The 234,190-nt window shown below is 35.4% G+C and overlaps 8 protein-coding genes, 1 long non-coding RNA gene and 1 pseudogene across 15 annotated transcripts; 4 read left to right on the top strand and 6 right to left on the bottom strand.

The window, feature by feature from the left end:
• Positions 1–28,400: 28,400 nt before the first annotated feature.
• LOC105210136 (heterogeneous nuclear ribonucleoprotein H3) lies at positions 28,401–32,751 on the bottom strand. The gene is made up of 7 exons (XM_011180913.3): positions 32,593–32,751; positions 31,703–32,164; positions 31,476–31,607; positions 30,743–30,887; positions 29,582–29,727; positions 28,823–29,511; positions 28,401–28,752 (listed from the first exon to the last, which is right to left on the bottom strand). Exons 2-7 carry the CDS (start codon positions 32,142–32,144, stop codon positions 28,504–28,506), a joined length of 1,803 nt encoding a protein of 600 aa, XP_011179215.1. The 5' UTR covers positions 32,145–32,164; positions 32,593–32,751; the 3' UTR covers positions 28,401–28,503.
• A 292-nt stretch (positions 32,752–33,043) lies between these two features.
• Positions 33,044–33,770, top strand: LOC105210135 (huntingtin-interacting protein K). Its single transcript, XM_011180912.3, has 3 exons — positions 33,044–33,300; positions 33,373–33,480; positions 33,548–33,770. Exons 1-3 carry the CDS (start codon positions 33,151–33,153, stop codon positions 33,644–33,646), a joined length of 357 nt encoding a protein of 118 aa, XP_011179214.1. The 5' UTR covers positions 33,044–33,150; the 3' UTR covers positions 33,647–33,770.
• A 120-nt stretch (positions 33,771–33,890) lies between these two features.
• LOC105210134 (dnaJ homolog subfamily B member 12) lies at positions 33,891–36,074 on the bottom strand. Its single transcript, XM_011180909.3, has 6 exons — positions 35,550–36,074; positions 35,280–35,475; positions 34,830–35,220; positions 34,651–34,766; positions 34,417–34,580; positions 33,891–34,351 (listed from the first exon to the last, which is right to left on the bottom strand). The coding sequence occupies exons 1-6, from the start codon at positions 35,680–35,682 to the stop codon at positions 34,239–34,241; spliced, it is 1,113 nt and encodes a 370-aa protein (XP_011179211.1). The 5' UTR covers positions 35,683–36,074; the 3' UTR covers positions 33,891–34,238.
• Positions 36,075–36,452: 378 nt separating this feature from the next.
• LOC105210133 (protein roadkill) lies at positions 36,453–194,907 on the top strand. Of its 5 annotated transcripts, none has more exons than XM_029038976.2 (9): positions 36,453–37,210; positions 48,321–48,390; positions 190,902–191,052; positions 192,718–192,839; positions 193,005–193,166; positions 193,250–193,545; positions 193,675–193,853; positions 194,315–194,457; positions 194,658–194,907. In XM_029038976.2, the coding sequence occupies exons 3-9, from the start codon at positions 190,975–190,977 to the stop codon at positions 194,800–194,802; spliced, it is 1,125 nt and encodes a 374-aa protein (XP_028894809.1). In that variant the 5' UTR covers positions 36,453–37,210; positions 48,321–48,390; positions 190,902–190,974; the 3' UTR covers positions 194,803–194,907. The 5 variants fall into 5 exon arrangements, with proteins under 5 accessions (XP_028894809.1, XP_028894808.1, XP_054092000.1 ...); XM_029038975.2 differs by lacking the exons at positions 36,453–37,210; positions 48,321–48,390 and adding exons at positions 49,225–49,541; positions 57,787–58,009; XM_054236025.1 differs by lacking the exons at positions 36,453–37,210; positions 48,321–48,390 and adding an exon at positions 158,864–158,890.
• LOC105210131 (probable cytochrome P450 6d5) lies at positions 38,196–40,769 on the bottom strand. The gene is made up of 6 exons (XM_011180906.3): positions 40,171–40,769; positions 39,903–40,055; positions 39,121–39,320; positions 38,820–39,053; positions 38,520–38,762; positions 38,196–38,441 (listed from the first exon to the last, which is right to left on the bottom strand). The coding sequence occupies exons 1-6, from the start codon at positions 40,698–40,700 to the stop codon at positions 38,278–38,280; spliced, it is 1,524 nt and encodes a 507-aa protein (XP_011179208.1). The 5' UTR covers positions 40,701–40,769; the 3' UTR covers positions 38,196–38,277.
• Cyp6d5_1 (probable cytochrome P450 6d5) lies at positions 41,396–43,813 on the bottom strand. Its single transcript, XM_011180907.3, has 6 exons — positions 43,199–43,813; positions 42,933–43,085; positions 42,444–42,643; positions 42,143–42,376; positions 41,838–42,080; positions 41,396–41,773 (listed from the first exon to the last, which is right to left on the bottom strand). The coding sequence occupies exons 1-6, from the start codon at positions 43,726–43,728 to the stop codon at positions 41,595–41,597; spliced, it is 1,539 nt and encodes a 512-aa protein (XP_011179209.1). The 5' UTR covers positions 43,729–43,813; the 3' UTR covers positions 41,396–41,594.
• Positions 194,908–200,595: 5,688 nt separating the features above from the next.
• On the bottom strand, positions 200,596–203,815 carry LOC105210130 (origin recognition complex subunit 2). Of its 2 annotated transcripts, XM_054236026.1 has the most exons (5): positions 203,679–203,813; positions 203,092–203,615; positions 202,185–203,021; positions 201,775–202,008; positions 200,596–201,702 (listed from the first exon to the last, which is right to left on the bottom strand). In XM_054236026.1, exons 2-5 carry the CDS (start codon positions 203,564–203,566, stop codon positions 201,497–201,499), a joined length of 1,752 nt encoding a protein of 583 aa, XP_054092001.1. In that variant the 5' UTR covers positions 203,567–203,615; positions 203,679–203,813; the 3' UTR covers positions 200,596–201,496. The 2 variants fall into 2 exon arrangements, with proteins under 2 accessions (XP_054092001.1, XP_011179207.1); XM_011180905.3 differs by having other exon boundaries at positions 203,092–203,815.
• Positions 203,816–210,590: 6,775 nt separating this feature from the next.
• LOC105210236 (aminopeptidase Ey-like) lies at positions 210,591–213,645 on the top strand (annotated as a pseudogene).
• A 3,067-nt stretch (positions 213,646–216,712) lies between these two features.
• LOC105210129 (aminopeptidase Ey) lies at positions 216,713–232,780 on the top strand. Of its 2 annotated transcripts, none has more exons than XM_011180904.3 (6): positions 216,713–216,962; positions 229,095–229,650; positions 229,738–229,893; positions 229,956–231,369; positions 231,687–232,207; positions 232,282–232,780. In XM_011180904.3, exons 2-6 carry the CDS (start codon positions 229,112–229,114, stop codon positions 232,523–232,525), a joined length of 2,874 nt encoding a protein of 957 aa, XP_011179206.2. In that variant the 5' UTR covers positions 216,713–216,962; positions 229,095–229,111; the 3' UTR covers positions 232,526–232,780. The 2 variants fall into 2 exon arrangements, with proteins under 2 accessions (XP_011179206.2, XP_054084287.1); XM_054228312.1 differs by lacking the exon at positions 216,713–216,962 and adding an exon at positions 222,277–222,313.
• On the bottom strand, positions 222,281–225,608 carry LOC128920579 (uncharacterized). Its single transcript, XR_008470662.1, has 3 exons — positions 225,332–225,608; positions 224,741–225,267; positions 222,281–224,687 (listed from the first exon to the last, which is right to left on the bottom strand). It is a non-coding gene; the product is annotated as an uncharacterized LOC128920579 (long non-coding RNA).
• Positions 232,781–234,190: the final 1,410 nt, after the last annotated feature.

The following is a 234,190-nucleotide window of genomic DNA, read 5'->3' as shown; positions in this document are numbered from 1 at the left end:
CACACTATTATAAGGAAAACATCTTCTCCGAATTTCTTTAGAATCTGAGAAATTTGCCAATAATTTTCGGTATAGGATTAGCCACAAGCAATAAGGTCCGCATGTACGGTATCTGGGACTTAAAAAGTCTCTGCAGCATGTTGCGAGTTTACAAAAACTAAATTAATTACTTTTTTTTTATAAATTTCAAAACGTAATTTGTTTATCATATCGTACACTAATTTTACCAACAAATGTCTCAAATAGAAAGTCGATTAATACAATAAAAAACTTGGGCGCATTTTATAAATTCAATAACTAATAAATAATAAATCCAGGTATTCCCACAGCAAGTGAATTTCAATTTATAGCTAAATATACTAATTGAATTTGTCAACAAAATTGCAGTCACATTTAACATTTTTATATGTATGTATGTGTATGTATATATGTATATGTATATCAATTTCACACTATGCCTATCACATCTAATTATAATTAGCGTTTAATGATGACGTCGCCAGCAACCATTTACGAACGATCAATCCTACAGAAATCAGTTCAACGATTATGGAAGTGAAATTGTTGGTGATAACAACCAAAGCAAACCTGCATATTGCGCAACAACAATACATGTTTCGAAAAATTGTATAGAGTGAGCAGTTTTGAATTCCATAAAATTATGAAAATTATGTCTCGTATGTTGAAATGTATGTATAGGTTAATATCGCTCTCAATTATTTAATAGAAAACGGCGACAAAAAACGGTCAAAGTAGGTGTAAAGTGTATGGTAATAAAATATGGCATTTAATTTCAGTGGAGTTCCTTGAAAACATTTTTCAAGAAATGTTTTCGCAAAAAGAGCGCACTATTATCTACAATGTCTTTCTAATGTTGGCTACTCGTTCGTACAGACATTTGAAATTATAAATTACTTCGTATTTTTATGTAAAAAAATTGCAAAAATAAAAGGCATAAAATATAAAATTGTGTTACTAACAAGTAAGGAAGGGCTAAGTTCGGCTGTAACCGAACATTTTATACTCTCGCAATTTATTGATGTAATTTTATAAAGATAACACAATGCGACCCATATATTAGGTATAAAGTTCAATAGAATAACGAAAATCATCATAAATAGTATATAGGGACTGAGGTAATTGCTAAACCGATTTCATTCGTTTTCACCACAAAGATACAATGTATCGAAGACTATACGCTCCCTTAATTTAATATTACTAATAATTAGGTATATGGGATCTGGAGGAAGTTATGACCCGATTTTTACCATTTCAGGTACAGAGAGAAACTGTTATAAGAAAAAAATTCAGAAGGAATGAATTACATAAAAATATCTGAGGGATTTACCTATATTTTCGGTGAAAAATTACCCTTAGGCACTGAGTTCTTCATGTTCGATATCAGCGGCCTTGAAAAGTCATGGTTCGATTTTGACAATTTTTCCACAAGTGATGTCACTGCTCAAATACAGTATTTGTGTAATACTTTATTCCGCTATCTTCATTTGTTCCTAATGTAAAATAAAGTGAACGAATCAAAAGAATTCAAAATTGAGTTATATAGAAAGTAGACGTAGTTGTGAACCGATTTCGCCCATATTCCACCCGTGTCATCAGGGTGTCAAGAAAGTGTTATATACCGAATTTCATTGAAATCGACCGAATAGTTCTTGAGATATGGTTTTTGACCCATAAGTGGGCGACGCCACGCCCATTTTCCATTTTGTAAAAAACTTTCAGTGCAGGTTCCTTCTGCAATTTCTTATGTAAAATTTGGTGTTTCTGACGTCTTTCGTTAGTGAGTTAGCGCACTTTTAGTAATTTTCAACCTAACTTTTGTATGGGAGGTGGGCGTGGTTATTATCCGATTTATTTCATTTTTGGACTGTAAAAGGAAATTGCTAAAATAAATGACTGCAGAAAGTTTGGTTTATATAGCTTTATTGGTTTGCGAGTTATATACAAAAACCTATTTGGGGGCGGGGTCACGCCCACTTTTACAAAAAAAAAATAAATCCAAATGTGCCACTCCTTAATGGGATCCTATGTTTCAAATTTCATTTTCTTAACATTATATATGGATTAGTTATAACACTGTATAGGTTTCGGTTTCCGCTATTTTGTGGGCGGGGCAGTGGACCGATTTTGCCCATTTTCGAAAGCAACCTCCTCATTGTGCCAAGGAACATGTGTTCCAAGTTTCATTAAGATATCTTAATTTTTACTCAAGTTAACGCTTGCACGAACAGACGGACAGACGGACGGACAGACATCCGGATTTCAAATCCACTCGTCATCCTGATCATTTATGTATATATAACCCGATATCTAACTCTTATATTTCTTGGTGACACAAACAACCGTTATGTGGACAAAACTATAATACTCTGTGCGACATGTTGCGAGAGTATAAAAATTTCAAAAATAAAAGGCATAAAATATAAAATTGTGTTACTAAAAAGAAATCACAAAATATTTACCAGACAATGCTACAAATGACTAAGAGGTGACGCAAAAGAAACGGCACATATTCATATTCATATGTATATGGATTTTATTTTACACCTAAATTTTTGAATCAAAACAATACTAAAAACAAATTTTTACAATATTTTATATACACAAGAAGATTGTAAGAACGCTATTGTGAAATAATTTTTTTTTTTAAGAAATTTATCTTCTAATGATTTTTTCTATAGTTTTACTTATTATTATTCTTTTTTTAATTTGTATATATATTTTTTAATTTTATAAAAAAAATAGGAAATATTATAACAAATGATTTTCATTGGTACCTATTTTTTTGACCGCTGGTGTATGTGTACATACATATCGCTCATTTACTTGAATAGTGTCACAACTCAAAAAAGTCGATTTTTCAGGAGAGCGATTTAAAGTTTTCAATTGTCTCTTATTTAGCAAATATAGAATAATGCCATCAATTTATTGATAAATCAAGCGGCCTGTAATATATTAAATACATACAATGTTGAGCATAAATGAACCAAATATAGTGTACTAATGCTTTTTCTTGGGCATAAATGTGACTTTGAATTATGTCGTTATTTGTGAAAAATATAAATCAATTTCGCCGTCATAAGTCAAATGTGTCGTTTTTGCTGAAAAAAGCAATATGAAAAATTTAATTAAATTTTCACCAATATCGTTGTAATACAAAATGGGTCGTTCTTTCTGAAAAGAAAATCAAATTCACCTTTTCACAATATGTGTTGGAACACAAAATATGTCGTTATTTCGTAAAAAAAATGATAACTAATTCTGGCACAACTGAGAAGTGTCGTTATTGTGGTTAAAAACTAATGCAACATAACAAGTTTAAGAACTGCACATTCTTTTATCACGATTTATTTTCTTACGCATCGGAATGAAATTTTTATACAATATGGACGATGAGTTTGCGCACATTTCTGCATACTCAACTCAAAAATCGTGTTTTTTGAGTTATGACACTATTCAAGTAAATGAGCGATATGTTTGTATGTATCTTAGAATTGTTTCATGTTCCAGGAAATTTTGATTTTAAATATGCTCTTTCGTTTAGATAAATTATTATCGGCTACCGAAATATATTTGCGGAAATACACATACATACATATACATATATGTACATGTGAAATGGTATATATAAACACTTATACATATGTATGTACATATATTAGGTTAGGTTGGTCTGGTAGGCCTGCAGGCCACGCATAGACCAGTTATGGTCCTTTGCGATACCAGAATGGAGTGCCTTTACGTGTTCCCTGAGTAGTAGTCATCGTTCAGGATGCCTGCGCCTGTATATATTACACATATTAGATTATGAATTAATATGTGGCACACAGAAATTGCTACAATTATTTTTTTAGCTCTTAAAAATGTTTATTTTACTAAAAAAAACTATAATATAAATCTCTCAACATTTTATGTGAATAAATTTTTAAATCTAAACACTTAATTGCTTTACACTTTTCACGCATTTGTATATATGTATTTACGTATGTTTATATGAGTAAATAAAATTATTTTGATTATGGTTTTATTTTTGGCACTCTACAAACTTTGACCGATTCACTTAAATTCAAGCATTCAGATTCTTCTTATTCACTGACAGATCCTTCTATACTTAATACACTCGTAAGTCATTTTGACACTGTCGTTTTTGCCAGCTTTCTTACCTGCCTGTCTGCTGCGCAGTCGAATCGGATACACTTCACCACATGCTTCACCATTCACTTTTTATGTTAAAAATACAACAACAACAAAACACAAACACTCAGCCGAAAAAAATATTCAACTAAAAACTGGCCGAAAATTGTAGACGAAAAAAAAATCGCGAAATATATGTATGTATGTACATATTGTTGTGTGTTAGAACGTTGAAGAAAAAACACACAACCGACCGACGTCCGACGATTTCCACAACACACTGAATGAATTTGTTGTGATTTGAGGTTGTTTTGGTGGCAGTGGACAGCAGTAGAAGTTGCTGTTGTTGCTATAGCCATTGCTGTTGAACAGCATGCTGACAACACCATAAACGTGTTAGCACTACAAAAACGCAAACCAACAACAACAACAACCAGCAATAAATGCATAAGAAAGTCAGTAGTTCTCAAATTACAGCAGAAATGCAAAAAAAAAAAAAATACAACAAAACAGTTTGCACTAACCAACCACTTGTTGCTTTTGTTTTTGCATATCTTTTCCGCTGCAACTTGTTTGCAACAGCTGATAGACTAACCGACTTACGGCCGGCCGGCCGACCCCCAACTGTAGGCTCACTCACTAACAAGTATCTACATGTGAGCGGAGCTACATATGTATGTATAGGTGTGTGAGCAACACTCATCACAACTGATTGGCATTCTGTTAAGTAAGTACCTGCTACCGGTTAACCAGCTGTGCACCGGTCTGTCGGCATTGTTATTATTGCTGTTTGTTATTGCTTTTGGTTATTGCCATTGCTATTACTGTCGCGCTTTTACTACTCATTCACATATGTAGCTCTCACTGTTGTTTGTTGTTATTGCTCTCATAAATATCCATTTTTCATTAATTTATTCGTTTGACGATTACTTTCCTACAATTGATTGCGGTGAGCGTTAATTACAACGTCTAAGCACATGTCATTTCGTTCAACAACATTCCCACACTCTTCAGCCGTACACGGACGTACTCAAATCACTTCCACTATCCGCAATGCGCTCTCTTTTTACACTCTAATTTAATATTTCTGCCACTTTTGCTCTATTGTTGGAATTTTGCGCCAAACTATTTTATATATTTTTTATTATTGTTTTTGTGTTTATTTATATAACACTGACTTTGTTGTTGTTTTCATTTTCCTAAATATTGCTGGATGCTGTTTTTGTGTGTTGCTTTTTTAGACTTTGTTAGCATCGTTGTTGTTAATCATGTTGTTATTAAATATTGAGCAAGTGTTTTGACGCGTTGCTAACGAGTAATCGGGTAACTGTAAATGTAATGAGTAACCGGGTTTTCTAAACGGTTGCTTTGTATCTCAAAAAAAGTATTGTAGCTAAAAGTTGCTTTGTTTTGTAGATATTTAGCAATTCCATAATTTTTTTCCTGAAATGGTTACCGATTACTTAAGATTTTCCGTCGGGTAATTCGCATGATTTTACTCCTCAGTACAAAAATTAAACCGCAATTACATGAATTCGCTCGAGTACAATTCAATCGATATATTCTTTCTCTTCACAGGACCATTTAACTTTCTTTATATATACCCAATAGAATACTTTAAGCTGACATGACAATCGTTCTAACTTTGCCAGGAGTGGCTAGTTGAATCCACTATTCAGAAATACTTCCAGACATCAAGCTCGGCAATATAAAAAACCTTATTCGTTACATGAAATTAAATAAGTTTTGCTGTATGAAGAAAATCTAATTTTTTTATATTTAATTAAATTGTCTTTCGGTGGCTGTCTTTCTCTGTTCTGTGTTCGCTAATATGTGAAACCTATAGTTTGGATGGGTACTAATCCGTTGAGCTTTATTAGATCCCGAAAATATAAATCTTTGAGTTGATCCACTGAAACATCCTCATGATACGAATCCGTAAATTATAAATTATTTCTCGAACCAATGTTTTTGCTTTTCGAATCTATTCTCTTATCGCACCTAACAGATTAATATAATATATTTAAAAAGTAGCCGGTATTCATCTTAAGTTCTACAAATAAATCTGAACATTAAGTAAACGTGACGTTTTGTATTTGAACTTGGTTGGAATGAAATGATAGGAGACAGCTCTTAAGAGAATGCGGAAAATGTTTAAAAAGTTTACATATAAAACATGCCGTGAGATATATATACAAACACACATGCATACATACATATATAAATATGGAAGTGCAAAAGTAGATGTCGTTAAAAATTATGGGATTCTTATTAAAAGTCACTCATAAAAATCAAATGTAAGAAAATAAAAAATATATAAACGTGTACACATATGTGGTTGTCTACATATAAATGTGCAATGGCGGATCCAGAGACGATTCTTGGGGGGGGTGGGGGGCAATTGAATTTATCCTTCGATTTGGGTTTCAAACTTATTATTGCGAGAGAAATACAGTACAAATTATGAAACCCAAATTATCAATTCCAATTTTTAGGTAAACAAAGTGGTTATAATCGAAAAGTCAACCATATGCATGCATTACATAGTGGCTCATTTTATTAAAAATTCAAACAGAAAAATCCTTTTGCATTGCGTGTTTCATAACGCAAAACGATGACTGCCAAGTTTTGCGAATCTTTCGAAGACTTCTTCGGCGGTGATTTCGATGTGATGATGCGTATGAAGCAACGCTAATCCAGCTAGTCTTTCTTGAAGCATGGTCGTCCTAAGTCATGTTTTGATGCGGCGAAGATAAGAGAAAGAACGTTCAGAGCTTTGTTACGGGAAGTGTACAGAATATTCGGAGATAGGTGTGGATTGTTGGGAATATGTCGACGTCACATTTTCTTAATGTTTCCAGTGCAGAAGTTGGAATTTCGCTGCCCTTAATTTTTTGTTGCTGCTGCCAGTTGCTTAATTCACCTTTGAATTTCAATTTTAGTACGCTTTTTTCATCATCCAGAAGATTCCCGATTCTATCAAGCATCCAATTAGATCATCGATTTCGTTTTCTTTTAAAAGACTTGCTTTTTCCTGGAGCAACACACTCAATTGGTAACCATCCAAAACTTCTTGTAAAAAACGAGTTTCCAAATCTTCTTTGATGGTATCCAGCAGAGACCCTGTAGTAATTTTCGCAAGTTTTCACACCGTAATTTTCGCGTTTCGTTTGTCGACCACATGTTCTCGGTTTCGCTTCTTCAACATCGAGTTTTTGTCTTGACTTCTAAATAAATCAATCGAAATATTTCATCAACTTTTTCCTTCTTTTTTTTCAACGTGGCAAGCAACGTCCCAATCATTTTTGATGCCATTAATTCGATATCTCTGCGGACATATATGTCTCATACTGTACTCAAGACTTCGATTCTTTCTCAATTCAGAATTTAGTACTTCCGCTGTGAGTCGCCCAGAAAAGGGTTAAATAAGTTTAGACAGGTCATATAATGCAATTTATGATAGTATCTTGTTGTGATTTCCATAGTAAATTTGATTTCATTTTTTATTGCAGAGAACATTTTTCTAGCAAACAAGTGAAATTTTCAGGTTCTGGGGTTCCAAGGCGGGGGGAAATTTCTCTAATTTACCGCACCCCCCTTGGTTCCGCCACTGAATATGTATGCATGTACGTAAAAATGTATGTATTTATACTTAACTGAAGTGCAAGCACATTTGTTGTGTTCCACATTGTGTTCACATAACGCTTGCAAACTTTGTATGCACATGGTAATGATAATTAGAACAAACACTAGTGTAAATAGTAGTGTGAAGATATTGATTATATAAATATTACAACAACAATATCAACAACAACCGCTTTTAGTGTAAAAATAATAGAAAAATTAAGCTGTAATAATGAGTGAAACATACTAAACAAAAGCTTCAAAAGTATAACAACAATAGCAACAAATACAATACAAATGCTCTAGTAACAACAATTGCATTAAATAAATTATTAAAACACATATAATATGAATTAATATATAATTTTTAATTAATTTATTTTAATTGAAATATTCTCATATTGAAAATACAAAGCAATAAATATATAAATATAAGAGCAGTCAGCAACAACAAACACTAAGCATAGTATGAATAAATAAATATAAATAAAGTATATATAAAATAAAAAAGGCACAACTCTAGCGAGTGATCACCTGTTACTCATTCACTTTGCGGTATTACGCGAACAGCTGATTGTCGCTCGTTGTAGCGAAATCTCTCATGCATTGTTTGAGAGCACTGCATATTTGGAAAGGTTAAATATATATTTATTTATAATATAAGCGTATGTATGTATGTATTTTTGCGTTTTTGTGTGTTTTTGAAGCATTGTTTAAGTTATAAATATAATAAATGTTTTTAATATGGAGTGTGCATGTGTGTGTGTTTGCATTTTTTTTTTTTTGATAATTACGCCAAGCAGACAGACAGAGATGAAATTTGCTTTAATGATTTTAACGAGTTTTGCCTTTTCATGTTTTTAGAACGGTAGCAACAAAGTTTAAACTTTCAAATTATTAAAGGTGGTAAGGTGGTGGCCAACAAGTATTATTTCGGTTATGTAGTGATTGATAAGTAAATAAAACCCCTTGAAAAAGCTTGATAAAGTATATTAAAGACCTTGTGCCAAAAATATTATTGGTTCGAAAATAATTTACTGGTTTGCACCGGAATTAGGTTAGATGGCGTTGTACTTATACATATGTACTTTCAGTCAAATATATTTTGAGGTTCATGAGAATATGTAAAACAATGTGAGCACAAACTCTTCGCATAAATTTCGATTGCCGATCGATTAAAGCCGTAAGAATTTTTAAACTCTGTATATATAGCATTCTTTAAATTAAACTATCAGCAATAATTTACATATTTTTAGAATATAATTTAATTTAATTTTTGTTTTTATTTAATTGTATAATTAGTACATAATTTTTAGAATATACAATAAGCAGATAAATTAGCAGAAATTGTGTGTTCTTTTGGCACTCGTTTAGAAAATCTCATTGAGTGGACTTTTCTATCGAAATGAGATTGACTACTATAATACGTTGGATCAATGGGTGCCGAAATAAGAGAGCTTTAAGTACTTTTTCCTTAATTAATGCATTCTTAATTACTTGATAATAACAACAAGTAAGGAAAGGCTAAGTTCGGGTGCAACCGAACATTTTATACTCTCGCAATTTATTGAAAAAATTTTATTAAGATAACACCCAAATTTAGCTATAAATTCGGCAAAAAGTTTAATATAATAACGAAAATCGTCCTATGTAGTGTATGAGGGCTGAGGAAATTCCTGAAGCGATTTCATTCATTTTCACCAGCAAGGTACACTACATCACACTCTATATACTCCCTTAATTTCGCTAAGATATCTCACATATTAATCAATACATATATGCAGATTAAAGCCCACCATATTTTTAAAAAGCCTATAATTAGGTATATGGGAGCTAAGACATGTTATTATCCGATTTTAATAATTTTTAGAACAGAGACACACTATTAGAAGTAAACAATTTCCTCTGAATTACATTAAATTATCTAAGAGATTGGCCCATATTTTCGGTTAAAATTTACCCTTAGACCCTGAGTTCAACATGTTCGATATCTGGGGCCTTGAAAGGTTATGGTCCGTTTTCGACAATTTTTTCTCAAGAGAAGCCAGTGATGATATGTACTATTTGTGTAAAGTTTTATTCCGCTATCTTCATTGGTTCCTTATGTATACATTATAAAGTGAAGGAATCAGATGGAATTCAAAATTGAGTTATATGGGAAGTTGTCGTGGTTATGAACCGATTCCATCACATGTGTCATCAGGGTGTCAAGAAAGTATTATATACCGAGTTTTTGACCCATAAGTGGGAGATGCCACGCCCATTTTTAATTTTGTAAAAAAAATCTGAGAGCAGCTTCCTTCTGCTATTTCTTCTGTAAAATTTGATGTTTCTGACGTTTCTCGTTAGTGAGTTAACCCACCTTTAGTCATTTTCAACCTAACTTTCGTATGGAAGGTGGGAGTGGCTAATATTATTATTATAAGGAAACGGCTAAAAGAAACGACTGCAGAAAGTTTTGTTTATATAGCTTTATTGGTTTGCGAGTTATATACAAAAAACATATTTGAGGGCGGGGTCACGCCCACTTTTCCAAAAAAATTACATCCAAATGTGCCCCTCCCTAATACGATCTTATGTTCCAAATTTTATTTTCATAACTTTATTTATGGCTTAGTTATAACACTTTATAAGTTTTTGGTTTTCGCCATTTTGTGGGCGTGGCAATTTGCCCGATTTTGCCCATTTTCGAAAGCAACCTCTCAGGGTGCCAAGGAATACGTGTTCCAAGTTTCGTTAAGATATCTCAATTTTTACTCAAGTTATCCGTTGCACGGACAGACGGACGGACGGACGGACAGACAGACATTTTGACTCGTCTCGTCACCCTGATTATTTTGATATATATAACCCTATATCTCACTCGTTTAGTTTTATGACTTACAAACAACCGTTAGGTGAACAAAACTATAATACTCTCTTAGCAACTTTTGTTGCGAGAGTATAAAAACGAAAATATTTTTTACGCCATTAATAACACTGTTTTTGTACATTCACCTTTGCTAGCTGTCAAACTTTTTAGCTTATACGAAAAACATTAATCCTGTTAATCGTCTCGAAAATAAATTATAATGCATGATTGACACTTTAAGTCTGTCATCACAGACAGACACATTAAATTGTGTGCTTTCATAGAAATTTTGTTTGCATTAAAATAAGATTTTCACTTCAACTCACCAGTCACCAAAATGAAGCAACTCATTTATATATTTATATATTAATCGTTAATAACTAACGGTAAAAGCAACACTTTTCTTTAATTAATTACTAAAACAGTTAACTCAATATTTTTCTTGGACTTTTGCAAGTCATACTTTACAATTTTATAGAAATTTTACGTTTTGGAAAATTCATAACCATCATTTACACTACTGTAAACATTCCCGCTTGGCAACCGACGGCGCGCACAAAACCGAACAAAATAACTACTTGTCCAGCGCATTTCGTAGTACAAACATACATATAAATATATATGTACGTATATAAATACAAACAAATCGCTGAAATTTCGCCGGCTGCATAGGCGCGAGTATAACGCTTATCGCTTTTAGACGCTTTACGCTTGTTATGGGTGTAACAAATCAATCGTAGGTCCGTCAAAATACATAACTACATACAGACAAACGTAGTTAGTTACTTAAGTATAGTCTAGCAATTTTTTTTATGAATGTACATACTTATATATATAATTTATTGTTTGTTAGATTTATTTCTTAATTTTTTAGTAAACTCGCATGGCGCAAAAATGCGAATTCTTAGAAATTAAAATTTCTCCAACACATCGTACAATTTTTATTTTACTCACACTCTCTACTTATCAATATGTTTGAATTACTGTGTATGTAGTGATATCGCACTTGACATCGCAAATCAATTTTTATGCCAAGTAAATCCCAATTTAAGCTTATCGCCAAACACAAATCAAATTCCATAGCATTTTTTTATTATTATGATTTTTTTTATTTATTTACAACTACTTCACTTTGGGTATTTGGCTACTGTTTTAGCAATTGTATTTTTGTATGTTTGTAGGTGTTTTGACCACTGGCAATTCTCATTGAAAGTGTGGAGTATGTATGAGATTGGCGTTCAACCGTTTAGCCGGTTATAGCCGGATCGATGAATGCGCGCCACTCCTCTCTTTCCTTCGCAGTTGGAGATTCCAACTTGTAGATCTTCAGTTGGAGATTCCAAGTGTAACCAGGTCGCTCTCCACCTGGTCCCTCCAACGGAGTGGAGGCCTTCCCCTTCCTTCCGGCGGGTACTGCATCGAACACTTTTAGAGCTGGAGTGTTTTCGTCCATTCGGACAACATGACCAAGCCAGCGTAGCCGCTGTATTTTTATTCGCTGAACTATGTCAATGTCGTCGTATAACTCGTACAGCTCATCGTTCCATCGTCTGCGGTATTCGCCGTTGCCAATGTTCTGAGGACCATAAATCTTGCGCAAAATTTTCCACTCGAAAACTCCTAGTGTCGTCTCATCTGATGTTGACATCGTCCAAGCTTCTGCACCATAAAGCAGGACGGGAATGATAAGCGACTTGTAGAGTTTGATTTTGGTTCGTCGATAGAGGACTTTACTGTTCAATTGCTTACTCAATCCAAAGTAGCACCTGTTGGCAAGAGTGATTCTGCGTTGGATTTCGAGGCTGACATTGTTGGTGTTGTTGATACTGGTTCCCAGGTATACGAAATTATCTACAACTTCAAAGTTATGACTGTCAACAGTGACGTGGGAGCCAAGACGCGAGTGCGCCGACTGTTTGCTTGATGACAGGAGATATTTCGTCTTGTCCTCATTCACCTCCAGACCCATTCGCTTCGCCTCCTTATGCAGGCGGGAAAAAGCAGAACAAACGGCGCGGTTGTTGTTTCCGATGATATCAATATGATCGGCGTACGCCAGCAGCTGTACACTCTTGTAGAAGATTGTACCTTCTCGGTTTAGCTCTGCAGCTCTTATAATTTTTTCCAGCATCAGGATAAAGAAGTCGCACGATAGTGAGTCACCTTGTCTGAAACCTCGTTTGGTATCGAACGGCTCGGAGAGGTCCTTCCCAATCATGACGGAGCTTTTGGTGTTGCTCAACGTCAACTTACACAGCCGTATTAGTTTTGCGGGGATACCTAATTTTAGACATCGCGGCATAAAGGCAGCTCCTTTTCGTGCTGTCGAAATCAGCTTTGAAATCGACAAAAAGATCCTCTTTTCACGGGTTTTCTCCAAGATTTGGCACATGGTGAATATCTGGTCCATGGTGGACTTTCCAGGTCTAAGACCACACTGATAAGGTCCAATCAGTTTGTTGACGGTGGACTTAAGTCTTTCACACAGTACGCTCGATAGAACCTTATAGACGATATTTAGGAGGCTTCTCCCACGGTAATTGGCACAGTTTGTGGGATCTCCCTTTTTATGGATTGGGCAGAGCACACTGAGATTCCAATCGTCAGGCATGCTTTCTTCCGACCATATTTTGCAAAGAAGCTGATGCATGTACCTTATCAGTTCTTCGCCGCCGCATTTGAATAGCTCAGCCGGTAATCTATCGGCCCCTGCCGCTTTGTTGTTCTACAGGCGGGTAATTGCTATTCGAATTTCTTCATGGTCGGGTAATGGAACATCTATTCCATCGTCATCGATTGGGGAATCGGGTTCGCCAACTCCTGGTGTTGTACTTTCACTGCCACTCAGCAGGTCGGAGAAGTGTTCCCTCCATAATCCCAGAATGAATGTCTGCCAGCTTCTCAAGCTCTTCGTACTCACGCATTTCGGCCTCTTTCTTTTTCTGTCTGCAGATGCGTCTCGCTTCCCTCTTCAGCTCTCGGTATCTATCCCATCCCGCACGTGTTGTGGTCGTTTGCAACGTTGCGAGGTAGGCAGTCTGTTTTCTCTCCACTGCGAGACGACAATCCTCATCGTACCAGCTGTTTTTTTGACTTTTCCGAAAGCCAATGGTTTCGGTTGCAGCGGTACGCCGTGAGTTTGAGACGCCGTCTCACAGTTCCCTTATACCGAGATGCTGATGAGTGCTCTCAGAGAGCAGGAGTGCAAGTCGAGTAGAGTACTTCGTGGCTGTCTGTTGTGTTTGCAGCTTTTCAACGTCGAACCTTCCTTGTGTTTGTTGACGGGCGTTCTTTGCTGCACAGAGGCGGGTGCGTATCTTCGCTGCAACCAGATAATAGTCCGAGTCTATATTTGGTCCTCGGAGCGTACGCACGTCTAAAACACTGGAGACATGTCTTATGTCTATCACAACGTGATCGATTTAGTTACGCGTGTTTCGATCAGGAGACAGCCAAGTAGCTTGATGTATTTTTTTGTGGAGTACGATAATATTTAACGTTGGCATCTACATACATATATATATATATATATGAATGACAAGTAAGGAATGGCTAAGTTCGGCTGCAACAGAACATTTTATACTCTCGCAATTTACTGATATACATAGTTTTATTAAGATAACGCACAATTTGACCCATATATTCGGCACAAAGACCGATAGAATAACGAAAGTCATCATATATAGTATATGAGGGCTGAGGTAATTCCTGAACCGATTTCACTCATTTCCACCACCAAAGTACACTATATCCAAGACTATATGCTCACTTAATTTTGCTAAGATATCTGAAATATTAACCGATATATGCGGAATAAAGCCCACCGTGTTTTTGAAAAACCTATAAGTAGGTATATGGGAGCTAGTGGAAGATATGACCCGATTTTAGTAATTTTCATGGTGTGGTGTGCAGGGAACATACATCTTATAGAAGGTAAAAAGAAAAATTCTATAACAATGGTTCAAAAATTTACTTAAGAACAAAATTTATATCATGAAAAATATGAAAAAATAAAAAATTCAAGTCTAAGCGAACATTTTATTAAAAAAGAAACAGCTGTTAGTTTTTAAGAAATTTACTTTAAATTTAATACGCTAATGTTATAGTTATGAAAATTAACTTTCATATGACACCAAGATTATCTAAATCGGAGTTATGAAGAAAGTGTTCTGGTGGTCCACACTGAAGCTCTGTTCTGCTCTACCGGGTTACCGGAACCGAAAATGATGTTACAGGAACCGGATATGGAGTAACCGGAATAAGGGCTGACCAAATCAACTGGAACAGAATATGATGTTGCCGGAACCGGAAATAATTTTCCGTAACTGGTTAGGGTGTCACCGGAACCGGAAATGGGAGAACCGAAACCGGGTACGATGTTGCCGGAACCGGAAAAGGGGACAACCGGAATAGTGTATGGAATGGCCGGTTATGGGGTAACCGGAACAGGAAATGATGTTAACCGGAATCGGATATGGGGTAACCTGATATGAGGTGGCCACATCCATCCTTGTATTATGTACCGAATTTCATTGAAATCGGTCGAGTAGCTTTTGAGATATGGTTTTTGGCCCATAAGTGCCCGACGCCACCCCCATTTTCCTTTTTTTTTAATATGAGTCATAACGTTTTCCATTAGTGGTTTAACACACTTTTAGTAATTTTTAACCTAACCTTTGTATGGAAGTTGCGCGTGGTTATTATCCGATAATATCAATTTTAATCGTGTATTATGGGGTCAGTTAGGAAACGGCTGCAGAAAGTTTGGTTGATATAACTTTATTTATTTCCACTTTTCACTTTCCAGATATGCATCTTCCTAGTGCGATCCTTTATACCAAATTTTCATAGCTTTATTTATGGCTTAGTTATGATACTTTAAAGGGTTTCGGCTTTCGCCAATTTGTGGCGTGGCAATGGTCCGATTTCGCGATTATCGATTTGCAACGCTCTACGTACATACGCCATATTGGTTTTTTAGGGTTATGTCAAAACCCTGATCTGATGGGTTAAATGGAGCTCGGATTCGAATTCAGCAACCCCAAAAATATGAGGCACACATAGTATGACCCCCAGGTCATGATAATTTTTTTTGTGTGGCTGTGTTATTATCCGTAAGAAAAAAGTAGCAGCAAATATCTGTAGTTTCATAATTTTCAGTAATTTATTATCTTTCAGAAGCTTCTTCTCCACCAGACTTTAATTCACACAACTGCCTGCGTCCTCATAATCGCAGTTATATATTTACACATTTCCTTCTGTAAATATTTATGAATTAACTTAATATTATTTACAATACGTGTTTATCGGTTTAAAACCGACCAAATACCATTTACTCTTAATTGTAGCCATAATTTTATGGTTAGCACGTTTTTCTACGTACATACATAACTGTAGAGCCATAAATAAGCATGAGTTAATGTTTAAAATTAAATAATCGTAAATTAAATAAACATAAAATGAATTTATTTGTTCGATTATGAATCATAAATTTATTTGAAACAAGATTTATGCAGTACATTTAGTAATAATTAAAATTAAATTTGTAATTTATAGAATACAAAAACACAAACACAGAATTATTTCAAACTGATAATTCATGAGTTAGTGCATACTATATTTATGCGATTTTAGTAATAAGCACACTCTTGTGGGTTTTTATTTCAAGAAAGTAAGATTCCTACCAGTTTTCTACCGTATAGTAATCATTGCGAAACCAACTGTCAAACTTCAAAACTTCATTCATGACGTCACGTATGTATTTAGCGGTCAAAAGCACTAGAAATAAAAACAGAACAAACTCCTCATAAACTACATTTCAATAATGTCTGGTGCTAAAACGCTAAGTTAAATTAGTAAATTGACAACTGCTAGACTAACTGTGAATGAGGTGTCATTAAAATTATAGTAATTAAATGACAGTGACAGCGATAGTTACAATTCAAGCTCATGTGTGAATTATTGTAATTACTATTGTCAATAAGAATATAAAAAAAATAAATAAAAATTGTATGATATTTACGACTTATAACCTTAACAAACATTACTTACTCTTTTATTATATTTTTCTAGTAATTATTGATATACATATATTATACATACATAGTTACAAAGTCAATATCAGTTTGAAATATACGGCTAGTAACTTTGAATTCAACACTGTTTCTTACAATTTAAATCTGCCGATAGACAACTGCAATATATTTGACAGCTGTAAGAATGAGTTGTTGAACATAACCACAAATTAAATATTGAAATTGTCCGGAGACATCGATCGATAAGATTTTATCGGTGTCCTGATCAAAATGTTACGTTGAACCCCAAGCAGTGATGAACTGCACTTTTACTTTTTTTCACTTTAAAAACTGTAAAACAATTAGCGTCAAAAATTTAAGCCCTTCGCCGAAACAATACTCAAACCAGAAGCTCATCTCGTAATGTTTGGTCGCTAAGAAGAAACCATAAATAATTGAAGTCGAGTAAAATGGATAATTTTAAATTTTATTTTCAAATCATATATATATTTCTTAAATAAACAAGTAAATACTTTAATTACTGTTATTATTAGTATATTTTGCTGGACATCAATTCGGCATGCGATTTGAATGACATCTGTCAGGTCGTCTGTCATCGTAGGTATTCATCCGATAATGAATCAGTATTTAAAGACTCGTTAGAGAAGTATGATATTCTACATTACAGGTATCAGGTATAATCTATAATACTATCAATATTTTATATTCTATTGACAACCCTGCCTAAACCTCATTCATAAAATCGCATGCGATATAATAATTTATTCACTCAATTGCACTGCCCAGTCAATTTAATCACTTGATTGCTCAATTTCCATAATTCATTTATTAAATATAACTGCCAAACAGTGATTTTAACCGAATAAATATCAAAAAATAATTTGCATTGTATGACAATGTCTGGTATATATATAAATATATTTAGCGGCACATGGCTATAATTTTTTATATAAAGCGATTATAAAACGCTTGGATGCTGTCGTATGATGAATGCTAATAGCCGATATAAAATTGTTATTGTTGTTGTTATATGTTTTTTATTGGACTGCGAAGCAGTTAAGACTTTCAATGTGTCTCACGATTGTTGCAATATTCGCCGGTTATTATACATGTATGTAGGCATACATATGCAGTTATGTCTTTATTATAAAATCAAACGAAAATTTCGTGTATTTCAATCAATAGAATTTGACGTACGCATATGATTATCCGGAATGTGACATTATGCATATATTTGCAAAGTGTGACCACAATTTCGACGCAAGAGTGCTACGTACGCTGCGGTATATGAGCCCTTTATGATTTAAACAAATATATTTATCATTGCTTTTCATATTTATTTGGTGATTAACATTTGTGAATTGGTCAAGCACGCTTCTTAAATAGCTTGGAAAAAGAGCTGTGTATATTTAGTATCGGGTAATGATAAAAAAAAACATAATTGTAATATGTTAATATGGAATATTTTTTTTATGAATTATTTACTTATAATTTCTTTTATATTTTTTATCAATTTATTTGCACAAAAATATTAAACAGATGGCAACTCTTTATGAAAAATATTTTCTTGTTTTTAACATTCTTCACCCTCGATAAGCCAAGATATTTGCCAAGCCGATAAGACCCCGATAAGATTAGTCAATTAAGGAATCTCTACAAAAACCTAAAAGAATATTGTGATCCGAATATCAAATCCTGATCTGACCTATCATATTCTATATAACACTAATTTCAAAAACCTGCCGTAACTTTGTTAAGTCCTTCATCATAGGGATCGACTCTCGGGTCTTGAACTAGTGTTTTTCGTGAATGTTAGTTATCGAAACTCTAACCACCTCCGGCCTGAAGGAACTTTTTCTTTCAAAAAATATGAGAGTGATGTTGAGTTTAACTTCCCTTGCGGGCTTTTATATTCGTTTCGACTGTCGGTCGAGAGTTGTGTAAAGCGAATAGTATAAAAACCCTTTCAACACCATTTAAGTTGATTAGAATCTTTTATAAATATTTGCTTTGCAAGCGTTAACATTATTTGCTGTGACCGGTAATTGTAATTAATTATTATTGATACAAGTTGTTTGCATTGTAGCTTACGAGCTTTTCGAAAATCGCTTTTTAATTGGTGGAAAATTCAATATTTACATACATACTATATGTACATATGTATTTCATATCAGACAATAGGACGTAATGATCGCTTGGATCGTTGGCGCTTTATTCTCGGCCAGTTGTGTTTTACGTTTATTTTTATCTTTTAGCGGCAACAATTTAATTACATTACAATAATTTTGTGCTATTTTTATTGTTTTTTTTTTACATTTTTTTTGTTATCATATACTATATTTATCATAACTTGTGAAAATAAATAATAAATAATCCTGGATATTTAGATATCAAGTGGTTTTTAAGTTAAATGCTTATAAATATATTTGTAATACTTTTTTAATTCAATTTTAAATTAGATATTTGTAACAGATTACTTTCCGATTACTTTGGATCATGACACAACTTCTATTAGGGCTATACGAGTGCCTATCCATCATACTTATAATATACCTCAGTCAAATAATTATATGTGCATGAACTTTTTGCAAAAAAAAATTAATGATTACAAAATTGCAAAATATTTCTGAGTACGCAGGCTTGTTATTATTAATGTTTACGATATAAAAAACAAAAAATTAACAAATTTCAAAATATTTTTTAAACTTTAAAACAGAATTGAAGTTTAGGCTAATGGTAAATATTTATATGTGCATTTTACTAATTTTACCAGTAAAGCCTATACATTTGAGTTTAACTGAAAGAAATGTTTATTTTAATAGTCAGTAGAATTGTCCTTATATTTTAAAACTAAGTTAAGCCGCTTAATCAGAGAATTGACTACTGACTGTAGAATAGTTATGTAAATATTGGCAAATTCTTGCTTTATGGCTAATTTAAGATGACGTACTGTCTCAAACTGCTTTCCGTTGTGGAAAACAGGAGCAGAGATGTTCTCCCAGAGATCCTCAATAGGATTTAGGTTCGAACTCAATGCTGCACATTGTAATACCGGTCGTTAAAGATGTTCTTCGTGTGGATTGAAGTGTTATCCTTTCGATATGTCCAGTTATATGCCATAAATATTGCCAGCAAATTTTATTAACTCGCTGTCCAAAAGATCTACATTGATATTAGCATTCATTTGAGTGAATATAAAACATGTAGATAGCTTTCCACAGCAGCAAAATGCAGCCCATGAACCAAAACCGCTTCCAAAACATAGCTTGTAGTAGGACCGCCGTTCCTGGTGCGAATCTCTCCAATATTTCTTGCAATGACCTGGGCCGACCAAATTTAATTTTTTTTCGTCACTAAAGACTGTATTCTATCACTCATCGGCACAGAATTGGTATTTATTTGCTAACCTCAAATATGCTTTATTGTGTCTTTTTTATACTCTCGCAACAAAAGTTGCTAAGAGAGTATTATAGTTTTGTTCACATAACGGTTGTTTGTAAGTCATAAAACTAAACGAGTTAGATATAGGGTTATATATATCAAAATGATCAGGGTGACGAGACGAGTCAAAATCCGAATGTCTGTCTGTCCGTCCGTCCGTCCGTGCAACGGATAACTTGAGTAAAAATTGAGATATCTTGATGAAACTTGGAACACACGTTCCTTGGGACCGTGAGAGGGTTGCTTTAGAAAATGGTCAAAATTGGTCTACTGCCACGCCCACAAAATGGCGAAAACCGAAAACACATAAAGTGTCATAACTAAGCCATAAATAAAGTTATAAAAGTAAAATTTGGAATAGAGGATCGCACTAGGAAGCGGCATATTTGGATGTAATTTTTTTGGGAAAGCGGGCTTGGCCCCGCCCCCCAAATCGGTTATTTGTATATAACTCGCAAACCAATAAAGCTATATAAACCAAACTTTCTGCAGTCAGTTCTCTTACGTACCCCACCACACACCATGAAAATAGTTGAAATCGGATAAAAACCACGCCCACCTCCCATACAAAGGTTAGGTTGAAACTTACTAAAAGTGAGTTAATTCAGTAACGAAAAACGCCAGAAACACTAAATTTCACATAAGAAATGGCAGATGGAAGCTGCACTCAGATTTTTTTACAAAATGGAAAATGGGCGTGGCGTCTCCCACTTATGGGTAAAACCATATCTCAGGAACTACTCGACCGATTTCAATGAAACTTGGTTTGTAATAGTTTCCTTACATCCCAATGTGAAAATATGTTGTGAAAATAGGCCAAATCGCTTCACAACCACGCCAACTTCCTATATACCAGAACTTTGAAGACAATCTGAATTGTTTACTTTACAATATATAAAGGAAGCACTAGTGAAGATATCGATGCAGAACTTTGCACAAATACTACTTTTATAGTTTGGCAGGTCCATTCTAAAAATCACCGAAATCGGACCATAGGTTGTCAAGGCCCCATATATCGAACATGAGGATCTCGGTGCTTCTAACCTAATATTAGGGTTTCCAACTTTCAATGGACTTTATACAATATATATGATGAATATGTGGGTCAAATTGTGTATTATATAATATAAATAAAGTTAAATAAATAAATTGCGAGAGTATAAAATGTTCGGTTACGATAAATATAATTTTTCCAATTATACAAAAAAATCAGTTTCTGTAACACACCTCCATGTCACCTAAACCAACGCTAAACAAGTAAGGAAAGGCTAAGTTCGGGTACAACCGAACATTTTATACTCTCGTAATTTATAGATATAGTTTTGTTAAGCTAACGCACAATTTGACCTACAAATTCTTCTAATAGAATAACGAAAACCATCATATATAGCATATGAGGGTTGAGGTAATTCCTGAACCGATTTCACTAATTTTCAGCACCAATGTACACTACATCCAAGACTATATGCTCACTTAAGATATCTCACATATTAACTGATTTATAATGTATTAAGCCAATCGTATTTTTGAAAATCCTATAGGTATATGGGAGCTTAGGTATATAGGAGCTACGGGAAGTTATGACCCGATTTGAACCAATTTTGATACATAGACACACTATTAGATGAAAAATATTTGAATTACATTAAAATATCTGAGAGACTTAACGATACTTTCGGTCAAAAATTACTCTCAGACACTGAGTTCTTCATGTTCGATATACGTGGCCTTGAAAAGTTATAGTCCTATTTCGGCAATTTTGCCACAAGTGGTTATTATCCGACTGCAGAAAGTTTTGGTTTATATAGCTTTATTTAGGGACGGGGCCACGCCTACTTTTCGAAAAAAATTACATCCAGATATGCCCCTTCCTAGTGCTATCCTGTATACCAAATGTTATATCTTATTTATGACTTAGTTATGATATCGGTTTTCGCCATTTTCTGGGCGTGGAAATGGTTTCAACTTGTCTTGTCAGCCTGATCATTTTGATATATTTTACCCTATATCTCACTCGTTTAGTTTTATGACTTACAAGCAACCGTTAGGTGAACAAAACTATAATACTCTCTTAGCAACTTAGTTGTGAGAGTCTAATTAATGAAAGCTTTACCAGTGAAAGCATCTCATTAATTCCGAAAAAGCTCATTTGAGATTTAGATTATTTGTTAAAATTGGTGTTTAGTTTTATTGAACGAGGAAAGAAATTTTATGATGATCTTCAAACTTAGACTATCTTTCTAAGATATGATCCAAACAAAAATGATTTTTAAAATTAAAATTGCATAATTACAATATTAAACTCAGAAATGTAATTCACATTAATTGCGTGTGTTACTTGTAAGTGATTAGTGCTTTAGTACGAATTTTAACTATTACAAATTGTTGCAATTTCCATGAAAATTCGAATCGAATCAGCTGTAAACCGCTTTAAACATGTTTGGAAATCCCAAAAGCGTCATAAAACTTACGTTGTCTTATGCGGTTGAAATTCGCAATGCATCTTAGCTCTATGCCCTTCACGACACGAAACGCACGTACACAGCGGTAGCCTCTAAATGGTATTGAACACTAGTGGAAAAATTTTTGTGGTTATAATTTGTGTTAAATAACTTTTTTGTGAATTTTTTGCAAAAATTTCGCATTAAAAATAACGTGTTAAATAAAAAAAATTACAAAATGAATGCATGCGAAGAACTTGACGGTAGGCTTTTTGCATGAAATTCGCATATTTACATGAATATTATACATATGTACATATGTTTGTATGTATGTATGTTTGTATTTACGTAGTTAAAATGTTAACAAGGTGTATATGTATAACTGCAAGTGCAAATATTTAATTGAAATTCAAAGAGACACGCGTCGCTCACGGCTGCAATCATGACGCTCACATGACCGACCCTACCCACTGAACGATTAACCGAACGCTACAGCTCACCTGATTGACTGCACTAACGTGTTTAACGTGCCGCATGGCATAAGAAATATGCCTACGGTGGTCGGGGCGAAACGAAAACTCAATTTTTCGATTGGCATACCGTTACTGAGGTATAATATGCGATGAGGGTGCGATTTATAGTAAACAAAGTTCTTCGGTTATAACATATATATATTCAGAAATTTCGGTTAAAATTCTTCCCGAAATATCCATGTACACAACCTAAAAAGAGAATGGATCATGGAGTTCAATTTGTATACTCTCGCAACAAAAGTTTCTAAGAGAGTATTATAGTTTTGTTCACATAACGGTTGTTTGTAAGTCATAAAACTAAACGAGTTTGATATAGAGTTATATATATCAAAATGAACAGGATGACGAGACGAGTTGAAATCCGGATGTCTGTCTGTATGTCCTTGCGTCCGTCAGTCCGTGCAACGGACAACTTGAGTAAAAATGTAGATATCTTAACAAAACTTCGAACACGTATTCCTTGACACCCTGAGGAGGGGCAAAATCGGACCATTGAAACGCCCACAAAGTGACGAAAACCAAAAACCTATAAAGTGTCATAACTAAGCCATAAATAAAGTTTTAAAAGAAAAATTTGGAATAAAGGATCGAACTAGGAAGGAGCATATTTGGATGTAATTTTTTTGGGAAAGTGGTCATGGCCCCGCCCCCAAATCGGTTATTTGTATATATCTCGCAAACCAATGAAGCTGTATAAACCAAACTTTCTGCAGTCGCTTCTCTTTCGTACCCCACTACACACCATGAAAATAGTTGAAATCGGATAATAACCACGCCCACCTCCCATATAAAGGTTAGGTCGAAAATTACTAAAAGTGGGTTAACTCACTAGCAAAAAACGGCAGAAACACTAAATTTCACTGGTATAATAGCATAAAGAAGCTGCACTCACATTTTTTTACAAAATGAAAAATGGGTGTGGCATCACCCATTTATGGGTCAAAAACCATATCTGAGGAACTACTCGACAGATTTCAATGAAATTCGGTATATAATATTTTCTTGACACCCTGATAACACGGATAAAAAATGGACGAAATCGGTTCACAACCACGACTACTTTCCTTATAACTCAATTTTGAATTCCATCTGATTCCTTCACTTTATAATGTATACATAAGGAACCAATGAAGATAGCGAAATAAAACTTTACACAAATAGTGCATATCATCTCTGGCTTCACTTGTGAGATAATTGTCGAAAACGGACTATAACTTTTCAAGGTCCCAGATATCGAACATGTTGAACTCAGCGCCTAAGGGTAAATTTTAACCGAAAATATGGGTCAGATAATTTTATGTAATTCAGAGGAAATTGTTTTCTTCTAATAGTGTGTATTTGTTCAAAAATTCAAAAATTATAATATTATTATAAATTTTTCAAAAATATCATCTCCCATATACCTAAGTATAGGTTTTCAAAAATACGGTGGGCTTTATTCCGCATATATATATATATTGGTTAATATGTGAGATATCTTAGCAAAATTAAGTGAGCGTATAGTCTTGCTGGTGAAATCGGTTCAGGAATTACCTCAGCCCGAACTTAGCCTTTCCTTACTATCATTAGGCGAACCTATACGATTATCGTTAGGCGAACATAATAATAAAATACTAACATAGTTCCTATAGTTGTCATATATTCACAATTTGACTGGATACTCCGAGGTTTTAAAAACAAAAACACGGACTCCTCACACAAATGATATTTTGAACGTTTTAGGAACTCATTCTTGACCGAATTTAAGCTCGAGGCTCCGGTAACGCAACCGTTTCACGGAATTGAATCGCAAGGACGAATGTGTTAGATTTGTGACTTTGAGGAGGCATAAAGAAAGGTAGATCATATCAAATGTATGTATTCGTCAGCTCTAATGATCAAATCTAGTATTCTCTCCATCGTTCAATAAGAGAAAGATCGTAACTTTTGATAATTTACACTTAGAGTTTGAGCATATTGATCTCTGAGGTCTTTGGAACCCAGTTTTAGTATCTCAGTAGGACAAGTAAGTTGCTGAAGTGCGTAGACCTTAAACATTATTATTGGTAGCACGCTGATTGTGGTTTTTTAGCTTCTCAAATAAAGTTTAAAGAAATTATTCTTGTTTAACGTCAGTCATATACATAAGTGCCAAAATAACGGTCATAAATCTTAAATGCCAGGCAAAAATTCCTATATTTACATAGCGCTGATTTGATTATGTCGACTGATATCGCTCGTATTTGCCTAAACTCATACATACGAGTATGTGTGCAAAAACAGGTGCCGAACGCACTTAGTACCACCATTTGAATTGCCCCACTAAATTTGTCATCGTCTTTTCGTAAATAATTAACTTTCTATAATTTTTCCATTAATGTTTCTTTTTTGCTTTTTTTGTTTTTTACTACTCTTTAAAATGACGTAGTTGAGTAGATTATACAAATATTTGTACATGAATACGTGTACTGTAATAGGGTGGGTACAATTTATTCGATAGATCAACTCAAGAACTCGCGCATATAATAACTGTACAGGAGAACAGTCTTTGACGTTTTTAGGCGGTTAAGTAGGTCTTTTAGACTTAATTAAGTAGCTCTATAGCATTAATCCTTACAATTTCAGTAGCTGTATGTCGAAACCTCTTCCAAAGCTAACCTAACCTCATAATCTCATCTTAATAACCTCAAAGTATTCATCTTCATATGAAAATATGACTTTTAAAGAGCAAATACCGTGTCAATCTAAAACTCTTTTGACATCTGGAAAATGGAACTTTCTACATCATCCACTCACTCTACGAACAATATACTTTACTGTTTTCATATTTGAATACCTGGGCCTAAATTAAACCTGACTAAAGTGGGGAACACAATGTGTGGAATTGGGTTTCTAGGACTCTCTTTAATTACTTTCAGCGATTTTGTGGACCGATCGGAAATTTCTCGAGCGCACTTTTGTTGGCTGATATTTAATTTACTAAAGTCTAAAAGTTGGTTAAATCAATTACAATGGAAGCTACGTCTTCTCTTAAATTAACGCTAGGGACGACAATGCCAGTTGTTGTTGTTTTAACGATTATCCAGCCCTATGATCCAAACCATCGTCGTAGTAACCAACCTCTTCCGGATAAAATCCTGCTCGATTCCGGTAACGTAGAACCGGCTGTTGTGGCAATTGCAGCGCAAGTCCTTTAACATTGAAACACCTGAAAGAAAAATTCACCTCGAAGACAGAAATTCCTAAGACAAAAAATCCTCATAGCACCTCAATATAATATAAATATCATATTAAAAGAACCAAATATTATATCTAGGCGATCCGATCCTCCATCACTCTCTCGCTTGTAGCATTAACTGTGTTTGAAGTCAGACTAAAACTATGGTACTCGTTTTCTAAATTTCCACACACCCTTTACTCAAGTGTATATATGTATGTACATATTTGAATGTTTGCAAGTTCAACAGTCTGAGCTCTCCGCTAATGTTATCAGTTTGGCAACTTTGATAAATACTTGATAAATTATAACTACCGTACACGCTTAGCTAAAAGTGTAGATATAAATTGCTTAAGTATCTATTATCTAAACCAATTACTAAGCAGTTGAAATGTCTGATAAGCGCATATACTTGGCCATATTAAGTTAACTAAATTTGTTTACTAACAAATATTTTTTGTTGTTAACGACAGCCCTTGACTTGGCACTGAACAGATGTGAGCGAAGCTTTCTCGTAGAAAGAAAGACTAACGCTATGGTAACCACCACAACAGCAACAACATCTAACATCGAACTTCTTTGCAATCCGACTTGAGTGGGTACCCGGTCACCGCGTAATCGCTAGAAAATGCAAAGCGGACCAGCTTACAAGATAGTGTACCCTAGCAACATTGACGCCAGAGAAACGTGTGGCCAGTCCGTGGTCCACTTGCGCTAGAGCGCTGGTCACACTGTCTTCGAGTGAGCTCGCGCAAACGCTGAAGAACAATCAGCACTTGCGCAGTAGCGAGGTCTTGCTGGCCCACAGTGAATCGAAAACTGTCTTTACAGCTGCTGTCGCTTAGTAAGTGTCATCTCTCCACGATCATTGGTGTGCTTACTGGTCATTGCCCTATAGGCACACACGCGGTGAGGCTAGGAATCAAGTCAGACGCTAGTTGGCAAAGCTGTTTGGAGGAAGGCGAAGAGGAATCATCCAAAACTTTCTTCATCAATGTCCAGCATTCGCCAGACTTAGGTTAAAGCACTTCGGTAGGCATATCTTCGACGAACCCAGTGAAGTGACTGATATCGACATTAGCCGACTCAAGAACTTTATTACAGAGTCCAAGCGATTTGTCGCATCATAACGGTCTTAGTAATACGTTAGGAGTTTTTCGGGTTTCGCAATGGACAGTTGAATTTCTCTAAGTGAGATTCTCTGCAGCTGCAGAGATGTACCCCTTATCCTAACCTACCTCTTCAACACTTCATCTCATCAGTTGCGCCTAAAAATATGCACTAAAAGTAGTTTGCTTCGACCCACTTTCATTACACTCATTCTAAGGCAATTCATACAAACATGCAGTTACGCTTTGCCTCCTAAAGAGGCAAAAATCGTTTTATTTAGGAAATAATTTACGCGCATGCGCACATTTTTTTCAGTTTTACATGGTTTTCTTTCAGTTGTTTAATTAAATTAAATGAGTTAAGAAGCAATTTTAAACTAGTTTTCATGTGGAACCTGTGTGTTATTCTTCTACTTCAGCAATACTTAAGAAGGCTGCCACGTATAAAAAAAAAACGCAAACGGTATTTTGCTAGCACAGCGCTTAAGTAAATGGAATTTATATGCATATTAACAATTTTAGGACGCCAGTTTTAGCAAATTAAGTATAGAATTAAAAATAAACGGTGAATGCTGCGTTTTCCACCGACCGATCAACAGCAACAAAACATAAAATTATAAATAATAAGATGTAAAGAAAGCAAAACGTTCACAACATCCCTCGCGCTGTGTGATGTACATCTTCATTTTACAGTTATGTACTTTCAGTTTATATATTATATATATGTATAAACATTAAATTTGCTTCTTTTACAATGTATAAAATAAATCTTAAATGTATTTTTTTATTATTGTAATGTAATGTATGGTTAGGTAATTTCAATATTTTTGAATTCACTTACAGCATAAACAAATTACAAATTAAAGGTTAATGTAGTAGTAACTGTATTAATGGTTACACACGACCACTTGTAATTCCAGTAGAAGATAAGCGATGCAAAATTACGGATTTATGTGAAAATTGTTTTTACGATTTAGCAAATTTGCTTTCCCCTCCATTTGCAACTGGGTTATGTTGATTTTATTTAAAAAAAAAAAAAAAAAACGGCATGTTTACATTGCGTTAAATGTATCGACACCACAACTCCAACCAACGCTTTATCCGTATACAAATTGCTTTCTTTAGATGCGTCGTGGAAAATTGCCACCGCCACCGCCATTGCCGCCGCCGCCACCAGACTTTGCATTGCCTGCTTTGGTTTTGCCATCGAAGAAGAGTTCAATATAACGTGAACCCATTTGATCGCGATGTCGCTTCATCGCCAGCTGAGCATCCTCGTACGTCTCGAAGAAGACATCGGCAGTGCCACTGTGTAAGCCGCTCTTATTGAAATTGACACGCACATTGGCCGGACGTATTGGATCGAAGAACTACAATACAATTTTTTTTTCGATTATGAATTATATTCAAAAAATATTAAGTGGCTAATAGCACACTTACCTTGAAGATATCATTTTCAAACGACTGATACGGCAGTCCGCGCATATGTATGGTGAAGTACTCGCTGTCATTGCGACCACCGCCGATCGGGCCGAAATTACCACCACCACCACCGAGCATAGCATTGCCACCGTTAAAACCGCTGCCCATATTGCCATTACCGGAGCCGCCGCCAACGCCGCCACCACCACCGCCATTGCCACCGAAGTTACCAAAGTTGCCGAAATTACCAAAGTTCCCACCGCCATTGCCCCCACCATTGTTCGGCCCAGCGCCCATGCCACCGCCATTACGGCCATTGTTGCCGACCGGAAAGTCATTACCGAAATTGCCGCCATTGCTGAAATTTCGGTTATTGCCAAAGTTGCCAAAGTCACCGAAATCGTTGCCGAAATTGCCGCCACTATTGTTGAAGCGATTATTGCCACCAAAACCACCGTTGCCGTTGCCGTTGCCGAAGTTGCCATTATTGCCGTTGCCTGCGCCAAAATTACCATTATTGCCGAAGCCACCGAAACCGCCGCCGCCATTATTGCCATTACCAAAACCACCGCCATTGCCACCTCCGCCATTACCATTCGGTCCGAAGTTATTGCCAAAGTTACCCGAGTTGGTGAAATTTGGTAAATTATTAAAGCCGAGTGTATTGTTGGCGCCAACACCGAACGGCCCACCATTGTTGCCCCAATCTATGGGGTGTGCATAAAAAAGTGAAAGTTTGAATTATGCATATTTGCAATTGAGAAATCCATTACTTACCATTGCCGCCACGCATATTGCGTCCACCGCCATAATCATTGCCGCGATTACCGCCACGATCCTTCAAGTCATATGGACCAACGCGTCCATTACCCTTGACAGCGCGTTTCAGCTCAGCCAATGAACTGCGGAAGATTTCAATATACCTGCGGGGAAGGAAAAAAGTAGGGGAAATATTGAAAAGGCGAATAGAAGTATAACCATATGGAGTGACGCCCCGCCACACTGTTATTTTGTAGTTTTCGCTTGTCTGTGTTGCACTTGTTGTAAAATTATTCTTGAAGCATTTAAAAAAATGTCAAAATGTGCAAGTAAAAACTGATATTAGAATTCTCTACGATGAATTATCGCCAGCTGCATTAATTTTATGTGAAAACTATGTTAAATTACTTAGGCTCCTTTGTGTTTCTTTTTTTATTTTGTACGTGTTTATGTGGAGATGGACCCAACCAAGACCCCACCCACAACCGTAGCCCAAGCGATTTGACTTTGAAATAAAAAAAAGTTTAGTATTGCTTCGGTATTAAATTTAAAAAAAAAAAATATATATATATATATAGTGTAAAAAATATTTTAATAGTTTTTGCTGTGATTTCGATTACTTATTTGTTTAATTAAACGATAAGTAAGACGATAACGTTTATTGGAAAAGCGTCGTTAGATTTGAATTGAGAAAAGAACAGCGAATTGTAGTGAAAATAATTTCATTAAAAACAAAAAAGTCAAGAGAAATTAAATAAAACTATGTATATATTTTTGGGAAATAATTAGTAACGGTATTGGAAAGGTTAGAAATGCAGAGAGAGTGGATGGCTAACAAACGTTCAACTGAAAAATAAGTAACTGATCAGTAGAATGCGTCAAAGAAGTCGAAAGCAATAAATAAATGTAAAATAAAAGAAATTAATTCGAAAATATGCACTTCCAAACGTCGGAACTTTCGCAACCACGAAGTACAGAAACACAATTTCTGTGTGTTTTAATTGAAAAAAAAAAAAAACAATTTTTCTCACTTTTATCTTTTCAAACAAATTTCACAGAAGATTTTCAGATTTTCCTATAAAAAAGTCAAATGGTAATTGTACATATTTATTGTATTATTTAATAGAGCAGTATGTAGTTTATTATTTGAGACAATGAAAATTAAGTGTGACAACCCACCTGTGCCCAATCTTTTCCAGATTACGTCCCAAGGCTTGTTCAGTGTCATCCTGGTTTTCGAACTGAACAAAAGCTTCCCCAGTAGCACGACCCCTTTTGTCCATAACAAAAAGTATGCCCTCCCGATCCGGTTTGATTTCCAACCCTGCCCATGACGATAACAACCAAATATTAAGAATTCTTTCAATGCAATGCATAAAATTTGTTGTATTTGTTTTTTTTATTTTTGTTCTATGAGAAACTTTATAAAAGATCATCATCATTATTGCTGCATATGTTGTAACGAACGCTGTGTCGTTGTTACTATTTTGAAATGGTAGTAAAGGTTCCAAGTTTGATTGTTTTTATTATTCAAATGGAGATAAACGGGTATTGAAATTCGTTTTTGCCTAAACTCAAATAATAGGTGGTAATCTAACTAGTTTATGTTCAAATTGTTAATATAATTAGACGAATTTACTTAGCTAATATTAAATCAAAACTATGTGGTGATAGGTGTAAACTATATACATACATATACCTAAAGATGTCAAGTTGAAAAACAGCTTTCCACTACTTTTTATAAGGACACATCTTGTTTTTGAAGATGATGTTTTAAACATCCCACATTATTTCATGCTTTTCAAATTGTGAATATACCATAAATATAACAAAAAAAATGTCCAGCAATGGTCATTTTGAAATTTCAATATTAAACGCGTTACCAAAAATATGCAAAGAAATTTGTACTCACCACTAAAGAATTCTTCGACTTGCTGCTCAGTGACCGCATATGGCAGACCGCGTAGTTTAACAACGTATGACATGCCATGACTGCCGGTTTTGCGCATGGCTTCTTTGGCTTCCTTTGGGTTAGCGGTAAATACTGTGAATAGTATATAAGGTTTCAGTGAAAAGAAATAAATTTATTTTTATTAATTAGTACTTTTTATGTAATTTATTCTTATTCAATTCACTTACCTTCAATGTAACGATGTCCCATTGTGCTTTTATTAAGTTTTCGTGCCTCTTCAACATCAGCTTGACTTTGCACCTCCACATATACTTCGCCTGTATTTTTGCCATCCCAGCGGCCGGTAATGAGATGTATACCTTTCGAGCCATTAACAACATTAACATCCTTTAAAAAATTTAAGATCTCTTTATGCGTTGCCGACCATGGTAGTCCTCTCAAGCGTATATATTTTGGGCCTGACGAATTGCTGTTGTTGCCGCCACCGCTGCCACCACCACCACCACCAACACTGCCATGATCCTGGCTCTGATCATTATAGTCATCATTTTCATCTTGATCATCATATTCATCACCTTCTTGTTGCTCATTATCATATTCTTGACTGTTGTCATCATCACCGTATTCTTGAGAGTAATCTTCATTATTGGTTTGTGCGTCGGTTGCCATTTTTATTCAAGTGAATTTAACTGAAAAAGTGATAGAAAACAAACATTTTGTAAGTCACAAGTTTGGTTTATTTTTCAAGAAAATAATCAAATTATCAGTCTACGTGCGTTTTTGGGAAAATAATCGATATAGTAGCCGGTGGTTTACCATACCACGCACCACGACGTCAAAACTCCAAAATCGATGATGTACATAATTATCAAAGCATTAATAAATTCAAAGCAATTTATTAGTAATTTTATTAAACAAAGAACACTAATTTTCTAAACATTAAATTTTTGCAATTGTACATATTTATCAATGTGCAGTTTAGTCTACAAATCCGCCATCTTGAAATGATAGCTTGTGGAAAAAACTCGGCGGCAGAATTTGCAAAGTTTTCACATAACTTTATTCTGTATTATACGAAGAATACAACATTAAATATCGTCTGGCGAACATTACAAACCTTTTATAAGTTAGATTATGCACAAATATATTATATTTGAAGTATATTTCAAAAATGTTTATGCGATAAAAAATCCAGCAATTTTCCACTTGCACACACAAAAACTTTTCCGAATTAAATGAAGCGGTGAGGCAGAGAATGGCGCTTAAAGTATAATTGAGAAGTCTCCAACTACCTAAATGCCATTTTTAATGCTGCCACTTATTTGAAAAAAAAGTTACCACTAACAAATGCACTGTAGTCGAACGGACTGTATGAACTTGAATGAAGTGTTTGAGTGTATTGTGAAACCGAAGACTTAAACACTTTAAAAAGATTTAGGGTTTATTTAATATAACTGAAAGATTTTAGATTTTATAAGAAATTTATTTTATAACCTCAAAAAGCACTTTTAAAATAATCGATAAATTATACGTTAACTCTACAATTGTTTTATGCTTACTAAACACAGATTTGACATTTCGACATTTCTTTTCTACCGTGATTCTCTTAACAATTTCGCACATTTTATAGTAAAGAAATATATAAAAATTTAGTTAAATAAAATTTACACCGATAATGTCTGAAACTGAAATAAATGGCACCGAGGAGGAGGTGCAGGACAAAAAGCAAAAGAAACAAACTCGTCATGACGGCGGTGCAGCCGATTTAGAACGTGTTACAGATTATGCGGAAGAAAAGGAAATTTCGGCAGCGCACATATCCAGTGTGAGTGGACATTGATATTGCTTTATTAACAAATTTTGTACATTTTTATTAAATTCAAATTTTATATAATAGGCGGTAGAACAAATTGGCAACAAACGCAGTAAAGAAGATGAACGTAAGGTCGCCAAAGAGATGGAGCTGCTAAAGGTGCATGTGAAAAAAGAGGACATTGAATTGATTGTGAGTAGATTTGCTAAGTGAATATGACCGAACATAAGATTTTTGATTTTATTTATATTCACTTTAGATGAATGAAATGCTGATATCACGTACCCATGCGGAAAAAGTGCTGCGTGAACAAAGTGGTGATGTAGTGGCTGCGTTAGAGGCAATAATCGCTAACTAGATACCCTTCCCGGCTGATGCATCACATGTGAACAATTTCTGTACTATTAGTATTTTGTAAAAACCGAATGAAAAAAATAAAAATACATGATATTGTCATGGTAAAAATATAGTTCTAAAGAAAAGAGTTCTCTTCAGCATGAAAAATCAGAAACTTAACTCAACTGTTGTTCTTCCACGACAGCCAAGAATATGCAAGCTTAAATCTCACACTTTAATATCTATATAATGTAAATAATAACAAGTTTTCTGTACTACCGCATTTATTTTTAAATCAATTTCATTTGCCACTTTATATACAGTAGCGCTTTTATACTTTTATTATACTATATATATGTATGCATGTAGATTTAATACCTATATATGGATATGAAAACCAAAATACCGCAATATTAGCTTAAAAGTTGTTCAAATTGTGTTACATATTTCTTTGTAAGTATTATTTCATCGTTATTTTCGTGGATTATTTTTTGTTAATTATTCTGTTTTATGAGCGTACGTGCTTTGTATTGTTGGTCAAATTTTTTAAATGTTTAAATAACGAAATAAAAATAATAACAAAGTCGAAACACCGTTTAAGCATTTAAAAGAAACTACGTATTTAAATAGTTCTGTAGGTTGTCACATGAGGGCATATTAATATTTTGAGCTTTGCGGAAAAGATCACGATCGCCAAATGAGCGTGCCTTGGCCAACATAGAATCACCTAAAAAAAAACAAAAACACAACTCAATTTTGACATAATTAAGGGTTTGAAATGCAATAACTTACGGTAATTTCGTTCACGACTACAAGAATACTTTAGGTGATCTATAAAGTCCTCCTCGACGGACTCTTCCAAGCGCCCAACAGATCCTTGATATTCAGCATGGAAATTGTTTTTCACATAGTACGGCACTTTCAGACGATTTGTCTCACGTTTCACAGCGTATTTGCTATGAAAAACAAATATTTCAAAAATTTTCATTCAATAATATGTATTTTGTTTTGTATTTATATACTCACTGTGATGGCGACAAACTATAAATTGGGTCCGATATGAAAAATGAGGATACCATCGATAAGCCGATCAATAACAGTATAGGCAAAAAGTTGATAAGCGCCGAAGAGTTCGATTGATTCTGATAGAAGTGCGAGAAAAACATAAATAAAGTTTAATGTTCGAAATCAGAATTCACACTTACTTCGCCATCATCGCGATGCTGTTGTCTACGTCGCTGTTGTCGCATATAAACATTTTGTTGAGCGAAACCACCACCAAAGAACATATTGAATAGATCTTCCGGGCTAACCTCTGCTTGGAAACCGCGCGCATATGCATATTCGTAGTTGTCCCTGCGTACACCGTGTCCACTAGTGTGTGTTTCATTAATGCCATACAAGTCGTATTGTTTACGTTTCTCGGCGTCTGTGAGAATAGCTGCAGCATTTCCAACTGCTTTGAAGGCATCTGAAGCACCAGGTGCCTTATTTTTATCGGGATGCAGTTGTAAAGCTAACTTTTTATATGACTTTTTGATTTGGGAATCCGTTGCTTCTTTGGTAACACTAAGGATTTCATAATAATCGCGGCAACTGGAAGGAAATTATCTTTATAGATTTAAATTCATCTGCTTCATAAAATCAATACTAACCCTTTAACTTTGCGCACGGCCTCTAATTGCTCTTTCGTATATTCAGGCTCCACATTACGTGAGTCAGAGTTCTTACGTTTACGTGGACCATCGCCATAAGATGCACTTTCACGATGCGCTGAGCCATTTACGTTTCCACCATTGCTAGTTTTGGTTCCTCCATTGGTGGTACCAGCCTTCACTTTAGCTAAGAGCTCTAAGACAGTATAAAAATGTTAATTTATTTATTAGTACATGAAGATTATATGAGTTTTTATTGTCATTTGTCACCTTTTGCACGTTCAGTAGGGAATAGTTTTTCCGCTTTCATCAAAAACTTTTCTGCCTTTTCCATTTTACCCTCGACAAAGGATTGCACCGCTATATCAATGCAGCGATGCGCTTCATCTTTATTGCCATCCATTTTTGCACCTGACTTTAGTACACCTGTCTTTATTTGGTGTTAATCACTTAACTTTCAATTATTGTTTAATATTAGTAATTTTTATACGCAGCACCCCGTAAATGACGAGTGCTTTAATTGATAACCGAGATGCAACGAAGTTCTGCGAGCGATCAAAGGGCTCGGATTGAAGTCTTCAAACAATCCTAAAAACCCACTCGCACGTTTATTTTATCTATTTTCAGTAAAATTGTGTTAGCTAATTCGTCTTTACTTTTCTTTCTTATCTTTATACCTGTAAAAATTTTCCTTTTTCTAGATCCCCTTGACAGTGTCTACAAAAATTTTCTTTTACCTCCACATCAGTTTTAACATTTTCTTTTGTCCATCTTCTCTTTCAATATATTACAGGGTTGATTTATATAAATGAAAAATAAATGTACAAACTAGATTTTGAATTCATTTTTTAATAAAAATAATAAAATCAAATTAATTGACAAACATTGAATTGCTACCTAATTAGCTAATAGTTATGGAATTCATGTACCAAATTGATTTTTATTCTTGTTTACTATTGTAACAGTTCACCAAATCGAATTACAATTTCACCATAGTGCAAATATGCACAATGCAAAATATATCGAAGTTCTTACAATGTGTTTTTTGTCAAAATAACTTTTAGTCTTATTAAGTCAGCAATTAAGATTGGTTTTTTTATATTAAAAATTCTAAATGAAATGATATTTCGGTTATATACAAACGCACTTGTTTACATCCTTCTAATCAGATCGATACATTCTTGTTATCGATTACTTTGAAATTCGCGGTCAAAATTGGTTGGCGTGTTAGTTTTACATGTGTAAAGAAATTTGGCAGCTCTGGCCGAACTTTCCTATCGACGTCGTCTCGTTTCGTTGCGTCCGCGAAAATAGCGACTTTCTGGTGAAATTTTGCCTATTTGTGCGCGTAAAATACTCGCAAACCAAACAAAATCAATAGAAACTTAACAATAAGAACCAGTGCAAATGCAGTTTATAAGATTTGACACCATAAACGTGTTGTGAAAAAGTACACTCATTTGGTGCTCCGTCTTCATCGTCATAGTCGCAAAGGCCGTCTGTGTATCCGTCGTCGCGTCGCTGTCGGTGTCGACGTCGCTCTTTGCTGCCAATTGCAATTGGATTTCTCACGATTTTAACCATATCGTCCGCATTTGACTTTGTTTAGCGCGAATATTTTTCGTTTCAGTGATAAATATAATCAGAAAATAGTCCAAAAACATGTATACCATTAGATGAATTGGAAAAATCATTATTAAATGCATATATTTTGCTTCAGAACTATTTTGACGGTTCTATTGTAAGCTTATGAAAATAAAAACAAACAAATGCAAATACAACCAGTCATCTCGCTTTAGCACACGTAAGAGCGCCGGTAAAGTCAACGAAGTCGTCGTCGTCGCAGCGGAAAAAGTGTTTGTGTTAGTATTGAGTGCGTTTGCAAAAGCGTGGAAAATCGTTGCAATAAATTGAACAATCTTTGTGATAAGGTAAGTGCAACTTAAATATAACGTTTCTTATGTTATTTATTTATATCGATCCAGTTGTTTTCTAAAGATATGGAATATTAAAAGATACTTTTCTTAGACATTTGACAAACTCGCTGGCGTTATGCCGGTTCAATTTTAGTTTTAAGTATGCGTTCCAATTACTTAAATCGGGTAAAGATAGGCGAAATTCAAGAAGTAAAATATGAGTTAAGAATTTCCAATTAGCATATATGTACATAAATATATACGATTAGACAAAATATTCATATTAGTGTTGCAGATTTGTTTTCGAATATTTAACAGCTGTTTTTTTGTCGATTAACCAACTTATATTTATCGACTTTTAAAGTTCCAGCAATAGCAGTTTCATTCTGGTACAATACAATTTAAATTATTTTTATACAAAAATATATATTTATAAAGACAATGATTATGTGTTTAAAATGTTAGGAACATATGTGTGCACGTTACAAAATACCAACAATAGGCGTGTATTGGAGATTACGAACGCTTTTGATAAGTGAATAAATACCAGAGACGCATTGCATATAAATAATGATTTGTAATATACCTACGTTCAAATATATGTAGTATTTTTTTATTTTAATGTTTTCTTATCAATAAGCAATGTTAGTTCATTTTTAACATGTTTAAACTTATATATTTACAAAATTAGCGTATTTGCTGCATTTGTGAAGTTATTTGTCCAGAGGTGATGGGTCTGATAGAATTTCAAAATTGAAAACATTGTGAAATCAATGAATTTATGCGTTCATTATTAAGTTAATATTACAAATATGTGAGTTTTCAATAAAAATATTGCAGATTATGATAAAAGCTAATGGATTTTGTAAATTTTAGCAAAAACTTTTTCTTTACGAAATCCATAACAGCCTGCATTCACATTGACATCGCTAAATTAGCCGCAAATATATTTCATCTCAATCACACACTTGTGGGGGTGTCACAAAACAACAACAGCACATAATTTTATCATATTATCATATGTATTAATTTTATTTATATATTCAAATACAAAATTAATTATGTTAAACCATAAACAAATCTCAAGTTCGCTTCGATAACCGTACATTTATGCCACCTTTGGCCATAATCGGAACACCAAAGTTAGCGATTTCAATTTCCTTTCGCACTGGATTTAATTCGATATTAAAGTTGAGCAACAGCTTTGCTAGAGCCACTTTGGCATTAACTCTGCCCATACGTTGTGCTGTTTGAAATAAGAAAATATGAAAATATTAAATTATTAAAAACATATCAAATAAATGTCTAAAAGCTTTTGAATTACCAATGCAATGTCTAGGTCCTTCACCGAATGGCATAAAAGCGGCAGGTTCGTAATTTCTCTGCGAAATTCTTTCTGGATCCCAACGCATGGGGTCCGGGAAATATTTCTCATCACGATGCAAACCCAATAACGAAATAATAATGGGTGTGCCACTTTTGATAACCAAATCGCTATCTGGTAATTGAAAGTCCTGCGTGCATTCGCGATTGAGAATCGGCAATCCCGGGTATTTGCGTGTAGTTTCTACAATCAATACATTTAAAATACTTATGTCATTAAACGAATTTAATTAAATCTAACCCATTATGCAGAGATCCAGATATTTCATATCTTGTACGGCTTCATATGAAAACTTATTGTCATGCCTTTCAATCGCTTCTCTGACATCGCGCTGCGCCTTTTCCAATGCTTCTGGATATTGCGCTAGTTCATAGGCGGTAAACGAAATGGTGGACGCCGTTGTTTCATAGCCGGCCACATAGAAAAGTATCAAATTCGAGGCAATGGTTTCAATCGTCATATGCTTCATTGTATCTACATAAATGATGCAGAGTTGTCAAATACAATATAGCTATGCGCAGTAAATATACTATGTACGTACTTTTGTCAACAGCTTTAGCAGACCAATCATTATCATTGTCGTTGACTTGACCTTTGTTACGCAGTTGCATGAGCAGTTGTAACATATCTTTGCGTGAAATATTCTGTTCCTCGCGCATTTCTATGGTACGTTTAACGATTTTTCTCATCATTTCGGGAGCTTCTTCACGCCAACCCAAACGTAAGAAGAGCTTTTCCAAGCTTTAGTAGGGGTATTAAGGCAAATTTAGTGAAAATTGTAAGTAGAATGAAAAAATTTTTAATTTTTTTTTAAATTATTAAATTTTTAATAATATATTTAAAATTTTTTCATTAGTTGATTTACATTTTTTTTTTTTAATTTTTTATTGTTGTAGCGACATAAAACATGCTGCCGATTTGACAGTACCTGGGCGGATAAAATCCGTGTGCGTTACCGTTACATAGCACCGACTGTCGATGGAACGTCTTTTTTTAGAAATGTTCTTTATAGTCGATCACAACAATTCGTAAAAAAAGAAGAAACGATTTGTGTGATAGAGAAAGTGAAGTCTGTTCGAAAGAGTGAAGTCTATCAGAGCCAGAAAACAAAAAACTATAATAAACCAAATCTTATCTGTGCTACTTGAAGTTAATAATACAAAATTAAAATAACGTTATTTGTATATTTAACTGGAGCGTATTCCTCTTCACTGATAATAAGATACTTTGTAAGATTGCATTAAAAATAAGTATTTTGATTGTATATTTGAACAAATTATAATTAAAAAAAAAGTATTATAATAAAATTGTTTAAATACTTACCTGGGAAATAGCATTTGACAAGTACCGCGCACCACACTGCCGAACGTTGGCTCATTCACTTTGCGACTTATATTCAATATATCGTTATTTGGTTCCACAAAGCTATTCACTTCTAAACCCAGAAACGCTGAAGCAATAATGTCTATAGCAAAGCTGGCAATTAGGAAAATAAAATTCAAAATGCAACACTGAATAGTTTTGTACTGCGCTAGTACTAATATTATGTACATTTTAGAAATGCAAAAATTTAGATCTTTTATTCACTCACGTGCTCATTACATGGCGCATTTCCATTTCTTTGGCACCAACATCGGGTATTTGTGCATTCAAATAGTTGATCATACGATCGCCCACATCCTCGACCGTATCAAACATGGCTTTCAATTTGCCCGATGTAAATAACGGTGTCATTTTCACACGCAAACTCTTCCAATCCTGTCCTTTGAGAAAGAATAGGCCGCCACTCAATTGCGGATCATCCTCATCATCGACATGTACGCCACGATCGTGAAAACTTTCGAAATGCTTCGTCAATATATCTCGCGCCAATTGTGCATCACGCACTAACAGAACGGGTCTTGTAATTAGATAGATGCCCAACACTTTCTCCTTAGTGCTGCGATAAACATCGAGAATGGCAGTGCCGAATGAGGCTTCACGCTTCAGAACTGGATCTAAAACCGCAAATGGTATTTTCGGCTGGACAAAGGGGAAGCCCTTGCGTTGCCAATATGTGTAAGTCCATTTAATGTAAAAAAACGAGAGTGTAAAAACGGCTATTAAGAGTAATAAAAACATATTCCGTTACAAAGGAAACTTTGTTGCAACCGCTAATTCAAAACGCGCCGTAGAAACTGAAATTGTTGAATGCTTTGTTGAACACTTTTATAGCTATTGATAAGGAAATATTTAGTTATATATTATGCAAGTCTGTACATTGAGTAGCGGTATTCACATATTTGCGGTATTGATTGCAGTTTGGAGCATTTGAAGAATACAGCTTTAGTGGGGTGAAAGTTCATGAAGACGTATGAGATCTTGAGATCTAGAGTGAGCGAATGTGCGACAATATTCCAAACCTGAGCTGAAGAATGTATAGAAAAGTGCAGAAGCTGAAAGAATAAGCATTAAACCCAATATTTTACTCAAACCTACCTTAAACGGGTATTATCAGATATTAAATGGGCACCCTGAAGGGGCGCGAAATCATATCTGGTTAAAACATGGTCATCTCGCTAACATGTCCACTATTATTTGAGAAAATTTTTACACCGTTCCCAAAAAAAAAACTGATTTCTCTTTAGAAGAAAGCTAATAAATTTTGATTCTCTTCAAATTTGCGAAAATTTTCTATGCTACTACATTTATCGCCTATGTGAATACACTCAATGTCGTTATCAATAACTTTTCTAATTTTATCATTTTGTTTATATATTTTACAATCTGTTTTAATGTTGTTGCTATTGCCAGTTGCAAAATTGTTTAGCATTATATTTGTTATACAATTGAATTATATTTTATTATATATGGTTTGTAGATTACGACGAATACAAAGATTAATCCGACATTCTCGCTCTTTTATTATTTATTCAGATTTTTTGAATCGTTTGTAGTTATATATGTATTTCTGTACATTTGTGCAATCATTTGTAATAAGTAAATAATACTGATGATCCCCCGACCAGCTCCGATTTATGCGCATTGCATCGTTTTGCGCTTCGATAATCGTACATTTATGCCACCTTTGGCCATAATCGGTACACCAAAGTTAGCGATTTCGATTTCTTTACGTTCGGCATTTAGCTCGATATTAAAATTGAGCAATAATTTCGCTAAAGCGACTTTTACGATTATGCGGCCCAAACGTTGAGCTGTCGTGGAGTGAAATATAATTTTAAAATATAAATTTTATCAAGTTTAAGAACCTTGACTTACCGATGCAGTGTCTAGGACCAGCGCCGAATGGTATATAAGCGGCGGGCTCATATTTACTGTACAAAAAACGTTCGGGTTCCCAAAGCATTGGATCTGGGAAATATTTTTCATCACGATGTAGACCTAGTAGCGAAATAATAATGGGTGTACCACACTTAATCACCAAATCACTATTTGGCAGCGGATAATCGCGTGTGCATTGACGATTGAGTATCGGTAGACCGGGGTATTTACGTGTGGTCTCTGTAAAAAATTAAGTTTCACAGTTTAAAATCATTTCCCAAAGCAATTTAGTTAAATCTAACCCATTATGCAGAGATCCAGATATTTCATATCTTGCACCGCCGCATATGTGAATTTGTTATCGTGTTTACCGAGCGCCGCTCTTACATCGTGCTGCGCTTTCGTCAATGCAATCGGTGATTGCGCCAATTCAAAGGCCGTAAAGGAAGCGATGGAGGCAGTCGTCTCATAACCGGCCACATAGAAGAGAAATAAATTGGTGGCAATTATTTCAATGGACATGGGTTTCGACACCACTGTAAAAAAATGAAAAGAGAGTGAAATATTATTACCATAACTTCGGAAGTCAATTAAAACCCTTACCCTTGTCAGTCGCCTTTGCCGACCAATCATTGTCATCGGCGCTAATTTGTCCTTTGTTACGCAGTTGCATGAGCAGTTGTAGCATATCCTTGCGTGAAATATTCTGTTTCTCGCGCATTTCTATGGTACGTTTGACGATTTCCCTCATCAAATTAGGCGCCTCTTCGCGCCAACCCAAACGTATGAAGAGCTTTTCCAAGCTGTGGAACGTAGATATGTTAAGAATTTTACATTTCGAAGCATTTGTTATCGATAACAATTTAGTTTTGATTCACATCACTATCACAAAATATTTTCTTGTATGTTAATCTCACTTAATATTATTTGAAGTGATATCAAAAACGAGGTTTTGCAGAAAATTTATAATTATTATAATAATGTTAATGATAAATGCGTTAAATTTTTTCGACATTCTCAAGTTTTAAGATAACGATTTTGGCCTATATTTTTTTTACTAAAAGTAAGCACCCAATTCTGTTCCCTACTTACCTGGGATATAGAAACTGACAAGTACCACGTACCACGCTGCCGAACGTGGGTTCGTTAACTTTTCGACTCACTTTTAGCACTTCATTATCTGGCTCAATAAAGCTATTCACATCCAGTCCGAAAATGACCGATGCAATGATGTCTATAGCATAGCTGAAAATTTAAAATTTATTTTTACAAATTACAACATAAATATAACGGTAGTTCTAGTAATGAATTTATAATTCTTAAAATACCGTTAAAATTGTTTAACTCAAAATACTCACGTGCCCAACACATGCTTCATTTCAAATTCTTTAACTCCTTCGTCGGACAGTTGCGTACTCACATAGTCCACCATTTTGTCACCCACTTCCTCGATCGTGTCAAACATGCCTTTCAATTTTCCCGACGTAAATGATGGTGCAAGTTTAATGCGCAAACTCCGCCAATCCAGCCCTTTGAGAAAGAAAATGCCTCCCCTCGATTGTGGATCCTTTTCATCATCGACATGTATGCCACGATCGTGAAAGCTTTCAAAGTCCTTTGACAATATGTCTCGCGCCAATTGCGCATCGCGCACCAACAACGCGGGTCTTGTAATCAGGTAGATGCCCACCACTTTATCCTTGGTACTGCGATAAACATCGTGGATGGCAGTGCCCAACGAAGCTTCACGACTACGTACAGCATCGAGCACACCAAAGGGTATCTTCGGCTCGTGGTAAGGAAAGCCCTTGCGCTGCCAATAAGTGTAAGTCCATTTTATATAATATACTGCTAGCGCGCAGGCGGTAGTTAAGAGCCACAAAAGCATATTTTTAACTTTCTTCTGGGAACCACTGTTTTCTTATCTGTGTGCTTAATCACTAAAATCTCTGGTTGTCAGTAGTTGCATTTTATAGCTACTCTTTAAGTGTTCATCTTAAATATGTAATAGGGGTATTCACAGCGTGTGACGAGGGTCCCATTTTTTTATCAGTCATAAGTGTTGTATATATTACGAGGTTTTCAAATATATAATATAATATGTTCCTATCGATTATCATTTACGATCTATAAACAAGTTATTAGCTATTAGGGCATCAATAGTCTATAGAAAGTCTACACGTTATCAGGAAAATTTGCGAAATAAATAAATAAAATTTTTTTTTTTAATTTTTGTATTGTATGTTGGTGTGTGAAGACCCCTATTAATGTTATCTAGCATTCTTCTTCTTTATTTGATATTGGCTTTAATTAATTTAAATTTTCAGCTGTAAATCGTGTCGTTGCTTAAGGTGAATGACTTGTCGGTTTAATTTAGCAAGACACGTTTAAGTTGATAGCCCAAATATTTAGCATATAATTCGGTCAACTCACTTAAGTGTACGAGTACATACTATATTTACTGTTATCAATATTTGCATTGTCTGTCTCAAGAGACTCTCTACGAGGGGGCAAAGATAGCCGCACCGCATCTCGGCCATCATTCGGTAGAGACTCTCTACTACGTTTCATTTCATCATTAGTGCTGATTATATACCCAAAGTCCCTAGTTGGAACACAGAGCTCCGAAAACTGATTGGATGGTACTTTTCAAGCTTAGAAGGATGTTTTCACAAAATTTTAAAACGGAAATTTAGACTTTTTTTAGTTTGAAACAGATAGATCTTGATAAAACATCTATTGTAACCTAATGAAAGCATATTGAAAATAACTATTTATTTTAGGGCCACCTTTTAACGGTATTTTATTTTATATTCTGCATTTATTTGTAAATGTGTCAAAAACTGACATTGATACTACTAATTAACGGTAGTTATCATTATTAGTGAATAATTAACAGCAAGTGTAATGAAATTAACAATTTTATTATTTTATTTTATTTTATTTTATTAGTTATTGATAAGACACCGCATGCATACTCACATTGTAGATTTGTAGGTAAAATATGTATGTGGAGTGTTGAGCATGCCAATCAGTTGGTCGTTGCAAAATGATGAGTTCGTTTGTCTATATCAATTGTGTAGTCTTCAAATTAGTCCCCACTCGCGCTTCTTCCAATCGATGATTTGCATTTGTCACTTTGAATACGAGGTCTGTTCAAAAAATAACGGGAATTTTCTTTTTTTTGTTAATACATTGAAAGAAAATACCAAGGATTTTGGGATGAAGGCATGATGAGCGACTACTGTTGGACTCTAATACGTGAAACAGATAATAAACAATACAAAAGGCAAAGTTCCACCAATCTTCATTTCTGATATGTTACTTTTAAGTTAATAAAATGAATATTATTTGACTAAAATCATTAAAAATTAAATTCTTGATTATTTCAAAAACTAGAATCAATCTTAAAAAACGAAATGAAGATTCGGATTCAGTGTCATCAATTGTCATAGAAACCACTTTTGGTTGCCCAGATCCAAAACCGTGTATACTTGTGTAATTAGTCGTTCGTCTATATTAATAGTGTAGTCTTCAACATAGTCCCCTCTCTATGTTGACAATTTATATTTTGTAATAATATATTTTACAATTCCCGTTATTTTTTGAATACACCACGTTTGCGCGCGGTTTCACACTTGTCGTTCGTAAATATGCAAAAAAGTGAAAAACAATAACAATCCGTGCATATCGGCTGCTTATTGCTGCCACATGCAAACAATTAATATTTATATGTATATACAGACATACTTAAATAAATAAATATATATGAATTAAAAAAATAAAAAGAAATTGAATATAATACTACAAATGCATGTGTACACTATTAAACAAAATTTACGAACTACAAACTAAACAATCCATCAGACTGGCACTATGTTCATGAGCAAAATGATGAGTTGAATTTTTAATGATTTTTTCTCTTTCCAATAAATATAATGAGTAAACAATTTGTTGAAAACCGCAAAATTAGCCTTATTGCAACAAGAGATCAATGACTAAAAGGTGATTTAGTTAAGGCCTCAGAATTAACATAAATTTTTATTTCCAAACATATACACAGTTGTAGTACCCTCATCATGACTGGCAGCTTGCGTGAGGTGAAGCGCACTGACAGCTGTTCGTGTGTTGTTTTTTTTTTACCCTCGAAAAATTACTTCATTATGATTAGTGGAACAGCATGAATTTATTTATCATCATCATTATTGAGTGGAAGAACCAGTTTTTATGTTGTTGTTGCGACGTGAACGCGAAATGGCAACAAATTGTGTGCGAAATGTGAATGGCCCAACGAGGCAGCGCCAAGCACCAAGCACCCAAGTAGCTACAAGCAGATAGCTAGTAGTTATAGGCGGCGTGCTAGTCAAGCAACAACGGTATGCGTAGTGAATGCCATGATTTATACAAACACAAACACACACAAAAACAAGCAGAGCTAAATACATATTGTAAGCAACTACTAACTAAAAGGTGAATGGCTTCTACACTCCGTTGAGCTAGTTGTGCGCCATAAAAAAGTGGCACTTTGCGGCAATGAGGATGCTGGTTGCTCGTTTGGAGGTTGTTCTCGTTAAATTCTACACGCCAAATAGTCGAAAATTTATATTGTGAAAATAACAGCCAAGCTGCAGGCATACTAGCAGCATGTACACACATACATATCTAGCTGTAGCAACATAAATGCTTACATACATACTTATAAATTAATAAAGAACAATTCCTTGACCGAAGTTGCTCACCTTAAACATAAACGCTCAAATAAACAATAAACAATCAATTCATACATATTCTCGCATGCCTTATTATAAACCGCTTACACACATACTTCTACATACATACATACATACATACATAGGTGCAAAATAAATAAATTTTGCTTTATATGAATCGAACGGTTTAATAAGTTTTTGGCTAAAGTTATTTAAAATTACTGAAAACTTGTGTAAAAATATGCACCATACTCAACAGTTGTGTTCATAATAATAGCAGCGATTTTCTTTTATGACCTATTTTTGTTTGAGGGTTTCTGAAATTTGGCAAAATTTGAGAAGTGGGTTCGACTTAATGGCAGAGAAATACTACAGCCGAAACAGGGTTGATATTTAATGTGACAGTTTAAAAAATATGTTGTTCACTTTTCAGGTTGATTATTAATTCATTATTATTATTAAGGGTTTTTCAATAGAGACGCTACAAAAGTAGAGCGATAGGGACAGCAAACAACGCCATACTTTTCTCCGCTCTTTTGACATTTCTCTTCAGTAAGGTTTAACATTTCATTATGGAAAGATATACGATCCAACAACGAGTCGAAATTATTAAAATTTACTACCGAAATCAGTAGTCATTGGCTTCAACTTTAAAAGCGCTCCGTTCAATCTTTGGTCGTCATAATCGTTCTGTCAAATCAACATTTGAGTGTCTAGTACAAAATGTTCCCAAGCCACTGAGACAAAGAAGTGACCGTTGTGTCGAATATTAGTAGCAGCATCAATTGAGGAAGACCAAAATAAGTCCCTCACTCGTCGTTCTCAAGCGTTGGGCATTTCTGTAACGTCGTTGTGGCGAATTTTGGGAAAATATCTTGACCTACATCCTTACAAGATTAAATTGACGTAAGACACCAGAATCGTCGTATGTTCGTGAATTGGGCTGAGCAACAACTTGAAAATGATACGGATTTTCATCGAAATGTATCTTCAGCGATGAGGTTCATTTCTGTCTGAATGGCTTGGTCAATAAGCAAATGTGCGTTATTGGTTAGGCAGCAATTCATACGTACTCCGTGAATTACCATTGCATCCCAAAAAAAATTACGGTTGGGGGCGGTTTACGGACCGGCGCCGTCATTGGGCCGTACTTCTGCCGTGATAATCAAGACCGGCACGTTACTGTGAATAGGAATCGCTACCGCTCAATGATAATCGAATATTTTTGGTTCGAATTGGATGATATGAACTTGGACAATATGTGGTTCTAATAGGACGGCGCCACAAACAACACAGCGAATGTCACAAGCGATTTATTGAAAACCAAGTTTGGTGAACGTGTTATCTCACGAAATGGGCCAGTCAATTGGACGCATCGGTCCTGCGATTTGATGCCGTTATACTATTTCCTGTTCCTATTTCCTAAAGTCTATGGTCTATGTCAACAAGCCAGCGACGATTGATGAACTTCGTAAGAATATCGAACGTGAAATTGCAGCAGTAGCGGCCGATTTATGCTTGGAACCCGACGAAAATTGAATCCAGTGAGTGGACTTCTGCAATCGTGCCCGTGGTGGCCATGCAATAGAAATCGAGTTCCATATATTTTGCACCGAATGTGCATTCACAGAAACTTTTGTAGCGCTGTTATTGATAAACATTTAAAAAACCCCGAAAATATTATCAAATTATTATTTTTATTTAATTTTTTCTATTTCTAAATGCTTTTTTATAAGTTAAGTAATAGTATTTTTCTCTAACTTTATTCTAGCATCTGATGATATTTGTGGCTTAACTTCCTTTCTTCACTACTTTTAAGATCCAACTATTTAATTTAACAGGTAAGAAAATCGATTATAAAATTATTTTTACTTGTATTTTGAAGTTTCTTCTTCAACATTTGATCTATAAAATTTCAATTGAAACAAATCAGAGATAATACGATTCTACCTACAATCTCCCATCGTTTTCTTTATAAATACTGATATATTTTGAATTTGAACCTATTTTTTAAGCGCTTTCAGCGATAGTGTATAAAAGATCAGCTGATCCAATAATACGGAATACAATTTTAACGCTGCGAGATGATTTACCATACTAGTAGTGCCTTTCACACACTCACCTTCCCAATTTGTATGTAAGCTCTTTAAATCAACTGTCAAAGTGAAGTGCCATAACTTTAAAATATTATCTTCAGAAATTTACTATACAATGCGGAGAGAATGCCGCTAATATTTATTAGTTTATCATTTTTATATTTGCTTTGTGGGGGAGACAATTTCTATTGTCGTGCGGTAGAAAAGTAATTTTCCAAATGTCACCACAGCCAACAAAAGTACTCAATTTACGTTTGAACAAACAATAAACAAATGTCGAGTTCTTATAAGAGCGCAACTACAGTGTGTGTACGCTCAGCATTGGCTGATGAGAATTGTTTAAGAATTTCAAGAGCACACGTAAAACTTGCGAGCAAGTTTCGCAGTGGCGACGTTGACGTTGTGAGAATTCTCACGTGGGCAAATACTGCATAGAATCCCTCTAAAGGGGTGCCGGTGGTGGGGTAAAACAGTATGAGCGTGCTGTTGACAGGGTGTTGGAATAAATACGAGTATTTGTAGTGCATGCTGTTTAACTCAAGTGTACGTATGTATGTAGAAGAGATGAGACTTTTGTAAGTTTTGTTTGCCGCGTTTTTTTTTTGCAAATTGCAATTCTCAGAACAAACACATTGGCGCTTTTGCGTACGCCGTAACGCAACAACCAAAACAATATCACACTCTTGCATCAACAACAACCTATCGTCTCACTGCCTCCGCTATCACTAGGTGAGCATCAGCCATCGCCAGCTATTCGCTCAGTCATCAGCTGCTGCGCTTAGAGAGTAGTAACGCGAGTGTACTCAAACGTTAAAGCCCCAATCTTTACATATGTACGAGTACGTACGTGCATAAACGTGTACAACAACAAAAAAAAAATATCGCAAAAAAACAACGTAAGGCAAACACAAGTTTGATGCAATTTTGTTTAACATAAGCCGCAATTTGTCCTAACGTTTTAATATGAACTCTTTCTATTTAATATAATTTATATGAAGTGTTAAACAGTTCTTGCAGCGTACACAAACGGTTTCGTTTTATCTCGTTTAATAAATTGCATGCAACAACAAAAAGGTGGAGCGAAACTCGACGGTATTTGACATTACCGCTTTATCTCGTTGTTGCTCTCTCATTCGTCTATCGTTTAACCGGCTCCTGAAAAGTTCGTGAGGTTTTTGTTGTTGTTAATGTTTCGGTTCAGCGGTTTTCACTGTCCGCCTTCATCGTGCAATTTGTCGCCCACAAACAAGCTTTTCCGCCTACTACCGCAGCTTCGCGTGTAAATATTTAAGCTCAGTGTCATCTCTATTGCGATTTGTTCGCCGACGTTATCATCTTTGCTTTGCCTATCACTTAAGTATTAGTATTTGCGTACCGATTTCGTAAGCCGTCAGAGTCATGCAAATTTAACCTTCCCTTCCTATTGACAAATATTGACTTTTTCGCAACACAAACTAAATCTAAAATGTTTAAAGCAAAATAAATTTAAATACAATTTCGCCGCTTTATTTAAAGTTCACACTTGCTTTCGTATACGTAGTTATGTGTACACATAAGTAACTTACGTAGATATTTACCGCTTTGCATTGCTAAGCCGCGTTTGTGAAACTTGTTTCTTCATAGTTAAATTTTTATTTTCTTGTGTAAATTTTAAAGTGCCAAACGACCTGAATTCAATGCAAACATCAAAATGATTTATGAAAATAGATACAGCTGTGAATTACGTACGCATATGCTTCGTTGAAGTCTACACTCTTTCTTCTTTAAGTGCATGTGTACTTACGTCTGTATAAAAACCACAAATGTTGCATCTCCTTGTGCAACTTTTCTACTAGACTTGTAGGTGGGAGATGTACAGCTTTGAATTTGACCACTTAAAAGCACTTAAACAAGAAAGAAAAATCTAATAAAATAAAAGTGAAAAAAGTTAATGAATAAAAAAATGTGAAATTAAAATGAATTTATAAAAAATCAAAAATATTGAAATTAAAAAAAAAAAATAAATAAATACAAACAAATAAAAAAATTAAATACGAAGTATAATAAATAATTTAATAAAAAAAAAATTATAAAAAATTTTAATAAAAATAAAAAATAAACGTGCCACCCAAATATTATAAAATCTTTGAAAAGTATCTATGAAAATAATAAATAAAAAATTTAAAAAGTATATAAAATTTAATAAAAAATATATATTAAAAAATATAATAAAAATAAAAAATAAGTGTAGCAACCTAAATATTATAAAAATCTTCTATTATCGTCGTATCAAAAAAAAAATAATAATAAAAAAAAATAATACATCACAAAATAAATAAAAATTAATAAAAGATATAATAAAAAATGTAACAAAAAAATCTAAAACAAAAAATAAACTTGTCAACCCAAATATTATAAAATGCATAGAAAAATCTTATCTTATTTTCAAAAAAAAAAAAAATATTTGTATATGATACAGACAATATTTTATAAAAATAATTTCTAGAAACAAAATAGCAATGAGTTTATTTGCTTTGAAATTAACCTTTAAATCTCAATTCGCACTGTTTTAGCTAGCAAACATGCAACATTCATTTCAATACTAAACATTACGAATTGATTTTATTTCGCTAGACATATTTTCACATGTCAGTAAGGTCGCAATGGCACTAAAATTAATTTCATACGCTTGTGTTTTTGCTTTGAACGCCTTTGAAATTTGACATTCTATTTATTTCACCTCTAACGGGTAAAATTGACATTTAGTTTCATAAATAAATCACATGTAGAGTGTACAGTTGAGGAACTATGAGCGTTTTTTGTTATTTTTTTATATCGCAGCAGCTGAAAACTCGAAACATTTAAAGTAAAAATTTAATTTTATTAAATTAAAACTTTAAAATTAAATTTTTATTACATTTTTTTAGTTTTTTAAATATTGTTTTTTAAACAAACTCCTTACAAAAAATATTTTTTTGATCAATTACCATTAATTTAAACTTAACTATATTTTTAATATTTATTTTGAAAATATTTTACAACACATCTTTAATACAAAATAAATAAAAATGAAGAAAAACGCTTATCACTCGATTTTCTCACACCTACGCACCTTACAGCGACATCCCACTGCCAGCGAAGAGTTAACGCTGTTCACTTACAGTGCTCTGTTAAAATTCCATTACTTATGTCGCGCCGTAAGCTATCACTCTGTTACTAACATTTTTACCGCTCGAAATGTTATTGAACAGAGTGAGTCTGTTAAAGTCACTGTTAACGCCGCTGCGCTGCTCTGCTCTGCTCTGTCATACGTGTGTATGTGGCGTCGATTTGCGTGAGCGCTAGCCAACCGGCCGAATAATCAAGCAACTTGAGTGTGAGGTCATTGATTATACGATGTGAGAATATTTTGTTTATATATACATATACCGGCCTCCCTTTTACTATGCTTATACATGCATAACCATGTACATATGTACATTGGTATATGTATAAATCTTTGTGTTTCTATGTGCTTGTATGCTGGTCAGAATTGCTATATATCAATTTTTTTATTGTTGCTATGTACTTGATAGAATTAAATATTGAAATAGCGCGCGGCAACGGCAAAGGCAATAGCTACGAAATAGTAGTGTTAAACAAACAAATTGAGAGCATACTCAAGTATACAAATAAAGTAAAAATAAACTTAGTCAAACAATCAACAAAAGTAGTGTGAAATATTGTGAATACCACTTAATATTGTTCGACCCTATTGGGAAACACAGTCCATGCTTCGTGGTTGACAAGTTAATTAAATGAAGAACTAGTTTAAATTAATTTGGAGAGATATTACATAACGTAATATGAAATTGAACTAAAAAACATGCGGTTTTCGTAATATAATGTAATGAATTTGACGAATATCAAAATTTAGCTTTTAGAAATAAGGTTAAGTGTATAAAAAATATTATTTTGTAAATAAATTATTTTTCTTAATTTTATATAGTCTTTTTTTCGTTTTTTATTTATTTATTTTATTTTTTAATTGAATTGTTCTTTAAGATTTAAATTATTTTTCTTTTATTCGTTTTATTTCACCTTTTATATTACAGTGGAACTTCCATAATTCGAACTTCCCTAACTCGAAGTTCTCCATAACTCGAACTTTTGAATTGGCAATAGCGTTTAGAAATATAAAAAATTATTTTGTAAATAAATTATTTTTCTTAATTTTATATAGTGTTTTTTTCGTTTTTTATTTATTTATTTTATTTTTTAATTGAATTGTTCTTTAAGATTTAAATTATTTTTCTTTTATTCTTTTTATTTCACCTTTTATATTACAGTGGAACTTCCATAATTCGAACTTCTATAACTCGAAGTTCTCCATAACTCGAACTTTTTAATTGTCAATAGCGTTTAGAAATCAAATTTCATTCAAATTTGCTTCCATAACTCAAACTTCCCTAACTCGAAGTTCTCCATAACTCGAACTTTTGAATTGGCAATAGAAGTCAAATTTCATACAAATTTTCTTCCATAAATCGAACTTTTCGACCAAGGCATAATATAAAATTTAAAATTTTACTAGCAAGTCAGAATTTGAAAAGAGTCCCTCTATATCGTATGGAGGCCAACAAAAAATATGATATTACACTTATAGATTTCATAAATCGTGTAACAAAGGCAGACGTCAAGAGCCAAACAATAGCAAACTGTAACAAACGAAATTACAGAATGCATGTTTTAATGTATTTAAATAAAACGTTATGCGAAGTAAATAATTAAAACAGTGTATAAATCTATATTTAACACTTTTTGACAAATTTTATGTTTTAATGAAAATTCTATAACTCGAAGTCTCTCTAACTCGAAGTTTTTTTGTGGATTATAGTGATTCGAGTTAGTTCCACTGTATTTAATTTTTTATTTAATTTTTATATTACATATTTTTTTTTTAATTTTTATTTTAATTTATTTAATTTTTTATCTTATTCCAATTTTATTTTATTTTTATAATTTTTTATGAATTTATTGTTTTTTAATATTTACTTTTTCAATTTTTAAATTTTTTACATATTTTTTTATTTTTGAATTTATTTTTTTAGTTTTATAATTTTTTTATTAGTTTTTGTAAAAAACATAATTAATCTATTAACAATTTTTTTTATTTTTTTTTTTTCTTACTGGGTATTTTGTTCTGCTCTTTAACTATTATACTTCTGGTTTTGCTGTTCTTACGCTCATACACCGATACTTATTTCTGTGTTTTGATTTTCTCATTAGTTTGTTATTTTTTGCTACACTTCTACATATGTTTTTTCTACATATAATACATACATACATACATATTTATATATATGTATATAAGCACATAAATATTTCTGCTCAGCTTTGCAATTTCCATAACATTGCTTTTGTTGTTATTAATATGATATTTGTTGGCTTTTTGTTTAGGTCTCTTCGTTATATATTCAACTACAAATGTATGCATATAAAAGTCGACTTTTTATTAACACATAGCAAGCACGTACATACATACATACATATGTATGCATATAAATATATTTGTGTGTATGTTTGTATGTATATGCATGCCAAACGAGATATAGGAAGAACCTTGTGTGCTCATGACTATGAAATGAAATTAAATTTAGTTTTGCCCTCCTCTGCGACTGCTATTGTTGCTTGCTAACATACATACACGCTCCCTTGATACTTTTATGTATGTTTGTATGCATTATTGCGTTGTTTTTATTGTAACGCCGTTGAGGTTGTTGTCTATGAGCATTGAGAGTATTTCCTCTGTTGCGGTTGATGTTGTCGTCGGCGGCGCTGCCATTGACCGCTGTACGTAGCTACTGTCCAACGCTACTGTCACTGCTGTTTTAGGTTTATTGTAGTTGTTTTAGCAACTGCGGCGCTGCCGTGATTGTCATTGGTTCTACGTCTTCCTCTTGTTAATTGTTTAATATGTAATTACTTTTGTTGTACTCAATAATTTGTTGCTTTATGAAAATTTGTGGTTTGCTCTGCATTAATTCCAACTTTTCCGGCTTTTTTTAGCTTTTAAAAAACTCATATTTGTATATTCCTTGTTAACATCTTCCCGACGCCCTCCGTAGTTTTATTAATTCGTTACGTTTTTTTTCTCTTTACGTAGTTCAATTATTAACGCCAAGCACTTGGAATGCGGTTGTGTTTTCTTTCTGACGTTTGTTGCTCATTAATTACACCTTGTTGTTGCTATTTCCGATTTATATTCTCAATATCAAAATATTGGAGGTTGACTGGCGCTCAATAGGGCATGGCGTTTGTCATTGTAAAATTTGTATATAGAAATATGTTATCTTTATGTGTGTTCTACATTACATTTGTGTAGTGTAAAATTATAACATGAATTGCTTGCGGCTAGTGCAGTCAAACTGTAACATTGTTTACATTGCTGTATAGTGAACTGTCAGCGCTGATTTTTTGTTCTTTTTAATATTTTGTGCGGGTTTATCAACTATTGCATACAATTTTTTGAAGTTAGTTTATTCTACAAAATATTTAAAATTTATAATTTAACACTTAAAATTCTGTACTCATACTTTGCAAGTAGCATAATTTGCCTAATATTACTTTATTCTGCATACTCGTGTACATGAACGTTCATGTATGTTGCTCTTTTACTCTTTCACCGCTCATTAGCAACATTCCCCAGCAACATGTTGCGCAACATCTATTTATGAAATGCTTTGTCACGCACTCGCTGGATTTAAAACGGCTGTTGTTTAGTGACCTTGAAATAACTTGTATTCTCTTTTCAAATAACAAATTAGAATTAATCGCTTCTATGTGTGTGTGTGTGTACTCGTATATCGAAGTGGTTTTTTGTAGAAAATATATTATAAATTTAGCAAATTAGTTATTTTTGGCATGCTTGTGTATGTGTGTAATTTAATATTTTTGCTGAAAGCAATGAGGCTTGCACTTTTTTTTTTGAAAGGTTTTCACCATATTCCAGACTCTATTTGTAATTACAACAGCTGTGGTTATGTTTGTGCTCTTCAATTGTTCGCCAATGCCAGAGACAATTTTCCCAATAAAAAGTTTCAACTGTTCACATTTAATCCGTTTTAACAAACGTAAACTACACGCAGTCCTTCCATTTGCTCTCCGGTTGCAGATGTACGAAAATTGTAAATCCTTGCCAATCCGGCTGGAGGTCAGCGTGAGCCCTGAACGCATCAAATGTCCTCCGTATGTAATTCGGAGGTGATTCCCTTGAAAAGGTATAGATATGCTATACATATGAGTGAGTGATTTACTCTGCTCTACACCCGCTCGCATTTGCGTCACGCCTTGTTATATTTCATAAGCGTTTCATCGACCACAAGGCCTCCATTTGTCTAGCACTTTGAACCTCGAGTAGAGCCGGGAGGCCTTCAGCTATATATACATACATCTAGGCGCAAGCATCAGGGACATTGATAAAAAAATGTAAATGATAACAACAGCAACAACAACAGCACAGCAATTTGTATAGTTAGTTAATAAAAATAATGTGAGAGCAACGTTTATATGTATTGTGATTTAATATTGCCAAATTAATATCAAAATGCCTCATACAAACATACATCTAAACATTTAAATAAATTGCGTGCGCCTGTGTGTGTGTTCACGAGTGTGAATTTCTCCTCGAACATTTTGCGTTTCTGGTATTAGTTCGTCGAGGGGTTCTTTGAACCTAGGCAAGGCCACACAAGTGCCAAAAGCGTTGAAATACAAAAGCAACAATACAACTACTATAGAACAGCAGCGCAAAAAAGCATGGCGAAAAACGAATTTTGATAGTTTATCGACACAACTGAACAACAACAACAACAGCAGCGAACACACAATTTAATCAACTATCATGACAACAACAACAACAATCGACCGCTAAAACCGCGTGCGAGTGCGAATGACGAAACGGGGAAGTTAATGCCGGCAGCGCTGATGGAGCGCGACGCGACCGCCGCTGCGGTTACGGTGGGCGAGGCAGCGGCAAAGGCGGTAGCGGCGGCTGCGGCTGCGGCAACACGGCAAATTGCGCTTCAATGTCAGCGGAAAAAATGTTTTTTTGGCAAATATTTTATGCGAATTGTGTGCGTGTGTGTATCTATTACTTAATGTTGGCGGCATTAGACATCAATATATTTCGGCAAAAAAAACGCTACTTAACCAAGAAGATAGAAAATACCTGTATTTCCTAAATCTTTTGATAAGTTGTAATTACACCAAATACACACACACCGTTAGTTAACTCTTATATGCTGCTGTAAGAATATCACAACCGAAATTTCGGTTACGTAGATAATGCGGGTGAAATTTCGACACTGAGTTTAAGAAGCACATTGTTGTTTTTGTTGTTGTTGCTTATGTTGCGCAGCTTACATCTATCTATTTACCTTAAAAAGGAATGGGGGATGTCTTAGCTGGATATATAGAAAGACAGCACTCTGCAGTCGAGCTTGGCATGTGGGCGCACGTATGCGGAAAATCGCTCTGCGCCGCAAGCCAACAACAAAAATGGCTAAAAATAATGGCGACAACTGGAATAGACAGCAAAAAGTTGAATACATACATACATATGGAAAACGATAACAGTTGCTGCAACTGTCAGGGCTAAAGCGGTGGGAGAAAATCAATAGCAATACAAAAACAAACAACACTAAAATGAATTTTATCAGACAGGAAGGAAAAGCTAGAGATAGGGAGCAAATTGCTATTTACATTTACGATGACTCAGTTGAAATTTTTTATTGCAATGAATGTGATAAGAAAATTTATTAACTATTTTTAAATAAAGATAATGAAAATAAAAGCTGAAGTATAAAACAAAATAAAAAATAATGAAACAGAAGAACAAAAAATTAAAAAAAAATTATAAAAAAATAAAAATAAAAAAATTAATTTAAAAAAAAATATAATATATAAAAAATTACAAAATTAATAATAATTTTATTTTTCGTACTTTTTACTATAAATTAAATTATTAAATAGAATGAAAGCAACGATAAACTAATAATAATAAACTAATTAATTTGGAATTGATAACGTCTGTGATAACATATACTAGATTGTATTGAGTGAATCGCATAAAGAAAGAATATACAAAAATATCTCAATAAACATTTTAAATTTTCTCAACAGCTGGTGTGCGTTTTTCCAAACAAAAAGCTAAAAAATACTAATAAATACGATTATCAGAAAAATAATTTGCAAAAGCTGTCTGTGACGGCCTTGAGAAAACAAAAAAAAAATTTTTAATTTTTTACTTGGCGTTGATTCGCTAAGAAAGCAATTTTTATTTCAAATTGGATAACATAACGCAGCCACTCGGAGAACTTTTGCACGTACGGATGGCTTTAGCAAGGTAAGCGGAAATGAAAAAAAGAGAATTATGAGAATTTTTACAATTACTTAATGTTTTATAGATTTCGAAATTGTTCGTGCCTGTAAAGCTTTTGGTTATACCAAAATACAGTTAATTTCAATACATTTCCGTTATGTGTCAAATTCGAGCTTTTGAAGAGCTTTCATATCTGCACAGTCTTTCGTTGTACCAAAACACAGTTAATTTGAATCCATTTCCATTCTGTGACACATTGTGCTTTTAAAGAGCTTTCATGTCTGCAAGGCTTTTGGTTGTACAAAAATACACTTCATTTGAATACATTTCCGTTCAGTGTCACTTTGTGCTTTTGAAGAGCTTGCATGTCTGCAAAGCTTTGGTTGTACCAAAATACAGTTTATTTGAATACATTTCCGCTCAGTGTCACAGTTAGGTTTTGAAAAGCTTTTATTTCCAGTTTCTACTTAAATAATTTTCGAGTATTTCCAACAGAGATTTCATTATGCTTGCACTTATGTTGCAATTCTAATGCTTTCACTCAGAGATTTCGAATTCAATTTCTTATTAGATATAAGATATGAGGTTTGTTTCGTCGCGAAAAGACTTTTTTTCATGAATTTTTTTAGAAAAATTATTGCTGTGGGTTTATTTTACTTATTATTATATGAAAGTACAACATTTGAAGGATACTTAAAAAAAGTTTTATCGAAAAATAGCGCGGAATAACGGATTTATCGTCGATCTCTGCAGGCACCTCGAAAATAAGTTTTTGTGCGGTGACCAGCCTGCAGCAACACTGGATCATCCGAAACCAAAAAATCGACCTATTTGTTATTGTAAAATCGTTAGTAATTAAATTCGACGTCATTCAAGAGCTATATATATGTAGAATATTTGTTCAAAATTTCAAATCGATCGATGTAGTAGTTTTTTCTGTATACTGGTCACCGACTTTAAAAAAGACATATTTGGGAAAATTGATTTAAAGTTTTGTACACTCAGCGCAGGTAGCTGGAGGTACCGTTATTCAACCTGCTGTAACTTCGTTAGTTTTTCTCCGAATGACCTAAACCTTGAGATGTTGATGGTTCAGAAAAAAAATATAAAAAAATGAAAAAAAAATTTCAAACCTTAACCACCCCCCCCTTAATTTGCATTTGAAATTCTTAGTAATTTTATAAACTTGAAAGAGCTTTCACTTTTAAAGTACTTTAATTAGCTTTTAAAGAGCTTTCATTTCAATTGTGTGTGAATGTTAGTTGTGCGAAAAGTTTTACTTTGGTGAGCTTTGGTGAGGGCTTACATTTCAAGCTTAAACCTTCTCAATGTTTGATATGCGAAAATTTTCAAGTTTGAAGCTTTTAAACAGCTTTCAGTCACTCGCATACATTTTCTTTGTCTTTTACGAAATGAATTTATTCCAAGACGTGTTTTATAAAAATATTGAAATTTTTTTAACACTACAAAGATATTAAATATAATAGAATAATAATATACAAGAACGTGCCCGTACGCCCACTAAGAATATCGCATATTGACTTTGCTCACAACAACAAGTTTCTACTCGCTCCAACAACAAGTCAAACTGAAACGACCTTGAAAATGATGCTCTCAACTGCTAGAACTTTAAACAGATTTTATTATCGAAAATCTTTAGTCTTATTAAAAAAACACGTTCAAGTGCACACACATACACATACAAACACAAGCAAATGTGTGTTTAGATAAACATGTGTTTAGATTGTAGCTCTGACAATAGGAATGAAATTTGAAATTTTCACAAGCAACGCGCGCACACACACACAATCACACTCGCATGCGAAACAATTATTTATGAATACTTATGATTTACGTTTGCATTTTTCCTCTAAGTTTCATTGAAGCATCTCGCTACACTTCCGCCTTTATTTAAAATATTCATGGCGTATGCCATCGCAAAAACACGCACACACACGCTCACAACTAGATTGCTAAGTTGATATCTAGATGTGTGCATGTTTGTGTGAGCGCTTATGCGTCTAGTAATAATTAAATTGACAATGACGTCAAAGTCAAAACATTGAATTTTCAGCATCATTTTAGCATTCAAATTGTATAATTCACAAGTTGTTCATTTGTACTTCACTTCCATTTTTTATAGTAATTTAAGCTTTTTGTGTACGTAAAAAAACAACAACAACAACAACTGAAATGTTGAGCAAATAAATATGATTAATATGTTTAAGTAGTCGATTTAGCCTTATTATTTCACTACCTCATTGCTTTACCAATACTCGCACATACAAACATACATATATACATGTGTACTTCCTTATGTAGGAGTAATTGCGTGCTCGCTACATAAAATCATGTAAATTACATACAAATGTATGTATGTATGCACTAGAAGCCGAGGCCCTGTGCGCTATGTCTAGTTTTTATACTCTCGCAACAAATGTTGCTAAAGAGAGTATTATAGTTTTGTTCACATAACGGTTGTTTGTAACACCCAAAACTAAACGAGTTAGATATAGGGTTATATATACCAAAGTGATCAGGGTGAAGAGTGGAGTTCAAATCCGAATGTCTGTCTGTCCGTCCGTCCGTCCGTCCGTCCGTCTGTGCAAGCTGTAATTTGAGTAAAAATTAAGATATCTTCATGAAACTTGGCACACTTATTTCTGGCACCATAGGAAGGTTGCTTTTGAAAATGAGCAAAATCGGACCACTGCCACGCCCACAAAATGGCGAAAACCGAAAACACATAAAGTGCCATAACTAAGCCATAAATAAAGCTATGGAAATAAAATTTGGTATGAAGCAGCGTGGCCCCGCCCCCTACTAAGTTTTTTGTACATATCTCGCAAACCAATAGAGCTATATAAACCAAACTTTCTGCAGTCGTTTTTTTTAGCCACTTCCTAATACAGTCCAAAAATGAAAGAAATCGGATTATAACCACGCCCACCTCCCATACAAAAGTTAGGTTGAAAATTACTAAAAGTGGGTTAACTCACTAACCAAAAACGTCAGAAACACCAAATTTTACATAAGAAATGGCAGATGAAAGCTGCACTCATATTTTTTTACAAAATGGAAAATGGGAGGAGCTACTCGACCGATTTCATTGAAACTTGGTTTGTATTAGTTTCCTTACATCCCAATGATATGTTGTAAAAATAGGTTAAATCGCTTAAGCTGACTTTGAGCAACACCAAAAGCTCCGTCAGGATCGGGAAGGACCTCTCCGAGCCGTTCGATACCAAACGAGGCTTCCGACAGGGTGACTCACCATCGTGCGTCTTCTTCAATCTATTGCTGGAAAAAATAATACGAGCTGCAGAACTAAATAGAGAGAGTACAATCTTCTACAAGAGTGTACAGCTCCTGGCGTATGCCGATGATATTGATATCATCGGAAGCAACAACCGCGCCGTTTGTTCTGCGTTTTCCAGACTAGATAAAGAAGCGAAGCGTATGGGTCTGGTGGTGAATGAGGACAAGACGAAATATCTCCTGTCATCAAACAAACAGTCAGCGCACTCGCGTCTTGGCTCCCACGTCACTGTTGACAGTCATAACTTTGAAGTTGTAGATAATTTCGTTTATCTGGGAACCAGCATCAACAACACGAACAATGTCAGCCTTGAAATCCAACGCAGAATCACTCTTGCCAACAGGTGCTACTTTGGACTGAGTAGGCAATTGAAAAGTAAAGTCCTCTCTCGATGAACCGAAATCAAACTCTATAAGTCGCTCATTATTCCCGTCCTGATGTATGGCGCTGAAGCGTGGACGATGACAACATCCGATGAGACGACTCTTGGGGTTTTCGAGAGAAAGGTTTTGCGCAAGATTTATGGTCCTCTAAACATTGGCAGACGATGGAACGATGAGCTGTACGAGTTATACGACGACATTGACATAGTTCAGCGAATAAAAAGACAGCGGCTACGCTGGCTAGGTCATGTTGTACGGATGGAAGAAAACACTCCAGCTCTGAAAGTATTCGATGCAGTACCCGCTGGAGGAAGCCGCGGAAGAGGACGACCTCCACTCCGGTGGAAAGACCAAGTGCAAAGTGACCTGGCTTCACTTGGTGTTTCCAGTTGGCGCCAAAAAGCAAAAAGGAGGAATGAGTGGCGCGCTCTGGTGGATCCGGCTATAATCGCTTAAAGCGGTTTCTACGCCAAATATATATATATATAAATCGCTTCACAACCACGCCTACTTCCTATATACCAGAACTTTGAAGAAAATCTGAATCGTTTACTTTACAATATATAAAGTAAGCACTAGTGAAGATATCAGTGCAGAACTTTGCACAAATACTATGTTAATAGTGTGGCAGCCCCATTCTAAAAATCGCCGAAATCGGACCATTGGTTTTCAAGGCCCCATATACCGAACACGAGGTCCTCAGTACTTCTAACCTAATATTATGGTTTCCAACTTTCAATGGACTTTATACAATATATATGACGAATATGTGGGTCAAATTGTGTATTATATAATATAAATAAAGTTAAATGTATAAATTGCGAGAGTATAAAATGTTCGGTTACACCCGAACTTAGCCCTTCCTTACTTGTTTTTATTTCCAAGTTGTTGGCGGCTGTCTAGAAAAGCTCTGTGCATTACTTTTATGTAATTGAAAATTTTGACCTCGTTTTCAGCACGTTTGGGTGTTCACGTTTTCTGTTTGGTTTTTTTATCACCAAAAATGCTGCAGGCCTCGTTCATATAACATACATACATATTTACATATTTACAAATACACAAGAGTTGATTACTTTTTAGTTACACTGTTTGCATGTTTAATTTATTTAGTACTTGAAATACATGCATACACAGTTTACTGTTTCAAATTTGTGGTTTATAAATTAAGAAAAGTTCTAAAATAAGCTTAAAATTACGAGCTTTTAATACTATTAAGCTTTCACTGTACTGAAAGCTTCGTGGCATTATGGATATTTTCGTGCAATTGTACATATCGTTACGTGTTTGTTGTCAAGGAAATAATATTTGCTGCCTAAATCATGCCATAATCGTATATAAAATATATTTCACATATGAAAGTTTTGTAGAACGTATCATAATATATAATTTTTATATTTGTTATCATTAAGATACTATTTTTTATGAAAATAATTTCGAAGTTTCCATGCAATCTAACATAAAGCTCATAAGCTTTTTAAAAAGCTTCAAAACTCCGTTTTTCTTACATTTAAAATTTCATTCGAACATGAGAATATATATAAATGCATATATGTATGTATATTTAAAAGTATTCAAAGCTTTTGTATATTAAACTTTCATAAATTTGAAAGCTCTAAGTACAAGTTTGACCCTTCTTTGATATTCTTCTGCATTTCATGTATTAATTTTTCTAGAAAGCACTTAAAAACACTTAAAAAGTTATGTAATATTTATAGAAGCTTTCAAATTAAATATGCAATCAAAGCTTTTTAAAATATTCTCATTAAAATATAATTAATCTGTAATGCAGTTTATTCAGTAATTAATATATGATTATACTGATAAAGCTTTTAGGAATGAAAGCTTTGCTAACACAGTTCTAAAAAGCTTTCGATTTGAAAAGACAATAAATGCTTTCCTTTTTTATGAGTAAACTAAAAGAAAAGGTTGTTTGCATTTATATGTTTATATTAGGGCTCTTAAAATTATTCGATTAACCTGAAAACCGATTATTCGAATATCCGGTTTATAACCGTTCGTACGAATATTAACCGGTCAGTACTATTCGATTAGTCGCAATGTTACGACTATTCGAATAGTCGTTCTACTGCGGTTATTCGAATAGTTATACTGTCACTATTCGAATAAATGAAAATTGTTTGAAATCCAAGCAGCCTTTGATTTTTGTTTGTTTTTACTTGTGAAAATGTCAATTGTGCACATTTTTCCTGTGTTTCACTTTTTTCAATAAAAAGAGAAATTTAATGAACGTACACTATTCGAATAGTCGACAACGAACGGTTAACCGGATAGTCGGAAATGAGGGGTTAATCGAATAGTCGACGACCGACGACTATCCGAATAGGGCATTATTCGAATAATAATATTCGGTTAGTCGATTAGTCGAATACCAAGAGCTCTAGTTTATATATATTGACAGTAAATTTAAAATTTGCTCAAAGCTCTCTGCGCATCAAAAGCTGTGTTCAACTTTTTTTTCATTACTCACAACAACAACATGTAACAAGTACAAAAATAATTCATAGTGAAAGTCCGAGCGCATCATTGATTAACCGTTAGACAATGGTATTGCCACCTTGGTGCAAAATGTTGTAACAATAACAACAAATAGTGAGGTGATGAGCCGCCTTTAGCGCCAACAAAATCAAACCGTATGCAGCTTAGTAGAACATTCAATTCAAAGGTGCTTGCGATTTGTTGTTGTTGTTATGTTATTGAAATTGCTAACAGTAATTGCATGTTGCTGACAATGACAACAACAGCGATAGCGCGCCCGACAACATTTGAGCGATGCACGCAATTATACAAATGCTGCAAATAATATATTGCCTTATAGTTGTTGTTGTTATTGTTAATTGTTGCAAATGTTATTGACATTGGTTTGCAGTTGCTGCTGCTATTATTGCCGGCGCTATAACGGTATTGCGCGTGCAAAATTCGCCAGTGAGCCTGTTCGTGTTCATAAATGGCGCATTTCGTAAATAAATACTTTGTTGTTGTTGTTGTTGTTGTTGTTGTTGGTTTTGTTGTTGCAACACCTTGTCATTATTTATGATTTATAAGGAAATGCAAAAATTTTGCGTTCTTTCAGACATATTTTGTTGTTGGGATTTTGCTTTGCCTTTTTTTCGAAGGTAGTACTTGCATGTCCGTATGTATGTATGTGTGTGTTTGAGTGCAATGTGCACTATAATTGTAGGTTAGTCGTACAGGCGAGCGCGCGCAAAAGGTCATCATCACATTAAATATTTATTTGCATACATACATACGTAAATATATAGTTTTATGGGAATCTCATGTCGCACGTCGGAAATGTACTTGCTATTTATCTATCTGTGTGTGTGTGTGTGTTTGTTTCAAATATGCATTTTTATTGTAATACACACGGAAACCGATAATGTTATGCTCGCTGCAATTGGCGTGAAAATTCAATCTCATTTTACGCTTAAAAGTCCAGCACACAGGCATTACTAATTTGTTATTGTTGTTGACGTTTAAAAATTCAATTATTTTTAATACCGTTACAAACATTGAAAACTAATTTTCCCATGTACATTTCGAGTGCACCGCATTGATTTGCCTGCATACATGTAACGGCTTTAGGTTTTTAATATATGTAATATACAACTTCTCACACACTCCCCAATAACATATCGATTACTGTGGGTGTGTTAATAATAATCGACAATCGATATTATATATTGACGCATCGAAGGATTTTCTCCGACTTGCCTTGACATTCTCAAATTATTGCAATGAGTTTGTGAATATGATTTTGAGTCAACAAAGTTGCTAAGAGAGTATTATAGTTTTGTTCACATAACGGTTGTTTGTAACACCCAAAAGTAAACGAGTTAGATTTCTATATACCAAGGTGATCAGGGTGAAGAGTGGAGTTCAAATGCGAATGTCTATCTGTCCGACCGTCCGTCCGTCTGTGCAAGCTGTAACTTGAGTAAAAATTAAGATATCTTGATGAAACTAGGCACACTTATTTCTTGGCACCATAGGAAGGTTGCAAAGCAAGGTAAAATTGGGCCACTTCCACGCCCACAAAATGGCGAAAACCGAAAACATATAAAGTGTCATAACTAAGCCATTAATAAAGTTATAAAAGTAAAATTTGGAACAAAGGATCGCACCGGCAAGGAGCAAATTTGGATGTAATATTTTTGGAGAAGTAGGCGTGGCCACGCCCCCAAATCAGTTATTTGTATATATCTCGTAAACCAATGAAGTTATATAAACCACACTTTCTGCAGTCGGTTCTCTTACGTAACCCACCACACACCATGAAAATAGTTGAAATCGGATAATAACGACGCCCACCTCCAATACAAAAGTTAAGTTGAAAATAACTAAAAGTGGGTTAACTCAACTCACTAACGAAAACCGCCAGAAACACTAAATTTCACATAAGAAATGGCATATGGAAGCTACACTCAGATTTTTTTACAAAATTGAAAATGGGTGTGGCATCGCCCACTTATGGGTCAAAAACAATATCTCAGGAACTACTCGACCGATTTCAATGAAACTTGGTTTTTGATAGTTTCCTTACATCCCAATGGTATGCTGTGAAAATAGGCCAAATCGCTTCACAACCACGCCTACTTCCTATGTACCAGAACTTTGAAGTCGACCTGAATCGTTTACTTTACAATATATAAAGTAATCACTAGTGAAGACATCGGTGCAGAACTTTGCACAAATACTATGTTTATAGTGTGGCAGCCTCATTCTAAAAATCGCCGAAATCGGACCATAGGTTTTTAAGGCCCCATATATCGAACACGAGGACCTCGGTGCTTCTAACCTAATATTATTGTTTCCAACTTTCAATGGACTTTATACTATATATATGACGAATATGTGGTATTATATAATATAAATAAAGTTAAATAAATTAATTGCGAGAGTATAAAATATTCGGTTACACCCGATCTTAGCCCTTCCTTACTTCTTTCGTTTAAATTTCACATCTCACTTGAAACCGTTGGTTTGCTATAGACATGTAAAATATTTTTTTCATTTATTATTTGCTTTCATGTCAATCTACGTAGAAAATATAAAGCCGAAATAAATCTCCTCTTTTGCGGCCATTGACTTCAATTCATCAAAATTGTGCATTCTTGCGCATAATTTTTCGGGAAATCTGTTTTTATATACGTTCTACACAATATAGGGGTACCAGCATGTGATTTTCTTACTTACATTCATCAATTCAGCGCTGAGGGTCGCAATAATGAAAGCAACTCGGAAATGCTTTTATCTACGAGTAGCAAAAATCAAAATGTTTGAAGGGCGGTTTATGGCGTACACAATACGTACAAATAAGTATGTGTTTATATGTATTTACCGTTAGTTATCACCTTACTTTGAAAGCAAATGTCAATGCTGTCACTTACTTGATTGGTACTCCAAAATAAATAAAATAAATATTTTTGTTATCGAAAATGAGAGCGAGTAAATTTGAGAATTCATTCGGTATTACTCCTATTGGGGTTTTGATACATACTCATTTTCAATAAAATTAAAATAAAGGCAGTAATCTCTATTTCATTCCCTCTTTAGCCTTTTACCTGTAATTCTTACCCTGTGTGTTACTCAGTATTACTTTCTCAGGCTCTCTGTTTCATAACAATCAGCATTGTTTGTAATTATGCAGTGCTGCGTTGGCGCTTATTCGTTTTATAATGTATTTTCAAGGTTTCTTAACCCCGTAGAGTAAAACTTCGACGAGAACCATAATCCTTCCTTTGAGTTCTATTCTTTATTGTTTAAAATCTAGGCTTTATTGTTTAAAATCTATTTTCGGAGGAACGGGGAGTCCCATGGAATCCATGTCTCCTTTGAAACTCTGCTCAAATGTTTTATCCTAGATCGGTTGAATATTTTATTTTGGACTCTCGGTACTGCTTATTTCCGGATAGTCAACCCTACTCAGTATTATCAGAACTTGAGGTATTTTAAAACACATTAAAATATTGCATAGCAATTTTGAGGTTATGGTTTCTTCTAACGACTTTGGCAATATTTTTTTTATTTAAGTTGGATTTCGAAGTTTGAAAGTCTATGTTACTAAGCCATTCTATAGACAAAGTCTTAAAGTCAACATAATCCCTACCAATTCTCGAAATCGTTCGAATTTTTAAAACGTACTTATTGAAAATAGAATTAATGCTCAGAGGAGTTCCGAAGAGTGACATATCCGGGCGTTATCCGGTTATTAATTAATAGTATACTACGAAGCTTATCCTTATCCTTAGGTTCCTCTTCGTGTATATTAAAAAGTATGAAAGCGAGTGTTTTATTACTGAACCTACACTAAATCATCCGAATATGGAATCTCACGAAGTGCTTACCATTCTAATTCACCGGCTTTACCTGAAAGGTACAGTTAACAACTACCGTAAACAATATAAACCCAAATTAAATCTTCATTAATTTAACGCTTGCCAACATAATGGGATGTGTTTTGCCCACAAACCCTTATAATTGCAGGGATGTATTCCACATTCATACATACATATGTACATATACATCGAGGTGTTTGTATTTATTTATTTATGCAAATTTGTAAATCCACTTCCAGAAATTTGTTGATTTTACACTCAACAAAGCGTTGAATTGTACGCCTGACAGCTTTGCATTGAGTCACGCCCACTAAACATACATACACACACTCTCTCTCTCTTTCTCTCTCATGCACCTCCACACTCACCTCCAAACCGTGTACAATTTCATATCATTGAACATTTGGAACACTTAAGTCCTTCGGCCGCGACGTTGGCCCTCTTTAATATTTTATGAACACAGTCGAGGTGGGTGGGGTGGTTCGGTGGGCGTTAGGTTGGTTGACAAACTCTGGCGCGGGTTAAAAATTCATACTAAACAACCGTAGCGACGAGGCGGTCGCAGGCCAACCAAATAGGGTGGTGTGATATGCTCTAGCAAAATGTTGTGTCCTAGAAATGCAGGCAACTGTAATGTGTGAATACTGCTTGCCAACACAAATGTATATATTCACACACATACAGATACTTACATTTACCTACACACTCACAAAATACCTAAACAAGTTAGGCAAACGTTGCATTTGTTGTTGGCATTCAGTTGAGGGACACTTTGAATTGGGGGAGTGTTGCCCTCGATCTAACTGACTGTGCTGAGGGTACATACAAACGTACATATGTATATATGTAAATATGTATAGTTTTTATAGTTGAATAAACACACATTCGTTTGTATTTATGGTATGGTGTGAGTTCATGCTCTCGAACTGACGGCTAAAGTGGAGTATTGTGTATACTTAGGATCTCATTGCCAATGCGGTATATATATCCACAGTGTTTTGAGGCCGTGGAAATATGGAAAAAGTATATATTTTGTTTGGATATCTAGTAGTTCCATAAGTCTCTAACCTATCCTAAGGCCTGTCATAACGAGCAGCTGAACCTTACTAAAAGCAAATAGCTCAGTGGATCTCCTGCCATCCACCCTATGCCAGAATGACAGACTGTGAGATTTTCTTTCTTTTCCTTTGAATTAGATCCATTCGTAAAAAAGGTAACGGCGCATTAAGAGGGAACTCAGAAAAGAAATTTCAATGGATATGATGTGCTTAAAATATTTGAGAAGCCCAGATTTTCGTGTCGCTTCTGTGGATATTAATTAGTCTGCGTAATTTTATCTTTCCTCTAAAATCACCTACTTCACTAAAATAGTTTTTTCAGTAAATGATTTTTTGGAACCGACTTAATTTGAGTCGGAAAATAGAGAGAAACAGATGAGCTTTACATCCTAGATATCGATAAAGGATACTGGTCTAATCATAACTCCAGCTAATCCGAGAAACGCAGTGGCGGCTCTCCAGAGACCCATCAACTGTATTTTGTTCTGATTGAGCGGCAATTTTTCAGGTGAACGCCGTAGTTACCACTGTCACTCTCTGGCCACTGTCGTATGGGCTTTAAAAATATCTCAGCACTCCGAAAGGTTTCCACATCGATCTAATGCCTTGAACATACTCGTCAGAAAGAGCTTTCGGGGCGACCTTTTAAAGTTTGCAGACTAACTTGTCTCGAGTCGACTGAAGGTGTATTCAGTAAGATTACCGCTACAGATTTTATTTAATAACATTATTTAAATTATTTTTTATGCATCATGAACCACTGTGCGTTGTTGTAACGCGCTTTACCTACCTTTTGACATCGGACAAATACAACTTCGTATCTATAATACCAGAGCTACCGCTGTGCTACTATTTTGTCATTTTCGTTACACTTTATCTATGACACCACCGTCTTCTACCACAAAACTCAGTTGGCATTGGAGCTTTCTGTGTATTTCTATGTGTTCCATATGCTCATAGATGGCCAGATATGTAGTTATATAGATAGCGACAACCTTTGCTCAAAAATTAATCAGTTCCAATGATAATGAGACTTCCCTAAAATAGCTCTAACTGACAACAGTCATCGCGAGAAGACCCAGTTAAACGTTAACACAAACAACAACAAAAAAATATAAATCATCGAAAGAGTGTCGATGATGACATGATTTTATATCAATTTCGATTTCATGCGTTTTATTAGTGCCCACCTATCTGACGCGCCGCTGCCGTTGCGGGGGGGATGGCGGCCAAGAGTTTGCCGATAACAATGACACCATTTGTCCCAGTATGGCACTAATCACACCTACAATAGTGAACGCGGCGTTGACATCGAAATCGAGCACGCCATCGCAGTCGCCGTTGCAGTCAGCATCGCCTTAGTGGCCGCTATATTTTTTTCATTAAATTTTATATATTTTTATTTCAGTTTATTGCTGTCATTAGAGCTTTTGTCACTTGACAACTGTCAGTAGCTTGCTGCTTTGGCTTTTTGTTTCTCGCATCTAAAATTATAATCAATATGTTACAATTTTAATTATAATTACAATTTTGATTACTTATTTACTTGTAATGATGTTGATTATTGGTTGTAATTCATGTAGTGGCGTGCCCACTCAGCGTTTCAGTCGAAGCGGCAACAGAGCCGTCGCGGTCGCCGCCGTTGACTCTGACTTAATTAGAATAAAACATTGAACTCCATTTATGAGCGTGAATATATGAGCTTGGATTGATTTTTAGTACTGTGTTGGCCTTAAATGAGCGCGCCACACGCAGCCTAGCATTTTTTCGCCTCTCCATCAGCACCACTTAAAGTACTTATGCATATTAGTATCTGTGTGTGTGTGTGTGAATGTATTGTTTAAGCTTGGTTGATCTGTTGCTTATTCAGTTAGACAGTTAGTCATTCGCTCAATCGGCGTCAGCACTAATTAAAATGGATGCCTGAGGTGAAGGACGCCAATTGACAAGGAAGGACAGACTACTAAGCGGTTCTGCTCAGCTCTGTTCTGCTCTATTATTAGGTTCGATATATATTCAATTAGCGAGGTTGACAGCGGATTTATGCTTTTACAAACATATGTGCTTAATGTGCTTATTAGAATCGTATTAACATGATTCCATACATGAGAATTCCGCTTGAATATTTCTGTTTTTATATAATAAAGAGGTACTTATTTTCGAAAAGAAGTTAAATTATAAATATTCACCAAAATATATTTCCTTTCCGGTATTTTAAAAAAAAAAAATTGTCTTTTATTAAAAATATTTTTTTAATAACTAAGTAAATTTTAAATAAATGTATAAAAGTTATATTAAATATGATGTTCATAAATAAAAAAAATTTAAATAAAATTAGTAATTTTATACTCATAATTATATTTTTCTAATTTTTAAAATATTGTTTTAAATACATATTTTTAAGCGAAAGAGAATTTTGTTTATTTTTCACTTTTTAAAATTTTTTGGTATATTTTTTAATTTAATTTATATATTTTTTTATTATTTAATAATATGCTTTATTTTTGTTTTAATTAATTTTTGAATTTTTTATTATAATTTTTTTTAATTAGTAATTTTTATTTTTTTAAATTAATAATTTCTATATTATTTATTTAATTTTTTTGATTTTTTTTATTATTATATATTTAATTAGTTTTGTATTTTTAAATTCCAATTAAATTTTAATAAAACTAATAAATTTTCATGATACAAAATTAAATTATATTAATTACATTAAAACTACTGAAAGCTGCATGAACTGTAACCATTATCGATATTAAGCGGTTGTAATGTTATTTTGTTGTTGTTATTTATTGTCTTTTAAAGGCATATAATTATGTTTTATTGTCATTCACCTAACCGCACATGGCTTCTCAACCAGCTGTGCACAAACAATTAATAAGGTAACATGAAAAATAAAAAAATACTACTTTATGTTGTTGTTGTTGTTAGCGAAGGCACGCGTGCGCGCACATGTCACAGCTGTAAGCTTGTGACGCATGTGACGTACAAGTGAGTGAAGTGAGAGGGACAAAAAACGGCCGACAACAACAAAAATCGAACGCTTGCTTCCACATTTACTAACAGACTGGTGACAAAAATAATGAAAACGATAAAAAAATGCGAAACTAAAAATAACAGAACTATGCATTTCAAAGCAAATTAGCGACTAATTGTTGTTGCTGACTAAAAATATAGTTAGCAGCTAAGTCAAGCTTCGTTCACTGCCATTGTCAATGAAAACAAAAATACTCACACGCACACACGCACACACAACGTCAAACATACATTTGAACTTAGAAATCGGCTCAGCAACGTTTTCAACCAAGGGTTAAAAGATTAACCCTGAAATGGCTTACAAGGTAAATTCATTTAAAATTTTCTAATTCATATGAGCGCATTGTTGTAGTGTCTTAAAACAGCCTCCGTTGTTTGATTAACATTCAAAAATTAACACTTCAGTCTCGAGTTCAATGTAATTCTCAAGCGTACGGAAAAGTTTAAAACATAAGTCAAAAAAGCAAAACGCGCTACAAAAGAGGCGACGGCCTACAAGTAATAGGCAACAAATGCGTCGAACCTTCATCGGAGTTGAAGTCTCGTGCAATGTCACATTGGCGCATACGAAAAGAACCACAAAATGGAGATGTGGTAAATTCGCACGTTTTAAATGGTTATAGAGAAAACTAAGATAATCCATACATATACTTAAGTGGTATATACAGGGCTAAAATAATAACTCAACGAACCTATAGGATCTGAAAAGTGCAGGTGAATTGGCTTGAAAGGCAAATTATATTAAAAAGTACAGTGGAAGCTCACATTTTAGAACCATTTAGTAGTTGAAGGGGATTATGATATATACTAGTTGCTGATATTTGTTAGCTTTTTTGATAATGAGAGCATTCCTCTACTAAAGGGGTTTTCAATTAAAACGTTAAAAAGTTCTTTATTCCTGTGAAAGTACATCCGATGCTATACATAATGAAACCCGATTTCTTTAGCATGGCCACCATGGGCACGAATGACGCTGAACCCAATTTTCAGCGGTTTTCCAGCATAAATCAGTCGATACTGCTGCAATTTCACGTTCGATATTCGTACAAAGTTCATCAGCTTGTTGGCATAGACCATAGACTTGACGTAGCCCCGTAGGAACTAGTCTAACGGCGCCAACTCGCACGACCGAGGCGGCCAATTGACTCGGCCATTACGTGAGATAACACGTTCAACTAACTTAGTTGTCAATAAATCGATTGTGACATTCGCTGCTTGTGTCGCCGTCCTGTTGGATCCACATATTGTCCAAGTCCATATCATACAATTTGGGCCAAAAATACAAAAATACTCGGTTACCATTGAGAGGTAGCAATTCCCATTCACAGTAACGTGGCGGTCTTGATCATCACGGTAGAAGTACGGTCCAATATCGCCGTCGGCCCATAAATCGCACCAAACCGTAGTTTTTTCGTGATGCAAGGGTGACTCATAGAGTACGTGTGGATTGCTGCTTGACCAATAACGCGTATTGAGGAAGCCATTCAGAAATGAGCTGCCTCGTTACGTTGGTCGTAGCGCTCTTAAAGTTGAGGCCACTGACTCGTAATTTCGGTAGTAAATTTTAATAATTTCGACTCGTTGTTGGATCGTATATCTTTCTATGATAAAATAGCAACCCTTACTGGAGAGAAATGTCAAAAGAACGGGAAAAGTATGTCTTCCTTTGCTGTCTCTATCGGTCTACTTTTGAAGCGTCCCTTTTGAAAAACCTTTTATTTAAGAGCGTCTGGGCATATTCTTGAGGGTTTTTGAGATCTAAGGTAATTTTCTTAAATTTATTAGAACACAAAAAACATAATTTTCAAATTTCTTTGTTCTATTTTTTATATAAACCACCTCAATTAGACGCCCTGCTACTGCAACATTGATCCGCATTTGTACGAATTAGCCGCCATTGAATACAAAGTGCTCTTCAAAGCGTCGCACAGATTACTTCTTATTACAAATTGTGTGCCATTTACATTATTTATTTATTATTAAAAGTTTTTTATTTTGGTTTTTTGGTTATTGCCTTGCTTTTTAAGTCGTACAGGGCCATACGAAAAATATTCTACAGGGCCGCCACCTCCAAAAATTGTAATGACTACAAACAAAAGCAACTGCTGCAACAACAACACCACATAGTCGCTACACGAATGCTGGCAGTGCCAACAACACGAACGAACAAGCGACGCCGGCGACGTTAGTAGCAGCAGCAGCAGCTGCGGCGAAACGCCAGTGGCAACAGGAAAAGTCAAAGCGCCGTTCTACACACATCTAATTTGTATACACTAACTCACACACACTTCTGTATATTGGTTTGTGTGTGTGTAACCATGTGCTTTCGTAGCTGTCGGTAGCATTGGCCTCAGTTGTTTGTTGTTACTGCTTTGAAAGCTTTTGTTGTTGGTTTTGCGTTGGTGTTATACGATTTGACATGAATGATTGTTGTTGTTATTGTTTTTTTTTTGTTTCATTTGGCCACATTCCATCAGCGCTAGTACAATCAAGTTGACCTGAACTCGCTGAGGCAAACGCTAACGCCCAAAGTGTGCTACAGTGGGTGAGTTCTGTATAAATTGTGGGGAATTTTATTTATTTTTTTTTTCAATTACGTTAGTGGTCTCTCGGACTCTTGTTCTCAAACGAAAAGGTACAAATGTGAGTTAAAAGTAAACTACTGACCCTTAAGCCACTATTTCTCCAAAGCTCAATTCTAAATCGTTTCTCACAAGGTAATTTCGTAGAAGAAAATATACGATTTGTTTAAGCTCAGAAAGAACCGAAAGCTTAAGTTTTAAGATGAATTAAGTGGAATTTGTAACAAATTCGCATTATCTTAATTGATTGCCTAATTGTGAAATAAATTTCTAAACCTATGCCTTCAAGATCAAAATTAATATAATTGGTAGAAATTGTCATTGGCCACTACCTGGTGGCGGCGCATACGCACAGAAAATGTCAAGAGAAAAGTATAAGAGAAACAATATATTCCGCTTATCCTGCATTGTCAAGGCAACGACTCCAGCATTTTGGGGCCTCCCAATACGAGAATCTGGAAGAGGTATTGTTAGTAAAACCACAGAATCATCTAAAATTCGAGTCAAGCGCGGGATTCCTTAAGAAAGACAGCACTCCATCTGGTAGCGCAAAGGACCAAAACTGGTCTGTGTGGCTTATTGGCCTACTAGACTAATCTAACATAACCTAATATAATTTAAGGCTGAGCTGAAACTAATAGTTCAAGTAAATTGGTCTGGGTTTTGCTGTAACCTCAAATAATTTTCAACATTCCGACCTTTTATACAACTAAAACTATTTATGACCCTAAGTTTCTCGGCCCACTGTGCACAAAGCGCGCGTCATCATCCAACGCCGCGCGGCCATCAAAGGCGTGCGCATAGTTCATCATTTTAAGTGTTTGACAGTTTCTGACCGTCAATCAGCCAACAACAACAGCAACATAAAATAACAACAACAAAAAGTTTATATTACATACTCACATGCGGCCAGCTGGCAAACAATACCATCGAATACATATGTAAGTCAATCTCAAAATTTATGTTTTTAATTGCCACCCGCGCACTTACATACATACATACAAACATAAGGCGCTCACCCGTTTTAGCGTGCACATTAACTCATTGGCTTTGGCGTCTTTTATGCGTAGTCATTCGCACTCAACGCAAATGTTAACGATGCGGCCACAACAGCGTTGCGCCAACGCAGAAATTCTTTGAGCGCGCGCATGTTTGAATGTTTGACCGCGCGGCATACGCTTGCCGGCATGTAATTTTGCCAGCGGCGCCGTCATTGCGGGCAGAGCGCGTGCTCGCGCTCAATCACTCACTCAATTCAGCGCGCCGCAACGTACAAATGAGTTTAGTCTGAGCGCGACCAACTCGGCGCGCGTCTCCGCGTACTCGTTTGTTCGTTTGCAGCTCGCAACAATCTTGTTGGTTCGTTTGTTCACTCGTACGTTCAATTGTTTTGGGTCGTTTTGACCTTCTTCAAAAGTAGGTAACCTCATTTCTCATTTATCGTGTAAATTTTACACATTTACATGCTTGCGCGCTGCTCGCTCGTTAGCTGTCTGCGCCGCCTAGGCGTTAATGCACGGCGTTGTGTGTGCGCGCCGCTGTATGCATAAGCGCGTACTTGCTGTTTTGTTTGTGTGTTTGCTTTATTGTGTTGCCTTGCATTGCGTTGTGCTGTGCGTGGCAACAACAAAGTAAAGCGCACAAGGAAAAATATGAATTTGTGCGTATTTATTTTTCACACATTTCTGGGTTAAAGGCGACGCCGCAGCCGCCGCCGCGCACCGCCAAGGTGCAAAGCGCCCTTCTTTAATGCGCTAGGCGCTCAACTCGACCACTACTACGTTACGACGACTACTTGCGTTGTGACTCTGTTTGTTTGTTGTTGTAGGCCTACGGCCTGTTGGTTGCCTCATCACTCGACGTTGCCCCAAATTCAATATGCGCGCACACCGCTCAACCTACACACCTACAAGTATGAGTGCGTGTCCTCCATGCTTCAATACGCCACAACGACTGCCACTCGGCGCGCTGCCATCACCTCAATCTCCTTTTCCGCCTTCCGTAACTGCGATCTCATTAGCTTTTGTACGCTGCGAGCGGGTAAAGGCACTGGGGGAACGACCTTGCGCGAGCTCTACCAAGCGCTATTTGCTACTCGTCGGCTGGTAGGTTGGTAACCAGCTTGAATACTTACTGCTTACTTGCTTGGTGTGGTTGGTTGGTTGGTAGGCTGGATGCTCTTGGCCCATTTCAATGTTGAATGCTTGGAAAAGTCATTCAATTCATTGCTTTCAGCTTGCGCTTTGGTTGTTGTTGTTGTGGTAGTTGTTAGAGTTTTTGCTGCTTTGCTTATCCATGCACCTGCGCCTAGTTTGCGCGCCAACGTGCCTTTGATATTGCCTAGTTGTTGTTAATTTGTCGGCCTCTGTAGTTTTTTCTTTTTATATATTTTTTTTCATTTGTTCGGTAGTTGCTCTGCATTTTATGTTCTTTTCATGTAATTATCAACATTTATTAATGTCAACAACGTCATCATCATCATCGCTCATCTTCATCGTTCTAATTTGCATTCACTGTGTGTCGACGGCGTTACGATACCATCCTGTACCCTCGTGTTAAACTTCGTTATCATCATTGCCGTTATAGTCAAAGTCAGTTGTATCGGCTTCGTTGACTTCATTTACCGTAATCGCAATATGATTTACTCACTTGAGTGCTTCATTACACACATGTAGTCTTTGACGTGATGCAGAGTTGCATTTGCTTTAATGTTTTAAATAACATTTTTATTTATCCTCTCGACAAGTTCATATATTTTATCATGAAAATTGTCGAAAGAATTGAATTACATAAATTATATTTCAAAACGCTCGGAATTCTTTTCAGAGCAAGACAGAGAAAGAGCGTCGTTTTTTAATTGTCCCTCCTTTATTTACAAGTTATTTTTATCATGGCGCACAAATGTAGGCAACGTGTTTTATATCATTCGTATATCTTGTTAAAAGACAAAAAATAATAAAATTGAAATAAGTACTTAATAAAAAACTTAAAAGAGTGTATTTTTATAATAGTTATTACTTTTAATACAATAACAATACTTTATAAAAAATCTAAAAATTATTAAAAAAAATTTATTTATGTATAATTTTAATTTTCTTTACAGGTATGTACTAAAAACACAGTTTCTGTAGCACAGAAAATATAGTTTGCATTTTGCCATTCTTCAGCATGATTTCAAGAGCGTCTTTGTAAGTAAGTACTCGCAAAATAAGCTACTCTTTTTAAAGCCAATCGAAATACATTACTACCAAATTACTTTGAATATCAGAAAATTTGTGCGCTGAAATAGAAAACGAGTTCCTGAATTCTTGGGATTGTATGGCAAAATATTTGGAAACGGTTTTTAAAATAATTTTAATATTGTTCAACTACTAAAGGTATTCTTCTTCTATATTTAATCTTATGTTCAATCAAAAAATTTACCAATAACCTAATTGTATGCTACATTTTCTACAATTTTTCTTTCTCAAAATTTTTACCCAGAAAATGCAAAACATAACCTAAAAAAATGTATAAACTATTTCTCAGTAATCACTTCGAAAATCGTGAGAAATTATTTTTTGATATTCTACCTTACTCACAAATTAAATTTTATTAAAACACGGTTGCCTTGTTATTATATTTGTTCTATCAATTCACATAATATGATTTTTAATTCTCAAAAATACCAAAAATTCATAAAATTTTAACTAAAAATATTCAAATTTGAAAACTAAAAAATACATTAATTCAACTATCTTCATCAAATTTTACATAAGTGGCAACGCTGGTCTACGTCGTAAATCAATTTTATGTTACTGTGAGTTCTTGGTTTTATTGCGCGACTGCTACCACTACAAGTGTTGCCGATGGTCAGCAGCTCCAACAGCAGCAACAACAACAACAAAACTATAATAAAAAAAAAACAAAAACAACTGCTGCTGCTGATTGCAGCGACAACTTTCAAACCAACAAATATCAATGCATTTTTGACTCGAAGAAACAAAAAAAAAATGTTTTCCTTGCTTGCTTTTGCTGTTTTGCTTTGTTTCAATTTGTTTCGAGATGATGCAGCGGTGGCAGCAGCTGTATTGCCTACAATCTCAATGTAAAGCTTCTAGGTATCGCTCGCTGCCACTGTCGCTGCTGCTATTGACACCATTTTAATGCTGACGCTGCTTTGATGACGATGTGTCTACTTGTTTGTGTTTTTGTTTTTATTTCATTATTTTTTGTTGTTCGATGCTATGAAAAAATCGCTGCTGCTTCTGTTGTTGTTGTTGGTGTTGCTGATATTTACCTTCAATGCGAGCGCGTCGTGACATCCAATTTTTATATTGCCGTTGCCGCTGCTGCCAGTGACTTTACGCTTGTTGCAATTGCATGTTGTTGTTGTTGTTGTTGTTGTTGTTGTTGTTGCCAACAACTGACTTATACTGGTGCGCTGCTGCTGCTGCGGTGCTCGCTCATCGCCATGGATGTGGGTCAATTGCGCTAATTGCTCGCGGTACTCCATGCGTTCAACCGAGTTTGTGCACTTGTTTGCATGGTTGTATGGGTGCGTATAAAATTGTATGTTTGTTTCTATAAAAAATAATAAAAAAATAAAAATTCGGTTGCTTTTATTTGCATTCAATTTTTTATAAACAAATATATTTGTATACCCACAAATACTTACCTACAAATATTTTTATTAGAATATAATATTTAATTCTAATTATTATTATTATTTTTTTTTTTTGATTTTCAAAATCTTATTTTTTATTTAAAAAAAAAACGTTATATACTTTATCTTATTTAATTTAATTTAATTTTATATTATTTAAGTTAATTTTTTTATTTTGTTTTCAATTTGAGTTGTTTTGAGTTTACATAATTTTAATTCCTTCTTAACAAACTCTTTCCATCAATAATTTTTTTAATATTTCATAAGAAGATTTTTTTTTAAATTTTTTTGTTTAATTATTTTTTTTTTATTTTTTTTTATTTAATAAGTTAATTTTAAATAACTTTTTTAATTGAATATTATTATTATTTTGAATTAATTATTAATTTTATATTAATTATAATTTTTATACTCTCGCAACAAAGTTGCTAAAGAGAGTATTATAGTTTTGTTCACATAACGGTTGTTTGTAACACCCAAAACTAAACGAGTTAGATATAGGGTTATATATACCAAAGTGATCAGGGTGAAGGGTGGAGTTCAAGTCCGAATGTCTGTCTGTCCGTCCGTCCGTCCGTCCGTCCGTCTGTGCAAGCTGTAACTTGAGTAAAAATTAAGATATCTTGATGAAACTTGGAACACGTGTTCCTTGGCACCATAGGAAGGTTGCTTTCGAAAATAAGCAAAATCGGATCACTGCCACGCCCACAAAATGGCGAAAACCGAAAACACATAAAGTGCCAAACACTAAATTTCACATAAGAAATGGCAGATGAAAGCTGCACTCATATTTTTTTACAAAATGGAAAATGGGGGTGGCGTCGCCCACTTATGGGTCAAAAACCATATCTCAGGAACTACTCGACCGATTTCAATGAAACTTGGTTTGTAATAGTTCCCTTACATCCCAATGATATGTTGTGAAAATAGGCCAAATAGCTTCACAACCACGCCTACTTCCTATATACCAGAACTTAGAAGACGATCTGAATCGTTTACTTTACAATATATAAAGTAAGCACTAGTGAAGATATCGGTGCAGAACTTTGCACAAATACTATGTTTATAGTGTGGCAGCCCTATTCTAAAAACCACCGAAATCGGACCATAGGTTTTTAAGGCCCCATATATCGAACACGAGGACCTCGGTGCTTCTAACCTAATATTATGGTTTCCAACTTTCAATGGACTTTATACAATATGTATGACGAATATGTGGGCCAAATTGTGTATTTTATAATATAAATAAAGTTAAATAAACAAATTGCGAGAGTATAAAATGTTCGGCTACACCCGAACTTAGCCCTTCCTTACTTGTTTATTTTAGTTTTTTAATTCATTCATTTATTCAAATATTTTTAATTATTTATTTATATATTTTTTTTTTAATATCGCACTTGCTTGACCTTTGTGGTAACATCTATTTATGTATAAGCTCATTGTGCGCACTACAATTGTTTTTATTGTTGCACCTACTTATACACACACATGCATATATTTGTATAAATTCATAACGCTGCCATTCAATACTACCACGCAACGTTGAAATTTTGCGTTTGTTGCCTCGAGAAATTTGCATTCCAGTTAGCTGTTGTTTGTTTTTGTTATTGTAATTGTTATGACATAGCATGGATGCCGTAGTGTTTTCCGCCCGCAGACTCTTGTGCTATTCTTCGCACTATTTTCGACATTTCTCACGCTTGAGATTTTTTGTTGTTTTTGTAATTCTAGCGCTTGTTGCCATTACTCGGCATTATTGTTGTTGCTGTTTTTACACTATTTCATGCATTTCGGTGCGCAATGCTGCACTTGTTGCCAACACTTGCTGCAGTTGTTGTTATTTGTAGTTGCAGTCAATGTTCTCGTTGCTGATTTATTTTCCGCCATTTTTTCTCTCCGTTTGCTTTGTTGTCTTCTTCTTCCACCAGTTGTACGATATGTATTTATGTATATTTTCTGTTGTGCTCGTTCGTTGTTTTATGCATTAAGCGATTTGAACTTCAAATTTCTGTTGTTTTACGATGCGTTCTTGCACTTTGGCTTTTATGGTATATGCTATTTGTTTTTGTTATTATTCTTGCATTGTTTTCATGTTCTGTTTTTGTTGCTCATTCGTGTCGTTGAAAATGTTTGTTATAGAGTTATTGTTGCTTGAGAGTTTCGCCCAATGTGCCTCTTAAAGCCAGTTAGCGCGGAATAAGATCAAAATAAGAGTCAAAGCTTTGAATTTAATTGGAAAGCTTTCGCAATAACATTTCCATCCGAAAATATTTATTTTTTTTTTTTTGGAAATTTTTTAGTCATTGAAGATTAGTCAAGCGGCTCTTCGTTAGTGGGTCAGTAAAGTTTAAGCTCTCAAGTAGTGTGCCATTAATTGATCGAACTTTCCAACACCACCCCGTGAGGTGCCTCATCTCTTAGTGTCTTTAGAGCTTTTCACCTTCCGATGGAGATTTAAAACTTTCTTGTTCACTTCTCGATACTGGATCGAAATCCATCTTAGGTCTTGTTATTGAATAAATATGATATCTTCTGGGTTCGACAAATACTCGCGATATCAGATACAAGATCCATAGAGATAATAATCATATATAAATGTCGTACTGATCGGTTAGTTGAAGCAATTGTGCATTGGCCAAATTGGAACTAGGAATACTGGAATAGGTGTTCTTGCGAGATCCGAACCTCGTTTACCGAATTTTTCAGACGTTGAAGTGTTGTATGTCGACCGACTGTTGTCAATCCAATCACACTGAGCTCACATAACTTTAACTAACTTAATGGTGGTTTTTAAAGCTGATAATAATGATTTTGGATTCTTGGAACATGACTGTAAATCTTATCTTTATAAATTATATTTTTTATGATTTTACCCATAAAGAATCTTAGGTTGAACTAAGCCGGAATTTTTCAAGATTAAGAAATCTCCAAACTCTCTAAACAGTTTTGGAAGTCTATAACTTGTGTTTTGAAAATTTTCATTTGAGCTCTGGAAATCAAAGAAGAGAGCTTACTGACGAAGGAGTTCACCTTATCTTCTCTTGAAAATATAATTGTGTTGTGTCCTACTTAAGCCGCTATAGGATCACATACATATTTATATTTGTATATATGCATGCACGGGTATGCATAATATAAAATCGTATTACATATGCGACATATTCGACATTCAACGAGCGTTTTTTAGGCATATGAAAGTACATAAGTATGTTGATATGTCATTGCCCAGGGGGCGAGGCGCACACTTCAGCAGAGCAGCTTCTTCACTTACGCATATTTTTCGGCAATTCAAATTCGGCAATGGTGACTTTCAATGAATATACGAAGGCACACACAAAGATACGCTCATAAATTATCATATGCCGCTAGTGCTTTTGCATATAGATATCTTCATATTATGTACGTGTGTGTGTGTATCTGACAGCTGGTATATTGAAAATGATGGTTACGAGAAGTAGGTCAAGAAGTATTTGCAGCAGCTCAGCTTTATTTACGGTACTAGGCCGATGTGCGAAATGTATTTATACACACATGTCTCCTCGCGCTTTGTAGGTGTGTGTGTTGATTAAAATATGCAGCAAAATGAAAACCGCAAAAAGTGATTACAATTTAAGGTCTTGTTCATCCGTTTTGCTCTAAAAATAAATTTTCCATTTTGCTCCATATTTTGTGGTCAATACTGTTATCTTCAAAATTCACTAAAAGTAGAAATACAATTTTAGTGCACACATACATACATACTTACATATGTGACCATTTCGGACCTTCAGTTTAGTCCAAAACCGTGCAGTACCTAACATTTTCACGCGAATTGGGTCAAACTTGTCCAGAAAATTTTTGGTTAGAGCGTGTAGGTGAGAGCGCGAAGCAGGAGAAGAACCGCACAAATGAAAAGTGTTGGCATAAATAATAAGTCGAGTAAAAGTAGGGCTCCGTTAGTGCTGTGATGTTTTTGTTTTTTGTAGTTGCTGTTGGTCCACTTCAAGATTCACTGCAATTTGCTTATAGTTTGTAGGTTATGTACAATTTGGGAAAGGTGAAATTGATGGCATTGTGTTGTTGAAAATGTGTAATGTGGGTTAGTTTTAGTTTTTATTGTGACTGCAGTGGCTGAAATGGATTTAGAAATGATTAAAAATTAGAACTTATAAAAAATACGATAATAAAACCGCACGGCTATTAATATAACGGTATTCTATAAAACTGAATTGAGTTGGGACCGCCATACATTCTACATCTTTTGTCGAGATTTGGGCATGGCACCGGTATGTTTTGCTTAAAATTTAATGTATATCTTCTTCTTTTTTGTCACTACAACCATGGGTCCGTCTGGACTGAGACACACAACTTTGCCAGTCGCCTCTATCCTTTGCGAAATCACGCCAGCTGTCATCCCTAGTGTAGACAGGTCCCTATGCACTTGGTCCTTTCATTGGATGCGTGGACGCCCCAGCTTTCGTTGTCCATCCATGGGTCTCGAATCGAAGGATTATGTTTTCACAGGCGCATTGTCTTCCATAAGTACGACAGGGCCTAACCAGCGCATTCGTTAGATTTTTATGCAGTTCATGGTTCCAACTTCGTCCCCCACGCGGACGGCTCCAAAGATCTCTCGGAGAACAGTTCTTTCAAATGCACCAAGTATCTTTTCATCACGTGTTGTCATCGTTCATGTTTCTGTGCCGTATAATAAGACATGAATGATAGCTATCAAGCTATAGGTCTAGAACTCTTCGTAAGACCCTTCGGCGATTTTCGATGCCATAATTTTCGTTATAAATGTTTGCAGACCGTTCGAAATATATCACGCTCTGTACATTCTTAACAAGAGCCTCTATAACTACATTGAATTAATATGCTTAAAGAGGCGTGCGACTGCCGCTCACCTCTCAGCACCCACTGCATTGTTGTTGTCTCGCCGTTGAGCCGCCGCGTAAAAACTTTGACATTAGGCATTTTTGTATAGCTTGTTGTCACTCATGTTGTTGTTGCAGCAGTTTTAGCAATTGTAGTCATTGCATATTGTTGTTGCTTTTGTTGTTTAGCGCCACACGCAACTGGGTCACGCTCATGAACTAAACTAACGAATTTTTGATTTAATTTCAATTCTCTGCATTTTTCTGTGAGCCTTTTCTTGTTTTTTTTTTTTGGCGAGTAAATGAAATTTTTGCATACACACACACACACAGTCATGCAGCCAAGCACAGAAATAATGAAGGCGATACATACACAGCCGGACATGAGAAAAAACGTGACAAATTGAAAAAAATGAAAATTGCAAAAACAACAATAACAGCAAGTACAACAAAAAATCTGCCTAAATTTGTCAAACAATACACCGAGTGGCTTTTGGAGGTGAACGGAAATACAATCAAGCGTTAAAACATCGAAAATGGTTGACGCGGCGCTAACTCAGGCACACACACGTACAAACACTTTTGTATCTACATACATACATATGTATGTGTGTGTGTGTCTGTATCCACAGGCCAATGGCAGTTGAGTTGATGCGACATTATTATCTAAAATTTTCTAGCTCTGCTTGTTTTTGCTATTGTTGCTATTTTTTGTGTGCTCCCACTGTTGTTGTTGTCGTTATTGCTAGTTTGTTTGCATAGAAACAGGCTTGAGATGAACGCACGTTCCGAGGTCTATGCGAGTAGGCGCGTTAAAGTTTTTGCCTCCATTATGCACACTTCCATGTGTGTGTGTGTGCGTTCACGAAATAATACTAAAAGCCATTCTATTTATTACCTTTTTTTCGTTTCGTTCGTTTCATTCTGCCTATTTCCACCTAGAACCTCGAAACACTTTTCGTTTGTTTGAAGGTTCACGAGTTCAAGGCTTTTAAACACAAGTGTTTGACAAATAAGTCAAAAAACCTATAGAGTTAAAAAAAAGCTAGAAGTTTGTAAAGGCCGTCGAAATGGAATTAGTTTTTAATGAGCAAAGAAGCTTCGAAAGCGAAGTTTATTTTAAGAGTGTATGATTTGAGTACAGAACTTTTGCATATGATTACATTTTTGAAATCTTTTTTTTTTTTTTAATAAAACTCCCAGTTTTTTCCCATGTTGCCAAATATAGATTTTTCTCAAAATCGTTCAAAGTTATAATATATTACCTTCTTTATTTTATCGAAATATTAAACGTTTAAGCCACTTTTTTAGCGAATGTGAGTTGTTATCAAAATGAATGTGACTCTTATCGCTTCATGGGCTATAAAAAGTTAAGAAAAATTTGTATAATAATAGTATTTCACAAACCTTAATATAAAAATCCGGATCCATCTCTGCTGGTAGATTAAGCTTGGCCTAGTTTCGGGCCTGATCCCACGGAAGATCATGACTGATGAAATATTTTCCATATATTTTGTTAGCATAGACCATAGACTTGACGTAGCCCCACAGGAAATAGTTTAACGGCGTCCAATCTCATAACTTAGACGGCCAATTGACTGGGCCATTTCGTGAGCTAACACGTTTGCCAGACTTGGTTTTCAGTAAATCGATTGTAACATTCGCTTTGTGGCTTGCGGCGCCGTCCTGTTGGACCCACATATTGTCCAAATCCAAATCATCCATATTCTGTCCAAAAATATACGGTTATCATTAAGCGGTAGCGATTCCCATTCACAGTAACGTGTCGGTCTTGATCATCACGGAAGGAGTATGGTCCAATAACGCCGCCGGACCATAAATCGCACCAAACTTTTTTTTCGGGATGCAATGGTGACTTATGGAGTACATGTGGATTGCTGCCTGACCAGTAACGCATATTTTGCTTATTGACGAAGCCATTCAGCCTAAAATGAGACTCATCGTAAGGTGGACGTAGCGTTAATCATTTCGATTCGTTGTTGGATCATATATCTTTCCATGATGAAATGGCAAACCTGACTGAAGAGAAATGACAAAAGAGCCGTAAAAAATATAGCGTCGTTTGCCGTCCCTATCGGTCTACCTTTGTAGTGTCCCCTTTGAAAAGCCCTTCATATTATATGAGAATATTATAAAAGCACCTCCAAAAGAGATAGTCTCTATTTAGCGAACCAAGCTGACGTCATTACCGTCGCTGGTTAATTCCATGCTTGGAGTGTGTACGAATGTACGAAATTATATTAAAACAAGTAAGGAAGGGCTAAGTTCGGGTGTAACCGAACATTTTATACTCTCGCAATTTATTTATTTAACTTTATTTATATTATATAATACACAATTTGACCCACATATTCGTCATATATATTGTATAAAGTACATTGAAAGTTGGAAACCATAATATTAGATTAGAAGCACCGAGGTCCTCGTGTTCGATATATGGGGCCTTAAAAACCTATGGTCCGATTTCAGCGATTTTTAGAATGGGGCTGCCACACTATTAACATAGTATTTGTGCAAAGTGCTGCAACGATATCTTCACTAGTACTTACTTTATATATTGTATTGTTATGTAAACGATTCAGATCGTCTTCAAAGTTCTGGTATATAGGATATAGGCGTGGTTGTGAAGCGATTTGGCCTTTTTTCACAACATATCATTGGGATGTAAAGAAACTACAAACCAAGTTTCATTGAAATCGATCAAGTAGTTCCTGAGATATGGTTTTTGACCCATAAGTGGGCGACGCCACGCCCATTTTCCATTTTGTAAAAAAACCTAAGTGTAGCTTCCATCTGCCATTTCTTATGTGAAATTTAGTGTTTCTGACGTTTTTGGTTAGTGAGGTAACCCACTTTTAGTAATTTTCAACCTAACTTTTGTATGGGAGGTGGGCGTGGTTATGATCCGATTTCTTTCATTTTTGGAATGTATTAGGAAGTGGCTAAAAAAAAACGACTGCAGAAAGTTTGGTTTATATAGCTCTATTGGTTTGCGAGATATGTACAAAAAACTTAGTAGGGGGCGGGGACACGCCCACTTCCCCAAAAAAATTATATCCAAATATGCCCTTTCCAAGTGCGATCCTTCATACCAAATTTTATTTCCATAGCTTTATTTATGGCTTAGTTTTTCGCCGGTTTTCGCCATTTTGTGGGCGTGGCAGTGGTCTGATTTTTCTCATTTTCGAAAGCAACCTTCCTATGGTGCCAAGAAATAAGTGTGCCAAGTTTCATCAAGATATCTTAATTTTTACTCAAGTTACAGCTTGCACAGACGGACGGACGGACGGACGGACAGACAGACATTCGGACTTGAACTCCACTCTTCACCCTGATCACTTTGGTATATACAACCCTATATCTAACTCGTTTAGTTTTAGGTGTTTAGGTGTTACAAACAACCGTTATGTGAACAAAACTATAATACTCTCTTTAGCAACTTTTGTTGCGAGAGTATAATTAATTTAAGAAAAAAACTAATAAAATTAATAATAATGCAATCTTGAAAAAATCTCGTCTCTTCGGGAACGCGTAATTTAGGAATTCATAAAATCCACAGCACATCTTTAAAGTGTGTTTTGTGATCCAGAGATAAATTTAATTTTTTTTTAAATACGTATTGGAACACTACTAGGTTATGTTTCACATCTACATATAAATGAATCCCTAAAAAAATGGATAAAAATGCAATCCTGAAAATATCGTTTCGGGATCCCGAAAAAACGGGGTTCATAAAATCATAAAATGTATATTAAATGACTTATAAAAGTACAGCACATCTTCGAAATAATTGTTTGGTCACAGCGCTTGTGTTATTTTATGATCAAAGCGTTGAATAATTGCGTACATATGTATGTACATATGTCGGTCAACACTGCTGTGCACAGCAAGTAAACGTCCAACAACAAAATGAAAACCAAAGTAATAATATTAATAAGTAAAAGAATAATATACAAAAAAATTGATTGAATGTCTGAATGCCGCAATGTATCAGCGAATAAATGTATGAGTACAGCACAGACGAATGAATGCGTTTAATGAGTTGTAATTTAGGTGGAAATTAGTGTCAATGTCAATGTGCTGTGTTTGCGTTCGAAAAAGAAATTGGAACAAGTTTGTTGGCGTGTTCCATGCAAAAATAAAGTGTTTTATGTTTGTACAAATGTATATTTATAGTGTACTTGTTTGAGTTTTTATTAGACCCACGCAGATGAAAACAATTCACACCACTTGTGTGCGTAATTATATTTTTTTTATAGTCTGACTATGAAATATTTATGTGGAGCACATGGGGTCATACAATTTGGTATTTGAATTCTTTATTTAAATATGTACATATTTTTTTTTTGTAATTATGAATATATGAAATTTGTTGTATGATTATTTGTTGTCTATGCATTTTTGTTTAAATAACGGTTCATTAAAATAATACTTCGTTCCTAAAGTCGTATTTTTCTAAATATTACGAACCAATCTCTTGTAAAATTCGATACATGTAAAATCCCGAAGTGCTGAAACTTCGTGTAATCGATTTCTTCGGGTTCTTGTTCTTCTCAACACTTTAAATAGTTGTATTATTCCCAGCGCATATGCTATATTATACATTAACACAGCACTGTCTTGTTCGATTTTATTATTATTTTGCTTTCTTCTTCATCCTTCAGATGCGATCTTAACCCTCATAAAGTTTATAGCTCTCCAGTTTATATAGTTCATTGTAATTATATTAATATACATACCTACACAATTGCGCCGTTTGCCTACAAAATTGATAACTGTACAGTAGTATTATACGAGTATCTTACTTACGGCTCTCCTTCGCTCTTCGCTGCGAATTTCATTGATAACATTAATTTCCATGATCGCCTTCAATAATTCACTTTATTATGCTGCCGACCGCCGCTTCGAACGCTTTTGTCCTTTGCTTCGCTACTCCAGTTGACCATCGGTGCGACCATCAGCTCGTCGTCCGTCATTTCATTTCAAAATCATTAAAGCCGGTGTCATTCGTTGTGTGTGTGTACCTACCATTGCGGTTGTATCTCATCGGCAGTAGCAGTTTTGTGTGCTCGCATCGTTTAACTCAACTCATTTCGCACAAGGTAGTCGTAAAGTATTCGCATTCGCATTCGCGTTCGCGTTCGCATTCGTACTTCGCTATTTGGACGTTCAATGTTCAAGCCACTCCATTCGTTGGGTTCGCACGTTCATTGTCCGTCCCTCACTTGGTAATTCATTCAACTTAAATATTTTTTCCGTTTCGCACACACACACGTCAAGTACATTTTTATGCTTTGCAAATCATTTTTCCGTTTTTTTCTTTGTTTCTAGTGGGATCTGTTTAGTTTTTATATTTAACAACTTGAATTTTGTTGATCTTCTCTATTCTCTTATTCAATAATCACTGTACTTGAGTACTCATTTTTTGCTGTTCCATCCATTTTTTGGTTTTTTTATTTTTTATTTTAATAATTTTAAACTACCTTAACTGAAAACTTTAAGTTATTCTATTGGATTTCTGATCACATATATGCTTCGTTCTCTCTCTCTCTCTCTGATCTTCGATATTTCGTGCTTTCTCTGTAGATAACCTAAAAGGTACACTTAAATATATTAGAGGGACGTGAACTTGAAGACTAGAACTACGTAGTTTGTATAATTCTAAACCATAACCGTTAGGTAAACTGAGTTACAATGTCTGAGCCTCCAATTATTTACTTATAAAAATTATAGCGATCATTCATGGGATCTAAAATTCTGTTCTGCTCAATAAAATTTTAAAAGTCGAAGAGTGCTATCCACCACTTTATACGTTCTTTATCGTTGTAATTATTGTATCTGATCTAAGGGGACTAAGTTAGATTGTTCAGTTCGTTAATTAATAAGGATTTAATTCGATACTTTTCCTTCTACTTTACTAATCAATGGGCTGGACTGTGTTCCTAAGTACTCTTTTATGATTTTTGTCTCTTGGGAGACCGACTGACTTTTAAACTGTCTTAATTTCAACAGGTTTAGCCCCGATTAAACATCTTCGTTGCTGTTGAGATCAGGATAAAGCCGCAGTACGACTCTCCATCTATTTACGGCTCCATTCTATTACAACGACTACTGGTGCTGTATCATGCCACCAAGTTTAGTTGCTACTGCCAGCCTATTGCTTTGTCATCTATCTCCACACTCATTTCAATTTTCGCCCAGCTGCTCGCACTCCATTGCGCTTCGTATATACTCGTATATGCTGAAATCTGTAGTCTATGTAGTCCACCTAAACGCCTCTGTCCCTTAGCGTTCATTGACCAACGCAGCAAAGAACCTTGTATTCAGTCACTCAATCCACAGCCAACAGCCAAGAGCCAGCAATGTACCTTTAACCTTTGTTGATGCCTGTTGGTTTTATTGCCATATATTTACTTACATATAAATATATATATTTATATATAGAGGCAGGGATAGAATAGTTTTAATATAAATATTTGTATGTAGGCACGTTTATATGCCGCTTTGGATGCCTATGCGTTCGTGTTATAAATGGGTATCCTTGAAAATGCCATTGTCGGCAAGTTGGCAACCATGCCATACCATCGTTTCAGGCTCATGCTTTATAGCATCAGCAGCGTTGTGCTGTTTGTTGCTTTGTCTGTCTGTCTGTCAGTTTGTAAGTTTTTGTTGTTTTTGCTGTTGTTGCAATGGATGCCTACATGCGCACGATTTCAGGCGCTTTCATTGGCCACTAGCCGGCTTGGCTTGGCAGGACGTGATGATGGTGTCAGCGCTTGGCAGCGTAATATGAGTGGCACGGTCCTAAAAATACATACATACATATGTACACAGGAATGTATTTATATGTATGAATGTATTCGTAGATTTATTTTCGTTGTCCTTGAGATGTTTTTTTTTCATTTGCTGTTGTCGTTGTTAGGTTCCATTATTACAACAGCACCCGGCTTGCTGACTTGTTTGCATCACCCCGCTTGTCTCGCTAGCTTTCGGGTCTATCTGCCGGTTCGTAGCTCTCCTCCTCGCCTGGCCACTTTCTCTGCTTTTGCTGCTCTGTTGGTCCTGTGTTCGTGTGTTGGCGAACGCCTCACTATCTACTTTTTAACGCCATTAAATCGATTGAGCCCCATGTTACTGGTGCGTTTCACTTGCCACGTGGCTTAGCAACAACGGCAATTTACCGGCAATATTAGAGATAAATATATAAAAGCGCACACGAACTCAAACGTATACATTAATACATACATTTGTGTGCAGAAAGCAAAAACAAAAAAAAGAAACCAAAGCAAAAAAAGATTAGTGGGTAATTTTGTCTCTGTACTTGTTGAACTTTGTCCTTGAATGATAAAATGCAGCAACAACGACACATACAACATCATGATATTTGGCGATAACAAATTTTGTAGCAAATATTGAAGGCGCGTTTTATTACGCCATAAAAGCTTACAAACATATGTATTTATCTATTCTAACCAGCACAGAAAGACAAAGACAAAAACAACAAAAAAATTTTTCGAAAAATTCGTTAAGCAAACCAATCTCTGTTGTGTGTGTCATTTTCATGATAATACAATTCGGTTGTCCTTGAACGCATGAACAAATGCTGGAGAATATTATCGACCCTTTGTAGAAAGCACACACGCACACAGCATTTAATTACATACTTGAGTACAAACATTTATTGTAATGATTGCCTAAAATTTATCAGCTTTTATGATTTTTACTCATCGCCTCTTGTTTTTATCTTAAACGGAGACACCTACATATATACATTTTATAACCTTCGAAATTATACTTCTTACCGAATTCTATTAAATTTTCAACATTTCAATTTAACAGATAATTCATTAATTAGTTCAAAATATACGAAACAGCTCGTTTTCTGGATCTACCGTTAGTTGATGTCGTTGATAAAGCCAAAATTCACTGCCTTGAAATAATCACTCTATAATGACAATATTTCAAGATTATGTTGTACTTTAAGAAAACACGGAAGAAATTAGTAAAACACTATTAGCTCTCGATAGATAGAGAGGATGCTGCTTCAAGATCCTATATGAGTTCGAAGTGTCGCTATAGAACTTCAACGAATTTAATTTTTTCCAAACGTTTTAATAAACTAAAGCGAATAGGTGGTTAAACCAAAAGACCAATAGCGCATACTGTGTGTGTAATTAAGAAGCAAGTATTTATAGAACATCAGATCAGTAGCTTTTCAAAGTGATTGAAGAAAAGAGTTATAAAATGTTCGAATGAAATTATTAAGGGGGATCCATTTCGAGGTTCCCTACATTTTTAAAGAAAAAAAAACACAGAAAATTCATATTTAATCGGGAATGTTTATTATCATTCGAAAGAACATTATTTTAATTTATTTTTTAAAGAGTATCACTTTCAAATGTTGGCCGCGGCGGCTTCATCTCAGATGGTCCATCCGTTGAGTCCAATTTTAGAGCATTTCGATTGGTAATTGACTCATGACAAAGGTGATGTTTTGCTCCCAGGCCTGAATTGAAGTGAGGTTATCCGCATAGACTTTAGACTTTACATATCCCCACAGGAAAAACTAACGGTGTGATATCACACTATCTTGATGGTCAATCGACCGGCCCAAAACATGAAATTATCTGCTCACCGAAGTGTTCTCTCAATGGATTTACCATTGATTGAGGTGTTGTCAGGGAAGCGGCGCCGTCTAGTTGAAACCAAATGTCGCCGAGATCACGAGCTTCAATTTCAGGCATCAAATAGTCGGTTATCATGGCGCTATACCTGTCCGAGTTGCTGCGAACGGCGCCGAATCGACTCTACACGATCTTCGTGTACACTCTCAGCTACGACTGTAATATTTTCTTCACTGTGTGCTGAATGTGGTCTATTCGGTCGAATAATATTCAATAATGAATATTGTGTCTCAAAATGGGTGAAGGTGTTGCGAATAGTTCGCCCGGTGTTGACCATAAGTTGAGCGAAGCGCGCGAAACCCTTTATTTACAAAACATGAATTTTGGTAATAAAGTTGAACGTTGTTCAGGCGTAAGTCTTTCCACGATAAAGTGTCAAACAATACTGAACAAAAATAACATGAAGCTTCACAGCTTGATTCTCGCCTTATCTGTCAAAAAAGGCTATTGAAAAAGAGTCGAGGTTGGATCATCCTATATAACTACTCTTGGAACATGATCTGATTTTCTAAGATCAGGAGTTTTTCAAAGTGTTTAAAGATCAGATTTACGAAATGCTCTTAAAGGAATATTGTGATTTAATTTCTCCAACTTTTTCAACTCGATTAGTCGAACATTCGACTTAAAAAAGAATTAAATTGAAGAGATAATATAAACTAGTATGTAAGCCTAGTCAATAAACGCTGAGTGAGAAGAAGAGCTATAGAGTGGCCGCGCACACGAGAGAGATAAAATCATAAATTTTAATCCAATCATTGCTTCGTTCTTGTGCGAAAACTAGGACACCACCAAATGACACGCGAAAAACAACAAAATAAAAAGATAAACTAAAACTACATATACAAGAAAAAACAATAACAACAAAATGTCAAAAGACGCAAGTCTAAAAGTGCAGTGGCACCGAAAAATCGCCGTTTATACGAGTATTGCGCTTTGACAGAAAAGTGTCACACACAGATGAGGTGTTTGGACAGCAACGACGGCGACAACAACTACAACAAATCGTATGCTCACCAAACAACAGCAGAAAGCAATCAGCAACAAACGAAATTAACAAATTTGTTACAACAAAAGCAAATGCGAACGGCGCTCAAATATGCATCGAGTGGGGCAGTATGGAAGACAAAAACGAAACGTACAACAATAATAAAATATTAAACTGGGTTACAATTGAAATCCATTGCATTAAATCTGACAGTTAGACACTTAGAGCTCCGTTAATTTTTGGGCTTGGCTACGTCAGTCTTGACACAGCGTGCGATTGCCATTAAAGTCGATGAAACAAAATGATAGCATATAAGAAAAGAACTTATATTCGGTAAAAATGATACCTTATCTATCGGAACAAAGGATTTGAAGTTGGATCAGAGCTTTCAGAACTCTGAACTCCGTTTTACTATTTTAAAAAGTGTTCTAACGTGTCTTCTCTAAACCAATTAATCACCTTCGTGTCTTGATCCAACACTAGATGATGGTTTCGGTAACGTAGATTACCGGATCTGACTAACATTTCCATCGACGAAACCACCATGTCCACAGCACGCGCTCCTTCTCAACACACATCTCATATATGTATGTACTTGGGGATCCAAAATTTCACGGCCATCGTGGAACTCCAAAATAGTCGCATTTCATTACCCCCATTCACTTTGGCCACAAGTTCCCCAAAACCTTCACAAACAAATTGCAAGCGATATGTTGTTCTTGTGCTGGTTGTCGTCACACCCGCAAATCACAGCAATCAAGCAAAGACCAGACGTGAAATTTGCATAAATTAAAAATGAGTAGATAAAGTGAATTATGGCAACGCAGCCAAAAGCAATAAACAATAATACAAAAGTATATTAAACTGACTGGTGTTGGCGCCAAAGACCAACAGACGCACATTTATCTCCTTGGCTTTGTGCTGTTTTGCATGTGTTGTTTTAGCTCCCTCTTTGATTTGCTCTTCATTTGCGTGCAGCGGCGCAGTGTAAAATTTCGATTATTTTCGCCTGCAAACTCTTGCCAATTCTTGACTCGTCGTTTGCGGACTATATGACCGACTGTGGGGGTATACTGTTGACTTTGAGATTAAGTACGCGGACAGTTTGATGTATCGGTGACTTTTAGAATTTTCCATAGACGATGTGGATGAAGATGAAAGGTCTGATGATCTAAGAGATTTGAAGTCAGTTTGTGTATTACGATCTTGATTCAAATGCGGTACTCTTTGGAACACGCGCCCTTCATGAAGGCATAAGCAAAATGACATATTTGGGAAAATCGATTCAAAGTTTTGTACACTCAGCGCAGAGGTACCGTTATTCAACCTGCTGTAACTTCGTTAGTTTTTCTCCGAATGACCTAAAACTTTAACACAATATTCTTGAGATCTCGATGGTTCAGAAAAAAAAATAAAAAAAAAATGAAAAAAAAGTTGTCAAACCTTACCCCCCCCCCCTCTTAAAGCGCGTTTTCTCGAGTTTTCATTTTCACAAGTGTTAGAAAACGGTGCCGGTGATGCAAAAAGAATATATGTCCGATCGAAAAAAAAACCAAAGTGATGTAGTTCAGTATTAAATTATCTTCTATTTGAACTAAAAAAGTTGGACAAAAGTATTATTTAAACTACTTGTTTTGCAACTTAAAGTTTTTTTCTTAAAAAAGTGAATTTTCATAAAGTTATAGTTTCATAGTTCATAAAGAAAAGAAACTTATAAAAATTAAAAAAAAAATATTTGGTTCGACTGTTTCAGATGCATCGCACGACCTCCATCACCGGCACCGATTTACAAGTGCAGACTCCAGGCGCTCCAGAAAAATACTTACAGCTTTGAAAAAATTTCAATATTTTTTAATAATAAATATTGTTTTTTAAGCCTTAAATATAGTACATGATCGTCTTAAAATTCCGTTTGCCGCAATCATTTCTTTCCCTTTCAAAAAAAATTGCTAAAAGAAACGCATTTTTCGGCTTCTAAAGCCTTAAACCCAAGAAATTAATTTCAATTCACAAAATTATCCAGCCCCTCTCGTCTGCACTGCTGTGTGAAATCGCGTTGATCGGAGATTATGCTTTTTCGTGCATTTTGTCGGCGTCGTTCAAGTGTATTTGATGTTATATATTTCTTGTTGTTGTTTCATTTTTTCATAATCCAGTAGATAATGTTTTTGTTACTTGTGATATGAAGCTTGTTGGCGTTTTCGATTTTCTCGTTGTTCTCATTGTTGTTGTTCTCTTACCAATTTGCAAACAAAGCACATTTTTTGCCTTATCTAACGTTGGACTTTCTTATTTAACGCATCTTGAATTGTACGCTTTTTTCCTGGTCGCACGCTAACTGGCTGGCAGCCCCTTGCAGGCTGCAGTAGCCTCTTTCTTTTCCTGCTTTTCTTTGGCGCTGCCGCCGTATTTGTTCGCGTGTCGAATTGGCGTTTCTCCACTGCCGATTTGCACTTTTTTATTGGATTCTTTTTGCTTTCATTTTCGCTTTTGTTTTTGCTCCGCCGCCGGCTGCTAACTACTTAAGTCGACTGTATCACTTTTGATTCGCCATCTATCCACTGTCTGCATTAATCTTCTACGTTTTTACGCGCCGCCAAAAGACGCTCAACGTGTGCATACGCGTAAGAATGTTCTCTCGTATGTGTGTGTGTGTGTGTGTGTGGAACATGTTGACCATGGAATCGTGCAGAGTGAAGAGGAAGTCTCGAAACAAGTATTTTAAGAAGCATTGGCGCTTTGTCTGCAGTGGTTATGTGGTCTTTGTTCTGCTTGTTCAACTTGTCTGTCTGACAACAATCATACAAATATCTGTGTGTACTCACATTAGCTTTGCTTGTTGTACAATTTGTTCTGGCCTCTCTGCTCTAGAATCTTGATACATATTCGGATCGCGTGAGATTTTCGGGTTCTTTTTTTATTGGTTTCGTTTTAAGTGTATGTATTTTGTTTATATGCCTCAGACTAATTAATTTTTTTTGGTTTCAACTGTTTTTTTTTTGTATTTTACAAAGTATCGTATTGAAGTGTCTCAATGTTGAGACAGACTGATCCGAAAGTGGAATCCCCATTGGTTGGTTGGTTGGTTGAAAAGGGAGGCAAAGAGAGCCTGACCGCAAGCAGCCGCTCTTATGCCATTATTAGTCCCGGCATTCGCAGAGATAATGCTCTAGTGTCCTCATTGCAATGAAAAGAAAGATCGTATTGTTTTTATACTGCCTTTTAACAACGACAATCTTTAGTAAAATCATTCAGATTAACCGTTAAGTTCTCTTATAACGGTATTGATATCATTCAAAACTGTTTGTACTTGATTAAACGGGCTGCTCTTGGGTTCCCAGGGCATACTTTATATCGAAAGTAACTTGAAGGTTTTATCTCTTCGGCAGTATCGAGTTATGGAAGTGAGATGCGAGTTCTGTTAATGAAGTCTAATTTCAATATTCAAAGTATTGTTGAACTTATATGGCATCGAGTTCTAAGGTTACTCTTACGTTTTTGCTCGCTCAAGGGCGTTTCCATTGGGGAAATTTTATTCTCTCTTTGTTGTTTGTCTGTCATATGTTATGCACTACATATTACCACCATCGCTCCATACATGTAAGTGTATGAGTAAATTCTTGTTTGAGAAACACTTGTCAATGTGCTTATGCCACTTAAAATAATCGTAAAATCACAGCTTACTTTGAGTGCTTCAGATTAACATTGTGTCGTTTGTCATACAGATTTAAGTATGTAAAAATAAAGGCATTTATGTTTGTATGTACTTAGTACCGGCATGTGTAGGCCATAGTAGCTGCTTGTCATTTGCTTTTCACTTCTTTAGTTCGCCCTAAAGGCAGCCACATGTGGACCACTTCTGTTTGAGTCTGCCTTATGGATTGGGCTTTTTGCAGCTACTTAATGCGCACATACATTTTCTCATGCGTACAGTGTTAAGGGGGGGGTAAGGTTTGACAAATTTTGTTTTTCAAATTTTTTTTTAATTTTTTTTCTGAACCATTAATATCTCAAGAATATTGTGTTAAAATTTTAGGTCATTCGGAGAAAAACTAACGAAGTTACAGCAGGTTGAATAACGGTACCTCCAGCTACCTGCGCTGAGTGTACAAAACTTTGAATCGATTTTCCCAAATATGTCATTTTTAAAGTCGGTGACCAGCCTACAGAAAAAACTACTGCATCGGGCGTTTTGAAATTTTGAACAAATATTCTACATATATATAGCTCTCGAATGACATCGAGTTTTTCCAAAAAATTTAATTACTAACAATTTTACAATAACAAATAGGTCGATTTTTTCGTTTAAAATCGTCATTTTGGCTTGAAAATGGTACCAAAAATTTAAAAATTGAAAAATTAAATAAATAAAAAAAAACTCGACGTCAGTTGAAAGATAAACTAATAAACTAAAGAAAGCATTTTGATTTTTTGGTTTCGGATGATCCAGTGATGCTGTAGGCTGGTCACCGCACAACAACTTTTTTTCGAGGTGCCTGCAGAGATCGACGATAAATCCGTTATTCCTCGCTATTTTTCGATAAAACTTTTTTGTAGTATCCTTCACATGTTGCACTTTCATATAATAATAAGTAAAATAAACCTACAGCAATAACTTTTTCTAAAAAAATTCATGAAAAAAGGTATTTTTTCCACGAAACAAACCTTACCCCTTAAGCAACTCAAATACAATTTTTTTATATATATAAATTTATATTGCGGTTGTTTTCGCCATTATTATTTTATAATAATCTGATTTATTCTTTAATAAAATAAAATTAAAGATTATAATAAAAATTAAAGAATGATGTATATGAAGCGTTACTTATATTATACCCAGCACTGTATCTACCCATATGTGTTCTGACTAAATACGCTTTTATGCGCTCAGATAAGTCGTTGCTGCTGTCTTGACTTTTACTGCTCCCTTTGTTGCCCATTTATCATATTAATTTTACTCCTTTGCTTTTATTTTTATTTCTAGTGATTTTTTATTAAGATTTACTTTTCTTGTTTCTTTATTTTCTTATCTCAAAACAGTGATCTGAACATTAAAAGACACTTTAAAGCTTATATTTAAACTTGCACGCTTTGTCATGTCTTTTTTTACTGTTAATCGCATTAAAAGTCTTCTAGTCGCTGTCATCAATTTAGATGCCCAATATTAGTTTTGAAAACTTTGTTTTAATTTGTATCTCATTTACTATGCTGATCTTTCGCAATTGATAAATAAAGAAAAACACAACCAACAAATTACACGCTCTTCGGCTTAAGCAGAAGGCAAAGTCAAACAAACTAAGATTAAATTAAATATGTTTAAGTTCGAATTGGTGACAGATTAATTGGATTAAAATACAATTACTTGATACGCATATGTAATACATTATAAGAAAATACACAGAAGACATGGCTTTATACAAAGGTAGCAATCTCTTCCGCTTGTGTAATGCGTGAGTCACACGCTCACTTGACCGAATTTCTCGGATTATTCATGCAAAAGTGGCAGCCAAATTTACGAAACAAACAAAATACACTTCTTAAGTGTCAAATAAGTTAAGCAGCATATGTCAAGACAAACATACTAACTGAGATATATCGGTTTACGCGGAAATGTTTCACAAGTTCAGGTGTACGAAAAGGTCGAATGAATGTACAGCGATTAAGAAGGAATCCTAAGCTTTTGTGGCGTGGAATATAATGATATACCTGTAAAAGCATTAGGGTGGTCGTTTGTTTTTAATTTTCTAAGAATTATTGTTGTTGTATAAGGAATGTGGGAAACTTATTTAGCTTTAGAGTTATTTTCATTTGAATTTATATTTATTTATTTTTATAGAGTTATTATATATTTTTTATTTATAAACAAATTTTATAGAAATTATAATATTAATATATAATGAAATATGTATATTCAAATTATTATACTATACGGCAAGATCGACTTTTTTCTGGCTATTGAACCAAACTAAATTTTTCCAGGAGATTGAGGTTTAAGTAAGAAAATTGTATTCTCCGATTTTTGAAGTCGAATATTTGGATTTTGAAATTCGAAAAAATATATATCGAAAAATACTGGACCCCTTATAACATCTCTCATATAAGCTTTTACTTATGACTCAATCTCCCGGAAAAAATATTTTGCTGCAATATTCAGCCGAATGTTGTACAATGTTACTATAAAAAAGTGAAAAATTTTAAATAAAAGCTATTTGATCACCCTAATACTTATGGTAGTTGATAACCTACTTTTGTAACAATATGTTTACCTCTACTTCTATCCTAGTACATATTTCCCAGAATTAGGCGTAATTAGGCCCTAATAATGAGTCAAGTTGACTGAAATATTTTCTTTTTACGTAATTAATTTCTTCTTATGCCTTCTTCTTCTTATTTAAGTTATAATATTTTGTATTTTTTTTACGTAATTGGCAAGAACTCTTAGCTGTTTCCAAAAATTGTATTTTTTTATTTTTATTTTTAATATTTATTTATTAATATAATTTTTTTTTGTTTCTGCATTGATATCTAAATAAAATACAATTATTTCGCCCAGATTTGCATATATTAATATTTAATTGATTATTACCATATTTGTTGCACATTTTACTAAACACATTTCATTTTCGCCACCCAGCTTACATAATCGCATTAAATTTCTTTGAACTGGACAAGCACGATCAACTAAGCCACCAACACACACACACACAAGCACATTCGTATATCAATGTGTGTGTGTGTGTGACTTAGCGGTTTGCTCGCTAGGCTGGGTCGCGGTTTGGTTTGGCTTCACTGGCACTTTCTCTTCCTGGTGGTGATGCAGTCGCTTTTGACGCTCTCTCCCGCGTTGGCGCTAAGCAGGCGTTGTTGTTGTTGCATTTAATTTCTTCAAATATGCGATTTCTTTGCCTACTTCCTTCCGACTTTCATTCCATTGCATGATAAAACCGCAAAATACAACATAACGTCAACAACAACAACAACCACATAAATCAAATGAAATATCACGAAAAAAAGGAATGCCAAAGAAAATAGACGCTTGTTAGCTGGCTGGCATATGTATGGATGTGTGTGTGCGTTGTTGGTGAGACAAAGGGAAAAGCAACCGTCGGCGTCAATGTGAATGGAAACAACGCTCATCTGAAAGTGAAACAAATTACAATAAATTAACAAACGGAAAGTAAATTGAGACAAAGAAAAGTAAAACGCATTTTGCACTGCTTTTCTGCATCATACAAATTTTTGTAGCGTGACTTTTTGGTGTGCATACTCGTGTGTATGTATTTTCGGTTTTGAATGTGCGCAAATTTTGCATTATTATTAAATTTTCAATTCAATTATGTTTACATTTCCTGCTTCGAATTAAGTGATATTTTATTTGTTTTTTTTTTTGTTTTATGATTAATTGTTTTTTAGCCCATTGGCAACTCTATTAGGTATTATGTTTATATTGGTGCTTACTTAAATAACTATATACATAACTTCATTTCGATTTCCATATCGCATTTATTCTAAAATATATTATACTCTCGTAACAAAGTTGCTAAGAGAGTATTATAGTTTTGTTCACATAACGGTCCTTTGTAACACCCAAAACTAAACGAGTTAGATATAGGGTTATATATACCAAAGTGATCAGGGTGAATAGTGGCATTCAAATCCGAATGTCTGTCCGTACGACCGTCCGTCCGTCCGTCTGTGCACGCTGTAACTTGAGTAAAAATTAAGATATCTTCATGAAACTTGGCGCACTTATTTCTTGGCACCATAGGAAGGTTGCTGAGCAAAATCGGACCACTGCCACGCCCACAAAATGGCGAAAACCATAAAGTGCCATAACTAAGCTATAAATAAAGCTATAGAAATAAAATTTGGTATGGGGGATCGCACTATGAAGGGGCATATCTGGATGTCATTTTTTTTGGGGAAGTGGGCGTGGCCCCGCCCCCAAATAGGTTTTTTGTACATATCTCGCAAACCAATAGAGCTATATAAACCAAACTGTCTGCAGTCGTTTTTTAGCCACTCCTTAACACAGTCCGTTGAAAGAAATCGGATAATAACCACGCCCACCTCCCATACAAAGGTGAGGTTGAAAATTACTAAAAGTGGGTTAACTCAATAACGAAAAACGTCAGAAACACTAAATTTCACATACGAAATGGCAGATGGAAACTGCACACAAATTTTTTTACAAAATGGAAAATGGCCGTGGCGTCGCCCACTTATATCTTATTAACTACTCGACCGATTTCAATGAAACTTGGTTTGTAATAGTTTCCTTACATCCCAATGATATGTTGTGTTGTTATTAGGCCAAATCGCTTCACAACCACACCGACTTCCCATATACCAGAACTTTGAAGACGATCTGAATCGTTTACTTTACAATATATAAAGTAAGCACTAGTGAAGATATCGGTGCAGAACTTTGCACAAATACTTTGTTTATAGTGTGGCAGCCCCATTCTAAAAATCGCCGAAATCGGACCATATGTTTTTAAGGCCCCATATATCAAACACGAGGACCTCGGTGCTTTTAACCCAATATTATGTTTTCCAACTTTCAATGGACTTTATATAATATATATGACAAATATTTGGGTCAAATTGTGTATTATATAATATAAATAAAGTTAAATAAATAAATTGCGAGAGTATAAAATGTTCGGTTACACCCGAACTTAGCCCTCCTTACCTTTTATAAATATTTATTTATAAAAGTAACGATATGGTAACCCTGTTCCAGAGCATACTTAAATTTATGTCGTTGGAATTCATTAAAAAAATTTATTTCTTAAATGTTCTTTACTGTTGTAATTCCATATAATATCTCTCTTTGACTCCCTCTCTCTTTCACCCTACTGTTCTGAGGCGTGTCTTTTTAATTTTTTTTTAATTACTATCTTTACATTATCATAAACGTTACATATGTTATAATCTTCTGATATACGCATGAGAATGCAGACATTTAGCTACAGACATACAAATTCCCAAAAAAAAATTGTTGTCGGTGGATTTTTATGACGAATGTATATGTGTGTATGTGCCTACAACAACTTGATTTCCTTCTTTCCGCCAAAAAACATGAAAATGGTCGTAAAATATTATCGTCTGGCGACCTTTTTCCCCAAAACTGTAACACATTTACTTGTTTTTGTAAATGTAATTTTTATTTCTTTCTTAATAAGTTATATCTCAGATCTTCTGCTTGTACATATTCCCCCTTTAATTGTATAATTAGTTGAATTTTTATTATGTTTTTATACTCGCATATCTGGACGTTTTTTTTTAAAACATATTCGAGTCTAAAGTTTCTCATGGAGTTGTGAGTATAACAGTAGTAAATATTGTAAGAAATTGTATTTACAAATATTAGCGCTTAGGTTGGTTAGTCAGTATATTTCTTTAATTACTTACCATAAGAATCGTTCACCTTACAATGTACATATACAACAAGAACCAATGAAAATTTATGCATTAAACTTTCAACTAATACTAGATTGAAGATGTGGTATCGCTCATCTAAAAATTGTCCAATTCCAACTATAATTTATATAATTTCCCAGATACCGAACATGAGGCTCTCAGTGCCTATGAATAACAGAAGAATAGAAATTCATAGGTAATCTTTAACAACTGAAAATATGCCGCTATACCAAAATTGGTTAAAATCGCGTAATTACTTCCCCTAGCTTCCGTATACCTCACATACAGGTTTTCAAACTTCCGGTGGACTTTATACCGAATACATCGGTTTATATGTAAGATATCTCAGCAATTTGAATAGAATGTATAATCTTAATAAATGAGTGAAATTGGTTCAGGAATTACCTCAGGCCAAATGTAATATATAAAGGGTGCTCCACTTCGAGGTTCCCTCTTTTTTTAAAGAAAACAAGTAAGGAAGAGCTAAGTTCGGGTGTAACCGAACATTATATACTCTCGCAATTTATTTATTTAACTTTATTTATATTATATAATACACAATTTGACCATAATATTAGGTTAGAAGCACCGAGGTCCTCGTGTTCGATGTATGGGGCCTTAAAAACCTATGGTCCAATTTCGACGATTTTTAGAATGTGGCTGCCACACTATAAACATAGTTTTGTGCAAAGTTCTGCAGAGATATTTTCACTAGTGCTTACTTTATACGAGTATATTATAAAGTAAACGATTCAGATCGTCTTCAAAGTTCTGGTATATAGGAAATAGGCGTGGTTGTGAAGCGATTTGGCCTATTTTCACAACATATCATTGGGATGTAAGAAAACTATTACAAACCAAGTTTCATTGAAAGCGGTCGAGTAGTTCCTGAGATATGGTTTTTGACCCATAAGTGGGCGACGCCACGCCCATTTTCCATTTTGTATAAAAACCTGAGTGCAGCTTCCATCTGCCATTTCTTACGTGAAATTTAGTGTTTCTGACGTTTTTCGTTAGTGAGTTAACCCATTTTTAGTAATTTTCAACCTAACCTTTGTATGGGAGGTGGGCGCGGTTATTATCCGATTTCAACTATTTTCATGGGGTGTGGTGGGGTACGTAAGAGAATCGACTACAGAAAGTTTGGTTTACATAGCTTTATTGGTTTGCGAGTTATATACAAAAAACCTATTTGGGGGCGGGGTCACGCCCACTTAAAAAAAAAATTACATCCAAATGTGTCCCTCCCTAATGCGATCCTATGTTCCAACTATTATTTTAGTAACTTTATTTATGGCTTAGTTATGACACTGTATAGGTTTTCGGTTTTCGCCATTTTGTGGGCGTGGCAGTGGACCGATTTTGCCCATTTTTGAAAGCAACCTCCTCAGGGTGCCAAGGACTGTGTGTTCCAAGTTTTATTAAGATATCTTAATTTTTACTCAAGTTATCGCTTGCACGGACAGACGGACGGACAGACATCCGCATTTCTAAACCACTCGTCATCCTGATCATTTATATATATATATCCCCATATCTAACTCTTTTATTTCTTGGTGACACAAACAACCGTTATGTGAACAAAACTAAAATACTCTGTGCAACAGGTTGCGAGAGTATAAAAACTTAGAAAATTCAAATTTAATGGGGAGTATTTATTATCATTCGAAAGAACATTATTTGGCGTTTATTTTTTAAAGATTATCTCTTTCAAATGTTTTTTGCGGCTACGTCTCAGATAGACTATCCGTTGAGTCCAATTTTCCATGATTCGTTCGAGCATTTTGACTGGTAAGTCCGCAAGACTTTAGACTTTACACCAATCATTCGACCCGAGGTGCCAATAAATCCATTGATTGATGCTATGTGTGGGAAGTGGCACTGTCTTGTTGAAACCAAATGTCGCCGAGATCACGAGCATCAATTTCAGGCATCAAATAGACAAAAATAACATGACAGCTTGTCTCGACTCAGGCGTGATCTGTCAAAAAAAAAAAGTCTATTGAAAAATGGATCACCCGTTATAAAGATTTTCGTTATATATGAGCTTAAATGTGTTATCTTAATATAATTAAAGTATACAGTGTATAAAATGTTTGGTCATACCCGATCTTAGTCCTCTCTTACTGAGTGTAGATAGATTTAAATTTTTATACTCTCGCAACAAAAATTGCTAAGAGAGTATTATAGTTTTGTTCACATAACGGTTGTTTGTAAGTCTTAAAACTAAACGAGTTAGATATAGGGTTATATATATCAAAATGATCAGGGTGACGAGACGAGTCAAAATCCGAATGTCTGTCTGTCCGTCCGTCCGTCCGTCCATGCAACGGATAACTTGAGTAAAAATTGAGATATCCTGATGAAACTTGGAACACACGTTCCTTGCGACCGTGAGAGGGTTGCTTTCGAAAATGAGCAAAATCGGACCACTGCCACGCCCACAAAATCGCGAAAACCGAAAACACAAAAAGTGTCATAACTAAGCTATAAATAAAGTTATGAAAGTAAAATTTGGAACAGAGGATCACACTAGGAAGGGGCATATTTGGATGTATTTTTTTGGGAAAGTGGGCGTGGCTCCGCCCCCAAATCGGTTATTTGTATATATCTCGCAAACGAATAAAGCTATATAAACCAAACTTTCTGCAGTCAGTTCTCTTACGTACCCCACCACACACCATGAAATTAGTTGAAATCGGATAATAACCACGCCCACCTCCCATACAAAGGTTAGGTTGAAAATTACCAAAAGTGAGTTAACTCAGTAACGAAAAACGCCAGAAACACTAAATTTCACATAAGAAACGGCAGATGGAAGCTGCACTCAGATCTTTTTACAAAATGGAAAATGGGCGTGGCATCGCCCACTTATGGGTCAAAAATCATATCTCAGGAACTACTCGACCGATTTCAATGAAACTTGGTTTGTAATAGTTTCCTTACATCCCAATGATATGTTGTGAAAATAGGCCAAATCGCTTAATAACCACGCCTACTTCCTATGTATCAGAACTTTGAAGACGATCTGAATCGTTAACTTTACAATATATAATGTAAGCACTAGTGAAGATATCGATGCAGAACTTTGCACAAATACTACCTTTATAGTATGGCAGCCCCATTCTAAAAATCGCCGAAATCGGACCATAGGTTTTTAAGGCCCCATATATCGAACATGAGGACCTCGGTGCTTCTAGTCTAATACTATGGTTTCCAACTTTCAATGGACTTTATACAATATATATGACGAATGTGTGGTATTATATAATATAAATAAAGTTAAATAAATAAATTGCGAGAGTATAAAATGTTCGATTAAACCCGAACTTAGCCCTACTTTACTTGTTTTTATTATTTATAGTTTTTTATAGAGTTATATTTACAGACAAATATCAAATACCTTACTTTTTGCAAAATCTATAATTAATAATATTTTTTATTTATTTTCAGGTATGTTTTATATTGTCCATAAAGTCGACGACTACAATCGTAAGTTTTTATGTCATTTCTAATTACTAAGAATTATGAGAAAAAAATTGTTTTTATAATAAAATTTTGTAATTTTTTTTACAAATATTTCAACGGTTTCATTGAAAATGTCTCATATTTTACTCTAATTTCCTTTTAAATGCATTTAATCGCGCTTTCTTTGTGTTAAGCGCGTCCATTACTTCACTTCTTTATTTGCATACATTCATATTTATGCTTTGTAGGTTTCTTTGTATCTGTGTATACATAAATTTAATGTACGAAACAAATTATGTTGAATGCACAATCATGCAACACTTTCGTTTTTGCTGTGCGGCACTCACTCACACTCACTTTTACATATATGAATTTCAGCAACTTAGCTTCCTTCTGTTACTTTATTTATTCATTTTTGTTGCCATGTATTATGATTATTGCTGTTTTTTTGCATCATTTGCTTGGACCATCAGCGTTGCATATTAATTTTGACTTGTCTGCCGACATTTTACATTTCTACTCGATAAACTCCCAATGAACGGCATGAGTCTACATATGCATGTGTGCGTGTGCGGCCCAAAGTGCATGCTTGTCTGGCTACTTAGTAGAGCAACATATATTTTGTTGTTACATTTGTTTTTGTATTTTTATTTAGTATATTATTTGTCGTTGTTGTTGTTCTCCAAGTCTGACAGCTGTCGCCGCAAACTGCCACCACTTCTGTCGCTTGCCGATTTGCTCTTGTTTCTGAAATTCTGTTGGTCTGTCTGCCTGTGTTTCTAGCGGACGGACAGACAGGCATAGTTGGCAAGTATAAAACAACAAAAACAACAACACACAGTACATACTTTATATTTGCCCTGTCAATTTGACAGCAAGCAAAGCCAGGGAGGGAGGGGTGGCGCTTGAAGCTTACAAGTATGCGCGCACACTCGTGGCTGCACTCATAATTTATGAACTCTTGCTTGTTGCAACAGGCGACGACGACGACCGTAGGCTTGTGGATTTTTTCGCTGAAAAATTGCATTACACTGCAACAAAGTGGAAGGGGACTTCAACGACGACCAGCGGCTACCCTCATATCTCCTAACTGACTGCCGCTGCTTACCTCTGCTTGTCAGCTCGTTTCTCACTCCACCCTAATATAGTTTGCATTCTGTCATTTTGTTGTTGTTATTACACAACTTTGTAGTTGTCTTTGGTAATTTCATCGATCCATCGTTTTGACGCCATTAAAAGGTGATACAATTTGTGTGTGGCAGAATTGCTGGAGTGCTCTTCGGGTAAGCAATTTTTAGCACACTATAACTCACATAACATGTTGCAGCAACAACAAGATATACGTGCTGAAATTTTGCAACAAAAAGTGGTTAACAAAAACAATTCAGTCTTTGCGCCCTTAGACCATCCGACCTATCGACCATGCGACCGGAAGACCTTAGCATACTCGTTCAACTCATTCTCAGTTGACAAGTAGATAACGTTATTTAGCTAATGGACGCTCTCAACACTATTTAGCAACGCGTTGGTTTCATTGCCGGAAATGTGCAAAAAAATGATGAAAAAATGCTGTAAAAACAACAAAAGCGCGCAAATAATGCCGCAGTGTATTACTCGTTACTCTTCGCGTTTGCGCTTGGCGAGCAACAAAAGCGCAAAAGTGATAGTTGAGGTTATGTAAAAATGTGAAAATATTCATTCGCGTGTCACATTACACGACTGACAGGCCAAAGTTTTCACCGCTGCCGCCGATATCTCTACACCAAAACGTCGTTCGCTTATGCAAATGTATACTGTTGTTGGTGAAAAAAAGTAGAAAACTTTTATTTTCGTTTCTGTTTCTTTTGATTGACCCTGTCTATTTACCCTAACACCCTAATGTCTGTCTAACCGCAACTGCCGCGATTTCATTTCCTTACTTAGACGCTGCTTCTTTTCCTGTTTGCACTTTTCTCAGTATCTGTTTTTAAGGGTTTTGCTATTGTTGTAGATTTTTTGTTTGTCTTAACGCTCATCACTCGTGTTTGTGGTTAACCAATTGATACTTTTTTATTTTTTTCTGGCATTTTCACGCTTTTTGTTACGCTTCTTCGGCTCGTAAGCCTGTCTTCTCTGTTCGTTAGTTTTTCGTTTGTCTCTAAAGGCAATGCTGTAGCGTGGAATTTTCTTTTCGTTAATAACAGAACTATATGTGTATAGGGTTTTTAGAAAATTAACTGCCATCAGGGTTTATAAAATGAAAATTTCGGCTTTACGTGGTTTTCGATTTATTCTTAAAGTTTTCACTTATGCCAAGCCATTTAAATATCACCGAGTATTACACAGAACCCATAGTATTCGGGGAATTATTCCTTCAGTACGAAAGAAGTGATGTCCTTGTTCCTCTGTCCGATTCAGTTGTATAAATTTTCTATATGCAAGACGAGATCTACTACTTTCCGCTTCTGAAGGGACTCCTGGTATTACTCAAATTTTATTCCCACAGCCATTAAGTTTTATAGGGATAATTGATTATATAGGGTCATAGATTCAGATTTGAGTTTAACTTTTTCTGTTCTTCTTATTTAATCTCTTTTGTTGCATATGGTGTTCATAAGATTCTCCAGTGCTTAAATCGCAATAATGTGGGCCATCAGTTTGTTTATCGTATATTGATTTGAAAGTATCTCGTGACCTTTCTATGTACATATATCTAGAACCGATTTTATGAGATGTGTTCAAAAAATAACGGGATTTTTTTTTTTTAAAGAAATTTATTTATACGTCTACATTAATATCATCACTTTGAAAATAGTCCCCACTTGATATAATGCACTTATGTATATCAACGCTTCTTCCAATCGTCGAAACATTTCTCAAACTCGATTTTTTGAATAGCCTTTAGCTCCTTCAGCGATTTCTTCTATGCTTGTTAAAGGACTTAAGGTTCTCCCTACTTTTCAAAATAGAAAAAAGTCGTAAGGAGTCATATTTGTCTCGAATATCGATTGTTTTTCCCCAAGAATTTACGAACAAGCAACGAAGTATGAGTTTAAGTGAGTTAGCCTTTGCGTATACTACAGACAAAGTACATATGTATGGCAATATCATAAAAAAATATTTTGACAATTGGACTGTTGGGCAATTCCCATTATTTTTTGAACACACCTCGTATTTTAAGGGAGATCCCAAAAATGTTCAGATATTTGAACATTTTCAATTTTTATATTAGCTTCTTGATTATTTTAAAGATTTTATCTGCTGAAAGAGTTGATAAATCTCTATTTTTTCTTTTTATTGTTGTTGTTTTTTGTTTTTCGAAAAAACTTCGCATTTTGAGCTGTCAAATCTCAAACGGACACTTGACTGGAAAGTTGCTGTTACTTATGGTCTCAGTTGGTTCAATTGCCCTGACAGCCATCAGATTCATGATTTTTTCCTAAAGAAAGTATGCGACTTCTGCTTTTCTAATTTTCGCCTTTGTTTTCGCCGTTGCCGCTGTGCTCGCGTATGTAGTGTGTGTGTGTGCGCTAGCTTTTCGGGGGCAATGTGAAAGCACAAACATGACTGACGCTCCCAAGCAATCACAATCACGCTGCTCAAAGCTAAGCTAATTCAAGCCAACAAAAAGCTGTTACAAACAAAAAAGAAATTACAAAATGAAAGAAATCATATGCAGATAGATGCGGTGTGAGATCCAGAGCTGTTTACAATAACGAAAAACACAAATCAATATTGACTTTTCCCTCGCAGGAGATAAGCACCAACTTTCCTTTAAATATTTGTAACAACGCTGTGTCGCAACTGCCAGCCAGCAACGCGTCGTCTGCTATAGCTTAGGCGGTCGTGGCATCAACATCCGATGCAATAAAGTCAAGTAAGTGCGAGCGACCTAAAAAGTAACCGAAATCACAAAGTAGCCAAGTTGAGCTAGATATACAAACAAACATCTACGGAGAAATGTGAAGAAACAAAAAACAGCAACAACAACAATAGCAACAATAGCAACAAACAAAGTTGCCATGAAAGCGCTTAATAGAAATGGGCTGTCAAACACCGCATGAAGGCAATAAGCAAAAGATACAAACACAACAACAGCAACAACGGTGAAATTAAATACAAAAAACGTAAAGCACAACAACAATAACGACAATGAAGACAGTAATCGCTAACGATGTATGATCACATTATTGTGGCATTGTGAAATTGTGAATGATAATAGTGAAATCCGTTAAATCTTAGCCAACACCAACACCAATAACAACAACGACAACAGCGAAAAGCCATAACAACAATTGCGCATCATAGAAGTCATAGTAGCGACCGTGCTGGGTTGGCTGTCTCGGTCTCTTTTTTTACAACTTTCATTTAATATTATGTGGCAATGGTAGACACCTTTTTGTAAGTGGTTCTACACTTTAAGACACTCTATTAATTTTGATGGAATGTCGAGATGAGGTTCAATTTATATTCATAAAATTGAGACTAGGTGATGAGAATCGATTCCTATGCTTCTTTGCTTATTTTTCTGAACTCTTTATTTGTCAGGACAATCAGGACAAGCTTGGAACATCTTGCGATGATTTTGGTTACGAGTTTCACGATATTGATTCGAAGTGTAGCAACCTTTAGGGATGTGACGAACCACTCCGACAGTACAGCTGCGATGCTAGCCTTGAGTTCGCTGACTATGTGCTCAAGAAATGCATATCTTCACCATCAGTGGCAGCATTATACTTTTCGATTACATTGGTCCTAGCCACAGTGGAATAGCGGGAAATTGTAAAGCTGATGAACTTGCAAGGTCAGGAACGCCAGTCTCACTATTGGTGACATGGAAATATGTGGAGGCACCGTTGCTTACTACTGGCCAAATTGGCCTCGGCTGAGCTGGGCAAGCGCTTGTCAGTCACTAGCACTTGCGCAGTCGCCAGATCCTTCTGATCTAAGGTGAATCGCAGAAGGTCCACCAAGCTCTTCGTCCTCAGTTTACGTCTACTTAGTTGTAGGGTGACTGACCATTGTCCCTTCGAGATCCACGCTGTAAGATTAAAAATCTGAAGCTAGCTGGAGAACGTGCATGGAAGAGGACGGGGTTTAATTATCACATCACTTTCTTCTGGAATGTCCTGCCTTTGCGAGATCAAGAAGAAGATTTTTTGGATCTCATTTATTCGAACAATCTCGCGAAATAGCGAATATCCGAACCCACTGTATCCGCATCCGCAGAAAAAATGTGAAAAATAAGCTGAATTTAGTATGGATATTAAGTTTCCCGTCCGTGGTCCGAGATATAAATCACTTTTCTACCAATAAAGCCACAAAAGGAGATAAAGAGGGTTTAATCAGAAGCTTTAGATGTTCAATATTAAATTTGGACGCTTTACGTCTGCTTCAGAACTTTATTAGTGGCTTTTGTTACTTTCATACAGCTGAAAAAAGAGACTCCTCCGATGGACCGATATTAAAGACATACAGGAACAGGCGTTTATTATCCATGCTGATTTCTTCATTTAACAGGATCTATTTTTGAATCTTTTAACTTTTTTAACGATAGTTGGCAACAACAGCAACAGCAATTATTTCATGAAGCTATGGACCTTCACCATAAATCTCTAGCGCACTTTTGTACCATTTCTGCTTCTGCATTCATTTTTGGAGTCAGCCTTTGCTAAACCATCGTAGGGACCAAGAGTAATTTGTTTAGCGGACATTGTAGCTCTGGAAGGAGTTGAATAAATAGCTGCACGGTTTTGAGGGTAAATTTTATAGATCATATTCTCATCTCGATCCATCGACTTTTGGACCTACACATACATTCCCAAAAATTGCATTGCTAGGTCAGCGAATGACAGAGTGGGTGGTAATCCATTCGTCGTGAGCGCGCATACGTATGCGCTGAGTGTGGGAAAAACTCGAGAGGCTGGTGGGGTTTAAAATGTTGCAGCAAAACGTGTCACCAACTGCAACTGGACAGACGCGTTCGAACAGACTCGCTGAATGTAGCGCGGATAAGCTGTTTTTCGCAGTTTTGCATGCGCTTCCACTTCCACTTCCTTTATAGACTTTAAATGTCACTGTGTTTATATCCATATGTACATACATCTACATTTCGATTTCATTTCACTGTTGAATTTTTGTTTGCATTGACTTGATTGCCACCAATCACAAACCGCCGAACGTTTTCTCCTTTTCAAAAAAGCACTTTTTACACATCGAAGACTTTACATAATGCTACACATTCACCAAACGCGGTGAACATATATTGTTGTAGACGATGGCAACTTTCTTCCGACACCAAACGGCATTGCTACAATAACAACAACAACAGCAACTGTAGCGATAGTTTTGCAGCTTTAGCTGTGTTTGCCTCTATATGTTTTTGTTGTTATTTTTGTATAATGCACATATCTCGATAGTTTCTTTTTATACACACACACAAACTTTTCTCGTGCCTTGCCATAATCCATTTCAAAGGGCCAACAACAAACGCCGCCTGCCACGCGTCGGCTGTCATTCTCGTTTGGGAAATTTCAAAATGCCTCGATTGCCACAAATTTGTACATATTTTTCGTGCATAATTGTTGGCAGTTGGTTGTTGTTGTTACTGTTAGGTTTCGAAATTTCTAAAATTATTAAAAAGCACCAGCAGCAGCCATGGCGGCAGCACTGAAATGTCTCAGGGCGCTACCGCGGGGCACTCGAGTGGGTACTTGAAAGCATTCATGATAGACATACTTACTTACATATATGTATCTTTTTGTGTATACCTATTACCCGGTAATATGTACTTTTTGAAATGTAATTTTACAGTTTTTTTTTATTACTGACGGATTAATTGTCTGTGAAATGTACGCCGCTTTTTCCCATTTTTTTTCTGGTCATTTTCTTTATTATAATTTAGTTTGTTTGTGCCCCTGCCTAATTCGAGAAGTGGCAAAGACGCTTTCATTTCCATTGTCGGCGATTTTGTAATCACTGCCACTCGTTTGTAATGCGTTTGTAGGCTAATAGTTCGTGTGTGTGTGGGAAATGCTTCGAACTAGGAAGCAAATGTTGGACGAATTTGCTGAGAGGGCGGAACAAATAAATTAAAATAAAATAATAAAACAAAAACTGTATCCAATACTATTTTTATTCCTTTCTTTTTTTCTTCAAGACCCTATTCGCCCAGAGGTTACTTGAAGAAATTCTGTATTTAAGCTTATGAAAATTGTGTAACATCAAGTTCTATTCGAAAAGATTTAGCCCATTTGACTCCAGCGCCACCTATTTGCGAATTTATATTTTACCAACCCATAGCACTAACTACCACTCACTCACACCCATTATCAACACCATAACCTATGCAACGTGCAACATTATAAAATGTTGCAAATATCATTGATGCACCGCATTCTCTGTCCGCTTACCGCTCACTGCCGTTTGTGGCCTCTTCTGACATTGCCAATATACATAAATAAGCACTATATATGCTCTTGTCATTTGTCACGTTCGAAATTGTGCGATATTTTATACGAAAGAAACTACAACTCTAGCAACAACGACAACTAACCATGGCTTGTCGCTTACATCGCATATAAACTGATAATTTGGTGATTTTTCAAAATACTCACGTAGTAGAAAATGTGTGGTAATGGGCGTAGTAATGATTTCTTTAACGTTCGACATGGGTAATAAGAGCGTTTGACTCTACGCTACGTGTCGCGCACTTACTTATAAACATGTTGGACATATGGAAATAAAGAAATTACTACTCGAAATTATTTAGACATGAAAAACTAGTTGCGATCTTGAGTTAGGCCCTTTTTCACAACTGCAAATTATAGTGGAAAGCTCCAGCGAATAAATTCACATAAGGCTAGGTCCGTTGTCTCGTTGTATTTATAATGCGGAGAAGGTTTTCCATTTTCTTTGCTACCATCAGCCGTAAGTTCATCAAGGCTCTAGCGTTTGGTCCTTTCGGTCCAAATAAGCTAGCTAAAGTAGTCACTGGTTGTCCAGGCGCTGAGCATCGTCTATGATGTCGTATAGCTCCAGTCGTTTTTGATATTCCACGTCATTACCACGCTTATATGAATTCTTTGTCGCAGAAGAATTCTCTGAATACACACAAATTGTCATCGCCGCTTAATTATCTATTAATAGTTACCAGACAGTTAGAAAGAAATCATAAGATAAGCTGAAATGAAATTAATAAACTTACATCTAAAAGCTAAAAAGCGAATGCGCAGTGCTGGTGTAGTTTCATGATGTAGGAGTATTTTGAAAGCATATTTTTATGTAGCAGGTTCCTACCCTTAGGCGTAACAACGTTATGAGGACATAACCTGTCATAATGAATCTCTTGTAATTTCAAGAAGAACGACCGCTTGAAACTACATACATATGTATCTCTTTTGTGACTCGGTAAATCTTAGCCGTCGCATTGAATTCTTCTCCATACTTAGTAAAATTGTTTAGATAAACTGATGTTCATATGTAGGGCCTGGGATTGAAACTAGAAAAGAAAATATTTAAGAAAGAAGATATAGAGATGAGGTTCGTGGTTGCATATGCTTAACTCAAGCTTTAGGAATGACTAATACGAACTTAGATAGGCAATTATCATTTCAGGATAACAATACATAATTATCATCTTGAAGATTGGACTCAGAAGTGGCCTTAATTTAACCCATTACTGCTCACACCTAAAACCCGCTATGATAAGCTACAGAAATTTTAAGCAGACGTCTGTAATGATATTAAAAGGGTAATTTCCAATTTTCAAAAAAATATCTCAAAAGATGTGGGCGCGGCGGAGCGTATGATATATCATACATAAACGTATACGGAGACCTGCCTCTATAAAAATAAAATGTAAACATCACTATAACTTTTAAGTTCAAATTGACATCGTATTTATATATTTAATGACATATTCACTGTCAATTTTCAGATATAGTTGCTGACTCAATTTACATGATATTTGTAGAAACAGTTATCTGGGTGCAAGCCAAAATAACATTTCATGTATATAAATTTCGTACACTTTCCACAATTTTTGCATCGGCGCTGAGTTTTTGAGTAATTTACGTAGTGCTCGACTCCGTCGTATCTAGTTTCGTTTTCTCTTTCGTGATGAGACTGGATGAAAATCTATTGGCTTTGAAAGTATGCTCCTTGTAAGTCGTCGGATGAAGCCGAGAAGAGTAACTTGTGGATAAGCTTTCCGAAATAATATCCATAAATTTACAACGGCACCATTTAAACAAAATCTGAAAATGGCCCAATACCATTTTCTTGACCGAATCCGAGTTCGGTACCCTTTGCTGGTCAAAGAGATCGACTCCACCCATTCCCGAATTATACTCCTTCATAATGACTGGTTGCTTTACGTCTTGTCTGCGTTTCTGTTGTCGATCATATTTTTTGCATAATCCGGTTGTTGTCGTTTTAACAATTTGTTGCAATGGTGACATTATTGTTATCATTCCACCTAACTAGGGTAATATTTTTAGATTTTAGTGCTTCACAAGTACCACGGAGTTCTCTTTTCATGCTGCTCAAAGGAGCATTTTCAATACGGTCCGAGCGAATCGTTCCCACCACTGTTATATTTTTCTTATCAAACTCTTCTAATAATTTAAAACTATTGACATAGTTATCTAGAAATACAGTCCTGTGTTCGGGAACTATGTCATAACATAAACTTTTTGTGACAGATAATCCTAAGGGCTCATTAGATTGAATCATGCTTTTTCCGGTGTACAAATCGAAGTTCAACAAATATCCTTCTGAAGTAGTCATACACCAAATTTTGTATGAATGCTTACCAAAATACGGCTCCATCGATTCGTCTACAGAAGTTCCAAAGTGTTTTCCAAGCTCTTTAAACTTTGTATTTAAATGATCAAGAACAGGCTGAACTTTGAATGCCTTATTGTTCGAATCAATTTGTGTATTATCATTGAAATGAAGGTAGCGATGTATTGTTTCAAACTTATTCCTCGCCATTGAACCTGCCACTAAATGATTGTACACATCACTTCCTGTCTCCCAGTACTTGCGAGTAGCTGGAACCTTAAAATAGGAGATATTAGGAATGAGTTTTCATATAGCAAAAACTGGGCTAGCGTTTACGTATGATAAAACATACGCAATAGTTTACAAATAGTTAAAACACTTTCAGAGCTCAATTTTTCACTGCACTTTATATTCATTTGATAGCTTAGGGTTTTAGCTTTAAGTTTATGCACATTTTAAGATATACAAATTCCTCGCTTACCGTTTATAAAAATATAAAACTCACCTTCGAGTCATTATTCACTTTTCCGAAAAATGCTACGTAAATTGGCGCGAAAATTGTAAACAAATGATCTTTAAGCGACAATTAAAAAGATTTTCTAATGCAACAATCCATTTATCTCGCTCACACTGCAAATATAAAAAGCTTTTATTTCATTTCGGATTTTTGACGAATTTTTAAAAAAAGCTCTTTTTGCGTATGATACATCATACGTTGTCATTAATGGGGTAACTACCCACCCATGATCGGTAAAGAACGGATGTGCAGTAGAAAATTCTGAACGCTCTCCATTGTTATTGTTATTATACTTACGATTCGCCGCCGTGGAGTTTACGATTTACTATCTGATAGAGACCAAGAACAACTGAAATGTAATAAAACTACGCCGGGAGAGTAAGGAAATCAAGCTGTAAACAATCACTCATAGTTTCACCCTTAGCTGATTGTAGTATATGGATATCAATATACCAACAAGAATCTCTTGAAACTCTCCTATAGTTACATACATACATACTCATTCGAACTCACAGACCATCACCCGCGGCATCGTCGCTTCGAGGTTGTCACTGAATGTGTCATTGCCGTTGGAAAAAAAATGATAATAATATACATAATTATTTGTCCGATTGCTATCGCTCCATATACAATATGTACAAACATACATTTCCACACAATCATACTGTACGTACATATGTAAGATTACGCTGTCACTATCAGTGCAAACGACGTGCTACACGCCAACGGCACGTCAATTTGTACAACGATCTGTTAATAGGTTTTACTTTTTAGTCAAAGTTCCGCTGTCGCAGCATAGCTATCTGTGTATATATTATATTATATATGGAAGTATGTGTATGTCTTTGTGCTTCGCTCTTTCCGTAAACTGTTATCAGACACAAATTGGGGGACATTTGAACCACAAAATATCACATAGTAATCGGCATAAGAGCTTTTCTACTTATGCACATATGTACATATTCATACACACTCACAGCTGTCTAATCGTATCGCTAAACGGCACGATGAGCATGCGCCAGCTGGCCAACCATGACGTATACGTGCCATAATGCCAATGTACTTCAGCGTTAAGTAATCAGAATTTTAGCCATGAAATATTGTTGTACAAAAACAATAATAAATATTTACATATTTGCATACATAACTTTATCTATGTACATACAAACAAAAACAAACACATACACACGGTGAAGGTATTGCATACAATGTGATTGTTGTTGCTGTTGTTGTTTTAGTTCATGGTAACACCGTAGTAATCTTTTGCCACTCAGTTGATGGTATGTAGTTGAACTAACGCAAATATTATCTAGATAACGTGGCTAGCTGGATTTGTAAGCTTGCTACGAAAATAGTAAGACCTTGCCATATTAACTTTATCAGCGTTTGGACATTTGTCGTATTGTTTATTAAACAGAAAATTATAGCAAAACAAGGTTTTGAGTATACAGTTCAATGGAACAAATATGACATGTCCTCAGCTCTCTGCTTGTTAGTCATACAAATATTTATATCAGTGTTAACTGGCTCAACCCATTTATCTATATGAGGCAGCTAAATACGAGGAACCCGTTATTAAACGTGCTTTAATTAAAAAAAATTACATGTCCACTGTATTACTTCAATAGACCGACCAGGATCAGGAAAGACCTGACCATCGTAGTGACCAGATTCAGAAAGTTTTCGAAAGCTCTCAACAGCTTTCAGTACGGACATGTGTATCAGACCGTGATAGTGTTCTCTCTTTGCCGATTAGAGCCGGTCTTGCTAATCTCACTGATATCTGTTGATCTTAAACGTTTTTTGTCTTTACCACTGTCTTGTCTCTCTTGATTACAAGGCAATTCTCTTTCTGTCAAACGAAGAAGGTGTACTAAAATATATCGGGAGTAACCAATAATAACACTGTCATCGTCATGGTCAAGGACAATAACACTGAAGAAATTTTTTAACTGACGGAAATGACATTCGTTTGGTATAGTCTTCGGATTCTCAGTTGCTTAGTATACAGATCAAACCAAATGACTCTAGGTGACTCGTTATATGAGGTTTTGTGGCTAATCCAGATCTCATATTTCTTTATTGGAGTAGGTTTGAGTATTAGGTGCTTCAAAATGTAGCAGAGGTCTCAAGGTCAATGCTGGCTCGACTCAAAGTACAGAAATATTTGTGTGTATTTTGTAAAATCGCATTAAAATTACGAAAGCAGAGTCGAGAAAAGAAAATATAAAAAAGTCAAAATAATCTAAAGCTGAAACAGTATGACGAATAGCACGCGGCGGGTACTTAGCACTCGCACGGAACCCAAGCCCCGAGACGAGAATGACGAAGCACATGCCACAACACGAGACAGTTGTGGCACCTGACGTACGCAGCCGGTAGAAGATCAATAATACGACGAGCAGACGAGTAAAACACACGCGCGAAGCACCGTGAACGTGGTTGTATGTAGATGGCTAAGCGGGTTGGCAGCGAGCTGAACGTCTGACAATGAACAGGTGAATAGGAAATCAATACCAAAGCTATACGTCGCGCAGGTGGTAGAGATACGTCACTAAACGAGAAAAAAATGGTAATAACAGCAACAACGTGCTGGTAAGCAACTGCGAATGATGAGTATAACAGCGAAATAATGACAGCTTTAATAATAATACCGACAACAACAACCAGAGCAGCAACAACAACAGCAGTAAATGCGACAATAATTGCGCGCAACCTGCAAGCCAAGTTAAGCGAGCTCGAAAACCCGCAACCTCGCAACCCAGCAAACCCGGCCCATCCGCTACTAGTCAGTCAGTCACACGAACAGACAGCCGTCCGTCCATTTGTTTGCGCGGTTAGACATTTCACGTACTTACGTAGTACATTCGGTTGCGCGATGCCTTGGCAGCCGTCGCGTTAACCTTGAGCACAAGTTTCAAGGTACACATACGTCAATGTTTTTGCGCAGCGCAGATTGGTACTGGCGGAAAAAATAGAAATCAAATTAAACCGTCAAGAAAAAAATGTCTGAAAAAGGTCTTGTCGGTACTTTGCCAATAAATGTAATAACGTGAAAAATTCGCAACTTCAGCCAATAACAACAGGTGCAAAATTGTTCAACACACCACACCCGGCAGATGTTAATTGAAAACGGTAAGCGTGAACTTAAAGGGAATACGCGAAAATTTATTTTGAAACCGAAAGCTTGGGGAAGTGTCGCTTTGATATAATACACTAAATGTTAGGTTATGTCGGGTCAAATTGCGTGTCTCCAAGATATTTTCCCTCGAAAATCGAATTCTCAAGCTTTCACTTTGTGCTTTCATAAAACTGTATGCTTGGACAAAAGTTTTCAATTTTCTTAAGATCCGAACCTATGAAAGCTCACCAAAGCTTATTGCCTTATAGAAAATATTGCTCAAATGAACGACCAGGAACCCAAACTGCCAGAAAAGGATGTGAAAGGTCTGTCCAAATGGCTGTCATGTGTGCAAATTCGGCGAGAGTCGAGAATTCAGACCATGATCATGGCAAAAGATAAAAGTATAAAAAGTCTGTATTTTTGTCGATAGTTTATCTAGGTCAAACCATAGTATTTTTTTAATTCAAAAAAGCTTTTCGCAAAGCTCGTCTTAAAAAGCTTTTATGGCTCTGCTTTTAAAGAAACATTGAAGCTCTCACATGAAAGTGAAAGCTTTTGCATCTAGCAACAATTAGTGAGATCTTATTTTCAAAGCCCACTCAAAGCTGCTCAGTTAACGAAAACTGTTCTTAAAATGAAAAAAAAAAAGATTATTCGCATGATTTTCCTGCCGCGTCAAATCTCTTCTCTAGAAAATGTGAAACCAGCATATTGTGTAAGTTCGATATGTCATCGTCAAGGTCACTTTGCGCCAGCAGTAGCTGTGTATTAGCATTTCCTGGCGGGCAATACACATTTCATCGCAAAGAGCAAAAAGCTAAATTATAGCTTATGAAGTTCCAAATGCGTAGCTTTGCACACTTCAATGTAGTGACACACGAAAAACTGTTCAAGGTCGTGCACAGCGTTAACGTTACACAAGGCTGTTCACCTCCTAAAAGTATACTTCACCACACACACACACAATGCTTTCACGTGTCAACTGCGTCTTGGGTTGAAATAAAAACCATGAAAGCTTTGTTGTCAGTATTTGTGCTGAGTATTTCTGCGAAATTGTTATTTTTTTGTTATTTATTTCCTTTTTGGTTTTATTATTTATTAATTGCTCGTGCATTTGACAGGATATTTAAATGTGACCTTGACGTGGTTAAGTATGTGCGTAAAACGGTGTTTGCATGTGGTGGTGTGGTATAAATGTGCGGTATTGATCCAATATTATTATACCGCACTCTAATGAAATTATGGAAGTTTTTTGATTAAGCAACACTGTTGTTTGTACTTCATTGTTTTTGAAAGTAGAAATCGACAAGTATATACTCAATTGCTCAGGGTGAAATTAGCATGCTTTTAGGAGCTTGAAAGTCCACAATCTAACATACTAATTTCCGCAAAGACATAAAAAGTCCCACATATTGACGAAAATACCAATAAATAACGTTCATAACTACCTAGACTTCTAAAGTATTTCAATCGTTATAATGTAGAATCTTACTGGTTCACCGCAAGCTCATCACCGAAGCTAAGCTAGACTTAGGACTAAAAATAACTAACAAATCCTCATATATTAAGCTAGCCTCTCAAATTATCAGAAATGTTCATATAATTTCACATATTTAAATAAATCTGGTAACTTAAGCGCCTAAAAGTATGTTGTATACATCAAATAAACATTGGATTGTTGTGGAAAATTATAAAATATGTAGAATCTTGAACGTCTTATCAAAATAAAGGCCATCGGTGCTGTATTTTTTCAACAACCTACATTATGCTGTTAGCCGCCTAAAAGTATGCTTCATAATATTATTTATCTATGATAAACTGTGGGTTTGAAATCACAAATGGCTCCAAATCGGTTTATTTATAGAAAATAATTTACAAAATATGCATAATAACCAAATACAGCTAATTTAAGAAATCTCAAGAATTATAAAAAAAAATTAAAAAAAAAAGTTTTATTCAAATTTCAAATTCCATATTCATGTATTATTTTTAATTATGATACGACTTTTTCCACATCGAGCAAATATTTTAACACCACATTTATGACGGCAAATATTTGCCAACAATACTCCGCTAGTGAATTACCAGCACCGAATTGATGTCATAAATTGCTGCAATGATTTGTCTGTCCGTCCGTCCATACATTCGGTGAAAATTTTGCATTTATAGCGCAATAAAAAGCGCGCATGCGCGCCCGCACCTACAACTATAATCAAGCAATAATCATTAAGCCAATGAAGGCAATAATCATAAGCGACATAACACGACATGAAATGACCTGAAAGTGGTGAAAAAACAGTTGTGAAATGGTGCGCAGGCGCGTGTGTGTGCGCGCACATTCACTTTCATTTATTCGCAGCGGCGAGGAGTCATGCATTTCCATTTTTCTTTGGCAATTCGAGTGAGCAAATGCTTTTCCTGCTTTCCTTTTTTTGTTGTTGTTTTTTGCGTTATGCATTTTGATCGAAGACGTTTTCGCTTCTCGCTTTTCAATATTTCATTTTTAAATGTGTATTTTCACCATTTGTTGTTGGTTTATGAAAGTTGCTGTCGAAAGTTGTGCAGTTGCATGAATAATATCGACTATCTCCACAAATCATGGACAACAAATTCATTTCAAATAGATGAACTTTTAGTTAATTCGAGTTTGACAAGGACTCACTTGAGCTGAAACCTTAATTTTATTTGTTTCATATAATTCAACCACTTGCTTGTTTATAGTTTACCTCAGAGTCTTCTTTAAGCCTCCCTAAGCATTTCTGTTCTCATTTTACAAATAGTACTCGCTTTCTTTTAAAAAACAACGTTCTAATATCTCCTGGATCGTGACCTCGGGAACACCGTTCTATGAAAATGTGCTGATTTCATGCCTTAGATGCTAAAGAATCGCGTAAATGTGTTATTTAATTACAACAATGTGTAGTCTACAAGCAAATGTTGACAGATGCCATTCTCATCGTAGAATGCAACATTTGATATTTCAGTAACATTTCCTCCGGTATTTCTTGCGTATTCTACTGTGTTGACATTGCATGCCGGTGAAATTCTTATAATCGCTCAGTTACAAAGATATTCTACGCTGCCGTTTGAAGGTTGCCGTTTGACTCATGCCATTCCTGCAATGCTTTCCAACACTATGCACACACACAACTGTAAAATAGACATACGCAATGACTTCGCCTCCACTCGCTGTCTTTTTATTTGAAATGCATTCCTGCGAAGTTGGCTAAGCACAACAAATATATCATACATACCGGCACTTATATCCATATTTCTACTGCAATTAAACGCATAAACTCGTTCTACATCTCTCTTTCAATCGCTGCGCTGAAATATAATATTCAAATGTGTTGCATTCAGTGATTTGTTGGAATTCCACAGATATACAATGCATTGTTACCCATTAGTTATGTGTGTATGTAATCTAGCGGTTTTGATTTTGTAGTCTACGAGTATCCGCGTGGTTTTGTCTATTCTTCTCGGAGGTAGCGTTGCTTGGCTCGTATTACTCTTATTTACTCATTTCATTTAATGCGCCTTTTGCACTGAATTTATTACTGTTATTTTGGTATTTACAGTTGATCATTAAATTTTTATGTTCTCAGCTTAAGTCCATTGGGCTAAGTAAGCTTGCTATTCTGACAAATAGTTCTTTGGCAAAGTCATACTGCGTAATAAAAATTCTTCGAACCAGTTTCAACTAAATTTCATTAGCGTAGTTCTCGAGAGTTAATAAGAAAATAAAATCCTTAAATGAAAGTTGTTTTAAGGTTTAACGTTAAACTTCCTGTGTTTGTTCCTTGAATAGAATTTCGTCGACCTTTAGCTGCCATCGATCAGGCAAGCCTTCCAAAATTTTTCCGGTTGGTTGTTATTTCTGATTATTCGCTAAGATTTTCCACCCTTTGATGTTTACTGCGTTGGTTTCCAATGAAAATAGACCATGAATGAGACATTGGTCGATTTTCTCGATAAAATTTCAAAATATTACATTTCAAATTGGGAGCAAATGAAATTTAACAAGGACTGTCAGTATTTCACATAACCTATTCGAGAAACATTGTATTATACTCTCACAACCTGTGGAACAACCAAACCAATCTTACTGATGGTCCCTTAGTATCCGATTATACACCATAAAAAACCATATCACAGAAACACCTCGACAAATTTCCATGAAATTTAGTTCATAATATTCTGTTGGCACCCCGACATTACCGATGAAATATAGGTTCACAACCACGCCTACTTTCCATATAACACAATATACATCAAGAATCAATGAAGATATCGGAACAAAACTTCACACAAACACTGCTTTTGTGGTGTGGCATCACTCATTTAAGAATTATAAAAACGGACTAGAAATCACTCAAGACCCTAGTTATCGAACATGTAGACTTCATTGTCAATGTTTAATTTTTCTACCGAAAATAACGACAAATTTCTCAGATATTTAGAGGGAATCTTCTTTGTGTAAAAAATCGGAGAAATCGGATCATAACTTCCCTTAGCTCGATATACCTAATATTGGGGTTTTCAAACCCGTATCGGCTAATATGTGACATATCTTTACAAAATCAAATGGGTCTTTGTTTTAGTGTAGCTTGGTGTTGAAAATGAGTGAAATCGGTTCAGGAATTATCCCAGATTTATGATGTTCGTTATTCTAATGGGCTTTATGCCGAATATATGTGTGCATACTATACATTCCGACTACTATGCATTTCGACCAAAAAGAAATCGTTAATAGCCCAGCGAGGTATATTTGGACCGTTTTGGCCCCCACACTTACCCTACCCGTCTGTCAGACTGTCGACTGTTAACGGCGTCACAATATGCGTTCGTTCCATTTGCCTCCTTTTCGTAAAGCTTTTTCAATTCACAATACTCATTAAACCGAGTAATGTCGTATATATTGTAAGGTATTATATTAATATTTTCAGTTTTATTATTTTCAATTTTATTATTTTCGATTTTGTTTTTGTTAAATTTGTATTATTGTTGTAGTGAGTAAAGATTTCTTTTTACTGACCATAGACAAGAAATTTACTATGCGCAACAAACGCTGTGTACGACTTTTTCTTTTGACCGATTTATACAATAATTTTTTGTTTTGAGTTGGAAAAAAATCGAAAAAAAATCGTTCAACAACAACAACAAGTGAGTGGTGTACAAATGAAATCAGTTGAAAGTTTCGAAATACTCGTAAACTCCACTCCACCACACTCCATACTCCACTCAAATTCACCGCATGAAATGCCCCAAAAGCTTTGCATGTTCGATTACATTCGTGCGCTCGTGTATGCAGGTCGGTATATACATACATATGTACATAGCGAAGTTAGACACAGTTGGTGTGAAGTCAATTCGTAAATGTTGTACTGTTGCTGTGCTAACCGTTATGTGGAACACCAAAGTTTATGAACTTGCGGCAAATCGCCCGACAAACAACACAAACCTAATCGTACATAAATACAGCTGGCCGAAAACAAAAATAATAACAAATAAATTGAAAAGGCGCAATGACTTTTTGAAAACCAAATAATAGAAAAAAAAATTGAAGAAAAATTATGCTAAAAATGTATTACAGCTGATTTGCGGCGAAACCAATGAGTTTTGTGTGCCGTACCGCTCGTTTGCGGTATTAAGCTGTGTGCAAGCCCACTTGTACATACTAACAACCGACATATGGAACACTCATTTAGGCCAACATTTGTTGACTGATTTCAAATTGCCACATAAGTGGTGCGGCTTTCAGCTTACAGTTTGCAAGCGTCAAGATTGGAGCTTAGTTGGTAACTTTGTATTGGTAGTTGGGGGTACTGAGGTGAAAATCTTGGCATTTTGGGCGCATGGGCATTTCATAATATTGCAATTTAACGCTGTCTGAATTTTTGGAGTTTTTCTTTTTTAAATTTTTTTGTAATTTTTTCTTGTAAGAGCAACATTGTGTAAATGCATTATTTATTGAAGTAACATTTTCTTCAGCTCCTTGCTACTTAGTTGAATACTAGATTATTAGTATGAAACTCTAGAAAAGTAAAGTTCACAATATTAGCTTAATATCCTCTTGGCGATGTTTGAAATTTTGTGATGACACACATTTAAAAAGAGTTTTTAATAGTTTCTGCAGATTTTAAAGAACTAGGTAAACTATTACATTTTTTATTCTCTAAAAAAAATTTTATTTTTGAAATCGAATAATTGTTATTTTTATACTCTCGCAACAAAGTTGCTAAAGAGAGTATTATAGTTTTGTTCACATAACGGTTGTTTGTAACACCCAAAACTAAACGAGTTAGATATATACCAAAGTGATCAGGGTGAAGAGTGGAGTTCAAATCCGAATGTCTGTCTGTCCGTCCGTCCGTCTGTGTAAGCTGTAACTTGAGTAAAAATTAAGATATCTTGATTAAACTTGGCACACTTATTTCTTGGCAACATAGGAAGGTAGCAAATGAGCAAAATCGGACCACTGCCACGCCCACAAAATGGCGAAAACCGAAAACACATAAAGTGCCATAACTAAGCCCTAAATAAATATGGAAATGAAATTTGGTATGAAGGATCGCACTATGAAGGGCATGGATGTAATTTTTTGTGGAAGTGGGCGTGGCCCCGCCCCCAAATATGTTTTTTTGTATATATCCCGCAAACCAATAGAGCTGTATAAACCAAACTTTCTGTAGTCGTTTTTTTAGCCACTTCTTAATACAGTCCAAAAATGAAAGAAATCGGATAATAACCACGCCCACCTCCCATACAAAGGTTAGGTTGAAAATTACTACCTTACTTACCTTATATCCCAATGATATGCCAAATCTCTTCACAGCCACGCCTACTTCCTATATACCAGAACTTTGAAGACGATCTGAATCGTGTACTTTACAATATATAAAGTAAGCACTATTGAAGATATCGGTGCAGAACTTTCCACAAATGCTATGTTTATAGTGTGGCAGCCCCGTTCTAAAAAACGCCGAAATCGGACCATGGGTTTTCAAGGCCCCATATATCGAACACGAGGACCTCGGTGCTTCTAACCTAATATTATGTTTTCCAACTTTTAATGGACTTTATACAATATATATGACGAATATATGGGTCAAATTGTGTATTATATAATATAAATAAAGTTAAATAAATAAATTGCGAGAGTATAAAATGTTCGGTTTCACCCGAACTTAGCCCTTCCTTACTTGTTATTATTTTTTAATAAATTTATATTTTTTAAATAGAATAATTAATGTTTATGTTTTTTTTACTAAATTATTTATTTTTTATAAATTTTTATTTTTTGTAATTATTTATTTATTTTTATTTTTATTTTTTATATTTTATAATTTTTTTTCTGTATATATTATTTTGTATTCATTACTTCGCAAATGCGAATATTTTCTTTTTATTTTTTTAATATTTATTTATATTTTATATTTTTTTTTTGTATTTATTATTTTTTATTTATTACTTCGCAAATGCGAATATTTTCTGTTGGTTTTTAGTTTTTAATGAAAATAGATTTATATTTTTTAAATCGAATAATTAATTTTTATTTTTTTGTTTTTAATAAATGATTTATTTTTATACTCTTTTATTGAGATATTTATATTTTATATTAAATTATCTTAATGTATTTTTTATATTATTTATTAATATATATTTTTAATTTTAAACATATTTTCTTTATTTTTTATGCATTGTTTTCTCACCAATTAATTTCAACACATTTACCGTTATTTTATTTTTGTTGTTACTTTTAATTTTCTATTTTTTGTTGTTGCTGTGGCGTTCCACAAGCAGCATGTAACGTCACGACATTAGTCAGCCAAAACAAAAAATAGCAAAAAATAAATTAAAATTGGAAAACAAAAAACGAAAAGTTAACTGAAACTGAAACCGTCAAAAGCTGCCTGCTGGACTGCCAAGCTGGTTGCTGCTGATCGGGCGACTTGAAACGTGTTTTCTCCGCGCTCATTACGCACACACAACCGAACACAGCCAACACAAGCAGTTAGGCTGCATACAAAAATGTTTGCTTGTGTGTCTGAGTCTGTGTGTGTGTGAGTGCAGACGACAAGTTTTATTTTTAGCCGCCGTAATTCATTCACTTTCGATTTCTACCGTTTTTTCTGTGCCGATTTTTTGTTGTTTTTTTTTCGTTTTCGTTTTCATTTCGGTGTTTTCATTTTTGTTTCTGCTTTCTGTTTTCATCATTAATTTCTGGCAGCGTTTTCACACACGCTCACGCATGCGCCCGAATGCGCTCTGATCGCCACTCACCTGCACCGCACTTCAACTCACCTCGCCACACCTTTTGTTGCGTTCTCATTTTTGCTCGCTTGTTTTTGTTTTGGTGCTAGTTGCAGTGTTGTTATTGCTGCAATCGTTCACATTTACAACAATAATAATAACAACAACACTGTCGCCTCATTCAGGTAGTTAATGAGAGCGCATGCGCCAACGCCAGTAGCCACTAACGGCCGCCACTCGGCCAGCAGCTGCTGCCGAAAACCACGCTTACTAAGCGTCATATGCCCCACTTAGCATTGCCGCCGCCGCCCGCCCCCACTGGGTCTGCCAACAACAGCGGCAATTCCCCTTCGTTCCGTTCGTTTTGTTAAATGACAACAATAGCAATAACATTCGCAAGCGTTGAGTTGTTGTCGTCATCAGTAGTGTTTGTTGTTATCGAAGTTGCAGCAGCTGCTCGGCTTGTTGGCTTACTGCTTGGCTGCCTCGTTGTTGATTTGGCAATATTCGCATTCATCGCCGGCGTCGGCGTTGTTTGTTGCTGTGTGTGTGCGTGCATTCATGAGTTGGTTTATAGCTGGATTTTCACCCGCTGCCACTCTCTCTCGATGACATAACTTTTCGTTTTCTATTTTTTCGCTTCATATTTTATTGTTTTTTTACTTATTTGACTTTTGTTGTTGTTGCTTTTTGCCATGTGGAAAGTTTGTTTATGCTTTGATTGTTGCTGTTCGCTTTTGCTTGCAATAACTGCGTTATTTTTTGTTGTTGTTGCAACGCTTTATGCTCATTTGTTGCGGTTTCGAAAAAGTTTGCAATTAAACTAGTACTGTTGTTCCTCTTGTTGTTGTTGTTCAAAAAATGCAAAAGTCCGTCGGTTTTCAACGATTTTTTGGAGTAGTAGAAATTTTGTTTTTGTTCGACCGCATTTATCGATTTTATTGCATATATGTATGTATGTATTTGTGTATGGGTGTGTGTGTGCGGTAAGCGCGTAAAAATGAGGTCTGCACGTAATCACGTATTGCCCACGATTGTTTACATAAAAAAACACTTGTACATATGTCTGTATACGTGTAGTTATGGTTAATGCAATGGGAAGTGTGTCGAATATGTTGCAAGTCCCTTTCTTGGTAGCGCAGCAAATGCTTGCGAAATCTGTAGGCTCAAATTTATTAGAAAGTGTTGCCGCTTTCGAAGACAATATCGCTATGTCATGCTTCTTCATATTGCATATTGTAAGGCTCCTAGTTGTTGAAATTTATCCAGAAGACTACATTCGGAACACCGAAACACAGGTAGGGGGCTAGTAAGAGGAAGAAAAGTACCCCAGATCTTCTTCTTCTTATTTTCTTCGTTCTTCACTTATTTTTTCCGTCTTCTTTTCTAGGTTATTGTTGTTGTAGCGGTTATCTAGACCCGGCATGAATTGTTAAGTTAAAATTAGTTGATATCGAAATCGGGAAGACCCAGGAAACGATCTGTTTCAACGGATTCGGATCAAAGGGAAAGCAATGTTAGATGAGTGCGGTTAATTGGGCATGCATAGAGGTTGTTAGAATCAAGCGGGGACTTCTTGCATGCTAGTCATATATTGGGTGTGCCAGGATCTAGTCCAGTAGTATGGTGTCCAGAACGAAGTTTGGCAAGGTGGCCAGTTCTGCGGTACTGGAATTTACCCGGATTTTATCCTGTCAAGGGTTGTTCTTTCGGCGATCTAACTCTGTTTGGATCGGTAAGTTATGAACCTTTTCGGAGACTTTTTCTTTTCTTCGTATCCTTTGTCCTTTTGAAAATATTCAAAGATATAGTAACATTATGGACCTGAGATTGTTATACCATAGAACAAATCAGGGTAAAGAAGATGGAGTGTCTCATCAAAAGAAAACAAAAATAGTTTTCTTATACGTATTTTGAGAGGAATTCAAGTTGGTTGCGGCTATTTCGAGTCTAGGTAAGAAAGAACCGACGGAAGGTTTAATGACGCTAATATGAGATGAGATGAAAGTGATAGAAATTCACACCTAGTAAGAGTAAGGCTATTCTTCAGGAGAAGACGACTTTTCATATATTTGTTTGAGCTCAGATTCTCTCCTAACTATTGCAAAACCTTCATTAAGTTATTGTCCGATTAGAGATTTGAACTTTGAGAGTACTTTTGTGACACGTACATTAAGTATCGTCCGATTAGAGATTTGGACTTTGAGACACGATAACAAATTTATTTCGAAAATTAAAAAATACCTAACGAATACCCGAAACGTATGCGTCTCCATTTGGAAAGTGTTATAACACTCAACATAAATTGAATCTGTCATCTTTCGTGTAAAAATATTAAATTTATTATTATTATTCTTTTTCGACGCCCCAACAAAAAATGACCCAACGAACTCTGAACTTTTCACACCGCCTTCAATCAAAGACGCACAAAGTTTTTTCATTTTTTAATTCTTTATATTTTTTATGGTTTTGCAATATTTTCGAAATGTCGCATGAAATATCAGAGACCACATTTTCAGGTATACACATAACATTTCCACACCCAGCAAACACCTCAGCATTAGCACTTACACATATATACGGACATAAGTATGGTAAGCTTTATGCGGCCTAAAGTGCAGCCTAAAGCATAATAACACTCTTTTAAAGCCGAAAAACTCATTTGGTTGACCCAAATTCGATGGCACAGCATACAGACAGTTTTAACAGTTATACTGTAGCGAATCGCAAGGAACGCAACGACGATAAGCGAATAAGCGACGTAATATAGTTGCATTGTAATGGCAACAGTTGGTGTATTGCTTTACGAGCCAGGCCCATGCCAGACCATGACAACAACACAGAGAGCGCCGGCAACAACGAAAATTTTGTCATATGCAAACAACTGAAACCGAAGCAATATTCGGTAGGTAATTTAAGTTAGTTTTCGCAGAAAAATTGTATAGAAATAATAAATCAAAAATTCGCAATGATATTTTACTTGAGATTTAAGCGATTTAACAAATTTTACGTAAAATACCTGAGGATTAGACAGAACTCCGAATGATCAATTTTATTGGGACATGCACCTTAGGTATTTGAGGATTTTATATGTACTAGGTTCCGAGCATATTAGTCGGTAGTTGGGTTTAGAGACGGATTAAGTCATTGGAATCTTCACAACTGCTTAAAACCAAAACTATTATATCATTTTGGCTTGATCTGACCAAAGAAATTTTTTGAACTAAACTCCACAATCGGTAAATACTAAACAATGTTCAAGGTATTTGTGTTGCCACATTGTTGGTTGCCTTTCATTCTCTCTCTCTTTCGCTTTTTATCCAGCTATATACATATCTATCTGTTCCCATCTATCTCGATCCCTCCATCTATCTCACTTCCTCCATCTATACCCCTTTCTCTTGTCACCTGTCTCTCTCTCCCTGTATTTCTCTCTCTCCCTTATAAGCTGGATGAGAATTAATGCAAAGCAGTATATTTTAGTGAAATCATAAGCAATTATTTCCTTGTCGACGCTGTGATGCAATCGCAATTTGAGGGAAAACAGTGTCCAATCTGCGGAGGTTTAAAGCAAAACCAAACCAAACTATTGACACTAATTTCAATAACTTCACATCGTTTAGCCAACAGACGCCGCTGTCATGCGACATAAGAGCCGACTAAGCGCGGCGAACAGTCATCGCGAATGTAGCGCAAACCAAGCTAAATATTTCGAAAATATTTACAAATTAAACAACAAAAACAGAAATGACTAAATTCCAGCAAAAAGAAAAATACAAAAAGACGTGCAAAGTGAGAATTAAAGAAATACATAAGAGAAAAATGTATAATGCCGAGAAGAAAACAACAATGCGCCAACAACGCCAACGCCAAGCAGCGCCAACTCAAGCGACTAAGCAACTATTATTGGTGTTGATAGCGGTGTTGTTGGCAGTCGCGCGATTATGTAATATACATAAATTGCAACAATAGCAACAACCAGCCAGACAATCCGCTGAACATTTAGGCAAAAGGCGAGCAGCTGCGAAAAAAAGAGAGTTACCTGGTCGAAATGCAGCGTCAGAGGTGAGTTTCGTTGGCGCTGCGCGGCGAACGAATGCGGCCGGCTGGAGCGATACGAGCGATCGCAAACATCTGTCGCGAAAGGGGGCACGACTGGTTGGTTGGCTGGCTGGCTGACTGACTAACTGGTTAACTGCTTTTCGGCTGGTCGGTGTCGACGGGCGCTGGGGTGGCGGCGGCGGCTGGTCGCGCTAGGCGAGTTGAAGCAACAGCCAGCGTTGTCTTTTGTGACTATCGCAATGCATTGCGCTATTGCTATATATGCCTTTATTGTTGTTGTTGTTAACTGTTGCTCCCAAAGTGATTGTTCATTCGTACGTCATTTTGGATTTCCTTCTTTTTCGCTTATTCGCCTTTTGTTCCATTTTTCATTTGTTTATTTGTTGTTTGTGTGTTTCAAATCGAACTTTGGCAGCGGCGTGTTTGCGTGCGTTCGCGAGTTTCACGTTTTCTCATTTTCTTGGGCGATTTAAGTATGTACATATGTTATTGCCTTTCTTGTTGTTAGTGTGTACCACTTTACACTCTTACTGTTGCTGCTGCTGTTGATGTTGATGTCTGTTTGGTTGCGTACGCGCTGCTGCCGTCGCGGCGCTGTAAATTTTATGTAATGCCGCGTCGCGCAGCGCATTGTTGTTGGCAATAAAGCGTTGCGGCAACAAAACCAACAACAAACACAATGACAACAGCAATCACAGAAACCTTCGAAAAAAACGCCAACTTTCTTCATTTTTCGCTCGCTTCGTTGCGCGCGTGCGTGTTGTTGCTGCCGCAATGTTGTTGTAAAAAATGCTAAATTTCTGCGTTCGACTGTTTTGTTGCTACTCCTGCTGTTGTTACCGTTTGCATTTGCTTTTGCACACACAAGTTACACCGTTATAGCCGCAACTTTGCGCTGCTCTTCGTTGTGGCCGCGTGTTCGGCTATTGTGGGCCGCCCTAATTTCGCTTAATTACAAAAATACAAAAAAGGGTTCATACATAATTGCAACAACAAATAAACGCACGGTAACATTATGCAGTATACCGAAATAATATTTATGCGTAATCGCTTCAATTTTGACTTTGTCGTTTGTTTTTGCTATTCAGAGAGCTACTCCAAATGCATGTAGAGTTTGACAAGTGCTGAATCTACTATCTTCGAAAATTATTTATCAAGTACGCATATTGAATATGTTCCTGCCATTCGAAATAAAATTACTCTGTAAACGAAATTTCCAAAATTTGCTTAATCCCAAAAGTGTGTCAGTAACCCTCGTATTGGTTTTTGGGTTGCTCCTCTTGGCATTACTATTGCGTATAATGATCGCATTTTGGATTTGTAATTTCTTTTGGTTTTATTTTTTTTCAAATTTGCTTTTGCGATTTTTTTAACTTTTTTTTGGCTTAATAACCGTTACCAGGTGCTTTTGACATCTGCAACGAAATTTGTTGTTATGGCGAGCGGCATTTCTTGTGCGAATTTTTGTTATTTGTATTCGTTATTTTTGAAGTTTGCACAGCTCGCTGCCTCCTCAATATTCATAAATTTAAATTTTTATTGCGTTTTCATACAGTTATTTGCTATGAAATAATAGTGTAATTAAAGGGAGAAACTGAAAATAAAATATACAACATCTGTGGCTACTCTAATATTTTAAATAAAAAATAACAATAAAAAATTTGAATTTTTTTGAAATATTGATTAAAAACCTATAAATATATAAATATTCGTTTTTAGTCCCCCAAAATTTAGGTAACATTTAATGTATTTATTAAGATTTGAAAGTAATCTCTAAAAATAAAAAAACATGAATTACAAAAACAGTTGTTCATTACCAAGAAACAACGAAAACTTTCTGAAGCTGACTCTGCTGAGACATAGACAACTGATTAGACAATTTAAGTTTTTAGAATCAAATAAATAAATATACGGTGTGAAACTGTCACTACATATAAACTTACTCTTTCTCAAAACTGTGCTCTTGAAGCTGAAGTTGACTATCCTAACTCTAGAATCCCTCGATGGATTTCATTGCATTTTATTAGCTTAAATAAGTAGCTCATAGAAAACTTAAAAATATATTGCTCTCTACCAAAACTAAACGCTTGAAGCTGAAATTGACCATACTAACTCCAGAACTCCTTGTTGAATTTGCTTCAGTTTTATTTGGACAAATAAGTAACTTATAAAAAACGTAAAAATTTGTTGCTCTTTATCAAAAAATCTCATTTCTTAACACAAGTCAATGTTTGAAATAAATATGAGATTATACAATTTTTAAGAACGACTTGTGGAACAAACCTGCTTCCTGCGTCCAACCTAAATTAATATACAATTTATTTGGCTCTATATTTACTCATACTCTTCTTATTTCTTTTACAGGTGTGTTTTGTGAATTGTGATTTTTCGATTGTTCGTAAGTAATTTATATAAGTACAAATATTATTATATTTATTTTTGATACTTGGTCATGAGTAGTAGAAATATACATTTTTTGGGCTTATTAATAACATAGTACCGTAAATTTCAAAATCTCCTATATATATTATATTTTATTGAATTTCTTGAGCTGATATAAGAATCAAGCCCCAATCCCTGTATCTCCCCCTTTTGTTCGCTTATTTTATTCTTACCAAAAATCGAACGGTCTTAAGAGAATAGTAACATTAAGATCTAGCGAAAAGCTTTTAACTGCATGGTTAACTCCAATGCAGCCTCATTTCATTGAGAGCTGAATTGTAAAAGAAAGTTTATTAAACACTTGGAAACAAAATGATATTGAAGTGATGCAAATCTTTGTTTAAAAAATTGAAGAAATTGTATAGAGTTGACGGCTCTTGACCGAATAAAAACCCAGGTTTGACTGAGAGGTATTTATTGTAAGATTTCTATTGAATACTTAACTTTCCGAATGTTTACTATCAAGATATTGTTTGTGAAGTGATCACCCAATTCCAGCTACTCTTGAAAGCCCTTTGGATCGGTCGTTGTACCATTAAATCTATATTTTCGATCACTTATTCTTAACTTTCCGAAAAGTTAGCAACGCAGCACTTGTTTGTGAAGAGATCGTTGAAGCCAAGCTAACCTCGAAAACCCGCTCCATCGGACTGTGTACCATTAAATCTATATTTTCGTTCTCATTACTTTCGAATCACTCTATTTAGCGAACCCTCTCCATATTTCATCAACCAATTTTCACGCCCACAGCGGTTAGAGAATCTCTGCAAACCTCAGCTAAACAATTAGAATTTCACCAAAATTAACAACTAATTTAGTAATTTAACTGCAAAGTTTTATTAAAATCGTTACAAGCAAGCGCACACACAAACACTCGTGTATATGTACGAATGTGGCGACGAGTAACAGAGTAATTTAGTAGTAGTAAAATAAAATTTCACGCAAACAATTTAGAAAGTACCACTAACAAGACGACGAAAATGAAGAAGAAAACATCGATGATGATGTTGGTGCAGCCGTCGGCACTGTTGCTGTTGTTGCCGCCATCGCCGCCGCCTCTAGTGGTCATGGCGCTGTTGGTGACGAAAGCCAAAGCGTTGGTGAAAATCAAATTGGCCGCCTAAGTGAGCTGGCGCAACTACTAACGCGACGCGGCTGCCGCTGACTGACGAACTGACGGACTGCCCTAGTTGCTGTTTGCTGACGTTATGGCACCTTCAAATACAATCATAATCCGACTGATGATGACGGTGATGATCAGCGGCAACGGTTTATTTGAAGATCACTTTATTTTTTTTTATTGCAGATTACTGCTTTGCAGCGGCCGCCGCACATTTATGCTAATGCTAATAATGAAGCTGTTGGTTGACGCTGATGAACGCGTTGTGGCGATGACGGTGAAAAGCCTACCATACAGTGTTACAAAAAATCTATCTATCAAATTGAATTGTGAAAAGGTGGAAAAAAATGAAACTTGAAAAAGAAATCTAACATACCGTACGTCCGTCCGTCCATCTGTACGTTCACATGTATGTCTAATCCGCCGGCTGCTGCTTGGGTGAACGCATCGAAAGCTGCTGGATATTGGATAAACGTTGTAAGAGTTTCTTCAAACTTTCATTCAAATGAGCGCAAATTCGCCTGTACCGTTAGTTGTGTGTGTGTGTAAATAAAAAAGGCAAACGGTGTGACGTACGTACAGCGTGTAACCGTCGCTGCACTGATTTTCGAGATATAACAACTCGCACTTAAATACAATATTATATTTTTTTTATTTTTCAAAAGTGAGCGACTTTCGCATCACACACTCGCACACTTACTCACTAGTTTACATTCCAAATTGTGGCAAATTGTCCGCTCCGCGACGCCCATTTCGCCTTGTGCGCATGTGCGCGGTACCACCACAATCTATCAACAGCAACAAAAAGATACACTTTCAAATCACACCGGCGGTCTTTGGCATTGTTTAGCCGCTGGACGGACGTATAGCGACGGCTTTCTCATTGAAAATTAGTACTTCAAACATAACAGCCATACAAGTACACCGCACACACGCACTCCCATATATACTCATACATGCGTACTACACTGCGTATGTGCATTGAGCTGAGCTGAGTTGGACCGTGCCCTCTATAATTATGTGTAGCATTTTTAATAGTGATTGCTTTTGTTTATTTCTATTATTATTTCGAAATTTGCATAGGTCAACTATGTGATTGTACGCTTTTTACATTTTTTCCCACTCCCTCCCATTTTGTATGGACAATGCTTGAATTTAATTTTAAGCTTGTTTTGTTTTTGTATATTGAAAGACACATTTGTGCGTAAGCCTAAAGCTCAGTACATCATCCCCATAGCTAGTATCTGACTTGATGCTAGTAGAGAACGATCAGATTTCAGTTAAGGAATTCTCTAATTTTGCAGTCAATAAAGAGAAAAACTAACTAAATAAACAAGTAAGAAAAGGCTAAGTTCGGATGCAACCGAACATTTTATACTCTCGCAATTTATTGTTATATTTTTATTAAGAAAACACACAATTTGACCATATATTCGGCATAATGATATTTCACATCGCATTTTTGAAAATCCTATAATTAGGTATTCCCATATATTCATATATAAGGGAAGTTATGACCCGATTTTAACTTTTTCTGGTAAAGAGACACACTATTAGAAGAAAAATATTTCCTCTGAATTAAATTAATATACCTAAGACATTTACCGAAATTTTCGGTGAAAAGTTACCATGGGGTACTGAGTTCTTCATATTCGATATCCGGGGCATTGAAAATTTATAGTCCGATTTCGACAATTTTTTTTACAAGTGATGCCACAGATCATGTACAGTACTTGTGTGAAGTTTTATTCCACTATCTTCATTGGTTCCTTATGTATATATTATAAAATTAAGGAATAAGGTGGAATTCCAAAATGAGTTATATGGGAAGTTGTCGTGGTTGTGAACCGATTTCGTCCATTTTCCGCACATGTCATCAGGGTGTCAAGAAAATATTATATACTGAATTTCATTAAAATCTGTCTAGAAGTTCCTGAGATATGGTTTTTGGCCCATAAGTGGGCGATGCCTCGCCCATTTTCCATTTTGTAAAAAAATGTCATTGCAGCTCCATTCTGCTATTATATCTGTGAAATTTAGTGTTTCCGACGTTTTTCGTTCGTGAGTTTACCCAGTTTTAGTAATTTTCAACCTAACCTTTGTATGGGAGGTGGGCGTGGTTATTATCCGATTTCAACTATTTTCTTGGTGTGTGGTGGGGTACGTAAGAAAACCGACTGCAGAAAGTTTGGTTTATATAGCTTTATTGGTTTGTGAGATATATACAAATAACCGATTTGGGGGCGGGACCACGCCCACTTCCCAAAAAAAATTACATCCAAATATGCCCCTTCCTAGTGTGATCCTTTATTCCAAATTTTGCTTTTTTAACTTTATTTATGGCTTAGTTATGACACTGTATAGGTTTTCGGTTTTCGCTATTTTGTGGGCGTGGCAGTGGTCCGATTTTGCCTCAATTTTTACTCAAGTTATCCGTTGCACAGACAGACGGACGGACGGACAGACATTCGGATTTTGACTCGTCTCGTCACCTTGATCTTTTTGATATATATAACCCTATATCTAACTCGTTTAGTTTTATGACTTACAAACAACCGTTAGGTGAATAAAACTATAATACTCTCTTTAGCAACTTTTGTTGCGAGAGTATAAAGATATCAAGAGATCATGTGACAACAAACTAAGATTTGAATGATGACGTTGGACTACTTTATAGCATTCTGCACTTAGGGCTTAGGCTGGCCTAACGACACACTCAGGTCATGCTATTTGCTAGCTCACATGGGTCACTCTCTTTCTATAATTATCTTCGCGTGGTCATAATTAATAAGAGCTAATTTCTTAGTAAATACTTGTGTATTTCTCTCACGCAATACCACGATAGCAGTTCTGGTGAACCACATACAAATTTTGTAGGCATAGAATTAGTTAAATAAAATCCACATCAAGAAGCATAAAAATTATAAAAGAAAAAAACATGCACACGTGAACATTAAATGCGATACTTAGTCGTATATTAGCCTTCGGAAAACCTTCTCTCACTATACGATCACTCACGTAGTCCACAACTAAAGCACACACATACTATATAGGTGTATGTGAGAGATCGTTTGTGTGTGTATTTGTAGAGGAAGTGAACTAAACGCGGTCTTGGCCAACGGACCATTTGCACCGAAGAAACTCACTTTACGCTCGACGAAGTGTATGCGCGCACTGTAAAGGTCACAAATGAACATAAATACGCCTAACAACGACGACGACGGCGGCAACGACGTTGAAAAAAAAATTGAAAAAGGAATTAATAATAAAAACAGAACATAAAATTATCAAAAAACGGTACAAATTAAATTTGACTCATTGGCTCATTGTCTAAGATTGGTGCTTAGCGGTCGTTTAAGCGTCTCGATTTTTATAACCAACATACTTTGGTGTTGTTTTTGGAATCCCCAGGTACTGAGGCATACTTAGATACATGCATATGTTTATATGTATATGGTTGTGTATCTTGTTGATTGTTGGTGGCCTGCGTGTTTTGATTGCGCTAATGACGGCAATAACAATAAATGCTACAACAACCACACAAATAAAATACAATAACAGAAAACAAATGTAAAATGAGAGGAGTAGCAGTCATTGAAGAGCGCATAAAAAATGCCACCAACGCTGCCACAAGAAACGTGATCCGCACAGCGACGCAAGGGAAGTCAGCACCTTTTCGGACAGCCAGATCAACAGACAAATAGACAGACAGAGAGACAGCCAGACAAGCGGATGAACCAACAGCTCTGTATAGATGTCTATCTGATTTGGTGGTTTATACGGAAACCACAAACCTACCAAGAAATTGCGTTACACACACATCTACCTATTTATTTGCATGAGCCACTATAAACCGATAGTGATCTCTGTGATATTTATAGAAGTGGAAAAAATTATTTATATGAATGTAAAACTCTTTGCTACTTTGGGTAGAATCTTCACTCAGAACGAGTCGTTCGTCACACCAGCACCAACTACTCCATCAAGTCTTCGAGTCGCACCAAACACGATGGATTACATGAATTTGAATACTCGTGGAAATTTGTTTCTTTTTAATACCCGAATTTAATAAGATAGTGCTGAGTACGAACGGAACCGAAATGCTATCTTTGTGACTACCACTAACTATTTCAATAATCGTTCGGTTGTCTCCATTTTTTACGAACTTGACAGATCTACAAGGTCTTACCAGCATATCTTCGGATCAACTGTCTGGTTCTTCGTGCCATCAAACAACATAGTTATGATACATTCCTTTATCATTTGTACTCGGGCATAAAAAATCCAGTCGCAGCAAACCGCTGTCGTCTTGTCTCCCAAACCTCAGCAGCGATCGCTGACCGCTTAGCGTTTCAGCAGCGCAATCTGTAGCTGACCGAGGACATACATATGTGCGCTTAGTTGTGGTCGCTCGTCTTTGGTGGCATTTTTAATATAAAATTTATTAACATTCGCAATTGTCGTCTTTCTTACTGGCTGGGAATTGGTGCCTTTATAATGTTTAATGCGACCGCCTAGCGCCGACTACAAACTGGCGTTCCTCACTGATGCCAGGTAGCATGCGGCGTCACATCCTTCGTCGGTGCAGCACTTTCATACTTGACTTTAGTCCTGCGTCGACACACACATACATACATATGTATGATATTCAAATATGTACATATGTATGTTTGGCGGCGTGAAAAATAATAAATTCCAATAGTAGAAACAATATTTCTTCTCAGCCGCTCTCTTGTATATTTGTATTGCATCTGCAACTTGTGTGTCCCGATGTGCGGTTCGTGTCAGCGTGTGTGCGTGCATTGTTTGTCAACTTCCCTGACCACACACACGCATGCAAACAGTGCTTCAACAAATACGCTCACAAAGTCGCCAATATGTGCGTTCAGCGCTGAAAGATCTTTCTATTCCCCTTCCGACATGATGTGTTTGCTGCCACAGAGCCTCGAACCGGTAGGAAATTATTGGACAAGAAGTTTAAATGCGACACTAAAATGTTATATAAGCTTCCGGAATGAATGAAGCTCAGTATATTCTATGGTTGTTGTTGTTGGAGCCATGAACGAAATAGGAAACTTATAATTTAGTCTCGTTCTTAGTCTCGACCTAAAAGTATTGAAAAGTTGTGTTGTTTGTCTATAAACAAAGAGACCTGAGCTCTGTACAATACATTCCGAAGACATTCCACACCACTAGTGACCAATCACTATCTTTTTCTGGCAAACCTTATTTTCATAGAGTTCGTTCAAAACGTAGTCCAACGATTAGTTAATTTCCTATTAGATTCCCATCTAATCCATCACTTCAAGATATTCCCGAAACTACACCTTCAATCTCAACGTACCAGTTAATAGTATTTCTCGGTCGTGAGAGATGGACTTTGAGAGAAGTCTTCTGAAATTTTTCAGAGTTCGCTCAAAATGTAGTCCAATGATTAGTTGTTTTCCTGTTAGATGAGATATGTTTCGTTAAGATCTTCCAGAACCTACACCTTTAATCTCATCGGACCAGCTAAGGATTTTTCTATTAGATGGGACATTTTTCGTCAAGAACTTCCCGAAACTACACCTTCAATCTTATCGCACCAGTTAATAGTATTCCTCGGATGAAATTTGAGAGAAGTCTTTTTAAATATTTTGAGAGTTCGCTCAAAACGTAGTCCAATGATTAGTTGTTTTCCTTTTAAATGAGACATGTTTCGTTAAGTCTTCCGGAACCTACACCTTCAATCTCATCGTACCAGCTAAGGATTTTCCTCGGTCTTGAAAGATGGAGTTTTAGATAAGTATTTTGATATGGAGAGTATATTTAGAACATATAGAACGGCAGTAGAAGGAAAAGAACAAAAGATCACAGTTCTACTGCGTAACAACAAGTGTCTAATATACTAAACTATAAAGACTTTCCAGAGATTTGTATGTAGATCAAGGCGAGGTCTGTCATTTTTTAAAAGCTTTTTGTAATTGGTTTGTGAAAATACCAGTGAAGGTGAGTTTATGAGTTTGAAAACCTTTCAACTCACGATGACATGTAATTAATCAATTATAGTCTTCAACAGCACTCCTTTGAATAGAACGCAATAAAACATTGATTTATTACTATCACATGAATATCTCAGTTTGTTCTTTTTTCTTGCAATCAATCACACATTCGTTTAAAGCCCATTATGCTTAATGCATTTCCCACACTACTTGTAGAGCATCATTCTTATCGGGTCACTTATCCACATTTCACAGAACCGCCACTATCGGCACTACACTGGCTTCCTTTATATAAGTAATTGGCGAACAAAACTAACGCATTATGCCACACACATCGTGTGCGGTTCGTCAGCGCCAGCGACGTCAGTCAACCCAGACAGTGGTAGATGCCAGCCGATCCCGTGCGGGAATATTGAAAATGACGTCTGAGCGTCACAATAGTCAGTCGTCGCCGGTGGCTTACGCTCGTCCTCGCGCGACGGCAACCAATCTCCATAGTCACTTGAGCAGAACGTTGACTGAAGTCAAGCGTGTACCATATCGGATACTGTGCTGCGGCAGTTGCACAGTTGCATGCAGAAAATTAGCAGAATGACATTTAGTGGTAATCAATTTTGTTATTTTTTGTTATTGTAACAGCACATTTCTTATGCATGACCTCCACGAGCACGCTGGCAGAAGTCCAGACGATTAACCCAATTTTCGATGGTTTTCGCAATTTCACGTTCGATATTCGTACGAAGTTCATCAATCGTCACTGGTTCGTTGGCATAGACCATATATTGACGTAGCCCCACAGGAAATAGTCTAACGGCGTCAAATCGCAGGACCGAGAAGGCCAATTGACTGAGCCGTTCACAAAACGTGGTTAAAAAAAAAAATTTAAAAAAAATTTCGGAAATCATAGGACAGAACGATTATGACGACCATAAATTGGACGTAGCGCTCTTAATGTTGAGGCTACTGACTCCGAATTTCGGTAGTAAATTTTAATAATTTCGACTCGTTGTTGATCGTATATGTATCTTTCCATGATGAAATGGCAAAGAGAAATGTCAAAAGACCTCGTGGTTTCTATCTGTCTCTATCGGTTTACTTTTGTAGCGTCCCTTTTGTCATTCTTCAAGGAATGATTTTGGAATGAGTGACGCCAAAAGCGACCAAAACACACTGCTTATTTTCGCAACCCAACTGTACATAAATGCAGGCATATGAGTTGACGCTTGCTGATCGCTTCACTGACTGAATGTTCAGCGTACGACTTGCGACGAACTTCCAACTTCAATGGACACTGCCACTGCCGCCGTGGTGCCATTCTTTCTTCAATTGTTCTTTCATTTAATTTCTGATTTGTTTTATTTGCTCTCGCATACACTTAGTCAGTCAGCCAATGACTGGCTTTAGGGTTTCTATCTTTTCTTGTTGTTGTAATTTTTTTAACAATTATTTTTTTCTAAAAGCGTTTTACCACACAACTCACACTTGCAAAGAATGGGATTAGCACGCTGCGAAGCGTTCTATTCACTTGCCATTCTACAATTTTTTTTTTGCATATTTTTGTATTTGTAATTGGTTTCTTTTTTGTATGCTGTGTGGCTTTCTTTGCCTCGAGCACTTACCTGGCACTTGGGTTCATACGTACATGTCTCGACGAGACGCTTGCTGGTGCCTTTGTCTAGTGAAGGAAATTCAATTATGGACTGCACTCGTTTAATTATTTGTAATTGCCTTTTTCTTATTGTAATCATTACTGCTTATTGCCTCCGCTTTGTTGTGTTGTTGTCTTTCAGTGAGCAGAAAGATTTGTCTGATCCAATGCATCTTTCTATGCACTTTTCTTTCAATGCTTTCTCAGCTTCTACTAATCTGTCAAAGTTGATTGAGCTTGTCTCTTCAGCAGATCTACGGATTGTGGACCTATGCATGGCTTTGTTGAAAAGGAAGGTAGTCGCCAACACACAGGCAAAGAGCCAATTGCTTTGTAGTTGCTATTGTGCATGTTCATTGGTTTTAGTCCAGCATAAACAAACGCTATGGGAGCTCTCTGCGAGCCGCAGCTGCAAAGGATCCCCATAAAAATCCTGATGTCTATAAAACCTGCAGCGTAGCACCTGCCTTTCTTATTGTTTATACTTGCTTTTGTTGTTGTTGCTCAGCGCAATCACCAATGCAAACAGGTAATAATAGCTTTGTGGGTCACTTAAAATAAACGACATTTCCACTGCACGAAAATTAAGGACAATAACGAAAGGACACTTCGGCACAATCGTTGTGTATGCCTGTGAGTCACCACACAAAGTGTAAGCAATAATTTAAAATCGGTGGTTTGTTTTGACATAGCATTGATTTTATTTGCACAGTTTTAATGCCAGACCATGCTGTGACATATTGTCTACAGTTATGGCAGTAGGTAGGATAGTCTGAGACCACACACGCACTAGCCACAGGAAGTCGCAACAGTTGTCTTTTTTTCTTATTTGTGTCGGATGAATTAGTTGTTCTCGAGACAAATGCCATTTAAGTGAATTTTCAACTGCTGAAAGGAATGTCTTCGAGAAAATAGAAATTTTCAATCAGAATTTATGAGTTGTGACAAGTTGGACAGATAATTTTCAGCATAATCAACATAGTTAGAAAAATGCTATTTTTAACGAGATTTGCACATCTGCTTGCAGTTATAGAATGCAAAAAAATTCGAATCTATAGATACCAATCTCTGCAAATGCACTGCGACATTGTGGTTCCGAGGTTAGATCAAGTTAAGTTTGACTGGAACTCCTAAAATTTCATATGAACGGTGATGATCGCACTATAAGAATGTTATTAACTATCGACAGTTTCTGACTAAGATCCTATTTATGCTGCAGATTGTGGATCAAGTAAGAATCTAAATTGTGTATGCAAGTTGTCTCATCTCATTAATACAATTGGTGCTTTGAAATGTTAAACCGTCATTATTAGAATACAAGACTCACCGTTTTTAACATTTTGAGATTAAGGATAGTTGAGGTTAGAATTTGTCAGAATTATACGAATTAAATAGCAATTTCCAAAAAGTGTTAAAAAGTGTTTAAAAAATACGTTTGTAGATATCATAGTAGAGAGAGGACAAGACGAAATATCTCTTGTCGCGTCTTGGCTCCCACGTCATAACTTTGAAGTTGTAGATAATTTTGACCTGCTTTATGGTGCAGCGTGGACGATGTCAACATCCGATGAGAAGGTACTGTTAGTTTTCGAGAGAAAGGTTTTGCGCAAGATTTACGGCCCCTTCAACATTGGCAACGGCGAATACCGCAGACAATAGAACGATGAACTGCACGAGTTATACGACGACATTGACATAGTTCAGCGAATAAGACAGCGGCTACCCTGGCTAGGTCATGTTGTCCGATTGGACGCAAGCGCTCCAGTTTTGAAAGTGTTCGATGCAGTAGCCGCTGGTGGTAGCCGAGAAATAGGAAACCCTCCACTCCTTTGGAAAGACCAGGACCAGGCAGCACTTGGGATTTCCAATTGGCGCCAAACGGCTATAACCACGAAAGCGCTTCCTACGCCAGTTAAGAAGAGGCATATTGTTTTTACTCATGGTATATAGATTTTTGGTCCAGATCTAAATTGTAACTCATCTATAAATAAAAAAATAAAGGTATTCCTTGATAGAGGAGCTAGGTAACCTAAGCTTGTATGATGATAAATACTTACCTTTAAATTTTATTGATGAAATAAACTATCAGAATGCCACTTAGTGAGTTAATTAATTAGAGGCAATAACTTCAGAGATCATTAGATCAGTTGTTTGTTCTATAACATTGAAATCATATATCACCTTTGGTACTTAAGATCAGTTGCCATAGAGTATAAAAAAGTCTAAAGCATTAACCGTAAAGCCGTCAATAAGTTATAGAAATTGTCTTGAATCGGGGTTAAAAAGTCTTACTCAAGTATTGTCTAGCATTTGCATCTAGCCAAGTTCACATGTTATATAAACTAATTATTTGAAACAAATTATCATTACTTTTATAGAAAAAAATCGCTGCTCAGTAAAGATTTATTACTTGCACCCGATGTGCGGGTACATTTGTAATGCCACCAGCTCAACACACAACACCAAACACGTGTTTGCTAATATGTAAGTGTGCGCGTGTGCATGAGCATTTGCTTAAATATTTGCGCTTAACGCCAATGTAAACTCGATTTACTTGACACAAATTTTCTCACAAAATCGCCGCTCAAACGACATTATGGATGACAATAACCCAATTTTTCACAAATGACGGCACTACAAAATGCTAACTTTGCTAACGCATTGTTATTGTTGTTGCTGCTGTAACATGCATTGTTAAATGCAATGTAGCTGCGGCTGCGCGTTTTGTTTTATTTGTTTTTTGTTGTCTTTCAGCACTGTAATGATATTTATAGAAAATTTTTTGTATAATATTTTTTTCACAAGCTTTAAGAAAACATATATACACATACATACTCGTATATAAATAAATACAATTTTTTCATCGAACTCAAGCCTACGCAAAAGTTTCACCATTCAAAATCAAATGGCAATACATAAATATGTTTGCTTAAGTGATTAGCTTTAAATGGACGGACGAGCGCGGTTGGTCGGGGTCGCAGGCGCCGCCTTCGCAAGTGATATACGAAGCACTGCAACCAGGTCGTTGTCGTCGTAGTTGTCGCAGCCGCTGACTTTGTTGGGCCAGGCCCAGTTTTGTAGCACCTCTACGGCCGCTCGCCCATCGTCTGCCGCAAAACACTAACTTTCAATGCCATTTGACATTTGACCGATTTACTATTTATTTATTATTTGCTGTTTTGTTGATTTACACTGAAGCTGAAATCTTACCAACATACACTCGTCGTTTCCGCTCCACTCTGCGGTAATCTCTTACGTCTAATTAGTAAATATTTAGTTAAATAAACCTTAACTTAAATTAACGAAAACTTTTTTAGGTTAGACACAGTCAAACGTCTTTGAATGTTGTACATAGCATACATTTGAAAATATCACCAAGACAAAGCAAGATTTCAAATATTCCCATTTGTTATAATAAATTTTGGTGTTCGATACATTTGTTCTTCTTTGCAGTGTTCTAAGTGATTTGAGGGTACTTTGAGATGTAATAGGGTTTTAATTCATTAAAGTTCTCTAAAAGTCTAAACCTAAATTTTTTCTTTAAAGAATTTGTATAGTTATTGCTTATACTTTTAGTAACATTAGTTTACGACCAAAAATCTAAGAGCCAGTGGACCTAGGTTAGGTTAGATTAATAGGCAGACCCCTCTTACACAGTTTTGAGCGCTTTCCTTTGTGATACCAATAAACTCCTAATGAATCAAAAAAATGGCCAGTGGACCTACAATAGATGAGGTTAGGTTAATGGGCAGATTTCTGCATATGCAGGAAGATCTCTCTTAGACAGTTTTGAGCGCTTTCCTTTGTGATACCAATAAACTCCTAATGAATCAAAAAAATGGCCAGTGGACCTAAGTCAAAACAAATTTCTTTCCCGTCATGTTTTTCAATCACTGCAACCGATAGGATTATTAGATAGTAGACAACTTTATGGACTTGAATTACCGATAGAAAAAATTTCGAAAAGGGCTGTCTAACGATCTTTTCTTAAATAATTCGTTATTACATGTAGGTTTTACGCTCAAAAGGAAAATAAAACAATGCTCTCCCGTTAATTTCAATGCAAGAGAGCAGCTATCTCAAGTGGTATATCGCTATTCACGTATGTCACTTTATGCTTTTAAGCTACTTATTTTGTTAATATTTTTTTAAATCTATACTAATTTATTCTACTTAACGTTAATTAAATTGCTTTTAATTCGTTCTTTTTGTATTATCTCATTCGTCGTATGCAAATCTCCAACTATTTCACGCTTAAACATTTCATTGAACTATCATTGAGCATTACGCGTACAACAACTACAATAATAACAGCATAGCAGCATAAAAACTAACCGCAAAGTTGATTTACCTTAGAATAAATAACCGCTATTTTCGAAGCCAAGGCAATTTAGGCAGCAAGTCAAAGAGGCCTCAAAGCGCAGCTTAGTTATTCATAGACACATTTTTTTATACTCTCGCAACCTGTTGCACAGAGTATAATAGTTTTGTTCACCTAACGGTTGTTTGTGTCACCAAGAAATATAAGAGTTAGATATGGGGTTATATATACATACATAAATGATCAGGATGACGAGTGGATCCGGATGTCTGTCCGTCCGTCTGTCTGTCTGTCCGTCCGTATCCGTGCAAGCGATAACTTGAGTAAAAATTAAGATATCGTAATAAAACTTGGAACATATGTTCCTTGGCACCCTGAGGAGGTTGCTTTCGAAAATGGGCAAAATCGGTCCACTGCCACGCCCACAAATTGGCGGAAACCGAAAACCTATACAGTGTCATAACTAAGCCATAAATACAGTTATGAAAATGAAATTTGGAACATAGGATCCCATTAGGGAGGGCCATATTTGGATGTATTTTTTTTGGAAAAGTGGGCGTGACCCCACCCCCAAATAGGTTTTTTGTATATAACTCGCAAACCAATAAAGCTATATAAACCAAACTTTCTGCAGTCGTTTATTTTAGCCATTTCCTTATACAGTCCAAAAATGAAAGAAATTGGATAATAACCACGCTCACCTCCCATACAAAGGTTAGGTTGAAAATTACTAAAAGTGCGTTAACTCACTAACGAAAAACGTCAGAAACACCAAATTTTACATAAGAAATGGCAGAAGGAAGCTGCACTGAGATTTTTTTACAAAATGGAAAATGGGCGTGGCGTCGCCCACTTATGGGTCAAAAACCATATCTCAGGAACTGCTAGACAGATTTCAATGAAATTCCATCTGAATCCTTCACTTTATAACATATACATTAGGAACCAATGATGATAGCGAAATAAAACTTTACACAAATACAGTATATGATCTGTGGCATCACTTGTGAAAAAATTGTCGAAAACGGACTATAACTTTTCAAGGCCCCAGATATCGAACATGTTGAACTCAGCGCCTAAGGTTAAATTTTAACCGAAAATATGGGTAAATCTCTCAACTAATTTAATGTAATTCATTCCCTCTGAATTTTTTTCTTATAACAGTTTCTCTCTGTACCTGAAATGGTAAAAATCGGGTCATAACTTCCCCCAGATCCCATATACCTAATTATAAGTAATATTAAATTAAGTGAGCGTATAGTCTTCGATACATTGTATCTTGGTGGTGAAAACGAGTGAAATCGGTTTAGGAATTACCTCAGTCCCCATATACTATTTATGATGATTTTCGTTATTCTATTGAACTTCATACCGAATATATGGGTCGGATTGTGTTATCTTTATAAAATTACATCAATAAATTGCGAGAGTATAAAATGTTCGGTTACAACCGAACTTAGCCCTTCCTTACTTGTTTGTTTTTGCTTTTATTATTCACCACTTTTTTGCGTATTCTTTTTCATTAGCCAACCGCGCGCTTTGTGTGTTTCGCTTCTTTGCCATATTTCGAACTATTAGCACGTCTACCGCCTTCAGTTTGCTTGCTTTTTTTTGATTGCCACTTTTTTTCGTATCTCACTCTTTGCTTCTTGCGCCGCTTCTTCTTGCGCTTCGTCATTCATTGCAGTCATCATTTATTGAGCGATTGATGACTGGTCCACTAGCTGATTTTGCTGCATGTGTCTGACTTGGCTGACTTGTCTGACTTGGCTTAGTGTCTCATTGCTAATAAGCGTCAGCTTTTGTTAGCTTGGCCTAAACGCTCAATTGATTGGCAGCATTTGTTGCTATTTGCTGTTGTTGTTGTTATCTAGTTGGCACTGACTGACGTCGCCACTCTGTATGTGTGTATGTATATATGTATTTGCCGTCACGTATGCGCTCATTTTGGTGATCTCGCTGTGATTTGTTGTTTTTGCTAGATGCATAATGTACAGTATATCAAGGCATTTAAGTGAGTATGTTCGCGTGTGCATACATATGTATGTATATGCTATCGCCAAAATGCCGTGGGATAAAAAATTTAAATTCATTTATTTCTTTGAATTGTTTTTTCCCCCACTATAGATTGCCTGCATTGAAGCATCTTTGCGCGGCCAAGCGTTCGATTGCACTAATTCATTCATTGTTTTTTGTTGTTGTTGTTTTTTTTTCATTTGTTTGTTGTTCGGTTTGCTTTTGAAAGTCTGCATTTTTTTTAATTAACTGTTAATTTTATTAGCTCTGTTTCGTAATCACACTTTCTCGCTTTATTGATTTTGATATTTTCTTTGGATTTTTGTTTTTTGTTGTAGATTTTGATAATTCGATTTAGTTTAGTTAGTGGTTGGGGAAATGGGTACATTTACCTAAAGTAAAATTTTCGTTATTTTACATATTTGTTTGTCGATTATTACGGTAAATGTGTAAATATATCTTTGTAAAATTGAGGAAAGACTTAGAAGTAGGCAATTGAACAGTAAAGTCCTCTCTCGACGAACAAAAATCAAACTCTACAAGTCGCTTATCATTCACGTCCTGCTTTATGGTGCAGAAACTTGGACGATGTCAACAGCAGATGAGACGACACTAGGAGTTTTCGAGAGGAAAATTTTGCGCAAGATTTATGGTCCTCAGAACATTGGCAACGGCGAATACCGCAGACGATGGAACGATGAGCTGTACGAGTTATACGACGACATTGACATAGTTCAGCGAATAAAAAGACAGCGGCTACGCTGGCTAAGTCATGTTGTCCGAATGGACGAAAACACTCCAGCCCTGAAATTGTTCGATGCAGTACCCGCCGGAGGAAACCGAGGAAGGAGAAGGCCTCCACTCCGTTGAAGGGACCAGATGGAGAGCGAGCTGGTTACACTTGCAATCTCCAACCGCGAAGGAAAGAGAAGAGTGGCGCGCTCTCATCGATTCGGCTATAACCGGCTAAACGGTTGAACGCCAATAAAAAAAATCAAAATAAAAAAAAAAACATTGAGGAAAAAAATTTCGAGACCTTCCCCTAGCCAGAATCTACCCAATATAATGATTTTCCATCCTTGAGTTTACTTTGTTTCTTTGTGCAGGGATGCACCTGAGCCCTTCTGTACTTGTTTCTATTTATGAAGTTTTCTGAAAATACAAAAACTATAACCCTAAATTTCCCAAAAATTATTTCATTCATTTCAATTTTTCGTGCATGGTTGTAACTGTTAACATTTGTTGGCGTGAAAGCGGCTTTAGATCTACACATATCGCCTAAAATGAGTTGAATCGCAAGCGGCACAGCAGAGCAGCTAGCAGCGGCATCCGCAACGCTCATCGCCATCATCATTACGCCAGTGGCATGCGGAAAAAGTAGTTCATGGCATTAATCAAAATTTATACGGGCTCACACATACTTACAAATATACATACGAGTATGCGCATGATATTTACGCAATTTTTTGTTATTTATTTGATTATTTTTGCACGACTTTCTTTTGGCGAATTTGTTTTAGTTGCGGTTTCATTTTTTTATTTATTTATTTCCCATGCGAAATGAACGCAATATTCAAATGGCTATTTGCACTTTTATTGAGGTTCATCCGTGTTTGCGTATTTTAGCGAAGGAAAATCGAGGCGACTTCAAGCGTTTTCATATTTTTGATTGAATTTTATAAATTTTGCATTAAAAAAAAAATATTTTTTTTTTTCTAGAAAGAAAATTACTATAAAAGAGTAAACTAAAAAAACTAAAAATAATAATTCTTATCAAGTGGCAACACCAAGGAGCCATATGTTTGTAATAATAATTTCTCAAATAATATTTATGTATTTGATACACATTTTTTAATTTTTTCTATAAATCTATATTTGGAAGTTCAATAAGTGTGGCAAGTCTCTTTCTATACATATTTGTTATATATAAACCTCAGTTTCCATGTTAGAGCAATTTTTTATTAATTTTTATTTTTTGCAGCAATTAATATTTAAAATCAGTTATGTGTCAGGGGTACCCAAATAACATATTCATACTGCTATTTTGTCGAAATATTTTGGTTGACAAATTTTTTCTCCACCACTCTAACCTCAATTATTATGCAATAACCAACCGATAACTATCATAACTGTTAAGTGATTTACATTTATGTAAGACCCTACTTCAAACTTTGGTTTTGCGGACTAGGGAACCCAAATTCAAAATACTGAAACTCAACAGTAAGTTTTAAACTACCAACAAACAAATTCACCAGCTTTCTGCGCCTAAAAAAATAGAGCGTAACATTTTCTTAACTCGTACAATTAGTAGTGTCTTCCAAGCTTTCCAACAATATTTCTCACATCCGCTGTTTGCGAGAGTTTCTCCTATTTCCCCATTCTATTTTAAGTCGAAGTGTTAATTGACTTCTGGGCGGTCGTACATAAATAATTGTAGACGATTTCTGTATCCACATCACACATTAATATGATCACTTACTAAAGAGCATATGCATACATACATATGTACATATGGCATGTGTATATGCTAATAACCATTTGACAATGCCGCAGCAAAAGTAGCAAATACCAAATACAAAATAGTTACTCACTTCCACAATGCCATTTAACCGCGTCTGACGCAGCTGACGCGCTTCGGCTACTGTTTGTCCAAGTAATTTATTTTGCAGATTGTCTATGTACTTTTCACACTCAGGCTTAAAGAGAGACCGTCTGTGTATAAATTTACTTCAGCGTAACTCACAAAGCGTCACTCATACGGTGGGTGAAGCGTGCAAAGATTGTGTTTTAAATATAGTTTCGATTATGAAAACATGAATTAAAAGGACCACACACTATGTTGGGTTTAATGACAGCTTAACCCGAAGCCTCAGAACATGACAGTAAGCCGCCTTGGTATAAGCTTTAGACAACTTCACAGACAGGTTAATCTGCTTATTGGATCTAAAAATCTTGTAGCAACTATAAGAAGGATCATCCATTTACAGTAGTTTATAGAAATAACCGTACATTCTCTGCTTTAAGAGATTATCGCTGGATATATGTATGCTGGGTTTCACAATTGAATCTGTAATTGTCCGGCCCTAAAATACAACCTATTGAAGCTTTCTCTGGAAATAAGCAATAATATTCCCCTAAATTTCGAATTAAAATATTATATGGTCGACCCTTTTCCCAAATCGGAAGTATTAGAAACCAATTGTCAACACTTTCAGATCAAATCTCGATTTTCTCTGCCGTCATCATCGGTCAACTGTCAGCATTGGAGTCTGCAGTGAATCGATCTATCTTAAATTCCGTATGTGATATCCACCTTTGACAACTTAAAATTTAGCAATACGAAATTCCCTATGACTTCATCCTTTTTCCGATTAGCAATTGTAATTTCCAAACTATAAATTATTTAACTAAAAACATATTGAGCTGAGTACACTGTGTCAAAAGCAATTACTGCCGCAACAAACCACCAGTTGGGCTGGAGTATACAGCAAACACTCGACATATGCTTCTCCAGTTGCTAACAGGCCTAAGAGCAAATTCTTTACGCTGACATACGAGAGCATGTGCCATGACACAAGAGCATTACGCACGCAAAGATCAGTGAGTTTGAAGATGCCGATAGCTTGAGGGTAAATTATAGACAGCAGCAAAAGCATAGTCTAGGATGACAGGATAGATGCAGTCACACAGTTGCCATTGCGTATGGACTTTGTTCGGCAGGGTTATTTAAATGTATGTGTTATTTTTGTATTTGCCGACAGCTTTTCCCGTTTTTTTTTTGTTTTCTGTTACAACAATTCATCGTCTACATGCGACTATCGAATAGGCTACACCGCTGTGCCGTTTCTTGCACAAAGTTCTCAAACGTAACCGCAAGTGTATCATGCTTGCGGTTACAGCCAACAGCAGCGGTGGCAACATTAGCTGGCAACAACAAAAGAGTCAAGCGCGTGCTTGTATGGCTTCTTACCTTCCTGTGCGACCAGTTTTATCCTCTTCCTGCCAATTCAGCCAACTGCGTACCGCACACGCTGCGCCTTGCCCCGTCAGCACATAGTTCGTCTGCTGTAATGCCCTTACAACGCATTGGTTACACATAAATGGCGCAGCTACTCTATTTCCATGTGGACGCATAAAAGTCATTCCACAAAGATGCCATTCGAATGTAATTGTAGCATTCTTTTAGCTGCATATGTGTGTGAGCCTGTGACTAACCGATTTGCAATTTGCCGCTGTCTACTAGCTGCCTTCCATGCAAACGAAGTACGTACATCCCAGGGGTTTAACATACCATGGCAACGTCTCACTATGCATACGGTTCTCAGCTGACATTGTCACGCCTTGTCTAACATAAATATATTTCATACAGATCTTCTATTTCACACTGAAACGTCGCAACGTGCGTCCTTGTCACCAAAGTTAGAGTTTTCTAACCTCTCAGCTCAACTGGAGACTTCTGCTTCGGTTTTAGGCTTTTAGTTTTCATATACAGTTGAACTTCCCTAACTCGAATCATCATATTCCACAAAAAAATTTCGAGTTAGAGAGATTTCCGAGTTACGGAATTTGTAAGAAATTTGACTTCTATTGTCAATTCAAGAGCTCGAGTTATGGAGAACTTCAAATTATGGTAGTTCAACTGTGTTCTGTGATTTCGAAGATTATCACATGCCGATTATTACATACCGAAAACTACTCTGTTTCGAAACTTCTATTCTTAAATTTTTTCATATTATTTTATCGTAGTCGTGATCTTTTAATACCTAACCTAGTACACCTCACCTAACCTAGTACACATACCAATGTCGACTTAGGGGTTTTAAAAGAAGAATGCTATTTGAATAAGGAAATATATCGTATTCGGTAGCGAGGGTTTCTCTAATAGTTCCTAGTTGTGAAGTTCTTTGAAGAAAGATTCTGGAAAAGTCAATTAGTTTTACTTTATCAAAGCAAAATTCGGAGGTATTCAGTGTATGAGCTCTCTGAAACGCCTTCTGTCGAACGGGTCCGAGCTCGAGATTCACGATACGAGTACCTTCAGTTAAGAGAGAAGGAATATTAAAATACAGTAATACTTGATCTTGTATTGAAGGGGATACAATTTCGATCGGCCGTATCCTAATATATTTATTTCCGTAGATTTTCTTGATAAAATTCATAAATGTTTGTTTAAACAAGTAAGGAAAGGCTAAGTTCGGGTGCAACCGAACATTATATACTCTCGCAATTTATTGATATATTTTTATTAAGAAAACACACTATTTGACCCATATATTCGGCATAAATATATTTCACATCTTAACCGATTTATAAGTTATTAAGCTCATTGTATTTTTGAAAATCCTATAATTAGGTATTCTCATATATTCATATATAAGGGAAGTTATGACCCGATTTTAACCTTTTCTGGTACAGAGGCACACTATTAGAAGAAAAATATTTCCTCTGAATTAAATTAAGATACCTGTGAGATTTACCGAAATTTTCGGTGAAAAGTTACCATGGGGCACTGAGTTCTTCATATTCGATATCCGGGGCATTGAAAAGTTATAGTCCGATTTCGACAAATTTTTCACAAGTGAAGCCACAGATCATATACAGTATTTGTGTAAAGTTTTATTTTGCTATCTTCATTGGTTCCTTATGTATATATTATAAAGTGAATTAATAAGATGGAATTCGAAAATGAGTTATATGGGAAGTTGTCGTAGTTGTGAACCGATTTCGTCCGTTTTCCACACGTGTCATCAGGGTGTCAAGAAAATATTATATACCGAATTTCATTGAAATCTGTCTAGAAGTTCCCAAGATATGGTTTTTGACTCATAAGTGGACTATGCCACGCCCATTTTCCATATTGTAAAAAAATCTGAGTGCAGCTTCCTTTTGCTATTATTTCTTTGAAATTTAGTGTTTCTGGCGTTTTTTGTTACTGAGTTAACCCACTTTTAGTAATTTTCAACTTAACCTTTGTATGGTAGGTGGGCGTGGTTATTATCCGATTTCAACTACTTTCATGGTGTGTGGTGGGGTACTTAAGAGTACCGACTGCAGAAAGTTTGGTTTATATAGCTTTATTGGTTTGCGAGTTACATACAAATAACCGATTTCGGGGCGGGGCCAGGCCCACTTCCCCAAAAAAATTACATCGAAATATGCCCCTTCCTAGTGCGATCCTTTATTCCAAATTTTACTTTTATAACTTTATTTATGGCTTAGTTATGACACTTTATATGTTTTTGGTTTTCGCCATTTTGTGAGCGTGGGAATGGTCCGATTTTGCCCATTTTCGAAAGCAACCTCAGGGTGCCAAGGAATACGTGTTCCAAGTTTCGTTAAGATATCTCAATTTTTACTCAAGTTATCCGTTGCACGGACAGACAGACAGACATTCGGATTTTGACTGGTCTCGTCACCCTGATCATTTTGATATATGTATATAACCCTATATCTAACTCGTTTAGTTTTATGACTTACAAACAACCGTTATGTGAACAAAACTATAATACTCTCTTAGCAACTTTTGTTGCGAGAGTATAAAAAAATATAAACTATATCATAAAGAAATAATATATATAAAAAGTACCGGAAAACTTACATTAGAGTGGTACGGGAATATAATAACCGATACAATAGAATAACAATATTTAATAATTTTCAACACATTCTGTCCAATATATTCTTCTGAGGCATAAAGACGACAACAAGAAATTTAAATACCACCGAAGTTATAATAATTCCCCATTCCGCCATTTTTTAATATTTATTTGTTTGAATTTTTATTAGCTGCTAACGATTCAGCATACTTATGAATATACTTAAGTATTTAAATAAGGGTATGCACGGTATAAAGTGTGTGTGTTTGCTATTCTTCTCAATTCTGCTTGTTTTGTTTTCATTACGTTTCCTTTTGGCTGCTTGTTTATTTTGTATCTTAGATTTTCCTAGCGATTCTCTGGATTTAACTTATTATTTTTATTTCATTGACTGCGGTTGGTCTTCCAGCAACTTAGACGCGTCAGTTGTTGTCAACACCAGGCATCAACTTTGACCACCGGCGTTGTGTCTTGCGAAGACGTTGTGGTGAAAGACATGTCTACTACATTTGCCCATATGTACATATATGAGTCTGTATGGATATGTAATGAAATCACTCCTTTGCCTCTCTACCTGTTTGCGCTTTAGGGTGGTTCTTAAGTGTAGAAATAAAAATGTTAAAAAGTAGAAGTTGTCACATAAATATTACAATTTTTGTCTTAATTTAAACCAAGAATCCCATGGAACACACCGTAATCATCTGCAATACTGACTAAAGTTGATATGCAATGATTGTAAACGTCCTAAGAGTGCTAGATAATGCTGCTTAAAATTTTGAAGAACCACCCTAATGTTGCTCGCTAGTGCAGTACTCGTGTACATGTGTTTATGTAGCTATCCTAATAGGTTTGCTCCGCTCAAAGTACTGCACTAGATCCTAGACCTTGTCTTCATTTATCCACATGCAACTGCTTATGCACTTGTCATCAGTGCACGCAGCTGTTCTTATTAACTCCACTTTTACACGCACACTCACACATAAATACATACATAAATATCTCATATCCATAAGTGTGCACATGTAGGAATATGTGTTTTCACAAGTGCGAGTGCAGTCTTAGATTTCTACAGCGCATCGTAAAAAAAGTAATATATTTAAATACCCGATCCACTTCACTAACAAGCAATGCCTACACATGCGCATTGCACATTTGTTACAATTACAAATTAATACGAGTTTGGCTTGATAAGTCAGTTGTATTTAGAATTTTCCGTGTTCATACTAAAAAGCAACTCTACTCGGGGCAAATAAAATAGTTGGTAAATACTGTTGGTGCATCGCAAAAATCTCTTATTCTTCAATATATTAACAGAACGTAATGTAAATTTGGCTATCGAGCGTCTTACGTACATAAACTCGATATAGATACTGAAGAATTTCAAAGACACAATTTACAATTACAAATAAATCCTTATGTAATAACCTTCTTTAGATCAAATTTCTCAAGCTGATCTTTTTTGGCTCTGGGTAAAAATGTCCAACTAGTTGAAGCGAAGGACTTCAGTATGATGTAGTAGTTCTTGTAAAACTGTACTGTACTCAGCTGGGTATTGGCCTAACTTTTTTTTAACAAAATCGAAATATAGCACTTCGAAGTTCGAAGAAAGGCTTTTTAAAACATATTATAATTATGATAGTCAAAATTAGATCGTTGAAAAAAAAATTTCATATTTCGAAAAATACTGGAATTTCCGGTAAAAATATACATATATGTATACCATTAAATTAAGAGGAAAATGTAGATTTACTCCATTTTTTTTTTATTTTCTAGTAACTATATCATATAATTACTAATAATTATTTAAAGAAAAGTATTTTTTTCGAACTTCGAAACCAAAAAATTTCGTTTTGGAGGCTAACTTTGTACTTTGTTTATTTATGTCCCAATCTCCCGAAAAAAAAATTATAAATTTATAATAAAAAATAATAATAAAAATAATCCCAATTCCCAGAAAAAAGTAGATTTTTCGTATAATGTAATAATTCAAATTCATATACAGTGGGACAATTTGTATATTAGAATTAAAACAAAAAAATGTATTCAATTAAACATTGTAGTTTTTTATAGCTCAATATTATTGAGTACTATTAGTACTACATTATAATTATGTTCTTATGAAAGTTCGATTTCGTTTACAAAAAAATAGGTTAACAATATTTTGACAAATTATCATGTTTTTTTTTGCTCTTTCAGGTATGGTTCCAAATTAATTCTCTTCGTATCGTTATAAAATCTGTAAGTAAGCAATAATATAATATATGTATATATATTCTATAAGTTCAGCATTGATTCCTAATCACTCAGTATAAAATTCTGAAAGTAATTTACTCCTCTCTCAAAGTGAATATGTATCTTTATACTCTCGCAACAAATGTTGCTAAAGAGAGTATTATAGTTTTGTTCACATAACGGTTGTTTGTAACACCCAAAACTAAACGAGTTAGATGTAGGGTTATATATACCAAAGTCATCAGGGTGAAGAGTGGAGTTCAAATCCGAATGTCTGTCTGTCCGTCCGTCCGTCCGTCTGTGCAAGCTGTAACTTGAGTAAAAATTAAGATATCTTGATGAAACTTGGCACACTTATTTCTTGGCACATGAGCAAAATCGGACCACTGCCACGCCCACAAAATGGCGAAAACCGAAAACACATAAAGTGCCATAACTAAGCCATAAATAAAGTTATAAAAGTAAAATTTGGAACAAAGGGTCGCACTAGGAAGGGGCATATTTGGATGTAATTTTTTTGGGAAAGTGGGAGTGGCCCCGCCCCCAAATCGGTTATTTGTATATATCTCGCAAACCAATAAAGCTATATATACCAAACTTTCTGCAGTCGGTTCTCTTACGTACCCCACCACACACCATGAAATTAGTTGAAATCGGATAATAACCACGCCCACCTCACATACTAAAGTTAGGTTGAAAATTACTAAAAATGGGTTAACTCACTAACGAAAAACGTCGGAAACACTAAATTTCACATAAGAAATGGTAGATGAAAGCTGCACTCAGATTTTTTTACAAAATGGAAAATGGGCGTGGCGTCGCCCACTTATGGGTCAAAAACCATATCTCCGGAACTACTCGACCGATTTCAATGAAACTTGGTTTGTAATAGTTTCCTTACATCCCAATGATATGTTGTGAAAATAGGCCAAATCGCTTCACAACCACGCCTACTTTCTATATACCAGAACTTTGAAGACAATCTGAATCGTTTACTTTACAATATATAAAGTAAGCACTAGTGAAGATATCGGTGCCGAACTTTGCACAAATACTATGTTTATAGTGTGGCAGCCCCATTCTAAAAATCGCCGAAATCGGACCATACGTTTTTAAGGCCCCATATATCGAACACGAGGACCTCGGTGCTTCTAACCTAATATTATGGTTTCCAACTTTCAATGGACTTTATACAATATATATATGACGAATATGTGGGTCAAATTGTGTATTATATAATATAAATAAAGTCAAATAAATAAATTGCGAGAGTATAAAATGTTCGGTTACACCCGAACTTAGCCCTTCCTTACTTGTTTTGTTATATTTTCTCTACTTCGGACCCGCTTTGCACTTCTCTGTAAACCTGAAGTTCTTGTATGCGCTTTTAATTTATTAAATACAACAACAAATCATTAAAATATAATTTTTCTTTTGCTTCATATTACAGTGGAACTTCCATAACTCGAACTTTTTAAATGACAATAGCATTTAGAAATAAAATTTCATTCAAATTTAATTCCATAACTCAAACTTCTATAACTCGAACTCTTTAATTGGCAATAGAAGTCAAATTTCATACAAATTTCATTCCATAAATCAAACTTTTCGACCAGGGCATAATACGAAATTTAAAATTTTACAATTTTAAAGGAGTCCCTATATTCGTATGGAGGCGAACAAAAAATATGACATTACACTTATAGATTTCATAAATCTATAAATAAATAAATAACTAAAACTGTGAGTAAATCTATATTTTACAACTTTTTGAAAAAATTGTGAGGCAATATTCAAATGTTTTTGATTGAAGAGCGTTGTGAATGGTTAAAGGCATCCATTGGTATGAATTTTACCCAAAAATCATTTATAGTTTTTTTTAATTAAATATTTACCACATTCGCACGGGACATTTTTTTCCAACATAATATTTATGTTGATTTTGTTGTTATAATACGGAATTGTTTAACAACAAGTCCAATAAAATGGCTTAAAAAAGTAGTAAATGTATTTATTTATTTATTTTAACCAACATCCAAAAAGAAACGCAAGAAAAATTCCATAGTATGAAATGAAAATAGTATTATGAATGTGAAATACAGTTTTTTTGAGAAAATGCTGTCCTCGGGTATACAATTTTTTGGATTTCGTTTTCTGCTAGACTTTCCTTTTGATAACTGCTCCCAGTCCATCGGTTCCTTGCAAAAAAAAATTATATTATAATGAAGAGTTAATTATTTTATAAAATCAACCAGGCTTGATAATATACATAAAATATATAGGACAATAAGAGAACAAAAACCTACAGTTATTTGCAATCGCATGCTTTCTTATGCATTTTATTTTGCTCTTTGTACCCTTATATACATAGGTTTTACACAAAGCAAAAATTAATACATGATATGTTTCTTTAACAATTTTGACGAAAAAACAAATGTAGTAGAAAAATCGAAATGAGAAAAGTAGCTCCTATTCGACTTGGCTTTGGTATATCTCGTAATTGGTTATGAATTAATTTAAAAATAATTTAATATAAATAAATTTAAATATTTTCCTATGAAAATATGCAAAAACTTTGTAATTCTAATAATGTTTAATATTTTGTCTGTGGTAGACCTTCTGGCGGAAATGCCCATATAAATATAGATTTTTTATTTATTTTTTCTTTTTTATTTTATTATTATAATTATTATTATTACGATTATTATTATTTTTTATTTATTATTTTCTTATTTATTTTTTATATATTTATTTCTTATTTTATTTATTATTTTTTATCAATTTCTTTAATTTATTGTATTTGTCATTTCGTCACAAATACAGCACACTTAATCGTGTGACTGTCAAAACTTTGCTTCACATTTCAAACACACACGCATACACATACATACATACATATAGCTTATGAAAATCCACAAAGCAAAAAATTAGAATTCGTTGTTGGCTCATAAATTCATTGCTCACTCATTTTCACGCGCAGCCAGCAATAGTAAAAGCAACAATAGCAACAACAATCACAGCAATAGCAATGGCATTGCCTCGCCTTCGCTAGCGCCAACAGCAACAACACCATGGAGGTTTTGTGCTCAATTTCAAATTTGTCGTTGTTATTGCACGTGAGATTGAGAGCATAGTGTTAAATAGTTGCTCCATCTACAGTGCTCTGTTGCTGGCTGCTTCCTCTAAATTGGCTTTTATTTGGTTGAACTGAGGTGTTGTTGTTGTTGCTACGAAAGCTGCTACAGCTGCTGCTAATGTTATTGTAGCTTGTTGTTGTTGCTATTGCTATTGCTGTTACTACGTTTATTGTCACTGTGCCGCTGTGAGCTCATGTGCTCATTTTACTCGACCAAGCCAACGAGGGGCAGCACCAAAGCCAATACGTTTGTATGTATGTATGTACAGAGAACAACAACAACAATAATATTAATAAAAAAAAAGATAGTAATGTTTATAACGGGTGCGGGGAGATATACATATGTATGTATGTTTGCAAGCAAATGAAACTCCCCACACGTTTAAAAGCAGAGCAGGGCAAACATGACAGCAGCAACAACAACAACAGCAATTATAGCACGCAACACTCAACGCCAAGTAGTGGCGGCAGCAATAACCGCAAAATAGCAATAATAACAACAACAGTAACACAGGGTTTTTATTAGGTAGTTAGTCAGTAGTTGCTCCTCATATGCGAGCAACAGTGAGAGCAGCGGCAGCGACGGCGACAGCGTAAATAGTTGTTAGTTTTTTTATTTTTATTTTTACTCTTTCCAATTACTTATTTTTTTATTTTTTATTGAGTGTGTGTAACTAACTGACTGACTGGTTCACCGACGTCCACCGTTCAACGTCTCTCTGCGTGCGACTCACGACCTCAGCTGTTGTTGGTTTATTCGTTCGTTCACTCATTCGCTGTGGTTCGTTCGCCCCTCGCCAAGTACATGCATACATATTTACACTGACTGTGTATAAGCTTGTATTGGTGTGTATCTGTGTTAATTTTATACAATGCTGCTTGATTTACTGATTTGCTCAATGCTCAGCGCCGTCGTCAGCGTCGTCGTCGTGTTGAGGCGCATGTCAGCGCAACTGTCGACTGCGCAGTCGCCGTTGACGTCCACTTTCAGTTGGCCACCAAACGAACGGCGTCGGCTCTGCTGCTGCCACTGCTACAGGCAGCATTTTTTCGTTCGCTTCCAACAGACAAGTCAGTCGTACGGTAACTTTCAAGCGAGGCGGATCGTTTTAGCGCGGTTAGTAGTGACTCCAAACGGCATGGATAGTTGAACTTTTTATTATTATTTTTGTGTACCTCTACCTGCCTCTGCGTACTATAGCACACAACATTTTTAGTGCGAACCAACAACCAACCAACCAATCAGCCAGCCAGCCAGTAAGCTAGCAAGCAAGCGCCAAGACACCACCAAACACCTCGTTCGCCCCCACAAAGCAACAGTAAATATACATATGTACGTATGTATGTGTGTACACACGAAATAGAAAATACCACAGCAGGAGCAGTAGCAGTTGGTACATACAAACAGCGCATGAATATAAAATATCTGTGTATATACATACAAACGCGCTCGCCAGTTGTGTAGTGACCTGACAGCCTCAAAAAGCAGCGTGCGAGCTCAACGAGAGCAGTCAGCGGTAGCAAAAATTTACAAATTGGGTGTAGAGTTTTTCGTCTAACCCGAGCGTGTGTGCATAAAGGTGGCATACGTGAAAAGCAAAAAGGTGTTATAAATAAAATACAAGTAAATTGCAAACCAGAAATATAAACTACAATATATTAAAAAAAAACTAATCGCGTTTAAAACAAACTGACGGTCCGCACACGCGTTTGAAATTAACGACAGCAGCAAAAAATATACATATTTAGTTAGTTGTGTGTGTGTGTAATTTTTGAAAAAGGTACAAATTTTTTAAAGAAAAGTGCAAAAAGTATTCCAAAAAAATATTTAAATAAAATTTTGAAATATAAAAAAGTGTTTGATAACGCAAAAAATTGCATCAATTATATACATACATACATATTAACAAATTGCAACACATGCCAGCGTGTGAGTTATACACTGACAAATAAATAATCGTATAAAATTTAAAAGCTATAAAAATTATATATAAAACAAAGAATTATTTGTGTAAGCAGCAGAAGAAAAACATATGTGAGCAAAATCATTTAATCGTGACGTATTAAGAGTATTAGTGACAAAATAAATTTTAACAAAAAAAAAATTAAAAATAAAATTAAAAGTGGCAAAATATATTATAGCAACAAAAACAAATACTGCAATTGAATTTTTGCACATTCTCCACAATTGTGAGCAATAAAAAACAAGCAAAACAAAAATAGAAACAAACATTTTCGTGAAAAGCGCATATGTGTGGAAGATTACTGTATAAAAGCGTTTAATTAGGAAAATCAAAAATCAAATAAATTAAAAAAAAAGTGCAAATTTAATTGTTAACGTTTTTTTTTAATACTCAAATAAATGTTAAACTACACTTGTGTGACACACAGTACAAACTAAACTGTAAAGTGACATGAAAAAAGCGAGAGAAAAAATATTTTAAGATAAAAAAAAAAAAAATTTTTAAATTAACAGTAAGTTAAACAATAACTACATAAAATAACTAATAATAATAGTGGAAACTAATTTAAAATAAATTGTTTGTAAAAAATATTAAATATCAAAAATACAATATATCATCAACACCAGTGACAAAACATACAAAATATAATTGTAAAAATTTAATTTTACTAAAAACAAATAATCTATTTCAATTATTTTGACACGAATTCGTGCAGTGCGCGCTCTTCTAATAAATTCGTGCAAAATTGTCGCCAACGATCACTGTAAAATGTTCGATCCATTTGTGAAAATCAAGAAAAAGCGTAATCTGAATGTTGTCGATATCTTAGATAGTGTTTCGGGTGAACTGGAGTTGGCCGTTTCGCCGCCAGAGCAGGCGGTCATTGAACAGGTCATAGCCGCTGAGCCAGTGTTATTGGTGGAGGAAGAGGAACAGCAACAATTACAGCTGCAAGTGAATCAACAATTGTTGCACACAAACGCCGAGCAGCGAGTGCAACAACCGCTAGAACAGCAACAGCAACAGCAACGACAAGAGGCCGAGGAGAATGCCAATTGTTATTGTGTCAGTGATGCAGCAGTAACTGGTGCAGGAGCAACATTAACAGCAGCAGGCGCAAGCGCTAACACTGTAGCTAGCCCCGCAATATCGCCCACAAAAACAGCCACAGTTGCCACTATAGCAGCAGCCGCCTCGTCCGTTACATCGCCGCTCTTGGAGGCAATTGCTAGTAGCAGTAGTAACAGTAGTGGTAACAGCAGCAGCAACAACAACCACAGTAGCAGTAGCAGTAGCGTAGGTGTTAGCGGTAATAACAGTTCCCAAGTGTGTGGCAGCAGTGTCAGCCGTCAATTGGCTAGCAGCAGCAGCAGCAACAACAATTGCAGTCGCTTGCAACAGTTGATATCGACGCCACCAGTGGCATTGCGCGGTTTGTCGACCTACTGCAACGGCGATTTGCTGCCGTCAACACAACAGCAGCAGCCAACGCTGGGTCAACAACACGCGCCACAAGCGGCTGCTGTGCCCACATTGCCTCAATTACAGTTGCAGTTGCAGCAGCCAACGTTGCATCAGCAGCAGCAGCAGCAACAAGCGCCTTCGGTGTTGCAGCAACATTTGGGTCACCTAAATTTCGAAAGTGGAGCATCGAGTGTGAGTGCCAGCAGCAGCAGTAGTAGTAGCGGCAGTAGCAACAACAGTTGTAGTAGCAGCAGCAACAGCAGCAGCCTGCGAAGTAGCACAACAACATTGCAGCGCCATTTGGCCTCGCCAAGCAACATTCTCCAGGAAGCGTTCAGCAACAATTTGCACAGAATTTTAAAGCGTTCACATAGTTCCTCAACGTTGGCGTCCAACAACAACAATAATACGAGCAGTAATTCCATTTCTTCCTCGCCGCCGTCGACGCCATCCTCTTCAGCGATCTCAAATTCCAATTTCGCCGGCACGCCCCCCACTTCTCTATTTGCCAGTATTTACGGTAGCAACAACAGTAGTAGCAGTAATAGTAGCAGCAGCAGCAGTAACAGCAGTAGCAACAACAACAACAATAGCAACCAAAATTACCACCACCACTTGAATAACAGTATAATTGCCAGTCGTCTGTTCGGCAGCAACGGTAATAACCACAACAATAACACCCACCCCAACCAACAACACAACAATCTGAATCAGAACAACCACAGCCACCTCCAACAACAACTCACCGCGCCAAGCAGCAGCAGCAGTTCAGCGGCCGCAACTGCGTCGTCTGCCACGCAGCAACATCACACTACAAACAATAACAACAGCCACCATCACCGCCTGCCGCATAACAGCCACCACCGGGACCATCATTCCGCGCTCACCAATTCGATAACGAATCGCATCAATCAATCGATAAGGCGGCATTTGAATCAGCAACAGCAGCAGCAGCAACAACAACATCACCACATACAGCAGTACAATCAGCAAGTGACAAATAACAACAATACAACAAATAACCACCGAATACCGCAACAACAACAGCAACAATCGATTCCTCAACATTCACGTTTCCCACAACAACAGCAGCAGCCGCAAAATAATCAACATTTGCAACATCACTTGCAGCAATCAAATCATCAGCAACAACAACAACATCATCATCATCATCAAAACAGTGGTAGCAGTAGTAGCAGCAGCAACAACCAACAACTGCAGCCACATCAAAATCACAATAATCAACAAAACCAACAACAGCAACAACAACAATCTCCTCTGTGCCTAGTATTATTAGTTAAATGTCCGAATTCTAAGGAATTTTGTAACGCCGCCGCCGCCAACGCCGTCGCTGCTGCCGCACATTTCTGTGATAATAAAAGGTAACCAAAAAAAAAATAAAATTAAAAAAAAACAAAAACATTATATATATATTTCTTAAATCTTCAAACGCTTGATAAAGCTGCTGTGAGTTAGTGTGTAGAAAGAAAAAAAAAACTTGAAGAATTTAATAAAAAAAAATCTTAGAAAAGGGTGTCAAACGCAACATTGAATTCGCTATGCGCAACAAATAGGTGCCCGTTTTAGCTGCACACACATATACATACATACATAGGTAATTCTATAGCGGTTCACCTCCATACAACCTATCCTTTGTGCATATCATTTGCTCTAAAAGTTCATCGCGTGCCCTAAATTTATTCGAGGCCGCTCCTAAACGCTTTGTTGCCCTTAATGCTGCTGCACAGTGGCTTAAGGCAGAGTAAAAGTGAAATAAAAATTATTGAAATTTATCCAAATATTATTCTAAATAAACCATTCGCCAAAAGTCTTGAAATTTTCGTAAAAAAATATTCGTGTTGTTTTTGTTTTTATTGTACAAAACAATATAATTTCTCTTACCAAAATATAAAAAAAATAATTTTAATAATTTTTTATATAAATTATATTTGTTTAATATAAAAAATTAAAATAAAATATTATATATATATATATATATATATATTTATAAAAAATATTTTTTTATATTTAACACATGCTCATGTTGATTTGACCCACTGTATTATACATAATACCTTTCATCTCTTGTCGCTGCCGTGAATATGAGATCAAATCATTGAGTGAAACCTATTTTTTCTAGCTTGTTGTTGTATTTGTATTTCATCATCATCATCACCAACAGCACAGTATTACAACAAAAATATTTAACATGCAACAAATTAATTCTATTACTTGAATGTTATATATGCAACGATACATTTCCATATTGATTGACACACTTTACCGTAGTGAGGGTGGGAGTGTAATTCTGTTTGTTGTTGTTATTGGTGGCACAAGGGTCAACTCGCATACATATATGTATATCAACTGTGCACCACTGTGATATGCTTATGTGTTAGCGAGCAAAAAAGTGTAGTAGCAGGACATAACAGTTTAAATTATTGCCAGCCTGACTAATTGACTCTAATCTAACTCAGTAAATCTCATTTTTTGTTGTTTTTAACACATTTTTTTTATTTATATATTTTTTTTATATTTTTTTTTTAATTTTTTTTTTTTTTATTTTTTTTTTTTCAATATATTTTTTACCCTTTTTAGAATTTCATTTTTTTGTTCTAAGAACTATTTTTCTCTATACCACATACACGTCTGTTTATTACCATTGCCCGTGGATTTTCTCGCTTCACACACACATACACACACCCATTTTCTTAATTGGGTTAATTTGACTTTCATTGAATTCCGTAGCGAGCGACTCCAGCAGCGCCTTCTGCTTTCATTTCATTTCTTTCTGTGCGTTTTTTATCTGTTGCTCTGCTTGTTGCTACTGATTAAATATTTTAGTGCTATTTCCATATTGCTTTCTTCGTGCGTGTGGTGTGTACTACTTTTTTGATGATTTTTTTTACAAACACACATATTTACATATAGAAGCCTGTGGCTCAGTCATTATACTCGCATTATTTTCCGTTATTTTTTCTGCTTCATTCTGCATTTTTTATCACTTTTGGAGGACACTCAATGCAGTCTAGGCTGTCAGTCGCCATTCGAAATGCTACACCGTCTTTAATTTCTGTTTAAAGATCCTTGTCCGCTTGTGTTTTTTATTCAATTTTGTATTTTTTATTTTCAATTATTTCGCCACAACTGCGTTTCGTGTGTAATTTCAAGTATTTTCTTGCATGCGATAAATTAGTTTACTCATCAAAGTAATTTAGTATACCAGCATTCTGCTGCTGCCGCCGCTCTGTTGCTATGTGTTTCACAGCGTTTTTGGATTCTTTTTTTTTTACGCATGTACTTGGACTACTTTTTTTTGTTTTCTTTCTTTTTTTAACCAAGTTAATTTCTTGTGGTTTTTTTGGTTTTTATTTGCGTGTCCGTGTGGGTGTCTGCGCCTAAACTAGCCGGGTTCGCTGTTAGTTTTAACGTTGAGTTTGTTAAGTTTCTATTTATATTAGTATTATGTTTTTATTTTTTGAGGTCGCAGGTCAATTATGTATATTCACCACACCCAGCGTGTGCCAGTTTTTCCGCACACAAATAACTCTTGAGTAAGTGCAACCACATTTGAAGTGCTTTGCGGTCAATACCATAATAGCATATGAGTAATCATTCTCCTACTATAACAGATCTAATCAAATTATGCATAGATTTAGAGATTATACAACTCAATCATTGGAAATGTATCCAAAATTTATTCACTAAAAAGTCTTCATTAAATTTTTTTTAAATAAACTAACTTAAGCTTTTTAATATGAAAATTCATTGAATTTTTGAGTGAGAAAAAAAATTTACTGAACAATTTTGAGTACGTATAAAAATTTTCACTCAAAATTTGAGTGCAAATAAAAATTTCACTCAAAATTTTAAGTGCAAATGAAAAATCTACTCAAAAAATTTGAGTGCAAATAAAAAAACTCAAAATTTTAAGTTCTTTTTTTAAATCAAATTTCATGCGACAGCAATCTTTACCACCTTCTGACACTTCCTATTGCTTTATATGATTTGCATTTCGTCACAGGAAATATTACCCAAACAACACGTTTTCTAAGTAGCGTGTTGCCACATCGGCTTGCGCTTGTTTGTGCTGTTGTTTTGAGTCATCTGTGGCTCGTAAGCCTTTTAGTGGTTTATCTACAAGTTTACATTTTTTATACTTTTTGCTTAGCGGCAGCTTTTGTGATTGGATATCTTTGTGTGCTACTATGTAATATGGTAAGCTTACAACGTGTCGGATATACGTTTTCGCAGCTTTCTTTATTTTATCTATTTTTTTCATTTTCTTTTTTTCTGCACCCCGGAAGTTTGCTTGACCGCTGCTTATGCAAAAAACAAAAAGACTGTTGCGTAAAATATATGGCTGTCTTCCTCATCCTCTACGCTTTCGACACTGATACCTTCCTAACGCCGCTTCCACTCATATCGAATTTCTGTGCCTTTTTTGGTTTTCAGTTTTATTTTCGGCTGCTAAGCGTATCTTATTGTGGTGGAATGTCCTCTCTCCTTTAGTTAACCGCATACATATTTCCGTTTCGTCCAAGTTATGTGACAATTTTCTTGGCGTTTGCTTTCGCTTTACTTTCTTCGGTATCACAGCGCCTTGTGTTGGTCGTCACTCGTATGGCTTCTGGCGCTGGTCGCTGAGTCAGTGTGTTTTTTTTTTTTAATTCTTCGTATGTTATTTTTAGCTTGTGGCCTGCAGCCGCTTCCTGGATCATCCCCTCAAGTAAGAAGCAAATGAAATTAATTTCACACCCAAGCAAAATTGCGCAATTGAGTGCAAAACCTTGAAAGCGTTTTGTCGTTAAATTTTCGCAAAGCGCCTCTCAAGTGTATGTATAACTTTTTTGCCATTTTGTTTAGGAATAATTTCATTGTAGATAATATGATTTTTTTTATTATAAAAGGATGATTTCCTCCCTCGTTTTGATAGAAAACGAAAAAACAGTGGATTTCTTTTAGTCACAGCTGAAAATTTCGCTATTTACCACAATTCCTTCAATAATTATAACCTCAAAATTTTCACATGATCCTAATTACCTCAAGACTTTTATTAATAATATTATACTAAAAATATTCGTAACCAAAATATTCGACGAGAATTACTAAGAATGAAATGCATTATAAAGTATTGTTATATATATTTTTTATATTTCTTAGTAATTGTAATTCGCTAGAACTGCGCATTTTCTATAGAATTCATGAATAATTTCATTAAAATATTTTTGCAAAAAAAAAATAAAAATTTTTTTGCATTAAAACGCTTATCAAAAGCATGTCCGAAATTCGCCCTAAGCAAACATATCTACAAATATTTATGTGTGTATGTATAGAGTTCATGTACATTTTACAAAAAGGCCTTGACTCTACTGGAGTGCCTTTAGAATAGCACAAAGAACGTGAAATAATCGAGAAAAAGCGTGCAAATAAAATAAATTTACAAATATGTATGTATGTGTGTGTATATTGGTAGATAGAAATTAAAAAAAAAATAAATAAAATATATGAAATGGAGCTTCCATAAAAAAAATTAAAAAAGCTTAACAATGCGCAATACGAAATAGGTCATATGAGGCACCGCACACCGTCAAGTCCATATGCCATGCCGTCAAGGACAACGTCTGGCTACCATGGGACCGACGCCCTATATATCTGTTTGTTTGTTTGACGCGCAGCGTGCACACACATGTAATGTAATGATGGTAGCAAGCAATCACACGCTCATCATGCATGCATGCATACGCCGAGAATCCCAGCGTCTCGCGCACAACAACAAATACCGCCAATTAAAGTATAATACATAAAAAAATAAACGCGAACAAATCAACGCATGCAAATATACAAAATGCCAAATGAAAAGCACAAAATGCATTTGGCGGGCGAACGCGCAGGCGGTGCAAAAATATTGGCTTGTAAATTCAGCTTCGGCTATATACATGTATTTTATTGTAATTGATTGTTGTTTTTTTTTGTTTTCAATTTTCTTAAACCACAACACGCGCAGCGCTTGATTTGCCGCCAACGCCAGCCTGTTTACTTACTTGCTCAGCGCGTTTGATTGAGCGCAGAGCGCGCGGCCGCCACTTCGGTGCGCTGCTTAAGCAAGCGCTGCGCTTTTGTATCGTTTTTGCAGAAATTTATTTGCGAAATTGTAGCCGGCTTATCAACGACAGTCAACAACAACAATAACAACCAGACGCAATCAAAAACAACATGCGCCAATTACATGCCAACAACCGCAAGTACATACCGTTGTAGGTGTTATCAAGTGCGCGCGGGGTTGTTCGCCGGCCAGTCGATCATACATGCAAGTACTGAATCATCGCGCCGCGCGGCCTGAAAGCCAGTCGCCTTTGCCTTTGGGAGGCCTTGAAAGCGAGCTTATAAATATACTTTTGCGCTCACACGCGCACACATACATAAGAGTACGAGCGGTCATACGCAAATGCTGGCGTGATTAAATGCACATATATACGCATGTACATATATATTTTTATTACAATTAAATGACATAGCAAGCAAAGCAGCTTACAAATAATTGAGCGCTCGCATATGTGTCTGATAAAAATTCAGCAACAACAGCAATAAAAATTGTTGGAGCTTAAGTCATTCATTCTTATAGAATCAGCGTCAACTATTAGTAATGACAATGTGGGAAACCACGTCATTGCCCTAAAGTACCGTTTATTTATGTAAAATGCTGCTAATTGTTGTTGCTAATTTGATTTGTCAATGTCATTTATTTATAATTTGCGTGCGTACACTTTCTGCTTTTCTGTAAAAATATCTTTATTTCGTTGTTGTTGTTTAACATTTCTTCAGAAGTTGTAGTATATGGGTCACTTTTCGTTCCCAGTCAGTCAATTAAACTCTATTACGAGCAAGTTTGCTTAGTTTCAAAGTTCAAACACTGAAAATTTTCATCGATTTTATATTTAACTACAATATTTAGCATTTTTAAGTCAAAGTAGACGAAGTAAGCAAAAAATATCGATAATTTTCAGACTTTCTTTTTTGGTCTTAACAATAATTCAGAAACATATTCGACATTTTCATTTTAGCGAATATGTATTTTAAACAAAATATATCAGCAATCAATAAAACAGAAATAATCGATAAATCTTATTCGATTACTATACAATTTTGTCGATATTTTTCAGCTTTTTAGAAAATGTAAGAAACATGCCACGCGTTCATTATATAAATTATGTATTTTGACGCCAAGAGCCAAAATATATCAGCAATCGATAAAACATAAATAATCGTTAAATCTTATTCGATTACTATACATTTTTATCGATATTTTCAGTTTTTTACAAAATGTGAGAAACACATGCCATGCTTTCATTATATAAATTATGTATTTTGACGCCAAGAGTCAAAATATATCGAAAATCGATAAGACATAAATAATCGATAAATCGTTTTTAATTACTATAAACATTTTTCGATTTTTTTCATTTCCAAAATGCTACGAAACACGGTTTATATATGTGTTGAAACTTGTAAAGTGATATTAATGCGCTTTTTGTACGCCTCAAACCAAGTTAATCGATATTCTCATGATATTTTGATTCACTTAAAATTAAAATCAAAACATAAATATAAATAAAATAAAAAATTTACAGCATATTTTTTTTGAATTTTCCTCTAGTTTTTGCTTATTCGCATTTATGAGAGTGTTTTTTAAAACAGCGTTCTTCATTATTATCCACACATATTTATCGACCTCATTAGAGTTATCAATTTGTTTTTTGTTACTTTTTTATGTTGTTGTTACTGTAATAAAACGAAAGAAAAAATGTTAGACAAATGAAATCTCCAAACGGCAACCTCATTTGAGCGACCGAAATGTCAGCAATTTCACCAACACAAAAACACAAATCAGCAGCCAATAAAATATAATAGAGAAAAGCGAGGCCAACGTCGTGGTACGAGTGCCATACAGCAGCGAGCATAACCTCCATTATCTAACCCAACTTAGTACTTTGAGGTGGGCAAGAGAGCAAAAGCTATGTGTGTGTGTTTGTATGTATGTGGCGCATACTTTCACAATTCTAATTGTCTGCTGCAGCGCCGCCGTGCCATTGAGCCACATTGGTGCTTCTTTCACTTTACGCCACATTTGGTTGCTTTCTTTGCATCCTCATTTGCTCAGCTTGCGCGCTGCTTGCTGTCCTCCTTTTTATTATTGTTTTTATTGTAGTTGTTGTTATGATGATAATTTCTCTCGTGTAGCCAAAAAACTGAAAAGATATAGCAGCAGTCCAGTAAAAGAAAACAAAAACAACAATGAATGATATTCAAATAGCATTATAAAAGTAGCAGTACAACAATAAAAACAACATACGAAAAGAAGTATGCGAGAACAGCTTCCAAAAACTCCAAAAAAAGAAAAAGAAATCAGAACATAAAAGTGCTCGATGAAAAAAGTAAAAAAGCGCCGAAATGAAGTGCCTAAAAGGCAAAGCCACACATCTTGGGACGCCTGAAACACCCGAAATGAATTTGATTGAAGTGAAAAGAACACCACAAAAAGCGGTGGAGAGAAATGATAAAAAAATGTGTAAGACGTGTAAAAAAACTCAAAGAATAGAACTTCTCCACGAGCACACACGCTGTGCTGGAGCTCCAACTAGTTTTGCTCGCCGTTTAGTCCATCTCCCCCAAAGTGGTGGTGGCAGTGGCGGTGGCGTTGGCGGCGGCTTCACTGCTGGAGTTGTTGGCGCGAGTGTAAATTGATGAATTGATGACCTAAATGTTTTTGTTTTTTGATTTTTTTTCTTCTGCTGTATTGCTCTTGTTGTTACTTAAACTTTATGCGCTCTTTGTTGTTGCTTTTGCCAAGTGTATTACTTTGGCTGCTTAATGCCCATTTATTTTTATTTGTTTTCATTATTTTTTTTTAATTTGCTGTTCATTTGACTGACATCTGCATGTTTATATGTATGTATATATATATGTATAGATTGCTGCATTATGCATTGAACCCACCCGGCGTATATCGGCGATGTTATTTCGAGTATTATTCGAAAGATTTTCCATGCATCGGTTCTTTCGAAATTTTAAAAATTTTTTTAATTTTAAATTATTTATTTTATTATAAATTTTTTGTTGTTTTTTTATTAATTATTATTTTTTTTTTAATTATCGATTTTTTTTATTAAAAATTATTATGCCTTCTTTAACAAAAAAAATAATAATTTTCTCCCCTCACTTTTATAATTTTCAATATTAATTTACCTTTTCCTTACTTTTACTTCTATGACCGCTTCAGTTTTCAATTCCCCCCATTTAGCTGTCATTAAAGCATAGCCACCACAGTAGCACTATCACTACCACCAACACCACTTAGCAGCTACGGTTTGTTGACTTACTTTACTACGGTTTTTGAGGTTAAGTTATGAGGTTAAGCGTTGAAGTTATTCAATTTTTCACTCGTTTTCTCCGCGCGTCCCGTATTTCACTACAACATCAATTTCTCCACTGTTTTGCACTTTTGCGCTGCACTTTACCCCGTCGAAGTGGCGCTGTGTTGCTTCGAATTCCGAAATCTTCTTACTTCACACATACACAGCGTGAAAAGTATTGGCAGTTTGTACTCAATTCTGCACAGCTTTGGGTTAAGCAAAGCTGGTCAGCTGAAGTAGTGCTGTAGTGGGTGTGCACACATTCAAACATATTTATATGTGGTATGTGTTGAGATTGGTGATTCTTTGACTCGTTCCGTGTCAGTTCGTATATTATTTTTATATTTTTTTTTGTTAAATGTTTCACCCTAAAAGTATTTATTTCTTAAATTTTAAAGTTCTTTTCGATATTTCTGTTCTTTTCAATTTTTCCTTACGCATTCATTCGCCTTGATTCTCAAGTATTTTCCCATAATTCACACATTTTATTTGTCTTAAATTTACATTTTTATTGCATAGCCGATCACTTAAGTATGCAATTGTTTGATTTATCCAAGTTGTAATTCGAGCTGTTCACATCAAAGGCGGAATTTATTGGAAAAATGAAGGCGTAACTGATTTACTTACTCACATTCAAGTGGTTTTTAAGGATTATTTAGAATTTATTACAGCATTTTTGAGTGTTGATTTTGACTTTTTTGGTTCTTCATAATTAATTTTTTCATATCTAATGTCAGAGTACTTAGAAAATGTTCAAATAAACAATTTTCAACTCGGAATAATTTAAAAAAATAATTTGATTTTACAAATATTAATATATAATTTTTAATTTTTTATATAACAAAACATGAGTTTGATAAAAAATTTACATTGTACTTTGTTTAATTAAAACAAAAACGTTCATTTTAAAATATTTGAAAAAAATTTTAGAATTTAAAAATTGTATTTATATTTCTTTAAAAATAATTCTCTAATTTTTTGTTTTAATTTAAAATATTTTAATTTAAATACAAATATACAAATACAAATACACTCATGTGTGAATTAAATCCATACAAATTGTATAGCATATTTTTTCCGTTAATTTTCCATGCCTGAAAAAAAATTTGCTTAGTCAGCTATAAATAATTATTGCCAGAATTTCAATTTGGGTCAATGATAACTTTTATTTTCGTAATTCAATGGTGAAAAATGGAAAACTAATCGCTTGATTTCTTATCACCAGCAATAAATATGCTTTAGCTTCATTGAGTGCCACTTTTAATTTGTTTAATTTGTTTAATTTGTTGCTGTCTTTTTTTTTTTTTTTATTATGAAATCAATGTGCCAAATCTATTTGATTTTTGTTTTTATTAGTTGTTGTTTTTTTTTTGTTAATTCTTACACTTTCATTGACCTAAAAAAATAAATACACTTGTTTTTGTCCTTCTACTTGTTATTACCTTAATACATTTGCTTACTTTGCCCTGATACGTGAAAGTTATCAAATGGGTCATGGACTTTTGGAGAGTTTAGTAGTGGGTATTTTTTTTACATCAAAATGCTTTTCCATTTTTTTAATGTTAATTTGTGCTGAGTACATTTGGCTGTTTGCCAAAATTAACTGGAAAATTATTAAAAAATTTATTTAAATAAATTTTTAGTTTTAGCATTATTTATTTTAATTTTTCCAAGTTTTGTTATTGCCAGAAACATTTCGTGCTCATTAAATTTTTGCGATCTGACAGATATTTTCAAAATCAGCTGATAAATATTCTTTGAGGTTATGTTAAGATTTTTAAAATTGACACTTAGTCGCTATATCAATGCCTTCAGTGAGTCCTCAATTGACGCTGAAAGCTAATGAAATCAATTGCAAGTACATAAGTGGCGGGAAAAGTAGCAGTGAAGAAATAAAAACGCCGCAACAACAAATCGGCGCTGTTGTTGCACATTTAAAGTTTTCACCAAAAATGAAATTTAATTGCAATTACAGCTGCAATAACAACAGCAATGAAGCAATAACAACAATTGGCGAAAAAGTAGCATCCACATTTCACCGGTGAACGCGCTTAAAGTCAATGTGCAGCAAAAGTGGCGCCACCGTCGCCGCCGCCGAGGAAAAGTGCGCACAACACAAAAAGAGAGAGTGTTATCCCACTTGGAGAGCATATGCGCAGCTATGCATTTTCGCTGCATTTCATTTGTTGCTTTCATTTCGATGCCATTTTTTTTTTGCATTTTCACGCATTCAACGCCTCAGCGGCGATATGCCTGCAGCGTTGCTGGGACTGGCATTTTATTTGCGCCACTGTTGCCGTCGTTGTCGTTGTGTGTATGCTCCCGATTGCCTTTGTTTACGATTATTGCCCCTTTCTTGTTGCCGGTTTAACCGCTGCTGATAATTGCCGCGTAATGATTGTTCAATGTTTGCATGTCGCGTGTAGCGGCGAGCGAGTGTGTTGAACTGTGATTCGGCGACGCCGCCGCTGCATGCGACAAGTCAACAACCAAAAAATGTCATGCGTTTTCTTGGGATTTTCCTCTATTCAATTGTGCGTATTTTCACGCTGATATCATTGATTTTTTATATAATTATTTATTTTTAGTTCACACCTCACACTTTGTAATGGAGTTAATATCATGGCAACATTGTTGCTAGGGATAAACAGAAATAAGTTATTATCTTGCACTTAAATGATTTATTTCTAGCAGTTAGTTAGAGTTTTTAGTTATAAATTGGTTCTAGCAACATTGTTGCATCAACATTTGCTTATATACATAGTTGCGCAATATTGTTGCAGCAACATGCCAACTTAAATATTCTTTGGAGAACAATTTAAAACTAAATAAAAAGTGAAGTAACATTTAATAGTTGACAACATTGAAACAATGTGTACGGCAACATTCTGAAGGAAAAGTAAAACTTTGAACTAAAAAAAACAACAAATATAAATTAAAAAAAAAACAACAAATATAAATTAAAAAAAAAAAAACAATAAATATAATTTCAACCTTCGCAATAGAAAGCATAACCCCATTTTCCCACTCCCCTTAACTTAAATATTCTTTGGAGAACAATTTAAAACTAAATAAAAAGTGAAGTAACATTTAATAGTTGACAACATTGAAACAATGTGTACGGCAACATTCTGAAGGAAAAGTAAAACTTTGAACTAAAAAAAACAACAAATATAAATTAAAAAAAAAACAACAAATATAAATTAAAAAAAAAAAAACAATAAATATAACTTCAACCTTCGCAATAGAAAGCATAACCCCATTTTCCCACTCCGCGCATGTTATTCCTTGCAGTGGTGTTTTTGAAATGCCTCTTGCAACAACACTTAAACCATCACTGTCACTGATCTGCCCCTAAACACTTTCAAAAGTAATCATTTTATATGCAGCAGCGGCAAACAGCATTTTCCCTCACTTTCCACTGATTAAACTCACGCGGCGGCGCCCGAATTTCCCTAGCAAATTTTCACCATTTCGAAAACAATAAACAAATCAAGAAATCAAGAAGAAGATTGAGCGTTCAAGCGCACGCCACTTACACACAGCATACACACACATGCAGACATATGCGCCTTTACCTTTCTCTCAGCTCAATTTCAGGCGTTGCTTAACGCGCACCATGCCGCACCGCGCCGCTCCGCTCACTCGCAAATGGTCAAATTGTAACGCATTAGTTGAACAATTTGCCTGAATTGTTGTTGTGAGTTTTTCATTACCATTTCTTGTATGTGCGCGCACATATGCATGCACGCTTATTGCCATTTGTATAGAAAGTGCATAGAAAAGGTAAAAGCGGCAAAGAAAGCGCACAAGCATGATATGAACGAAAAAGTCCATGCTGCCGCCGACTTGAAATCAATACAAATGGGGGTAAAGCAAAAAAATTAAAAATGCAAAAAAAAAAAACAGAAAGAGAAAGAGAAAACCAAAGTAAAGTTATAGCCATGCGCTTAAACGCGCTGCCTTTCCACTCTCACCAACCAGCTGTGGTGATATCCAACGCGTGCATCGCACCAACTCTCACCGCCATGTAAAAGTGGGCGAAAGAAGTTGAAATTGTAGCAGACGCTTATTTGACTTTATTGCGCCCCGGCTTGAATTGCCAAGGGAGAAATCCGTCTAACACACACATATGCATATGTATGTAAGTGTCTAGAGTTTGTGACGCGCTCTAACGCCGCCGTGCGCTCAATTGCGCTATGCGCCTGCTTGGCCGCTGACTGACTTTTACTGTTTTCATCGCGCCTGTGTGCGCGCAAAACTCTCGTTCATCGGCATTTCAAGCGTTTCTTGTACTGATTTCGTTGCTCTCAGCTTTCGCGCCACGCTTTCTATTTGTGTGTATTGCCGCAGCGCTGTTTTTGTTTTAATTGATTTGTGAGCGCCGCGTTCGTATATATTAATAGTGGCCTAGCGTCACAACAGCACACACACATATATATCCAGGTGCGCGCCGGCGCATTAGCTACCTTTCGCCTGCGCGCTGCTCAATGCTCGCTAGTTGGCGCATGCGCGTTGCCTCATTGGTGCTGTTACCATTTCTTTTCACATTTTTTATTTCGTTTATTTTTTCTTCTCTATGTTATTGTTTGGTAATCTTTGTTGTTGTTTGTATCCAATGCATATTTTCGAAATTTTGTGAAAACTATTATACAACTCCTGTGTTTAGTTCACGGCTTTTTATTTGATTTAAAATTTGTATAATTTTTTTCCTTTTCATATGCTGGTTTATCCCACGCGTTTACCGTTCGCATAGCGCTCTTTAATTGTTTTCTTTTCTTTTTTTGTTATTATGTTTATGAAGTGAAAAGTGAAAGAGCAGCGTTGCATGCGGAAGCGTGTCTTAGGCGCGCTGTGTAGTGAAAAGCTGTCGTGCGCCGCTGGCATTATCAACCGCCCACGCCACTCTTTCTTTTCTAATATTATTTTACATTTCAATTTTTTGCTCTTTCACTTTTTTCTTATTGAAGCGTGAAAACAATGGCGGGAAAGCGCCAGACCAAGCAGGCTTGCGCCAGCCGCATGCCGCACAATTTTCATGTACGCCTCTTTTATTTGGTGAAAACTACATACTAACTCACGTTAACTTACGTAATACTCCGTTTTCACGTTAGCAACACTTTTTTGTTGTTTTGCATTTCATTTCGCCAATTTTTTGGGAGTTTAAGTCTATGAAAGCCTCTTGCGCGATCATCTTTAATGCTTTTACAGTGGATAATAAAAAAAGTAACAACAACAAATCGAAAAACTTTCATTTATTTATCACAATGACTTCAAATTATGTATTTATATTTACACGACAACTGATCGCGATCGCTCGTTTTTGTTGCTCTATAGTCACTAACTCCGCTTCAACGCGGTCTCGGGGGAGTTTCATGTTAATTTCTTGCCTTTTTTCACTTTTGGTGGTTGACAGCTAATTTTGGTGATCAGCGCGCGTTTGTGGTGTTAAACGTTCAGACCATGCAACAACAACAATAAGCGCTTTGGTCGTCGCATCAGTCACACAAGTGATCGAGCCACCACTAAGCGACGACGACACGCTAACTTAGCACCCAATAAGGTATGCTTAAAGCTCATTTTGGGTGGTTTATGTGGAAAAGGCACACACGCAACAAACGGTGACATGTATTATAAGTAAACGTTAAGTAATCTATCAGTTGCGGTTTCACTAAATTTACGACCGCGATGATCATGAGTTGCTTGGTCACGTTAAAAAATTATTTAAAAAAAAAAAATAAAAGTATTAGCAAAAAATTAGAAATTTATATAATTAAATTAAAAAAAATAAAACTAAAAAAAAGTGTTACAAAATTAAAAATTGAAAACAAAAATAAAAAATTAAATTAAAAAATATATATATAAAAAATAAAAATAAAATAATAATAATTAAAAAAATTAAAAATAAAATTAAAACAAAAAAACATAAAAATTAAAAAAAAAAATAATTAAAAATAAATTTTTTTTTGCCGAATTTATTTTTTCGCCATTTTCACTTCATTCATCCAACCTAGGTCTGCCTTGTCGTTTTTTTTTGTTTCTGTATATTTGTTTGGCTTTTCGGGTCAACTGTTTGTGAAAATGTCATATGCATATTGTTTAGTTTGTTTTTATTCGCTAGCCATGCGCTTACTTATACATATGCATTTGTTTTTACATCACTTCCGTAACTTAAAATAACCATTTGTGTATTTTTTGTTTTTGTACTCAAAAAATTACACAACAGTGAAATCGTCATTTTGAAATCATTGTCGAAACGAAAATTTTAAAATAATAAAGCTTAAGTTTATAGTCATGTGAAGATTAAAGCACCACAATCTTAATGCAATAAAAATGAGAATTGTTGAAAAAAAATATTTTTTAAATTTTTTTTTAATAATTTTTTTTATTATTATTTTTTAAATAAAAGTAATTTTTTCTTTTAACTTTCTTTTTTTATTTTAATATATTTTAGAAATTTCAATACGTTCCAAAAAGTTAATAAAAAAACTCATTATAAATCAAAATGTTAAAATTTTTTAAATTAAATATTTTTCAAATTTAAAATTATTTTTTAATTATAATTTTTTTCTTTATTTTTTTTTATTATTATTTTTAATCATTATATTTTATTATTTTTATTATTAATTTTCATTATTTTTTATTTTTATGTTTTTTTTTTTTGATTTTTTTTAATTTTTTTAATGTTTATACTGTTTTTATATATATTTTTAAACATATTTTGTTGATATTCTTTTTATTTTTCTCCATATTATTTGCACCTAAAATCTATCAAAAACCAGAACAACCGCATTAAACATGAATCTCTCGCTTTAAAAGCGTCGCGCGCGCTTGCTTTGTAATAAAACAGCTAATTTATGGACACACTGTACATATACAAATATACATATCTATCCATAGAACACATATAATATATATACTGTATGATTTCATGTTCTCAAAGCGTGGAAGAGTTCTAGCGAAACACTAATGAAATATTTTTTTCATTTTTATTTCTTTTTAATTTTAACTGCGAGCAATTAATTAATAAAACTTTTATTATTCCTTAATTATGGCATACTTTGCTAATAAATATCAGCATTTGTATACATATATATATTTTCGAATTTATGTGCAGGATAGATCACATTTATGAGTGACAGAAGATGATGATTGTTATTAAATAAGTTATTTATGGCGCATTAGTTACATACTTTGTATTTGTATTTTCCAAGATTCTCAACTAAGATTTATGCCAATTTTTACTAATTTGTTGCACTTACTTAACTTATAGTAATTTAAGTGCTCATATAATTACTAGCTGCTTACTTAAGCAGTCACATTGCTGGGTACAGCGTTGCTTTGATATTTCAATATTTCGCTGTCTGTTTCGTTGGCTTGTTTACGCTGTGTTTGTTGTTGTTTTTGTATTGTGCTGAATGCATATAATCAGCCAACTCCAATTCACATGCGACTGTCTTACACTTCGCTGAGCACACATGATCTGTTCCCTTTCCCTTCCCTTTTTCGATTTTCACCTTTTTTTGCCATTTCCATATTGAAGTTGCAGTTCGTCTGTTTATCATGTGCTTATATGGCTGTCTTTGTATTCACTTTATGCTGTTAATCGCTGTGACTTTGGAGCTGCTGGTGGGTGTAGAAACTCAACCGGAAGTGCAGATCACTTCGCTTCGTTTTATAAAAATTTCTCCGCTTTTTTATTATGCATCGGATACATATGTACATATATACATACTCACATATGTAATCATTATTTTTCTCGGTTGTCACTCCGTTACGTTGTTTGGTAGCTATTTGTTGATGTTGTTGTGTCGGGTGCTGTGTCGAGTTTTTCACTCAAGTTGCGCATATTTTTTATCGTAATATCTTTTTTTCCCGTTGCTTTATCATCTGTTATGTGTTGCTAACATGAAAGTTAACGTTTATTTGAATTAAAATTACTTTGTTGTTTTCACTGTTGTTGGCGATTAGTGGCTACTTGTTGGCTGTTGGTTGACTTGCCAGCGTTGGCATTCAGCGCTCTATTAATGTGCCGTTTATTGTTGTTGTTATTATTGTTAATGCATAGTTTTCTTTTACACGCACACAGACACATTTGCATGGCTTTTTACCCTTTTTCCCCAAGACATATCAACATTTTTATCGCCTTTTTATTTTCAATTAATGCAAAGTGCTTCATATTAGTCCGCCTTTCGTCGTTGTCAGCAACGCCATCATCATCTCCAACAATATCACATCGTCGCATTTTGCCAGCATTTACATATGGCATTTATTGTTGTTGTTGTTGTAGCTTTGCAACTCCACATTTTTGTATTTTTTTTTCTAATTTTTTGTTTTCTTTGAATTTATTAAAGAGTTGTTGCTAGTTGTAGCTGTATTATTATTGCTGTTGTTGTTGTTGTTGTGAGGGAAATTAGTGAAAGGGGGTAGCCGATGATATAAGCGGCAACCGTTAAAGGAAAGTAAGCGTGATCTCTTGGGTTTAAAGCTATATCGACGCTGTTGTTGTAATTATTTTCAATCGACAATCATTATTGTTGTTGCCGCTGTTGCATTGTATTTGTGCAGTGAAAATGCGCAAGTGAAAACTCCTAATAACTATTCAGTTGAACATTTTTCACTTAAAATGCAATGGAATTTTATGCTAAAAATTAATTAATATTTTGATTTCTAGTCAAGATGTGGGCGTATTCTTCAACTCTATTTCATGCTAAGTTCAGTTTTTTGTTTCTTAATTTTGGTTTAGATTAACCCGAATTTGTTCCATTAACTTAAATCGACTTAAGGTATTGTAACATATTGCCACAAATATTAAGTATAAATTCTAATTGACTCAATTAAGTAAATTTCTTATTTACTGTGAATACCATATATTATAACTCAAAATTCAATTTAATTGAATCAATTAAAATTGATATTGAAATTCACCCAATTAAGTAAGTTTTTTATTTAGTGTGAACACCAAACATTACAACTCAATTACGTTAATTGAATCAATTAAAATTGGTAAGAACATTTAATCACTTTCAATAAGAAAAATATAAATTAAACACAAAAAAACAACAAGCTGAAATGAAAAATGTGTTTCGGTACTTAATTAAATCAATAAAATTAGGTGGTTCAATAGCTAGAAAACCACTACCAAACTGGAAAACTATTTATGATTGTTGTCCCCGAATCACGAAAACTTGTTGTATCATTTAATAACCGTTTTGACAAGACAGCTGATGTTTAGGGCTAATGGCATCATTAATAACTTCACATTTATTACAATACATAACATTCGCACCTTCGACGATAATGCAGCCGTTTTCAATGAGATCTACAAAGCATTCTAACAAGAAATACAAATAAAATATAGAAAAAAAAGAAGAAAAACAAAAGGGGCAAATATCAAAAAGTGAAATACGGTCTATGAAATATTGAAAAGACACACGTCGGACTGACACATAAGCTGTCCGGTGAAGCCTGGGCTGTCGCACATTTAATGCCTGGAACAGTTGCCGCTCCCAACAAAGAACGTAGCAACCAATGCTGACAAGCGCGCCAAGAAAGTCAACAAAAAACGGCAGATTAAATAAAAATGATGAATTAAGAGGGCAGCCTACGACAATTAAACGTAGTGGATGGGGAAAACGTAGTGCCAGCCGTAAAAGGGCAGCCATAACCATGCCAGTGATAGATGGATAGATCCCGATGTGCCGGCTGCCAGACACAAAGTTGCATAAAGGCAGGCATTTATGGCGCGTTGGTGGAAAGGTCTATGCTTAGATGGATGGATTGCCATTGCGAAGGCAGCGTAACGAATAGATAAACGAACGTGCGTTACATACTAGATGTGCGGCAATAAAAATGATAAAGCAACGAAGAAGAACAAAATTAGTGCTACACGCTTGTTGCTTAGGTAAACGGATTGAAGGCGAACGGACGAGCGTCAGGGTCAAGCGGCAGAGTTTGATATTGACGTTTGGTTGTTTGTGTGTTTGTAGCGCACTGATTTAAGACAGCAGATGCAACGCCAACACGCAGGCGCATGCGAAGATGTTTAAGCTTCGCATAAGAAGAGACACAAACGTAAGAAAAGAAAATAAAAGCGAAATTAATCTCAAAGACATGTCATAAATGCAATTGTAGCTGATGCTTGATTAGAAGCAGGCTTGAAGCGCGGCAAATAGATCAAATCCGCAGAAGCAGCTGGCTACGCGCAGAGACTTTGACTTTGCCTGTGTACGAAAGGCGTTAAGACACGTTATGTAACACTGTCGACTAACAGACAAGCGTTCTTAGGCAGGCTTAAGCAGCGCATAGAATCAAAAGAGGCACGATGCAGTAAGCTGTAGAGCGCCGCAGAGATGGACTGTTTGACAGCAGTTATGCCGCTATGCGGCCACCCAGTAGCGCCACATGCATGCACTCCTCGTGTTCTGCACTATTTCTTATTTTACTTTTTCCGCTATACAAAAATGAGAAGCAAAAATAACTTATTCGTTTTTTGTTGTAATTCTTTGTAGCATACAAGCGTGCATAATTGCGTCTGCCTCGGTCTTAATGTGTGGGTTTAACTTGCTGCAATGCGTTCACTTGCTTGAGTTCGACGTGATCAATCTCTTTTCATTTTCAAATTTTTTATTTATTTTTTTTTTAATTTTTGTGTACTCAAAAGTTTAAAACTAGCGTAGCCAATTGCTAATATGAATATGATTAATTATTTTGTGACTGTGCAGAAGGTTATAGATCATAAATTACTATCAAGTTTTATCGACATATGTTTCCAAAAATAGTATTGATAAAAAATTAGCGTCATTTATATTAAAACAGTAATAAAAAAATAAATTTAAAAATTAAAAAAAAAAAATTTTTAAAAGTGAGGTTAGGTTAGGTTAGTCTGGTAGGCCTGCAGGCCACGCATAGACCAGTTATGGTCCTTTGCGATACCAGAATGGAGTGCCTTTACGTGTTCCCTGAGTAGTAGTCATCGTTCAGGATGCCTGCGCCTGTCGTGAATTTTAATAGTTTATGAGGCTACACTGACGATATCTCCTCTAACTTATCGTACTGTGGGGTAAGTACCTAAAACGCTGTCTCGCTAACGCAGGACAAACGCACAAGAGTTTCCTTGGTGCCCCGCTCTTGACATTTTCTGCATTCCTCCCGATCTGACAGCCCCATTTTATAGGCATGTGCCGCTACAAGGCTGTGACCGATAAGAACGCCAACCATGGTCCTAAAGCCCTTTCTATCGAGCTCCAGTAGGAACCTTGTATATTTTTGATCTACCGCTTTGCACATGACCTTTGCAGTTTTACACCCCGGTAGATCCTTCCAGCGAGATATGATTCTTCTTGTCATGCACCTGTCTATGTCATCGTATAGAATGTGCATGGGTTTAGCGATGCTGATCATGTTTCCGGGTGACAGCTGTACACCACTCTTGGCAATCCCGTCTACGATTTTGTTGCACTCGATGCCTTTATGGCCTGGCACCCAGTAGAAGTGTAATCTCATATTTCTGGCGACCCTTACCACTGCTGCCCTGCTGCTCAGAACACTTTTGGCCGATATTCGACACGAGGTTACTGCCTTGATTACCGCTTGGCTGTCTACGTAGATGTTAATTTTAGAGTATTGGCCTTGTGCGCTGGAGGCTAGCTCTGCTGCCTTCCCAATAGCAAAGACCTCTGCTTGAAATATACTGCAGTGGTTCGGCAGTTTGAACGGTTGTCTTATGCCTAATTCCGGACAGTATATTCCTGCACCTACTCTCTCAATATTAATTTAAAAAAAAACTAATTATTTTTTTAAATAACCACTTAATTTGAAAAATTATAATTTACGCACCAATTGTTTTGAAATAAAGTAATTCAATGAATTCGACTGCTTAAATGTTTATAACAACTATTTTTAAATTTTTTACACAACAAGAAAAATAAAAATTTAAATAACCTTTAACTTCGATTTTTCAAAAATAAAAAAAACATTATTTTTAACCTTTCTCTTTATATGCAGTTTTCCAAAACAGCATTAAATCGTCTTAAACTAGTTAATTATATATTCACTATTAAGTTTTTTTTTTTTATTTAAGAAATGAATAATTGCCTACTTTCACACACTTTCAATTGCTACATGAAAACCCATATTCAGATTTCTCCAAATGAAAGCAGCAACAAAAAGCTATGACCACTACAACACCCACACAATTACTTATGGGTATATGAGCTTGCAGAAGCGACACGCTAACAAAATTAAATTGAAAATTTCGAAAAAAAAAACTGTGAAATTTATGCATAAGCACAAAAGTAGTAAATTTTCACACCCTTTCTTAGTATGAGTGACAGTTCAAATTAGCATAAGCTAATTGCAGCAATAAAAATAATTACAATACTGTAATTATAATGGTGTCAGAAAGTAATGGATAGTAATTTTATTTGAAAAAAAGCGTTGTATAAGTTTTTAGGAAAAAATAGATACAAGTTTTCGGATCTACACTTCCCAGTAAAAATGTATACACTTTTACATAAATATATTTATAAAAAATATATATATAAATATTTATAAGTAAAGTAGTAGAGAAATTTGTTCTCCTTGCTTACCTGCATACTTTTATATATGTATAGGAGTATGTGCGCACAAAATATATATATATATATATATATATATGCCTATATACGCACTGCACACCTTTGAAGGACTTTGTCGCTGTGGCTCAGGATGTTTCTCTATACGTTACCTTTACATTTATTGCATTTACTGCTGTTTTATGATGTGTCCTACCTTTTCAATTGCATTCACTCGTATGCATACATACATAGATTTATATGCATGAGTGCTTACCCTGTAGGAACATTGTGTTAATGTCAAAAGTGATTTCTTTAAGTCAAGTCGTAAAATTGTACAAATAATTATAATTTAAAAAATTTTTAAATCATTCAAATGTTTAAAAATATTTTCTTTTTGAATAAAAAAACACTTATACAACAACAAAAAATTTATTTACCTTTCTGAAGACTTAACAAATTTCTTGCCAGGCTGTATACTGCAAACACCATAAATAAATTTTTAGCATAACACCTTGGGCATTTTCGTATGCGTGTGCGCATTCGTACTTGAAGCTGCTGCAGCCGTTTCCTTTGTCGCAACGCACGGCAACTCTGCTCAGCAGCAGCAGCATCATTAAGGCCAACGGCATGGCATTGTTATCAGCAGCGCGGAGGCTAAAGTGTTGCTACCTTGAAGGGCGACGAAACCGCAGCTTATGTTGATATATGTGCATATACACATACACACATACATATGTATATATGCATTTACAGTGATTCCTACGTTGCCGCACTTCCTTACTTTACTGCAGTTATACCTGCTTGTTGTTGTAATTGTACGCATGATTTTTTCAATGTATAGCCATATCGTAAATATTTATTTCATACTACTATTTTGAAATTGTTGCCACACTTAAGAATTCGGTTTGTTGTTTTTGTAATTTTTATTACTATCTTGTAGTTTTCCTTTTCATTGTCGTGTAGCTCAGCTCAGTTGCTTGATCCTTGCCTGTGCGCAGAGAGCGTGTCGGTGAACTAACTGAACTGACTTACCTCCTATTGTTGTCGTTGTTATTGTGGTGCTCACGTTCTTCTTCTGCTCATATGCAGTTGTTGCAGCGAATGAAAGGCACATTTGACGCTTGTTTTTGTCTTTTTGTTGTCTCTTGGCATTGTTGTTGACAATTTCATTCTGTTTTGTTTTTGTTAGTGTCATCTGTTTGCTGCTGCGCTGTGCGCTACCTTCATCATACATTTTCTGCATCTGCAGTTCTCTCTTAAGAAATCCTCTGCTCAGTGCTCAGTGTGCCGAAGACGGCAATACGCATATCCTTAGTGGCTACTGCAGTGATCCTGCCAGTGATAGTCTTAAATAGTGAGTCAGCGTAGACAGTCATCAATTTGTTTTTAGTGAAAAAATATTTAGAAATATTAGAAAATTATTTTAATTGATAAATTGTGTTATTTAGTTATATTTTTAAGTGTTTTTGAAACAAAAATTAAAACGGCAGTACGTTGAAAAAAAAATTGTTGAAACTTAATTAAGATAAATCCGTGCAACCTTCGTGTAGCCTTCGCTCTATTCTCTGTTAAGTGAAATAACTGTTAACAGCGCTCATCGGTTTGCATTGAAATCAAAAAATAACTGTACGAAAAGTATAAAGCCAAACAACTTCCACGACTTTGAGCTTTCACTAAGCTCAAGCAAGAGTACGCGTCCTCTAATACATTTAATTTATTTGCGCTCGTTTTATGCTCGCATTATTTTTTTGTTATTGTTGTTGTGTTTATTTTTTTTTTAATTTAAACACCCCACACTACATACGTATATTTTTCTACACAACTTGTCAATTAATGCCAGTTAATTCAATAAATTAACTCAAACTGGAGCATTCGGCAATTGTGAGATTATTAAAATACATTTCGTCGAAAGCGTCTGCTGCCACAACAGCGACGTCGGCACTAATGCCGTCGTCCACAAGCGCAGCAGTTTCTACATCGTCGTCGTCGTCGTCGTCGTCATCATCATCATCAATTCGTTCATATTCGTTTTCAACCACATCTTCATCACAGTCGTCTTCGTCTTCTTCATTGTTATTGTCCGCGCTTGACGCCGCGCCCACCTCATCAACGTCACAGCTGAGCCACAGCGACTCAGCGCCAGCAGTCACAACTTCAACTTCATCATTGCCATCCGCCTTATCGTTGGCATTGGCAGCGGCAGCAGTCGGCTCTTCTGCTTTGTCATCATCACCTTCAACGAGCACAGTAGCGCCATCTACATCACCATCGCTATCACCATCAAGCGCGTCATTAGCTACTACCTCGACTGCGTCACCTTCATCGTCATCGCGCTCTAACGCCACCGCCGCCGTCTTGACACCTTCGCCGTTTCGCATCTCCACGACACATTCTCATTCAAAATTAATACCAATCGAATTCGATCGCAATATAATGGATTTAATTTATGAACCGGCGAGGTGAGTGAGTCGTCTTGTTCGATTTGTTTGTTGTTGGCTGTGTTGTTTTTGTTGGACAATAAAGGTTATTAGCTCTCTGCATACATTAATTTCGAACTAATGTGAACTTTTGTGATGGTCAAACAGTGTTTGTACGTGCGTGTGTGTTTGTGTATGTGTGAGTGTGAGTGTGGGTGCGCGTGTTTGCTGCCGTAAATGTGCAAAGAACTGCTGAATGACATTGCAAATCTTGGAAATGTTTCATCAAACATTATCATTTATGCATTTAAAAACAAATTTTGGTTGTTATGCGGAGTCTAAGTGAACTTTATCACGTTCTGGGTGCAATAGTTGAGCAACATGAATGTGCCGCTGACAATCTTTTGGGAAATTTAGTTTTTCTGAGCTAGCAAAAAATTCTAAGACCAATCTTAGTCTACTTTTTTACCTGCAAATGTTTTTTTTTTTGAGAATTTCTGTGTTGCGTGTTTTATTATTTAAACAACAGATGCAAAAAAAAATCAATTATTATATAAGAAGTCATTCTTTAAGCTTGACCATCTTTCATTCTGGAGAAATTTATATAATGAAACAACTTTTTGAAATTCGAAACAATAGAAGAGGATTTCAATACTTTTTATGTTGATTATGTGACCTTTTTGACATTTAAGCAACAATAGCGAAAGAGCTTTTGTATAGCCTGCCATTGACATATGACAACAATAAAGATATTGAAACAGTTCAGCTGCAAAACAGGAAAATAATTTCTCACTACATATCATATAAAATTGTCTCTATTCAATTACAACTTAGTGGAAAATTGATCAAAGCTACATATCTGCACCATCAGTGAGCTTACGATAAAACTATAGAGCTTTCTCTAAACAAATTTTAAAACAACTTTTAATGTGTTGTGGAACACTTTAAACAGCAATTACTACCGCTCGACGGCATTAACTTTAGTATATAATATCTCTTTCTCTCATATTATTTACTCCAAATTTAACCTTAACTTACCATTTTGCCATTTTATTTATCATTGCAGATTGCCGGTGAACGAATGTCAGGCAATTCAAACCGCTAGAGTGACATCTAACCTGAGCGCATCGAGTAGTACAATGGCGGTCAGTCGAGTACCATCGCCACCCTTGCAGGAAGTAAATACACCCGTAGCTGAAAATTGGTGTTACACACAGGTGAGAAAAAACACAAAAAAAATATTAAATTAAAAATATTAATGAAATGTGTGATTTTTTAACCCTTAAATGAAATAGAAAAACGTGTCAACACACCTCTAGAATTGCACAATGAATAATTTTTCCACACCCCAACCACCCTCCACCGCTTGAGCGCTTGTTACTAGTGTACACAGTGCATTTCTATAGAACTAAAGTCATACAAACATACACTTGCAATACAAAAATATGTACTCAATGTGCTGGGCAACTGTGTCGTCTCTACGTATAAGCAACAATGTCAAATGGAAATGTAGAAAATGTGAAATTGAGAAACTGCAGGAATTTACAAAATAGTTTGCTCGCAATGAAATGCAAGCGCTCTACTGCCACAATACGTTTTTGCATTTTTTTTTTTGTTTTTTTGTTGTTCTCCTACTATTCTACACATTTCACTGGGCCTTAGTGCACTTTGCTCGCATTTGTTGCTTGTGTGCTTGTGCACACCTGAAACCCTGACCTTCTTCGCTTGCACCTTGGCTTTATAGCATATTTCACTTCCTCGTTCGCTGCTTGAATGATTGAATTTCAAGTGACGATGAAATATTCACTTCCTATCAACCTTAACGCTGCTAACTCGCAAACGCGGTAGCAAAAACAAAAACAAGAAGAGAAGCGAAATCGAAAAAGAAGAACACAAAAAAATAGTTGCTAGTTCGTCACCACTCAGCTCAACGCCTCAACACGTCAACCTAAAGCGCTTCACACGCACTAACTGCAATTTGATTTTTTTTTGTTATCCATTCATACATATGTATGTATATGTATATGAATATGCAATCGCGTTGATGATGTGCAATTTGCTCTGCTATAAACGCCTATATATATTTTTTCAAATTTACAAACTGTCGTATCTGCTGTCAACAACAATAACTCGTATTCAATCAATCACTCAGTCTGGTGAATTATAAAAGCGCGTGGAAAAACGTTCTTAAATTTTCTTTCTATTAAATTTCCTTTCGAAAATGTCTTTATTGTTCGTTTGTTTGCTTGTTTGCTTGTATGTGTGTTTGTATTTAGCTTCTAGTTTCATTCCATTGTTTGACCTTTTTTTGTTTTATAGAATCAAATTTCATTGCTTGCTGCATCATAAAAGTAAAAACAAAAAAGGCAAAAACAAAAATCAAAAATGTTATTTGACCCCACCATAAATTCACAATTGTTTGTTATTGTTGCTGTTGTTTTTTTTCGAATATATTTTCTCACGAAATTAGATTTGATTTTGCTATAATTAAGCACTTGGCTCAGATTTCATTCAAGTCTGAACAAATATTTTATATACATTTGTATGTATGTGCATACATATTTATATGTTCTTATACATATATTTTATATAAATCTTTCTCTCCGTACTACTCTTTGCACTTTTGTTAAATTAGATCATTCCATAATCACAATAAAATTTAATCACCTCACCCTCTTGGCATAAAAATAATAAAAATATTGCAGTGTAAATTTTCTAACATGCGAGAAATTTCTTTATACTACCTACAAATGTAATATAAAAACCATAAATATAAAATATAATGATTTTTATTTATTATTTATACATATTATATAACAAATATATGTTAAATTAAACTTGACTTTTATTTAAACCAAAAATTTTCTAATATTTCATTTCAGGTTAAAGTGGTGAAATTCAGTTATATGTGGACCATAAATAATTTTAGTTTTTGTCGCGAGGAAATGGGTGAGGTACTGAAATCGTCCACATTTTCTGCTGGTGCTAGTGATAAACTGAAATGGTGAGTACACAAATAATTTAAAAAATAATAATAAAAAATGAAATAAAATAAAAATTAATAAATAATAATTATTAATATTATTTAATTTTTAATTTTTTAATTTTTATTTAAATGAATAATTATATTAATAAACAATTTTCCTTTTCCATTTGCCATCATCACCAGGTGTTTACGTGTCAATCCAAAAGGTCTCGATGAGGAAAGCAAAGACTACCTGTCGTTATATTTATTATTAGTTTCGTGTAACAAATCAGAAGTTAGAGCCAAATTCAAATTTTCCATATTGAATGCGAAAAGGGAAGAAACCAAAGCCATGGAATCGCAGAGGTAAAACAAAGCACATTTTTTCACAATTTTACGCAATTTAAAATTAATACGCATCATTTCTCATTTCTCCAACGCCACTTTAGAGCTTACCGTTTTGTACAAGGCAAAGATTGGGGCTTTAAAAAGTTCATTCGACGAGATTTTCTATTGGATGAGGCCAATGGGCTGCTGCCCGAGGACAAATTAACGATATTTTGTGAAGTTAGCGTTGTAGCTGATAGTGTGAATATCTCTGGTCAATCAAATATTGTACAATTCAAAGTGCCCGAATGTCGATTATCCGAGGATTTGGGTGCATTATTTGATAATGAGAAATTCAGTGATGTTACGTTGGCGGTGGCCGGACGGGAATTTCAAGCGCATAAAGCTATTTTGGCAGGTAAGCGCAGAAACTAAATTATTATTATTTTTTAATTTAAATTTTTTTTTATATTTTTTTTAATATTATTTTATTATAATAAATATTTTTGTATGCATCGTCTAATATTGTTTTTGTTTTTGTCCACAGCACGTAGTGAAGTCTTCAATGCTATGTTCGAGCACGAAATGGAAGAGCGCAAATTGAATCGCGTCGATATACACGACGTCGATCACGAAGTTCTGCGAGAAATGCTGCGTTTCATCTACACAGGCAAAGCGCCAAATTTAGAAAAAATGGCTGATGATCTCTTAGCCGCTGCTGATAAGGTGAGCATTTTACTTAAATATGCTTTTGAAATTTGCATATTATGGCAAAAAGGCATGTCAAAAGTGCAAAAACTAAAATATAACTGACATTTGTTAGAAATGCAAGCATATGATATTCATGTTGTTCGCAAAATATGCGAAATTTTTCAGACATTAGAATTTGAAATATTATTTTTGAGCATTTTTTATTTAAAAATCTATGATAATGGTATATTATTGGATACTGACAACAAAAAAATAGGCGAAAATAAAAAAATCTATTCTTTTTCGATAAATATGCTTCTAAGGGTCTTCTTTTTACCCACTTCCATGCTTACGCGTGCAAAAATCAAGTCTCCCCTCGACCTTTGCATTTCCTAGTAACGCCACCACATAAACGAAAATCTGTCTGTATTTATTTTTTCAACTAATCACGTCATTTTACTAAAATTTATGTTTATTTGCATTTGATTTGTTTACAGTATGCCCTCGAAAAGCTGAAAGTGATGTGTGAAGAGGCGCTTTGCCTTAATCTCTCCGTGGAAACCGCAGCGGAAACTTTAATATTAGCCGATCTCCATAGTGCGGACCAATTGAAAGCACAAACCATAGATTTCATAAATACGTGAGTATCTGCAAACACACACACAAGTACATACATGGATATGTACAAGCATGGCACTTCACAGTAGAATTTATTTGTTTATAAATACGTCTTCTGTGTGAAATGTTTATAAATAAATAAGTCAATGCGTGAATGCGTTTGATTTAAACAAAAACAATATTTATTAACATATTCCCTCTCGCTTCTTTCTAACATTATAGTCACGCCACCGATGTGATGGAAACGACCGGCTGGCAGAGTATGATCGCGACACATTCACACTTGATTGCGGAGGCATTTCGTGCGCTTGCCACACAACAAATCCCACCAATTGGACCACCAAGGAAGCGTGTAAAAATGAGCTGAAATCGCAATGGTGCATACAATAACAAATATAATTATAATAGCAACAACAACAACAACAAAAGCAAAACTTATAACCATAAAAAATACAAATACAACAACAACAAACCTACTTTTAATTATAAAAATAAATACAACAATAACAACAAAACCAACAGTAAAAACATGTGTAGCAGCACCAGCAGGAACAACAGCAAGCAGCAGAACAACCAGAATGCGTACCAACAGCGGCAATGTCACCAGCACAGGATGCACAGCAACAACCACAACAACAGCGAAGAAAGTCAACTCAATTTTCAAAATCAACGCAGCCAACGCAATTTGAACAGCAAAAAGCAAGCGATAATGTCCAGGCAGGACACTATAAAAGCGTACAACAAAAACAACAACAATTACGTAATGTACGGCTTTTCAAGGACACATCGCAAAAGGTGCTTCAGTATTTTGGTAGAATCCAAGCAAGACAGCAACAACAACAACAACAACAATCCGATAAGAACTAAACACTGGAATTACAACAACTTTAAAGGCAAATGCAACAACGGCAACAACATGATATTTGGTGTGTTAATAAAATGCGGCATAAACAACAATAGCGACAACTACAACAACTGCAGCAACAACAGCATTGATAGTGACAACAAGCACAATTTTGTATACCGCCGGCTCGGATCTTGGCTCAGCATTGCCACTGTGGCAACATTTACTAGTGGCAATGCAAGGAAGCAACAGTTTTTGGAGTTGTCGGTTCGCCGTAAACATAACAGCCACATTGCTCGCCCAAACTTGATGCCACAAATATACGCAGTATCGAAGCAGTTTTACGCAGTCGCCGCAATTGAGGCAAGCAAACGCATGCAGCAATGGTTATATGCCGTTATAGGGATGCTAACAGCAATAGTAGAAACAAGCATTCTCACTTTAGCTGCCACTGCGATTGCTGTACAGTTCACACACGCTAATTTCATATACAGTCACGGACATATAAATGAGTGTAGAGACACACTCGTGCGCTTAGTAAATTAGCAACAATAATTTTATTTTTATTCTTATTTTTTATGAAATAACACAATTAAATATTTCAATTGAAATTATTAACGAAGAAAAGCATAGCGCAAAGGAATGTATGTATTTTGTAAACATGGAAAGCATTAAATTGTGTCTTGAACAAACTGTTAGTGGTAGCGGCGTGCCGCCAAAGTTGTTGTACAACTACTTATTTGCATTTTGTGTGTAGTTTATATTAACTTTTTATTGTTGTTGTTTTTTTTCATATGCCATGCGCGATGTTATTGAACCGTTTTTTGTCAAAGATCAACGGTTTTCAAACGTTTCAATAATTAAAATCAACTGCAAAAAATCATTTTTTAAAATCAGACAGCTAAAATTCAAAATAAACACAAATTAAATTTTCAAAAAAAAAACAATTTTTTTTATACACTTCAATTAAACAAACATTTTTAATGCAGTTTAAACCAACAACAACTGCAATAATAAGCAACTCAAAGCAATTTGGAATTTCTGTGAAATTTATCCAAAGCTTGCGCTTACTTTTAATTTAAGCATGTGTACAACAACAACTACAAAAAAAACAAAAACTCATATAACGGTAAAAAATCTGATTCGTTTAACTTTTCTCTTTCAAATATTTTAACCTTGACTTCATGTTAGTACTTTAGAAACTTGAACAAACTTACCAACAAAACACAAACAAAAATTATAAGTCTAAAAAAGAAAAAAATAAAACGAACGAATTGATGAGCATGTGTATAAAACATAAATTATGTAAAATTGATGTAAACTTCTTGAGGTTTTTTTTTGCTCTATTCTTATTTTAATTTTAATTTTAATTTTAGTTATGCTTTATGGAAATAGTAGTGTTTACGGCAAACCAAAATCACGAAAAAATGCTTTTGATGTGCATGTTAGTAAAACACAGCAACATAAATTAATTTATATTATATTTAACATTAAATGCGAAAGTAAATGATAAACAATAATAAAAAACAATAAATATGTATGTACGCACGGCAAAAGCATTGAATGCGCGAACAGAAAACAAAAATTAAAAAGCGTATTTTTTTCCAAAATTCACACACACACACTCATTTCTATAGGTACTTTTTTATTATTTTTTTCGACACACTCATTTTTGCGAAATCGATTTATATGTTGTTAATTGGTGTTAGTTCGTGTTTATGTATTCTATGTGTGATTTCGAAACGGCAAAAGGGGCATGGCATGTTTAGGATGTGTCTGCTGGGTAGAGGAGTGCACAGATTAAGGGATTGAATGCGAAAGTGTAGAAATGTTTAAAACGATTGTTTAGAAATGTATGAAATGCTTAAAAATGCAGCGAATTATCGGTGATGCCATATGTTAAAATATGTTTTTGTTTTTTATCAGAAGCATATTAAATAAAGCATGCATACATAGCAAGTTATGGATTTTGTAATTAATTTTATATGAAAAGCAGCTAAAAAAATTGAAAACACAAGGGCAGGAGAGTTAAATTTTTGTGGTTAAAAAAGTTCACTTGTTGTTGTTATGATGAAAAGTATGGCATAAAATAAATAATCAAAAAAAGTTGTAAAACTGGTTTCTGAATAAGACATTTGTTCTCATATATTAAATTAAATATTATTTTTTTTTTCATTTAATTTCAATGTTTTAGTTATTCATTTCTTTTTTAATGTTATTTTTTCAATTTGAATTTAATTTGGAAACAACTTTTCCAAAAAACAATAACACTTTCTTGACGCACTCTGAAGTAAATTTACAAAAATAATAATAAAAAAATAAAATAAATCGAACAACAACAAACATATCCGCCAAAATGCGTTATTTTTCACAGCTTCAACGAAATAGTTATATATTTTTTGTAAATTATTTTGCGTATTGTGATGTATTTGTATGTTTGTGATTTTAAAATAAAAAACCAAAACAAAAAAAAATTAATAAAAAGCGGAAGTTGTAAGAAAATGATAAATTCGAAAGTTATGGCATGCGAAAAATATTGAAATAAAAATATATAGTAAATACAACAACAACAACAAAGTGATATAAATGTGTAGGCAATCTTTTTCAATGAACAAACAACAAGAAAAACGTTAATAAAAAAAATAATCCACAATTTAGTTATTCAAACACTTTAAATATAACCATTTCAGAAAATTTTAGTAAAAGCGTGGAAAATAAAAATGTACAGTTTGAATATTTGAAAACAAAAACGAAAAATCAGCAAAAATAAAGGATATAAAAGAAAAGAATAAATAATTGTTAGTGCGGTGTTTTTGTAGTTTGAGATATTTGTATGTAGCAAAAAAGGATAAATTTAAATAATTAGTAGAAAAAAATAATAAAAATTTGCAAAATATAAAAAAAAATAAATTTATGACTACTTAATTCACTTGCTTAGTTTTTTTTATATTCGTTCAAAAATTCATATGCACGAAATATATTACACTTAAAGGTTGCTTATGTATGCAGATTAATTGCATAATATTATAAACAAATTTCAAAATATTTTTAGAAACATTCTAAAGTGGTAAAACATATTACTTTTTCTATATCAACAGTTTTCTTTTTGAAAAAAAAAAATAACAAAGATCGTTTAATTTTTTCAATTTACTGTTAGAAATAAAATAAAATAAAAATTACTTCAAAATAAAATTTAAAATTTTTTCAATTTAATTGTTTCTTAGTGTAAATGAAAGGTAGACAGTGTGAACTTTTTGACATTTCCTAGGACAAAATTACATAAAACTTTTGTGCTTTAAAGCGTTTATTGGTTAATAATAATTATCAACAATATTTTATTTATTTCCATATTTTTTTTTTGTTTTCTTAAAATAATATTTTTTTTGTTTAAAAAAATTAAAAAAAATATATTTTTTATTTTTTATATATATATTAAAAAAATCCACAATTTAGTTATTCAAACACTTTTTTTTATAAAAAAAATATTTTTTATATTTTATTTTTTTTTTTTATTTATAATAAACAAATTTAAGAAAATAATATTTTCTTATTGATTCTATTTATATTCTTATTCTTTTTTTCATTTAATTTCAATTTGTTTTTAACATTGATTAAAATATTTTTTATTAAATTTTTTTAGTTTAAAAACTGCTGTTCAAAAATAAGGAATTAATTTTTTCATTTGCCATACACATATAAATCTTAATATACACCACCAGAACCAATCAACAATACTTATGAAACCAAAACCAAAAACAAACACATTTTGTATGCATAAAAAGTTCTTGTGATTGAAAAGGGGATTTTTAGAAATGTAAACTACAACAAATAAGAAACAGAAAAAATAATCAATTTTTTTAGCATTAAAATGTGTGCGTCGAAAGCGGGTTTTCCATGTAGAAGCGTAAAAGAAAAAACAAAAAATTTAAAGAAAATAGAAATTTGATGAAAGTTATTCAAAAGATAAAAAAATATTAAAAAAATAAAGAAAATTTGTAAAAGTTGCAAAAAAGCAAGAACAGCAAAGAAAGTAAGCGTAAACTGACATACAAGCGTAGAATTGAAAAAGATAATTAAATATAAAAAAATATATTCAAAAGTAAATAAAATTTGCTAAAACCAAACACACACACATGTTGTTGTTATGTAAACATGGTATTTTTAAATGCTACACAATTACAAAAACATAATAATAATAATAATAATAAATGAAAAAACTCAAAAATTAAAAAAATTAAAAAATGAAAAAACTCAAAAATATAAAAATTAAAAAAAAAAAATATTGCAAAGAGAAAACATTACAACTTTAAATTTACTACAAAAATGTATGCTAAACAATTACAAATTTAAATTTTAACTGTAAAAGTGTAAACTGTAAAGTGTAAATTATAAAAAAAGCATAACATACTATGCAAAAATTATATTTTTTTCTGTCTACATTTAATTAATTTTAAGTAATTTTATTTTTATTATTAAAATTAATTTTATTTTTATAAAAAAAAGCATTATTACTTTTATTTACTACAACTATTAGATACATATGTAACTAATTTTAAATATACATGCATAAGTTCTTATATAAAATAAATTTGCTGCAATTCAATATTTTTATATTTCTCTTCGCTCTTTTTTTACACACTGCAATTAAAAAAAAAGCAAGTTAAATTTCATTTTCAACACTTGAAATATGCGGTTAAATTTTCTTCTTAATTAACACAAATACAACTTTGCCTTCTTTTAATATTACATTTAAGTATTTTATTATAATTCTTTCTTACATTTTTGTCTAAACACTTTTTTACTTTTCTTTTGTGCACACTTTCTCAATAATTCAAACTTACCTTAGTTGTTAAAATATGAAGAAATGTCAAAGTTAAAGTTAAGTGAAAAAGAGACCACCATTTAAATTTTAATGAAACACAGTTGATAACACTATTAATGATAAATTTAATTATTAAATAAATAAAAAAATTAAAATTTAAAAAATTAACACAAAGCACTTGTATTTATAATATATGTATGTAATTTGTAGTTGTGCGTACCAACAGCGCCCAAAACACACATAAAATGTTCAGTTTTATTTAAAATTTAGTTTATTATAATTTTGTTTTTAATTTTAAGCATTTTTTTAATAATGTTTTTGTTTCTTTTGTTGCAATGCATACTTCTTAATTTGTTACACATCGTGTAAGCCAAGGCAACAAATACAATGAAACACACAAAAAGTAAAAATAAAATTATTTGTAAAAGAAAATTGAACAAAAAAAGGAAAAGCTGTCAAAGAAAGCAAACAGCCTTGTAAAAAATGAAAAGTGAAAAGAATTGCATCAACAACCAATCAAAGCAAGGTGAAAATGTGCAAAATTGCTTTTACGCAATTTTTAGTATTTTGTTTCGAATATGCAAAAAGCAACAAGAAAGATAATCAATTTCAAAAATATTTAAACAATTAATGTTGAGAGTATGAATGTATGTGAGTATTATGCATTCAGCGTGCTGATGCTGCGCTGCAATAATAACAACAACAACAAGCAAAGAAAGTGTGTAAACAAAAAAGTGAAAGAAACATTAAAGTAAGCATAAATTTAAAATTAATTATAGTTAAGCAATTAATTAAAATACTATTACAACAACAACAATACAATACAATTATAATATATGTAATTACAATATAAAGTAAATTGAACACAGATACAAACAAAAAACAAATCTTAACAGAATTGTTTGTTTCTTTTCATGCATATTTCTCTCGGAGCATAGGTTTGGGCTGTCATTTTGAACAAAAAGGACTCACGGTTGGGGATATTAGCTTTCTGTTTTTATTATAGCACTGAGACATTGACGTATGTAACACAAAAAAATCAATATGGAGTTCGAAGTTGATTCGAAACTGTTTCAAAGTTATTCACTACAGACGGGGAAAATAAATTGAGCAACTTTTTTGATATTTGAAATTCACTTTTCGGTTCTTATGCGATTCAAAAGTTGATCAAAAAAATTCTAAAGTTAATTAACATTTTTGTTTCGAAAAATAAGTAATAACATTGATTTTAACTAATAATAAATTAATTAAATTGAAAAAAAACTCAACAAATATAATTTATGTAATTTTAAAACGAAATTGTGTAAATCATTTTAATATGAAAAAACATTTCAGCAATGATTACGTGGCAAAATAAACCTAAATGCTGTTAAATGTAGTAAGTTATACACATTTTCACGATTTCTTCTCTTGCTCGTCTAAGAATTGCTGCAGCAGCGCCTCATCAATGGGTATGCTCAACAATTCCGAGCCATCTATGTTGCGTTTCGATTTCACCAATTTGTGATCCAGAAATTCGGTGAGTTGCGCACGCAATGCCAAATCAGAGCTGACAAGGAAAGCTTCACGACAACTCCAATATAAATCTTTGAACGACATGCCTGATGGAAAGAAAAATAGTAAAATACAAGAATTTTACTAATGGAAAATATAAAAAGAGAACGTAAACTTACCTTGAAAGTTGGGGTTGCCTTTGTTTTTCAATTGATTTTTCACTATGATCATATAAATGCCACGTGTGTTTGTTGTAAGCGACGAGAAAACGCTACGCATGGATGAGAGCGCCAATTCACCGGAGTTTTGCACCAGCAATGAGTTTTCATAAGCGGTTTCATCGCTGTACGGCAGCATAGTGGTGCAATCCCACCAAGAAAAATTGAAATTACTTAGCCGCGTGTGATCCCATACTGATAATATGAAACATACCAAAATAATAAAAATAAATAATGAAAATAAAAAGAAATAAGAATTATAATTTATTATATTATAGAATAAGAAAAAATAAATAAAGCAACTAATTTTCCTGATTAAAATATGTAATAATTTTACTGTTGGCCCTGAAAAACTATCTACATATACCTACATAGTGGTGTGTTGATGTAATCAATAGACGCAAGCAAATGTAATTGTCGTAGACTAGCTAAACGTGCCAATATCGCTTGCGCCTTTGTATTCCGCAACATGCTGCCATCCAAATTGTGCACTATCAAATATATGTGCGCTTGCGGTGTATATGAAAGTTCCTCCTCAATCAAGTCAACAGCTTCGTGTGGATTTGACGGACTAACATTTGCGCCGCCATCTAATAATTCACCAATAATGCTGTCCAAAATGTCCTTCAACGTTAGACTGGGAAAGAAACCGTTGACAACGAGTACTGATTGATCGGCGAGTATTTCACGATGGAAGGCTTGCAGTAGTTGACGTTTTGAACCCAGTCCATAGAGTAGTAAACTGTAGCCTTCATGCAAGATGCATAACCATTTTGGAAAATACGAACGATATTCTTCCATCATGGCGCTGATAGCCTCTTCGTGTTCTGGAGTTGGCTTCATTTCATTCAACAGCGTGAATAAACGATCTGCTGGCAATCGTGGATTTTTCAGACGGTCGAGCGTGTGATCTGAAGTGAATATTTTGGTGTTGGCATGTGCCTGAAAATAACCATCACTTTCCGGTACATAGTCAACGGAAGATTTTTTAGTTCGCGCCGATTGGCGTGAACGCGCGACAGAAGGAGTTTTTGGTAACACTGGTACAATTATGGGTCGTCGGCTTTTATGTGGTGTTTTTGGTTCATCATCGTCGGCGGCATCATTCTCATCACTACTGCTCGAACTGTCACTATCGCTGTCCGTGGGTACAAAATCACTACCACTCGCGGAGAAGTCCGAATCAGAGTCCATAAGTTTAGCAATTTCTATAATCAGGTTGTGTTGAAATATATTAGTTAATTATTATTATTATTTTATTGTTTTTGTTTTTATTACGATTTTTAACACGGTGCCGCACATGCGAAGGAGTTTTAGGTTCCATATTTGATTTTTTGCGCTTCGTGCCGGGTGTTTTTGCTTGCAGCTGTGACGATCGTGATTTTGGTGTTTTTGGCGTTTTAGGTGTTTTTGGTGTATTTAAAGCGGCCAATGCCATGCCATTTCGTTTTTTTGGAGTATGAAAACCGTACATATTTTTGCCTGCTATATCCTCATCATCTTGCAAAAGCTGGATGTCGCCAACATCGGGACGTGTCACTGCATTTGGTACAAAATTTTCGTCATCCTGCTCAGTAGTTTCTTCAACATCAGTCTCTTCCTTTCGAACGTTGCGTCTCTTGTTAGGCACAACGTTGGTCAGTATGTAATCTTCAGCATATTTCTTTTGTGGGCTCGGTTTACGTGTTGATCTCCTTAGGTGACGTCCTTTTGAGGATTCATTTTCCTCATCCGAGTCGTCGACAGTTACCATGACCACATCTTCAGTACTGCTTAAACTGGAACTTGAGCGTGTTCGCACCCTTCGTTTCGTTGGCGTAACACTCATTGTTAATACGTTAAATAATAAAATATCTCAAACTCACAGCCAGAGTAATTCAAGAAAATCAAATTATTTCATATGGTTTGAATTAAATAAACTAAAAATGAGCAGATGTTTAAAAATTGTTTTGCTTCGACAGCATTTTACGCGGGCAATCAAACATTTTGTTTTATGTTTGACAGCACAGCTGACGCAACTATGCTTCTTCTTATACGATATTTATTCACCATAATACAAATATGAATTTAAAATGACGAATTTACTTACAAAACTTATTTTGATATACCAGAACCGGGTTTTATTAATACCCGGTAAATACAAGGGTTAAAGTGAAAACTTTATGCTTGTGATGGCCAGTCACTATATTCAGTATTCGGAAGTACCCAGCAATGGTGCACAGACGGATCTAAGACAGCAAATGGTATAGGTGCCGGGTTTACGGGACCACGCCTCAAGCTGTCGGTGCCCAGAATCTTTCAAGTTAAATCCGGCGGCTCTCCAGGCATTGTCATCCCTCGAAATAAATTCGGGGCTGGTTCTGGACTGCATCGAAAAACTTAACAGAGTGTGCAGCAACAATAGTTTAATCTTGTTCTGGATGCCAGGACACAAAAGTATACAAGGCATCGAACTTGCAGGCCAACTAGCTAAAAAAAGCCGCTGTTGTTAGGCCGGAATGGCCGGAGCCCTTCATTGCTGTTGGTCCGCATGTTCTCAGAAATCGACTATTAGATGAATTGGCAAGTAGGAATCGCTACTGGCTGCACTTGCAAGGGCTTCGCCATTCCAAACTGTTTCTAGGGGGTACAACCGGAAGAGATTCCAACAACTTATTGCGCTCCCAAGAAATAAAATGAGACAACTAGTAGCACTTTACACCAGCCACTGCAGGCTAAAGTGTCACCTGAACAAACTCGGTATTTGGTCAGCGGATCAGTGCAGGTTTCGTGATCTGGTAGCGGAAACACTTGAGCATCTACTCCTGGACTGTCACGCGATTGCGAGGTTAAGGAGTCAGGCAATGGGGTCTATATATACCCAAAGGGAAAGTATCTGGATGGTATTCTGTGATAACAGGAGAGGGCACAATAGACCTTAGGTCGCAGAGCGATCTTTAAATCAAATCGATCTATCAATCTCAAATTACCTCATACGAAGGTTTTGTTTTTATTATGTTTCCACTATTAAAGATAATCCTGTACTCCTTTAAGACTTTATTAAAAACCATTAAGCTTACAGAACAGCAAAAACTCATGAAGTCTTATGAAGAAAGTTGTGCTTGGATAGCCAGGTTAACTTGAATTTTTAAACAACCATCGGGTCGGACCAAATCCTACCTTTATTGCTTGGCTACTTTAAAAATACGACATAATATGAAGTTCAAATCCTGTAAACGTGTTTTATAGAAATAATTTATTTACCACAAAAATTTTAATTTATTTTATTAAAAGTATAATATGAGCAATGATGAATGAGATCATCATTATTTTCAACTGAATGACAAATTTTTCTTAAAAGTAAAATATAACCCTTATCGTCAAAGTCTAAACACCATCACCGATTTTCAACAGAACTTATGCGATAAGTTCGGCGCCAACGAAATGTTGTTAAAATGCGTAAACCGATGACTTTTTGTATTTTAAGAATTGTTTAAATTCGGATTTTGAAAATTAGTGGAAAATTATGTTGCTCTCATTGCTCATGATTTTACGAAATTGTGCAAAATCTGAGTGCGTATGAGCAATATTGGCACCAAAAAATGAAGTGGTTAATGGAAACCAGGAGGATGGAGTCATATGTAGAAGTTCACGTAAGTGAGGAAAGTTTCTGACTACCATTCACTTGGGAGTGGCCAGGAACGATTCTTTTACATGTGGCTCAAGCAGCTCACAACTTCCGGTCTTAGACCAAGTATCCTCTGGGTAGCCAACAGACATCCGTCTGGAAGCGAGCTAAAGTGAGAAGGCGAATCCCGCTTATGCGGTTGTGCGTAGGGCTTGGGACCCACCACATAAAAACGAATAACCAGTGAATAAGAAACACAGGCCTCGGATGAGAAACCCCCCTTTTGATGACGACCACGGCAAACGTATAAAGGACTATGATTTAAGGGCATGCACCTGGAATGTCCGGACCCTTAATTGGGAAGGTGCCTCTGCCCAGCTGGTTGATGTCCTCGTAAGAGTAAAGGCTGACATCACCGCAATCCAAGAAATGCGATGGACGGGACAAGGACGGAAGAAGGTGGGTCCTTGTGACATCTACTACAGCGGCCATATAAAGGAGCGCAAATTCGGTGTGGGATTCGTGGTGGGAGAGAGACTCCGTCGTCGAGTCCTGGCATTCACTCCGGTGGATGAACGTCTAGCCACAATCCGCATCAAAGCGAGGTTCTTCAACATATCGCTGATTTGCGCCCACGCCCCGACGGAAGAGAAGGACGATGTGACCAAAGATACCTTCTATGAGCGCCTAGAACGTACCTATGAGCGCTGCCCCCGCCACGATGTCAAAATCGTGCTTGGCGATTTCAACGCTAGGGTGGGTAAAGAAGGTGTCTTTGGCACAACAGTCGGAAAATTCAGCCCCCATGACGAAACATCACCAAACGGTCTGAGGCTGATCGACTTCGCCGGGGCCCGAAATATGGTCATCTGTAGCACTAGATTCCAGCATAAGAAAATCCATCAAGCTACTTGGCTGTCCCCGGATCGAATCACTCGCAACCAGATCGATCATGTTGTGATAGATGGACGACATGTCTCCAGTGTTTTTGATGTGCGTACGCTTCGTGGTCCCAACATCGACTCGGACCACTATCTTGTAGCAGCTAAGATACGCACCCGCCTCTGTGTAGAAAAGCGCACACGTCAACAAACACAAGGAAGGTTCGACATCGAGAAGCTGCAATCACAACCGACAGCCGAACGATTTTCTACTCGACTTGCACTCCTGCTCTCTGAGAGCACTCATCAGCATCTCGGTATAAGGGAGCTGTGGGACGGCATATCAAACTCCTTACGTACAGCTGCAACCGAAACCATTGGCTTTCGGAAAAGCCAAAAAAACAGCTGGTATGATGAGGATTGTCGTCTCGCAGTGGAGAGAAAACAGACTGCCTACCTCGCAATGTTGCGATCGACCGCAACACGAGCGGGATGGGAAAGATACCGAGAGCTGAAGAGGGAAGCGAGACGCATTTGCAGAAAAAGAAAGAAAGAGGCAGAAATGCGTGAGTATGACGAGCTTGACAAGCTGGCCGACAGGGGTAATGCTCGAAAATTTTACGAAAAGATCCGGCGACTAACTGAAGGTTTCAAGACCGGAGCACACTCCTGTAGGACCCCCAGCGGTGATCTAGTGGTTGATGACCAGAGTATACTGTGTTTGTGGAGGGAACACTTCTCCAGCCTGCTGAATGGCAGTGAAAGTACAACACCAGGAGATGGCGAACCCGATTCCCCAATCGACGACGATGGAACAGATGTTCCATTGCCCGACCGTGAAGAAATTAGAATAGCAATTACCCGCTTGAAGAACAACAAGGCGGCGGGGGCCGATGGATTGCCGGCCGAGCTATTCAAATACGGCGGCGAAGAGCTGATAAGGTGCATGCATCAGCTTCTTTGCGAAATATGGTCGGAAGAAAGCATGCCCGACGATTGGAATCTCAGTGTACTCTGCCCAATCCACAAAAAGGGAGACCCCACAATCTGCGCCAACTATCGTGGGATAAGCCTCCTTAACATCGCTTATAAGGTTCTATCGAGCGTACTGTGTGAAAGACTAAAGCCCACCGTCAACAAACTGATTGGACCTTATCAGTGTGGCTTTAGACCTGGAAAATCAACAACTGACCAGATATTTACCATGCGCCAAATCTTGGAGAAGACCCGTGAAAAAAGGATCGACACACACCATCTATTTGTCGACTTTAAAGCTGCTTTCGACAGCACGAAAAGGAGCTGCCTTTATGCCGCGATGTCTGAATTTGGTATCCCCGCAAAACTAATACGGCTGTGTAAGTTGACGTTGAGCAACACCAAAAGCTCCGTCAGGATCGGGAAGGACCTCTCCGAGCCGTTCGACACCAAACGAGGTTTCAGACAAGGTGACTCGCTATCGTGCGACTTCTTTAACCTGATGCTGGAGGAAATTATAAGAGCTGCAGAGCTAAATAGAGAAGGTACAATCTTCTACAAGAGTGTACAGCTCCTGGCGTACGCCGATGATATTGATATCATCGGAAACAACACCCGCGCCGTTAGTTCTGCTTTTTCCCGCCTGGATAAGGAAGCGAAGCGAATGGGTCTGGTGGTGAACAAGGACAAGACGAAATATCTCCTGTCATCAAACAAACAGTCAGCGCATTCGCGTCTTGGCTCCCACGTCACTGTTGACAGTCATAACTTTGAAGTTGTAGATAATTTCGTATACCTAGGAACCAACATTAACACCGATAATAATGTCAGCCTTGAAATCCAACGCAGAATCACTCTTGCCAACAGGTGCTACTATGGACTGAGTAGGCAATTGAAAAGTAAAGTCCTCTCTCGACGAACAAAAACTAAACTCTACAAGTCCCTCATCATTCCCGTCCTACTTTATGGTGCAGAAGCGTGGACGGTGTCAACATCCGATGAGACGGCACTAGGAGTTTTCGAGAGAAAGGTTTTGCGGAAGATTTACGGTCCCTTAAACATTGGCAACGGCGAATACCGCAGAAGATGGAATGATGAGCTGTATGTGTTGTTCGACGACATAGACATAGTCCAGCGAATAAAAAGACAGCGGCTACGCTGGCTGGGTCATGTTGTTCGAATGGATGAAAGTGCCCCAGCTCTGAAAGTTTTCGATTCGGTACCCGCTGGTGGAAGCCGAGGAAGAGGGAGACCTCCACTCCGGTGGAAGGACCAGGTGGAGAAGGACCTGTCTTCACTTGGTATTACCAATTGGCGCCAAACCGCCAAAAGGAGAGATGCGTGGCGCACTGTTGTGGACTCGGCTATAACCGCGTAAGCGGTTTCTACGCCAGTTAAGAAGAAGAAGAATGGAAACCTATATTTTGAAAAAGGTGCAAGAATGAATGATGAAATATCTGACAATGAATAGTGCCACTATTTTAACAGTTGTCAGTAAGGGAAGAAACAAAACTTAATAACAATACAAAAAGGATTTGATATTTATTTAAGGGATTCAATGGCCAAGACCAATTATGACTAGACTAATTCGCGTTGAGACCCCGAACCATAGTTTGAATTGCTTCCTCGCGTACTCGATCAACAGATATGACACACGTAGTCTACATATATTTACTATAGGTCAAATCTAACTTTTCAGATTCAATAGTAAGAAATTGGAGAAGAACGGAGTTGTTGGTAGAGTTTGCTATTTTGAGAAGCTTGCTGGAAAAAGGCTTTTGAGAAGTTAGAGAAAAGGAACATATATAAGCCTTTGAAAACAAGATATTCGGAAAGTATTCGAGGAATCACGTGGTTTCCTACTTTCTACTATTTGAAAGCTAAGCAACAACCGAGATCGATAATGAGAGTCGATTAATGTGTAAGGAATTCTTTCTTTAGATTTACATACCGCAAAAGTCTAACCGACAAGAACTGGCGTTGCGCATACGAGTCAACGATAGCGTCAAGCGCTCGTGCATACATGGTGACCCATCGCTGGCCGTTTGTTTATAAGTGGCCGACGCGCTGATCAGAACGCTTCAGATTGATCGAATTTCGGCGCTGTGCTGGTTGTGGGTTAGTTAATTTAATGTGTGGTGCTAATAACTAACTTATAGTAGCAGTGCTAAATTAAATGTAGCATTAAAGCCAGCGCGAACGCAACTTATTACAAAAGCACAGATGGGAACATTTTTTTTGTGTGAAATTTCGTGTGTTTCTTAAATTGTGCATTTAAACTAAAAAAAAAATACTGTTTGTCCAACGTTTTTCTGGGTTTTTGATAGAGTAAGAAAAACCGTAAAATTAGCGATTTTTTCTTTGTTATATTTTTGTTGTTGAGTGTTACAGTTGTAGACATTGAATATCAATTAAAATGTAATTGATAGAATTAACTAATTTGAATGTGAAAGAACACGTCAAAAAGTGCAGTAAACGCAATTAATTTGTTTGAAACTTAAGGAGAAAATAATTATAGCAACAATTTTGAGCTCCAATAACGAATACAGGAATTCAGAAATCAAATCAAAATATAACACACAGTACATACTGTACATAGAAATTACCACGCCACGGAAAAGGCCATCAGCCTGAATTAATTTAAATTAAATCAATTAAGATTTGCAAATAAATGTATTTACCTTTCTTATAGATTTAAAGGGGAATTATTCCAAACCGTTCCGACACACAAAAAGAATTACCAATCCATTATTATAAGCATCCCTATTATGTATAGCGACTATTGCGGGTAGAGCCAAACATCAAATTTTGCCTCTGTAAGTTGTACAAAACTCTCTTTTATATTAACAAACTAGTTTGGTATACCGAAAATTAAATAAAATGAATGTATTGAAATACTTATTTTAATTTTAAAAGTTTAATAATTTTTTTTGATTAAATCAATAACTATATTCAACCCACTAAAATAAAATAAATATAAATTACATCCTTCCCAGATGTTTGGCCGAGCTTCTATAGTTAAAACATTTGCTGATAAGTGGGCGTCTAAAAAAAATGTTCAAAAATATGTCTTAAATCTTCATAAGTTCAATGGACCGATTTATTTATGTCACAAATAACTGTTTTTATTTTTTTTTTTATTCTTTAATTTCGTTCTTAAAAGTTATTTTATTGTATTTAATTTCGCATTTTTAATATTTTCATGTATTTTTTGCTTTACCTAGTGCAGAGTAACACGCATCCAGCCTCCTATAGGCATCAACAGTGGTATTCGTTCAAATTTTGTTGAGTGTTCTGGAAGTTAGTTTCTAGCAAAGAAAGAAATCAAGATGACACCGCAACTACCCTATGTTTTCATAGGGTTGACTATTACGGCCATTGCTTCTCTGGTGATCGGCTTCATCGTCATGGCGACGGCGCCCGGAGAGCAACAAGTTGCAAGCAGTTATAACTATTCCCGTCTGCCAAGATCAGTTAAAGCGCAAAAATATACGCTACATGTGAGCACACATCTAGAGAACCCCGAGAACTTGACATTTGTTGGTGAAGTCGAAATGCATTTGATTGCACTGGAGGACATAAGCAACATTACGCTGCACGCGCTCAATCTTACCATAAATAGTAAAGAGATTATTCTGCGCAATTTTATTGCCAGAAGAAGCAGAAGCAGAAGAATTGCGTGCGCTCCAAGGAGGTGAACAGCTACCACGATTACTATGTAATGCATTTGTGCGAACCACTGCGTCAGGGTGAGGAGTACATACTCAACATACCGTTCTCAAGTATTTTGAATTTGAACTTGCGTGGCTACTATCGCAGTTCATATGTGGATCGGGCGAGCAATCAGACAAAGTGCGTAGAAATATCCGCCAAGCGTTTTACTTTTCATACAACATTAATGGATATGTGATACTAATGAATAGTGTTTCATACTTACAGATGGCTTGCCGTTACACAATTCGAACCGGCATCGGCGCGTCTGGCATTCCCCTGTTTTGATGAGCCCGATTACAAAGCGAAATTCGTTGTTATACTCGGACATCACAATAAGTACACGGCTTTGAGCAACATGCCGCTTAAGGAGACACGTCCCATGTAAGTTGCGCTCTTCGTAACTCAGAAATTTCATTTACTTTATTTGTTTTTACCACCATCAGGGCGGATAAAAAAGATTGGGTTTGGAGCGAATTCGAAGAGTCTTTGCCCATGTCGACATACCTGGTTGCCTATACTGTCAACGACTTCGCCTATGTCAGCTCTCAAACCAGTCTGAAGAATAAGGTACAATTCCGGACTTGGGCACACCCTGCCGCTATCGCTCAGTGTAACTATGCCGCCGATGTGGGACCGAAGGTGTTGCAATACTACGAAGATATCTTCAATATAAAATTTAAGCTGGATAAAATCGATGAGATTGCTATACCAGATTTTAGCGCCGGCGCCATGGAGAACTGGGGTCTTGTCACATATCGCGAAATGCATTACTCTATGCGGAAAATGTATCTTCTTTGGAAAATAAACAACGACTCGCTTCAGTCATTGCACATGAATTGGCCCATCAATGGTTTGGCAATTTGGTTACCATGAAATGGTGGCAAGATCTGTAGTTGAATGAAGGTTTCGCCAGTTATTTAGCTAGTTTGGGTATTGAACACATCTATCCGGAATGGCGTGGTTTGGAAAAGGAGTCAGTCGATAATACCTTGGCTATTTTCAAGCTTGACGCGCTCAAGAGCAGTCATCCAATTTCCCAAGAGATCTCACATACCAACAGAATATCTAAAGTCTTTGACATAATCTCATACAATAAGGGTTCTACCGTACTGCGCATGATGCATCACTTCCTCGGCGATGACGCATTCCAATGCGGAACAAGATGATCTTTGGTTTGCATTCACCGATGCAGCACACAAATTCCGCACTCTTCCCAAAGCTTTCGACATCAAGACCATTATGGATTCGTGGACTTTGCAAACCGGTTATCCAATTATTACTATCACACGCGATTACGATGGTAAGTTGGCCAAAGTCACACAGGTACGTTATCTATTCGACACGTCCGCTTCGCGTGATGCCGAGCGTAGTTGCTGGCGGGTGCCTTTAAGTTTTACTACACAAACCGAGATTGACTTTGCTGCCACTACCCCGAAAAAATTGGTTGCAATGCAATGAAATGAACGAGCCGATAATTCAAAACCTTAGAGATATGCCTGAGGCGAATGAGTGGATCATTTTCAATGTGCAAATGTCCGGATTATATAAAGTGAAATATGACAAACGCAATTGGAATATGTTGATTGACACTTTGACCAGTGATGATTACCGGAAGGTGCATGTAATCAATCGTGCGTACCTCATCGACGACGCTTTGACATTGGCTTGGACCGGTGATCAGGATTACGATATCGCAATTCGACTGATTGAGTATTTGGTACGCGAACGTGAGTACATACCATGGAAAGCAGCCTTGGATAATCTGCGTGACGTGAACAGAATTTTGCGTCAGACTCCAGAGTACGAGTACTTCAAGGTAAGCAAATTATGGTAGAAAATTTTATTTTTCGAAAATGTAAAATATTATCCGAAATTTTGGAATGCTGCCTTGAATAATTAACTCAAATTGAAAATTGGAAATACATGTCCCGCAGCATTTCTTCAATGTAAGTAGTTAAATTCAATATGTCTTACATTCCTAGAAGAAACTGTAACTCACAGAATACAAGTTTTTGAAGATTGTCAACAGAATCCATTAAATCTTTTAGGAACAACTTCACTGTACTTGACATTTTATGTAGTATTTTACGAGTAATTTGAATCTTTCTTCAAACTCTTCTATCCACATTTCAGAAATATATGCGCAAGATACTTTCTCCCATTTACCTCTACCTCGGTGGTTTAAACGTGACTGATGAAATGAATATCGCACCACATACCATACTCCACAAAGAACTCATTGCTAGTTGGGCCTGTCGCTTCGAGGTCGAAGATTGTATACCAAGTGCACAACAATACTTCAAGCAATGGCGTGCCGTGGAGAATCCCGACGAATACAATCCCGTACCGAAGGATCTCCGTTCAGTCATCTACTGTACATCCATACGACATGGCAACGAACATGATTGGCAATTCCTCTGGGCGCGCTACAAGAACTCAAATGTGGCCGCCGAAAAGCGTACCATAATCTCAGCTTTGGGCTGCTCACGTGAAATTTGGATTTTGCAACGTTACTTGGAATGTGCATTCGATAGCGAAAAACATATACGCAGACAGGATTCAACCTTCGCTTTTGGCGCTGTGGCTCATGGAGAAGTTGGCTTCCACTTAGCGCGTGATTATCTAATTACCAATATCGATTTCTTGCATGAGTAGTAAGTATTTGATTCTGGTTATAATTGTGTGTTGTTCTGACTGTATTTTTCTCATACTACTATTATCGTTGCAGCTTCGAATCGAATACCTTTGTACTGAGTAAATTCCTCTCGGCCATCGCCAGCTAAATGAACAATCAGCGTGAGTACAAGAGGATGCGCGTATTCTGTGAAAAGAACAAACAACTTCTGCAAAAGATCGAACAGGGTGTAAAGCAGGCTTTGGAAACCATCAAAATTAATGTGCAATGGAAGGAAAGCAACTACAATGAAATCTCCCGTCGTTTGTGACGAATAAAATGTAAAGGCGTTTAATAAACTATTATTTACTATTTTTAATAGTAATTGTTTTTTAATAACAATAATAATAATGTTATCTTTTTCAAATAATTATTTTTCTTTTTTCAAATTATTTTTTTTTTATCTCTACGACTTCACCAACTGAAATGTAAGAAAAAATTATAAATAAAAAATTAATGTTTCTATCAATATTTATTTGTTGGAAGAGTACGCTCATATAATAATCTAATGCGATTACGAATAGTGCCGTAGCTACATATGTACGCATGTTCACAACTATAATAGAAAACCATAATCGGTATATACTGCTTCAATTTAAGACGCGATTAACTTATATAAAAGACGATAGGAAAAAACCGTATCAGCAAAAGATTACCTTTCCCATATTGAAATATCAGACACTATTGAAATAGAAAGTTTTTTTATTAAAAAAAAATATTTGAAATGCGCGCCATTTGACAGGGGTCCCACTGGTTTGTATTTATAATGTTTGTCGCGGTGGCTTTCAGCGCTTAATCAGCTTATAATAATAGCTTTCTTTCACGCCAAAGGCACTCACACACCTTATCCTCCAATTTGCTTAGTGCTATATGCAGTTAGCTAAAATAAAAACTTATCCAATACGAGTGGATACGGAATCTCGCATAAACATTTATGAATATCAGGTCTGTGTTGATTTTAACAACTCTGTAATGTAATGATAAATGAAAGTGACCTGGCTTCACTTGGTGTTTCCAGTTAGCGCCAAAACGAGCGCAAAAAAAAAAAAACGAGTGGCGCGCTCTGGTGAATTCGGCTATAATCGCTTAAAGCGGTTCCTACGCCAAATATATTATATATATATATAATGCAATGCATGCCTCCACACTTTCTAAATTCAAATTGTATATGTCAGTCTATACTATTTTTTATTTTATATAGAATTTCGACTACTTCGCGTTGGGACTCTGAAATATAGTTTGAATTGTTTCCTTAGGTACTCGATCAACAGATATATTCACTTCGTTTGTAGAGTTTGCTAATCTGAGGGAGGAACTTGCCTGGTTCTACTATAAAAGAGAAACATACATATATTATTCTTTGAAAACTGTAGCTACCAGTCACGGTACTTAGGAAGTATTCGAAGAATTCCACGTATAACTACTTTTTACTACTTCAGCAACAACTGAGACTATAATGAGGGTCGATTAATACTTCCTATCATCAAAACAAACAGTTAGCGCATTCGCGTCTTGGCTTCCACGCCACTGTTAGCAGTCATAACTTTGAAGTTGTAGATAATTTCATATTTCTTGGAACCAGCACGAATAACACCAATAACGTCAGCCTTGAAATCAAACGCAGAAACACCTTTGCCATTAGGTGCTAGTTTGGACTCAGTAGGCAATTGAAAAGTAAAGTACTCTCCCGACGAACAAAAACCAAACTATACAAGTCCCTCATCATTCCCGTCCTGCTTTATGGTGCAGAAGCGTGGACGATGTCAACATCAGATGAGACGACACTAGGAGTTTTCGAGAGAAAAGTTTTGCGCACGATATATGGTCCTCTGAACATTGGCAACGGCGAATACCGCAGACGATGGCCCTATGAGCTGTACGAGTTATACGACGACATTGACAAAGTTCAGCGAATAAAAAGACAGCGGCTACCCTGGCTAGGTGATTGACGAAAACACTCCAGCTTGGAATGTGTTCGATGCAGTACCCGCCGGTGGAATCGGAGGAACAGAAAGGCCTCCACTCCGTTGAAACGATCAGGTGGAGAGCGACCTGGTTTAACTAGGGATTTACAACTTGGGCTGAATTGCGATGGTTCCTACGCCAATTACATATGTACATACAATCCTTCCATTGCATTTACATATCGCAAAAATTTAACCTTTGGTGAATACTATACATACATACATACGTATATTTAAGTTGGGTGATATTCACATTTTTCATTGAAATTAAGAATTCTCTTGATCCACGAATTTATGATCACCTATCAATAATGACAAACCGCGTCTATAAGGGGTGCGCATATCAAGCGTATAAGCATTATGTCATTGAGGGTATAACGAAATAGAATTACGTGAAATTCTTCAATTCCTTTCTGTGCGTCGAACTCCAGCTAAGCGCAATTTATTGTCTACGCAAAAATTATCAGCCGCTGGCATATACTACCGGTGACTAAGTACTTTAAGCCTTTCTACCACTGGTAACAATGCGACGTTGGAGCCTTAACAGCTGGTCGCTCACAACGAACGACAAACGAGTGGAATATAACAACAAAATAGCATGTTTTATGTCGACGCTATGACAACTGTTGCTTTCATTAAAGGAACGAGGTTTACAAGATGTTGCTACAGCACTATTCTTAGCGCGTATCTATGTAGGTATGTGTATGCGGCTAAGTGGTAAGCTGCTCACGCGCGCAACCGCACAGCGGCACATTACCACGAGACGCAGCGTGTAACATGTTGTATTTCGATTCATTTATTTGCATTTAATTTCATTTGTATTTATGTGCCTCTGATTGTCTGGATATATGTAAGTGTGTGTGTGTGTGTGTGAGTTTGTGCGTGCATGGCTAGATTTCTCGCCAGCAAAAGAGTGTGTTGACTGACGCCTAGCGAAGCGTCCGTAACCGGCAACAACTAGCGTTGCGCATACGAAGACGCGGTCCGGCCATTCGCCAACAGCCGAGTCAACGACAGTGCCAAGCGCTCGTGCATACATGATGCCCCATCGCTGGCCAGTTTGCTTATAAGTGGCCGGTGCGCTGATGAGAACGCTTCAGATAGACAGTACCTGTGCGCGGTGCTGGTTGTGGTTAAGTTAATGTGTGGCGCTAAGAAATAGTAGCAGGGCTTAAATAAACGCAGCGTTAAAGGCGGTGCGCGCACGCGACTTATTACAAAAACACACACATACACGAACATACTTGCTTTGTGTGAAAATTCGTGTATTTCCTTAATTGTGCATTTAAATTAGAAAAAAAAGAAATACTTTTCGGTCAACGATTTGTGATTAAGTAAGTGTAAACAAATGGAAAACCGGAAAATTTGGGATTTTTTCTTTGTTATATTTTTTTTGCTGTTGGGTGTTACAGTTGTAGACATTGAGTATCAATTAAAATGTAATCGACATAATTTAATTAATTGAAATGTGAAAGTACGCGCCAAAAAGTGCAGTGAACGCAATAAATTTGAAATTTAAGAAAACAATGAAAAACAACCATTTTGAACTCCAATAACGAAAACAGGAAGTCAAAAATCAAATCGAAGTAAAATTAACATTACAGACAAATTAGCACGCCAGTCACGGAAAATCAGACTGAATTAATTGAAATTAAATCAATTAAGAGTTGAAAATTAATTTATTCACGTTTCTTATTAATCAAAAGGGAAATAATTCAAAACAATGCCGACGCACAAACTTGTATTCCCTTTCCTAACTTTTATGAACATCGCTATTATGTATGGCGACCATTGCGAGTAGAGCCAAATAACAAAATATGTCTCTAAGTAGTATAAACTCTCTTTTATATTACCAAACCCGTTTGGTATACCGAAAATTAAATAAAATTAATGCACCGAAAATGTTGTGCTTTCTAACGTTTGATAATTTTTTTTCCAGAAAGCAATATTATACTCCAAAATACTAAAAAAATAAATTACATCCTCGTCAGTAGTATGGCCGAGCTTCTACAACTAGAACATTTTCTGTTAAGTGAGAGTATAAACAATTTTTCAAAAAATGTCTCTTGGATTTTGATATTGTCTTTGGATTTACAAAAAGTTCTAAAACTTTAACCTAACAAGCCGTTATAAAATAATATTGAGATGATCCTAAACGGTGTATAGCCGTCGATAGTTCACTAATTCACCACACAGCCAAAGTACCAATGGTTTATAATGAGAAATAGAAGTAACGTCTTCGACTGTTATTCAAAAACCAATGACAAATATAATAGTGCTAGACATTATTCAAATAAAACGAGTCTTCTAGCTCAATTTTAGACCGATAATGCAAGTTGATTTTAGCCAGGTAAATTGTTTTCCTTGCACAACTTCGCTTACATGGTTTCTTAGGGGCTAATTTTTGACCATCGTTTTGTCAAAATGTAATGCATTCTTAAAGTACAATAACTGATTAAATTAAGTTCACAAATTTAAAAAAAAAAATCTTACCTCAGACACAATCTAACTGTTATATAAATATTTATTATGCTAAAATTAGAATATTTATTTTTAAGCGAGGCATTAAGGTTCAAATGGCGATAACCTTAGATAGTGATCACGCCGTGAATGTGTTCCTTAAATTAAACGTTATTTATAACTTTTCTATACACCTATTTTTTAAACTATTAATTATATGAAAAAAATGTGAGCCAACTTTCCCGGCCCTGATATAACTGGGTCCCCGCAATTAATTTACCCCTTACGGCTATCTTGCAATTTTCATTAATCGATAATAAATTACCAATACATACATACATACATATGTATGTCTCTAATGCACTCCGTTGCTCATATGCAAATTATTGCAATGACATTGTTGCAGTCTAACGTAAATACAACTAAATAACTGTATGAGTATGAAAATTTTGAACTCAGCTGCCTTGGTTTCCTCCTTCTCCTCCACTTATAGTACCAACTTGTATATGCCTTTGCACATCAATTATGAGTAGTGGTCGCTTGCAGTTAGTTATACCGTTACCTAAGACAACTGATGCCGGTAAATAGTAGTACATACATACATATAGTATATAAATGTGTGTCCATTTCCTCCTTTTCCCCTACAATACTCTCTTCACACTATCACGCTGTTCGTCTCTTTAATTAGGTTGTGTGAGCGCAAATTTTAAATTCGATTTCGATTGTCTCCAATCAATTGCGGTCAAACGGCGCTGAGCGACTAAATAAAAACAACAACAACAAAAAATGCAACACTATTTCAAGGCATTTACTAGTATACTAGTATAGTTAGTAGTATCAGCAGCAAAATAAAGGCTAGAATAGGCTGGTTTTTTGCGTTAGTTTTACGATTTTTTTTCGCACATTTTCTCTTTGAGTTTGCTAGCTACTGCATACACTTGGAAAAATATGTAGTAATAATTTAATATTATATATTTTTTCATATCAAGAGAATGGTAATGGAATGGATACAACTATGTCTAATTTGCAATGAATATAAATACATACATATATATGTACAGTGAAACTTCTCTAACTCGAATCACTATAATCCACAAAAACACTTCGAGTTATAGAATTTTCATTAAAACGTACAATTTTTCAAAAAGTGTTAAAATATAGATTTTTACACAGTTTTATTTATTTACTTCGCATAAAGTTTTTGTGAATTGTGAAAGTAATTTTGAATGTTGCAGTTTACTTTTGTTTGGCTCTTGACGTCTATATCCCATGCCTTTGTTATATGATTTATGCAATCCATAAGTGTAATATCATATTTTTTGTTCGCCTCCTTACGATATAGAGAGGCTCCTTTAAAATTTTGCCTCGATAGTACAATTTTAAATTTTTATACTCTCGCAACAAAAGTTACTAAAGAGAGTATTATAGTTTTGTTCACATAACGGTTGTTTGTAACACCCAAAACTAAACGAGTTAGATATAGGGTTATATATACCAAAGTGATCAGGATGAAGAGTGGAGTTCAAATCCGAATGTCTGTCTGTCCGTCCGTCCGTCCGTCCGTCTGTGCAAGCTGTAACTTGAGTAAAAATTCAGATATCTTGATGAAACTTGGCACATGAACAAAATCGGACCACTGCCACGCCCACAAAATGGCGAAAACCGAAAACACATAAAGTGCCATAACTAAGCCAAAAATAAAGCTATGGAAATATAATTTGGTATGACGGATCGCACTATGAAGGGGCATATTTGGATGTAATTTTTTTGGGGAAGTGGGCGTGGCCCCTCCCCCTACTAAGTTTTTTGTACATATCTCGCAAACCAATAGAGCTATATAAAACAAACTTTCTGCAGTCGTTTTTTTAGCCATTTCCTAATACAGTCCAAAACTGAAAGAAATCGGATCATAACCACGCCCACCTCCCATACAAAAGTTAGGTTGAAAATTACTAAAAGTGGGTTAACTCACTAACGAAAAACGTCAGAAACACTAAATTTCACATAAGAAATGGCAGATGAAAGCTGCACTCAGATTTTTTTACAAAATGGAAAATGGGCGTGGCGTCGCCCACTTATGGGTCAAAAACCTTATCTCAGGAACTACTCGACCGATTTCAATGAAACTTGGTTTGTAATAGTTTCCTTACATCTCAATGATATATTGTGAAAATAATCGCTTCACAACCACGCCTACTTCCTATACACCAGAACTTTGAAGACGATCTGAATCGTTTACTTTACAATATATGTATAAAGTAAGCACTAGTGAAGATATCAGTGCAGAACTTTGCACAAATACTATGTTAATAGTGTGGCAGCCCCATTCTAAAAATCGCCGAAATCGGACCATAGGTTTTTAAGGTCCCATATATCGAACACGAGGACCTCGGTGCTTCTAACCTAATATTATGGTTTCCAACTTTCAATGGACTTTATACAATATATATGACGAATATGTGGGTCAAATTGTGTATTATATAATATAAATAAAGTTAAATAAATAAATTGCGAGAGTATAAAATGTTCGGTTATACCCGAACTTAGCCCTTCCTTACTTGTTTATTATGACCTTGTCGAAAAGTTCGATTTATAGAAAGAAATTTTTATGAAAATTGACATCTAGTGCCCATTCAAAAGTTCGAGTTAAGGAAGTTCCACTGTATAATATATATATATATATATATATATTATATACAAATTTTCATATATAATCTTATAACAATATATGTATATGTAGATATATCATGATATATTTAATGATTTGAAATACTGTGATCTTGTATGTAGTAATCGAGAAGAATCGCAGGAATTTTCATCTTGGATTAACCGTTAAGAAATTCAACTATATGATAGTAACGATTTTTTCAGTGTACGTGTAGTCTAGTTACTTTTAATAATATTCTTTTTTGCCTATTAATGTTTAATAAACATACATATGTAACTTCATGCATGCGTACTTTGGAATATTTGTTGGATGTTCTTGAATTGTGTTACATATTCGCACACTTACTATGAAGTTATTCGATTTGCTAGTTTTCGCCAATTGCAAGGGTCTATGAACGACCTTGAAATGTGAAAATATAGTTGACAATTTGGTGTACATGTTCACAGCTTTGCATGCTGTTTTTAAGAAGATATTGAGTTGATTTCAGACAGTTACATATATGATTTTATATAAATTATAAACTTATCTTGCAAAGGTATTTTTATTGAAAATCAAGTTCACCTACTGGCATAAACATCCAATGGCAGATGTATGTAATTATTGAGATTAGTTCTCAGAAAGTATACAACTTGATTGGGAACTACAAAGCGGCGAACTGGCTGCTGTTTAGCACAGTATACATTCATATGTACATGTGTACATATACATATGTATATATATGTATTTCAGTTTGTGTTTTTAGAGATAAAAATTAAATTATTTTATGCGGTTTTGTTCTAAATCAGCAACCCACTTATATACTATTATACATTGTTTACTCATAAACACAAACGCGTAAACATATGTACATACATACATTCAATTTCAATTTTGCAACCAGTCGCTAATTGAAACTAAACAGTTAATCGGAAGAGAACAAGATGCAGCCAAAATAGAAAGCTACCGATTTATTTATGGCCCAAACAACTATTTTTATTTTTTTATTTGTTTTTTAATTTCGTTCTTAAAAGTTATTTCGCTTTATTTAGTGTCGCACTTGTTGTATTATTTTCTTTTCGTTTACCCGTTTACTGCAGTTTCATTAGCGTTTTCGTGTTTTGTTTACGTGTATTGGCTTTAAACAATTTCTTGTTTAGCTTTGGAATAAAACACACAAATTTGTATGCGCGACCAGACGCGTTAAAGCTTCATTGAACGCGGACGAAAAAGAAGAGAAAAAATTTAAAAATTAACAAAAAAACGATCTTCAAAGAAATAAAAAAGTTTAAAAAAATATTGAAAAATCCATTAAATCACCATAAACAATTAGAACAGCTCTATTTAGCCTAATTCGAAATGTGTGAGTTTATAAAAACAAAAACATTAATACACACGCTTGTGACTGCAATTGGAAAATAAATATTTTTTTTATTTTGTACATATGTATGTATGTAATTGTATAAAGAAAAAAATCAATGAGCCAAAAACGTTTAAAGTTTGTTAAACAGCTGGCGCAGGAGTAGAGAGCGTATACGGTTTCATTGGCCCAGACCTCGATGCGTGACTTACATTTAAATGGTATTCTCAAGTTGAACTAACTAGCTACTCAGCCCGCTACCTGACTATTGTTTATTTATTTAATTTATTTATATTTTTTGATTCCATACAGGTGTTTTAAATCGAGTGACTTAAAATGCGGCTTAATTTGTATATTTATAAAAGAAATGAAACAGACATGTACATTAGGGTGGAACATATTTTTGAAATCACTTGTGCAACTTATTCTACTGCAAACTAGAAAACACAAAAAGTTATTAATTTACCTCAAAATTTACCACTTTCATTTTTATACTCTCGCAACAAAGTTGCTAAGATAGTATTATAGTTTTGTTCACATGACGGTTGTTTGTAACACCCAAAACTTAACGAGTTAGATTTAGGGTTATATATACCAAAGTGATCAGGGTGAAGAGTGGAGTTCAAATCCGAATGTCTGTCTGTCCGTTCGTCCGTCCGTCTGTGCAAGCTGTAACTTGAGTAAAAATTAGGATATCTTGATTAAACTTAGCACACTTATTTCTTGACACCAACTTCCCATATAACTCACTTTTGAATTCCATCTGATTCCTTCACTTTATAAGATATACATTAGGAACCAATGAAGATAGCGAAATAAAAGTTTACATATGTAAATACTGTATATGATCTGTGGCATCACTTGTGAAAAAATTGTCGAAATCGGACTATTACTTTTCAAGGCCCCGGATATCGAATTTGAAGAACTCAGCGCCTTATGGTAATTTTTCACCGAAAATATCGGTAAATCTGTCAGATATCTTAATTTAGTTCAGAGGAAATCTTTTGCTTCTAATAGTATGTCTCTGTATCAGAAATGGTTAAAAACGGGTCATAACTTCCCCGAGCTCTCATATAGCTAATTATAGGATTTTCAAAATCCTATAGCTTATAAATCGGCTAATATATGAAATTTCTTAGCTAAAATAAAGGAGCATATAATCTTAGATATAATATTAAATGAATTTAATCGGCTCAGGAATTACCATATATGATTATTTTCGTTTTTCTATTGGACTTTATACCGAATGTATTGGTCAAATTGTGTGTTATCTTAATAAAAATATAGCAATAAATTGCCAGAGTATAAAATGTTCGGTTGCACTCGAACTTGCCTTTCCTTACTTGTTATTATTATTTTATTAAGGCTAAGTACCTTAAAAGGTTGCTGAAAGCATATATCGCTCATTTACTTGAATAGTGTCACAACTCAAAAATCGTGTTTTTTGAGTTGAGTATGCAGAAAACGACACATTTGACTTATGACGGCGAAATTGAATTATTTTTTCACAAATAACGACATAATTCAACATGGCTCACGTTCATGTCCAAGAAAAAGCATTAGTACACTCTATTTGGTCCATTTATGCTCAACATTGGATTGAATATATTACACGCCACTAGATTTGTTATTAAAGTTATGGAATTTTTCCACATTTGCTAAATAAGAGACAATTGAAAACTTTAAATCGCTCTCCTGAAAAATCGACTTTTTTGAGTTGTGACACTATTCAAGTAAATGAGCGATATGTAATATTTTTTTAATTTTGTGTAATTCTTGTAAAGGTTATTCATTATAAAAATTATATATTATATGTAAAATTCCCATCAATTGTACCTCCACCTTAATGAATTAAAAATACTTACATAAATACATACATATATATAATTATCTACGATACAGCCTGCCGTCATTTACATGACTATCATGTATCAACATCTTTCCAATTTCTTTTGAAAAAGATCACGGTAGACATTAGGAATCTGCTGAGTAATACAAATAAGCAAATATACATACCTATAGAGTTTGATAGCATCAGAGACCATTAGGTCACACACAATTTACACCTTCATAAATAATTTTGGTCGAGCTTCTTTTTTTTTGATTTACCTAACATCCAGCCACTTCTCGATCAAATTTCGTTAAATTTAAATATACAAAACATATTGATTAAATTCTTGAATTATCTTATAGAAAATCATAATCATAGCAAGATATTTATGAATTCACTAGCTGACCCGATAAACTTCGTTCTGCCCAAAATAGATTTTTTTTTCATTTCAAAAATTACACCGGTATTGGTTTTAGTAGAATATGAACGATTTTTCCTAATTTCATTGTGTATACTTTAAATACCACCTTTTTTGGCCTTGACAAATTCCCAATATTGAAAAACAGGGACCGTAACTCTTATGACTTTTATCAAAAAAATCAAAAAATAAGAGTTATTTTTGATTTTTATATATTTAGATCAAAAATAAAAATACTGTTGAAATAACCGTTCATATCTCAGTAAGTGGTTGTCATAGTTTTGGCGAATCATCATTCGATATGCGTAAAACTTCATTGAACTGACTTTTTTATTTGTCTCGACACCTAAAAGCTTAAATTATCTATATGAAGTAGCAAACAAATTTTTTTTTACTAACCATTCACCGGATTTATCATCTTATATCCTATGTGATATCCGTCTTCTCCACGGCAGAACATGAGCGGATATTGCATTGCGTCGTAAGACCGATGTGTCTCACTTATCCGTTTTAGTGCGTTTTGATTTCTACGTTTGATAACAATATTACGCGACTGCAAATTTTCTCCAACAACAACAACTGATATTTCGCCAACTGTAGGTGCATTATATTGTCTTTCATGTGTCCCTGTTGGTCTTTTGTCCGCTTGTATGATTATACTATGATCATCTGTTGGCATACGTTCCAACGAAATCGTAAACAGTTTAATGAGGCCATTGTGTTCGTGTAACATTTGCTGCAATTGTTCGATTATTTCTCTTTTCGTTGTATTGAAGATACCACAACGCCGATTTACTTCATCATGTGAATCTCCCAGAAAGTAAATTTGGAGATATTTGTGTTCTTGATCTGGATGCGGCAACAGCGAGATGAAAAATTTGCCCGTTCAATGTTCAGAAGAGAAAGATTGTTGTCGTAACAAATATCTAATAGGAAATGATCATTCATTTGCATAAATTTCATATAAGGTTTTACGGACCAATAACTTACTTCTGAAAACTCCAAAAATAAATGAATTAAACTAAGGAAGCAGATCAATTGAATGATAAATTCCAATGTACATAAATCGGTATTCGCCAACATGCTAAATCACTTTCACTAAATAACTCACTTTTTAAAAGAAAATATATCAATATATCAGTAAAGCAAGGCGCATTTTATTGCCCACTAAATTTTGCGTGTTCGATTGCAAAGCAGAATTGACGTTTAATTTAATTTGTGTTTGTTTAAAACTGCCATTTCCATAAACCAAAAATAGCACGTAACACAACCAAAATTACGATATAACCGCTACTGTCACCGATAAATAAACAAAAATAGCAAGAAACAACCAAAATGTCGTGCTAGGTGTAAAATGAGATAAATATATGGTGGATTAACAACCAAAATAATTAAAGATTGTATGGGAGGTACCACGCCCCCTTTTTCGATAACGCCAAGTTTTATGGGTGAGAATGGTGTTGTTTCCTATATCTATACCAATTTTCATGTTTCTACCTTAAACACTTTTGAAGATATTCACCTTGAAAAATTCAGTTTGTATGGGAGGTGCCACGCCCCCTTTTCCGATTACCCCTTCTTTTATGTGTAAGAAGGCTTTCGATACCATATAGGTCTATACCAATTTTAAGGTGAGAGTGGTGTTGTTATCCTGTAGCTCTGTGCCAATTTTCATGTTCCTACCTTAAGCACTTTTGAAGATATTCGACTTGAAAAATTCAATTTGTATGGGAGGTGCCACGCCCCCTTAATATTTTGTTCCGATTTTAAGACATGACCTGCGCGAAGTAATAACAAACAAATCCCCCAAATTTCATTTGGTTCAGCCGTTTTCGAGTTTTAGCGTTACAACTATACACCATTTCATTTTTATATATATAGAAGATATCATAGGCAGGATATACTTGGTTAAATCTCTTTTAGTAACAAATCAAGAATTCTTCTCATTTTTTACACCATTTTTTTTTGTGTTTTTCTGCTTTTATCCTTTTTATATATGCCATTCGTTTTGATATACCCTCAGTTGGAGCATTCTAAGTTAATCCAGTAGCATTTTGAACAACAGCTACGTACATATGTACATATACCCACTGTACATATATATTAAAATATGTATATGCCACCTCGAAATACAAATTTATTGCCGCTATTAGTTAAAAGCTTTGCAACTCGCAAATTAGTTTCTATTAAGGCAATTTGACAAGTTTACTGCGAAAAATTCGATAAATCAATTTGTTTGTAGTTATTTACAATTTTTCAGAGTTTTTAATGCGAATGAAATATATGTTTAGAGCAATTTTTTTAATATGCTGTCCACTTATACTAGTACATATGTACATACATATAATTAATTTTGGCTAGTTAAAAATAATAAGATAATTACATAAATATATGTAAACAAAAAAAACTTGTGTGTAAATATTAATTAATTATTTCGCTATGTTCGCACTCCCCATTCATTCTCCACTATTTTTAAATTGAAAATTTGTAAATAAATGTGTAATAAATAATCGCTTTCTCTTCTCATCATCAAATTTACAACCAATAATAAATTTAAATACATATATACATAAACATGTGTTTATAACATCATATGTAAATATTTAGACATTGCTTTGAACGCTCTCTCTCTCTCTCTCTTGTTGATTTAGACAACTTCTAAGTTTTGCCGTTAATTAAGACATGAAAATTCATGAGTTTTAAAATTTATTTGGCACTAAAGTTAGAATTCATTACGGAATTAGTGTATATTTATATGTACATATATGTATACGTATATATATATATATATGCATTATGAAAATATATATTAAACATGATAAATTTTAATGTTAATAAAAAAACAAATATATTTGTAAGGCCTTTAGTTTATTTTATCGAAATTGTGTAAACGACCTGTTCTAATTTTTATACTTTCGCAACATGTTGCACAGAGTATTATAGTTTTGTTCAAATAACGGTTGTTTGTGTCACCAAAAAATAAAAGAGCTGGATATGGGGTTATATATACATATATAAATCATCAGGATGACGAGTGGATTTGAAATCCGTCTGTCCGTCTGTCCGTGCAAGCGATAACTTGAGTAAAAATTAAGATATCGTAATGAAACTTGGAACACATATTCCTTGACCACGCCCACAAAATGGCGGAAACCGAAAATCTATACAGTGTCATAACTAAGCCATAAATAAAGATATGAAAATAAAATTTGGAACATAGGATCGCATTAGGGAGGGGCACATTTGGATGTAATTCTTTTTGAAAAGTGGGCGTGACCCCGCCCCCAAATAGGTTTTTTGTATGTATATAACTCGCAAATCAATAAAGCTATATACCAAACTTTATGCAGTCGTTTCTTTTAGCCATTTCCTTATAATAATAATAATAACCACGCCCACCTCCCATACGAAAGTTAGGTTGAAAATTACTAAAAGTGGGTTAATTCACTAACGAAAAACGTCAGATACACTAAATTTTACAGAAGAAATTGCAGCAAGAAGCTTCACTCGTATTTTTTTACAAAATGAAAAATGGGCGTGGCATCGTCCACTTATGGGTAAAAAACCATATCTCAGGAACTACTTCACAGATTTCAATGAAAATCGTTATATAATATTTTCTTGACAACCTGAAAACACGGTTAAAAAATGAGCGAAATCGGTTCTCAACCACGACTACTTTCCTTATAACTCAATTTTGAATTCCATCTGATTCCTTCACTTTATAATATATACATTAGGAACCAATGAAGATAGCGAAATAAAACTTTTTACACAAATAGTGCATATCATCTCTGGCTTCACTTGTGAGAAATTTGTCGAAAACGGACTATAACTTTTCAAGGCTCCAGATATCGAACATGTTGAACTCAGGGCCTAAGGTTAAATTTTAACCGAAAATATCTCAGATAGTTTAATGTAATTCAGAGGAAATTGATTTCTTCCAATAGTGTGTCTCTGTTCCAAAAATTATTAAAATCGGGTCATAACATCTCCTTGCTCCGATATACATAATTATAGATTTTTCAAAAATATCACCATATACCTAATTATAGGTTTTTCAAAAATTCGTTGGGCTTTATTCCGCGAGAGTATAAAATGTTCAGTTACACCCGAACTTAGCCTTTCCTTATTTGTTTTTTAATTAAAAATCACCAAATATATTTCACACGCTGTGGATTACCATTATAATAACTTTTTTGTTAAGACCTCCTCAGAAACACTTCTCGATCACTATCAATATTCCTTGTTACCTTTTCACATATTTTTGATGTTATAGTAGCGGTAGAAAGCATGCATCAAATAGTTTTGAGGAATGCGGGCAAGTTGACAGTCCTTGAGCAGATAAAAATACGGGAGAACCTATCGATATAACACGATTATCTAAGCCAATCTTGTATCTCTCATGAGAACTACTTGCCTGTTGTAACGAAAGTTTAATTCTGAAATATTCATCCATGCTAAGCTAGAGAAATAATTAGCATTTTCATGATTGATCATTAGACTGTTGTGAATGCAGTTCCATAAATCCGAATAACTCCGTATCGTGCGTCAAAAACCCAAGTTTCAAAATTACCCACTGAAATCTTTCGAGATTTCCAACAAATGTATGCTGGGTTCAGTTACGTCAAAAGTCAAATGAAACTCATTGCTTCTCAAAATACATATAAAAATATATATTCTATATATTTCGTAAAAACTGTGAAAGAAATTTGTTTAGTAAAAAAATATTATATGTACATTTATATTCCAGCGAAGAAACAATTCAAGATGACATCGCAATTACGTTACGTTTGCGCGGCCTTGACTTTCATGGCTATTGCCTCTCTGGTGCTCGCCTTCACCGACACAGACCCCGTTGAATTTGAGGCGGCGCGACCAGCAGTTCAACAAGCTGCTAGCAGTTACAATTATTTCCGTCTACCGAGATCCGTTAAACCGCAAAAATATACGCTACATGTGATCACACATCTAGAGAATCCGGAAAACTTGACATTTGTCGGTGAGGTCGCCATGCATTTGATTGCACTGGAGGACACAAGCAACATTACGCTGCACGCACTCAATCTTACCATAAATAGTAATGAGATTATTCTACGCAATCTCATTGCCAAGGAGAGCGAACAGAAGAATTGCGTGCGCTCCACGGAGGTGAACAGCTACCACGATTACTATGTAATGCATTTGTGCGAACCGCTGCGCCAGGGTGAGGAGTACATTCTCACCATACCGTTCTCAAGTATTTTGAATTTGAACTTGCGTGGCTACTATCGCAGTTCTTATGTGGATCGGGCGAGCAATCAAACAAAGTACGTAGAAATATCCGCCAAGCTTTTCACTTTTCATAAAACTTGAATGGATATGTGATACTAATGAATAGTGTTTCATACTTTCAGATGGCTTGCCGTTACACAATTCGAACCGGCATCGGCGCGTCTGGCATTCCCTTGTTTTGATGAGCCCGATTACAAAGCGAAATTCGTTGTTATACTCGGACATCACAATAAGTACACGGCTTTGAGCAACATGCCGCTTAAGGAGACACGTCCCATGTAAGTTGCGCTCTTCGTAACTCAGAAATTTCATTTACTTTATTTGTTTTCACCACGATCAGGGCGGATAAAAAAGATTGGGTTTGGAGCGAATTCGAAGAGTCTGTGCCCATGTCGACATACCTGGTCGCCTATACTGTCAACGACTTCGCCTATGTCAACTCTCAAACCAGTCTGAAGAATAAGGTACAATTCCGGACATGGGCACGTCCCGACGCCATCGCTCAGTGTAACTATGCTGCTGATGTGGGACCGAAGGTGTTACAGTACTACGAAGATATATTCAATATAAAATTTCCGCTGGATAAAATCGATGAGATTGCTATACCTGATTTTAGCGCCGGCGCCATGGAGAACTGGGGTCTTGTCACATATCGCGAAACTGCATTACTCTATGCGGAAAATGTATCTTCTTTGGAAAATAAACAACGAGTCGCTTCAGTCATTGCACATGAATTGGCCCATCAATGGTTTGGCAATTTGGTTACCATGAAATGGTGGCAAGATCTGTGGTTGAATGAAGGTTTCGCCACTTATGTAGCTAGTTTGGGTGTTGAACACATTAATCCGGAATGGCGTGGTTTGGAAAAGGAGTCAGTCGATAATACCTTGGCTATATTCAAGCTTGACGCACTCAAGAGCAGTCATCCAATTTCTCAAGAGATCACACATACCAACAAAATATCTGAAATCTTTGACTCAATCTCGTACAAGAAGGGTTCCACCGTTCTGCGCATGATGCATCACTTCCTCGGCGATGACGCATTCCGTGCCGGTCTACATTATTATCTCAAGAAACACGCTTACGCCAATGCGGAACAAGATGATCTTTGGTTTGCACTCACCGATGCAGCACACAAATTCCGCACTCTTCCCAAAGCTTACGACATCAAGACCATTATGGATTCGTGGACTTTGCAAACCGGTTATCCAATTATTACTATCACACGCGATTACGATCGTAAGTTGGCCAAAGTCACACAGGTACGTTATCTACTCGACACGTCCGCTTCGCGTGATGCCGAGCGTAGTTGCTGGTGGGTGCCTTTAAGTTTTACTACACAAACCGAGATTGACTTTGCTGCCACTACCCCGAAAAATTGGTTGCAATGCAATGAAATGAACGAGCCGATAACTCAAACCCTTAGGGATATGCCTGAGGCGAATGAGTGGATCATTTTCAATGTGCAAATGTCCGGATTATATAAAGTGAAATATGACGAACGCAATTGGAATATGTTGATTGACACTTTGACCAGCGATGATTATCGGAAGGTGCATGTAATTAACCGCGCGCACCTCATCGACGACGCTTTGACATTGGCTTGGACCGGTGATCAGGATTACGACATCGCAATGCGACTGATTGAGTATTTGGTACGCGAACGTGAGTACATACCATGGAAAGCAGCCTTGGATAATCTGCGTGACGTGAACAGAATTTTGCGTCAGACTCCAGAGTACGAGTACTTCAAGGTAAGCAAATTATGGTAGAAAATTTTATCTTTCGAAAATGTAAAATATTATCTGAAATTTTGGAATGCTGCCTTGAATAATTAACTCAAATTGAAAATTGGAAATACATGTCCCGCAGCATTTCTTCAATGTAAGTAGTTAAATTCAATATGTCTTACATTCCTAGAAGAAACTGTAACTCACAGAATACAAGTTTTTGAAGATTGTCAACAGAATCCATTAAATCTTTTAGGAACAACTTCACTGTACTTGACATTTTATGTAGTATTTTACGAGTAATTTGAATCTTTCTTCAAACTCTTCTATCCACATTTCAGAAATATATGCGCAAGATACTTTCTCCCATTTACCTCTACCTCGGTGGTTTAAACGTGACTGATGAAATGAATATCGCACCACATACCATACTCCACAAAGAACTCATTGCTAGTTGGGCCTGTCGCTTCGAGGTCGAAGATTGTATACCAAGTGCACAACAATACTTCAAGCAATGGCGTGCCGTGGAGAATCCCGACGAATACAATCCCGTACCGAAGGATCTCCGTTCAGTCATCTACTGTACATCCATACGTCATGGCAACGAACATGATTGGCAATTCCTCTGGGCGCGCTACAAGAACTCAAATGTGGCCGCCGAAAAGCGTACCATAATCTCAGCTTTGGGCTGCTCACGTGAAATTTGGATTTTGCAACGTTACTTGGAATGGGCATTCGATAGCGAAAAACATATACGCAGACAGGATTCAACCTTCGCTTTTGGCGCTGTGGCTCATGGAGAAGTTGGCTTCCACTTAGCGCGTGATTATCTAATTACCAATATCGATTTCTTGCATAAGTAGTAAGTATTTGATTTTGGTTATAATTGTGTGTTGTTCTGAATGTATGTTTCTCATACTACTTTTATCGTTACAGCTTCGAACCAAATGGCTCTGAACTGCGTCGTCTCCTTTCGCCCATCGCCAGCCAAATGAGCAGTCAGCGTGAGTACGAGAAGATGCGTGTATTCTGCGAAGAGAACAAACAACTTCTGCAAAAGATCGAACAGGGTGTCCAACAGGCTTTGGAGACGATCAAAATCAATGCGCAATGGAAGGAACGCAACTACAATGAAATCTCCCGTCGTCTGCGTAGTCGTCTAGTGACGGATGAATTTTAAAGGGCGCAATTCGCGAGTTCGTCTTAAAACGTAGTAATAAATATTATGTATTAGTTTGTGCTCCCCCGGGAAACTTTTATGGCATTATTATTTTATATACAACAATACAATGGATTCATATATTTTATTTAAGAATATCACCAGCTCATGATGTTTGCAGACAGCGTAATGTATTGGAAAATATTTAAGTGAATATAATTTTATATATTTCCAAAAATAAAAATCAATAAAAAGTAATGAATTAACAAAAATATATATTTACGATCTCTTGGCCTGAAGTTATCACCAATATGTAAAAAGCGGTAAAGTTAGGGTTTTGTAGCAACATTCAATATAATGTTGACCCGATTTTTGTGAATGAAATCGTGAACTTGCTGGAACTTTAAAACGGTGAACCTGGGAGGGAAATACTCAGACTTCTATACCTCAAAGACCTTTGATAACATCTACAAAAGGAATATGCTAGCCGATGAGGTTTATAAAAGAAAGTATAATATAAGACTTTGCTTTGCTGAGTTTGGTGGTCCTTTAAAGTCAGAAAAATTGTATGTGTATGTGATTGGCGTTGCAACCGTTTAGCCGGTTATAGCCGAATCGACGATAGTGCGCCACCTGTCTCTCTCCTTCGCAGTTCGGCGCCAGTTGGAGATCCCAAGTGTAACCAGGTCGCTCTCCACCTGGTCCCTCCAACGGAGTGGAGGCCTTCCCCTTCCTCGGCTTCCTCCGGCGGGTACTGCATCGAACACTTTCAGGGCTGGAGTGTTTTCGTCCATTCGGACAACATGACCTAGCCAGCGTAGCCGCTGTCTTTTTATTCGCTGAACTATGTCAATGTCGTCGTATAACTCGTACAGCTCATCGTTCCATCGTCTGCGGTATTCGCCGTTGCCAATGTTCTGAGGACCATAAATCTTGCGCAAAATTTTCCTCTCGAAAACTCCTAGTGTCGTCTCATCTGATGTTGACATCGTCCAAGCTTCTGCACCGTAAAGCAGGACGGGAATGATAAGCGACTTGTAGAGCTTGATTTTGGTTCGTCGAGAGAGGTCAGAAAAATTAAATAAGAGAAATATCGGTCGGTGATTATATTCCTATTTTTGGTAGGGAAATCGAGCAATTAAACCAAAAAGCACTTGGATACTGCAGACTACTCTCTACTGAGTTTCAACGTGGCCGAACGTCGGTTTTTTATGACCCACACTGATCACAAAAGCCACAATCTCAATTAGTATACCGTCGATTGAACGTCCTACATTGCAGACCTCCAGAAAACGTATTTTTTATACGGATTAAAGATATTAAAGCATCGTTGATTCTGAGCCGTTTCTTTGGATTGCGCATGCTTTTTTAGTACATAATTTGCTTTAAGGTTGCCTTTAAAAATTCCCAAATGATATTCTGTTAATAATAATTACATTTTTATTTCACTTTTTTGCTCTCTTACTCTCATCGTTTTACTCTCAGTACAATATTTCATTAGAATTAATAATCATAATCAATTAATTACATACTTCTTCATGCTTCATAATAATAATATTATTTAATCAATAATAATAATTGTTATCAATATATATTATATATATATATATGTATATATATTTATGTAAGTATGTATCTATAATGGTACTCACATAACTATGTATGTATATACAACATATGGGTGTA

Source organism: Zeugodacus cucurbitae, chromosome 2 (assembly GCF_028554725.1).
Source record: "Zeugodacus cucurbitae isolate PBARC_wt_2022May chromosome 2, idZeuCucr1.2, whole genome shotgun sequence".
Lineage (NCBI taxonomy): Eukaryota > Metazoa > Arthropoda > Insecta > Diptera > Tephritidae > Zeugodacus > Zeugodacus cucurbitae.
Note: the sequence above shows the minus strand (reverse complement) of the source record. Positions and strands in the feature narration are given on the sequence as shown.

Coding starts and splice junctions, on each gene's coding strand:
- LOC105210135 (XM_011180912.3), top strand. CDS start 33,151: ATGTCTGAAACTGAAATAAATGGCACCGAGGAGGAGGTGCAGGACAAA. Junction 33,301..33,372: donor CGGCAGCGCACATATCCAGT/GTGAGTGGACAT, acceptor TTTATATAATAG/GCGGTAGAACAAATTGGCAA. Junction 33,481..33,547: donor AAGAGGACATTGAATTGATT/GTGAGTAGATTT, acceptor TATTCACTTTAG/ATGAATGAAATGCTGATATC.
- LOC105210129 (XM_054228312.1), top strand. CDS start 222,292: ATGCGTGACTTACATTTAAATG. Junction 229,651..229,737: donor CGGGCGAGCAATCAAACAAA/GTACGTAGAAAT, acceptor TCATACTTTCAG/ATGGCTTGCCGTTACACAAT. Junction 232,208..232,281: donor ATCGATTTCTTGCATAAGTA/GTAAGTATTTGA, acceptor TTATCGTTACAG/CTTCGAACCAAATGGCTCTG.
- LOC105210130 (XM_011180905.3), bottom strand. CDS start 203,641: ATGAGTGTTACGCCAACGAAACGAAGGGTGCGAACACGCTCAAGTTCC. Junction 203,022..203,091: donor GCGGCACCGTGTTAAAAATC/GTAATAAAAACA, acceptor ACCTGATTATAG/AAATTGCTAAACTTATGGAC. Junction 201,703..201,774: donor AGGCAACCCCAACTTTCAAG/GTAAGTTTACGT, acceptor TCTTTCCATCAG/GCATGTCGTTCAAAGATTTA.
- LOC105210133 (XM_029038973.2), top strand. CDS start 164,753: ATGTTCGATCCATTTGTGAAAATCAAGAAAAAGCGTAATCTGAATGTT. Junction 193,546..193,674: donor GCATAAAGCTATTTTGGCAG/GTAAGCGCAGAA, acceptor TTTTGTCCACAG/CACGTAGTGAAGTCTTCAAT. Junction 194,458..194,657: donor ACCATAGATTTCATAAATAC/GTGAGTATCTGC, acceptor CTAACATTATAG/TCACGCCACCGATGTGATGG.
- Cyp6d5_1 (XM_011180907.3), bottom strand. CDS start 43,728: ATGCTTTTGTGGCTCTTAACTACCGCCTGCGCGCTAGCAGTATATTAT. Junction 43,086..43,198: donor ATGAAGCATGTGTTGGGCAC/GTGAGTATTTTG, acceptor TTAAATTTTCAG/CTATGCTATAGACATCATTG. Junction 41,774..41,837: donor TGGTCCTAGACACTGCATCG/GTAAGTCAAGGT, acceptor ACTCCACGACAG/CTCAACGTTTGGGCCGCATA.
- LOC105210134 (XM_011180909.3), bottom strand. CDS start 35,682: ATGGATGGCAATAAAGATGAAGCGCATCGCTGCATTGATATAGCGGTG. Junction 35,476..35,549: donor CCCTACTGAACGTGCAAAAG/GTGACAAATGAC, acceptor ATACTGTCTTAG/AGCTCTTAGCTAAAGTGAAG. Junction 34,352..34,416: donor TAGTCGTGAACGAAATTACC/GTAAGTTATTGC, acceptor GTTTTTTTTTAG/GTGATTCTATGTTGGCCAAG.
- LOC105210136 (XM_011180913.3), bottom strand. CDS start 32,144: ATGGCAACCGACGCACAAACCAATAATGAAGATTACTCTCAAGAATAC. Junction 31,608..31,702: donor GGGACATCGTTACATTGAAG/GTAAGTGAATTG, acceptor TACTATTCACAG/TATTTACCGCTAACCCAAAG. Junction 29,728..30,742: donor CTGGAAAAGATTGGGCACAG/GTGGGTTGTCAC, acceptor CCTTCCCCGCAG/GTATATTGAAATCTTCCGCA.
- LOC105210131 (XM_011180906.3), bottom strand. CDS start 40,700: ATGTTTTTATTACTCTTAATAGCCGTTTTTACACTCTCGTTTTTTTAC. Junction 38,763..38,819: donor TCTGGATCTCTGCATAATGG/GTTAGATTTAAT, acceptor TATTGATTGTAG/AAACTACACGCAAATACCCG. Junction 38,442..38,519: donor AGGACCTAGACATTGCATTG/GTAATTCAAAAG, acceptor TATTTCAAACAG/CACAACGTATGGGCAGAGTT.